This window comes from Mytilus galloprovincialis, chromosome 4 (genome assembly GCF_965363235.1).
Source record: "Mytilus galloprovincialis chromosome 4, xbMytGall1.hap1.1, whole genome shotgun sequence".
Lineage (NCBI taxonomy): Eukaryota > Metazoa > Mollusca > Bivalvia > Mytilida > Mytilidae > Mytilus > Mytilus galloprovincialis.
This window is the reverse complement of record NC_134841.1, coordinates 60,739,801-61,028,158: the sequence shown is the minus strand read 5'-3', so window position 1 is coordinate 61,028,158 and position 288,358 is coordinate 60,739,801. Positions and strand designations below refer to the sequence as shown.

General features: G+C 31.8%; 12 protein-coding genes and 3 long non-coding RNA genes across 25 annotated transcripts; 6 read left to right on the top strand and 9 right to left on the bottom strand.

Moving 5' to 3' along the window:
* Window positions 1-5,405: 5,405 nt before the first annotated feature.
* Window positions 5,406-19,356, bottom strand: LOC143071061 (protein SERAC1-like). Its single transcript, XM_076245137.1, has 10 exons — window positions 19,282-19,356; window positions 17,874-17,987; window positions 17,095-17,227; window positions 16,732-16,882; window positions 13,620-13,776; window positions 13,075-13,175; window positions 11,641-11,738; window positions 9,852-10,034; window positions 8,698-8,844; window positions 5,406-5,745 (listed from the first exon to the last, which is right to left on the bottom strand). The coding sequence occupies exons 1-10, from the start codon at window positions 19,354-19,356 to the stop codon at window positions 5,567-5,569; spliced, it is 1,338 nt and encodes a 445-aa protein (XP_076101252.1). The 3' UTR covers window positions 5,406-5,566.
* A 6,580-nt stretch (window positions 19,357-25,936) lies between these two features.
* On the top strand, window positions 25,937-28,006 carry LOC143072612 (uncharacterized). The gene has a single exon (XM_076247649.1). The coding sequence runs from the start codon at window positions 25,988-25,990 to the stop codon at window positions 27,653-27,655; it is 1,668 nt and encodes a 555-aa protein (XP_076103764.1). The 5' UTR covers window positions 25,937-25,987; the 3' UTR covers window positions 27,656-28,006.
* Window positions 28,007-33,360: 5,354 nt separating this feature from the next.
* On the bottom strand, window positions 33,361-63,692 carry LOC143072610 (protein SERAC1-like). Its single transcript, XM_076247647.1, has 17 exons — window positions 63,610-63,692; window positions 51,233-51,397; window positions 50,847-50,880; window positions 49,246-49,376; window positions 48,272-48,328; window positions 47,546-47,674; window positions 45,935-46,053; window positions 45,512-45,631; window positions 44,559-44,672; window positions 44,063-44,225; window positions 40,607-40,757; window positions 38,372-38,528; window positions 37,823-37,923; window positions 36,401-36,498; window positions 35,698-35,880; window positions 34,991-35,137; window positions 33,361-33,709 (listed from the first exon to the last, which is right to left on the bottom strand). The coding sequence occupies exons 2-17, from the start codon at window positions 51,336-51,338 to the stop codon at window positions 33,531-33,533; spliced, it is 1,989 nt and encodes a 662-aa protein (XP_076103762.1). The 5' UTR covers window positions 51,339-51,397; window positions 63,610-63,692; the 3' UTR covers window positions 33,361-33,530.
* Window positions 55,181-57,156, top strand: LOC143072611 (uncharacterized). The gene has a single exon (XM_076247648.1). It carries the CDS (start codon window positions 55,346-55,348, stop codon window positions 57,032-57,034), a length of 1,689 nt encoding a protein of 562 aa, XP_076103763.1. The 5' UTR covers window positions 55,181-55,345; the 3' UTR covers window positions 57,035-57,156.
* Window positions 63,693-68,310: 4,618 nt separating the features above from the next.
* On the bottom strand, window positions 68,311-71,948 carry LOC143070685 (helix-loop-helix protein 13-like). Its single transcript, XM_076244885.1, has 2 exons — window positions 71,276-71,948; window positions 68,311-68,479 (listed from the first exon to the last, which is right to left on the bottom strand). Exons 1-2 carry the CDS (start codon window positions 71,799-71,801, stop codon window positions 68,400-68,402), a joined length of 606 nt encoding a protein of 201 aa, XP_076101000.1. The 5' UTR covers window positions 71,802-71,948; the 3' UTR covers window positions 68,311-68,399.
* A 7,324-nt stretch (window positions 71,949-79,272) lies between these two features.
* On the bottom strand, window positions 79,273-83,557 carry LOC143070684 (uncharacterized). Of its 2 annotated transcripts, none has more exons than XM_076244884.1 (4): window positions 83,446-83,557; window positions 81,703-81,885; window positions 80,944-81,048; window positions 79,273-79,690 (listed from the first exon to the last, which is right to left on the bottom strand). In XM_076244884.1, the coding sequence occupies exons 2-4, from the start codon at window positions 81,883-81,885 to the stop codon at window positions 79,343-79,345; spliced, it is 636 nt and encodes a 211-aa protein (XP_076100999.1). In that variant the 5' UTR covers window positions 83,446-83,557; the 3' UTR covers window positions 79,273-79,342. The 2 variants fall into 2 exon arrangements, with proteins under 2 accessions (XP_076100999.1, XP_076100998.1); XM_076244883.1 differs by having other exon boundaries at window positions 81,703-81,902; window positions 83,446-83,542.
* Window positions 83,558-93,726: 10,169 nt separating this feature from the next.
* Window positions 93,727-104,627, bottom strand: LOC143070682 (uncharacterized). 2 transcript variants are annotated; one of them, XM_076244882.1, is made up of 5 exons: window positions 104,489-104,627; window positions 103,513-103,721; window positions 100,738-100,767; window positions 98,917-99,024; window positions 93,727-94,831 (listed from the first exon to the last, which is right to left on the bottom strand). In XM_076244882.1, exons 4-5 carry the CDS (start codon window positions 99,004-99,006, stop codon window positions 94,502-94,504), a joined length of 420 nt encoding a protein of 139 aa, XP_076100997.1. In that variant the 5' UTR covers window positions 99,007-99,024; window positions 100,738-100,767; window positions 103,513-103,721; window positions 104,489-104,627; the 3' UTR covers window positions 93,727-94,501. The 2 variants fall into 2 exon arrangements, with proteins under 2 accessions (XP_076100997.1, XP_076100996.1); XM_076244881.1 differs by lacking the exon at window positions 100,738-100,767.
* Window positions 104,628-125,500: 20,873 nt separating this feature from the next.
* On the bottom strand, window positions 125,501-132,431 carry LOC143070681 (uncharacterized). Of its 2 annotated transcripts, none has more exons than XR_012976641.1 (3): window positions 132,232-132,431; window positions 126,118-126,308; window positions 125,501-125,605 (listed from the first exon to the last, which is right to left on the bottom strand). It is a non-coding gene; the product is annotated as an uncharacterized LOC143070681 (long non-coding RNA). The 2 variants fall into 2 exon arrangements; XR_012976642.1 differs by lacking the exon at window positions 132,232-132,431 and adding an exon at window positions 129,769-129,917.
* A 17,142-nt stretch (window positions 132,432-149,573) lies between these two features.
* On the bottom strand, window positions 149,574-199,220 carry LOC143072608 (cytosolic purine 5'-nucleotidase-like). 5 transcript variants are annotated; one of them, XM_076247644.1, is made up of 20 exons: window positions 199,142-199,220; window positions 189,657-189,737; window positions 189,490-189,528; window positions 185,767-185,840; window positions 185,004-185,121; window positions 184,248-184,343; window positions 183,719-183,807; window positions 182,630-182,687; window positions 177,947-178,040; window positions 172,680-172,759; window positions 172,137-172,197; window positions 170,493-170,525; window positions 169,240-169,260; window positions 167,753-167,854; window positions 165,906-165,972; window positions 164,850-165,072; window positions 161,403-161,463; window positions 160,298-160,355; window positions 154,828-154,946; window positions 149,574-154,303 (listed from the first exon to the last, which is right to left on the bottom strand). In XM_076247644.1, the coding sequence occupies exons 2-20, from the start codon at window positions 189,728-189,730 to the stop codon at window positions 154,064-154,066; spliced, it is 1,707 nt and encodes a 568-aa protein (XP_076103759.1). In that variant the 5' UTR covers window positions 189,731-189,737; window positions 199,142-199,220; the 3' UTR covers window positions 149,574-154,063. The 5 variants fall into 5 exon arrangements, with proteins under 5 accessions (XP_076103759.1, XP_076103755.1, XP_076103757.1 ...); XM_076247640.1 differs by lacking the exon at window positions 189,490-189,528 and having other exon boundaries at window positions 189,618-189,737; XM_076247642.1 differs by lacking the exons at window positions 189,490-189,528; window positions 199,142-199,220 and adding an exon at window positions 192,472-192,635 and having other exon boundaries at window positions 189,618-189,737.
* A 191-nt stretch (window positions 199,221-199,411) lies between these two features.
* On the top strand, window positions 199,412-213,330 carry LOC143072607 (28S rRNA (uridine-N(3))-methyltransferase-like). The gene is made up of 11 exons (XM_076247639.1): window positions 199,412-199,540; window positions 201,371-201,401; window positions 201,853-201,972; window positions 202,316-202,401; window positions 203,665-203,735; window positions 204,552-204,691; window positions 205,997-206,127; window positions 208,551-208,623; window positions 209,161-209,365; window positions 211,921-212,068; window positions 213,237-213,330. The coding sequence occupies exons 1-11, from the start codon at window positions 199,484-199,486 to the stop codon at window positions 213,303-213,305; spliced, it is 1,131 nt and encodes a 376-aa protein (XP_076103754.1). The 5' UTR covers window positions 199,412-199,483; the 3' UTR covers window positions 213,306-213,330.
* A 12,527-nt stretch (window positions 213,331-225,857) lies between these two features.
* Window positions 225,858-232,754, bottom strand: LOC143072605 (uncharacterized). Of its 2 annotated transcripts, none has more exons than XR_012977254.1 (11): window positions 232,560-232,754; window positions 231,817-232,068; window positions 231,378-231,446; window positions 230,822-231,027; window positions 230,379-230,447; window positions 229,822-230,027; window positions 229,378-229,446; window positions 228,819-229,012; window positions 228,381-228,449; window positions 227,328-227,392; window positions 225,858-227,083 (listed from the first exon to the last, which is right to left on the bottom strand). It is a non-coding gene; the product is annotated as an uncharacterized LOC143072605 (long non-coding RNA). The 2 variants fall into 2 exon arrangements; XR_012977253.1 differs by having other exon boundaries at window positions 225,859-227,083; window positions 228,819-229,024; window positions 232,560-232,752.
* Window positions 232,755-243,597: 10,843 nt separating this feature from the next.
* Window positions 243,598-263,764, top strand: LOC143072604 (uncharacterized). 3 transcript variants are annotated; one of them, XM_076247637.1, is made up of 7 exons: window positions 243,598-243,741; window positions 250,230-250,275; window positions 259,558-259,734; window positions 261,217-261,549; window positions 262,204-262,286; window positions 262,823-263,114; window positions 263,441-263,764. In XM_076247637.1, the coding sequence occupies exons 3-7, from the start codon at window positions 259,560-259,562 to the stop codon at window positions 263,638-263,640; spliced, it is 1,083 nt and encodes a 360-aa protein (XP_076103752.1). In that variant the 5' UTR covers window positions 243,598-243,741; window positions 250,230-250,275; window positions 259,558-259,559; the 3' UTR covers window positions 263,641-263,764. The 3 variants fall into 3 exon arrangements, with proteins under 3 accessions (XP_076103752.1, XP_076103753.1, XP_076103751.1); XM_076247638.1 differs by lacking the exon at window positions 250,230-250,275; XM_076247636.1 differs by lacking the exons at window positions 243,598-243,741; window positions 250,230-250,275 and adding an exon at window positions 259,112-259,331 and having other exon boundaries at window positions 263,441-263,763.
* A 6,658-nt stretch (window positions 263,765-270,422) lies between these two features.
* Window positions 270,423-271,468, top strand: LOC143070680 (uncharacterized). The gene is made up of 2 exons (XM_076244880.1): window positions 270,423-270,589; window positions 271,011-271,468. The coding sequence occupies exons 1-2, from the start codon at window positions 270,424-270,426 to the stop codon at window positions 271,448-271,450; spliced, it is 606 nt and encodes a 201-aa protein (XP_076100995.1). The 5' UTR covers window position 270,423; the 3' UTR covers window positions 271,451-271,468.
* Window positions 271,469-274,887: 3,419 nt separating this feature from the next.
* Window positions 274,888-279,239, bottom strand: LOC143072599 (uncharacterized). Its single transcript, XR_012977252.1, has 4 exons — window positions 279,095-279,239; window positions 278,382-278,459; window positions 277,248-277,349; window positions 274,888-276,407 (listed from the first exon to the last, which is right to left on the bottom strand). It is a non-coding gene; the product is annotated as an uncharacterized LOC143072599 (long non-coding RNA).
* A 6-nt stretch (window positions 279,240-279,245) lies between these two features.
* Window positions 279,246-287,613, top strand: LOC143072598 (uncharacterized). Its single transcript, XM_076247629.1, has 5 exons — window positions 279,246-279,459; window positions 281,419-281,543; window positions 282,070-282,247; window positions 283,416-283,643; window positions 284,329-287,613. The coding sequence occupies exons 2-5, from the start codon at window positions 281,424-281,426 to the stop codon at window positions 285,198-285,200; spliced, it is 1,398 nt and encodes a 465-aa protein (XP_076103744.1). The 5' UTR covers window positions 279,246-279,459; window positions 281,419-281,423; the 3' UTR covers window positions 285,201-287,613.
* Window positions 287,614-288,358: the final 745 nt, after the last annotated feature.

Here is a 288,358-nt window from a genome sequence, read left to right as displayed (position 1 = left end):
TGTATTGATAAGTTCATTGGTGTAAACTTTTAAAGCCTCCAAAGTGGGAGGAGACCTGGAGACCTCCACCTATCATAATTATATAGTTGAGAGATTTACCACATCATCATCAGTGTCACATTATTTGATGGACATTAGCTTTGTTTATTGTTGAAGGCCGTACAGTGACCTATAGTTGTTAATTTCTGTGTCATTTGGTCTCTTGTAAAGAGTTCGTCTTTTTGGCAATCATATCATATCTCTTTTTTTATATTGTATAGTCACCGTAGAGACATACTTCATTATTGGAGCCAGTGGTAAATACCAATATTTAAACATTTTTTTATTGAAATATTTAAAAAAGGTAAAAAAATGATTTACAATTGCAAATGATTATATGTTCATTGAAGAAAAATTAAAAAAAAAATGTCACCTCTAAATATATCAGGATTCTAAAGTCTAGCTGATGCTGTGATATTTTTATTTATCGTCCTTCCCTACGCCAATATCACCCTGCTCTGTCGGTCCGTAATTCTCGTATGAAGACTTCAAACGAGACCAGGCATTATTAGCGACTTCACAATGCGACAGGAGGTGTTATCAAGCTTGCTTTTTCGTCAAGCGTAAAACTGTCTATGGGAGAAAGAAAGACCAGTAATAGAACGATAAAAAGATAATCGGGTTTTCTTCGTATAGATATCGTAAAATATTAACCGCTCGACACAATGTGAAACTTTTTAGCTCGTTCGCTGTGCTCACTCGCCAAAAAGGTTCATATTGTGGCTCGCGGCTGATATTTTACGATAGCAATGTGCAGAAAACCCGATAATCTATACATATTTTAGAGTTATATATTATTAGCATATGAATACATTTATTGCAAGAGTTTTTTTTAATAAGGTACTGAAATATGTTTTATTATCATTTACTTAAACTAAATAACATATAATTTTTACTGTATGATAATAACATTAAATTAACGTAAACTCAATATTTTTCGAATTGGTGCTTAGCGGGCTGATATGAAAAGTTTATCACATGCTTCGATTGTTACCACATGCCTTTCAGTAACATTATCACATGGCATTCTGGTGATACTCTGTTAATTCCGGAAATTACACCTCAGTGCTACGTTTTCAGTGAAAAACATTACAAAGTAGTGTACAAAACAATTATTTGGATACTGGAAAGTATATTATTGTGAAAAATAATAAAAATAAAAAAAACCAAAATTAATATTGAATAAAAGCATTTATTTAAAGTTTCAAACATAATTTAGAAAGTTACTTTAAAAAAGTTGACTTTTCCAAACAGTGTTCCTTATGTATATTGTTGAATTATTTTTTTTATCGATTCGTCCATATTAAAATATTTGTTCTCTCTGTTGAGACATATGATAGAAAGATTTAATATCGAATGTACTAAATCTGGGGTCCGACGTCCGTGAACTTTTTAATCTTTGAACTTCTATTTTGGAACACGTAAAAGGATCAATATATGAATCTGTTATTTTTCTCCATTGTTGAAGCATATGATAAATAGATCATAACATGGCATTTTTCATATCTCATGTATTATCAGCCCTCGAGCCATACGGCTCTTGGGCTGATATTGAACCTAGGGCAGATAATACATGCGATATGATAGTATTACGATATATATATATATATATATATATATGTGTGGTTTTTTTTAATTCAGCGAAATGCATTGAATGATATGGTGAAAAGAAATAGTGATCCCGAAATTCTAGAGAAATTTACAGAAATGAAACATAATTTACGAGAAGCTGGACTAATAAATTGTGTGACATTATTTCAAAAACTTTCACATACTTTATATAGTAATCCTCCTAATATATGCAAATGTGTATTAAATGAATATTTTACATCTGATAGATGTACCCGGGTGCATAAAATAAAAGTGCTATAAATCATCATGATTTTGATTTTTGTGGAACCTGCGACTTTTGTTGCAGAAAGCTCGACATAGGGATAGTGATCTGGTGGCGGAGCCGCCGCCATTAGCTAACTTCTTAAAAGCTTTATATTTTAGAAGGTGGAAGATCTGGATGCTTCATACTTTGTATATAGATGCCTCATGTTACGAAGTTTCTGTCAGTCACATACGTCCAATGTCCTTGACCTCATTTTCATGGTTCACTGACTACTTGAAAAAAAAAGTAATGTTAAATTCTCTCTTATTATAAGTAATAGGATAACTATATTTGGTATGTGCGTACCTTGCAAGGTTCTCATGTCCATCAGACAGTTTTTATTTAACCTTGACCTCATTTCATGAATCAGTGAACAAGGTGAAGTTTTGGTGGTTAAGTCCATATCTCAGATACTATAAGCAATAGCCTAGGTCTAGTATTCGGTGTATGGAAGTACTGTAAGGTGTACATGTCTGGCTGGCAGGTGTCATCTGACCTTGACCTCATTTTCATGGTTCAGTGGTAATAGTTGAGTTTTTGTGTTTTGGTCTGTTTTTCTTATACTGTATGCAATAGGTCTACTATATTTGGTGTATGGAATGATTGTAAGGTGAACATGTCTAGCAAGTGTCATCTAACCTTGACCTCATTTTCATGGTTCAGTGGTCAAAGTTAGGTTTTTGAGATTTGGTCTATTTTTTGTCGAGCCTGCAGCAGAAAGCTCGACATAGGGATAGTGATCCAGCGGTGGCATTAGCTAACTTCTTAAAAGCTTTATATTTTAGAAGGCAGAAGACCTGGATGCTTCATTTTACGAAGTCATTTACATGGTTCAGTGACTACTTGAAAAAAAAGTTAAGAATTTTTTGTAATGTTAAATTCTCTCTTATTATAAGTAATAGTATAACTATATATGGTATGTGTGTACCTTGCAAGGTCCTCATGCCCATCATAGTTTTCACTTAACCTTGACCTCTTTCATGGATCAGTGAACAAGCTTATGTTTTGGTGGTCAAGTGCATATCTCAGATACTATAAGCAATAGGTCTATTATATTGGGTTTATGGAAGGTCTGTATGGTGTACATGTCCAACTGGCAGGTGTCATCTGATCTTGACCTCATTTTCATGGTTCAGTGGTTATGGTTAAGTCTTTGTGTTTTGGTTTATTTTTCTTATACTGTATGCAATAGGTCTACTATATTTGGTGTATAGAATGATTGTAAGGTGTACATGTCTAGCTGGCAGGTGTCATCTGACATTGGCCTTATTTTCATGGTTTATTGGTTATGCTTAAGTTTTTGAGTTTGTCTTTTTTAATAATACTATATGCATGATATGTAATAGGTCAACTATATTTAGTGTATGGAAATATTTAATGATTTATATGTCAGTCACACAGGTTTTATTTTACCTTGACCTCATTTTCATGGTTCATTGCTCAGTGTTTACAGTTGAGTTTTTGTGTTTTGGTCTGTTTTTCTTAAACTATAAGCAATAGGTCAACTATATTTGTTGTATGGAAGAATTGTTAGCTGTACATGGTTCATCTGACCTTAACCTCATTTTCATGGTTTATTGGTCAATGTTTACTTTTCTTGTTTATGTGACAGTTGCAATAAAGCTTTATATTTAGGACTCTCAACATAACATTAATGATTAGTAAAGAAGATGAGACATTTCAGTGTGTGCACTCTTGTTCTAAAAAAGGAAAGAAATAGGTATTCATTAATTGGACAGCAAACCATCATCACTATAACTTGCAAAAGGAATGATTTTTTAGTCATTGGTGATGCTTGAGTGTTGATTAAAATTCTAGGCAAAAACTAGTAACTCTTATGGAATTAGGCTAAGTTCAGTACTCACATTTTTAACAAGCAACATTAATGAAGATATATAGCAAGAAATGGAAATAGCTATTCAATTTGAAGTGCTGAACCCCAATTTTTACCTATTATGTTTGTTTGTTTTTCTCACACATTGTCCTCAATATATTGGAATTCTATGTGACTGTCATACAAGTTGGAGGTTTAACAGCTATAAAACCAGGTTAAATCGACCATTTTCTATATAAGCAAATGCCTGTAACAAGCAGGAACATGACAGCTTTTTTCATTTGTTTGATTTGTTTTAGATTTTGATATTGACATATGACTGTTTCTTGGAGTTCAAGATTTTTTGTTATTTTGCTTTTAAGGTTTAAGTGGTCTGCATGGCTTTTTATACTGTCCATATATTTGGTTAATGCTGCTATCCTTTTTGTGTTATTGGTTGTTCCTCTAGTACTAATCTTTGTTAGGGGGGATGGACAAAGCATTAGAATTATTTGTCAGAAACATATATATAAATATCAAGAAATTGGTCAACACAAATAATACAGGGCTGCCAAGTCTCATGCGTGTTCATGCTTTTTTCACAGCATTTTCCTTTGATCTATTGTTTTTTCTCTTTTCTCTTTTCAATTTTGGCCAAATCTCACGCATTTGCTTCATGAAAAGTTGGCAGAACTGATAATAGTTATTACATCATATATGGTGGACCTATATAGTATGCTGCATAAAAAGCAATGAAAACAATTGGAATCAACTGTGAGCTATTACTCACTAATGTTATCCATCTTTAAGTATTCCATAAACAGGAAGTTGAATAGCAATGGATGTGAAAACCAATCACAAGGTATGTATGATTGCGGTGTGTGAAATATGCATCACATGGTATAGGCTTTTTACTGGAATCTTTATAACAAATTTCATATATGGCCATCCTGTATTCGGATATACTGTGGTTCATTTTTTTGTGGGTTCACAGCTACTTTTGCATAGGTACTATTTCTGTACCAAAAATCTGTAGTACTGGAAATCTACTTTTAATATTCAGTACTATTTTGTCAATTTAAAATTACTGTAATATTTAGGTACTTGTATTTTACAGTACTTGATTTGTACTTGAAATTTAAGTACTACATATTTTTTGTTGCATGCTTACATTTTCAGCATTTTGAAAGTATGTCTTCTTCAAATCTCATAAAGTTCTGATGTTCAAACATGAAATACTGTGATCATTTTTAGTATTATTTTTGTACCAATATTTTAAGTACAAATCAAGTACTGGAAAATACAAGTACCTAAATATTACAATAATTCTAAAGTAAAGAAATAGTACTAAATATTAAAAGTAAATTTCCAGTACTAAAGATTTTAAGTACAGAAATAGTACCTATGCAAAAGTAGCTGTGTATAACTCTTCCTGAAATTGCTGCAAACTTGCATATTCTTGGATATTTGATTTTTTGGTTTTGCCAATCTCTGTATACAAAGCATTTGAATTTGTGATTGGCCTGTACCCACGAAAATTGGTATAAAATGGATAATAATGAATCCACAGTAAATAAATATTGGTAAACAAAAATGAATAAGCATTGAAAATGATTTCCAGGAAGCTCGGATTTCTAGTTCCTGAGAAAAATTGAATAAAACATAATGCCTCAAGCCAATGCCCTTTATTAGATAAAACAACAAATATTTTAACATCTTCAACTAGATAACTGAACCTCTTATGTTAAAACCTTCCACGGATTAGGTATGAACTAATGAATCAGGAATAAAATATGACGAATGATTTGCACGGTGATTGGTGTTGTCTGTCTACACTGTTATCTATCAGAGTCTTTGAATGTCATTCCAGCTTTGAGAATGTTTTCTATTCTGCCCTGAAGTAGACATCGTCGTATAAATTTAAGTGTTTCTGTGTAAAGTTCTGAGTCTCTATCCCAAGGTTTACATATGTTCAAATGACTGGTTTTCATAGCATGGAATTCTCCAATACCAGGATCTACAAAAAATGTTCAGAGAATAATCTAATAGTTATTAGAACAGAAGTTTCTTAGTTCTCATATAAAAACAAAGATTCCCACTGGTTAAAATATATTTTGACAATATTTAGACATTGAAATACTTCTAGGATGAAAACATCTTTAATGTTAATTTCATATAGTGTCTGTTTTCTTAATCATAACAACTAACTTTATTGTTAGTCAGTTTATCTAATGAAAATAATATGTATAACCTATGGAAGGATACACAAATTAATTAACTGGTTTTACATATGTCATTTTGTATGATTTGTATGCCTCAGCTCTGATTGGATTCTTCAATAAATTAATTAAATTTCCCACCTGACATAATTCGGCTTCTCAGTTTTTTTTATTTGATTTCAACCCGAAATGTCAGTGTTTCCTGGTTTTCAATAAACAGCTCTAACAGATATGCTCATTGTAGCATATTGAAATTGTTTAAAAGAAAAAAAAAGAATGTATTTTAGAAAACATTCAAACACAGGTCAGAAAAATGGGCCGGCAGAAAAACTATAATTAGGCTTATAAAATTTGTCAGCAATTAGATTTTTGTGGTCTCTATATGTCTGATATGGTAAATTTAAAGAAAACTTGCTTGTAACTTTCACAAAATATCAAGTTTAAAGAAATAAATCGCACTCAATATGAGCAGTGCCCGACTAGTGTAAAATTTCTTATTTAATTTCTACCTTGATTAGTTCTGAAACCAGGACAGTAACTAAATGGAGGCAAATTAAGCAAATGCCTCATGTTGGAAATATCAAACAAAAAAAGGTTGAAACAAAGCTTGTCTTCATATCAAATTGTGTTCTTAGCAAGTGTCTTGCAAGAAGCAAGTTCTCTTCACTCTCTGATGTCGCCAGTGCAGTTTTTGGGGATCGGTGTCTCTTATTTACTTTTAGTGTTTAGTGCTGATGGTCTATTGTTTGTAGTTATTTGTCTTATTTATACCAGGGTTTGTGTTTTGTTCATTCAAACTATTGGATGACCAAATGGAAAATATTCAAAATCTAAAGGTTGCTTATGCTAACATATACTGATCTCAAAAAACAACTGTAAAATGCTTGGTAGATGGATAGATAGATAAACTAATCAAAGATACCAAGCTTATAATTTTGTATGCTGGGCACAAATTTCTTCAACAAAAGACTCATTGGTGATGCTTGAATAAAACTAGATGTGTCAAAGCGACATGAATGGCCCCGTTTCAAAAAGTTGAAAAATCTGCAATTTAAATAACACATGTGGACACAAACATGATGGTTGTCTCACATATACAAAATCAGTTTAAAATCTGGTGGCGTATTGAAAAAACATCTGTATAACTGATTTTCAACAATTTTCAAAGTTGTAAACCCTTAATTTTGGCAAAACGAAACTTATACTTGATCTGTAACTAAAAGTCTGTATATAACTGTGATTTTCAACAATTTATCAAAGTCCATAGCCCGTTATTTGAACAAAATTTAGCCGAGCAGAACAAAACTTAAACTTGATCTGTAACTCATCTTGGTTAACTCACATGCCATAAATCATCCCAATATCTGAAGGCGTTCAGAAAAAAAGTCTGAATAACTGTGCTTTTCAACAATTTATCAAAGTCCAAAGCCCGTAATGTCAGTAAAAATTAGCAGAGCGGAACAAAACTTAAACTTGATCTGTAACTCATCATGGTAAACTCACATACCAAAAATTAGCCCAATATCTGAAGGCGTTAAGAAAAGAACTCTGTATAATAGTTTGTTGCTGAATGACATAATGACTGAATTACTGAATGACGGACAAGGGTAAAACTATATGGCACCGACAACTTGGTTGTCAATTTATCATGTTTATAGATGGTGACTATTCCCTTGTCACCATCTTATGGAGTTTATATATCTCGAAAAAAGAAATCTCTGTATTACTGAAAAATTATTACACCTGGGTTTTCAATATCACAAACAAGTAAAAAAATGTACTAAATGTTTATCATCAGTACAAGGACATCAATCGTAAATATAAATCCTCATGCAGACATCTTATATGTTCAGGTATTTCACATCCCAATCTTTAATGATTAAATCCTTGAAAAAGCACACAAATGTCCACATTTACCTCAATAGGTAACCAAACCTTTAAACAGACTTATTCCAAAAGGGATATAGTTACGATACTGTTGTCAGGTCATTTAGGATTGCATATTTTGATATCAATATTGATTCACTCATAGGGTCTTGGCATCGGAAACGAACACATTTATTGTATTGTACATGATTTTCATATGCTGAAGACACAATCTTTCAATCAAATTTATTGATCAGGTCTGAAGCTGGCATGTCAGTTACTGCTAGTAGTTCTTTGTTTATTTATATATCATTGTCATTTTGCTTAATAGTTTCTTTTGTTACATACTGATGTTCTGACATCGTACTTGGACTTCTTTTTAAATGAATTTTACTGTGTGTATTGCTGTGTGTTTCTTTATTCTTCATTGGCAAGAGTTATAGGGGAAGGGTTGAGATCTCACAAAACATGTTTAACCCCCCACATTTTTGTGCCTGTCCCAAGTCAGGAGCCTCTGTCAGTCTTGTATGTTTTTTAATTTTAAGTCATCTATCTGCTTTGCAGTTAAGTATGACGTCCATTTTCACTGAACTAGTACATATTTTCATTTAGGGGCCAGCTGAGGGTCACCTCTGGGTACAGGATTGTATCACTGCTTTGAAGACCCATTTGTGGCCTAAGGCTGTTAGTTGCTCTTTTGTCGGGTTGTTGTCATTTTGACATGTTCCCCATTTTCATTTTCAATTTTATTTTCCAAATACAGTTATAGTATTCTATTCTAGGTTATAAAATCCATAGTAATTTTCAAATAGACAAACAGGGATACCGTAATATGTACTGTTGATGACTGGTGTATATAAAATATATCTTGTAATCATTCTTACCACTAGATTCTGGTGGTACTATGAGCATTTTCAGTTTCGGTGTCCTTATTTGGGTTTTCTCTAATTCTCCAAAACTTAGGCAGGGAATTCCATGTTCCATAACAAGCTGTTGGAAATCTTTATGTAATCTTCTTAACATCGGTGAATCTGTATAAATGCAAGGGTATAGTTATGAAGAGTTCTCAGAAGATTTCAAATAAATGTTATTATCTTGAGTTGCTCCCCTTTGTATATAATTTTCTAATAATTTTTAATATTTTTTTAATAAAGTACATGTGTTTTACTTTTTCTTTTGTATTCTACAGGTAAACAAATTTATGCAGTTTTCCAGCACATTTTTATGAATTTTTTTCTTGTGCCTTTCTTAAACAATCTTTTTAAAGCAAACAATTCCAGAAGTATATCAAGACAGGCAAATAATTTTTATACAACTAAGAGAGACCCTGATACATGTATTTTAAAATGCATCCTTTATATTCAAAATTTAAAACATTTTTGTTAGAGTTTAGGAAACTATATGTTTTTGTGCAATTGAACAAATATCTAATGTCAAAACAAATCCAGCACTTTCATATTTGTATTATTTACATGATACAAACATCGTACATGAAAGAACTGTATAGCGGGTTATTTTCGCCTGGTATAAATTTTTGCGGAAAGAACAAAATCACCAAAGTAAATTCCGCCAATTAAACTGTACACATGTAAAGGTAATAATAAAATTTTGAATCCTCCAAAATATTTTGTATACCTTTTCCAATGAATAACGCGAAATTTTACACACGGGAAAATAACCCACTGTACGGTATATATGCCATTGTGTAAATAAATAAAGTATAGGTGGCAACTTCCTCATAAGTCAATGTTATATAGGTTTTGCTCATTGGCTGATCTATTTAGGCCTTTATTTGTTCTATATACTTTCAAAATATTTGTATTTCTGCCTTTCCAATCTTTTGGACATAAGCCTACCTGAATAAGTAAAAAACAGATAGTGACTTTTTAATAATAGGTTTACATAAACATGTATCGGTATGTTTTTTATAAATCAAACACAGGGCATAGCAAAAATATATATTTTCCATCAAGTATAGTTAAAATCTAAGCTTTAAAAGGGGCTGCTTCAATATAATCTTATTACTAATTCAATATACCTCTACCCATTTCTTTGACTTCCACAGTAGGTGCTACAATAAGACTGGCCTGATTAGACAGGTGTGCCAAACTGGAGCCCCTATGAGGAGTACTGTAGAACAACACACCCACTGTATTATTCACTATATTGTCAAGGCCTGGAGTATCATCAGCAATGGACAGAATCTGTTTGATAAGTAAGCCTGAAAAAGAAAATTTTATATATATTCAAATATTTATTGTCATATAAACTCTCAACAATAAGTTTGTGACAAATAATATATAGTGTATACTATTTCTTTCTTTCTTTCCTTTTTAATAAACATTCCATGGAATAATTGGTTCAAATTCATAGGTTATGATGCATAAGCATTTTCTTTCATTTTTAGCTCAACTGGTCCGAAGGGCCAAGTGAGCTTTTCCCATTACTTTGCGTCCGTCATCGTTAACTTTTACAAAAATCTTCTCCTCTGAAACTACTGGGCCAAATTAAACCAAACTTGGCCACAATCATCTTTGGGGGTATCTACTTTAAGATCTATCTGCCCTGATATTTTCAGATGAATCAGAAATCGGGTTGCTGCCCCTGATTTGGTAATTTTAAGGAAATTTTGGTGTTTTTTGGTTATTATCTTGAATATTATTATAGATAGAGATAAACTGTAAACAGCAATAATGTTCAGCGATTTACAAATAAGTCAACATGACCAAAATGGTCAATTGACCGCCTAAGGAGTTATTGTCCTTTATAGTCAATTTTTACCAATTTTCATAAAATTTGTAAATTTTTATTAACATTTTTCCCTGAAACTACTGGGCCAAGTTCATTATAGATAGAGATAATTGTAAGCAGCAAGACTGTTTAGAAAAGTAAGATGTACAAACACATCACCATCACCAAAACACAATTTTGTCATGAATCCATCTGCTTCCTTTGTTTAATATTCACATAGACCAAGGTGAGCGACACAGGCTCTTAAGAGCCTCTAGTAAAGCCCCAACTTACGATAGTACAGGGGCATTATGTTTTCTGATCTGTGCGTCCGTTCGTTTGTTCATTCGTTCGTCCGTCTGCCATTCCGTCCGTTCGTCTTGCTTCAGGTTAAAGTTTTTGGTCAAGGTAGTTTTTGATGAAGATGAAGTCCAATCAACTTGGAACTCAGTACACATTTGCCCTATAATATGATCTTTCTAATTTTAACACCAAATTAGTGTTTTAACCCCAATTTCATGTCCACTGAACATAGAAAATGATAGTGCAAGTTTCAGGTTAAAGTTTTTGGTCAAGGTAGTTTTTGATGAAGTTGGAAGTCCAATCAACTTGAAACTTAGTATACATGTTCCCTGTGATATGATCTTTCTAATTTTAATGCCAAATTAGAGTTTTTACCCCAATTTCACGGTCCACTAAACACAGAAAATGATAGTGCGAGTGAGGCATCCGTGTACTATGGACACATTTTTGTTTTAATGTATATTGCCTTTAAGGTCATCCATAATATTCAATTGGTTTTTTTAAGTACACAAACAATTAATATATATACACTTTTTTTAACCCTCTTTTTTCCCACAAAGTAAGAATCAACTCATTTCAATAAATAAAACTTCACTTTGAAAAAAATATATATCTATTCTAGAAAGTAAAAGTGTACATTAAATATTTGTTGATTTAACCCTCCCACTGCTTTGGAAATTAGTGGCAATAACGTATGACCTCTTATGCATTTATAAAGTTATGAATGACTTTTTTTTTTATTTGCTATTTACTAAGAAAATTCTAGATATATCAGTAGCATCTCCAGTGCTTACCTCCCATGGAATGGCCAACCCATATAATAGGTCGGGAGCCTATATCTGCCTTCTTTAACTTCTGTAATATGCTTGATGCTCTCACAGTTAGACCTCTCCTAAAAGAACAATATACAATTTGGTCTCACAAAGGTCTAGAATTTCTGCTGTTGGTCCCCGAAGGGGGAACCTGGTCTCATTGGGGTCTAAACGTAACGCAGGATTGTCGTGACATATGACAGTCTAATAATTGTTCTGTGAAAACAGGAAATTGAAGTCTAGTGGGACACAGGGAAATTATAAAAAAAAATGTGAATTGCTTATATGTATAGAGTGTTAGCGGGATATGTGAATCTGACAAAACAGTAAGCGGAATCTGGGATCGGAACCCCCCCCCCCCCACCCCAATGAGACCCCCAGTGAACATTTAAGGTTTTAGTTTCCAATGGATTTGAAATTTTTATATAGTTTGAGATGAAATATACTAAAATCGAAAAAAAAAGATGTTTTTCTGTTGAAGGTTATTTTTCTCTTTTTTTCCGAGAGACAATGAGAAACAAAATTAATCCACTCAACTTGAAAAATCATGTCCAGAAAGTCTTGAAAATCATAAATTTTCATTTTCCTCCAAACTTGCATCAGCTTTGGATTTATTTGTTGGCTTGTTTGTACCTAATCCTATCTACCAAATAAAATTTGAAGATAGTTGTAGATTTAACCAACAAATGGGAAAAACATTGGAAAGTATTCTTGGTATTAGATCCTAGTACTGTATTATACTTTTTTGAAGTTTGTTCTTATGTTGTACTGTTACATAACTGTCCCAGGTTAGGAGAGGGTTGGGATCCCGCTAACATGTTTAACTCTGCCACATTCTGTATGTTTGTGTCTGTCCCAAGTTGGAAGCCTATAATTCAGTGGTTGTCGTTTTTTTATTGTTACATATTTGTTTTTCATTCAGTTTTTGTACATAAATTATGCCGCTAGTTTCCTCCTTTGAATTGTTTTACATTGTCATTTCGGGGCCTTTTATAGCTGACTATGAGGTATGGGATTTGCTCATTGTTGAAGGCCGTACGGTGACCTATAGTTGTTAATTTCTGTGTCATGTGGTCTCTTGTGGAGAGTTGTCTCATTGGCAATCATACAACATCTTCTTTTTTTATATTTTCTCAACCTTCAAAGCTGTCAACCCTCCTCCACAAAATATATAGGAAAGAAAAAAATCAATGTGATGCATGAACTTTTTAATAATGGTTGTTAGTGTTAACCTTTTTTTTTTAATTATGAAATAATTTGTGAAAATAAAAATCAATTATTAAGAGAACATAATCTGAGCAAATTGTTTGATTGGTTGAGGATTACTTAATGCTGCATCAGCACTTATAGGCTATATTGCGGCAAGAGCTATTTTCTTTATTTAAAAAAACAGACAAAAATCTGAGCAAACCATACTTCTCTGTTTCAAAAGGGCAGTTGGCATTCCAGGTACTCAGATCAGTATCATATTCCACAGAAAGGATACGTATATTACTACAGTCTTTTGCCAACCAATCCTGAAAGTAGTCAAAAACACTTACACATAATATTATTTTGAATATGGAAAGGATGGTTAGTATAAATGTGTGTGACATACATAAAAAGAAGATACATGCTAAATAACAACTGCACTATTCTCTTCTTGTATTACAGTCTCTTTACATATACTTGGAGTTGTGTGGTTCAGAAAAAGTGAGAAATATCAAAATTATGAAATAAGTAAGAAAAGATGTCAGTTCACAAACAATATTATTTTTAGTGCACATAACAAAATAAGAAAACAAGCAGTTTTTTCCTTGTCAACCAACACAGTGCCAATTCAATCAGCAATCCCTTTTTTTTTTCTTTTTTTTTTTTTTAACTTTATCATTTCAATAATCAATGAACAAAACAATGTGGAATAAATATCTCTTTCCAGTATTCTAAATAGTAAAAGTATCTAATTATGTAAGTTTTAATACCTTGGGCCAGCAGAATGTATACGTTCCTTTTTTAACACTTTCTGTACCATCTGAAGATTTATCTGCCCCTGGTCCTTTACGATCTTGTTGTCTCCAGGTCTTAAATGGTCCTCCTAGCAAGCCATGAACAAATACAATGTCTGCATTGACTGATTCCCTGAAAAAAAACCCACTTTACAATATGTTTTTCTATTTATATAATGTAAATTCAGAAATTATTGTGTCCATCCCTCATTACGATTTTTGAACAATGGAGAAAAAAATGGCAGATTATTTATTGTGATTTTATGAAAATCTGCATACAGATATATGTATCAGATACTAAAATCAGATCTTATTATTGAGATACTCAGACAGTGGCATTATTTGCACTAACTAAAAACCTTGCAATAATTTCTGAATTTAAAGTAACTTCTAATTGTAATGAAATTGACGTCTATTTCATTGTTATTATTTGTATTACTTTATATAAGAATTCTTCATTTTCTATTATATGACTTCTTGTAGAACTAGTTTTGTAAGTTTTCTAATTATAAGCCGCTGTATTAGTACTAGATATGTTTTCTTTGGCACTATTACAGGTGGAGTTCTATAGTCATATATAAATATGTATCAAGGTGAACATAGAAACTTCTTAGTACAGCACAATCTGCATAGTACATTATTCAAAGTATATTTTTTTACTAAGTGTATAGCTGGGTTTGTATTTTGGTAGAGATATTTGTAATATTTTGATAGCTTTATTAAATATTGTATTGCACAGAAATATATAGCAAACAAACCAAGAATTGTTTATGACTCGCCTCTTATTAAGTCATGTATAAAGATCAGAAGTGTTTTAAATTTTGACCAATTTACGAGGGAGAATTTAAATTGTATGAATTCATTCTTTTATTTCTAACATTCAGTGCAGGATTGTCTCGCTTGTTACAGATTAATGTCAATGTGCAGCTGACAAAAATCTTGTCATGACAATTTTTCTAAATGTGAAGGACAATTTCGATATTCAGATCCTAAGTACATATTTTTTTGTGTTTGTTTCCTTTATTTATGTATAGAAAATATTATGTTGCTAAATGTCTTTTGAAAATACTCTCTGCTAATGATATCAACTTTTTTTTGTAAGTCCTGAAAGATGAAAAGAAAGGCGAAAGATACCAGAGGGACTTGCATTAATAATTTGCAGTCTGAATTATTTGAAAGCTCATTCAATGAGCTCTTACTTACCAAGACAAAACTTTTATGATAACATTTGTATAGATTGTAATACATCAGGTTATGATAAATAACTGTAACCGAAGACAAAATTTAGTCAGAAACTGCCTTAAAAAAGCTGACTAGAATATCTTTAAAATTTAACCTTATATAAAGGTAACATCTTTAAGAAAACATGAACAAACAATTATGCATAAACTTTAAATAAACTTTGTGTACCACTACCTTGATCTATATTCAAAACATCATCTAGTTGTTTGATATTGAAAGGCTTTTTATTTTAAATGAATGCATGAACACATTAAAGGACAAAAAGACGGACTACAATACACCATTATTCAGACAAAAGTGTATAAAATTTTATAACAAGTAAAGTTGCAACTCACTTTTGCAAAATTGATAATGTTCTGTATCAGTCGAAGATAGCTTCATGTCAGAGTAAGTACTCAGGGCCATAACTTTGGGAAAAGTTGTAAATTTTTTAAGCAGCAAAGTAGACTAAAATAATGGCAAGTAAAATAGATTGTAGAAAATCAACTTCAGAGGGGGGTTAGGAGGGGCCCTGATCCCGAAATCCCGTGCTTAAAATCACAAAATCACGAGATCCCGGGCTTAAAAATACGAAATCCCGTGGTTCCGAAATTCGAAAAATAGAATTCGCGGATCCCTAAAGGGTCAATCCTGAAATCCTGAGCTTAAAAGGGCGCACTACGTTTGCGCGCATTTGGGGATTAAAATGTGTTACGTTTACGCCCAGCTTTTGATTACATTTGTGCGCATTCATTTTACAGGTAATATCAGGTAAAAATATAAATAAAAATTATTTTAAATTATAAATGACGATATTTTTTTATGTTATGTATTGTTCATATTGAATTCTAAAACCAAATATAAACTCCGTTATACTTAAGGTCAAGTTACAATAAATTGGCTACCCCAAGGGTGACTGGGGTATAGAAATATGGTCACTTGGTCTTCTCCCGACCTACAGTAAAACGCTTTCCAAAGTGGGGCGTCCGTTTGGTTGTGCGGGATGTATCAAGTTCGCAGTCTGTTGGAATATATATCTGAAAATCGAAAAAAATGCGGCTTATCTCTTTTTCCCTGTCTAAGGAGACTTATACTAACGGAATGGGTACTGATAATTGTAAATAATTCAACAAATTAATAAATAAATAAGCATTATTACCTGTATTTTCCCTAAAAAAATACTGATTGAATTCTTACTAAATATGTGACTTAGGAGACTTATACTTACGAAAGGGGTACTGCATTGTAAATAATTGAACAAATTAATAAATGAATAAGTATCATTACCTGTATTTTACCAGAGTTTACCTGTCAAAAAAATGAGCGCAAATGTAATCAAAAGCTGCGCGCAAACGTAATGATTTTTGCGCGCAAATGTAATGGTAATGCGCGCAAACATATTGCACCGGCTTAAAAACACCAAATCCCGGAGTCCCGATAAAGGTCCTATCCCCCTCACTTCATAAGCTTTTATTTTACATTTTAATGTTAAAATTCTACTCACCCTGACAACTCAATAAAATCAAAGAAGCATAAAATTTTAGTCAAGGCAATACCCCATCTGCCATCAAACATTTATTCTTTGCAAATAAAGCCACATACTGGATAGCCAATTAACTTCCAGCTATAAAGTAAGTTTTACCTAATTCCTTTCCTTGCATCAATGTTAGTCCAAATAATTATGACGTCTTGAAAGGCTATATTTTTTTTCTTTGACACCTTACATCGAAATGCGTAAAAGCAAAAATTTAAAATAGCCTTCCGAGACGTCATAATTATTTGGACTAGCATCAATGTATGCCGTTAACTATGTATAAAATGGTGAGTGACTAAATCTTTTTCCTTTACTTTGGAAAATTAAACTTACTTTTCCCTATATATTGGGTGAATGAGGTAGACTCCATCTTCATAAGTGCAAGAAACAAAATCTGTGTCTAGATTAGCTAATGTTCTGGCTGCATGTAGAGACAAAGTTAAGTCAGACGATGATATCCATCTCGATAGAACTGTTACCCATCCTGTATTAAAAAAAAAAAAATACTACAAGACTGAAAAGGAGAGTCATATTTTTTTTAATATTCTACAGTTGTATTATCATGATTATGTTATAAGGATTTGAAAATTTTTGCATTCAAGGCTATATATTTGTTGTATTTTTTTTCTACTTCTTCAAAACCACAAAACCAATAAAAAAATCTGCAGTATGTATACTTGATAAAATTCCATGTACCTGCTCTAACAATTTCTTCATGGAAACATTGATGAACAGAAAGGTTTCCAAGAGTTTTGGCAATCTGTCTTCGTATAACAATACTTTTATGTCTTTTGGTGTACGTCTGCTGTAGCAACTGTACGTCTCCCGTCTAAAATCCTAAAAGTTAAAGAACAAAATAATAATGCCAAGTGTCCTATAAGAAAGTTTTAGACATGACTGTTATAAACAGCGATTTTTAAATTTTCTTGGTCTAACTTTTCTGATTTTGTAGGTTCAAGAATACCACAAATTTATGTTGATTAGAAGTCAGGATTATTTTACTTTCATATTATCAGAATTTCTGTATAAAATATGTATAGCTTCTATTTGTAATGTAGAATAGTAGATTAAAGCATATTATTTTTTTTCAGAATCTGAAGGAATATGGTTAATATCATTGTTTTCGTATAAAAAGTAATGAACAAGAATGTGTCCCCAGTACACGGATGCCCTACTCGCACTATCATTTTCTATGTTCAGTGGACCGTGAAATGGGGGTCAGAACTCTAATTTGATATTAAAATTAGAAAGATCATATAATAAGGAACATATATACTAAGTTTCAAGTTGATTGGACTTCAACTTCATCAAAAACTACCTCGACCAAAAACTTTAACCTGAAGCGGGACGAACGAACGAACGGACGGACGAAGGGACGGACAAACGAACGAACAAAGCCACAGACCAGAAAACATAATGCCCCTCTACTATCGTAGGTGGGGCATAAAAATATAATATTATTTTACAAGTCTTACTGCAGAATGACTGGCTAAAGCCTGTAAACAAACAATCTCTACTCTTTCTTCTGGAACAGAACTGACTGACTTGGCAAATTCCAAACCTGTTCCGCCAAAACTGAATAAACTGTCCTGAAACAAAAATCAGTTAATCTTATAATAGTTGCATCATAAACACAAATTGAATCATTGTATACAGATTGTTATTTATAATAGGTTTAATAACAAGTGAGGATTTGATATTGCTTGATATAAACTCAATTTTTTTTGCCAAGTTAATCATTACTATTTAAATGTAATAAGAGTTGATTATGTCCTGTTCCAGCGTCAAACATAAACATAAGACATTTTAAAACTTTTTGTAGCTTCAGAATGTAATAAAACTTAACAAGAAGAAGATTTTCAGGTGAAAAGTGTGAGTGTTTTATATATTATTAAAGAAATCACATACATCCTTTTCCAAGGACGAAATGTTTGTTTTCATTACCTTTGAAAATCATCCATAACCTGACAAATAGCCAATGGAAAAGTCGCACCATTGTCCCCATGATGCTGGATAAGCTATTAATCAAATTATCACATTTTTGGTACCACTTTTTTTGTATCAGTGCAGTGTGATATGAAAAATATCTCTTCATGAAAGAAATAGATAACAGACGACAACCATGAGAGAAAGGATCTAAATGCATTGCAATAAAATTTAACTCAAATTTGCATGTCCAATTTAATTTTATTTTAATATGCAGAAATTTTCATATTTTTATATTTTTTTTCTTAGAACAAAAAAACAATGGTATTCCTTATTTTTCGCAGATCAAGTTTTTGTTATTCGGAAAAAAACTGACAAAATGAATGGTTGTTTTTAATACCACAGAGTAGACCTGAAATTCTACCCGCTACTAACAGTTTGATCTTTGTAGATTTAACAGTATTTAAAAACATCTAAAACCTAATTTTGGATTTGTAAATACTTTTTTTCAAATATTTTTAGAATTACCCTCTCATCAGCATTATTGCCCAGCTGCAATGCTTTTGTAGCAAAATGTTTGAGACATTTATCTAGATCTTCGTTCTGTAGTGAGGATATTAAAGTCCTATACTCGTCTTCTAACCAAACCTGTAAATGATATATAATAATACATGTACCCACTGTAGAGAAAAAATGATAAATACACACAAAAAAGACAAATACATGGCATAACTTATATCCCATGCTGTAACAACCCTCAATAAATCAACACACTAAATTATCCATTTTACATTTTTTTTACATATACATTTATTTACAAATACAATTTGTAGTAATAGTTATCTCCCTTACAACAATGTATTACCTTCAATGATGTAAATATTTTATACTATGTTTACTGGTATAACATGTGCATCCCCCTCCCCCTCCTCCCTCCATATTTAATTCAGTACAAACCTTACTTGGTGGTGCTTTTGGCATTGGTAAGAAAAATCTTGGATCCATGTCCTGAGATCTGGCTAGTCCAATCATTGTTCTAGTATCTAAAGCCTGGGCTATGTTTCTATACTGGTAGTCTGTTAAAGTAGGAATCTATGTTAAAAATCTAAACAAAAAACTAATACTTCACTCTCTTTCAGTATAACATCTAGAAATATTATATGCAACATGGGGAATTAATGTTAACAGTTCACTACATGTATTACAACCATATGAGCAAATAACCTTAATTTCCTGTTTAGAGTATTGTACTGCCAGGCAGTGTAGGACTGATTGTTATAAGTGTATTAACAATACTACTGTCACTGTAGATTTGTAAACTTTAATGTTTCAGTTCAAGACTCTATATCTGAATTATTTTGGTCTCATAAACCCCTTTTATCATGATTAACAAAAATGAAGTTCGAGAAATCCTAGAAAAAAGGTATGTAGGCATATGTCCAAACTATTGCATATTATGATTTTATTCAAATCAAACAATGTTTTAAGTGGGTTGAATCAAAACAGCATTCCTGACAAAACTTTTTCAAATATTTTATACTTCAAAGGCAAGCATAGACCTTATTTATCAATAATTTTGATGCATCATACATAACCTACTGTGTTTCATTTATTTCAGAGGGTTTTTGTGGGTAATTGATTCCCAGAATCCCTGGTTTTACCAAAATCTGCATATGAGCCTTCTGAATATTTGTACTTTTTACAACCTTCTTGGTTTACCTATACCCATAAAGTCCACAAAAATTAGTTTCCAAAGAATAATGAATCCACAGTATTTTTTGTTGTTCTGAAAAATGGGAGGTAACTCTGATACATAAATTGCATTGAACAAATGTCAACTCTCCAATGACATTTATAACAGGCTTTACAAGCGCAGTTTACATGATTTTCTGTTCTATGTAGGTTTAGTAAATACAGGTTTTACTATATAACTATATAAATCCAATAGATTTACCTTCCCAATCATGGTGTTTTGAGAGCTGTTTTACACCCAGACATCTGAGGCCCTGATCTGAAGATCTTGCCAATTTCAATAGAGATTTAGGATTGTCCTTCTTTGTATAAATCCATGGTAAATGTTTCACTTAAAAAAATAACAACAGCAATAATTAGAGTCCTTACTGAAGGATAAAAGTGTCAGAAATCCTTTATCCCCCTGAAATGATTTACAGCCATAAGCTATTTCTCATTTATTTACTTCATAAGCAATTAGGTTCTGTTAAACTTAGTATAATCACACATTGCAGAAAATTTTACCATTTATTAGTTCAGAAAAAAAATGATTGCATTTTTATTTGCATCATCAGGTCAAGTTTTTTTCTGATTATGTTTTGGTTAAGTTTTCCTGATTTTCTGACTTTATATCATACACTGCAGTTCAGTACATTTGTTAATCTTTATAAGTTGTTTTCCTTTGCTCAATGACCAATAAATGACCAGTTTTGTGGTGATTATTGATAATTTGTCAGATATTTGACAGTACAAAATGTATCATAAAATATATTTAAAACATAAGATCCTTAAACTAATTGTGGTCAAGTTGAGAAGATGTCCTATATGAACATACTGTCAGCAGGCACCAAGTGATTAAAAACCTCAAAATGAATCTCCTGGCAAAATGCGCTAAAAAATGACTCTAGTTCTATACTGTACATCTACAATTATTTATACATTATCTTTTTTGTAATACTTTCATTACCTGACTTCTCGGATATAAAGTCTTTTATTTTCCTTACACGTGACCTCTTCCTTGTGTCTAAAATAAATTATCAAAAGGATACACAATATGATATTGCTTTCATTATGAATTTAAAACAATATTTGTTATTAACTATGCTTTATAAAGAATGCTTTTATAAATGACTGAACTGACTGCTACAAATTGGTTAAGTGATAAGCATGTGCAGCTTTAAAAAATGGTATCTCTTCAAATCTGGACGATAATTTGTGCATAAAAGATTCTGTCATAATGGCAGTACACATCAATCAATCAGTGTTCTTGAGTTATTAAGGGGGCTCACGGGTCTAAATCATTTTTTAATTTAAAATAAATGAACTTTCTCTTATACTCAATAAAAAATAAAATAAAAAATGGGGGCTACCGATCATTTACACTCACAATCTGTCTTCGAAAGAAGCATACATTTGTGTAAAGGTACCTTTTTTCTGTTGAAATAATAGGAGAAAAAGAGGTAATATCGAAATAAAAAAAAAAGAACTAAATTACAGAAATTGCTCAAATTTTACAATAGTTTAGTTTAAGTACAGCTTTATTTTAAATTATAATAAAAAATATAGGTCACCGATGAGTTGAAAAAGATATTTCAATTTTAATGCCAAAAACATGACATTTTGAACCAAAGGGAGATAATTTGGAGCTTTTTCAATGATATCTACATATTTAAAGTCATCTGAGGCCAACATGAATTGATTTTTTGGAATGACTTTTGTACCATATGATAAAGTAACAACTACCAAAGGTTATAAATAAAATTCGTAATGAAAAATAAATGTTCATTTTTTTCTGAAATTTTTATACCCTTGAGCTTCCTTAAGAGCATAAAAATGTGGTTGGTAGCACTTGGCTACTTAAATCCAGAAATTATTTAACCATGCTATTTTTTTGGGTAGTTTTACATAAAAAAAATAACAGAAAACTTCAGATCTATTTTTACAATACAATTAATTCAGAAATTATTGTGAGGTTTTTATTGTTGCGAATAAGGTGACTGAGTGAATATCGCAAAAATAAGAACTTACATTCTGATGTCTGATACATATATCTGTATGCAAGTTTTCCAGATATCGCAATAATAAATCATGCATTTATGTCCATTCTTCAAACATCGTAATAATAAATGCACGCAATAATTACTGAATTTACAGTATTTAACATGAGATAAAGAAAATATTTTGCAGAAGACTAAAAGGATAAAGGTGTATAGTTTGTACAAAGTTATCATGGGACCAATACTTTTAAGCATTGTCTATACTTTATTACATTACCTTGGAAAGATTCTTGTTTCTCAGGATCCAAGTATATATATGTGGATTTATTCTTCTCTGTATCAAACACATCAGTGACTGTGGAAAACTGGTTTCCTAAATATCTAATCTCTAAATATACTACAGCGGCACTGAAAAATGAAAACATTCCAAAATCAAAATTTTATCCTCATGTTCTCATACATCAAGCATGAGTTTCTCCAAATCTTTAAGAGATTTGTGTTCTTTTTTTCATCTTTCTTTAGGGTGAGATGTGTTATATTTAACACTTATATAAAGTGAGATTTAGAAGAAAAAAATAATCTACAAAATATCTGTAAAACTATTTGAAAATAACTACAAAATGAGACAATCCTACATAGATTAAAATTTTGAAATTGAATTTTTAAAAAGATGGAAAGCTCAAACCTAAAACTACAATCAGGGCAAAAATGAAGCTATAACATGTAAAAATATATACATGTTTATGAATATGAACTTTTAGTACTGGATCAGACCACTGAGAATAACTTTTATTTGTTTATTTATCAATTATGATATGCAGAAGAATATGCCACTCTACTCTCAGTCAACCAATATGGACCCTAAATTTCATAACACAGAAAAAGAAATAAACTTTAAGTCATCTGTTTGACAGCATCATAGATCAAAGTATAAATTCCACTTGAGGCGATTTTAAAAATTGACAAGGAAAACAATGGCACAGACACATGTATTTCAACAAAGTATTAACTTACCAAATAGCTGAAACTGTGAATACTCCAACACAATCTATGAAAAGAAAATATTAAAAGTAAACTTAATACATCAGACAAATTCTAAAGCAAAAAAATGCATATTTACTGCGACTAAGGGAACTAAACTTATGATTTTTGGTAACTTGAAAATCTACATATCTGTTGTTTAATAATGCTCTAGCCTCCTACATGTTTATCACCTGAACAGAGATTTTCAATTCCTTTTTTTTCCTTCAAATTATTATAAAAAAAACCCACCCTATACTCTTATTCTGAAAGTTTATAAGTAAATTAAAAAAAAAGTGAGTTAGGTTATTTATACATACTTCATTTAAACCAAAAAAAGATCTTGTGTGAAATAAGATTTCTAGTGTATTATAAGGTTGTTTTGACAAGCAAGCACTTCTTTCAAACTGTCCAGGGTTTCCCCTGGATCAATATTTTTTTCGCTACCCCTTTCGCCAAAACAATATATTTTTCGCCACTTTATTTTTTTTTTCGCCATGTGACACAAATATATTTTTCTTTTGAATCCCCCCCCTCAAACCTAAATAAGATTACTTTGCCCCATTGCTATCTAAAATTATTCTCTAAAACTATTCTTACAGTCTGTATTGTAATAAATAAATACTAAACATTTACCTTATAAAAAAAAGAACTGTATAGGGAAAATTGATTATATTTTGAACAACTTTAAAAGAAGGGGGCCACTTACTTTTGAAATTAAAGAAGATATAAATCCTGGAATAAAAAAAAATCTGGGTTACCTGAAAGATGTCACAGTTCTCATAATAATAACATGTGTCCTTTTGTACTAAGAAGTGTTTTTTTATACATACTTCATTTAAACCAAAAAAAGATCTTGTGTGAAATAAGATTTCTAGTGTATTATAAGGTTGTTTTGACAAGCAAGCACTTCTTTCAAACTGTTAACTGTCTATTAAATCATCAACAAAGGCAATTTATATTATTTTTCAATCATTAATCTTAAGTCTAAAGGAAAAGAACAACTTTTAACAGTATTTAATATTGTTTTAAAACTCACACTGTATTTTTCTTGTATGTTTTTTCCTGGTATGATAAAACTGTTTCCTCACAAAAATAGTATACCATCTAGGTCGAAATAGGTTGTAAAGTAGACCTCTGAACATAACAGGATAAACGTTTTATTACAGGTTTTTAGTGCCAGAATCCATCATTTCAAAATAATCTGAAAGTAAAAGAAATTAGTTTGACAAGAGGTTAAGTTAAAAAAAATTTGAGGAAGTCTAAGATTTAAGATACTCAAGAGCTTTTACACCAACATTTGCTAAGGGAGTAAAAACCTCATGGTTGTGAGTTATGTCCAGTTTGGACATTTCCACCACAATGGGCCATTCCAGTTAATTTCTGACAGGTTGGGATGGATGGGGAGAATTTTTTTTTTATACATATCAGAAAAAAACATCATGAAAAACTACCTATCAGATCTAAAATTTAAGACCTATCAGATGAAGAGTTTCTGTTCATATTGGGTGGATGGGCTTTCATGGGAAAAAAAGACCTATCAGAATTTTTTACTGCAATGATTGTTCCCATCAGAATTTTTTACTGCAATGATTGTTCCCATCAGAATTTTAAATACAATACCAGATAATGCATGGTACGAAACTGTTTACATTCAAAACCACTCCTAAGATCTGAAATAGGCATTTTTGTAACCCCTAAGATGTAATTAATTTTAATTATTTACTGCTGCAAGACCTTCAGAAGTTTTTTGCGTTTAATTAAGTGTACGTGTCAGATGAAAACACTCAAAATTTCACCCCTAAGATGTATAAATTTTACACCTCTCAGAAAGGACCATCCATCCCCCTTTAGCAGATATTAACTGGAATAGCCCAATATAAGTTGGAGGTTTCGGACAACATAGTACTAGAGGGTTCAATCAAACCCTTTTATTTGAAAAAAGTATCAGTACTTCAGAAAGGAATATGAGAAATAATATCATGTATGTAGTAGGCAATCTGGACCTGCTATCTACCTCAACTTATACTTTTATTCAATTTTCTGTACTTAACAACATGTAAATCTCCATTTTAAGGAACAAATGTATATATTTTTTTATGTTTAGCACTCAAACATCTAACATATTATACAAGTAATAATAAGGTTAAATAACAATATGTAAGGGGACAGAGTAACTGGAAAAAAATATGTAGTATTAAAAATCCAAGCAAATGATTAGGGATTTAAATACATATGATCCTTATCAAATTGAGATTCTGTCAAATGTCTTGACATGGTGCCTGCATTAAAGGGGTAACAGGCCTACTTTTGTAGATTTAACTTGATTTCTCAACAACAACATTGATTATAGTATAAGGTTTTTGGGATATGCTTCAAGAACTTACTGTGCTTATGCAACAGTTCATCAATTAATATAGACAAAAATTAAACAATCATAGTAGATATCTTAACATTATGATCAACAAGACCTGAAAACTTCTTTTTAAATATTTTTTTTTTAATAAATAGGGCTGTGTTGAAGAAGCCTTGTTTAATTGCCATGGAATTTTAAGTTTAATTTTATAAAAAAAGAATTCTTGACTGAATAGGTAAGACATATATCGGTATATATTTTCAAAGTTTAAATCAAAATCATTTATGTCCCTATTGTGCACTCTTTTAAAACATATTTTCAAAAGGTTGTGATATTATCTAACTATACAGTTTATTGATTTCTTTTGTTAAAACTGTCATTTGAAAAGTTATCTACTACCTTTATCAGGAAAACTTAATATAACACTTTGAAAGAATATATCAAATTGTTGACCTATCTGCACATAAAACATCGGGTATTTAAATATCACCTCAGTTTGTACACATAAGTTATGTTTTACCAACACAACAAAGTAACATAAAATAATTTGGACAACAAAATGGCATTTTCTCAATCTGTTAAAAAGAGTCAAATACCTATAAACTGTCATCTATGTGACACAGAGAAAAACAAGTGGAAATGCATTGACTGTGAACTTCTAATGTGTGATAAGTGTAAAGATGGGAGACATCTTAGAATTAAAAATGCACAAGACCATAAGGTCATAAGTATAAAAGACATTGGTTTACACAGTGGAGAATTGGATTTTACAAATATAAAATGTCCAGAACATGCTACACAACCTTGCTGTCTTTTTTGCAAGATTTGTGACAGTCTCGTTTGTCCGACATGTGTGTCCAAAGTTCATAAGAAACATGCAAATGACTTAATCGAGATCAGTGAAGCCTATCATATGAAAAAAGAAAGACTGAAAAATGGACAAAGTAAAATTCAAATGGAAGAAAAAAAAGCAGTAACAAAAAATAAACAATTGGTAAAGCGTAAGAATGCTGAAAATGCAAAATACAGCAAAGTTATCCAAGATATTCTGGATCATGGAAAAGTGCTGAAAAGTGACATTGACAAATACATTAAAGAATTAAAAGATGAAGTTGATGAAAACCTAAAAACTATTTTCAAATCAACTGACACAGACCTTAGTATTGTAGCAAAATCAATGAAATATTATAATGAGAAAAACAATGAAGTCGAGGGTTTAATAAAATCCACAGATCTTGCAAACTTTTTTTCTGATGTCAGGAAAATTGAAAAATCCATGGAAGTACCAGTACTAAAAACACAATCATCATACATTTCCTTTCCAAAGTTTGTTCCAGGGGAGATAACTCAATCTAATGTTGGAGTGCTACAAATTGAAGACAGTTCATTTAACATCATTCAAGAGTATCAGACAGAACTTACTGTAATAGATGAAATTATTTCATGCACTGACAATTCAGTTTGGATTAGTTCAAATTTAGATGATTGTCTTATTAATGCAATACCTACAGGCAAAGAACTCAATATGGTATCTACCTTTAACATGACAGTCTATGGTATGGAAAAAGCTACATCGAATAATCTCCTGCTATCTGTTGGTAAATCCAGAGTACAACAACTCAATATTACCACTGGTAACATAACTGACTCTGTATATAATATGAGCTCTTTAGGGTCTACATGCATCCACATTACCAGTGATAATAAAGTTATAGTAGGAGGTTATAGTGATTCCCGAGGAAGAAGTGCTGTGTTTGTAATGAATGACAAGGGAGACCATGAGACAGTGTATGAACATGATAAACATAATCAACCTATATTTTCCTACCCAATGAATTTAACAAGTACCAGTAATGGGAATATACATGTGGTAGATCGTGATCATGGTAAAGAAGGTCGAGTGGTAGTGTTGGTACCAGGAAGAGATGTCATTAATTCATATAAAGGCCATCCTGAAATAAACAAGAAGAAACCATTTAAACCAACCAGAATGGCAACAACACCAAGAGACAATGTCATGGTGATAGATTTCGACACTGACATAATACATATTCTAGATAATGCGGGAAACCTTGTGTCATGGTTTAAAATGAAAGACATAGGTATACTATATCCATACTCCCTTGTCTTCACTCCAACAGGACAACTCTATATAGGATGTAATACACCTCTAAACAGTACAGTCAAGGATGCAAAGATTTATGAAGTGACTTGTTCAGGATGTTAACAAAAACATGCCATCACATAATTGTAATAGTCTTCTAAACACTTGATATGTGGTAAACATTGTATTATCAAAAACAATATTATTGTACATGTATAATCAATTTTAATTACAATTTCAAATTGCCTTTCTTTTTTTTATGAAAAGACTAACATGGCGTAGCAGTACTATAGCATATTCTATATATATGTCAAACAAAGGTTGTTTCGTTAAACTTGGTAAATATTTTCACAGCAGTAACAATATTCAGTTGTTTTTTTTTTTCAATATAAAAAAGAAGATGTGGTATGATTGCCAATGAGACAACTCTCCACAAGAGACCAAAATAACACAAAAATTAACAACTATAGGTCACCGCATGGCCTTCAACAATGAGCAAGCCCATACCGCATAGTCAGCTATAAACGGCCCCGAAATGACAATGTAAAACAATTCAAATGAGAAAACTAACGGCCTTATTTATTTTAAACAAGAGTGCACACGCTGAAATGTATCGCCTTCTATACTAATCATTGATATTATGTTGATAGTCCTAAGTATAAAGCTAAGCTTTAATACAACTGTCACATAAACTTAACATTAACTAAACAAAGACTAATGATTAATGAACCTTGAAAATGAGGTCAAGGTCAGATGAACCATGCCAGGCAGACATGTACAGCTAACAATGCTTATATACAACATATATAGTTGACCTATTACTTATAGTTTAAGAAAAATAGACCAAAACACAAAATCTTAACACTGTGCAATGAACCGTGAAAATGAGGTCACGGTCAAATAAAACCTGCGTGACTGACATAAAGATCATAAAATATTTCCATACACCAAATATAGATAACCTATGGCATATAGTATTAGATAAAAAGACCAAAACTCAAAAACTTAACTTTGACCACTGAACCATGAAAATGAGGTCAAGGTCACATGACATCTGCCCGCTAGATAGGTACACCTTACAATCATACCATACAACAAATATAGTAGACCTATTGCATATAGTATGAGAAAAACAGACCAAAACACAAAAATTTAACTATAACCACTGAACCATGAAAATGAGGTCACGGTCAGATGACACCTGCCAGTTGGACTAGTACACCTTACAGTCCTTCCATACACCGAATATACTAGCCCTATTGCTTGTAGTATCTGAGATATGGACTTGACCACCAAAACTTAACCTTGTTCACTGATCCATGAAATGAGGTCGAGGTCAAGTGAAAACTGTCTGACAGACATGAGGACCTTTCAAGGTACGCACATATCAAATATTGTTATCCTATTACTTATAATAAGAGAGAATTCAACATTACAAAAAATCTGAACTTTTTTTTCAAGTGGTCACTGAACCATGAAAATGAGGTCAAGGACATTGGACATGTGACTGACGGAAACTTCGTAACATGAGGCATCTATATACAAAGTATGAAGCATCCAGGTCTTCCACCTTCTAAAATATAAAGCTTTTAAGAAGTTAGCTAACACCGCCGCCGTAGCCGCCGCCGCCGCCGGATCACTATCCCTATGTCGAGCTTTCTGCAACAAAAGTTGCAGGCTCGACAAAAATGAACAAAAAACAAATATGTAACTCATAAACAAGTCCAGTATGTGGCCTTGTGTACATGTCCAAATTTCTGTGGAAAGCCTTATTCTACCTTTAATAGAAGGTTTTGTGCAATACATTTATATAACATTTTTCAAAACTAAATCTATTCTAAAATGTACATGTATACTCAGTGTTCATTTTATTTGATCTGAGCTGACTGTTCAATTATCAAAATAAAGAAAAAAAGAAAAAGAAATTCATACTTTGAAAGTCATTCATTCAATAGGAAACTTTTTTCAGTGCCACAGCTTTCTGGTCTTTAAGCTTGTGCCACCATGCATTTGCCTGACTGACTGAGGTCCAATATGGGTCTGTTGTGAGAAAAACCTCATCTGTCAGAAATGCGATTTTTTGGTAGGATAATCAAAATTTCTTTTAAACATTCATCATGTTTATCAATATTGAGTATTTGTGTCTGAAGTTAATGTGTCAAACAATAAATTACAGTGAATAAACATCAAAAATCAACTTCAAAAGCAAATTTGAATATATCATAATTAGAAAACAGTAAATCCACTCAGAAAAAAAGAATACTGAAAAATTGTTCTTTATCCTGAAAAAAACCCCAGAAGATCTTCTTATGGGTAAAAATACCATTCTCCACATGCAGCACATACTGTTTGGAAATATCCAATATATTTTTTTTTAATAATTTGAATGAAGGTTTGCCAAATTAAAATTAAAACAAGTAAACTAGCAGGGTCAACCCAGTGGCGGATCCAGGGGGGGGGGGGAACCCCCCTTTTTTTTGGCCGATCAATGCAATTGAATGGGAGCATATAGTTGGAACCCCCCTTTACTCTGGGTTGGGACCCCACCCCCTTTTTAAAATGGCTGGATCCGCGCCTGCAACCTGAAATGTATCCTCTATGAGCAACATATTGATGGTTGGATAGATGTATGGCTATTTAATGGCCAGTGGAAAATTATTTTTTTTATATTCAGGATTTGAACATACTAATGCAATAGGAATATGAACCCTGTTCTTTACAAGACCGACACACTGAGTCAGATTCATTGATCCATGATGCAAAACATAAACAATAGTATTGATTAAAAAGTCATAGTAATCTAGATACTCTGTACTTGGTTTTGAACTGGGTTTCAGTAACAGTGAGTTCTCATAGATTTGTGGTTTGTGTCGTTTGTCTGATTGTCTGTTTGTTTCTTGATTTTTTGTGCTCGTGTCGATCTGATTAAAACCCTTTCAAATTGATTTTAACAGTTTGTTCTTATGATCTGCTTTTTCATCACTATGCAAGGTAAAGAAATGGTTGATTATTTGCAAACATGTCTAACCCTGCCACATTCTGTATGTTTTTGCCCCAAGTCAGGATTCAGTGGCTGTTGGTCAATTTTTTATTTTTTGTTGTTTTAGGGAGCTACCATTTGATTTTTATGGGGGGGCTAGGATGAAAAATTTTGTCCTGTCTTTTTTTTTTAGTTGTAATCTCTGTCCTGCCTTTTTATTTTTCACTCTATTCGGTCCGGCCTTTTTTTTATTAGTTTATCCTGACTTTTTTTTACCTAAATTGTCATCCTGCCTTTTTTTTTTGCAAAGTGTCTCATCCTGCCTTTTTTTTTTACTCAAAACTCCTGTCCTGCTTATTTTTTTCAAATTTCATCCTAGCCCCCCCCCCCCCATAAAAATCAAATGGTAGCTCCCTTATCATATATATCAAGTCACTTCAATTATCTTACATCTTATATATACATTTTATATATAGCTTATAGTATTAAAAAAACAGACCAAAACACAAATACATATGATGTAACATTGACCAGTGAACTCTGAAAATGTTGTCAAGGTCAAATGAAACTGCAAGACTGACATGTACAACCTTACAACATTTTGTACAATCATTCCATACACCAACTATAGTGGACCTACTGCTTACAGTATTTGAGAAATGAACTACCGTAATCACATAACTTTAACTTTGATCATTGATAAGGTCAGCCTTATGTGCATCAAGGCACGAAGAGGATTAAGTAAGTAAGTATTGATCCATTAAATGAGGTCAAGGTCAGGTGAACCATGACTGATGAACATAAAAAAAATCCAGTTTGCTACATGTTAAGCAGTGTGTACCAGAGGAAAGGGGTAATTATTTCTTTAGACAAGCGTCCGAATAATGAATCACTGTAAATGTAAACAGTATAAAATATAATACAAAGATTTTTGTAAAATACATAGATATTCTAGACTTACTTTTGAACCCCCTTATGTGCATAATGTACGTCTAGGCTTATACCATCAATAAATTGGGTTAAAACAGAAGTCTCTGGAAATTGACTAACTTTCTCCAAGATTTTAAATCTTTTTCAGTTTTTTTTCTTTCTGGATTTGTTTGTTAGAAAATTTGATTCAAAAGTGATATAGAATACATTTCAATTTATCCAAAGATTTTATTGTTTAAAACAAAGGAAATTGATAAAGGCTCAACCTATACATATGTATAGAAATCCTTTCCAAAACAAGATGGATAGAATGTAGTTGTTTTTTACATTAATGTATTTTTTTGTGTATATATATATATATATATGTACATAATTTTGCAATATTGTCTCACAGTGAGTCAGGGGAGGCAATCCTTCCTCAATTGAGTAGAATAAAAAATTCATTTATAGAAGAATATACACATTTTGTATTTTTTATCAATCAAGCATTATCATGTTTGTAAAGTTGTACAGCTTACTATCCTTGATGAAATATAACAGTATGACTGTATCCGTATTAGACAGTGTGGGTATTCTTTGTGTACTAGATTGATACAAGACAACACATTGAATATAGGTCATTAGACTTTTTAATGTCACTGTGGCATGGATAAAGGTAATTCTGGCAAAAAAAATTATTCCTTTGACATCTCAAAGGAAAGGAAGTATCATTATTTTTTTTATAGAGTTCCTTGTGAAATTGTGTGTCACACCTTTCCTTACTGCTGCCACTGTTAAAGTGTTATATTGACTATTCATTTATCAATCCAATATAGACATTAATAGGAATATTAAATAAGAAATTCAAATTATGCAGATGAGGCTTCTGTCAAATTTGGTAACATTCAATAAAGTTTAATATTGATGTCTGAAAAAATTAACCCTTGACTATATGTATGTTAACTGCCTTAAAACTAGGAACAACTATCAGTAAAAAACTGAACACGAAAAAAAAAAACATTTTCAAAGTTGTTCTTCAGATGTTACAAATGTATCTCTTAACATATTGTCCAAATACTCATATGGTCATTTTTGTCATCCAGAAAGCTAAAAAAAAATTTGCAGATTCAGACTAGCTATTTTTGTATCCCCATCAGCAACATGACCTCTCTGCATTATTTATTTTTTTGCCGCAAGAAAATTTATTTTCACTTTACAAGTATACTACGTAGTAGCTTTTCCTGTATTTTTTTTAATATCAAAATATATTTCCATCCTGTTTTATTCAAGTTCATTAATTTTCAGCACTTACCAAGCCAGTATGTTCATTTTCCTGACCCCCTCCCCCCTGCCCCCCATTTAAAAAAAAAAATTAAATGGTTATATTTATCATATTCAGATGTTAGTTAACACTTTTTTTTCCTTTCTGGTTTTGTGTACTGACTACCTTCTTCAATTCATTATTGGTCAAAGTATGTTTAAGGAAGTGCTACTATCCTAATAGTATTCTCCTCTTTAGGGAATCTGTGTCCAAAGTGATTTTTCCTCAAATCAATTCTTACCAGCTCAAGTGTAAAGAATAGAGATTTAGGTCTAAAATGTGCTGGTTTGAGATAAGGTAGTTGGTAAAAATTTGCCAAACTAAATAAGTAAATTAAATACAGTGAGTCACATAATAGCCTTGAATGTTTAAATGACAAATTGGTATCCAACGAATAATGATGAATATGTAAATACTGGTAACCAAAAATCAAAGAGCCTTGAAAATGATTTTCAGGAAGCTCTAGTTATTTAGTTCCTGAGAAAAATGAGATGGACAGACAGGGGAAAAACAGTATATTTCTCCTATGGAGTGGGGTTATAAAAGTTGGTTTTGGTGATAACCTAACTGCAATGAATAAAACATCTTAGCAAAACATCATAAATAAAACATAATTGCTCAAGTCAATGCCCTTTATTAAATAAAACAACAAATATTTCTAACATTTTCCAACTAGATAACTAAACCCCTTATGTTAAAACCTTCCAAGGATTAGGTATGAACTAAGGAATCAGGAATAAGATATTATGAATGAATTGCACAGTGAATGGTGTTATCTGTCCACACTGTTATCTATCAGAGTCTTTGAATGTCATTCCAGCTTTGAGAATGTTTTCTATTCTGCCCTGAAGTAGACATCGTCGTATAAATTTAAGCGTTTCTGTGTAAAGTTCTGAGTCTCTGTCCCAAGGTTTACATATGTTCAGATGACTGGTTTTCATAGCATGGAATTCTCCGATACCAGGATCTACAAAAAACGTTCAAAGATTTATCTAAAAGTTTATAGAACAGGTTTTCATACAAAACAAAAATATTATAATTTATTACCTATTCAAAGATATCTAACTTTATTTCATTTAAGTTTACTTGTTTTATATATACCGTATATTTACCTTTATGATTTGTATGCCTCAGTTGTGATTGGATTCTTCAATAAATTAATTAATTTTTCCACCTGTCTTAATTCAGTCTTCAAAATTTTTTATTTAATTGAGACAAAAAATTGCTGCTTTATTAATTTTAAGATAAAATGGGTATACTACTCAAGCACATGTGAAAAATATGGACATCAACTTGACAAATATACTAAAAAAAGTCTCAGGTTATCAATAAACAGCTTTGCTAGATATGCTCATTGTACCTATATTTAAATTGTGTGTGACGAGTGAACCAACACCTTCTAACGGAAAAGCTGGTAGACTCAATAAAACTATCACCTTGCGGTAACCCAGATGTTGTTGTCTCTACATATTATATTACTATATTTAAATTGTTTAAAAGAACAAGAATATTGGAGAAGGCTTCAATCACTGGTCAGAAAAATGACTCTGCAGAAAACTTTCAATAAGACATACTTAGGCTTATAAAAGATGCCTATAATTTGACGATTGAGGTCAAATAGCTCTGGTATGACAAATTCCATTTTTTTCAAAATTTCAAGTAACTCATTTTTTTTTGTGGTTTGAGGAAAACTTGCATTTTCGTGGATATTTGATTTCGTGGTTTTGCTAATGTCTCCAATTCTATATAGAATTTGTAATTTGTTGAACATTTAAATTCGTAGCTCACCAATACCCACGAAAATTGGTCTCCAATGAATAAAATTGAATTCACAATATATCTTACCAAAAATATATAAATTAAAAGAAAATTAATCACACTCAACTTGAGCAGTGCCAAACTAGTAAAACCTGCCTAAATTTTAACATTGTTAGTTCTTAAACTCATGGCAAATTAGAAAATGTTCAAAAGGTTTCTAACCTTTAACTGATCTAAAAAATAACAAATGTGAAATGCTGGGTAGATGGACATATAGATGAATCAAAAAAGGCGGAAGGCAAAATAAAATACAATTTGAAAGAGTCATTGAGGACAGATCATTATTAATTCAAGGTTTTGCTGAATATAGCAAATGTATTCTATTTCTGGGGTAGAAAATCCATAGTATTTCGACCATTCCAAATAGACAAACAGGGATACCATATTATGTGTGGTCTATGACAAGTGTATATTTAAATGATCTTCTTACCACTAGATTCTGGAGGTACTATGAGCATTTTCAGTTTTGGTGTCCTTATTTGGGTTTTCTCTAATTCTCCAAAACTTAGGCAGGGAATTCCATGTTCCATAACAAGCTGTTGGAAATCTTTATGTAATCTTCTTAACATTGGTGAATCTGTATAAATGCAAGGGTATAATTATAGAGTTCCGATAAAATTTCAAATAAATGTTATAATCATTGAGTTGCTCCACTTTGTACATAATTTTCACTGATAGTTTTTGATATTTTTTTTTAATAAAAAATGTATTAACATGCATCATTTATATTCAAAATGTAAAGTCTTGGAAATTATTTGTTTTTTTATGCAATTAAGGGAATCAAACAAATATGCAATGTTAAATCAAATCCAGCATTTTAATATTTGTTATTACAAACATTTAAATGAAAGTATAAAAGTATACCAACTTTTAAGTTATCTCAAATATTGAAGTCTTTATTTGGATTATATGCATTTAAATTATTTGCATTTCTGCCTTTCCAAACTTTTGGACATAAGCCAACCTGAATAAGTTTTTCCAGAAGAAGAAAAAAAAAACCAGATATTGATTTAAAAAGTTGACAAAAACATAAACAGGTATGTTTTTATAAAGCAAACACTGGCCATAGCAAAAAAAACCTGAGCTTTAAAATGAGCTGCTTCAATATAATGATATAATCTAACACTAATTTAATACCTCTACCCATTTCTTTGACTTCCACAGTAGGTGCTACAATAAGACTGGCCTGATTAGACAGGTGTGCCAAACTGGAGCCCCTATGGGGAGTACTGTAGAACAACACACCCACTGTATTATTCACTATATTGTCAAGGCCCGGAGTATCATCAGCAATGGACAGAATCTGTTTGATAAGTAAGCCTGAAAAAGAAAATTTAATATATATTCAAATATTTCTTGTCATATAAACTCTGAACAATAATTTTGTGACAAATAATATATAGTATATACTATTTCTTTCTTTTTAATAAACATTCCATGGAATTATTGGTTCAAATTCATAGATTATGATGCATAATCATTTTCTTTCATTTTTTTAAGGTATATTGCCTTTAAGGTCATTGATAATATTCAATCATTTTCTCAAGTACACAAATATTCAATATATATACACTTTTTTAACCTTCTTTTTTCCTACAAAGTAAGAATCAACCCATTTCAATAGAATAAAACTTCACTTTGAAAAAATATATATCTATTCTAGAACGTAAAAGTGTACATTAAATCTTTTGTTGATTTAACCCTCCCACTGCTTTGGAAATTAGTGGCAATAACGGATGACCTCTTAGGCATTTATAAAGGTATAAATGACTTGATAAAATTATTTGCTATTTACAATGAAAAATCTAGATTATACATCAGTAGCATCTCCAGTGCTTACCTCCCATGGAATGGCCAACCCATATAATAGGTCGAGAGCCTATATCTGCCTTCTTTAACTTCTGTAATATGCTTGATGCTCTCACAGTTAAAGACCTCCTAAAAGAACAAAATACAATTTGGTCTCACAAAGGTCTAGAATTTCTGCTGTTGGTCCCCCCAAGGGTGAACTGGGTCTCATTGGGGTCTAAGCGTGAAGCAGGACTGTTGTGACATATGAAAGTCAAATAATTGTTCCGTGAAAACAGGAAATTGTTTAAAAAAGTCTAGTGGGATACAGGAAATTATAAAAAAAATGAGAATTGCTTACGTATAGAGTGTTAGCGGGATATATGAATCTGACAAAACAGTAAGCGAGATATGGGATCGGAACCTCCCGATGAGACCCCCAGTGAACATTTCAGGTTTTAGTTACCAATGAAATTGAAATTTTGATATAGTTTGAGATGATATATACTAAAATTGAAAAGCTTAAATTTTTCGGTTGAAGGTTATTTCTCTCTTTTTTTCAAGAGACACTGAGAATCAAAATTAATCCACTCAACTTGAAAAATCATGTTTAGAAAGTCTTAAAAATCATAAATTTTTGTTTTCATCCAAAATTGCATCAGCTTTGGATCTATTTGTTGGCTTGTCTATTGTTGGTGTTTGTACCTAGTCCTATCTACTAAATAAAATTTGAAGATAGTTGAAGATTTAACCAACAAATGGGAAAAACATTGGAAAGTATTCTTGGTATTAGATCCTAGTATTGTATTACACTTTTTTGTAGTTTGTTCTTATGTAGTACTGTTCCATAACTGGGGAGGGTTGGGATCCCGCTGACATGTTTAACCCTGCCACATTCTGTATGTTTGTGCCTGTCCCAAGTCGGAAGCCTATAATTCAGTGGTTGTCGTTTGTTTATTGTTACATATTTGTTTTTCATTCAGTTTTTGTACATAAATTATGCCGTTAGTTTCCTCCTTTGAATTGTTTTGCATTGTCATTTCGGGGCCTTTTATAGCTGACTATGAGGTATGGGCTTTGCTCATTGTTGAAGGCCGTACGGTGACCTATAGTTGTTAATTTCTGTGTCATGTGGTCTCTTGTGGAGAGTTGTCTCATTGGCAATCATACAACATCTTCTTTTTTATATTTTCTCAACCTTCAAAGCTGTCAACCCTCCTCCACAAAATATATAGAAAGAAAAAAATCAATGTGATGCATGAACATTTTAATAATGGTTGTTAGTGTTAACCTTTTTTTTTTAATTATGAAATAATTTGTGAAAATAAAAATCAATTATTAAGAGAACCTAATCTGAGCAAATTGTTTGATTGATTGGTGATTACCTTATGCTGCATCAGCACTAATAGGCTATATTGCGGCAAGAGCTATTTTTTTATTTTAAAAAACAGACAAAAATCTGAGCAAACCATACTTCTCTGTTTCAAAAGGGCAGTTAGCATTCCAGGTACTGAGATCTGTATCATATTCCACAGACAATATACGAATATTACCACAGTCTTTTGCCAACCAATCCTGAAAGTAGTCAAATATACATTTAACATAACATTTTTTTGAATATGGAAAGGATATTTAGTATGAATATGTCTAAAAAGAAGATACATGCCAAATAACAACTGCACTATTCTCTTCTTGTATTACAGTCTCTTTACATATATTTGGAGTTGTGTGGTTCAGAAAAGTGAGAAATGTCAAAATTATGATATAAGTAAGAAAAGATGTCAGTTCCCAAACAATATTATTTTTAGTGCACATACAAAATTAGACAACAAACAGTTTTTTTCCTTGTCAACCAACACAGTGCCATTTCAAACAGCAATCCCTTTTTTTCTTCTTTTTTTTTTTTAACTTTATCATTTAATCTATGAACAAAACAATGTGGTATAAATACAATATTTTGTTTCACCTATCTCTTTCCAGTATTCTAAATAGTAAAAGTATCTAATTATGTAAGTTTTAATACCTTGGGCCAGCAAAATGTATATGTTCCTTTTTTTACACTTTCTGTACCATCTGAAGATTTATCTGCCCCTGGTCCTTTACGATCTTGTTGTCTCCAAGTCTTAAATGGTCCTCCTAGCAAGCCATGTACAAACACAATATCTGCATTGATTGATTCCCTGAAAAAAAACCCACTATACAATATGTTTTTCTTTTACATAATGTAGATTCAGAAATTAGTGTGTCCATCCCTCATTACGATTTTTGAACAATGGAGAAAAAAATGGGAGATTATTTATTGTGAGTTGATGAAAATCTGCATACAGATATATGTATCAGATACTAAAATCAGATCTTATTATTGAGATACTCAGACAGTGGCATTATTTGCATTATTATAAACCTCGCAATAATTTCTGAATTTAAAGTAACTTCTAATTGTAATGAAATTGACATCTATTTCATTGTTATTATTTTTATTACTTTATATAAGAATTCTTCATTTTCTATTATATGACTTCTTGTAGAACTAGTTTTATAAGTTTTCTAATTATAAGCGGCTGTATAAGTACTAGATAGGTATTTCTTTGGCACTATTACAGGTAGGGTTCTATAGTCATATATAAGTCCAATACTTATAAACATGTACCAAGGTGCTCATAGTAACTTCTAAGTACAACACATTCTGCATAGTACATTATTTACAGAATATTGTTTCTATTAAGTGTAAACTTCAACTGTAAAGCCAGGGTTGTATTTGGGTATCACACAGAAAAAAATAAGTAACTGCAAGCAAACCAAGCCTTTTTTATGACTCGCCTCTTATTAAGCCCTGTATATAGTGTTTTTAGTTTGGACCAATTTTCGAGGGAGAGTATTAATTGTATGAATACATTCTTTTATTTCTAACATTCAGTGCAGGATTATCTCCCTTTTTTGAAATTTATCTCAAAGTGCTGCTAAAAAAATACTTGTTATAACAATTTTTCTAAATATGAAGGACAATTTCTATATTCAGATCCTAAGTACATATTTTTTTGTGTTTGTTTCCTTCATTCATGTAAAGAAAATATTATGTTGCTAAATGTCTTTTGAAAATACTCTCTGCTAATGATTTTAACTTTTTTTTGTAAGGCCTGAAAGATGAAAAGGAGGGTGAAAGATACCAGAGGGACTTGCATTAATAATTTGCAGTCTGATTTATTTGAAAGCTCATTCAATGAGCTCTTACTTACTAAGACAAAACTTTTGTGATGACATTTATATAGATTGTAATACATCAGGTTATGATAAATAACTGTAAACGAAAACAAAATTTAGTCAGATACTGCCTTCAAAAAGCTGAACAAAATACCTTTTAAATTTAACCTTATGTTAAGGTAACATCTTTAAGAAAACATGAACAAACAGTTATGCATAAAGTTTGAATAAACTTTGTGTACTACTACCTTGATCTATATTCAAAATATCATCTAGTTGTTTGATATTGAAAGGCTTTTAATTTTAAATGAATGGATGAGCACGTGGAAGGACAAACAGACGGACTACAGTACACCATTATTCAGACAAAGGTGTGTAAAATTCTATAACAAGTAAAGTTGCAACTCACTTTTGCAAAATTGATAATGTTCTGTATCAGTCAAAGATAGCTTCATGTCAAAGCAAGTACTTAGAATACAAAGACAATACTCAGGGCCGTAAGTTTAGGAAAGATTGTAAATTTTTAAAGCAGCAAAGAAGACTAAAATAATAAATGGCAAGTAAAATAGATTGTAGAAAATCAACTTCATAAGCTTTTATTTTACATTTTAATGTTAAAATTCTACTCACCCTGAAAACTCAATAAAATCAAAGAAGCATAAAATTTTAGTCAAGGCAATACCCCATCTGCCATCAAACATTTATTCTTTGCAAATAAATCCACGTACTGAATACCCAATTAACTTCCAGCTATAAAGTAAGTTTAACCTAATTCCTTTCCTTGCATCAATGTTAGTCCAAATAATTATGAAGTTAGTTTTAGCTATAAAGTAAGTTTTACCTAATTCCTTTCCTTGCATCAATGTTAGTCCAAATAATCATGGCTATGATATTTTTTTTCTTTGACACCTTACATCGAAATGCGTCAAAGCAAAAATTTAAAATAGCTTTCCGAGACGTCATAATTATTTGGTCTAACATCAATGTATGCCATTAACTATGTATAAAATGGTGAGTGACTAAATCTTTTTCCTTTACTTTGGAAAATTAAACTTACTTTTCCCTATATATTGGGTGAATGAGGTAGACTCCATCTTCATAAGTGCAAGAAACAAAATCTGTGTCTAGATTAGCTAATGTTCTGGCTGCATGTAGAGACAAAGTTAAGTCAGACGATGATATCCATCTCGATAGAACTGTTACCCATCCTGTATTAGAAAGAGAGACAAAGTTAAGTCATACGAGGATATCCATCTCGATAGAACTGTTACCCATCCTGTATTAGAAAGAGAGACAAGATTAAGTCAGACGATGATATCCATCTCGATAGAACTGTTACCCATCCCGTATTAGAAAGAGAGACAAGGTTAAGTCAGACGATGATATCCATCTCGATAGAACTGTTACCCATCCTGTATTAGAAAGAGAGACAAGATTAAGTCAGACGATGATATCCATCTCGATAGAACTGTTACCCATCCCGTATTAGAAAGAGAGACAAGGTTAAGTCAGACGATGATATCCATCTCGATAGAACTGTTACCCATCCTGTATTAGAAAGAGAGACAAGATTAAGTCAGACGATGATATCCATCTCGATAGAACTGTTACCCATCCTGTATTAGAAAGAGAGACAAAGTTAAGTCAGACAATGATATCCATCTCGATAGAACTGTTACCCATCCCGTATTAGAAAGAGAGACAAAGTTAAGTCAGACAATGATATCCATCTCGATAGAACTGTTACCCATCCTGTATTAGAAAGAGACAAAGTTAAGTCAGACGATGATATCCATCTCGATAGAACTGTTACCCATCCTGTATTAGAAAGAGAGACAAAGTTAAGTCAGACGATGATATCCATCTCGATAGAACTGTTACCCATCCCGTATTAGAAAGAGAGACAAGATTAAGTCAGACAATGATATCCATCTCGATAGAACTGTTACCCATCCTGTATTAGAAAGAGAGACAAGGTTAAGTCAGACGATGATATCCATCTCGATAGAACTGTTACCCATCCTGTATTAGAAAGAGAGACAAAGTTAAGTCAGATGATGATATCCATCTCGATAGAACTGTTACCCATCCTGTATTAGAAAGAGAGACAAGATTAAGTCAGACGATGATATCCATCTCGATAGAACTGTTACCCATCCTGTATTAGAAAGAGAGACAAAGTTAAGTCAGACGATGATATCCATCTCGATAGAACTGTTACCCATCCCGTATTAGAAAGAGAGACAAAGTTAAGTCAGACGATGATATCCATCTCGATAGAACTGTTACCCATCCTGTATTAGAAAGAGAGACAAAGTTAAGTCAGACGATGATATCCATCTCGATAGAACTGTTACCCATCCCGTATTAGAAAGAGAGACAAGATTAAGTCAGACAATGATATCCATCTCGATAGAACTGTTACCCATCCTGTATAAGAAAGAGAGACAAAGTTAAGTCAGACAATGATATCCATCTCGATAGAACTGTTACCCATCCTGTATTAGAAAGAGAGACAAGGTTAAGTCAGACGATGATATCCATCTCGATAGAACTGTTACCCATCCTGTATAAGAAAGAGAGACAAAGTTAAGTCAGACAATGATATCCATCTCGATAGAACTGTTACCCATCCTGTATTAGAAAGAGAGACAAGGTTAAGTCAGACAATGATATCCATCTCGATAGAACTGTTACCCATCCTGTATTAGAAAGAGAGACAAAGTTAAGTCATACGAGGATATCCATCTCGATAGAACTGTTACCCATCCTGTATTAGAAAGAGAGACAAGATTAAGTCAGACGATGATATCCATCTCGATAGAACTGTTACCCATCCTGTATTAGAAAGAGAGACAAAGTTAAGTCAGACGATGATATCCATCTCGATAGAACTGTTACCCATCCTGTATTAGAAAGAGAGACAAGATTAAGTCAGACGATGATATCCATCTCGATAGAACTGTTACCCATCCTGTATTAGAAAGAGAGACAAGATTAAGTCAGACGATGATATCCATCTCGATAGAACTGTTACCCATCCCGTATTAGAAAGAGAGACAAAGTTAAGTCAGACGATGATATCCATCTCGATAGAACTGTTACCCATCCTGTATTAGAAAGAGAGACAAAGTTAAGTCATACGAGGATATCCATCTCGATAGAACTGTTACCCATCCCGTATTAGAAAGAGAGACAAAGTTAAGTCAGACGATGATATCCATCTCGATAGAACTGTTACCCATCCTGTATTAGAAAGAGAGACAAGATTAAGTCAGACGATGATATCCATCTCGATAGAACTGTTACCCATCCTGTATTAGAAAGAGAGACAAGATTAAGTCAGACGATGATATCCATCTCGATAGAACTGTTACCCATCCCGTATTAGAAAGAGAGACAAAGTTAAGTCAGACGATGATATCCATCTCGATAGAACTGTTACCCATCCTGTATTAGAAAGAGAGACAAGATTAAGTCAGACGATGATATCCATCTCGATAGAACTGTTACCCATCCTGTATTAGAAAGAGAGACAAAGTTAAGTCAGACGATGATATCCATCTCGATAGAACTGTTACCCATCCTGTATTAGAAAGAGAGACAAGATTAAGTCAGACGATGATATCCATCTCGATAGAACTGTTACCCATCCTGTATTAGAAAGAGAGACAAGATTAAGTCAGACGATGATATCCATCTCGATAGAACTGTTACCCATCCCGTATTAGAAAGAGAGACAAAGTTAAGTCAGACGATGATATCCATCTCGATAGAACTGTTACCCATCCTGTATTAGAAAAAAAAGGTTTTTGATAATTAGTATGACTACTGTTTATATGAAGCACCCAGCACCTAAATGATAACTGAGATTGTGATTAAAGCCACTTTGAAATATATTTTGTGAAAGTTCTAACAAGCAGCATCCTGAATGAAACTATAGCAAAGGTCCTTATCAATATTCTGCCATATTCCAAAGCTGCTGAAAAATGTATGAAAAATCTTTTACATTTGAAAACAAGAATGTGTCTAAAGTACACGGATGCCCCACTTGCACTATCATTTTCCATGTTCCATGGACTTTGAAATTGGGTAAATATCTAAATTGGAATTAAGATTATACTATAGGGAACATGTGTATTAAGTTTCAAGTTGATTGGACTTCAGTTTCATCAAAAACTACCTTGACCAAAAACTTTAATCTGAAGCGGAACGAACGAACGGACGGGCGAATGAACAAACGAACGGAGCCACAGACCAGAAAACTAAATTCCCCTCTACTATCGTAGGTGGGGCATAAAAAATATACTGCAAGACTGAAAAGGAAAGTCATATTTTTTTTAATATTCTACAGTTGTATTATCATGATTATGTTATAAGGATTTGACAATTTTTGCATACAAGGCTATAAATTTGTGGTATTTTTTTTTAATTAGTTATACTTCTGGTTTTTCCAAAACCACAAAACCAATAAAAAATCTGCAGTATGTATACTTAAAAAAATTCCATGTACCTGCTCTAATAATTTCTTCATGGAAACATTGATGAACAGAAAGGTTTCCAAGAGTTTTGGCAATCTGTCTTCGTATCACAATACTTTTATGTCTTTTGGTGTACGTCTGCTGTAGCAACTGTACGCCTCCCATCTTTATTATGTTTTGACAACATCTAAAATCCTAAAAGTTAAAGAACAAAATAATAATGACAAGTGTCCTATAAGAAAGTTTTAGACATGACTGTTATAAACAGCGATTTTTAAATTTTCTTGGTCCAACTTTTCTGACTTTGCAGGTTCAAGAATACCACAATTTTATGCTGATAGAAGTCAGGATTATTTTACTTTCATATTATCGAAATTTCTGTATAAAATATGTATAGCTACTATTTGCAATGTAGAATAGTAGATTAAAGCATATTATTTTTTTTTCAGAATCTGAAGGAATATGGTTAATTTCATTGTTTTCGTATAAAAAGTAATGAAAAATATAATATTGTTTTACAAGTCTTACTGCAGAATGACTGGCTAAAGCCTGTAAACAAACAATCTCTACTCTTTCTTCTGGAACAGAACTGACTGACTTGGCAAATTCCAAACCTGTTCCGCCAAAACTGAATAAACTGTCCTAAAACAAAAATCACTTATCTTATAATAGTTGCACAGTGAACACAAATTGAAACATTGTAAACAGATTGTTATTTATAATCGGTTTAATAAGTTAATCATTACTATTTAAATGTAATAAGAGTTGATATGTTTTTACCCAGATGTCCTGTTCCAGCCTCAAATATAAACATAAGACATTTTAAAACTTTTTGTAGCTTTAGAATGTACGGGTAATAAAATTTACAAGAAGATTTTCAGGTGAAAAGTGTGAGTGTTTTATACATGTATATTATTGTAGAAATCACATATGTCCTTTTCCAAGGACGAAATTTTTGTTTTCATAACCTTTGAAAGTCATCAATGACCTGACAAATAGCCAATGGAAAAGTAGCACCATTGTCCCCATGATGCTGGATAAGCTATTTATCAAATTATCACATTTTTGGTACCACTTTTTTTGTATCAGTGCAGTGTGATATGAAAAATATCTCTTCATGAAAGAAATAGATAATAGACGACAACCATGAGAGAAAGGATCTAAATGCATTGCATTAAAATTTAACTCAAATTTGCATGTCCTATTTAATTTTATTTTAATATGCAGAAATTTGCATATTTTATATATATCTTTTTCTTAGAACAAAAAAACAATGGCATTCCTAATTTATTGTAGATCAAGTTTTCATTATTCGGAAAAAAAAACTGACAAAATGAATGGTTGTTTTTAATACCACAGAGTAGACCTGAAACTCTGCCCGCTACTAACAGTTTGATCTCTGTAGATTTAACAGTATTTAAAAACATCTAAAACCTAATTTTGGGTTTGTAAATACTTTTTTAAAATATTTTTAGAATTACCCTCTCATCCGCATTATTGCCCAGCTGCAATGCTTTTGTTGCAAAATGTTTGAGACATTTATCTAGATCTTCGTTCTGTAGTGAGGATATCAAAGTCCTATATTCGTCTTCTAACCAAACCTGTAAATGATATATAATAATACATGTACCCACTGTAGTGAAAAAAATGATAAATACACACAAAAAAGACAAATTCATGGCATAACTTATATCCCATGCTGTAACAACCCTCAATAAACCAACACACTAAATTATCCATTTTACATTTTTTACATATATTTACGAATACAATTTGTAGTAATAGTTATCTCCCTTACAACAATGTATTACCTTCAATGATGTAAATATTTTATTCTATGTTTACTGGTATAACATGTGCATCCCCCTCCCTCCTCTTCCCTCCATATTTAATTCAGTACAAACCTTACTTGGTGGTGCTTTTGGCATTGGTAAGAAAAATCTTGGATCCACGTCCTGAGATCTGGCTAGTCCAATCATTGTTCTAGTATCTAAAGCCTGGGCTATGTTTCTATACTGGTAGTCTGTTAAAGTAGGAATCTATGTTAAAAATCTAAACAAAAAACTAATACTTCACTCTCTTTCAGTATAACATCTAAAAATATTATATGTTAATGTTAACAGTTCACTACATGTATTACAACCATATGAGCAAATAACCTTAATTTCCTGTTAGCGTATAGTACTGCCAGGCAGTGTAGGACTGATTGTTATAAGTTTATTAACAGTACTACTGTCACTGTAGATTTGTAAACTTTAATATTTCAGTTCAAGACTCTATATCTGAATTCTTTTGGTCTCATAAACCCCTTTTATCATGATTAACAATAATGATGTTCAAGAAATCCTAGAAAAAAAGGTGTGTAGGCATATGTCCAAACTATAGCATATTATGATTTTATTCATATCAAACAATGTTTTAAGGGCATACGATACAGTTTTGATCCCGTATTTACAGTTTGATAAAAATTTCCATATAGGCTATTTTTTTGCCTGATTAAATCAAATATGTAATAAAAATATACCTTCATGTGCTACTTTTTGAGTTCAATGATGTCGAAATTTTGTATATTTGCTCAAAATTCGGATTTGTGGCCGTATTATCTCTTTCGAAAGAAAGCCATAACTTTTTGGTTTTAAAAGATAAACACAAATTGTTTTTTGTTAAATAATATGTAATTTCTGTATTTTATAAGCATCATAAAAATTGATGCATTTCTTATTCAGAAATAACTCATATTAATCAAATGGTCATGAATTGAGAAAACAACGTAATTTTTTGCTGTATATTTATCAAAATTAAAAAAATTACACTATTTACAGTTTTACAAAATTTGATCCACATAATCTCCCTGCAAAATGAAACAAAATGTCATTTTGAAAAATAGGGGTCCATGCACTCGTTTTCAAATTAAATCAGTTTGAATGATTAAAATCAGTCGAAAAAAGCATCTTTTCTAGATATGTCATAGTTTGACGTCGCGAAAATAACATTTTACATTAGCAACATCATTACCTCCCCTGTAACTGTATCGTATGCCCTTAAGTGAGTTGAATCAAAACAGCATTCTTGTCAAAACTTTTTCAAATATTTTATACCTCAAGGGCAAGCATAGACCTTATTTTTCAATAATTTTGATGCATCATACATAACCTACTGGGGTTTTATTTATTTCAGAGGGGTTTTGTGGGTAATTGATTCCCAGAATCCCTGGTGTTGCCAAAATCTGCATACAAGCCTTCTAAATATTTGTACTTTTTACAACCTTCTTGGTTTACCTATACCCATGAAGTCTACAAAAATTAGTTTCCAAAGAATAATGAATTCACAGTATTTTTTGTTGTTGTGGAAAATGGGAGGTAACACTGATACATAAATTGCATTGAACTAATGTCACTACTCCAATGACATCTATAACAGGCTTTAACAGCTCAGTTTACATGGATTTCTGATCTATATAGGTTCTGTAACTACAGGTTTTACTATGCAACTAGATAAATGTATAACAGATTTACCTTCCCAATCATGGTGTTTTGAGAGCTGTTTTACACCCAGACATCTGAGGCCCTGATCTGATGATCTTGCCAATTTCAATAGAGATTTAGGATTGTCCTTCTTTGTATAAATCCATGGTAAATGTTTCACTAAAAAAATAACAAAGGTAATAATTAGAGTCCTTACTGAAGGTTGTAAGTGTTAGACATCCTTTAACCCCCTGAACTGAATTGCAACCATTAGCTATTTCACATTTATTTATTTTAAGAGCAAAAAGGTGCTGTTAAACCTAGTATAATCACATTGCAGTGAATTATACTATTTATTAATTCAGAAATATGATTGCATTTTTAATTGCATCATCAAGTCAAGTTTTTTACTATTTTTTGGGGTAAGTTTTCCTGAACTTTTGACTTTATATCATACAATGCAGTTCAGTACATTTGTTAATCTTTACAAGTTGTTTTCCTTTGCTCAATGACCAATAGTTTGTGGTGATTATTGATAATTTGTCAGAAATTTGACAGTACAAAATGTATCATAAAATATATTTAAAACAAAAGATCCTTAAACTAATTGTGGTCAAGTTAAGAAGATGTCCTATATGAACATACTGTCAGCAGGCACCAAGTGATTAAAAACCTCAAAATGAATCTCCTGGCAAAATGCGCTAAAAAATGACTCTAGTTCTATACTATACATCTACAATTATTTATACATTATCTTTTTTGTAATACTTTCATTACCTGACTTCTCGGATATAAAATCTTTAACTTTCCTCACACGTGATCTCTTCCTCGTGTCTAAAATAAATTATCAAAAGGATACACAATATGATATTGCTTTCATTATGAATTTAAAACAATATTTGTTATTAACTATGCTTTATAAAGAATACTTTTATAAATGACTGAACTGACTGCTACAAATTGGTTCAGTGATAAGCATGTGCAGCTTTAAATAATGGTATCTCTTCAAATCTGGTCGATAACTTATGCATACAAGATTCTGTCATGATGGCAATACACATCAATCAAATAGTGTTTAAGTGTATTTAAGAGCATAGAAATATGATTGGTAGCACTTGGCTACTTAAATCCAGAAATTATTGGACCTTGCTATTTTTATTAGTAGTCTAACATCAAACAGACTAACAGAAAACTTCTTTTCTATCTTTACAATCTTTAACTTGAGGTTAAGTAATATTTTGCAGAACACAAAAATGATAATGGTGCATCTGTTAAATGCATAGGTTGTCCAATCATGTGACAGACATATTTTAGCACATTAGGCCATAGTTATTATATTTTTAGTTTTACGAAATTTTTTGACAAAACCAATGGGTAGGAGGACGAAAAAAAAAAAAAAAAAAAACTGCTGCTGCTGATTTTTTTTTTAAATACCAACCGTCAATATCAAAAAAAAAATTTTTTTATTTCACCAGGAGATTTTCTACTAGTGTAACAACTATTTTTTTTTTCTTGACAAGGTTTGAATTGAAAATCAATGTGCAACAACTTACTAAATCACCAAGAGCATAAATTTAGATTCTTTCATGCAGTTATGAACTAAAATTTTTTTTTTTTTGCATGAAAAACACTGGGTCGGAGGAGAAAAAAAAAAAAAAAAATCAACATTTTTGATTTTATTTTTTTTCCTATTTGGCAAAAATTAGGGTAGGAGGGTTCGTAAAACTAAAAATAAAAAACTACGGCCTTACCTTGGAAAGATTCTTGTTTCTCAGGATCCAAGTAAATATATGTGGATTTATTCTTCTCTGTATCAAACACATCAGTGACTGTGGACAACTGGTTTCCTAAATATCTAATCTCTAAATATACAACAGCTCCACTGAAAATGAGGTAATTCCAATTCAATAATAGTTCATTCCAAACTTAGTATGAAATTCAAAACAGTGTAGCTGTTGCCATTGATTGACACATTAAAATCATCCATTGACTGGGACAATTTACGTGAACGTTTGTCTGTAACGACCACTGTTCACGACGTACCTACGATAGACATTTAAACTGTGGGGTCTCCAAAGGTTTCTTAACGCCTTTAATTATAAAATAATTCGAAAAATTAATCAGCAATAACCTTTGTGTTTTGATTTATATAATTGATATAAATCAAAATATCGTGTTATTTCTGATTAATTTTTCGAATTACTTTATTTAGGTGTTGAGAACCTTTGGTGACCCCATAGTTTAAGTATCTTTAAAAAGTACATAGTGAACATTGGTCGTTACATACAAACGTTCACCTAAATTGTCCCAGTCAATGGATGATTTTAATGTGTCAATCAATGGCCACAGCTACACTGTTTTGAATTTCATACTATAAACTTATAATAGTTCATTCCAAACTTATAATTTTATCATATGTCCCCATTCATGAAACATGAGTTATCTCTAATTTATGAAAGACTTTGATTTTTTTTGTTGATTGTTTAAAGTGAGATTTAAAAAAAATTACGACTATAAACATGATAAATATAGATTCTTACATTGATACGAGTGGATTATCGGATTTATCCAATCAAGATAGTTAAATTATCAATTTTAAAGTCGGAGCCGAGGCTTGGACTTTAAAACTAATAATTTAACTATCTCGATTGGATAAATCCGATAATCCAAGAGTAACTATGTAAGAATCTGTTTCTCTAATGATTAAAAAATAAATTTTCTTTTTTTGTTAATCGAAAATCCCCTTCGAGTGCCTTTCGCATTGCACGAAGTTGTCAATTTCATTAACACCTGTCATAGCATATTTTGATTCATCCAGTTAGCTAAAAAGGTCATGACCCTTAACATCATCCAATAATCTTTTGAGATCACCGGCAACCACACATTGATTAAATTTTTTATTCAATGGGTTCTGAAAGGGATAAATTTCCATAGAATTAGAGAAATATCTGTATAACGTTTTGATAATACCACACATAAGAGTATCCCTCATAGATCAAAATTTTAAAAGATGGAAAGCGCAAACCTACAACTTCATTCAGTGCAAAAGTGCAGTTATTATGTATAAAAATATATACATGTATATGCATATGCATATGAACTTTGAGTAATGGATCAAACCATGAAGAATGCTTTTTATTTGTTTGTTTATTATTGATAGTACATGGATTATGCCACTCCACCCTGACCCTACCAATCTTGCCCTAAATGTTTCATTATAATCCTGTTTAGCATAGAAGTGACAGTAGGACATAAACTTAATATCATCTTTTTAACTGCAGATTTGGGGGGGGGGGGGGGGGGGGGGGGGTCTACCAGGAAACCAATGGCTCAGACAAGGGTTTAAACTTACCAAATTGCTGAAACTGTGAATACACCAACAGAATCTATAAAAAGAAAAATATCTAGAGTAAATTTAAAACATCATACAAAAAAGAAGATGTGGTATAATTGCCAATGAGACAACTCTCCACAAGAGACCAAAATGACACAGAAATTAACAACTATAGGTCACTGTAAAGCAATTTTAAAGCATATTATTGCATATTAATGGCAAATATATAATTGTAAAAATGTAATTTCCTGTATGATATTGTGTTGTGTTGACAAGCAAGCATGTCGTTTCAACTGTCCATTAAATCATCAACAAAAGCAACTTCGCTATTTGTAAATCATTAAATTTAATTCTAAAGGAAATGAACAACTTTTAACAGTATTTAATATTGGTTTAAAACTCACACTGTATTTTCCTTGTATGTTTTTTCCTGGTATGATGAAGGTGTTTCCTAACAAAAATAGTATACCATCTAGGTCGACATAGCTTGTAAAGTAGACCACTGAACATAACAGGATAAACTTTTTATTACAGGTTTTTAGTGCTAGAATCCATCATATCAAAATAATCTGAAAGTAAAAAGATTATGTTATATAAAATGTATACATAGTATATTAAATAAAATTCTGATAAGGTTTTGGTTATTAAAAAAATATAAAATTCTGGAATTAAAGGCTTTGGATTTTGAAGAATTTTTACACCAAATCTTGCTAAGGGACTTAGCTATATAGGGCCATCTTGGTTGTGAGTTATGCCCAGTTTGGACATTGACTCCGCAATAGTAGTTAGAGGTCTTAGACAACATACTCTAGGTTCATCAAACCCTTTCATTTGAAAAGTTTCTATACTTCAGTAAGGAATATATGAGAAACAATAGTATGTATGTTGCAGACTACCTGGACCTATCTAGTTGTACTGAGCATAATAATTTGTCTAAAAGTGTAAGGACTGGTGAAAAGTACTGCCTCAAATTTTAGTTTTACTAGTATTCAATTTTCCGGACTTAACAACTTTTAAATCTCCATGTTAAGTGATGTTTTTTTAAGGTTAGGCACTCAAACATCCATTGCAGGAACTTCTTAGGAAGAAAGATAAAAAATTAGCAATATCCTTTAACTCTACTTTTCGCTACATAGATGATGTTCTTTCACTAAATAATTCAAAATTTGGTGACTATGTGGAACGCATCTATCCAATTGAGCTAGAGATAAAGGATACTACAGATACAGTTAAGTCGGCCTCATATCTTGACTTACATCTAGAAATTGACAATGAGGGTCGGTTGAAAACAAAACTTTACGACAAAAGAGATGATTTCAGCTTTCCAATTGTGAACTTTCCATTTCTAAGTAGCAACATTCCAGCAGCACCTGCATACGGGGTATATATCTCCCAACTGATACAATATTCCCGTGCTTGCATTTCTTATCATGATTTTCTTGATAGAGGGTTGCTGCTCACAAAGAAGCTATTAAACCAAGAGTTCCAAATGGTGAAGTTGATATCATCCCTTCGTAAATTTTACGGACGCCATCACGAGTTGGTTGACCGTTATGGAATAACTGTTTCACAAATGATATCAGATATGTTCCTTATGTCGTAACTACAATCCCCTTCCCTTTCATGAATGTGACCTACCGAACAAGTGAAACTGCGAGCTACTGCTCACTGATGATACCCCCGCTGCAAGTGGATAATATTAATAGTGTAAAAATATGCAAGTGTTCGGTAAACAGGAAGTTGTCGAGTGATGAATCTGAAAACGCATCACACGGTATAGCTGACTTATATAAATCCTGAAACCAAATTTCAGAAATCCTTGTATTGTAGTTCCTGAGAAAAATGTGACGAAAATTTTCAACTTGGCTGTCATGTGTGAAATCATACAAGTGTTCGGTAAACAGGAAGTTGTCTAGTGATGAATCTGAAAACGCATCACACGGTATGGCTGACATATATAAATGTTGATACCAAATTACAGAAAGGGTGGATGTGTAGTTCCTGAGAAAAATGTGACGAAAATTTTCAACTTGGCTATCATGTGTAAAATCATACAAGTGTTCGGTAAACAGGAAGTTGTCAAGTGATCAATCTGAAAACACATCACACGGTATAGCTGACTTAGATAAACCCTGAAACCAAATTTCAGAAATCCTTGTATTGTAGTTCCTGAGAAAAATGTGATGAAAATTTTCAACTTGGCTATCATGTGTAAAATCATACAAGTGTTCGGTAAACAGGAAGTTGTCAAGTGATGAATCTGAAAACGCATCACACGGTATGGCTGACATATATAATGTTGATACCAAATTACAGTAAGGGTGGATGTGTAGTTCCTGAGAAAAATGTGACGAAAGTTTCATGGGACGGACTGACTGACGGACAGACGGACTGACGGACGGACGGACAGACAGAGGTAAAACAGTATACCCCCCCTTTTTTAAAGCGGGGTATAATTAGACTATTTACCGGATTTGTTATCACATAAGCATCACGACGGGTGCCACATGTGGAGCAGGACCTGCCTTCCGGAGCACCTGAGATCACCCATAGTTTTTTGGTGGGGTTCGTGTTGTTTATTCTTTAGTTTTCTATGTTGTGTCGTGTGTGCTGCTGTTTATTTGTCCTTTTCATTTTTAGCCATGGCCTTGTCAGTTTGTTTTAGATTTATGAGTTTGACTGTCCCTTTGGTATCTTTCGTCCCTCTTTTACACAAGTTAAGATTAAATGACAATATGTAAGGGGACATAATAACAGGAAAAACATATCTATAATACTAAAATGACGAGGTCAAATTTGTCAGCCGTCATCGGGTAAAAACGACAAATCAAAGAATTCAACTTTATATATAGCTAATATAGGACAATGGTGTAGATTAAAAATTACACCACTCCAGACCCTTTTGTTTTCCACATAATTGATATTGACAATAATTAACAAGTTCCGGGTCGAATCCGATACCGATACCAATAGTATATTCACCTGTTATATATTATCTTATCTGTACGTTCCGCATCTGACAGGCGCACCACCAAAGTTTAACGGTGTATTTAGGATTTTGCTATATACTCGGGTCATAATCACAGGGTTGACACTACTAAAGTCAATCATTGTCAAATTGTTTCCTATTGTAGTATTTTAATCAGTAAGACTTTCTAAGATATCAATACGAATACTAAAAATCTAGACTTAAATAAGGCGTATAGGTACAGTTTTCAATTTGTTCGGATGACAATACCATGGCAATACTAAAATACGGGTGTGTTCTAGTAGTATGTAATATTAAAGATTTGTAAGGATTCCGCATAACCCAGTGTCTTGTCTACTTTTGCTGTTAGTCACGGACTCAACAAAAATAGGGAAAAAATATAGATACTATCTTTAAAATTTAAGAAGCTTCTGTCCAAGTTTGGTAAAAATCCAAACTTTAACTGCAGACTGTATGTAGTGTTAACTGGCGTTAAGTCCATTTATAATTAATACACAGAAGAACAGGAAATTAATCTTTCAAAATTTCCTTCTAAATTACTAGCTTTTGATCATAAACAAGCTTCTGTTCAAGTTTGGTGCTATTATCCAGGATAGTTTATGAATGTTACTTAAAATTTTAAAACTTAAACTACAGAGAGAAAGTAATGTTAACTGGTAGAAAACTTAAAAGTCCATTTACAAGTAAAATATGGTTTTAAAATAGGATTTCTTTTTTTACAAAATTTACTTCTGGATATTATCTTATGAACATAAACAAGCTTCTGTCCAAGTTTGGTACAAATCATGGATAGTTTAAGAAAGTTATTAAAATTTCAAAAACTTTACAACAGATACATATGATTCTAATCAATTTGAGATTATGTCAAACATCTTGACATGGTGCCTGAATAAGAGGGTTAACAGGCCTATTTTTGCAGATTTAACTTGATTTCTCAACAACAACATTGATTATAGTATAAGGTTTTTAGGGGATATGCTTCAAGAACTTACTTATCATGCTTATGCAACAGTTCATTATATAGACAAAAATGAAACAATCATAGTAGCTATCTTAACATTATGATCAACAAGGCCTGAAAACTTTCTTTTAAATAATTTTTTTAACAAATAGGACTGTGTTGAAGATCGATGCCTTGTTTAATTGCCAATGAATTTTTAGTTTAAATTTATAAAAAAGATTGCTTGACTGAATAGGTAAGACATATGTATTTTCAAAGTTTAAATCAAATTCACTTATGTCCCTATTGTGCACTCTTTTCAAACATATTTTCAAAAGGTTGTAATATTATCTAAGCAGGTAAGTATGTAAGTATACGGTTTATTATTTACATTGTGTAAAACTGTCATTTGAATAGTTATCTACTACCTTTATCAGGAAAACTTAACATAATACCATGAAAGAATATATCGAATTGTTCAGCTATCTGCACACGGAACATCGGGTATTTAAATATTATCTCAGTTTTAACACATAAGTTATGTATTACCAACACGACAAAGTAACATAGAATAATTTGGACAACAAAATGGCGTTTTCTCAATCCGTTAAAAAAAGTCAGATACCTATTAACTGTCATCTATGCGACACTGAGAAAAACAAGTGGAAATGCATTGACTGTGAACTTCTTATGTGTGATAAGTGTAAAGATGGGAGACATCTTAGAATTAAAAATGCACAGGATCATAGGGTAATAAGTATAAAAGACATTGGTTTACATAGCCGAGAATTGGATTTTACAAATATTAAATGTCCAGACCATGCTTCACAATCTTGCTGTCTCTTTTGCAAGATTTGTGACAGTCTCGTATGTCCGACATGTGTGTCCAAAGTTCATAAGAAACATGCAAATGACTTAATCGAGATCAGTGAAGCCTATCATATGAAAAAAGAAAGACTGAAAAATGAACACAGTAAAATTAAAATGGAAGAAAAAAATGCAGTCACAAAAAAAGAACAATTGGTAAAGCGTAAGAATGCTGAAAATGCAAAATACAGCAAAGTTATCCAAGATATTCTGAATCATGGAAAAGTGCTGAAAAGTGACATTGACAAATACATTAAAGAACTAAAAGATGAAGTTGATGCAAACCTGAAAACCATTTTCCAATCACTTGACACAGACCTTAGTATTGTAGCAAAATCAATGGAATATTCTAATGAGAAAAACACTAAAGTCGATGATTTAATAAAATCCACAGATCTTGCAAACTTTTTTTCTGATGTCAGGAAAATGGAAAAATCCATGGAAGTACCAGTACTAAAAACACAATCATCATACAATTCCATTCCAAAATTTGTTCCAGGGAAGATAACTCATTCTCATGTTGGAGTGTTACAAAGTGAAGAAAGTTCAGAGGAATTGATTGTTTCATTTGATATCATTCAAGAATATCAGACAGAACTTACTATGATAACAGGTATTATTCCTTGTGTTGACAATTCAGTTTGGATTAGTTCAAATAAAGATGATTGTCTTATTTATGCAATACCTACAGGCAAAGAACTCAATGTGGTGTCTAAATTTAACATGAAGGTCTATGATATGGCAATAACCACATCGAATAACCTTCTTCTATGTGTTCATGGAAAATCCAGAATTCAACAACTCATTATTACCACTGGTAAACTGTCTGACACTGTATATAATGTGAGCCCTTTATTTTCTACAGCCATCCACATTACCAGTGATAATAAAGTTATAGTAGGAGGTAACAGTGATAAACTAGGAAGAAGAGCTGTGTTTGTAATGAATGAGCAGGGAGACCATGAGACTGTGTATGAACATGATCAACATAATCAACCTATACTCATCTACCCATTGAGTATAACAAGTACCAGTAATGGGAATATACATGTGGTAGACCGTAAACAAGGTAAAGAAGGTAGAGTGGTAGTGTTGACAACAGGTAGAGGTGTTATCAACTCATATAAAGGCCATCCTGAAATTAATAAGGTTTACACATTTAAACCCAACAGAATAGTGACAACACCAAGAGATAATGTCATGGTGACTGATTTAGATACTCACACCATACACATTCTAGATAGTAAGGGAAGACTTGTGTCATGGTACAACACTGAAGACATAGGAATACTATATCCACTCTCCTTTGGATTCACTCCTACAGGTCAACTCTATATAGGATGTGGTAGACAAGCAGGTAGTACAGACAAGGAAGCAAAGATTTATGAAGTGACTTGTTCAGGATGTTAAGAAAAACATGCCATTACATAAATTGTTATAGATCGACTTCTAAACACTTGATATGTGATAAACATTGTATTATCAAAACAATATTATTGTATAAATAATTTTAATTACAATTTCATATTGCCTTTCTTTTTTATGAAAAGACTTACAGGGTGTAACATTATTCGTACTTAGCATATTTAGGCCAAACAAAGGTTGTTTTGTTAAACTTAGTAAATATTTTCACAGCAGTAACAATATTCAGTTGTTTTTTTTTCAAGTCCAGTAAATGGCCTTGTGTACAGGTCAAAATTTCTGTGAAAATGCCACATTCTTCCTTTAATGGAAGGTTTTGTGCACTACATTTATATAACCTTTGCAAAACTAAATCAATTCTTAAATGTACATGTATCATATAGTCAGTGTTCATTTGATTTGATCTGAGCTCTGTTCAAATCATCAAAATTAAGAAAAGAAAAAAGAAAAAAATTCATACTTTTGAAAGTCATTCATTCTATAGGATATCTTTTTTCAGTGCCACAGCTTTCTTGTCTTTAAGCTTGTGCTGGCACCATGCATTTGCCTGACTGACCATGCTTACTGATCGAGGTCCATTATTGGTCTGATGTGAGAAAAATCTCATCTGTCAGAAATGCAATTTTTTTGGTAGGAAAATCAAGATTTCTTTTACACATTTATCATGTTTAACAATATCGAGTATTTGTGTTTGAAGTTGATGTGGCAAACAATGAATTGCAGTGAATAAACACCAAAATCAAATTCAAAAGCAAATTTGAAAATATCATAACTAGAAAACAGTAAACAGTAAAATCAACTAAAAAAAAAAATACTGAAAAATTGTTCTTTATCTTGTAAAAAAACCAGAAGCTCTTCTTATGGGTAAAACTACCATTCTCCACATGCAGCACATACTGTTTGAAAATATCCAACATATTTTTTTTTAATAATTTGAAAGGAGGTTTGCCAAATTAAAATTAAAACAAGTAAACTAGCAGGGTCAACCTAAAATGTATCTCTATGAGCAACATATTGATGGGTGGATAGATGTATGGCTATTTAATGTCCAATGGAAAGTTAAATTCATATTCAGGATTTGAACACACTAATGCAATAGGAATATGAACCCTGTTCTTTACAAGACCGACACACTGAGTCAGATTCATTGATCCATGATGCAAAACATCACCAATAGAATTGCTTAAAAAGTCATAGTAATCTAGATACTTTTTAGTTGGCTTTGAACTGGTTTTCAGTAACAGTGAGTACTCATAGATTTGTGCTTTGTGTCGTTTGTCTGATTATCTTTTTGTTTCTTGATTTTTGTGCTCGTGTCGATCTGATTAAACCCTTTCAAATTGATTTAAACAGTTTGTTCTTATGATCTGCTTTTACATCACTGTGCAAGGTAAAGAAAGGGTTGATCAGTTGCAAACATGTGTAACCCTGCCACATTATGTATGTATTTGCTCCGAGTCAGGATCCTGTAATTCAGTGGCTGTTGGTCGTTTTTTTTTTAATTGATTTATCATATATCAAGTCACTTTAATTGTCTTACATTTGTCATGAGGTCAAGGCATTTTATATATAGCTTGTAGTATTAGAAAAACAGACCAAAACACAAATACATCTGATGTAACATTGACCAGTGAACTGTGAAAATGTGGTCAAGATCAAATAAAACCTGCAAGACTGACATGTGCAACCTTACAACATTTTGTACATTTATTCCATACACCAAATATAGTGTACCTACTGCTTACAGTATTTGAGAAATGAACTACCGTAATCACATAACTTTAACCTTCATTATTGATAAGGTCCGCCTTATGTGCATCATAGCTCGAAGAGGATTAAGTAAAAAAGTATTGATCCATTAAATGAGGTCAAGGTCAGGTGAACCATTACTGATGAACATGAAAACTTTGCAAGGAACCTATATATCAAACATGGTTATCATATCACTCCTAATGAGTGAAAAATTCACATGACAAAAAAGTAGGGCTTATTATTAAGCAGTCACCGATCAAGGAAAATCATGTCAAGTACAATGGACATACGGCAGAGGAAAACTTTTTAACATAATTCATACATCTACAAACTATGGAGCTTCCAGGTCACTTACCCTCTGAAATATAAAGTTTTATACAACAAAATGCTGCCACCACAATCACAGCCAGATGGTAATTCCACCCATTAATCCATTTGTCTCACGATCACATTCTGTGACTTTTGTCACATTATCTCTCATGTGTCTCTCAATCATAAAAACTTGTGCCAAGACAGTAACTAAATGTTAACTTCATAAGCCGTAAAAAGTTGCCCTAGAGATGATTTTTATTTTTCTTCAAATTGATTCTTAGTCAGTCAATGAATAATTTTGTGTTAAAAGATGCAGTCTAGACTAAGAATGTTTATCTCCAGAAATGATCAATTCTATTCCACTCAAACTAGTCTAATTCCTTAAATGTATACTACAGTTTCTATCACCAAAATATGATACAAAGATCAAAGATCAAAAAGACCAAGATGTGGCGGAGGCTTTAGACTAAATTAATGTCAGTAATGACATCTGTTCTTTCTGGAAGTACACCACTAATTCATGGTCCCATTGCTTTCTATGTTAAATTCCTCCATTTCAAGCAGGCACACCTCTTTTGTTTTAAGTTCAAATAAAGTGAAAATAATTGCATGTCAAAGCAACACTTTATGGTGACTTGTACTGAAAAAAATCAACATACCTTTAATGGCATATCAGAAAGAACTGGTTCCCGGAAGTTCGGATGTATCAAAACAGGTACTTCAGATCTGACAAACAGGCAAAAAGTACCCTCTTTTTTAAATTTGGTGCAGTTTTTTTAAAATTCAAAATTTAAAGTCAAAAAGTGTTCTACAATGCTCACCAGTCCTTCACCTTTCATTTGAAACCTAAAACACTTAAATATTCTACAAATTTTGAAAGTTACACTCATGCGTAGGAACTATTTTGTGTTAAATATGTACTACTTTCTGGTACAATGTATGTGCTTTCTTGCCGGGCCTGAATTAGTGGTGTTACCCCATCTAGGTTTTGTTGATCATGATAATAAATTTTGTCTATCTTGCAACAATCACTATCATCAACAATTATTTATATCAACAAATGGATTTTTACACCCCATCATTCTTTTCAATTAATGGCATGGGGAATTAAATGGAAGCCTGATAAATTATAGTGGAATTTGAATTTTTAGATTGCAAAATTCTTCAATAGGACCTCAATATATCAAACAGGTGAAAAATCTATTGAAAGTCACACATTTTTATAGATAATTTAAAAAAATCCAGTTTGCTACATGTTAAGCAGTGTGTACAAGAGGAAAAGAGTAATTATTTCTTTAGACAAGCGTCAAAATCAATGAATCACTGTAAATGTAAACAGTATAAAATATAATACAAAGATTATTGTAAAATACATAGATATTCTAGACTTACTTTTGAACCCCCTTATGTAAATTAATGTACGTCTAGGCTTATACATGTACCATCAATAAATTGGGTTAAAAACAGAAGTCTCTGGAAATTGACTAACTTTCTCTATGATGTTAAATCTTTTTCAGTTTTTTTTCTTTCTGGTTTTGTTTGTTAGAAAATTTGATTCAAAAGTGATACAGAATACATTTCAATTTAATTATCCAAAGATTTTATTGATTAAAACAATTAAGGAAATGGATAAAGGCTCAGCCTATACATATATATAGAAATCCTATCCCAAACAACATTGATAGAATATGGTTGTTTTTCACATTAATGTATTTTCTTTGTGTATATATATACATGTACATAATTTTGCAATATTGTCTCACAGTGAGTCAGGGGAGGCAATCCTTCCTCAATTGATTAGAATAAAAACTTCATAGATAGAAGAATATACACATTTTGTATTTTTTATCAATCAAACATTATCATGTTTGCAAAGTTGTACAGCATACTATTTTTGATGAAATAGTAACAGTATGACTGTATCAGTATTAGACAGTGTGGGTAATCTTTGTGTACCAGATTGATACAAGACAACACATTGCATAGGTCATTAGACTTTTTAATACCACTGTGGCATGGACAAAGGTAATTCTGGCAAAAAAAAATATTCCTTTGACATCTCAAAGGAAAGGAAGTATCATTATTTTTTTATAGAGTTCCTTGTGAAATTGTGTGTCACACCTTTCCTTACTGCTGTCACTGTTAAAGTGTTATATTGGCTATTCATTTATCAATCCAATATAGACAATGATAGGAATATTAAATAAGAAATTCAAATTATGCAGATGAGGCTTCTGTCAAAATTTGGTAACATTCAATAAAGGTTTAACAAAGTTTAATATTGATGTCTGAAAAATTTAACCCTTGACTATGTGTATGTTAACTGCCTAAAAACTAAGAATAACTATCAGTACCAAACTAAACATGAAAAAGAAATTATTTTCAAAGTTGTTCTTCAGGTGTTACAAATGTATCTCTTAATCATATTGTCCAAATACTCATATGGTCTGGAACAGAGCCATTTTTGCCATCAAGAAAGCTAAAAAAAATAAATTTGCAGATTCAGACTAGCTTTTTTTTATCACCATCTGCAACATAACCTCTGCATTATTTATTTTTTAACCGCAGGAAAATTTATTTTCACTTAAAATACATGTAGTATTAACTTTTTTTATTCATTTCAAAATATATTTCCATCCTGTTTTATTCAAGTTCATTAATTTTCAGCACTTACATGTACCAAGCCAGGATGTTCATTTTCAAATCCTTCTGACTCATATTTATCATATTCAGATGTTAGTTACCACTTTTTTTTTCTTTTCTGATTTTGTGTACTGACTACCTTCTTCAATTCATTATTGCTCATAGTATGTTTAAGGAAGTGCTACTATTCTAATAGTATTCATCTTTTTAGGGATTCTGAGTCCAAAGTGATTTTCTGATTTTGCCGCCTCAAAATTTTTTCTGAACAGCTATTAAAAATCTCCTCAAATCAATTCTTACCAGCTCAAGGTGTAAAGAATAGTGATTTAATTTAGGTCTAAAATGTGCTAGTTTGAGATAAGGCAGTTTGTAAAAATTTGCCGAAATTGATTAAAATAAGTTAATTTAAATACAGTGAGTCACATAATAGCCTTGAATGTTTAAATGGCAAGCCAGTTAGGGAAAGAAAACAATCCCCCCACCTTTTCCCCCAAACCTACATCAGCAGTCTGACAGTACTACGACTCCATAACCCAACAAAGACATACATGTATATATATATAAGTATGTCTGAACCAGTGACAACTCTACAACAGATTAATCCATCGGATAACCAGCAGTGATGGTGATACATGGCTGTGTACATTCTGTATTTACAACTCGTCTAAACATCAACCCAACAATGTTAGATCTGTATCTTTTACTTTCGCGTTTTAGCGAAAGCAAATTTATAGATCTAACATTGTTGGGTTGATGTTGAGATGAGTTGTATATATATATACAGAATGTACACAGCCATGTACAAAAAAACATGTATCACCATCACTGCTGGTTATCTGATGGATAAATCTGTTGTAGAGTTGTCACTGGTTCAGACGTACTTATAAATGTAATTATTTCTGTGACTGTATCTTACATTAATTTGAATCCGGGTCCGTTCGCCCTGATTCATGTTCGCCCTAGTACCTGTTCGCCCTGATTATTATTTTTTTCTAATTGTTGTCTAGTCGCATTATTTTAAGTGTTTAAACAAATTATGTTAAAGTTTGTTGAAAAATTGACAGAATATTTATATTGCCGCAATCAATTTATCATTTTCCCTTTGATTTGCAGAGTAGAATACTGGAATACAATGTATTTATCTTTATTGATATTTGTTAACAAAATAATTGTAATCAGTCAATCACGAAAGTATGCAGTATAGATAAATGAACTTGTAAATCTGTTTCATAATTTACAGTTCGTACATCATTAGTTTTATCAGAGACATATCTGGTTTTATTAATTTCAAGCTGAATATTTTATCAAAATAAAACGTTTGTTTTTATTATTAATCCATCAAAAGACAAGTTTCACAATAATCAGTTATCCGAATTATTTTGTTATTGAACAATTATGATCAAAAACAAGCCATAAACTTTTAAATATTTCAATGTTTCCATAAATTTCAAGATTATACATGATATATATACCATAGAAATATCTGAATAAGTTTATTCAACTTCAATGCCCTGAATATTATTATTTTCATAGTAGTGCGAACGGACTCTGGGCGAACATGTTATTAGGGCGAACGGTCCCGATACCCATTAATTTGTAGGATCCTTTACTATAGAATTTTTTTAGATAATTTATCTGATCTGTAAAAATAACATCTTCATGCCTTATATATCATGTACTGTAGTACGATGCCTAGAACACTATGATTTTACAAGGATTTGAATAGCATGAATAGTGAGACTAAACATCCTTGAATTTTATTAAGTTGATAATTATTAGATTGGCATTTTTTTGGCAATGTTTTCAACAACAAAAACTATAAATCTCTTAGATGAAATATACAAAATAAAAAATACCAGATATTCAAATTATTAGCTGAATATTACTGTAATGTTGTGTAGATTATTTCTTTCTTCTGCAAACACATCGGAGTCCTTCTGAGTAAGGAAGGTAAACGAACGTTTTGTTATTTGTTATTAAATTAACTTCCTCCGATAAACAGAGCACCAACAAGAACTGTTCTTCAACGAAAATATCGGCAGCAAATTAATGAGCATTATCATTAAAAAAAATACCGCTTAATTAGATACTCAGTTAAAATAAAAATGTTTGAAAGAAATTCCAACATATATAACTAAATTAAATACAGTGAGTCACATAATAGCCTTGCATGTTTTAATGGCAAGCCAACTTCGGCCAGTTGGGGCAAAAAAACACCCCGGCCTTACATCAGCAATCTGACAGTATTACGACTCCATAACCGAAAAAAGACATATATGGTATGCATATATATAATAATTAATGTATATATATGCATCCGTCGAATGAGGCCCCTCATGGGGGGGTCCTAGTAATCACATAATCACCATTTTTTTGCCAATATAATCACATAATCATTAAATATTTGCTTATCTTTAGTAATCAAATAATCATAAACTTAAAATACAGTCCTTAGGTAATCAAATAATCATGAAATATTTGGCTTAATAATCAAATAATCATTAAAAAAACGGCCAAGTAATCACATAATCAAAAACCCCATGAGGGCCCTCTCGAATGTGTGTAGCGGTCTGGAAAACTATTAAAAAAAATAACAGTGAATCCAAATAAGTCCCGGTGTTAATTTGGTCATAAAAAGAAGATGTGGTATGATTGCCAATGAGACAACTCTCCGAAAGAAACAGTCAAATAACCCAGAAATTAACAACTTTAGATCACCGTTCGTCCTTCAACAATGAGCATAGCCGAAACCATATGTAAGCCCAAACATATTAGCCGTGTTTCCTAGATGTCACGGTATCTTTAGGAATATTTTAACTTGATGTTTTAATATGAAAACAATTTTGTAAACATTGAGAATACAAATTTAAAAAAGTTTTTTGTTCATTTAGTAAGACAGATTGCAAAGTTTTGAGGTTTTTTTTTTTAAATAAAATTAATCATGATTTTTCTGCAAATTTAAGAAATAATTGATTCAAGCTATACTTTAATGTATAGTTTTAACATGGGTATGCATTATATACGTGATTAAATTTGCCCGAGCGATAGCGCGGGCTAAAATAACACGAATATAATGCCTAAACATGTTAAAACTACAATAAAGTATAGCTTGCATCAATTATTTCGATTCTGATTAGGACAATTAAGGTAATTTCTATGGTCCGATGTGTATAAGTGTAGAGTGTCCGTATAGTAGGCTCTTCCATGAATCTCCCTTTTTGTTGTACATTTGTAAACAAGCAAATGACAGGCAATGTGATTTTTCAGGAGTTTTGAACAGCCAGCATGAACGGTTGTCGTATCTAGGTCAAATATGTCAACTTCTAATTGCAACACTTTACAGTCACGATAAAGTAACAACATGTGCACCATTTAAGACTTTCGAAGTGTTTAAAGTTAATGAAATATATTAAATGTATGCCAATTTGCCAAAATTCATGATTATTCTGCAGTAGTCAATATATGCCCAAGTCAGGAGCTTATAGCCTTTGTTAGTCTTGAATGATTATTTTAATTTTAGTTTCTTGTGTACAATTTGGAAATTAGTATGGCGTTCATTATCACTGAACTAGTATATATTTGTTTAGGGGCCAGCTGAGGGACGCCTCCGGGTGCGGGAATTTCTCCCTACATTGAAGACCTGTTGGTGACCTTCTGCTGATGTTTTTTCTATGGTCGGGTTGTTGTCTCTTTGACACATTCCCCATTTCCATTCTCAATTTTATTTTTATGTGTAAACGAATTTTATTGGATTTAGAGCATGGGTTTATTCACAAAGCGAAAGAAGCACGTCATTAGAACTGCCAATATTCAACATGTCAAAGCCAACGTTAACTGAAGCAAAATGTAAGGACTGTCTTTTACTAACCTGATTAATTTTTTAGATTTAATTTCAGGAGTTTCAAAAGATTATATTTGAGAACAATTCAAATCTACAGGTACTGAACAAGCCCGACGAAATAATTATCTCCGACCGCACACAAAGCAAATGTAAAGTTAATGGTGATTTATAAAATAGGGAAATCTATAGTAAAAATTCGTAAAGAGAATTGTATACGGAAGGAAAACGTACATTCTAGATAGTTAAGATTCTGATAAAGTTTCAATAAACAATAACGATCGATTAGAGGAGTAAGGATACAAAATATAACTTTTAGTAGAAGCATTGACAAGTCATCGGAAACTTAATAAATCACACTGGATTGCATGCTTGTCCTGTTCACGAGACATTGCATGATACCAGTTTTTAATCTGGTTTTTTTTTCTTCATTTCGTTTTGTGTTCCTTATTGTTCTTTTGTGCCCTATTGTGCGAGTTTTTTTTATCTGTCTAAACACTTTTTTTTCTTTTCAGTATGCCCCCGCCTACGATTGTAGAGGGGCATTATGTTTTCTAGTCTGTACGTCCGTTCGTCCGTCTGTCCGTTCGTCCGTACGTCCGTTCGTCCCGCTTCAGGTTAAAGTTTTTAGTCAAGGTTGTTTTTGATGAAGTTGAAGTCCAATCAACTTGAAACTTAGTACACATATTCCTTATGATATGATCTTTCTAATTTTAATGCCAAATAAGAGTTTTGACCCCAATTACACGGTCCACTGCACATAGAAAATGATAGTGCGAGTGGGGCATCCGTGTACTGGGGACACATTCTTGTTTATAGCTGTATTTGTTTTTTTTCTACTAAAACTCAATCCAGGTTTGTTGGGTAAAAATCAACCATAAACATGCCAGCTATATGATATTTTAATAAACCCCCGGTTATAAAAACGGAGTTTCTAATTTCTTTTGATTAAATAGTATATATTTCATCTCATGTTACACGTACAAAATGTATTATTAATTTTCACAAACCAAACGACAAAGGAAGATGATACCCTTCGGGAAATTTCCGTTTTAAAAAAAAAAAAAAAAGAGACAGACAAGGTTACAATCTTAAACAAAAGACACTTAAGAATCCTTACCATATATCAAGCTCTTATCTGATGCACAGTAGTTGTCGTTTGTTTATGTAATTTATACGTGTTTCTCGTTTCTCGTTTTTTATATATATTAGACTTTTGGTTTTCACGTTTGAATGGTTTTACACTGGTAATTTTGGGGCCCTTTATAGCTTTTTGTTCGGTGTGAGCCAAGGCTCCGTGTTGAAGGCCGTTCATTGACCTATAATGGTTTACTTTTATAAATTGTTATTTGGATGGAGAGTTGTCTCATTGGCACTCACACCACATCTTCTTATATCTACTTAATCTACCAGAGTCTAAAGAAAGCTGTACGTCCGTAACGTGATGAATAAAAATTACACAACTGAAGGTCTTTCACAAACACCAAATTTCTTTGAAGGATAACAATAATAAGATATGCATTAGGACAACCCTCTGACTTGCTAATATACGTGTTGGCAACTTTGGACAGACACAGGATTATAAACATCTATCTATTTATTTAAGTTATTCAATTCCGTGCAGTAGTGGAAATCATAGGATTCTTATATCGCAAACAGAGTCTACTGTGTTGCTCTTAATAAAACTAAAATCTAGTTTCGGTTATCTCCCGTTGACGGATAATCTTGAATATTTTCCCAATCATTTTAAGTTTCTTTTATATACTTAGAATTATCAGTAAACAATTAAATAATCAAATAGTTTAAAAATGAGCACTTTTAAGTTTTAAAAGATCCCACCACAGATTCCACATGAATGTAAACTTGTATTATATATCGAAACTGGTTTGTAAGAGTCTAAGAGCTTCTTGGTAAATTCCACAGGCACTTGATACAGAAATTGGATAACGGTTCCTGTACCAAGTCAGACATATAATTATTGGGACACAGGACGCTTGCGCATTTTTTACCTGTAACACCAAAGGACATTTGCGCTTCAAATACTATGAACAGTCGGTTTAATTTATTCAAGATTCGTTATATTGTTGATCCTGAATTGAGAAAAAGAAACTAGAATATTCCTTGAAATATGGGCGAAATACCAGTCAGGACAGATTACTGTTCATTTTCTGAGCTTCAGATACGAATCTAAAACTGATCTGTGATGACTATACGACTATTACACGTGATGACTTTTAAATATGATAAAATAAAATACGACTTTTTTAAAACTCTACCAGGTCCAAAGCGCAGATAAAATAGTAGGGAAGTCATTATAAGTAAATATTGTAAAAGCGCAAATGTCCTATATAAAAAGCGCAAATGTTGTTTATAAAAAGCGCAAATGTCCATTTAAAAAAGCGCAAACACGCGCCGAACTATTGACTGTTTTAGTCAATTGAAATGTTTTAGTTAATTATAACGTATTTCGTGTCTTTAAGGAGTTTGATGTTGCTGGCAGATATTTTCTAGTCTCTTTTCAATTTATTTAAGCTTTTTACCGACTATCTCGTTGGGGCTTGTCATGTGCACGGTTCATATATTTGTCCATAGACTGCATGTTTGTTGACCTAATGATGTTGTGTTGTTTTAAGTCGTGTGATTGCCGTCTTATTGACAACCATATTTACGTTCTTGGTTGTAATTGAGAACGGGATCGATGATAATGCGACTGCATACATATGTTTAAAATCTATATTTATTACAAAACAAAAACGAAAAAATAAATATATAAATAGTAACACAGTACAAAGTGGTATTGTCGATTCATCACGAAAGGTCCTCTAGCTTTGGTCTACGATGAACTCCAAGATTATCCCATCTGATCCAAGACAAACGGGCTTTAAGATCTGAAATAAAAATAGAAATATATTATATCTATTTAACTTGTTCAAATTGGTTTCCTTTGTGAAGTAGTTTATTTTTGGTGGGGTTTTTTTCAGCATCTTTTCCGTCATATAACGGTCACCCAATGGGTGATTCAGATATACACAATCTGATAAAAATCAGCTCAATATTCTGAATTTATTTCACAGAAGGAACATTTTCAAAATCTCTGTAAATCTTAAATTTTGATTTATTGTATTACAACTCCATGCGTGTGCTTTCAAATATTAAAAATATGAAGGATTATTTCTAACATGATTTTAAATGCATTAGGATGGCTCAATGGTGACGATTTAATTTTCCGTATTTGCCCGGAAAATGAATATGGACATTCTCAAATAAAACCGCTTATGTCTAACGAAACACAATTTTACAAATATATGTCTACTGTACAAAAAAATGGTAAAATTCGCAGTCAACAATAACTTATAGCTCTGAAATATTAAAAAAAAAAAAAACAACTGGGTAACATGCAGATTTGTTGATAAAAGTTTAAAGAAAATGATGTAGATTTTTTAATATTCTGAATCAAATTCCAACAGATTTTGATTTTTTGAATAAAGCAAATACAATGCACATTGAAAATTCACCGCCGTTACCTCGTATAAGTATCTCGTCACTGGCAAACGAAGCAGAGTGGAAGATCAGTTTTCAATCAGATTTAGATCTGGATTGTTCTTATCAAGACATTCCCAATGTTTCATCATCTAATATTATTTTATGTCAATGACTGTTAAAAAGAACATTTAAGCAAAAATTTCACATTTTTACCGAGTCTGCTTTATAATTATTTAGGATGCCACCAATCAATTTTTAGAAAATAAGACAAAGTTCGTAATATATAATACTTATTGTGAAATTCCATGTACTATATATGTACGAAAGGAAAACAAATATTTCAAAACTTATTGTGAAATTCCATGTACTATTAATATACGGGGAAAAAAATACATATTTCTATTTAGAAATATGAATTTCATATTAATATGAGTGCCTGCTTCTAAAATACAGTTTCTTGCATTGATATTGAAAAAGTCAAACGAAAAAAATTAATGAAAATTGTATAGGCCGACTTGACATCTTTTTTTTTAGTTCTTATTTGGATTGAATAAACTGCTCTAGAAATTAGTGACAATGTATTTAATTCAAAGAACCAGCTCTCTTTTTTTTATATCAATTTCGTAGCAAAAAGAATAAATGAAACTATGCTTTTCAGCCATATTTCTAAATATAGTGTATATACATGATTTTTTGACTGCACCGGAATTTTGTTCAAATTAAATGCAAAAAAAAAAATCTCAATTCACGACAGTTTAAAACATGAAAAGTGCTTGTTTAAACGAAAAGATAAATAAATGACAGTGGTTTTTATGCTACAAATTTCAAAGAATGAAGGAATACTTTACTTGTACAAGAGCAAAAAAGGCACAACAAAGAAAGAAAGTTATTATGATTAGTCATTTGAACGATTAAGCATATCTCAAATACAGAATATATCTATTTTGTCTCTTACTTAAAATAATAATGTAATTCATTTAATATATCTTATCAAAGACAGACAGGTAAAGGCAATGTTCCAAAAAAAATATTCTGATGCTTTAAGACAATAACAATTAAAACCAAGGAGTAAACCAAGACTCATAAAACCAAAAGACATTTACATCAACAGTTACAAATAATAAATAAGAAACAACACGAACTCCACTAAAAACCCGGAGTGAAATCAGGTGCTCCGGAAGGATAAGCATTTCCAGCACCGTATATGGTTTAAATAACATTAATGTATTTAATTCAAAGAACCAGCTCTCTTTTTTATATCAATTTCGTAGCAAAAAGAATAAATGAAACGATGCTTTAAAGCCATCTTTCTAAATATAGTGTATATACATGATTTTTTGACTGCACCGGAATTTTTTTCAAATTAAATGCAAAAAAATTAAAAAAAAAAAAAATCCCAATTCGCGACAGTTTAAAACATGAAAAGTGCTTGTTAAAACGAAAAGATAAATAAATGACAGTGTTTTTTATGCTACAAACTTCAAAGAATGAAGGAATACTTTCCTTGTACAGGAGCCAAAAAGGCACAAAAAAGAAAGAAAGTTATTATGATTAGTCATTTGAACGATTAAGCATATCTCAAATACAGAATATATCTATTTTGTCTCTTACTTAAAATGATAATGTAATTCATTTAATATGTCTTATCAAAGACAGACAGGTAAAGCACGGTAATGTTCCAAAAAAATATTCTGATGCTTTAAGACAATAACAATCAAAATCAAGGAGTAAACCAAGACTCATAAAACCAAAAGACATTTACATCAACAGTTACAAATAATAAATAAGAAACAACACGAACTCCACTAAAAACCGGGAGTGAAATCAGGTGCTCCGGAAGGATAAGCATTTCCAGCACCGTATCAAGATAAAACGTCAGTAATATATAAGTTTTAAAACGATAGAATTCATAATAAGTATCAGTAATGCAACTTACCTGCTTCAAAACATTTAAAAAGACACACCCTCAACAATATATCTGTCAATAATGGTTTTGAAATATTATATTTGTTAGAGATGATAATTATCTTTAAAATAAAATGCAAAACTATAAAGAAAAGATTAAGAAGTAGTATAGAAGCATACTATTTTACAACATGAAAACTAACTTAAAAAATATAGTTCTTATAACTAAATACAACTATTAATGGCAATGCGTATAAATGTTTCTGTCTAATAAAAGTTGATTAATGAGTTCTTACCACTAGTGTTCCAAATAGCTCTCCTTCTTCCACCAACACCAGATTTTAGAGATTGCTCAAGAAAGAGTAGTGGATCTGTCTCCTTTGATTTCAACATGTCTCTAAGTAAAGCAATGTAAGAAATGGCTAAACGTAAAGTGTCTATTTTAGAGAGTCGTTTTTCATACGGAAATGTTGGCACAAACGAACGGAGTTCTTCAAAAGCAGAGTTGATACTCATCATTCGCTTCCGTTCTCTTACATTTGCCGCTTGTCTCTGTGGCTTCATGCCGAATCTATAGTCAAAATAATCTCTACGGGCGTCGAAACTGTCAACAAAGACATCATCTTCACCAATACACATTGATTGGTGTGGTCCAACATGACTTTGCATTTGTCCGTCGTCTATTTGGTGCTTGTACATTCCTGAGTCGGTAGACGTGTCGACAAGCAAAGGGCCGGAATCACAGCAATCGTTGACCACATCTTCTTCAAACGCACGGCAATAGTTGTAAAATTGTAAAGGAATGTCTCTTTGCACATCCATGTCTGCTGTTTAATTGAAATTCTTAATAATAATGTTATTCCAATTTTTCCATATATCATAGATTTAAGTTGTTTGACTTTGGTGACAATATTCGCCAAGCAACTTTGTAGAACTGTTTAGTGATGACATTGGTGACACTTTATATAAGACTGGGATGGACAATTATTAATTCTAAGATTTAAGATTTCATATTTATATACTATTTTAATTACATGCCAATCGAGATGTCATTTTCAAATGTTGGAACTAATTAAATAGTTGATGACAGTCATTTTGTTCACGTCCGATGTCGCGCTCCGAGAGTCCGGGATCCACATTGACTATAAGCATAACAATATTGTCATATCGAAACTTCTACAAAACAATTATAGACAAGAGACACTTCAACAACGGTGTCCAGCAGCGAGCTGCAGCTCGAACCATTTACCGTTATTCTGCCGCAGGCATCAACGAGGATATACCAATCAATACTCGCCCCTGAAGACACAAACACGATAATTGTTGCGTAAATAAGAGAAAATATTTGTATTAAAAGTACTTTTTATTTATTTGAACAAGCAATTAGTCAAAAAAGTCATTGTCTTTGGTACTTTGTTTAAGTACACTAACCAACGTTCTATTTTCTTTAGACTTTTAATGGAAAGCAAAATGATGGTTAAAAATCTGCTGTCAAGTGCACTATGTCAATTGTAAATCAATCATCATATTTGGCATTCTTAACTTTCTTCTTTCATTTTATTTTCGATATTTCAATGTATTAAAGTTGTTTGTTATTCGTATTTTTTTTCAAATATAAACTGTTTATATTGCGGTTAAATCGTTCGAAAAATAATTTAAAAAAAACAACAACAAAAAAAAAAACACCATTTGCACAAAAATTAAATTATTGTAACTTTTCCAACCATTTTTTTTTTCAGTTTACTTGGAAAATTCGAAACATTTTAAAATATATATCTTGACTTCAAAAAATGATTTCATTCAACTATTTAAAAATTATCTAGAATTAAATATTGATCGAAATAGTTATCGTATCAAATAGTATAGGAAAACGAAAATATACCCTTTTTCAAACAAAAAGGAGATTCCTTATACACAACAGGGTGATATTTTGTATATATGATTCACAACTAATTAAAAGTTTATATTTTGAAAAAAAATATTTGCATCAAAATTAAGAAAAAAAATAAAAAATTGAAAACAACACGTTAAATAATTTCTTGCGTCCGAAGCGCTTTTATGGATTCACCTTCATCAGGAACGCTCAAAGCCAAAACATTTGACGAAGATGTATTTTAATTACGGTCCGCCATACAGCCCGTAACAGAGTAGTGATCGAATTTGCGTTTCTTTACCGTCAGAATAAGTTACGTTATCGACAAACTTATTTCAGAAGTGACATAATTTAATTTTCTTCATCGACAAAATATTTCATGTCCAACGTGTAAGTTTTCATTGTTTAAGTCGAAGTTTTTTTAACACAGTAAAACATTTTTTATAATCAACCTCATTTTCAAGTTCATTTTTACGGTAAAGGATCAAATACGGGATCTCCGAAATTTCTATCCTTTGTTACGAGGAAATGTTTATTGTAGAAACGATGACTGCGACTCAGATAAATTCATTATGAATAGCACAAATACTCATTGATTGAATGACATTGATCATGACTTTATCGGGGTCGCATCCATCGTGTCTACAATAAACATGACCTCATCGGTTTGCTCAATGTAGATATTATATACTGCTTGCACTGTGAATATTTATGGGATTCAACACTGTAATAGTTTTTCTTTCGTGTGATACAGAATACCCCATATCTTTTCTTTTTCATACCTATCTGTTTATTATGTCCCCGGGATTATGCCAATCATACATTGTTGCAATACCGACATGCTTGTACTTTGTCAAAGAAAAACTGACTGAAATAAATTTCCTTCAAATCGAAGTAAAAAATACAAATGTACCCTTTAACATTTGAAATGTTGATGACAAAATTGCTCTATATCTTAAGCTATTGACGAATATTTGAAATTTAAACCTCTATAAGATGTGATGTACGGCATTTCATTTTATCATTGGTAATGATCCATATCTGACAGAGAAGAAATATTCATAATTCTCAGAAAGTTTTCATAAATATTGTTAGATACCACTAATCGTTCCAACAATCAAGACAACAGAGACAAACAGGGAAAAAATATGAAAATGAAAAGATATGACTTAAGTGTTAGCATGTTCAGGGAGACGGCACTCAATTTACAAAAAAAATAATTGATGTTTTAAGGAACTGTAGAGGTCTCCACAGGTTTTCAACAAGGGTAGAATTCAAAACCTTGAGTATGAAAGCCTCGAAATCCATGATACTTTTTCTGTGCGGTAGTTATATCTACAAAATCCAATCATATACACGACATATAATACATGTATATTCATACATGTATATTTATAATTGGGAATTTATTTTTGTTTCCAAACAGAATTATAAGGTTATGTATAAGTGCCTCCGTTCACTGCACAATTGTAAATTGTCTTCCTAAAGACAAGCCAAAATAAATGGAACAAGTTCACGTAGTCATAAAAAAAGTCCTACAATTTACGTTATCGAACAAAAAATCAGAAACACGGAATATTATATGTGAATGGTTAGGAAATCCGTTTCCCCTACATGTTTTAAAAGTCCAAGAAAAATGTTTCCCCTGATACAAACGTTTTAAGAACCAGCTTTGTGTAACCTATAGACAAATTTGACTGGATATAAGGAAGTTAATATGTTTACTCTGATTTGAAATTATCTTTTAGAACTTTTATTAGTAATTGAGAACCTATGTCGTTTATGGGTAATAGGTGAAATGTTGCATGATCCCTCAAAATGACAGCAAGCGCAGTTTTCCGGACGATTTTCATTTGTACATTGCTAAAAACTGTCAGTTCCTGGCCATGGTATATTTTGGTCAAATTTTTTTTACTGATTTTTACTAAAAAAAAAATATTCTCTGTGTGTGCCATTGCAATAAATAGTTTTTCTCGTTATTTTGTCATATTAAAAAAAATTCTCAACAAAATTTTCCCGTTTAAACTTTACTAGAAAAAAGTTTGGCATGTGAAACGGACGAAGACATATTCTAACAGAAGTACAAATACCAGTCCTCCCTTTTGTGTATACATATGAGAAAACATCTCAAAGTTATTGATTGAATTCAAATCCATCACACATACGGTACAGATTTTTATTACAACTGAGGAGGTGGTTATTGCAGCAAAATCTTTAAAGAATAATAAAGCAAGTGGTTCAGATTGTATTACAAATGAAATGTTACAAATATCTTGTTATATGAATATTGATGTTTATGTAAAATTGTTTAATCTTATACTTAAGTCTGGTATCTACCCAACTTTATGGAGAAAATTTTTTATTAAGCCCATTTTCAAGGGTGGGTGTTTTAATGATCCATCTAATTACCGAGGTATAGCCCTTTCAAGTTGTTTAGGAAAATTTTTTCTAAAAGTTTTACATAACAGATTAGAAAAGTATCTTGAAGGAAATGAACTTATTTGTCGTGAGCAAATTGGATTCAGAAAGGGAAGTCGAACAAGTGACCATATTTTAACTCTAAAAACTATAATTGATAAAGCATTTAAATCATCAAAAAAGATATATGCCTGTTTCATTGATTTCAGGAAGGCATTTGATACTATTAACAGAGATGCCCTCTTTTACAAATTGTCTTATTACAACATAGATGGTCCCTTTTTTAGTATAATGAAAGATATGTATAAAGAGGTTTTGTACTCGGTAAAGATCTCGGAAGGTATCACTGATTTTTTTTTAATTCCTCAGTTGGGGTAAAACAAGGGTGTATTTTAAGCCCTACATTATTTTCTTTATATATTAATGATTTACCATCTATTTTTGACTCAACATGTGAACCACCCAAGTTAAATGATAATGATATATCATGTCTGTTATACGCTGATGATTTAGTCCTTATTTCTGAATCGGCTAATGGCTTACAAAAATGCCTTGACAAGCTTAGTTTATATTGCACTAGTTGGGATTTAACAGTAAATCTTGACAAAACCAAAGTTATGATTTTTAACAAATCAGGTAAAAAACTTACAAAAGACAAGTTTGTTTTTAGTGATAATATTTTGGAACACTATACAGAATATAAATATTTGGGTATACTGTTTAAACCATCTGGTAGTTTTACAGAAGCAGTGAGACTTCTTTGTAAAAAAGCCTCAAAAGCTATATTTTGTATTAGAAAACTGTTATTTTCTGAAGATATCAATGTATTACCTCACTTAAAGCTTTTTGATGCTTGTGTTAAACCTATACTTCTTTACTGTAGTGAAGTTTGGTCTCTGTATATGATAAAAGATATTACAAATCTAGAGTCAAAATATTGGTCATTGGCTACCATCAAAGTCCAAATTAAATTTGCAAAAACTTTAATTGGAGTAAATAAATCAGCTGTCAATTTAGCAGTACTAGCTGAACTTGGTATGTATCCAGTTTTTATAGAAGCTTTAAAACTGTCAATTGGCTTCTGGTTGCATGTGATCAAATCTGATAACAATTGTTTACTAAAAGATGTATATTGTACCAACCTGCAATTAACCAATGGATTTGCTAAAAAGATTGAACAGTTACTTGCTACATTAAATTTTTCACATGTTTGGAAAAATCATGATACTATTTCAAAAAGACGTTTATTATATGCAATTCATACCAAACTTAATGATAGATATCTTAATTATTGGAAAGAAAATATATTTTGTGATAATAAATCAGTACATGGTAATAAGCTGAGAACATATAGACAGCTTAAAGAAAATTATAAATTGGAAAACTATTTATTGTTAAATATAGACAGAAAAGTAATAGGGCATTTTGCTAAAATTCGTATTAGTAACAGTGTTCTTAGAATTGAACAAGGGCGTCACACTAAAACCCCTGTAGAAGAAAGAATTTGTCCTTTGTGCTTCTTAGAAGTTGAAGATGAATTTCATTTCACTTTAAAATGTACAAAACTAAATATAATTAGAGACCAACTGTTTTCCAAAATTAGTGAAATAGTTCCCTCTTTTTTAAATATGACTAATGAAGCAAGATTTAAATTTTTATATACGTGTGTTGAGACTGATATAATTAGAATTATTGTTAAATTTATAAGCGACATGTACATTTCTAGAAATGCTTTATTAAGCACTAAATAACTTTGTGGTACCACCTCCTCATATAATGTTTATGAAATTGCTATGATATATATATGTTTGTATTTTTGTGTATAACAAATTTGTATTGTCTTGGTATCAATCCTGTAATTTTGGATTTTAAACCAATAAAAATTACTTACTTACTTACTTACTTACTTACTTACATTGTAAAAATAAAAGACTTCATTCCTATCAAACACCTTTTTAATTGTTTACCAGTATATTTCTTTTAGTTTTGGGTAAAATTGTAAAGGAAATATTTTAATACTATCAAGACGTCCTTCCATAAATCTTTTTTTTCTGTTCTGACTTTGAAGAAATGACTACTTTTCGCCTAATCGAAATGGTGCATGGACATATTTTGTTTCATATTATTAGAATTATTTTCAATATTATCGGTATTAAACTTGATTATCGACACATGAAAGTTTGTCAGCATTGTCAATCTTTTTAACGTAAAAGTACCAATAGTTCGGTCACTACTCAATTAAGTTTGTCGATAACGTAGCTAATTTTGACGGTAAAGAAACATCAATTCGATCACTTCTCTGTTACGGGCTGTATCTCGGTCTGTATGTGGTTTGGGAGTTGATGAATACTCTTCTGTATACGAGTTATATATATATATATATAATATATTATGGGATAAATATGGATAAATCTGTTGTAGAGTTGTCACTGGCTCAGACGTACTTATATTATGGGATATATATATATATATATCCCATAATCTTGCATAGATAACATTTAAACCTCATGCACTACTCCATATATATAAACTGTTGTCTGTTCTATGGTCGGGTTGTTGTCTCTTTGACACATTCCCCATTTCCATTCTCAATTTTATGTCTTTTTGCTTTTTGAGTAGCGGATTCAGGGGAGAGGGCGTAGAGGGCGTGGGCCTTCTTTGATTTCAATATATATAGTTTTCTACATAAAATGGTAAAAAAATGTTTCGCCTCGCACTGCTTAGTGGTAGATTTGTACCATTTTCTGCAATTCCCCGTATTCCCTCCATTGGATGTATATAGACTCATTGAAACAGTTGTTTTCATGTGTTCATTCCTAAAACCATCGATAATTTATGATATTGATAAAAACAAAAAATATTTTCATTTTCCCACATTTCCTCTTTTTCACATAAAGCACTTTGAATTTGCCATATAATTAATAATCAAAATATTTAAATCTAAATAAAAATTCAGCAAAATTTAACGAATTGAATAATAAAAAGTAAATTAACTTTTTTTGTATGTTAGTATAAAAAAGAAGATGTGGTATGATTGCCAATGAGACAACTATCCACAAAAGACAAAAATGACACAGACATTAACAACTATAGGTCACCGTACGGCCTTCAACAATGAGCAAAGCCCATACCGCATAGTCAGCTGATAAGACAGTGTAAAACAATTAAAACGAGAAAACTAACGGCCTTATTTATGTAAAAGAAATCGAACGAAAATCAAATATGTAACACATAAACAAACGACAACCACTGAATTACAGGCTACTGACTTGGGACAGGCACATACATAAATAATGTGGCAGAGCCTTATTGGCATTCAGAAACACGTTTTAAGCCTGTGGGACATGGTGAACTTTGTTAAGTGAAAAAATAGTGTCACTTCGACTTTCAACACCAAAATCTTCTTGACGGACTGAAGATTATTTATGTATATGCCAGGGAATGAACCCCAGTGTCATTTAGAAAAAGAGTATCTAACACGGACAATAATCTGACAAGATATGAGAATGGGAATACAGAGAATGTTGGTGATGTTAAGAAAATTTCCCCTGATAAATCGCGCTCCGATAACTTATAAATATTGATCAATTCATGATAAACGATTCGTTTTTGTCTCACATCCGATATATCAAGATGGAAATTAATATGATGCGAATTTCGTATATTTCGCGATACCTATACTATCCAACAGTAAGCGCAAATGATTTTTAATGCACGCAGACGATTCACGGGTAGTCAAGACCTTATGGTCCAAATAAGCTGCAGTAAAACCTCAAGTAAAACAGTCTTAAGACGATCAAAACTGCAGCAATACCCAGATTTTAGATACTTGTAAATAATACTTGGTGGCGACAACCGCAAATGAACGTTGCTTACATATTCATTTTTTTTTTAATTTAGTTTAAACGATACTGAAATATCAAACGATTTAATAAATACATTTAATAAATAAAAGTAAACAACATGTAATAGGTTAAATACAATCGAAACTCAGTTGCCCTATTAAATATATCTTTATCAAAGAACGTTTAATGTCGTACAACTACATTCTTAATATCTGAAGATTCATATGTTATGGAATCTGTTGTAGCAGATGTTCATACTCATTTTGTAAAAAAGCAGACGTAATTCTCATCCGATCAAGTAAAATATAATCACGAAGGTGTCTTGATATTCTAGAATTCACAGAACAAAGAATAGCAGGACTCAGTGGCATCGTTCTGTCAGGAACGTCACTTCCGGTTAAGCCAATGGCGGTATAGACTTCACAAATTAATACACCAAAGGGTTTAAACATTTCTTCAATCTTTCCTGCAATGGCTGATGTACTACGATGTATTTTTTCATCTACCTCAATACGTTGGAGTACGGAGATCATTTCAGTCATTATGTGAAAATGGTTATTTAATTTCTCGTGTATCTGAAATAAGTTCATATTTGAGTTAAAATTAGTACAATAAAATTGAGAATAGAAATGAGGAATGTGTCAAAGAGACAACGACCATAGAACAGGCAACAGCAGAAGGTCACCAATAGGTCTTCAATGCAGCGAGAAACTCCCGCACCGAAGGCGTCCAAGTAAGATTTTTTTTAACCGACACTATTTAATGTTCATAATAGAAATTTTATTTTTTTAATCAAATACCTCTCAGATAGCATTTTTTTTTTCTTTTTTTTTTTTGTTGTTGCCTTTTTTTGCTTACTCTTTTATTCTCCTAAAATTATTTCAATCTATAACCACGGGAGACGGATTTATATAAGTTTTTCTTGTTTCCGAATCCCTGTATTTTATATTGTATAATTATAATTTATGCACTTTTTGAATAAAATATTGTTTAAACTAATCTATAACCACCTCTTTGTGCATATGATAATTATTTTACGATATGAAAATAAGGTTACTCATGAATTGGTCAATGACGATCATAAGGCATATTCACTTTCTCGCAAAAACCCAACATTGTCAATAATGCACTCTATGTCCCATTCATTTCTTGAAAAAAATCTGCACTGAAACAGTTTTCCCTTAGGATATGCAATTCTAAATTTTGAACACTTTGTTTTTGTCGACATGATGACCGTAACATAGAAAATAACGAGAACAAGAAACTTTTGTTTTACAATTTTCTCTGTTGAGGGGCAGACACGGACCAAATGCAGGGTATATTTCGATTCTCCCCTTCCCACCCCGTGCAAAAACATCATCAGCTGCTGCTGATTAAAGTAGAACTAACGCCAGGTTAAATATTAGTTTAAATCATGAGAATTATTCAAACGGAGTATCATTGAATAGTTTTGATAAAAATTCTGCCTATAAGTTTGAGTTCAATATATGATATTCTCGGAAATTTATTTAAATCTTCTCTTTCGAAGCCATCAATCTGAACTAAATCTGCGTTATTTTTAATTGTTTCTTTCAACACAAGAACAGTTGTTTCTGTAGGCAATATACTATGGTCGTTTTTCCATTTTCAAAACATATTGATCTTACACGTTGTTTTTTTTTTTTCTCTTTTTTTCACGCATTTTCACGAGTTGAAGGAATATTTAAAAATAGAAGATGATTAATTCAAATTATCTTTTATAATTTTTAAATCCGAAATATTAAAGTCCATGCATTAAGAATCGATACATAAAACTTAAATATACGCAATAACAAACGGCCATACTTACGGACAATGAGTCTCTATAATCTAGACTGTCGACTTGAATAAAATTCATGCAACGAGGATAATTTCTTAAATGCTGTAGACCATACAATACATGAATTCTTCTTTCCTAGGATAAAAAGTACAAGTACAATTGAGAAGCCATTGCAAAAAAAAAAACCGAACATACATATACATTTGGTAGATGTGAAAACATAAAATAAGCATAGAAATTAGGTACCAGTCAAACAAAATTCGTATAGTTTCTGACAGCAAGCCCAAAGTACTAATCCTAGGGCTATAAGAATCTTGGCTTATTAAACTTTAATATAATAAGCCACTGTACTTCCATGTAGATTTTTAAACAGCAGTGTAGTTATACAATATCTTGTGTAATGTCTTTTAAAACACACAAACATTCTCGTCATCATGAATTCGATTTTTTTATGTTATGCTTTCGGATTGAAATTTAAAAAAGTTATTTATTAATCAATAGATATGGTGAATGATGGCCTTGTTAGATTAAAAAGATGGTGTGTTATCCCTCAAATATACATTTAGTTTACGAAACAGGATTAGAACTAATTTAATGGCATACGTTCATTATCACTGGACTAGTATATATTTGTTTAGGGGCCAGCTGAAGGACGCCTCCGGGTGCGGGAATTTCTCGCTACATTGAAGACCTGTTGGTGACCCTCTGCTGTTGTTTTTTATTTGGTCGGGTTGTTGTCTCTTTGACACATTCCCCATTTCCATTCTCAATTTTATTAGATATACTTACCATAAACATTTCAAGGAGGTCGGTAGTAAGTGAATTAATTGTCCCAGCTTTCTTTTTACAGTTTGTTATCACAACACGTAGACGATCATCGTCATCTATCGGCTGGAATGGTTCCGATGGCATTGATACCTGCAAATGACTGTTGCCACCACAAACATGTCGGTTCGCAGTGGCGATTACCATCTGAAAAAGTACTATATCTACAAAATAGAGAAGTTAAATGACGCATTTAATTTTGGCCCTCGGGCACCAAGGAAGAGACATCAATTGTTAAAATGCGTATCTGATACAGGAGAGTTGGCACCGTTAATATTACCACTGTACCACTGTACCACTACGTCGATGCCACAGTCTGTTACGTTATCTATTATGTTAGACTTACCATTAGATGCCTCATGGAATATTCACAAGACTCTAGAACTTTAATAACACTTTGTAAAAATATATCATTTATAATAAAGAAATACACAGTCGCGGCTGGATCTATTTGATGAAACATACCATATGCCAAAAACAATTGTTTAAGAATCCTTTACTAAAATGTAGCTGCATTTGCCAATGAAATCAGTTAATTAGATAAAAACCGAACGGGACGATATATTTGAAAGCACAAATTCAAATTCAACTATTTTGAAAATACTAATCATTATAGGTGACTTACATATGGACAGTAAGTATCCTCTCTTTGTGAAAGTCATATTTAGAACGTTGTTCGTCATAAATGGTAAAATAAATGATGCAATAAACATATAGTTATTATAGGTATATAGTGTTATTAAGATTGAAAAATTCCCAAATGTTTTGCGTAACAATTCAATTGATTGTTAGATTTATTTTACTACGATAAAAATTATAAGGGAGTTTAGCAGATGTAAAAATAAATCAGAAACCTAAGGGTGTATTTTGATGCACTTTTTATGAGTGGTTAATTCAAAAGGAAGAAAAATTGCCACATCGTAAAAATGAACCAATAAAAGTTTAGCCTCAATGAACAGTGTCATTTTGCTACATTTATTAGCTACATTTATCGATCAATAAGTTGCGGCAGGTAATTGCGACCCGTTTCGTAATTGATTAAAAAGTACAAGGATATAATTATCTACGATATGTGTTAAACATCGCAAGAACCACCACTGAAACATTAATGGGAGTGTTAAAAGTACAACCATTACCAATTTTTTTTTATTGTTATTGAGTCAGTGCTAAAAATAACGGTAATAAAACACATGGTTAAAGGTTTTTTGGGGGTTCATTACGCGACAGTGCAATACGGTTATATCTTTTCATTTCTTTGTCAAAGCAAACAAATAAAAAAAACTTTAAAATCCAATTTAGCAGGTCTTTTATACGATTAGTAAAATCAGTGCTCATATGTCACATCTTTTATTAACATTTGTAAATAAGTTTGTTAAGTTTATTTTTAACAACTGAAGAATAACAAAATTGAAACAAGAGCGTTCAATAATAACTAATGCAACGATCTGTTATAGAGCCATGATGATCTCTATACAATTGAGAATTAATTCAGTAACTGAACTTAATGCAAGAAAATCTATTGTAATTTACGTTTCGATGCTTTTTAAACTAGTTCTGTTTCCTTCCTTTCTTTCTAGTCTTTATTTTCGTGTCCATACCATACCACCCATTATGAACATCTTTGATTAAGAGCCGTTAAAGTCCAGAACATTTCCTTTCTATTCTGCCTGCAACATTTGTGTCATAAAATAAGATTAATTCACCTACCTATAAAAACCATATGCAATGATGATAATTATATACTTTTGTTATACATTTTCATAACATAATCATATTCACACTTTTCAGTGATGATATAAACTGATTAACCTGCACAATGACGTATTGTTATTATACTTTTGATGTTATTAAGTGTCCTTGACAGAACAAGATATCTTCCTTCTAGACTGTTCGTGTGTTACCTGAGTTTTGACATTATTTCGATAGATAAATTAATATCTCTTCGAGATAAAAATTACATAATGATTTTTTACACCCTTCTTTGATTTTTTCAAACAATTATTTCTCTTTAACGTTTGATACTTTTGGACTTCCAAAAAAATGACGGTATGATTGTCAATTAGACAATTTATATCAGAATCAGACTACAGGTCGCCGTGCACAAAACACATAATAACTAAATACGGTTTTGAAGTGCATAGGACCAAAAAGAAACTATAAAAGGGTAAACACGATAAAATAAGAAATATCAGCCCAACAACCTGATTTATGAAAAAATCAAACAGAAACAACTATAGCAAACACTGAATTAAGAAAACATTTGAAAATGCCTGTACCAAGTCAGGAATATGACAGTTATTGTTCATTCGTTTGGTGTGTTTTTTCGTTTGATTTTGCCATGTGATTAGGGACCCTCCGATTGAATTTTCCACGGAGTTCAATATTTTTGTGATTTTACTTTTTACTTTAATTTTTCGAAAAACTAAGGATTTTGCTATTCCAGGCATAGATTTTGGAATTTTAGATCCCCAATGCTCTTCAACTTTTTACTTGTTTGGCTTTATAGATATTTCGATATGAGCGTCACTGATGAGTCTTATGTAGACGAAACGCTCATCTGGCGTACTAAATTATAATCCTGGTACCTTTGATAACTATTGCAGGCGTATGACTTGAAAAAGACACTTAAAATGTGACCATCATGTTAGACATGTATGAGTGCTCAACCTTCCCCAATATACCGTGTTAGCACTATGTAATCTACTCCGCAGGTACATGTAGTTGATTCGAAGAAATTACCGATTTTGGGGTTTTCGCTATCTAAAAAAATAGAAATGTAATTAAGTGCCAAAATTGTAACCCAAAATCTGTCCATTGTACTTGTTTACAATGTTAGCATTACATTTGCATTGTTCAAAATCTGGATTTTCCCCACGCACACCTGACAACATCGGAGCAAATTTACATCAGCCACTTGTTAACCTCCCAGTACCCAAATTGCCACCCATTTTGCAAAATTAAAACGCAACAGAAATCTTATAGATATATAAAAAAGAAAACGAGGTATGATTGCCAATGATACAACTCTCCACAAGAGACCAAATGACATAAATATAAACAATTATAATAGGTCACCGTACGGCCTACAACAATGATCAACAAATTAATATATTTATGTTTTCTTACGTAATATTTACGAAAACATTTCCGAAAACTTTTATAATGAGTAATTGTAACTTATCTCAAGCAATCATTTGTTTAAAAAAGGCATGAAGCATGGAATATTGTCAAATTGTTCTTTAAAGTGTGAAAAAACCATGCAGTAAAAATTAAGCATGTTTGAAACTCGTTACATAATCTTGGTTGGTCCATTTGCGATGATTCCTAATGAATTTGAAATTAGATTTGTGAAACCGTTTATTGCAATTGAGTCCGGGTTACATCTACAGAATAAACACAAGATGGAAACTGATGTATGTTTCTTACATAAACGAAGTTGAAAAAAATTGTCAAAATACGAACAATTGGGTACACACACGTAAGTTGAATTAATTTAATTACCATGCATATTAGAAAAAAAAGTATAAGACATGTTAATAGGTAAAACAAGTTGCTTTCTTTTTAAAAAAAGAAAAGCAATACATGAACCTAAGACCGCTGACTGCCGGGTCACCAAAAGATTGTTGCTGAATTTGTGTTTGCTTTTGAATTGAAATAATTGACTGTGAATATAAGAAGCCAGTTGAAAGTATATATTTACAGCTTCTATTTGAATAGTTATTTTAAAGCTCGACTATTTTATTTATTACTTGGGAATGTACATAATTTTTCCGATTATAACCCTTTGGCAAATCCTAATTTCTACTAACCGGATGACTTATGCAAATTGCACAAACCTACTCAGTTTGCTTTATAATGTGGAATTCTGGATGCATTTATTTTATCTATCATATCTTTATATTTTGTTTCCTACATGAATGCCTTTATATTCTTAACTCGTATTTGAAGCTGTCTCAAGTTTACTCATGGTAGATGTTGTATGCGGTGAAACCTGTGGCATGCAATTGATTTGGACCTCTTATGAAGAGACTGATTTTGGTCTCATAAAACATCTCAAATTTTAAGGATTTCCCGATTTTACTTAAATCAATTCAAACATTCTACAGGGAAACTTAGTTTTGCCGAAGAATTTCTTAATTCAGAAGTTTATGAACACCTGTACACACTTTCAAAATAACCAATTTATATAAAAAGGTATGTAGATATAAAAAGATACTAGAATTGAAATGATGTACGCCAGACACGAGTTCAGTAGATACAAAAAAAAAAAGCACCAGTGACGCTCGAATGAAAAAAGTTAAAAGGCTAAATACATTACAAAGTTAAGAAATCTATTCCTTGGGTTGACAATCCTTAGCTTTTCGAAAAGGTCAAAGTTTATAATAGGACAGTGACTCAAAAAAGAAACAAAAGAGAAACAACTCGAGGTCAGAATATCGTTAGAAATGATGACCGTGCTTGAAAGTCATATGTGAAGCTCTTTCTTCCGTGTCCTGAATTTAGATAACAAAAACGAAAATAAGCTTTCACGAGTGAATTTAATAGTATTGCATGCAAGTAGTATCTTAGCGCACGAAATAGTAAATAGAAAGCATCTCACTGATACTAAGGGAAAGAATACGCATTTGCATCATCACATTTCTTAATCTAATAGTTGAATTGGATTGTCAAACGGCCTACATTAAATGTTTTGACTCCGGATTCATTGACATTTTATCCGGAATATTTGAGATCGCAAACCGATAGTGTGCTTTTGAAATGTGATCTATAATGTGAATGAATCAAGAGATGTAGGATAGTTGGTCAACACAATGAATACAATTTTCAAAACCGTACCATATAGTACAAATATGTAGATGCTATACGCTTAAACTATTAAAACAAACAAACCGAAAAATTGAATTTAAATTTTATAAAAAACTAACGTTCCTGTTAGTTTTTTCAAATTCTTTTGAATATATATAATATCAATAAACACGAACGTCAAGTATTTACGGATGGACAATTTATTTATCGAATGAATCTACTTTACAAAATATAAGCAAAGACTTCTAAACCCATACTTAAACGGTATAAAATAATCAACATTATGGTTGTAATTAAATTTTGTTGTGATTATTGTAAATTATTTTTACGGTTGTTGTGAGTTGCAAGGATTTAAAATCATGCTTTATGAATTGAAAACACACAAGTATTTTTATTCACGACCGTTTAAAATTTAAATATTTACTAAATTTATCGTACTTTCCGTTTTATGGATATATTACAATACAAAAAATAAATAATAATTACTCATAAAACCTAAATACTAAAATGGTATGAAATAATTAACGTAATGATTATTGTTTATAAACATTTTTTTTGTAGGATGCAAGAATTTGTTTAGATTTATTTTTGATGTTTTCTTTACAAATGAATATCAGTGGCGGATCCAGCCATTTAAAAAAAAAGGGGGGGGGTCCCCAACCCATGACAAAAGGGGGGTCCATTTTTTTTATGTCCCCATTCAAATGCATTGATCGGTCAAAAAATAGGGGGGTTCCAACCCCCGGACCCAACCCCACCCCCTGGATCAGCCAATGAATATTTAAAAATATCAAAGCAGAGTATCTTGTAATATAAAATACTTATTTCTTAATTGCAACTCTGAAAATATTCTGATTTCAATCATTGTTATAGTTTCTTCAGAAACATAAATACAGTATATATTTTGTATATTTTTCTTTGATTCCGATTGAATTGAATACTTTTGATAAGAATATTATCTTTCTGTTTTCCGATCTAATATTAATATTTTAACCAGAATCTTCTCTCCCGTAAGTCTAGGATGAAATACACACTCAGTATCGGTCAGTATCCCGTGGTTAAATCTTCAAACATAATTAGAGACAACATACAATACCACGTTATAATTGACCCAGATACACACAATGTACAGTGGTCGTTTGAAAACAAATATAATTGCGTCGTCAAGGGCCATCAAGGGACCATATCAAAGACGTAGATAACAACCTGTTAAGACCTTTATAAATGACCGAAAACTTTCGAGACGTTCCTAGAATTTTATTCTGACTTCCGGCCGAGAGCCTCGAGTGGCCCATAGACACATCCAAAACTCGCCAATATATAAGCATGAACCCCTCAGGGGGTTCATGCAAAAAATAGGTTCCAATTTGGTAGTCCAACATTATATGGGTATTCTGAGTGGATGAGTCAAGCTCCTGTTGTATCTTTCTTTCAATCCTAATATATATATTATGAGCTAAATTCTCCTCTTCTCTTTAAACCACAAATTTCGTTACCCGGATTCACCTTGGGTTAAGGCGTTCACACTGGCTTAGTTTAACCCGGATTCACAAATTCTGGTCAAACCCGGATTTTAAAGGCATAGTGTGTACGAGGTATACTAGATAATTCATTTTTCTCTCAAACAACTTAAAAATCTATCCAATATGTGAGTTTTAAAAAAACAACTTGAGATTGTAAGAACTCGTTTATTTTAAATTCTGTAGTGCTGTTATATTCGTCAATGCTACAGCTGGTTGACAACAAGTTCTTCGGCGAATCTTAATCGTGGTAGAGCGGGGTGATATATTCGCTGCATAAACGGTTCAATTTTACCTACGGTCAGTCTAGTATATTCGGCAACTTGTTATGCCATATTCCAAAAGTTAATTGTATAACAAAAAAACGTACGATGAAGGAATCGAATACTCCGCATACCTGATGACAGGGGCAAATTTTCGACGTAATCTAGGACTTTACAATGTTCATTAATACTGTTAAAACTCACAACATGTTATAGTATATGAAACACAATTAAAAAACAATAGAGATCGAAGGCTTGCGTTTGAAATGTGGAAAAACTATATTTCTTAAATGGTGGAATAACTTAAATATGTTCTCATCATTGTGTTCTAAATGCTCGGTATACGTAGTTGTTGAAGATAAAACATTATCTTTGATGATTTTAAATAGTTCTCACAGCAATTTCCATGAATTAAAAAACAAAAGACAAACTGAAATTGATTAAAACGCAACTATATTGGATGCATATTATGACCTTAAAGATGGTGAAATGTAGTATTATCCTGCAATCAGCCAACTATTATACCAAAACATGAACACACATTAATGTTTGCTCTCCTGTTACCTCTTTTTTTTCTTCTTTCACACATTTCCACGTTATATTTGACTGACATCTTCATATGTTGTCTTTTTTCAATCTATGCAAAGATTTTTTTTTAAATTGTTTTCAGCAGGTTTAGAAAAAGCATCGTTTTTTAATATCATTATAATATATTAAAAAGTGATGAACATATATATAATGATATTATTCAAGTGTAATCATTCAGAACATACATTACCTTTAAAAATGTTAACCATTCAGATGATATTTTATGTTACCAGTTAAGAAGAAGAATACGCGTACAGGAATACTTATAAACTTCAATATAAATCACAAATATACTTTATGATTTACAGGAAACGTAATGATATTTTTGTTAGTAAAAGGGTGAAACAATTTTCCTTGTTTAATTTAAAAGAAAACAACTAATACATTAGAATATGTATTTATGTACAGTGTATTCGGGTGTTTATAGATCTTGAGAAACATTTATGCTTTGATAGCCAATATTTGTTTGAGGATAACATAACATGATGTGTACCATGTCTTGTTATTTGTATACAACTTGTATTATAAGAAATTGGATGTATGTGGTTGTCTTAGTTTTTGTGACCTTTTTAAATGTACTATTGATGCATTATTATTTTATGAATCTATAATCATTATTTCTCAACTTTCTACATTTCGTAACAATTATTCTTCGTAAAATTTTAATTTTCAAATTTCCTATATATCTGTTTTAATTCTCATTAGTTGACTGAAAACATTTTTTTAAAATTGACTTGAATGCTGAAGCATTATAAACCACATGCAAAGGATGAGCTTTTAAAAGCTGTATGAATATGCAACAAGGTACAGTCAAAATAAGGATGCTATATTCGACAACTCCCGTAAGGAGAGTTCCAAACTCTCTCATCGTAAAGATACATTGCAACAACTATTTGAAGAGTCTATGGTATGCCTATTGTGAGGCAAAAAAATCAGTCTATAAATAAAGGCAACAGTAGTATACCGCTGTTCGAAATTCATAAATCGATTGCGAAAAAAAAAATCCGGGTAACAAACTAAAACTGAGGGAAACACATCAAATATAAGAGGGAAACTACGACACAACATTACAATGTAACACACACAGAAACGAACTATAATATAACAATGGCCATTTTCCTGACTTGGTACAGGACATTTTAATAAAAAAAAAATGGTGGGTTGAACCTGGTTTTTTTGGCATGCCAAACTTCCCGCTTGTATGACAATGCTAATTATAACATTAAAATGACAACATTACACGATAGGAGTACAATACAAATAAATAGGAGAACATATAGGACAGAAAAACACACGAACAATAGCCAACAAAAGGTGCCAAGTTTAAAATTTAATACGCCAGACGCGCGCCTCGTCCGCGCAAGACTAAATAAAGACGCTCTGATGGAAAAAGTTTGAAAGCCAAAAAAAGTACAAAGTTGAAGAGCATTGAGGACCAAAAGTTCCAGAAAGTTGTGCCCAATACGGCTAGGGTATACAAACTAAAACAAAAACTCATCAAGAATACTACGCTTATTACTTTTATAGTATTTAGAACGCCAGGCGTGAGTTTCGTTCTTTTTTTGGACTTCGTATTTAAGATTTTCAACTTTGCATTTAAAGTTGATTACCATACTATTAAACCAGGTTCAATCCACCGTCTTCTACATTTTCAAATGCCTGTACCAAGTCAGGAATATGACAGTTGTTGTTCACTCGTTTGATGTGTTTTAGGCTTTGATTTTGCCATTTGATTAGGGACTTTCGGTTTTGAATTTTCCTCGGAGTTTAGTATTTTTGTGATTTACTTTTTACATGAAAAATCGTTAAAAGTACAAGGTCCATTGATTTATGCACTAGTTTCTAAAACTCTAGGGTACTTGAATTGTATATACAACTTTTTACAATAATACATAAAGGCAACAGTATACGTAGTATACCGCTATTCAAATTGTTTAGAAAGTCATCCTAAATATACTATATACTCTTTATAAAATTGTATCTTGATTAGAAATAATAGCTCCAACAACTAGTGTCAACCCTTCTATTGAATAAGCTTGAAGTGATAACATTAAAAAGATCAAAATATTTAAACGTCAAAATGTGTTTTTTTCGGTAACATTACCTTTGATCCAAAAGATTAAATTTTAGTAAATTGAGATTTATTTGTGATTGAAAGATAGTAAAATAAATATGAAGATTTAAATGCAGCTTATTAATAAATAAAATTTCTTCTTTTAACTAAGAACACGTTTATTAAAGTGTAAATGAAATGCTTAATGCGTTTTACGGTATTTTTTTTGTAGTATTCAGTAACATAAATTAATAACTTTCTTTTTTATCCTTGGGCTGTACATTTCATTGGAAAGATCTTTAAAAAAAAACCTAAAACCACCATTTCTTTACGAAATAAGGTAGATAAAAACACCAATAAAAAGACAGAAGTGTCGATAGGTAAATGTCATTATAAACCCTTATACATTGTTAATGATTAAACTTATGTTCCTCATTTAAGAATTTAACGCTTCTTTTTGTAAATTCATTGAAGTGTAATAGTGTTGACCGAAGTACATTTTATATGAAGCACGGGAGGTGTTTAATTCTATAAATGTGCACACGGTCAAAGCTTTTTAAAACACTATAAATTTTTAGAAAAAGAATTCAATACTTATAATTACATTGTTTACTATAGTGTGTGATAACATTGTGTGAGGGAATTCGACGTTTGCTGTACCACTGTTCACTCCAGCGCAATTTATGACAATACCACTGGATCAATCAGAATGATTTTTTTTGCAGTGTTTTAAGAAATGATTTTACTTTGTTGTCGCGTATTATTCGTGATACATACAATGTTTTAAAAAGGCGAATTTTCTGTATAAAGTCAATGATTATGTTGACTTTTGAAGGCCAAACTTTTTACAGCCTTAAATACGCAAATAAAAGATCCAAAAACTATACCAATACAGAATGACATGTTTATGAAATTATAGCAAATCTATTGGTTAATAAATTTTTATTCGTTGTTGCAAAATAATGAACTTAAAATATCTGACATTTTCTCCCTACCCAGTTTACCCCTATACATTTTTATGATGTGGACTGGTCATTGTTATTGAATCGTAGGCAATTTGATTGGATTAAGTTGTTATTAGTTTACCTTCAAACTTGTTTATGCCTTTCATACATGACTATTGATTAATTAGAACGTGCATGAATGTGTACGGTAACGAAAATTACCTTCAAACTGGACACTGGACGAGTCAATATTATGTTTTATCAATGAAAGTTAAGGTATGAAAGGTAAGAATTGCCACTTCTTCTATTTTCACAAAATTTTCTGAATACACAGTTGAAAGATTATTTTTTAAAAGCCTATTGTGTAGATAAAAGAGAAAGTTTACAAATAAGACGTTTTGTTCCATTAAACAAGTCATTTCTTAAGAGAAATGCCGAAATATATTTTACGCACGACTACGGCAGGTAAAATTATTATTTATCATAACAAAAAAAAGCATTTTTCAGTCTCATTGGAAAGTGTTAATTACAATTAATCCCAAACTTAAAAAGTCAGTAAATAAGTCAAAATATGTTCGATCTGCCTATTTCTGGACATCAAAAGTCAATACGATCGTTTTAAAGTCAATTTCGTCTACCTCACAAAATCTTGTTAGGCACTATAGTTAGCTGTGCACTTTATTGTGTCATCATGGATTTAACATTTCATTGTGCAATGAATGTTAATTTCCGAATGACGCGAGATTGCTGTTAGCCAAACAAAATAGTGTATTATAACGAAACATACATTTAATGTAATTATTTACCAGACAAGTCTTTTGGTTTTCTATAATTCTACATTGTTTTCTGAACAGATGTTTTTTTTTTCTACAAAGATGACGGATATCCGAGGAGCCAACAGATCTTGAAAAAATAACAATGACAAAATCTAGCAGCTGGCTTAGTGTCTCTGTCAAAGATCTAGATATACAAACAATGTATTTAGACCTGAAGGAAAATATAAGATTTATTTGTATGAGCTATACAAATGGATAAACTTTTATATTGTTCTGTGTGAACCTTTTTTTAGAAGTCCCGACAATTGATTTTTTTAATCGACATGGCTCTTATCAAGAATACAGACGGTTTCTTATTAGTAACAAAGTAATTGAGATTTGCAATACATCAGATATAAAAAATTCTATGTATACTTTCCAAAAAATCCATGTTTTCACTATTGGTATTTCGGATTCCCAAATAATATACTTTTTGACAGTGTAGATATTAATACTCAAATGAAGACTATAGAATATTCATAAAAAGTTTAATATAAAAATATATCACGTATAAAGACTAGGAAAGATGATCACGTTGCAAGTATTCTAAAATATAAATAAGAAAAAATGTTAATTGTTATAAATGTCAAGACTAGAATTTGGACTATGAAACATAATGAATACACATCATACAATGAAACATAATGAAAACACATAATACAACATAATGAACACACATCATACAATGAAACATAATGAATACACATCATACAACATAATGAATACACATCATACAATGAAACATAATGAATACACATCATACAACATAATGAATACACATCATACAATGAAACATAATGAATACACATCATACAACATAATGAATACACATCATACAATGAAACATAATGAATACACATCATACAATGAAACACAATGAATACACATCATACAATGAAACATAGTGAAGACACATTATACAATGAAACATAGTGAATACTCATTATACAATGAATAAACTGTTAGCATTTATTTAATTTGTTTTTACCACAAACTCGAATATAGAACTACACTGTATTAATACATGATTTGATATAAATAATTGCAACTTAGTTGCTACAAGGGTCGTATTCTCTTAACCAGAGAAGGTTTTCACAAAAAAAATGGTACATGTGTTTTACATAGTATACAAAAAAAATACATAGACAATGAATAAATAAATAGTAAAATTAAAAATAAACAGATAAAATATCAACATGGCAGTGCTGAGTACATAATATGCAGACTTATTGAGATCAAACGGAGTATTACATCTTTTACATGAACAACCAATGTTTTATGAATCTTTAAAAACGTCGTGACACTTGTTTGTAATGAAAATGAGATTTGCATGAATAGATTGAAATATTTTGATTTTATCCCCACTCTTTCTCACTTAAACCGACTTCTTTAATAAAACTTCTAAATTTCCAAATTTATCTTGCAAAACCATTATATAAAGGCAAGATGGTAGACAAAAATGGAGACATTGCAACTTTTTGTATCAATGTGTTAAACAATACTTTAATTCATTGGTTCCGTAAGAACTTATTATGATATACGTTTAGTTATATTGATTAGGAAATAGTTCCTTTTTGGTATCCACCTAAACGTTAACTTTTGAAATCAAATTTACATGTAGGTATTGTTATATTATTGTTTTTTTTTCACATTATATTAGATCCCAAAAAAACTCCACTTCTTTGATAAATCTTTTAAAAAAACGAAATTTCTCCCATTACATTTTTTAAAGGTAAGAATGCAGACATTGATACTTTTGAAGCAATTTGATAACTTATAGTTCAATATATTGGTTCTGCAACAACTTCGATATACGCTTAATTCTATTGATAAGGAAATAGTCCCTTTCGTATCTATCTAAACGTCCTGTAGCAATACACAGGGGTACAGAAGCAGAAAGTTCACGATCAGGAACTGGACTTCCTGATAGGTCAATTGCTATGTAAATTTCGCATAATAATTGCTGTGAATCGGATCGCAATGTTCTTAAATCATGGTATAACTCATATGTGTTCTCATTACTGTATTCTTCATCCTCCATTGTTGTTAGAATTGCAATAATCTCTGTAAAAATAATAAACTGCTCACGCAACAACGCTCCAGTCTAAAAATTAAGAAAATAGATTAAAGGCAAATATAATAAATGTACATTAAGAACCTTAGAATATAAAGTGTTGATGTTTATTGAATTATTTTTTCATTGCTTTTATATATCTTATATTTATATCTCATTGATCCATCCACATTTTCTTCCTTTGTGAATAAGGTCAATAGTATTTTCGAACAGGTTGTACTTTTCTTTCCGAATTTGGTGTACTAGTATGTAAAAATTTGAAGAAAAAAAATGTGGCCCTTTTCACAAAAAATCTTAAGTGTAAAATTTATCTTAAGTCTAAAATATTCCTTATCAATTCAACTAAATATTTTTATCGTAAGATTAATTTTACACTTAAGATTTTTTGTGAAAAGGGATACTGGCTTATTACTTAATACGCCAGACGCACGTTTAGTATACATAAGACTCATCAGTGACTCTCAGATCAAAGTAGTTACAAAAATTGTAAATATTAAATGGTTAAATGTAACCATCCAGAACAACAAAAAAAATCCCCTTTTTGTTATTATTTATAGATAATATTTTGTGGTTTAGCTTGAATAAAGTATAATATAAATAATGTTTTAGATACGTCACTATTTGTGACGCTTGGTCTTTCAAAAATAACTATGACATTCTATTTCATTAAGATTTACAGGAAAAGACGATGTTTTTTTTTATGAGTAATGGATGGAAAGACCAAGAAGTTTACAATATTTTGTGATGAATAAAAAAGGAAAACAAGTTTTAGAAAAAAAAGATTTAATAGAGAATATACAACTTTTAAAATCTATTGAAAAGAATGCTTTTTTTGCATGATGTCCTGATTATTTCCTTTTTCATAATTTTAAATATCATAATTGGCATACGTTTTTCTTGTATTTACTAACAATTCCGTTCGAATAGTAATTAAGGACCTGAAAAGCGTCATCATTTTCAAAACAATACGTATTTCAAAATACGGAGATATGCTAATGGAGCATATGTCTATTAAAAGACCAAAGGACATTGGTATAAACAACTACATGTTACCGTACATCCTTTAACAATGAATAAATCTCAGACCAGTTCGTAAGCTATACAAAGTCATGGGATAACAAAACTTGTAACAATTTCAAAGCGAAACTTTAAAAAGGTTGGGTAATACTTGGTCATGTTTTTATGAATATTTAAAACCCGAGGATAAGAACGGATGAGTATGTTCTAACGTCTAGATAGATCAAAGCCTATAAAAACCAAATCGAATTAGACATACATTTTTGAATCCATGTAAGTGTGATAATGTTCTGATCATTATATCTTGAAAAGGACTGGTATTTTGTCGAAAAAAAATCTTAAAAAAGATCTTTGAAATGACTGTTCTGCATTTTCATATAGGACGCTTTAGTTCGTTTGCATATATGACTCTTTAGTACATTTTCATTTAGGACGCTATAGTACATTTTCATATATATGACGTACTCCAAATGAAATTAAAAGTTAATGCCTTCCTTTGAAAGTCGGACGTAGATAAAATACACCACAAACCTTTGATGTTTACTTTTGTTTTTTAGGCAGTATTACAAATATTGTTACTTCTATTTAAGAGATCCCTTTGAGATTTTTAGTTAGCTTGAAAAGAAAAATGATTTTTTTCAAAATAGATACACAAAAATGGAGAACAACACGTGTAATAATTTATTGCGTCCGAAGCGTTTTTCTTGATTTACCTTCATCAGGAACGCTCAAAGCCAAATATTTGAAATCCGAAGAAGTATAAGAACCGAAATTCGTTGAAGGGCTATATGTCAAAAATACCTAAAATAAATAGCCAAACTCATCTAACGCCAACTTTGCCTGAGGGACTTGAAACCTTAGTTTCATAATAGTTAATCTTATTTGAAAAAAGAAACAAGTATTTTCTATGTAATATTCTAGAACAAACGTTTTGAATACTCAATAAATTTGAACAGTGGGTGACAAAAAACCAATATCCTTTAAAATTACCCTTATATAGGAAGGAGCAGAAATTTATTTTATGAAAAAGACCGAAAAATAGAAAAAAATATTCATGGTTATATGTGAAGAAGCAATTTTTGGGTACTGAACTTTACTAGTTGATTCTCGCTCAATGGTTTTGGTTTTACCAGTGAGTTTTTGCAGGGAATATCAATTGATGACTTATATACATTTAACATAAACCGGTAACCCCACAACACATGGATATAAATACTGTTACTCCTTTTCAGAAAGTGTAGGAGAAAACAGTTATTTTATAATGTTATATTGAAGAGACCGAATAGCAAAATATATATACAATAAAATTGAGAAAGGAAATGGGGAATGTGTCAACAACCCGACCAAATAAAAAACAACAGCAGAGGATCACCAACAGGTCTTCAATGTAGCGAGAAATTCCCGCACCCGGAGGCGTCCCTCAGCTGGCCCCTAAACAAATATATACTAGTACAGTGATAATGAACGCCATACTAATTTCCAAATTGTACACAAGAAACTAAAATTAAAATAATACAAGACTAACAAAGGCCAGAGGCTCCTGACTTGGGACAGGCGCAAAAATGCGGCGGGGTTAAACATGTTTGTGAGATCTCAACCCTCCCCCTATACCTCTAACCAATGTAGAAAAGTAAACGCATAACAATACGCACATTAAAATTCTTTTTAATTATTTAAGTATTTAAATCTTAATATTTTTTAATTTTAAGGAATACGTCCGCCTTTATTTGATGTTTTCATTGGACCATACTAACATAAACCATTCATGGTTAAATGTCATACTACAATATGTATTAATTTTTGCTAATGGTATAGTTCTTGTGTGTCTTTAGTTTAACACTATCATATCTTGGGAACTAAACAAAAACAGAAACGTAACCAAAATTAAAAAAGCAAAAATACCAAACTACAAGTTAAATTCAAACTGAATAGTCTGTTATCGTATGGAAATATCAAACGCTCAAATATATCAAATGAATGGGAAACAATTGTTATATGTCTGACTTGGTTCTGGCATTTCCTTATATAGAAAATGGTGGATTCAACCTGGTTTTTATACCTATCTAAACCTCTAACTAGTATGACAGTTGCACAAAATTCCAATATATTGAAAACAATTTGTGAGCAAAACAGTCAGTCATAATAGGTAAAATGTTAAAATATATTTTGAGATATGCACAGTTGTAACTAGCATTTTGTTATATTGTTATACTAACGTGAAACGACGTATGCTTCTGCTAAAGGAATTCTACGTAATTTAGTTACAGCAAATTGATTTAAACCTTTACAAAATTCTTTCATGTAGCTAACATTAGTAAAGAAGGCTGTATATTGTAGATGTCTTATTTAAAACGGAATATCACATCCTAATTTTTAACGCCGGTGTTGTTTATAGAGTCAACTTCCATTTTCTTGAGAAAAAAAAATTGTTAATAAAACACACGAATCAAAAGGGAAAACCTGTTTTAAAAGTTATAAATATTTGAATTTCTGAAAAATAAAGGCAACAGTAGTATACCGCTGTTCATAAGTCATACATCGTATGAGAGAGAAAAATCAAGGTTACAAACTAAAACCGAGGGAAACACATAAACTATAAGAGGAAAACAACGGAACAAGCGCAAAAAAAAACCCTCATGCCAATGCAACATACATAGAAACCTATTACTTGATCACAACTGCCATATTTTTGACTCGGTACAGGACATTTAAAAACCATGAGAGGAAAACAACGGAACAACAGAGACACTGAAGAACAAAATAAAACGCCAATGCAACATACATAGAAACGAACTACTTGATAACAACTACCATATTTCTGACATGGTACAGGACATTTTAAGAAAAAAATGGCAAAACTGAAAATACCGCTAAAATTACAACATGACATGACAGGAATACAATACAGTACAAGTAAATCCAAGAACACTCAGGACAGAGAAATTCATAGATGAATTATATAAAAGTACATTTCGAAATGTTTACCTCAAAATAACAACGTAGATATAAAATTAATTTACGAGTTCACAGAAATAGTATAATAGAATTACGAACTGTGCGTCACACGAATATAAAAATGTTATTGCTTAGCTCCATACCTCTGTCCATATAGCATTCTCTAGTTGTTCTGTGCTTATAGAATTCATGCAGTCAGGAGCAACGGCTGATAAAATACGTTGACTATTCATTATTATTCTTGACTGTCTCTAAAATGCATTAATACAATATCAGTAAAAATTGTAAAAGTTCAATATTTAGGACAGGAGGATTATACACTGAGGAAAAGTAGTAGACTAAAAAGATTGTGGTTGTGGTGGTGGTTAATTTCGAAAAGATATTTTTTTGCATTATTGTCTAGAAGTTAGTCAATCACAGCTGTCAGTTTAAACATATTTTTGTTAAAAAAATGGTATTGGACAAAAATATTTTCCCGCCGAACTGTTGAACGTGGTTGACGTAATAGGTCCACTATCACCATTGACTCCTGCGCTCCTGATTACACATCTTTATTTCTGAAGACAAAGATCCTCACATAGCATACACTTAGAATACACACATATAATTTAATGCACATCAAAAGATGGTCATACACAGTACAAAATAAGCATTATGGTAAACTAGAAACATATATATTTCAATAGAACTTCATAGTAACAGTTCTTATGATTGTTCTATGAAGGAAAAACAGTTCTAATTCTTGGTGAGATGCAGATGAATTCAGTGTCTTTATTAATATTTTTTTTTTGTCATTGTCACCTGAAATAACTTATCGGTTCTTTCGAATATTCATGATCATATCAAAAAAATACTTCAGCCTTTTTATTTTATTTTTGTTTTATAAATAATATACCACTTTCATTCATCATCATTTATCTATGTATCCATTCATTGTAATTTCTGCAATTAAGGTTTCACGCTTTATAGTAGTCAGATTATTAGATAATAACTACTATAATTTTTATAATACTTTTCAGTTATTTCTCAGTTGTATCAGATCCTTATCATTTTTACAGTTTCAGGCAATGCAGGATCTGCTTCTCAAGCCCCTGTTATATTTTTAGCGTATGTATACCAAGAAGCTTCTCCGTCATCTTATAAACGTTTATTCATTTCGAAAGCCTCTTTAATGATTGTACTTTCATGATTGAGAAAGGAAACTTTTAATTAACATTATTCAGATAAGGAATGTCAGTGCAGAGAAACACATGGTCAGATTAACAGATTGTTTCAATAATCATAATACATCATAATCATAATAACAATACTTAGAGGACTAAAATAAGATCTAGTCCAGATTGTTTAGTTTCTATAGTTAGTATTAAGTTAAGTTTTAACTCATTGTACTTGTTTATTTTTATATAGATATATTGTTAAGAGTTATATATCAAACTCAATATTTGATATGATTGTTAGACATACTAGTGTCCAATATTCGTTGTATCTAACCAGATTAAAATCAAAGAATTAGATATTCAGGGTCTGTTTAAAGACCGCTACATCTTCTGTTCAGAAAAGATATTAGATTGGTTAAAAATATTGTTAATCAAAGTCATACACCACAGATTGTAAAAGATTAAGAAACCGTCCAATCAAAATAAGTTTAGAACTTCAATTCGTTAATTACAAACGAAATATCGCTTAATTATCTTGACCACCAAAAGTCTTATTTTTATTTGCCTTTCAGTTTTACGATTTTGATATTAAATGAGGGAATAATTGGATTTCTGGATCAAATTTAAAAACTGGTTAAGGGTAGAGACATTGATTTAGAAAAAAAAGATTTGTTTTTACCATCTCCGATGTAACCCAATATATATGAAATGAACGACATCTTCAACCGATGAAACTGAATGGCGATTAAGTCAATTAGCTACTTAAAAGCAGTGAACAAATTACGTTAAGCATTCACGCTATCTTACCTCTTGATAAAATGTTGATATAATTCTTTCCTATTTATATAAAATATACATTTCATACATTTAAAAATTTCTGAAATACTACTGAACTGAACTGAAACACGGTATAACCGTTACCAGTCACAAATGGTTTGCGAGTAGAATATTTTGGGTACATAAAAAAATCACTAATTCTTTTTAATTAGAGTAACACCAGATGACGGACCATGTGTTGTGTTCAAAACCTCACCTGCCTCCTGGAAAGACTACAACGTCTGTTCATCAATATCAATATGTTTAAAGATCGACATTTCAGTGAAAGTATAATACAGCAAGATAGTTTTTAGCCACTGTTCGAATATTTAGTCTCAGATAATGACATGTCCTGAGTTCAATCAAGGAGGTTATATTAGAAGGAGAGATGACGAAAGACGATAATTACACATAAAATGTTACCGACTTTTCTGTAAGTGGGTGTTAATTAGTTGAGATCGACTCTGTCACAGAGGGAGATTTTGTCCTAATTACATACCCGAGTAAGAACGGAAACACCCGAGGTGTCATAAACTGACCGGATATACAATTATTGAAATGTTAATCAGATTTTTTGTGATATTTTTTATTAAGTAATTAAAAATTAAAAGTTTATGCTAAAAGTAAACTTATTACCAATAGAAATAAAAACTAATATCCGTCTCATTGCCGTCAATGTTAATATCAACAGTCATAACAGAAAGTCACTTTTACGTTGTTCCCGATAAATTTCTTTATGTTTCAATTGTAAATATTCCTTCCGGTCGTTACCGGTCACCGTAACTAAAGTGCTTTGCATATTCGTATATTTTCTATGATTATTACCTGCCAATTCTCATCAACAGAAATTGACAGGTGAAGCGAAAATCTTTGTTTAAAGCAATGTAGTGTTGAATAAAAATCGCTCATTAACTTTCCTTTAAACCCTCATAACTTTGTCATTTCTTTATCTTTTTTCACCGTAGACAGACGGTTGATTTTGAAATTGCGCGTCAAATCTTTTTCCAAATCATAAACACCTATGCACTGCACTGTTACTAAAAATACACCTGAACTTTAATGTCCCAGTCACTGATAACAATCACGTGACATATGCGATTTATCTAACACCCTGAACTGCTCGCGGTAACAGCCCGGTACATCAAAGAGCCATGTCAAGTGGGTGATAAACATGTCGGTTTCTTTATAATTTTATAATTTTTCTCTGATCGAACAGCTATCCTGGGGATGCTAATTTTGTATCAAGCAGAGTGTTCACTCTCCTTTTAATATAACCTCCTTGGTTCAATTAACACAAATATGCGCCATGTATTCAAACTTTCATGTAATATATATGTTTCATTTGCTTAATGATTCTATGATATCGTGTTTAATGATCTAGTACACCAATTTTAATCTGAAACGGTCATTTTGATCTGATCAGCTCTTCAATCACTTAACAATAAATGATATTGTCATTTTCAGTTTTGAAGTATATTTTCAGACTTATCTACTACGCTTAATTTATTACTGTTAAGATAATTCGCTTAATGTCGATAAACATCGGTTCAAGCTTTTTTCAGACTGTTCAGAGATAGCTATTTACCTCCTGTTAAAATAAACATATTACTAAAAAGTACTGAATTGCCAGCAAGTGAATTGTCTAAACAGTGCCAACGTTACCACAGAGGATAAGTCTTAAAAAATGAATGACAAACTGAACATGACTGAATGATTTATTTGTTAAGAGTTTTAAGAATATGATAACTTCAAAATGACCGTTTAAGACTATAATTAATTCACTAGCGCGTGCGTTGCATCTTACATATTTGAAAACAAAATCTAGCGTACATCTGTTTTGCCTTGATATCTAAGGTGAGCTTATTTAGCAATATACAGATTCACAGAAATAGCCGTTTCATTTATGATGTATTTTCAAGACTGCACTAGTACGTAAATTTGGATTCCTGGAAACCCGAATAATTCAGTCCTTCCCCGTTATCGACCTTTCCTACTTGGCTGGACCGGAATTCCTAACACGCTAACAACTCTTCATGAATCCAGGATTTTGGTTGGTGCTCTCTAAAAGAGGTGACCGATCAGCAATCAGCCCACTTTTATTTAAATAGGTAAACCCAGAGCTAAATCCGAATGATTGATTGAAGATTATTCATTGTCTATGCATTCAGACGTCAATGTAGAAATCGTAGATCAGCGGGATGTAACAACTGAATTATTCGGGTTCGATTCCCGGTTGTTATAAAGTTTATATGGTAATAAAACTCATGTGAAAGTTTATTTAAAGGGACTTTCTAATTTTGATTCGGATTATGAATCAAATATGAATATAGCACTTTCTATGTATAAGAAAAATCATATGAAGATCAAGATCATTTTATAGAATAAAAAACTGCATGAGAAAAAAATCCACTAAGAACATCAAGAACACACAATTGATATTGCAATTTACTGAAAAAAATGCGGGCAGATGACATACTGCTAGAAAACGTCTGTCTTATATATATATATAGATGAGAGCCCAGGTGGTCGTGTGGTCTAGCGGGACGGCTGCAGTGCAGGCGATTTGGTGTCACGATATCACAGTAGCATGGGTTCGAATCCCGGCGAGGGAAGAACCAAAAATTTGCGAAAGCAAATTTACAGATCTAACATTGTTGGGTTGATGTTTAGACGAGTTGTATATATATATATATATATATGTTTCCATTATAAAAAATAGTAATCAAGTTATTATAATTACATATCAATATATAAATATGAACTTACATATTTATTCAAAAGCTGCTTTGCATGTATTTCTAAGTACCCGGCTTTTTTCCTACACGTATTTAATGTATGTTCAAGTTTCTGTCCATTATTGGAATGTGGGTTTTCCCCAAAAAGATCATGAATGACTTGTAGCTGACTGTTTCCCCCGCACACGTGTCTTGCAGAATTAACAAATATTGTTAATTGAATAAAAATTATTAGAAAGTCTGAAAATAAAATCATGTTGTAAATAATCTAGTAAAAGAAAAATATATAAGAAGAAACATATAATATAAATTATAATTTGATACGTGACAGCTAGATTTATTTCCTTCCAAAATAACGATAATTATTTTTTGTCTCAGTCTTTTTACTGCTGTCAGTCATGCATTCATATATTTCACGTTTAAGTCTTCTGTATAATTGATCTTGACCTATATTTTATCCATATAGAAATATTTATCTTTTTTACAAACCTATTTGTCGAATTTTAAAAAATGAAACACAAAACAATAAAACTAAATACGAAAAGGTTAATGTTTTTATTTGGGATGAACATTCGAAGTGATATACTACTAAGATAATTTTAAAGGCAATTTTAATAAAGAATAAAATGTAGGGACAATTATTACTACCTATAGTCAATTATCGTAAGGTAATATTAAGAAAATTGTGAGGATTATTTTTGGTGAAATCAAATTAATTTGGAATAAAGATTTGAGAATATTTTTTTTTAAATGTGTCAATTTGAATTCATACAGTTATATAATTATTGCTCCACTAAAAAAAACCATGTTCATATCTCCTATAAGAAGATATCACATTTTGCGGATGTCGAATGTTTATACTACCTTTGAAACTTACATGTACATATTTTTTTGAAATTCATATTTAAGAGTTTGAAGTATCCTGTTATAAGCTGAATTATATAATTGTAATTCTGACTTTCTACAGTCCTATTTATAAAAGAACCATCCTTTGTCGTTATACTTACCAAAATCGGAAATTTCCGCCAGGAAGAAACGTATATTCCAATTTTAATTTAAAACAAAACTACAGACAAGTTGAACGACAATTATCCGACCTAACCCTATTCGGAACTACTACTGTTCATACCATCAACTTGACCAATAGAATGATTCTACGAGAACAATTTTGTCATGTGACATGTCCTTCCGCTAATTTACAACGCAGATACCTGGAGCTACAATTGAGAAAAAAGTATAAGGAAATTAACTGTTAAATATTGAAAAAAAAGCAATTTCCATAAATGTTTAATATAAGATATTATAACTTTAAAGATATTAATTGAAATTATCAATGTTATATAAAAATATTTGCATTTAATATCATATAATTTCCCCAATAAAAGAGGAAGTTTGGAATGACATTGAAGCAATCTATAGTACATTCTTTTTATATTCGTTTTGAACAACCTATTAAGAAACCGTCTTTATTTATTTATTTACTTATAATTGTGGTATTTATTCCATTCAAAATTGAAGGTTTTTCTCATAAAAGAGATACTTACTGGGTTTTAAATCTCTTTGTTAAAAATAAATGAAGTATTTGAAAAGTTAAAAGGTACGGCCGATTCTCATCATACATTTCTGTTATCCACAGGGTCAAATCAGAAAGTCAATGAATGAATGCAAAAGAGATTAAATAATAAACTAAAATTGTTTTTTCAATAATTTTAATACTTCAAAAACAAATAACTTTTATTCAATACTAGATCTAAATACTATATATTTTTACTATTAGGTTTTGTTAATTCTGCTCAATTACGTTATTTTACATTTTCTTTTCAATAAGTGTTACCTCAGTTGCTTCTAAAGAAAATTATTGTGACGGTAGAGTCAAGACACAATTAGGAGCAATGAAACGAATGACACAAATCCACACTACGCTAGACACAAAGTCAAAATGAACAACATGAACCCCACAAAAACTAGGGCTGAGCTAGATGTTCCTAAACAAACAAACGCTTGATGCTATGTCGCATTGGTGCGTTCTTCGAAGATTAAATGAGAAACACTTTATAAGAGCATGTAAAACTGGATACTATTTACATTTGAGGAACACCTAGAACAGCCCTGGTTTTACTTAATGCATAAAAAATTGAAAACAACCCCTTGAATAATTTCTTGCGTCCAAAGCGCTTTTCAGGACTTGCCTTCATTAGGAACGCTCAAAGCCAAACATTTGAAATCCGTAGATGTATAAGTACCGAAACCGTTGAAGAGCTATATGTCAAAAATACCTAAAATAAATAGCCAAATTCATCTAAAGTCAACTTTGCCTGAGGGATTGAAACCTTAGTCTCTTAATAATTTCAAAATTTATAAACGGACAATTTTAGTAAAGTTTGTTAAATCATGTAAAAATTGGTTCTCAGTTGTGTAATTATTACACATTAGACGATGCGCATTTCAGTTTGTAATCTGTTAGTTAAGAATCGCATGCACTATAACTAGTCACTTACAATGAAGTATTGTCTTGCAAATACGGTATTAAAAATATCTTTTCTCCTGCTTTTTTCATTGCATAAGTTTTTCAATTCTTTGTCCCTATTGTTTGCTTTAGGTTGTCTGTAACATTTCTACTTGTATCGATTCTTATTAGAAGAAATTGAAAATTTTATAAATGGTTATCGAGATTGTTTCCGTTACAATTTATTTTTATGTGTGTCGATTCTCTTGACCTTTGTCTGAGAATGATTCTGCGAAAAATACACTCTGGACGTAATAAGGATATTCGCGAATAAGTAGTCGGCCTTGGGATTTTTGAAATACACGAAAACACCTAATCACAATTATTACTGATTTAGTATAACTATAGAAACTTGTTGTTAAAGTTATAATTTAAGTTTCGTACTTCGTTTTTTTTTTTGCCTCATTATTTTTATGAATACCATTATGACTTCAAATGTGACTCGTTGACACACAGAAGACGGTCCAAAGACGTTTATGATCACTTCTTTGTTTCGTTTGGCGCTATGCTTCGTTATTTTGATGGGAATACAATGTATGCTACATATATATTTTCCCCAAATATGTACCCATTAAACTACAAAGAAGCCCCAAATGCCTAAGCTACAAATACTGGTAAACCATCAAACAAGTTACAGGTTTAATAAGCTATAACCACAGGTTTTATCCTCCATTTTCGACATAAGGTAATGCATGTTCCAAGTCAGGAATATAACATCTTTTTACGTCATTTTGATGTGTTTGAGGTTTTTGATTTTGACGTTTTTTAGGAAACTTTCTGTTTTGAATTTACCTTGGAGTTCTTTGTTTTTGTTATTTTACGTTATACCTAATTTTGTTGTAATTGTAATATTCATTTGAAAAAAAAAACTTTTTTTTTTAAACACAATAATTTTATTCATAAAAACAAAACAAAAAATTCTTTATAACGTACAATAATTTTAATTTTTTATTTATCGAATATTTTATCATGTAATGAAAAGTTTGACATCCTCTATAGATATTTATGTCATGGATCTTAAATAGTCTTTCCTACGTTTGATTAAAAGGCACCGATTTCATTGAAGCATACATGAATTTCAGCTAGAAAGAGTATGTTGTGTTTTAGGCCACAAACAAAAACCGCGGAAGAGTTGATATAATAGAAAAGGACCATAGGTATAGACAAACCCAGCCAAGAACCTATGCACAAGGGAGATAATCAGTAGAATCTTAATTGTAATTTTATTTAAATTGATTCTACAAAAAGCATACAATTGATTTAAGTATCATTGTCATTTTGCTTAGTTACTTTTGTTACCTATTCTGACATCGGACTCGAACTTTTTAAAACTGAGTTTTAATAAGCGAATTGTTGTGTGTTTCTGATTATAAATTGACTAAAAGTATATGAGGAGGGTTCAGATCTCACAAAACATGTTTAACCCCGCTGAAGGTCTTTGTTAGTCTTGTGTGTCTTTTATTTTTAGTCCATTTATATGTTATGGAGTTTAGTATGAAGTCTATGTTCACTTTACTACTAGAAGTACACATTTTTATTGAGGGCTAACTAAGGACCGCCGGTGCGAGATTTTCTCGCTGCGGTGTAGACCCATTAGTGGCCTTTGGCTTTTATATGCGTTTTGGTCGGAGTGTCGTCTCTTTGACATATTCCCCATTTCCGTTTTCAAATCTAATAAATAATCATATTAACATAGCTGTTTAACACAAATGATTTAAATCAGCAAAAAGATAGGAAGTAGGAGTAACTTTTGTGCAGACGTGCATAAAGTCATCTCACTACAAAGATGTTGTCTTCCTAAGACATTGAGGATTTTGTTTCCTAAGGATTACTTCTGAATAACTGATTTGTTTCTGCAAACTATCCTTAAACTGAATGTTGACAAGACGCATATAACGCTCCATATTCCCCCCAAAAAACAAGGTTTCACTTCCTTTTAAAAACATGTGACGTGAGTTGACTGCAAAGGAATAGAACAAATATATATACATAAAATGAAAAAAGTTCGAGACACGAAAAAGCCAATATGTTTATATTTATCTTACCTCCTATACATTTCTAGGGATATGTTTTGTTAAAAGCAACCGCGTGGAAACCGTGTATATTCAATATGGGGTTAGACGGCGGGGTATATTTCAGTACACGGTAAATAGTGCTGTAACATCCCCTTGTAAAACCAACACGTTGTTGAGGAAAGATTTGAAAGTTTTACACAGACGTCTTAGTAGTAGTGTGAATTCTCCGAAATTTTACGCATTTTTCATACAAGCACCGGGCTCAGAAAACTTGAAAGAACTGCTGAATGAATCGATCCAATCAGAACAAATTATTGACGGAAGCTATCGTTTTAAATTGGAATTCGAACTTTACGAATTTATCGCATCTGTTGGTACAACTATCAACTTCTTACATTGTTAAAGATATGTATGATAGGTTGTATTAAACAAGAACATTAAAGATAATTCATACCATTGTATACTAAATCTTTACCGACCGTGAGATATGACCTTCTTCGATGTTCACGATAGGTATAAATTTATAATTTCTATTACTTGTGACTTTTTAATATGGGTATACTTCTGGTGCCTTTACTTGGGATATGTAATTTCTAAATGCATATATCATGTACCTATCTGTTGTCGTCTCCTAATCTCCGTACGCCAAAGTTAGGATCATGAGTACCGTGTAATGTATTACAAAAATTTGTGTCAGTGACTTAGAAATGTGAACTTTGATATAAAATAAATCCTTTATATAATGTATATGGCTGCATTTATGCAAACAAGATGACATCTGCAAAAAAATGAATATGCTACTTATGAGAAAAAAAAATTGTTTAAAATAAAATGTATGAAAGTTTGTATGCTATTGGTACTGCTTAATAAAAATGACTTACAGAATATTCAAAATACAGCATATAACTAAATTTTATTCCCGGGTCCTTGGTAACCAGAAGTGCAAAAATATTTATAGTCTTCTAGAGACTAGTTTATTGTTCTTTAGTTTAATTGTATGCGAGATGTTTAAGATAGATATATGACGATGTGGTGTGAGTGCCAATGAGACAACTCTCCATTCAAAAAACAATTTATCAAAGTAAACCATTATAGGTCAATGTACGGCCTTCAACACGGAGCCCTTGGCTCACACCGAACAACAAGCTATAAAGGGCCCCAAAATTACTAGTGTAAAACCATTTAAACGGAAAAACCAACGGTCTAGTCTATATAAAACGAGAAAAGAGGCTATTTTTTATTGAGTTGTTACCGCACTCTCAAATTCCTATTGAAATACCAAGATAAACTTTCATTTCTATGGAAAAGAAAATTAGTATTGGCTTTCGAACTTTTTTCTTCTGAACGTCACTGGTTTGTCTTATGTGGACGAAAAGAGCGTCTTGCGTATTGTATTTAAAACCTGGTACATTTTGTTAGCTATTATTCGTGTGTTTCTCTGTCCTATATGTTCTCCCATTTATTTGTATTGTAGTTCTGTCATGTAATGTAGTCTTTAAGTGTTATATTAAAAATTTCCATGAAAGCGGGAGGTTTGGCATCCCACAAAACCAGGTTCAATCCACCATTTCTTTCTTACAATGTCTAAAATACTGACGGCGTGCACAAAGCTGAGTCCACAAGTCAGGAAAATGGCCAATGTTATATTATAGTTTGTTTCTGTGTGTGTTACATTTTAATGATGTGTTTCTGTTGTGTTGTAGTTCTCCACTTGTATTGGATGCGTTTCCATCAGTTTTAGTTTCTAACCCGGATTTGATTTTTTCTCAATCGATTAATGAATTTCGAACTACCGTTTGTATTTATGATCAACATGTGACACAATAAAAACACAACAATATTTTTTCAAATAATTGATTTTCTTAAAAATAGTAATCTTTACAAATTACAATTCAAAAACATTAACATCATTGATTAAAAATTAAGGAAAATAAGTATGCGTTCAATATACGAACTTGTCAAGTTGTTTATGAATAGAAACAACTTGTTGTAACTCGAACAGTTCATCCCACAAAATAAATATGCTTTGCTAGTGGTCGTATTTAACTGACTTCCTCTTTAAGTCGTTGGGTGCAACCGGCCATTGTTCGAACACGTTACAACGGGACAACTGAGTTTTGTTTTGAAAATTTGAACATGGAGAAGCATGTGTAAGGCATTGTTTATGATCGTATCTGCTTATTCTTTATCTTTCTTTTCCTCCTTAAAATTTTGGTATGTTTTGACAAAGTTTATTTATTACAAAAAGCAAACTGAACGGAAAAAATACTGTACGTGTTACGTTAATTTGTTATCCTATACATAAAGCAAACATCTTTTTATATCAATGAAAAATTCATTATGAATTTAACATATATGATTTTTAGTCTACTCCGTATTATAGATTTTTAACTATTATCTTAATTGTATTCCTTTGAGACACTTATAGATGACATAATTGGACAGTACGGCATTGTAGTGCGTTATGCATAAAAGTTTCCATATGGAAGAAAACTTTTTATTTTTTTGATTATACAGTCAAATTATTTTATTTGAATTATAAAAATTGTGAGGTACTGTATTTACCAGTATTTGACCTGAATTCCCCTAATTGTGATAGCAGTTGTTGATTAACTGTCATAGATAACTCAATCCCTCCACTTTCAACTTGAAACTTACAACTGGATGTTATATTTAAATCTGGCGATGTTAATTCACGTTTAGTAAGAGTTATTTACAATGTTGGTGTGTCAGCTTTCATACTGCTTTGAGTTGGTACAATTATGATTATTTTCGATTAATTTTGTTTTATACATATAATTATGGAATACAATAAAATTGAGAATGGAAATGGGGAATGTGTCAAAGAGACAACAACCCGACCATATAGAATGTATATAATGAATTTAAATATGCTTTATTTCATTTGTCGACTGTCATATTCCAGCGGTGTCACGGGTAGAGCAGTGTTAGTTTACCCATACGAGTTTCTGAGATCACCCCTTATTTTTGATGGGATTCGCGATGAACAGTCTACTTTTCTATTAAGTGTTTTTTATACTGTTGCTTGTCTTTTCGTCGTTTTCTTTACTTAGGGTAGGTTGTATATTTTTGATGTATATAGATTCCAGCGGCCGTCGAAAATGAACAAACTCCATTGATAGAACAACAAGCTACAAAATAATGGGTCGTTTCCAATGTTAAACAATTCATACGATAATAATGACGGCGTGCACAAAGCTTTGTTCACAAAAGTAACGTCTTCAAATTACTTTTATCATTTACGACATCGGGATTTCCCCCATGAAAAACCAACTCGTAACAAAAACACTGGACACTTACTTTATCACATAACTTTAAACATAAACATTCAACACATTTCTTTTCATTTCATACAACAAAATGCAGCAAATGCAAATTTTAAAAATATCTATAAATATATGCTAAGAGCAGTGTAATAGAAATAATAAGCGACTATATCGTGGACCCTATTAAAAAAATAGCGATATCTATTAACCTCTTGTTATGCACATTTGGAATATCAAGTTATTTTGAAATAAAAAAAAATAGCAATTTCACATTTTTTTAACCGATTCCTCCGTATTCGAATATTAATCCTTCCAAATTACTACTTCTTACACATAACAAACTGCATTCCAAACACATCCACCGTGGCCATTTTTTTGTTGGCGGTCAATTTCATATAGTCCGAATCTGAAAACTATTAGTATACGAAAATGCGGGAAAACAAGTTTAATTAGCATAAATTTTAGGTCAAAACTGTATTTTATGCTTGTTCAATGTTACAAGTTTCACAGATTTTTTTGCCGTTTTCTCTATGTTCGTTTCATACTTTATAAATTTTATTTTGATAAACTCACGAGAAATGAGGATTTTCATGGCTAGCATTTATTTTTTCTATCATAAAAAAACAACTTCCTATTCAAAAGATTTTTGAAACACAGTTGTATTAAACTACTTTTAAAAGCGCATGTTACAGTTGCCGTTGAAGACTATTCTGTGACAATCATTTATGATATGGTAATATTAACGCATGTATATATAATATATAAAGTGACTGTCCTATATAAAGTTTGAAATTTTGACATACTTAGGACTTTCTATCCCAAGAATAGATTTTTTTAGCTGTATTAATCAAAACCTCTAGACTTCTTGGTCATTACTACTCGTCGACTTCGTTCTTGATTTGAGCTTTTAGCTTTTTTTTTTTAATCGAGCGTCACTGGTGAGTCTTTTGTAGACGGAACGCGAGCCTGGCGTACACATTTGTTAGTCTAGCAACTTTCATAAGTTTTTATTGATGTTCATGTTCATAAAGATACAGTTAAAAGTCTTTTACCCATGACAAAATTATTTCATAAAAATTGGATTGTATAATTAATACAATCTTCGCCTTTAAACATCTGATTTTGAATAGGTTTAAAAGTTGAATGTAGTAAAATATGTGGAATGTTACGGGTGCGATTTTCTTTTGTTATTGGATTATTGTTAAAGGCCGGATACAAATGTACCAGGAAGGTAATAGTGTATAGTGTGTAAGTAGGTAAGTATGTCAGAGTTGTACAATGTAAATAGTTGTGGGTGGTTTGAGTGAGAATACAAATACGAAGACTGCAGATTTTTAGTTAACTATTCTGCTATGTTTAGAAAAAAGATGTATTAAGACTGCCAATAAGATAATAAAAACAAATTATCCACCAGAGACTAACGGAATTAAAAGTTAATAATTGTACATCAGTGTACGGCCTTAAACAATGAGAAAACTAAGCACCGACATGACAATGCAAAACAATCGAAACGTCAAGTAAACTGGTGTATGTAAAATAAAACAATAAATAAATCATAAATTTGATATACAGCAACACTTAGGACAGACACATAAAGGATATGACGGAGTTAAAAATATTTTGGCGCCCAAATCTCCTCTGACAAGTGACAATATTGTAACAGAACGACATACGAACAAACCATATCAGTTAAATATGGCTCGACTCTTTAGATCGACATACACACAAACCGACAAAAAGACAAAATACAAAAAAGTAATCGCAGTTACTATAATCTAATCTGAAGAAAATAGCAAATACAATTGTCGTATCTAAGGCTAAAACATCAATCAGTGCACATCCCATGGATTTCGTGTGAAGGTGTTAGAAACAGTCCGAGAAAACAATTATCTTTTATAATGCCAAAAGATATGTATCAAAAGAATATAGGACCGCTTATTTTATAGCTCCATAGCAATTTAGGCATGTTTTATTCATTGGTAACTTAATCAATGTTGGTAATGATAAAAACACAATATTCAAAGTTTTTATTTCAGTGTGAAATAATAATCAAAGCATAAGTTAACTCAAAGGATCGATAAGTTTACACAGATTGTTTATAAATATTCATGCTACATGTAAAAAGTAACGACTTAAAGTTGTCTAAATTGCATTCAACCCAACCACATCTCCTTATGTTATACGATCTTATACTGTTTGCCTTTGAAAGTTTGAAAATATTAAGACGTTTTATGTGACCTCAGTTGGCATGGTCACCTATTTCATGACGTCACAATATCAAATACAGAGGAAAGTATCCTGGTTCCCGGGACTACGTTCCAGGTATTAGCTATTAGCCATACTCTCTCACGAGGTCCCGGTACGGGGTTATTATTTAAATTTCAAAATGGACCGGAAGTTGGCATTTGGGAGTCCGCCTCAAGTAAACAAAAGCTTTAAATTTTGGCCTTAGGAGACAGAAAATAACAAAACGACTTTGCACATTTCTGCAAAAAAGTATTTTCTTTGATTTAAGACATTAATGATTGAAATTGGAACACAGACAAAAAATGTGCAAACGATTTATTCCAAGCACATCCAACGACAAATGAACGACAAGGACTTGTATGTTGGTCAGACCAATGTCAACCTATAAATAATTACACCCTGTAAGACTTAATAGCAGTTGATAAGTATCGGACAAGAAAGAATAAAGAAAAAAATCAAATTTGTTTGGCTGAATCACCGCAATAGTTTAACAATAAATGTATGACGACGGGCTATAATCATGATAAATTAATGTAAGCAGTAAGTTTTGAAGCAGAATTATATTATACATGTATGACCAGATATGACATATATGTGGGGAAATGTCTATATTGCACTTATACAAATGAAAAACATGAAGACCATCTGTTTATTACAGGTAATTTACACATATGGTCACATTTGCACCTGAAAATTTACTATGGGTGTAGACAAACTGGTGCATGACTTCAACTAAAAATGTTTAAATCCATCAGGTTTAATAATGTAACAAAAAAGAGTGACATTTGATATCTCAAGAGATTTGTACCCCCCCCCCCCCCCTTCTGACGGTTTCATTTGATATATGGTCCACTCTATACATGCTATATATCATGTATTATATATATATAGTTTGTTTGCAGTCTTCATAATTTATCATAAATGAGTTAAATGCACATGTTTATCTGACCACCAATTATTTTTAATGATGAAAACAAATTAATCTGTTTATTGATTAATGATACCATTTAGATCAATCAGCTGCTGCTACAGAACTAGTTTTTAAAAAACAAAACAAGAACTGAATAATTTTAATATAAATAATAATAAAAATTATATGTTATTTTATTTAGTTCATATTATGTTGTATTTTATACTTTGTTTTGTAATTAAAATGATTATTCTGCAAAGAAATGGGCAATAAATTAAATGCTGCATCTGGATATACATTGTAGACACAAGAGACTACAGATTTCATATTCTAAAATTTTGAAATATTTCTGGAATCACAGGTTTAAATATGAATTGCAGTCTTCAGAGGGTTGAGTTTTAATTTCTTAATGTTGATTTAAAATTCTGAAGAAATTAATTGCACAATTAAACAAAGAATTAATTATTATGGTCCGAGAACACAATTATTTCGTAGTGCATTTCTTTTAGAACGTAAATGAAAATAAAAAAAATCCCACCTGCGCTTTCTCAAAGAAATTTATATGAGCCTGTGCCTAAAAATTGAGATTTTTCAATAAAGGGGGGCCTTACATGAAGATGTGATATTTTCCAGCAATTTTAAATTTGTGACGCTTTTTGGTTATAAATAATCCTTACATGTGTATTAAATGTACTTTAAATGGAAAGAAAAGTTACAAATAACATATCATATTAGTTTAAAAGAGTCTTAGGCCAAGTAAGACTGGAAATAATTTAGGGTCTATTTAGGCCGTGCTACATATTTACATTAAAAATGCATATTGAGGCTATAAGAAATAAAAATGTGTGTCTTTTTTATCATTTCTATACTCATGTGACATGAAACAACAAATCTGAGCACAAAAAGACTCTTGCATTTAACTTTTCTTACAGACAGTATGGTCTGATACAAAGATTTTTGCCTTTTTAGGGAAAAACTTGCATGCAATTTATTCTCATCAGGCTTATATTTAAACCACTTGCTATCTTACAGAAGAACAGAAAGATATTATGTGAAATGGAACAGGTACAATAGACATTGTAAAGTGCTTTTGGTACATATTTAGTGAGGTCTTTATTATGGACTTCAAATTTTATGTACCAAGCTCCCCACTTTTGACTTCATCCAAACAGGGCGTTAGACAAGGGTCATTTATACAACACATTTTGCACATATTGTCTGAGACAATCTTCTTTTCTGTAGATTCAGAGTTCATAAATAAGTAAAAGAACTAGATAAAAGCATAGAAACACAAATATTGACACATGAAAACCTGTCAGATAGAAAATCAAGATGCCATTTATGCATCAATATTGAAAAATCTATAAAATGCCTATTTTGACCATAAAATGCCAAAATTGGTCATTTTTGCAGAAATTCTATAAAATAAAAGTATAAATCCTTTAGTTTCATGCTATTTGACAAATTGACACCATCAAATCATTTAGGGAAGTTGCCAAAGTACAGATTCTATATTTACAGATTTCACCTCTTAGGTCCGAGAACCCAATTATTTCGTAGTGCATTTCTTTTAGAACATAAATGAAAATAAAAAAAATCCCACCTGCGCTCTCTCCAAGAAATTTTTACCGTGTTTTGTACTACTTTTGGGACAGCACCTCATAAGGAACATTCATGCCATGTTTGGTTTAATTCCATTTAGTGGTTCTCTAGAAGAAGTTCAAAATGTAAAAAGTTAACGACGACGGACGCGCGGACGACGGACGCCAAGTGATGAGAAAAGCTTACTTGGCCCTCGGGCCAGGTGAGCTAAAAATCAGCTACAAACCAAACAACAAAAAATTACATAAAACTGAATCTTAAGTGATACATGAAATTGATGTAAAAAAACACTAAAATAAAAAAATCAAGAAATTAGAATACATTTATACTGCTGAGCAGTGTCCTATCCCATACATTTCAAAAAGAATCCCAGATAATAGACCTCAACACATATGACTCAAATTATTCAAATAACAATTGCTGATTTTTTTCAATGGATTTTTTTCTTCAAATAAGAATTCTATTAAATGAACCCTACTTTATCAAAAATATGTTTTTTCAAATAAAAAAGAAATATTTGATGCCAAAACCTGGACTAGTAGAACAGAGAAATGAATAGACCTGAACTGATCCGAAAATCTAAGGTCAGACTTATTTAAACTTCAATAATTTTTTTAGTATTCAATGTATTTTCTTCAACTGTAGATTTTGTAAAATGAAAAACAGATTAAAATTTAATCATGAAAAATATGTTTTGGGAACCAAAACTCTGACCTGAATGGTGAATTAAAATCTTAAATGGACCTGAAATTTCACTAATAAATTCCATTCATTTATTTTCTCGAGTAATTTCCTTGAAATCTAGATTTTGTCAAAAGCATTAATTGAATATACTATCAAAAAAAGATTTGATCGGAAATTATCTGGTCAATACCAGATTTTGTCAAAAGCATTAATTGAATATACTATCAAAAAAAGATTTGATCGGAAATTATCTGGTCAATACCAGATTTTGTCAAAAGCATTAATTGAATATACTATCAAAAAAAGATTTGATCGGAAATTATCTGGTCAATACTAACCATGGATGTTAGACATCTGGTCAATACAGGTATAATATTTTAATTGGCAGTGGCTATTTTACCGGCTCTGATTAAAATATTTCAATTCAAGCCGGCTAAATGTCCTATTTATCTAGGAAAGGCTGTTTTACCAGCAACATAGTTAATTTGTTATTTTGAAGGGTCTTTGTATGAAAAGTGAAATTTAATATTTACTTTTGAAAAGTACTATGACAGTGTGCATGGTCGAAGGGCTGATCCCGAAATCAAGGGCTTAATAATATGAAATCCCGAGGTCCCGAATTTAAAGAAATCCCGACATCACGAAATTTCGAAAAAAGAATTCCCGGATCCCGAAAGGATTGATCCCTAATACCAAGCTTAAAAACACCTGATCCTGGCCCTGGAGTCCCGATTTGTCATATTACATATGACCTCGGGGCATTATTCACTATTTCTATTTACTGAGTGTTCTTGCGATCAATGTGCCACCTTGAATAAGAATGCGAAGTCATATGTTATAGGACTAGAGCCCCGATAAATGTCCGACCCACCTCATATATACATGCTTCATATGAAAATAAAACTCAGATTTATTAATTGTTGGTTAAAAAAAAAGTTGAAAATATCATTGCATCATAAATTTGATAAAACATTATACAATATAAGAAAGTCAATCACATAGCTTCAAAAATCATTTTTTTGAAATTAAACTTGCTTTTGAAACAACTGGTCAGTTATTTGAATTGCATACACATGCATGTATGCGTAAACAGAATAGTTTTTAGTTTGGCTTCCGTTTACCTCATTCCAACACAATAAACATATTTTCTATTTTTCCAGCACCCGCAACACAGTCACGATATTGCTGTTGCCGATAAATTAGCCATTTCAGAGATGTATTATTCAGAGCCGGCAAAATAGCCACTGCCACTTTGATTTCCTCGCTAAGGTCCGAGTTTTGACAATGGTCAACAATATTTTTCATAATTTCTTATTAAATATTATATAGAACTTTTTGATAAAGTTGAAGAAAATCCATTGAAAAATAAAACAGTAAAAATTTGAAGTTAGAATAACTGATAACTATGATTTCAGGTACGTTCAGGTCTCATCATTTCTCTATTCAGATCGAAGTTCTGGAATCAAAAACTAGTTTTTTTTTATTTATACCATTTCATTTTTTCTTTTCATTTGTTCCTGTTTATCTTTTTAATTATGATGTTCAACTTGGCAAATAACATCTTCGAGAGATGGATCTCGGAATTCATAATGTGAGGGGCGTCTCCTAAGACGCCAAAATTAAAAAGTTCGCCAATAGACGACGTTTGGTTTAGAAATACCTCCGATTTTGAAGAACGTTGTAAACAAGGTTCAAGGTAACGTGAAGTTCGTCCCGGTCGTTATATAGGTATATGTGTAACATACTGAATATTGCGATCGGGAACCAGTCTAAGAGGAAAGCAAGATATGTTTCCGTCATTATTCAATTTCGAACGACGAGCAACTGTGATCAAAGACCCACACGCTGATTATAAAAATGAATAAACCTATCGGTAGAAATAGAAAATCAGCTTAAAAGTAGAGAAGTTTAAATATTGGTCACTGGAAGAGTTATATTAATTTCAAATGGAAAGCTAGAAAATTAAAACGAAAGTTTACGGTCCCACTAAGTAATGGAAAAGTTAGTGTGACCTTATCCATGTCTTATGAAATCATGATTAGAATTATACTTTCAAAATAACAGAACGATTACTGACGAAATGTTTTCTCACAAGATTAAGGCGTCAAAACTGTTGAACAACTGTTTTAAATAACGTTTTAACATAAGTCGTAATTTAGAATAAGTATTATCTAATTGAAAGTTTTTAACTTTTTCTAAAAATGGAAATGTAGCATGGAAATTTTATCATATTGGACAGTTATATGACTTTATAAGTCTTTAATTTGGTAATGATTAACGAATTCATGGTCTACATTCACAAGTACTCATTTAACTTTAAAAGTCTTAGATAGTACAGCCGTGAAGTAAGTTCAAATTTGTTTTTCTCCCACATAAAAAAATCATTAACCCACTTTTATAAATGACGATGGTGAATATGGGGTACAGAAAACGATATGTGTATGCTTTTGGTTAATTAGACATAAAACATAGTAAGTTGTCATCAGTAATTTCAAGTAGGTATTTAAGTTATTTCATTAAATAAATCTACCACTAGATCTGAATATTTATAGCCAATACTAAAATGAGTTCATAGTTGTTTTTACTTTTACAAACATTTACAAAACAACGTGTGCTCGGTCGAACAAGGAAAATAGTAATGAACGTAAACAACATCAAACAATTCTAAAACTATAGGACTGCTATACAAACTCGAAAAGCTGTTGATATGATATGTGTCCTATATCATCACGCATATGCAACCTGCAATATTACTCGTAACATACTTTTAATGCTGCAAATGCATTAAAGACGCATGAATAAGATTAAACCACTTGTAGTTTAACGATGTATATATCTCAACTGAGAAGATACAAATGAAAGTAAACAGAACAACCCTGATGAACCCACATGATCTACAAAATAAGAGAGATCGAGTGCGTCTAATACTTTGTATGCATCAACCGCTAGTCGAATCTACACTTTTCCAAAATTCTCATAAAAGATATCCGACTTTTGTACGCTAGATGAGCGTTTCATCTACAAAAGACTAATCAGCGACACTGGTATAAAACATATAAAAACACCAAAATAAAATACGAAGTTGAAGCGCATGAAGCAGACCTTCAAGTATGTATCCTTTATTATATCAAGTTCATTGGGATATATTAGATCAGGCCCTCACTGAAAAGTTGATTTTATCTTATTACAAACACTGCACTGACAATGAAACAAATTCTAGATTAAAAGTTCCCCACAAATACTTTACTTCATAGATACATTCTTAGTCAGTTTGAATAATCATTTCAAACAAAGATGCATTCTATTTATAGAAAAACATATCTATTGCAAAAACCCGAAATAATAAATAATAAGTATTAAGAAAAAAACATGCATTGCAGATATTGTTCAGTTAAATCATGTATAGAATCATAATTTTTTTGTTCATGTTTCATTTAACTTTTAGTGATGTGTATTTGACATTTTAACAGCTAAATTAAGGCGATGGTAGTTAAGTGATGTTCAACTCTCGTCAATCGATCTTCTATCATTTCATCTTATCTCTTTTTTACATGAGATTAAGGCGTTGTAAATGTTGCCAAAATTGAAACTGTCTGTGATTGCTTGTTAACATCAGTCAATTCTAAAACAATTATTATCTCATTAGAAATATATACTTTGTCTAATAATGTAAGTATAGCTTGTGATTTGTCTTTAATGACGTATTATGATTGCCAATAAAAACAAATTATCCATCAGAGACTAAATGAATTAGTAATAATTGTACATCCCTGTACGGCCTAAGCCCTTTGACAATGGACGAAGAATTCACATAAGAAAATGCCTGTACCAAGTCGGGAATATGACAGTTGCTGTCCATTCATTTGATAAGGGACCTTCCTTTTTGAATTTTCCTCGGAGTTCAGTATTTTTGTAGTTTTTCTTTCCAACATGTTTTTATGTTTGTTCCAAATAGGATTTTTTTATAATGATTTTTGTGAAATCAAGATTTCTTGTTAAAGACGTGATATTTTCAACGCCCTCTGTTCCCCAATGTTAGGGAAGAGAAGTTTTCGCTTTTTATTTTCTAATGTCTCCTCTTTCGTGAATTATGAAGGGGTTTATGTCAGTTCTCAAGATACGCTGCGAATTTCAACTTCTTTATCAATAGTTATCAAAAGTACCAGGATTATAATTTAATACGCCAGACGAGCGTTTCGTCTGCATAAGACTCACCAGGGACGCTCTTAGATCAAAATAGTTATAAAGCCAAACAAGTACAAAGTTGAAGAGAATTGAGGACCCAAATTCCTAAAATATTATGCCAAATACGGCTAAGGCAATCTATTCCTTTGATAAGATATTGCAAACAAACATGTGTGCATTCTGAAGTCTATTGTTTTAGGCTATCTCTGCTAGAACATATCTATCTATTTCGAAACAAGCATTAAATGAATCATTCACAACCTCAGACTCCTTGAATGTTTCAGAAACCTGTGTGCTCATGTTATAACGTAGTTGTGTAATGAAACTCTTAATGCATGATCAAGCAGCTTTGATACATTTAGATAAAGTCTCCAGTTTACGTTCATACTGCCCGCGCTTTGCCATTTTCTTGACTTAGTCCGTAACTGCAGCAATCAATGTCCTCAGTTTTTTTCCCATTTATTGACTGTGGAAAACTATATTTTTGGCCTTTGGATAACAATTGTCTTGGAAGTACATTGTTTACGATGCTACGATCCCCTGATGATTATAATATGACACTCTTGTAGTTGAAAATCTTGAATGCAATGGATTTGATAAAATGATTTGAAATAATAAGGTTAGTTTTATCTCTTAAAACATCAGGTGTTGTTTTTGTACAGGGTTTCGGATAAAACTATTATTGATAAATTATTGCTTCCAAATTTCGGTCCCTAATGGTCATAAAGATCGTCAACTGTTTCGGTTCTGATTCGGCACTTGGCGTACCTGAGGAAGGTAAATCAAGAAAATCGCTTCGACGTTTGAAACGTATATCCTGTTGTTAGGATATTTGCTTTAAAAAACCTTATTAACAAAACTTCTTTAAAAACAAACTACGTATCAATTGTTTTAAGAAGTAAACATTGTAGTTAATCTTTGAAATGTTTTACCTTGATTATAAAAAAAGGACATATTGATATTGATATTTCAAACAAATTATTCGTTTTTCACTATATTTCTCAAGTGTACATTTATCAACAACAAAACAACACTCGTATTTAATGAATCATCTTTCTTTTTTTTCATTCAAAAACTAAACCTATTAAACAATTAACATCATTATTTATATTTCAGTATTTCAGAAAAATGAAATGTTCTCTTTGGTGCGAAATAAATTGCCTTTATTGTTTTATTATGACCAGCCCGATAATGATTTTGAAATTTACCCTCCTAAGAAGTTATATTCAAAACGTCTTTTCTCTACCAAGTAGCAGTATTCAAACGGAGGATGTAATTTCCCCTTAATAAAGTTATATAAACTGTTCATATAAGCTTTGATTTTTTAATACTTTTTTATTTGAATAAAGCATGGTAGAATAAGCGAGGTAGTTATGTTGCTTTTATGGATGAATTCAAATAAATGTTGCTATACACCACTTTAAGACACTAAGAAGCTGAAAAATATTTCCTTCTTCTTTTGTAATCTTTGAGAAGCGAGTGTACAACTCTTTCGCGATCACATCAATTTATTGGATATGTAAAAGAGTTTCACGAATTAGAATATGATTTAGCTCCCAGTCTATTTGTGAATCTAAATAGGTAGATATTCTGATTTAGAAGGGGTTAGGTATTTATTCAACTAATGTTAACTTATGTTGCTGATCTAACATTATTAATAAAATTTGAAATAACACTCCTTTAATAAATATGTCCTTATATGTTTCATTTCCAATTACGTAAGAAAAAAGAATATTATCTTATCTTTTTTTTTCGATTTAAATGTATTTTGAAAAATATGAATTTCAGGTCACAGAGTAAAGTTATGAATTATCCATACAATTAAAGTTATGAATTAAATGATATTCATGGTTAAATATGAGTGTACAGCTAACTTGTCAAACTTCCCGATTTATATGATACGCTGATTATAATCAATTGCACCATATTTGTCCAAAATCACACATTTTTTTCAGAAGGGTATTTCTGTTCCATTACGCTAAAATGTTGGCGAAAGTCATTCATGTATGTTCTTCACGGGTAGATAATAAAATATTTAATTAACAATAATCTCAAGTGGGAATTTTCAACCAACTTTGACGTAAACAAGGTGACAGAAAAAAATAGATACGATGATGATATGTTTGTCCATACGAAAGGGATTTTTTAGAAATGTTTTGCCAATCCCACTATTAAAAACACATCTATGTCATGTTTGATATAGTGTAGTCGATGAAATATTCTCCTTACGTTTAAATCAGATTTTTATATTGTTCCCTTTCTTTCCTACCAAATTTAACCATATAACGGAATTTAAACTGTAACATGTGCTTTACCATATTTATAACAATCAAAGAATAGTTCATTTGGAAGTTATAACGGGAAAAGACAACTTATCAAATATATTTGTTTTACTTTCATTAAGCATTCAATCATAAACATTTGACAAATTCATAGTCCCAATGATTGATAACTCGCATAATTCAAATATTACATTATAAATAAGTACTAATAAAGCTAACACAGTTGGCTTTTGAAGGTTTTGCTTATTTAATGACTTTTTTTTGTCTAGAGGTGTCAAAAGTCTTTTTTAAAAGCTTCCAAGATTTCGGTCTCTAGGGTATTGATGTATGTTGCTTCACAGAAACAAGTGTTTTGCTCACGAAAATTGATATCATAAAAAACTTTCATTTAACTAATCACACCATTTACAAAATGAACAACAGTTATTTGGAGATAGCTCATTTCATTTTTTTTTAACATAATGACTGATATTTGATACGTTTGTTAGTTTCTGATGTTTCTGCATTATAAACAGGCCAATACATACGTATTTCTTTTCATAGTTGTGAGGGAAAAGTACAATTAATAACAATGCAATTCAAGTGAGGTAGAGATTCGTTTATTGCGAAATAGAAATATAAAAAAACATACGGCTATAATGATACAATAAAGAATAAAATGAATGCGACAAAATAAAAACAATAAAGAATAAAATTAATACGACAAGATCAAAATGCTAAATAATAAAATTAATGCGACATGACCAAAATGCCAAATAAAAGAATCAATGCGGCATGATCAAAATAATAAAGAATAAAACCAATGCGACATGATGAAAATGATAAAAAATAAAATAAATTCAATGAGATCAAAATGCTAAATAATAAAAATAGAATTAATGTGACAAGATCAAAATGATAAATCAGAAAGATAATGATAAATAAATATATCTAAAATCCATATAAAGTTTTGTTCAGTTATAAATGCTATTTCAACACCTAAAAAATCGCGCAAATCTAAATTTACTTTACTGACTATTCATCTTGTAATGTTTGCAAATGATGACCATTTTAGCTGATATGAATATACACATAAAGCACTATAAGGGCTACTCATTTGATTTCTTGACTAGAAATTTATTTTGTAAAGTTAAAACAATACGTCATCAGGTCGAAGAGATGAATACTGAGAATGAAGTGTCCGTGACAATTTCTCAATTTTATCTAAAAGAAAATATCCTTGTTCATATTTTCCAGTTCTGTCAAGGTTCTCACACAGTTGTACATCTTTTGCTGTAGTCGGGGGTACTGGTTGTTCTAATATATGCATTATCATTGAAATTTCACACATCAGTGATTTGATGTAGCTATTTCTCAGTCGTAACAGACTGAAACCAAAATTATTCGGAGGGGCATGTAACTGGTTCACAACTTCTCTGGCTTCTTGAAGCATATTGGATTGAATGGTGAATAGACGAATCTAAAATAAAGAACATGCATTTGAAATATTCTCTTGTATTGATAATTTTTCGTATCTTTAATCAATTATGTGTGTATTAAGTTAATAGATAATTTCACAATGAATTAAATGAAAATAAAATAACAAAAAAACACTTGTGTATATCATAGGATGATTATTTGTAAGGCGTAATTGTAAGCTTTTAAATATTTCTATTATAAGTCATCTGAAACGAGTGACTGGTGAAAATTATGTTAATCTATTTCTTGAACAAATCTATGTATATATAAAGGCAACAGTAGTAAACCGCTGTTCAAAACTCATAAATCCATGGACAAAAAACAAAATTGGGGTAACAAACTAAACTAAACTCAGTCTTATTTGCACGATTTTATCATATTTTACGCATCCGTATCGTATAATCGTCAAAACAAAATTCTCTCGGTCTTTTATGATGAGAAAATATGGCAGCTAATTAATTGTCGTGTTTTGAAGCCGTAGTTTACTGAGTGTGATACTATAATAAACAATCAACAAAGAAGCATGGATATTGAGAACGTAAATAAAATGTACAATAAGATGATAGTTTATTTCAATGCCAGATCCATGCGTATTGCGATCACCGGATTTTTACGAGAAATGTCACCCTGAGGTTACTACATACGCAAAACATATCGGCGAATTGTTTATTGGAAACAAACAAATTAAAAAAAGTTAATTTCTTCTAAACTTGGACATTTTATAGAATTTTCTTGAGAAAAAAATGTACATATTTATATTAAAAGCTAGCCATTTAGTTATAAAAACATATGCATATATTTATTTTTAAATTTCAAGTTTCATGTGAATTTAACAATAGTTACCTTTGAGATGCTATTATCAAGGAGAGTGCTGTTAGTGATATAATCTAGACATCGATCATTTATTAAGACTTCTTTTACTCTGTTAACTGAAGGGTAAACTAATTCCTGGAATGAAAAAAATGAGAAATGAAAAGATTAAACAAAAGATATATTATGAAGGTGTCGATGCATACAAAATTGAAATAAATTTAAGCTAATTTTTTTTAATTAAGCTTTAAATTTTCGTATATTTTGATCATAGCATCACTGAAGAAACAACTATTTGCAGAATGAGCATCTAGTGTAAAAAAGTTGGTACCGTTTATGTTATGTGGAACGATGACAAAACAGTTCTCTGATGAAAATTAAAGATCACAATCAAATATAAAACATTTTTGACTGAAAAATATAAATTCAAAGCCTTAGCATCCTGTAATATACAGAGCAGACCGACCACCAAGTATGTGGTAATATGTTAAAGGTATTGTTTAAATCATTTTCATTCATTATTTGTAATTGTTTGGTTTATGATTATTTTGATCTGAGCGTCACTGATGAGTCTTATGTAGACTAAACATGCGTCTGGCGTATTACATTATAATCCTGGAACCTTTGATAACATTTTTCAATGAACTTACTATTTTGTTCATGGCAGTTAATGTATGAAATCGTAGTCTGTTCGCCTTTCGTGTCATTTTGTGGAAGGATGATCCCAATAAGTGATGTATATCTTGTCCATGAAAGTTGTATTGCCCCTTTCGACCACCACATAAGTCAGTTTCCGTTCCATTTACGTCATATAAGTGTATGAATAGTATAACACTTGTGTCTGGAAAACAAATTAAATGTCCATATAATTCATATGTATAATTTATAAGACTTGACTATATTTAGAAAATGTTTGCTTTTTAACATACAGGAACAGTTATTTTATAAAGTTGCCATAAATATTACAATCAATGTGAGAATATTTCCAGTTGCATATTAGAAAATATAGGACAGACAGTATCCACACTCCACAAAACACTACAGCCGAAAAATGATTTTCAATTATTATTGTATGTGTGTAGCGTATCATCATAAATATACCTTTAGACATTGCTATTTATCTTTTACATTTATCATCCTTTTAACATTTAGATTTACAATCATTGCGACTTTGCCTCTAACTACATGTCGCGTTTTGTAAAGGCGGAATGCCATAATCGTATTCATATATCGCTATAGAACCTCGCTATGCATGTGTTAAAAGGGGCGTAACCCTAATTAACTTCTTAAGAGAAGTTAAAAATTCAAATTCAAATTTAGATCGTCTTAATGATACACAAAATAAGTTTGTGACAACTATACCAATAGGACACAAAATACAATTTAGGCATACTGTTCCATACATAAATGACAAATTCTTAGCAACAAACAAATCAATGGTCAATTCTAATGTTTAGTTGATTTTTTTTCTATTTTGAAAGAGTATTCGGATTTTTTTTCAAAGAATAACCATATGAAAAAGAAAAACTTCTCAAAGATACCAGGCTTATAATTTTGAAAGCCACACGTGCGTTTCATCTACATTAGACTCATTAGTGACAATCGAATCCAACATTTTTAAAAGCTAAAAAAAGTACTGATTGAAGAGCATTACAACAAAAAGTACCGAATGTATTAATTCTAAATAATGAAGAATACATCAAATATACTATACTTATGTAACAGAGTTGTACAAGGCACTATTAACATTCCCTGCAATCAAATGCAAATGCGATTCGAAACACTATAGTAGTCAAATTATATGAAATAATTTCAGATATCAGAAATTATACTTTTTTTTATTATTAGTACACTTAAATGTTATCTAGAAAGATGTGTGTTATCCGTAATTTAGACAGCGACCTACCCACAAACAGAGCATTATTTACGCTCTATAATTTTGAACTGTTACTCTGTTTTGAAAATCATGATATTTATATATTCAATAATCATTTTCCTCTTTTTAATTATTCATATTTTTCCAAAAAGAATATTATATTACACAATTCAAAAACACCAGTGCTCATTTTAATATGTCCATACATTTTTTTAGAAAAAAACCATTAATAACTGTAAATATATTTATGTGCGACAGGTGTATGAATTTTTGAGTATAGGAAGCTGATTAATTGTATAAACAATAGAAAAAGAAGTTCCGTTAGAATTTAAAGTCGTGCGTGCACGAGAAAAGTTATCGACAAGGGTGGAGACCATCTTACGAGTAGTGTGTACTTTTTTTGGTATAGGAAGATTAATCTTCAGTATAACAAGTCATGCATTATGAATGTAGTGTTCATATTTCAATTATGCGCTTCTCTTTTGTAGATTATATGTTATTTGAATGAACTAATGCCATTGTATGTTATTTGAATGAACTGTTGCCATTTGTGGTGAAAACTATTGAGGACATGTGTCTTATGTTTTATTTGTTTAATAAATTTCGAAGATGATTATCGCACCTGGCAGTCTCTGTCATGATATTTGTCTTAATTAATACAGAAATTATTTCATAACAAATATTTGATAAATACGTATTATTACGTATTTTTCGAAATTGGTATTAAGGTGTCGTCAGAAAAGTACAGAGTGAATTGAGAAAATAGTTACATTTACAATTGTGTTGCATATTGTCTATGCAAAGACACGATGTAATAGGGTGCTAAATAATCAATTCAGTAGAACTTAATCAAATAAGTTCATCGGTTTATATACTATCAATTTATTATAATATTTCTATCCGGCGACTACGATTCAAGAAGTTATGCGAAATACGGTTAAGGTAAACTACTTCTGGGATAAGAAAATCCTTAGTTTTTCTAAAAGTTCAATGTTTTGGGGCTTGTGATACCCTCGGGGAAGAAACGTCCACCTGCAGTGTCAAAACTGGACAAAAAAGATTGGTATTCTATTTCAACTGAATGTACTGTAGTTATAAATTCCGGTCAGAAGTACTACGACAACGGATGAACATCAGTTCGTTCTAATGACCTCGTATTGCTTTTCTTCCTGTAGTCGATGTTAGTAACCTCAATATCGAAATAAATTAAATTACATGTAATTTAAAAATAATAACACATAATTTTCTCACTTAAGATCTAACTTGTTAGAGTAATTTTTACCGTTCATTGTCATAACATAACGATTAAAAATGGTACTGTTATATAGAAATAACGTCTGTCCTTGTCATCGCTTGCTTTTGTACCTCCCTATAAGAAACCTGATATTGTATAGTTTAATATATAAAATATTTCCATTATGTCGAAGAAAAAATGAACTTTGACACAAATGAATATCTTTGTGGATATTGATATATCATTGTTGCCGTTTAAGAAGTAAATTATCAACAGAAATTATTTTGCAGTACCAGAGGCCAATGTCGACAAACGGTGTCTCTTCAATAATGCATAAAAGCAAAGAAAGGCAAATACCGCTGTTCGAAATTCATAAATCGATTTAGAAAAAAACCAAATCCGGGTTACACACTAAAACTGAGGGAAACACATCAAATATAAGAGGAGAACAACGATACAACAGATACACAACACTAAAATGCAACACACAGAAAAACGAATTATACTATAACAATCAATGGCCATTTTCCTGACTTGGTATAGGAGTTTTGAAAATCGTAAACTTTATAAAACGTTGAAGAGCTAATCAAAACTTCAAAATAAAGCAATATTAGTGTGTAGACAGTTTAACTGAACAACTAAAATAAAATAGTAACTGAGATGTGTGTCATATTTTCTTGCCAAATTGCAAATTCGGATTCTGTATTAAATCAAAAGTTCACGATTTTTCTAAAGATGAATGTATGTAGTAAATTCTGGAATATCAAAATACATGTATAATGAATATACTGAGATCATTTGTTAACTAGTACAGGATACAAATGCTTTCCAACAAAAGATTATTGATTACGAACAGTGGTATACTACTATTGCTTTATTTATTCATTTTTGAGAAGAATATTCGATCTTTACTAAAACTTGTTTTTGATGCAAACCTATACACTACTCATTTCATTTAAATAAAATTGAGATTTGAAATGGGGAAAGTGTCAAAGAGAAAATAACCCGACCATAGAACAGACAGCAGCCGAATACTACCAAGCATGTTATCTGACAATATAATGTGAATAGATATCAAATTATTATTACTCACAAATAGATGAATACAATATATTCATAGTGAGATATATTGTACAGAAGTTTCAATTTAATGAATGAATCTCATTTTTCAAACAAAAGTTTTATACTTACTTTATTATGAAAATTCTCTCTATAATCCAAATATTAGAATTAATAACTGGGATTTCCTTATTGACCAGATGCTATAATTTCCGTTTAGAGCAAGTCCGACAAAAAGTACAACATAAAAACAATCAAGAATTCTAACGGAAGAAACATATTTTAATCTTCAATACGGAAACATATCTAAACTGTGGTTGGTTTGACAATCTTTGTATATTATTCTTGTCTCCTGATTATAAGCAGGATTATTTGGTATTATTTTGAAATCGTTTGTTGTATTCAATTTAAACACTTAATAGTCTTTGTAAGGTTGAAAGTTAAGTACTTTCTTTAAAGAGTAAGCAACAATTATTAAATACCAAGGTTTTAAATGTATAGTAGAAATGACAGCCCATTTATATTTTTTTTCCGTTTCGACGGAATTGATCTTTCACTCCTCAATTCGAAATAATTATGAAAAAAAAATGTTTTGGATCATAGAAAATCAGTATTTTACACAGTAAAGCGATAAAAAAGAATACTAAGTCATTTCTGGACGTATTAAGATAGGGGCACATCCTAAGTTTCTCTAAGAACAGTTGTCAAAACTCTTTGAAGGGCAGTTTATAGCCTATTGCAAGAATATTTTATTTCTTTATTCAGTCTATCTCCTTCTTCCTAGTTGCAATCCTTTATCCCGGTTCGTCAACTTTTAAGAATCTACTTAATTAATGATATGTTTATTCTAATGCAATTTTTATGTACCAATTTTTTTGTCATTGGATAAAAGTTACCGTCAAATCCATAGTTGACATGCCTGCCATTTTGAATTTATCGGATCAACAAATGTTTAATTACTACAATTTTATCTAAACAAATCGCCGTTTTAATGTTTTATTAATATCCAAATTTCAATCGTAGAGGTAACGTAATCAAACCTTAAGTTTGTAAGTTTCATCTGTATGACGTCACGTTTAGCCATGACGTCTTTGTGCCAAAGTTATTCATGAAGTTTCGCGGAATTTTATTATATCTCGATTTTTTTACATTTTTTAAGCTTTAACTTATTATTTATTTTTGTAATGCATTAGAATCGGAATAACAGTACTGTAATTAAAGAGTTGCCACCGTCAATTTTGATTTGACGGCCACAAATTTTGGTTTTTCTGTCTCCGCTATGCGTCGCCAGTAAAACTGTTTTTGCGTTCGTCAAATCGCCAATTGACGGTGGTCACTCTACAACTACAGTACTATTGTTCCTTAATTGAATGGAAATGTTATCCCTTTGCATGAAGCAAACAACAAGCATTAATCATACTATTGTCCATACTATTACCACGTTCGATTGCACCTCAGCAAAACAAATATGCAAACATTAGGGAGCAGTACCTTAAAAAAAAAGATTTACCAGATTCCATTGTAATGTAGAGTACGCTACAGTAAGTAAAAAATGCCTGGTAAAATTGAAAAAAAATCTACAGTATTGAAAAACTGTCCAATTTATTTTTCAGTCTGGAAAAAAATGATAAACCCTGCCTTATAATTATGTTTTTCTCAATAGGACATAGAAATGAAAAGGGGTATTTCATAATTTTCATTTTGTTCTCTTGATTCTCAATACACAGCAACAATAACAATACAAAAAATACTACTTTACATATTTGCTAAAATTTACAGTATTACAGATTGGGCCAGCACATTATAGATTTATATAAACATCAAACGAAGAGGACGTTTCAAGTCCAAACAGATTGTGGAAGTCTAACAAATATTGTCCTCATATTGAAAATCATATTTGTCTGGTTGTTTGATGACAACAATTCCAACTATCATTATTTTAGCAATAACAGCGAAAAATTAGGAATAAAAATTCAGCGGACTCATTTCAAAATGCGAAATTCTCAAAATTGCCATAAATTTTCAATTGTTGACCCTGTAATGAAACAATTTCATGGAAAACTAACCGCATGGAACGTTTAGTTACTAGTAATAACATAACTGGATTTTGAAAACTGATTTAAATCGTTTTTGCTTATTCTATTTTATTTGGAATCGCAGAAATTATTTCGACGAATTAACTTGCAAACCGACAAAAAATGTAAAACAAAAGGGGGACCATCTTACGGAGACATTCTCACCTGCAAAACTGCATGACAAAAACCGAAACATGACAAAAAATCTCCACACACCAAATGAAAATAAAAGACTAAGCGACACGAAAAAAAAACCCCAATTCATTCAGGAAGAAGTGACATGTGTTTTAGTTTAACTATCAGTTTAAAATTTGTTTTTCTCCCATGTCTCAATTCGCAATAAAACATTCTCTCCAATGACTGACAATACCAAGAAAAAATCACTTTAAGGTATTATTTTTGCATAAATTGAACATATATTTGCAAGGAACATATGCATACATTCATAAGTTTAATCTATTTACAGTTGAAACAATTCTGGCATTTTTGGGGGTATTTTTTGAGAGAAAAAAAAACTTACCATCGGAAATCAATAGCTCTGACAGTAATGTTATATCCACATAGAAATCTCATAAAAATGCAGAAGTAGTTCGTTATTGTGGATATAAGCGAACTTATATTATAATTCTCCACAGTTATTTAAGAAATGTTTGCTTGTTTCTGGAAATATAATGTGACATGTCCACGTTTACCTTATCAGAATGTAAGTGTTGTCGCTTGTTTCAAAACAAACATCTTTTATGATTGTGAATGTACTGTTTAAAGAGTCTCAACACACATATAAGAATTATTAAGCATTATTTCTCAGGCTTCTTACAACGTCACGAATTGAGACTTGTAATTACTGTAATTGCTTCCTTTATGTACAATTATAATGGTCCTGAAGAATTGCGAGTGTATTTATTTCAAACCAGGTCAATTTTTCAAAAGTTTTCTATCGTTTAACAATCTTCAGCGAACTTTGAGATTCGAACAATGAAAAATCATTGAAGATTAACTTTTATAATCATAAAAACGTCTTAAAACTGAATAACGATATATCTTCTTTCAATTATGAGTAATTATGGCAATAGATAAGAAGTGCAAGCTTACAAAATTCAAATTATTATATTGAAAGAAAGGGGTTTTGAATTTCAGATACAAGACAGCAGTTTTAAGCTGATTAAATTAATTGATTGCCTTGGATTAGAATATAGGGAAGTCATGTAACATATTATGTTGTTTCTATGTTATATTTTCATACGACATGCACAATACCATATATAATGCAATATATTCTAAAGACACGTGGATAACAGTAGATTGAAATGCAGAAATGTCAAGCTAGCTGGTTATGGTATCTGACTTCTGTGCATATACAAATATCTACCGAAAAATAATTTTAGAATCTTCTTTTTGAACAAAAAGTTAACATAAACAATTTTTCTAAATGTAACATATGCTGAATATTTAAAAATACCTTAAAAAAAACTATTCTGCTTCAGTAGAATATCTAATTCTACAAACACAAAAAAAATCTCGAAAAGTAATCAGTAAATTTTAAACCTTTGCTTGCACATACTATTCCTACTCACAAATAAATGCTAACAAAAATGTCATTCTTGAATCTGGTGTTAAAATTAATTTTCATAAGTATTCTTCAAAATTGCTTTTTTATATATTTTTGAAATGGAAATCTTAAACATTTTCCGAGGATACAATCCAGGAAAAAAATCTCCCACATAGAATTTGATAAATTTAATATACTTGAGTATCAAATTATAAATGGAGACATTCAATTGCTCTTAGATCTTTGTACAGTTCATAGAGCAAATATTTGTGGCAAAATAAACCCTGTATGATATGTACAACCTTTTGAAAATGATCCCACTCTTTTAAACTTTTGACCAGTCTTTCCCGGATATCATTTGAGTTACACCGGTCTAAATCCGTATTGTTGCTTGATTTCAATATAATAAGTGTTATGACTATTCGACAATTAAGCTCATGGTTTACCGGATATTAAAAACTGAAAATATTTCTGCAAAAACAAAAGTATTTTTGAAAAGAGTTTTTTCAATGTTGATTTTACTTTGTGGAGGTGTACACATATGAATCATTTGAGTATAGGAGTAAGTCATTGCTACTTATTAGAACTTTTGTCGATACCAATTCTGATAAAAAAAAAAAAAAGTTATCATGTTGATACTGGAAATTGAATGCAATTTTTCGCCGTTTGTATCATACGAATATAGTTCTGTCTCTTGTATCGGAATCAATATTAAATGTGTTCTGCTTTTGGAGATCAGGTTTAAAAGAGACAACGAAGAGATAACATATTATTGAGCAATCTATTTTAAAAGTCACAATTCATTGCATATAATTCAAATAAAATATAGGTGGTTTATTAAGCGTGCGTCGCTGTCCAAATTGACTGTTTATTTTCATGTGAAGAAAGTTTGCTTAAATTGTATAAATTTATCGTATTAAAAAAAATTATGAAAAACAATAAAAATACCAATAATGATTACGTTGGACAATTATCTGTACGATGAAAACAAACAGGTATAGGACCTATTTTTCTGAAGTCAAAAAGTCCTAAAATCTTTGATATAAGTCACGGATAACAGCACTATGTGCTTCATTGGAACATCTAATTTTATGAGTTTGACTGTCCCTTTGGTATCTTTCGTCCCTCTTTTAATAACATTATAGCGTATTTCTGAATATGTTACTTAATTTCGAGTGCCTAAAATTAGATACAAAAGCTAGATGTATGTTGACACATTTTGAGTTATTATAGGAACAAAAATAAAGAAAAACATGCGTCATGAAAAGCAAATATCTATTGTTCGGAAAACTTTGTTGTGTTTTTCATATTCAACCAGCAACATTTAAAAAAAAGCGTGATATACTATTGAAATTGATTTCCAACAACAAAATCAAGCTGTTAATAATATTTGGCGTTCATTCATATATTTTGAATTATTTTAGAAGCATTATTGTGTATATTTTATTCCCCTTTAATATTCAACACATTAAAACAGCAATTTTGAGATATTTTTATCGTATAGTTTGTTTCAGTGTGTGTTGCATTGTCGGTTTGGTTTTTTGTTTACTTCTGTGTTTGTTTTTTCGTATTCGAAATGTACTATATTGAATTGTTGATTTGCGTAATTCTCTGTCCTGAATGTGTTTGCATTTATGTGTAATGTGTCCTTGTCATGTAATGGTGTCATATTTAACATTGTCATAAAAGTGTTAGGTTTGGCATGCCACAAAACCAGGTTCAACCCTTCTTTGTTTGCCAGGAAAATGGCCATTGATATCTTATAGATCGTTTCTGTGTGTTTTTCATTTTAGTGTTACGTTTCTGTTATTTCGAAGTTCACCTCTCATATTTGATGTGTTTCCCTCAGTGTTAGTTTGTAACATTTTTTTCTCAATCGATTTATGAATTTCGAACAGCGGTATACTACTGTTGTCTTTATTTATGTATTCTCCGAAAGGATTCGTCTCGATTTAATATTATTTCTATGACATCTTCTCGATTTACAACACAGTTCATGTACAATACAATAGGGTGGTTTAAATCAAATAGCTTTGGAATATTGATCCCTGCGAATGAAAGTTTTTCCAAATTTCGTAACGAAACTTCGCAAAAGATCCATTTAATATTAAAGCAATTTTCACGTTTTCACAGTCTACTTTAAGAATTTCTAAGAGAAATTTCACCCAGTCAACCTTAAGTCTTTATAAGAGTTTTGATATTTTATTTTGTATTTTTTTAGCTGTTTCTATGAGATGTTCACAATTAATGTCAAAACACGTAGATTTTAGAATTAATTCAGATTCATGATGAAACGCTTTTGGTGTTAACACCATCACACAAGGAAATTATCATCCCTAAGTAATGAATTTTTATAAGTAGCATTGAAAAATCGCATTTCTGGGGTTTAAAACTAGTTTATTGTTCCAAGGATAAAATCAATGAAATAGTTTATGAGGCTATATACTGTTTGGTTATACTCAAAGAGGGTGCTGGTTTCTCATTTATTGAAGTAATCTTTATATTACTTTAACAAACAAATGATAGAATGCTCGCTTCATATTTTCACATTTTTTTTTATATTGACACAGAGTAACGATTTCAATTTAGTATCGATGACAAACGTGATGAATTGAACTTTTCAATTGCTAACTTCAAAATCTCAGCAATAACGTATTCCAAATATCTCAATACGTACGTTACGTTCTAACATGTTCACTACATACGGAATTTATTAGAAAGGGTGTGTTCCTAAAACACAACTAATTTATAACGAAAAATGACTGGTATTACTCTACTTTCAGTTTAAGGTCAAATGATACGCGTTATATTCCCAACATTGCTATTAAATAAAAAGTGGAAAATTCAATGTCATCAAATCGGGTACGTGAATTTGAAAGTATTTCCAGTGTAAAACGTATATGTAGTATATTTCAGAATGGGAAAATTACTGCAAGGTATTTTTTGCATCATATTCTTACATATATTACTTCGAAGTAGAGAGACGATTATCCTATTGACGAAACACCTTTTTAATGCTTTTGGAGTTCAAATATCCCTGAATTTTCGTTAACAAATCTTTATTTGTATCTTCTTACATGATAAATTAGAAATGCAGATTGGAAAATGCCAATTGATTAAATGATATAACCCAATGAAGATATTTAATTGATGTTAAAAGAACATGCAAACTGTTTGTAGAATTTTCGATTATGTGCATTTCGTCGAATTGCTAAAAAAAAAGAAGGGTACAGCATCTGTTTTTTGAAAAATCAACCCTCAAAAACCTGTAAATGAATAATCCCACTGTTTTATATTTCATACCGGTCTTTCCCAGATATCACTTGTGTAAAACTTAGCTGTAGTGACGTTTGTATTTGGTACAGTTAGGATTGAGACTTTCCGATTTTTCAAGTAGTTTTCCAATGTAATTCCAATCATATGGCAGAATACGCATATGAATAATTAGAAATAGGACACTGTCGCTTATAATAACATTTCTAAATAACTATTACCCTAAATTTGGATAATTGTAATTAGAAATATAAAATTTAATTAATTGCTTTTGTATGATTAGAATATTACCTCAGTCTCCGTATTCAGAATCAATTACCATGTGGTGCACACATTTAGATAAAACGCTACAAGGGTTATTCACTGTGCACCGCATTTTGATGATTTTTGTCATGGACAAAATGTGTTTTACAGTCATTCCTTAGGTAAAAGCCCCATATGGTAGATGTTCTTACATTGAATGCATGGAAAATTAAGTTACTTTAAACACTCTTTAGTGGATCCGCAAGAAGATGAATTTCTGCTAGGAAATGTTTATCAGTAGACAAATGTAAAATAATATTTATTCTTAGGTCATAAGAGAGTTTTAGTTAGATTAATTTTCCTTGAATTACTTTGACTCTCAAAGAGCCATTTGGTCAATTCCGTTCATATTTCTTATGTCATTTTTATGTATTTGAGATGAATTATAGATAAAGATAATGTCTTTGAAAAAAATTTAAAGGAAAGGTACGTCCCTGTGCTAATTTTCGAAAAAAAAATGAAATTCAAAATGGGATATTTGATATTTTGCATAGTGAAAAATCAATTCACATGTCATCAGTCTTGTTTCTTTACAAAAAACGTTTGAATTTTCATATTACATGCCCACTGTAAATGAATAAAAATCATCAAAATGTGGTGCATACCCGTGTAGCGTTTTATCTCAAAGTGTGCACCACATGTTTGATGTAATTTTAAATAGACAGAAAAAATATTACAATAATTCTAAATTTTATTTTTAAGGAGTAAATAGGGAGAAAAGGTAATGACGTCACGGTCAAATGACCAAATAATGTATATAAGCTGAATGACAATAAAAAATTCAGGCAATCAGAAGACTTGTTACATCCAAAATTTAATTATAACAAAATACACTGTTTTAAAAGACTGAGTAATATTCCCTGTCACCTGTTTATATTTTCTTAATATATTTTAGTTTACCAGAAAACAGCTCAAAATCACAAAACTATGCGATATAAAGGCAACATTAGACTTTTTAGTATAAAGTAAAATCACAAAAATACTGAACTCAGAGCTGTTCAAACGCTGTTCAAACGTCATAACAATACATAACTACGGACCAATTGATTTTCCACTTTAAGTAGACGACATGAATCCACATTCAAAGTATTACTTTGCACTTTTGGGATATATTCAAATGTAATTTATTTATCAAAGATCATAGATAGATCATAATGTATTTTTTAGACGCAATATTTCTCGGATAAATACAAAATGTCACTAGTTATTGTCTCGCTGATATATCTATATTTTTAACAGATCATGATCGAAACACAGATGAACCCTATTATATTTCCGTAAGGCGTTATGAAAAAAACGTGAGTTGAAAAGAAATTTAACCAAAACATAGCATTATTTTTTAAATACACTGCGTAGCCTCGTAACAATTTCCGTAGCGTTATGAATTAAAATTTAAAAGTGAAAAAAAAGACTAACCCAAATTTGTATGAACAAAATAAACACGCTCCTGTAATTTGCATATCACTTATTTCATATCTATATTTATGCGATTTGAATATTCGAGAACTTGTTATCTGAACCGAACATGTTTTCGTTTTTGTTATTATAATGATTGGAATATGATTTAGATCTTTGCCATGGCGATGTGAGTTTTAAATAAAAACAAGACATATAATATCGTGTCATGGAATGGCTTAAATAATAATTAACGATTCCAATATTGTATTAGATCTTCGTTTCAACAATAAAAACAATATCTTACTCATTGAGAGTTGATCAATCCAAATATCACATAGAAGTTACCAGAACCGGACAAGGAAGCAAAACTTGGCATGAGGGGGGTATATTCTGTAATTTATTATGATTCAAAACCTTTACAACAGCAAATTTCAATCAAACAATATCAGTTTTGTCATGACAGTACCTTCTATCGGCATTTGCTAATCTAACAGCAAATACAACTTAAAAATGTATGTTATCTGAATAGATAAACTCATCATAAATACCAGGATTAAATTTTGTATTTACACATGACGCTCGTTTCGTCTACAAAAGACTCATTAGTGACGCTCGAATCCAAAAAGTTAAAAAGGCCAAATAAAGTACGAAGTTGAAGAGGATTGAGGACCAAAAATCCTAAACATTTTGCCAAATACATGACTCTATGTTGGGTAATGTAAAGCAGTTGATTGACGAAGTAGTAGTCCTATTCTCATTATAACTTTACTTCTCTGTTCATTTATGATAAGCCTACTTACGTAAAATAACTAATAAAGTGTTCAGGAATCGTTTGGCCATGTTAACAATCTTTATGTACCAAAGACAGCTACTTGAGATACAGTTTGTTTTTATCAAGTTCTGATTTCTTTATACGTATAATAGAGGAAACCCATAACGCCGGTTTAACCATAACCAAAAATTATTTCATCAGATTTCTAATTTTCACTGAGATTTTTGGCATAAGTTTCCTTTTTGGTAAAGTTTTGAAAAGTATTTATATTTATCCTAGTAGGTGTCTTAAACATGTGTGTATGGATCACCATTAGTGCTCGCGATTCGATTTTGCTGGAATAACCATTACCCCAACCCTAACCATTGGTTTCATGTCAAATCCACAAGTCTGTGAAGTAAAAATGTGGGACAAAGAGAACCATAAATAACGTCTTCGGTCATAATTTCTTGCGGAAGCATGAATCCTGGTTTTTGTTCAACCAATTAAATTTAATATTTTGTGTTCTTTGATTTAAAAAAAAAAACAATATTATTTACAGCGTACAAAGTATTAATTATAAAAGAAAGATATAAAAAATAACGTTGTTTCAACTTTTTTTACACAAGTTAACTGAATATTTTAATGCAAAAATACCATTAGACACACAAATGCAATATGACATTCGGATTCATTCGGTTCGAATATTTTATGGAACATTAGTTAAAAAATATATATATGCTGAATGATGTATTATGGAACTATGATGCTTGCTACTTTTCATCCATAAGCACGGTATGTTCTAAATATAAAAATGAAGCTTTACTGAATTTTTATTTCCATCTTTGAAAATCAAACAAATATCATTCCTCTATATCTTTGGTAGATATTTTTCTCATTTGCCATGATACTAGATCTCTATTTTGATATGTTAAGCAGATTAGATAAGATTCTTGCATGATAATGTAAAATATCAAAAAGCACACAATCATAACATTTTCTGACCTTTCAAACTGTTCACACAGGGAAATGGAAAGCAAACAACAATAAAACACTTTACAGAAGTGCTTTTCAAATAAATAAACAATATTAAAATGATTATGTTCTTAATAAAACCAGGAATCTTTAATTCTGTTTTAGCTAAGTCTCCAACAACCTGTTAAAGATATATAGTATGTGAAAAAAGTAATGCCATGTAATGCAATGTAATGCATGAAATTACATAACTTTTTTCTCAAGTAATGCATTAAATTATAATAACATGTAATGCAAAAATTGCTGCATTACACATAACATGCAATAACTTGAAAAAATGTAATGCATTACAATTACATATTAGGCATTTTTCAATGCCTAATATCCTCTCGTTATTGAATTTAAATAGTAATACTTAAATCGCCGAAGTCTCGTTTATAATTATTTGAAATTAAATAAGTCGAGTTAATATCAAGCGCTATCCCGTTCTCGCTCGTTTTGAATTCTGTAAATGTACAAGATATCCCAAAAGATGAAAGGTTCCCCTAAAAAAAATCTCTTATATAGATATAAGAAGATGTGGTATGAGTGCCAATGAGACAACTCTCCATCCAAGTCACAATTTAAAAAGTAAACCATTAAAAGTTCAGTGCAAACAAATTCAACTGGTTTAAAGTTTTAAAAGGTATCAACCTTCACTCTGATCTGAAATAATAGTGAAACATCACGACATCGAAAGACACACAAAATATATTCATTTATAATCGAAAATAATCGTCAATGCTTTACAAAATGGTGAAAATTATGTAAATAAAGTTGACAAATTGAAAGAACTCAAGTCTAGATTTCCAGTACACCTACAAGATTTGTATACTCGAGCAGTATACGATTTTGACGTAAATCGTAGCATCAAGATTGATGAAATACTTGTTGAATTTCAAAATTCTTTTGATAAATGAGACATGGATCTAGGATTGTTAAAAGGAAACATTAAACATCAAACACATACGGGAGAAGAATCAGCAATTAAACAACAAATGCGTAGAACTCTACTTTAATTTGAAAATGAAGAAGAAAAACACCCAAATCAAATATTGAATTAAGGGTTATTACACCTTCTAATGTCATGTTTTAGTTAGAATGAAAGATGGCAAGCTAAGATACTGTAATGATTTTCGTTATTTGAATAAAGTTACAGCTAATGATGTTTTCTCGTTGCCAAACAATGAGTTCTACATGGAAACATTGGGATGAAGTGCCTATATGAGTACATGAGATATTAGTGCAGGATACTGGCAGATAGAAATCGATAAGAAAGGTCGACATAAGACAGTTTACGTAACGAAACATGGACTTTTTGAACATTTCCGACTTCCGCTTGGACTTTGCAAGTCATTAGCAACTTTTAGCAGAGTCATTCAACTTACATGGAAAGAATGCCTTGGATATCTGGATGATGTCATCGTTCTAAGTCACACCTTTGATGATGATTTGACGAAGCTTGAAAACATCGTAAAAAGATTAAGATCTAACTTAAACATTGTTCATGAGACAATACATTAAAATGAGATACAGCTCTTTGGTTTTAGAGACTTTGAAAGGTCAAGAATAACATGGAACAAAACATCAGCATTGATCTGAAAGATGTATATCTTGATATATCATTTCATGATGAGAATCGAAATGATTTCAACTTTTTTGTCAGAATTACTGATATTCGGTTTTTATAAAGATAATTCCTTCTTTGTGTCAGACTCTATGGCATCCAATTCCAAAAATGAATGTATAATTCTGAAAGATTTTCATTCGTTGTTTAATAGAGGTTTTTGGTTTTGATGTTATATTTGTTATTCTCGTGGGATTTTGTCTGATGCTTGGTCCGTTTCTGTGTGTGTTACATTTTAGTGTTGTGTCGTTGTTCTCCTCTTATATTCAATGCGTTTCCCTCGGTTTTAGTTTGTTACCTCGATTTTGTTTTTTTTCCATGGATTTATGAGTTTTGAACAGCGGTATACTACTGTTGCCTTTATTTAATGTCCTTCAGAAATGCATCTGAATTTGGTGCAGCAACATCTTCCCTAAAATAGTGAAGTATATCGTTCCTGAATTCAAGTTAAATAAAGGCTGCCACACATGTCTTACAAATGGACCACTCATCTGTAGGTTTTGTTTGTAGGAGAGAAATCGGCTGATAACTAGGTAATTATAGTGCTGCTTTTTTTTTAGAAGATTTCGTCATACAGTTTGCAAACATATAAACGATGATGTTGTTCAAATTTCAAATTATTTTAAAAAAAAAAACTCTTTAAAAAACATTGAATGTTTTTAGTTTTTAAATCAATTTAACATTTAAAAAGTAGGTACGTATTATTTCAGTATATTTTTTTGTTTTGAATTTCAAATAATTTTAATAAACCCAGCAACTGTGATGACGATTTCATCATTCAGTTTGCTAATCTTTAAGAGATAATGTCATTTAGTTAAGTTTACTTTACAAAATTTATTACAATTGAACTGTTATTCAGTTTCCAAATTGCTAAAAATCGATTCTAAGTCTTTAGAAAACATGGAGTGATTTTAGTGTTGAAATAAAATTTACATTTTTGAAAATGTATTGTACTGTTAGTCTATACACTGTTGCTATGTTTTTTGTTGATCTTGTTAATGTTGTCTCCTAAATTAAATTTTTATATTCACTCATGTATGATCTACCACGTATAAGTCATATATACCATTAGAAGAAGAACACATACAAAAAATGCAAATCACGATTGCATGAATTTCCAATGAAGACCATAATTATACGATTTGCTAACTGAAGAATTCCCTCTGTTAAAAATAGAACGAAATAACTGAATGTTCTAAACACTTTCAAAACACGTGAAAATGACATGATCTATCTTAGCTTTATCGCAACCGAAATAAATACTACTTTGTCATATTGCACTTGTACGCATGAATAGAAAATAATTAAGAAAGAATTTCTATTCTTGAGGTTGACGGTTTCTGTTTCCTTGGACTTAATTAACATTTCCAAAGAATTACAATATTCATTGCCAAGATTTAAACCGGTTAAGGGAGGTAACCAAATTTGACAGTACAAGCAGCTAACATACAAACAATGTCTTTTTAAGCATGACATTATTTATTTTTTATCAATTAAGTTTTTCAAGAATTTTAGAGCATATAAAGGAAAGAAATTAGCTCTATACTAAAAGTAACATGTACGTTAGGCAAAAAGTTTTACATCATATAACGCAGGCATTTAGTCATCGTATTCTCATGTGAATCATGCAAGAATTAGAAATTTTATGATTTAGTATTGATTATCAAAATACGGATAATAATAAAAAAGAAAAAAAATAGGTTAATTTATTAACAAAATTAATAAAACCCTTATGAAAAGAAAGGATGTACTTACTAAGTAATACATACAAGGGTTACACTTAATGTATACTTAGAATTGTGTCAGGGGCATAACAATTTACAACAAAAGAGTTAATTTTTCATTTCCTATTGTTAAATTTCCATTTTTAGGAGGCTAGGTTCCTTTAGCCCTACTAAATGTTCTACCAGATTCTTTCATTTTAAAATACAACTACTTGGTTTGTATACTGTTGTTTGTCTTTTGCCATGTCATTGTTAGTTTGTTTCCAACTTGTGTATGTCCCTTTGATATCTTTTCAGCTCTTTGAATGTATCTGTCCAAGTCTTTTTACAAACATGATTTGCAAGTTAATGTTGTCTCAAGAACAAATATAGATATGATCATTAAAATAAACTACTTCTTTATGGTTAATAATTCAAAATAGCTTTAGTGAGATCATTGAATAATTTTTTAACAGTACTAAAACTGATTTTGTTTTTTTTAATAAATTAAATATAAATAAAAACGGAACATCCTCATTTACACCCACGTCATCATTACATACAGAATTATATGACTTTTCAAACTTTCTTTTTCTAATTTTTCTCTCTGTCGTCTTTTTAACCTATGATAGCTTGTATTGTATTCTATAGACTATTTGCTTTACATGCATGCCCATTATATTATACTATTATTGTAATTTTATATTATATAATGGAGAAGGCTTCATAAGTATCATTTACTTGTGTCTAATCCATTTTGCTCTAATTCAGCAATCAAAATATGATTTATTCAACAAATAAATGTGTTTTGCTTTAGCTATGCAATTTTATGGTCCCTTAAAATATACAACCTGTTGATTCAATATATCTATAGGTTGGCATTTCATAACGTCATGTTTTCTGAGTCTGTTTAACTATATGACTTCTTATAGTACATCAAAAGGTAGTGTACTGATTTGGTTGGTTTTTGTTCTGACACAACACGATTTATTGCCCTACACAATGAAACATGTAGATAAATACATTTTCTGCAGCAGTCCCTTAATTGTTGTTGTTATAAGATATTCTATTTTTATATGTTTTATCATAACAATAATGCATACCCAACATGTCCACTTCAGGAATGTACTACAGATATTCTTGGTCTGTATGTCATTTTGTGCTTCTTTGATACACATTTGTATGGGTTTTTTTTTAGTGATTAGGATTATAGCACAATGTTGACTGCTGTATAATGGACATTTTTACCTATTAAGTCTGTTTGTTTTGTTCACACATCGTTGTCAATATAATGGAATTTGATGCGACTGTCATACAAGTGAGAGAGGTTTAGCTAGGTCAATCCATCTTTCCTTCTTAGAAAAAGCCTGTACCAAGTCAAGAATATGACAGTTGTTATCCATTCGTTTGATTTGTTTGAGCTTATGATTTTGCCATTTGATACGGGACTTTCCATTTTGAATTTTCTTCGGAGTTCAGTATTTTTGTGAGTTTACCTTTTCACCAGGCGTTGGTTCACTTTCGTTTGTAATTTATTTATTAGTTGGGATTTGTCTTTATAATAGCCTAAATGTTGGTTTGGTGCTGAGTGGCAATGTGATGAATCAAGACTTTTCCAACTGAATTTTACAATTTATTCTTATGTTGACCACTTTCCAGATTAGGAAAGTTTGGGGACACAAAAAAAACATATGAACCCCACCACATTCTGATTCAGGAGCCTGTAATTCAGTGCTGTCATGATAGTTGTTTTTGTTTTGGTTTGTTATAAATCTGGCTGTTAGTTTCCATGTATAAAATGTTTCATATTTGTCATATTTGGGACCTTTGATGCAAAATGTGCAGTATTAAATTTGCTCATTGCAACTTGTTTAGTTTTATGGAATTATGCCCCCTTTCCAAAATCCTGGATATTTTCCTGCTACATCCTCTTTTTTTGGACCCTGTAGATACTTGTCTCATTGGCAATCTTTCGTTTGTAATTTATTTATCAGTTGGGATTTGTCTTTATAATAGCCTAAATGTTGGTTTGGTGCTGAGTGGCAATGTGATGAATCAAGACTTTTCCAACTGAATTTTACAATTTATTCTTATGTTGACCACTTTCCAGATTAGGAAAGTTTGGGGACACAAAAAAAACATATGAACCCCACCACATTCTGATTCAGGAGCCTGTAATTCAGTGCTGTCATGATAGTTGTTTTTGTTTTGGTTTGTTATAAATCTGGCTGTTAGTTTCCATGTATAAAATGTTTCATATTTGTCATATTTGGGACCTTTGATGCAAAATGTGCAGTATTAAATTTGCTCATTGCAACTTGTTTAGTTTTATGGAATTATGCCCCCTTTCCAAAATCCTGGATATTTTCCTGCTACATCCTCTTTTTTGGACCCTGTAGATACTTGTCTCATTGGCAATCTTTCAACATATCTTTTATTATAGTAGCTCTTCTTTTTTCAAAAATTTAAAGCTTTTTATAAATAATTAAAATTGAATCATTCCACTACCAGAAGAAGAAACAAATGAGAGGTTCTGCACTAAAGAAACCAGGTTCAATCCACCATTTTCTACATTTCAAAATGCCTGTTCTAAGTCAGGAATATGACAGTTATTGTCCATTCTTTTGATGTGTTTTATCATTTGATTTTACCATTTGATTAGGGACTTTCTGTTTTGAATTTTCCTCAGAGTTCAGTATTTTTGTGATTTTACTTTTTATATGTCAGTGAAGCAGGATATTATCAAAGGTAGCAGACTAGTAGGATGGAATAATTTATATGCCCTTACATGCAGTTTTTGATATGATGTTTCATGATTCCCCTCATGATTTTGAGAATTATGTTTTTAATGTTACATTTTTTTCTAGAATTATGTTTGATATTACATTGTTTTCCAGAATTAAGTTTATATATATTTTATATTACATTGTTTTCCAGAATTAAGTTTATATATATTTGATATTACATTGTTTTCCAGAATTAAGTTGATATATATTTGATATTACATTGTTTTCCAAAATTATGTTTGATATAACATTGTTTTCCAGAATTATGTTTTATATTACATTGTTTTCCAGAATTAAGTTTACATATATTTGATATTACATTGTTTTCCAGAATTATGTTTTTATATATTTGATATTACACTGTTTTCCAGAATTATATTTGATATTCCATTGTTTTCCAGAATTATATTTGATATTCCATTGTTTTCCAGAATTATATTTGACATAACACTGTCTTCCAGAATTATAGTATCGAATTCATAACAGTGTGACTATGGACATTGATTGGCGCACTTTAATATCCCATTGACTGGGACAGATTAGGTGAACGTTCGTCTATAACGCCCATTGCTCACGACGTCCTTAATATAAACATTTAAACCGTGGGGTCACCAAAGGTTCTCAACGCCTATATAAAATAATTCGAAATACTAATCAGGAATTTGTGTTTTGATTTATATTGATTAATTAAACGTCCTTTACTTGTGTTTTTGTTATGTTTCGACTATCAATTTTCATAATAAGATATCGCAAAGCAATGGCATCATCATGTTCTTTCAGAAAAAAGAATGACTTACTGAATGCATGTATTGATTGATTATCTTTTTCGGATTTAACAATTGCGATTGTCTAGTTATGTAATCTTTTAACTTTTATCTGGTCTAATTTTATTTTAGAACGAATGCATAATCCACTTTCAAAAGTTGTGCAAATACGAAACATAAAGACAAAAATATACTTCTGCCCGGTCTTTTTCGTACTTGAAAGATATTGGATAGTAAGAAAGCTATTTGGATTAAACTTTGTGAAATTTGCATGCATTTACGTTATTGTATTGGCAAAATGTATCATTTGGTGTATATAGGAAACTTAAACCGTTCTGCTATACTGCTACTAAAATGTATCATTTGGTGTATATAGGAAACTTAAACCGTTCTGCTATACTGCTACTATACTTGTGAAAAACACTTGGCAACAGAAACGCATTCATCTTATCTATATAAAAAAATCGACCCAATTTACATAGAAATGGACGTCTTCGTGCATTTGTGATCGCAAATAAAATATGTTCCAGACCTTATGAGTATTTGGACCATATTAGTATACCCTTATGGTCATGATATATGCATATGGTCCAAATACGCATATGCTCCGGAACACATACATGATATTCTGTGCGTTGTCGGTCGTCTATTAATTTTTTTCTTTTGTTGATGGATTTGACGTCTTTCTGTGAGTGATTATTTGTTCATGACTTAAAACTTACTTGCAAATAATTTAAAAACAAGACTTGATTTATAAAAATGTCCAAACAAACCATGATTTTTTTTTAAACATACATCACATCCATTGCAAAAGGCTAAAATTCGCCAGGTCTTTAATTTCAACTAAGTGAGTTGACTAAATTAATGTTGCGGACCATTTTCCGATTTCCATGCGGTATCCCTATTTTTTTTCTCGCTCATCTTTTATGTTTGTTTTTTTCATCCCAAGACCTCTTGGAGCTTTCATTCTATAAAGTGTGTATTTTGCTAATGGTCGAAGGCCATACGGGGACCTATAGCTTGATAACGCCTGTTGGTCCATGGAAAGAATGTGTCTGATTGTCTATCACACTTCATATTCTTATTTTAACATGCAGTTATATCTATGATAAGAATGAAAATTGAATTGTCATTGAGACAAAAACCCAACCAAAGAGCAAAAAAAAAAAGGAAAAAAAAAGCCCAAGGCAACTTGTAGATCTTTCGTATCAAGGGAATTGCTATAAATATATTTATTTCAGGTTAATAGTATTAGGCCATACTCAAGTTATAAAATAGATCTTGTCGTCAACTTTTGCAACCAGCTTCTATGTTTCTATAATGCACTGTTCATCTTTTTTGGGCTTCGACTTTTCCATTGGACAGACAATTTTGTTTTCGACTGTTTTAAAAAGATGCATTTTTTTACAAAATCATACAAGTAAGGAGTCTCTGTCCTTTGGTAGTGTTGTATGTTAATTAATGTTTGTTTATTTATTTGTTTAGGAAATAAGTATGACGTACATTTTCACTGAACTAGGACACTTTTTATAATAGTTTTTCGATATCGCTCGGGCAAAAATAATCACGAATATAATGCCTACCCATGCATTGAAAAAAACGGGTATAAACTACACAGTGCAGCTTCCAACAAGAATACAAGATTTATTGATTTTCAAAATGCGACCAAAATTAAAAATTTGCTCGCAGCGGAAAAAATTCAACAGTTTGATTTTCATTGAAATAAAATAATTGTTATGATTTACACACCATTACTTTTTCCAATATAAATATTCGAACTATTTTGTTTGTTGTATCCTTTATAAATTTACATCATTTTTAAAAAGACCACGCGTCTTCGATATTTAGAAGACTATAAAAGCGATGTTCATTATCTTTCTTCTGCTGTAAGTTTAATTTAGTTATTTTGTTTCATAATTGCCATCTCGTATGTTTTAAATTTGAATAAAGAAGATTCAGGTTGTCTTATATTATAAAATACCAATTTCGTGAGAAGTTGTGTGTTGGACTTGAAGAGCCAAGGCAAACTGACAAATATCTGAATGAACGAATCGATTTATGGTATATAAAAAAAAAACAAAGCCCACATGGTTAGCATTGAATAAATAGAAGGCCACTCTTAAATTATCACAACATAGAAGTTTTTGTTCTCTTAATCAATAAGATATTTTCTGAAATAACGCGGGTCCTTATTAACTTAAAAGTTTTTTTGTTTTTTTTGACCATGAATAAACTTTTTTTTTTATTATTATTTATTGATATCAGCTCTGGACATTAATATTCTTAAAAGTGAAACTGTTGTAAGTGATGGTATAACAATTATTTAAAATAAATTCCTTAAATGATTTGTGAAAAGAAAGTTTCATTTTATGTATCAAAATTTGTAACAAATGATTATTTAAATCCCCACTTGAAGGCCTCCGATAGACTGAGGGAGCATAAAATCATTGCCCACGACAAACAAGTTAAAGGTAAACTTTTCAGTACAATTACTAATAAACGTTTTACTGTCGACCACACTGTTATGAATTTCGTTCTATTTGATATTCCATTGTTTTCCAGAATTATGTTTGATATTCCAATTATGCCTACACTAAACCTTTAGGCATACCTGATGAATATCTATTTATCAAGAAAAACAAAAAAATGATTTTTTTTTAAAAAGTGAAAAAAATTATAAAAAACACAAACAAATAGTTTTAAGCACTTTTTAATATTCTTTCCCTTTAAAAATGACAACACTCATATCAATAACTTATCTCTCTAACAAACATTCATGAATGGTCCCTAATGATAACATTAACATAAAATAAAATAAATACAAAATATACTAAAAATCACCACTATAAAAATCTTTTTTGTCTAAAATAAATATTACAAATGTTACAAAACTATTTGTTTTGTTTTGTTTAGGTAAATGTGGATTTCTTTTTTCCTCATCTATACAGGTCTATCAAAAAAAAAACTAAGGGCTAACTGCAAACTTCTCTTTATATCAGTTATAAACTTTAAAGAAAAAAATCTGATTTAACCAGAAAAGTTTTCACATTTTCATTTTGGGTATTTTACGATTGACTTGTACATCATATTACCTGTAATCAAATACTGCCTGAACTTAAAAGAAATTTGACTTTATATTAACAATGGAATGAACTTCAGATTACATGGTTATCTCCCTTTTTTAAAATAACCATAGTACATTTCACATAATATATATATGGGTAAAAGTAGAAATTATGGGTAATTTTGATTATAACTTTTCATTCTGTGAAGGCTTTCCACCCATGAGTCACCATTTGCATTCTTTGGTGAGGTGGTTCTCAAATATAAATTTGGTTAAGAATGGCCCTTTTTTTTTTTACATATAAGTTAAATACAAACAGTTATGGTTTGAAAATAAACAAATCAAAATGTAAAACACTTACAAGAATACAATGTAGTAATGTTATTGGAGTTTCATCATTATCTAAATGCGGTGTATCAGTTTTTAAAGAACAAAAACATTTTGAGCATAAACAAAGAGTCTTTTAATTGGTTGAGGACACATTGCTTTTATGTAAATAATCACTTCTAAAAAGGCACCGTTCATCACAGTCAACTTTGTAGAGATTCATGAATTTAAAATAATGTTTTACTAAGGCAATCTTTCAACTTAAAGAATTTGAGAATAATTCCTTTTTGGTAAAATACATGTATCTACTGTCTATCTTACAAAAGATGTTTACATTTCAACCCAGTACATGTTCACAAATTATGTATGTATTTTTAAATCAACAGACTTGACTCTGAATGATGATAAATAAAAAAAATATATATTGAAACAGCTGATGATTTAAAGGCCTAGCTCTTTTTATGATACCAGAAACAGTTATTCTATTAAAATTTGAGCTGTAAATATTTTACAATTCTAAAGATGAGGATGAAATTAGTTAGTGCAACATGCAATTCTTAATGGAATAACTGTTTCTTGTTCAGCCATATTAACAAGAGAATTTTTTTGGGTTTGTATTTACAATATTTCACCATCATTAACACTTAAGGTTCAGTTAAAGGAGGTCAACCCTCCAAATTGTGCAAAATATCATTAACATACACAATAGATTTTTTTAACAACTTATAATTTGACCATTTACCAAGACACATTTTTTTGTCAAATGTGATGTCTTTTTTTTAAGTGATAACAAAATGACAATCAATATATATTTATGGCACCAACAGTGGTCTAATATATGAAATTAAAAAACTATATGCATTGTTACCATTTAGGGGAAATTTGGATATGACTAAAGGAAATTTTAACTATGAACACTATATCTATTAAATACTATCTATTTAAATAAGCCATGCATACATATTCTATTCATCATCTTTTTTGATTTTCTTAACAAAACTACGATAACTAACAAAGCATAAAATAATTATATATTACGACAACAATAAATATAACGTGAATGAGAGGGGGTAGGAGGGGTCCTGATCCCGAAATCCCGGGCTTAAAAACACGAGATCCAGAAATCCCGGACTTAAAAACACGAAATCCCGAAGTCGCACAAGTCGAAAAAAAAATTCCCTGATCCTGAAAGGGTCAATCCTGAAATCCCGAGCATAAAAACACACGATCCCGGAGTCCCGATAAAGGTCCTATCCCCCCTCAGGTACATATATATGCATAAAACTAAAATCTATCTTTAAAACAAGATAACACAAAATATATAAGATACTAAACAATTATGAATAAGCTTAAAATCAAATATAAATAACAAGCACTTAACAATAAAAATAAAACTATACATTTAAGGAGGTAGACCTAGGTTAAGGGAAATAACTCTTAGAATCATCAATACGTTTGTGTCAACCATTTTCAAAAATATATTCTAAGCTTCTAGGTTACATAGATTATTTTCAATCTGTTTCAGGTAAATGCTTAAATTACATTGATGAACTTGACTTTTACAAACGCTTAACTGATTTAAAGAGTTATCTCCCTGAACCAAGGTCTGTCCCCTTAATAACCCTTAAAAATAAATTATACACAAATATTTATGGCCACACCAATTTTTTTCTTTCTTTTTATTCAATTTTTGGAAAGAAAATATGTGGTTTATCTTTTTCTCATTTGGTTCCTCCAAGTAATTCTAAATCAAATGTATTTTGTTTAACAAAAAAAATGCTATTTTGGAGTAGAAGATATCAAATATATAACAGCTCAATTGATGATTGACATGAAAAATTTAGAAAAGAAGAAATGGACCATGTCTACAGTGTTCTAAACCTTACAGCAAATCACCAAATAAACATGTAAAAAAATCGGAGACAGGGTAGAAATAAATGACTCCATTTATTTGAATTAAAAAAACACCATATGAAATCACATGTATAATCAAATTACATTCTAACCTATGACTGTGGATTCATTTATTTTCGTGGGTACAAATTTTCGTAGATTGAAAAAAAAACTAACACTTTCGTGGACATTTAATCTCGTGGTTCTCCCAAAGTCTGCATTCAAGCTAATGGAAAATTCGTAATTCGTTGAACATTCACATGTACCAACGAAATCGACGAAAATTGATATCCAACGAAAACTAATGAATCCAAAAAGTATGTCTACAGGAAATTTAAGGCTGTATTTTTAGAAAAGTTCAAAGATAACAGAACACCTTTCTTACATTTTACAATTCTTTCAAAGCTATAATACTCTAATTACATAATGTTTCATGTTTAGTGATACATTTATACCATGATGCAAATAAGATTGTTCAAAATCACCATTGCTTAACTTTAAAACTCATCTTGAATGTCAGTTAATTAGTTTGATTATTTTGCCCAACACTCATTCAGCGTAAAAATCAATATGGTAATATCCATTGCACATAATTGCGATAATATCATAATTATATATAATGATATGATACTATATCTACTAACATACAAACACTACTTACTAAATAATGTTAGTAACATTTAAAGGCAGATCTACTTCTGATTAGGTATAGATATACATGTGATTTTTTTAACCAAAGAAACTCTCCATTTTTAATAAACATTAAAGATTTTATCTACTTTAAATCACCATAATTAATTGTAGAAAGCAAGGCTATCTATTTAAATGTCTTCCCTTAAAAAGATATAGTTTTCATTATAAAGATACTCTAATATTTCAGATAATGAAATAAAAAAAACCTTTCAAATGAAATTAAAGTTAAATTCCTTTGAATAATTAGGAATTATCTTGTCAATGTATCATTTATCTTATTCCAAATCACTTAAAAGGAATTTAGTAGTACATTTAAGGGGGTAGATGTATAAGAAAACATTGGCTTTTTCAAAAAAACTATTTTGTTTTATTTTCAAAAAAAAAAATCTAGATTTATTCATTGAACTTGAAAATAACTTTTAACAGCATGAATACTTCTGTGTTAATATAAAAAAGAAGATGTGGTATGATTGCCAATGAGACAACTATCCACAAAAGACCAAAATGACACAGACATTAACAACTATAGGTCACCGTACGGCCTTCAACAATGAGCAAAGCCTTGTTTGATAGGAATCCAACCATGAATACAAACAAAAGGGTATTATGAAACAAAGATAAAATTACATAATTATTTGACTATTCCTTTTAAGGATAACACACAAAAAAAAACGTTTTTAAAATAAAAGGCATAAATGGTACTTAACTTGTAAATATATGTACTCAATAAAATGAGATTTGAATAATCATAAAATCTATAATGCGATATTACAATGGTGAAATGTATGGCAGTGTACACTTACTAAAAGGCATGTCTCAAAATGAAACAATTTATAAACTAAAATTATACTTTCTAAACGGCATGACTACATTGAAACCTGCCACATTAAAATGTAAATAAATGTACACTTCGTAAACTGCATGACCACATTGAAATCTGCCACATCCAAATGTAAATAAATGTACACTTCGTAAACCACATGACCACATTGAAATCTGCCACATCAAAATGTAAAGAAATATACACTTAATTCCTAAATGGCATGACCACATTGAAATCTGGCACATCAAAATGTAAATAAACTTCTATCTTTGTTACTTATTGAAACAAATATTGCAAAACAATAAGTCCAAAGAATCACTTGATCATTTCTTCTTTTTGTCTTGTCAGTCTAAAATGGTTGATTTGGTTTATATCTAAGTAAATCTAAGCCGATTTATCACTCATTGCACTGCTAGAGTCCTCATCTGAATCTTCATCTTCATCATGGTAATGTGTCACTTTGCAGGGCATATTTGCATGAAGATGTGGTACATTATTCTGTCTCATAATTTTCGTTGGGGTTTCAATGTCAAAATCTTTAGGTCGCTGTCTTAAACCAAGGCTTGTGTCACCATCTTCCGCTGCATAAGTAAGATCATGATCTACTGTTGACTCATGAGGCATCTGTTTAAAACAAAACAAAAGTTTTAAAGTGAAACATACCTTAAACACCATATCCATTGATGTAATTCCCTACTGTGGAAAACAATTAATTACTACACTAAACAATGCATACAAAAAATGTGTGAGTCCTCCATTGAAAAAGAGGTGTGCCTGCAGTCTCCAAATAAAATAAGTTTGAAGATTTGATATGATTTCCAATTCGACAACTATCCAACAGAATCTTAATAACATGGATTTAAGTAATTAAAGGTCGCAGCACATTCTTTAACAATAAGCAAAACTCATATCACACTCAGCTACAAATGTTTATGGAAGACAAAAAATCCATTGAAAAGCCCCAAAAAGTTACAGATGCACAAGTTTATGCCATGTAGAAAAATCAGTATAGGTTTAGTGAAACACCCTCCATATTCACAGAGTTGCAGATTTGGGGATGGTCAGGAAGAACCATGTTGTAGACAAATACAAGCAGACTAAGATGGTGCCCTGAACATGTATAGTTAGGAAAAGTGTTTATAACTTACCAGCATAGATGGTGCCCTGAACATGTATGTAAATGGATAATGGAGAAGACTTAGTAGATTCGATGTGTATAAATCAGCATATCTCTGTACTTGAGCTGAGAAAAATGTCTGTCTAGAACCTAGAATATATAAAATATGGTATATTTTGTATTACACTTGTATGGTATGGTTATCAGCACCATCAGTGCAAATCATACACTATAATGATAATTACACTGGCTTATTGTCCAGTTTAATCTACATAGACCAAAAAATGCATCACCAAACAATTTTAAAACTGCTTCTTTTTTTTATCTGTTTTATTTTTGGTACTTTTGTTTTGATTATTTTCATTTTTTTCTTATTTAGAGTGTTTGTTTAATTTTGTTTTGTTTTTTGTTTTTTTATAACTTTTTTTTTTTGGGGGGGGGGGAGAGGGGATAGAGTAAATAACCAGTCGTAGAAGAGTTGCTGATATACTGTGTCATTACAATGTATAAGTAAATCAATTTGGAAATGTCAAATGCAAAATTTATGTTTACTTCAGGAACTTATGTTTAAAGTTAAGGCTATTTGTGCAGTTTCAACACTTACATAGGCCATTTTGAAGGATTCTCTTTGAGTAGTGAAAGTTATGAATAAACTTAACTGCATGGAAAATACCAGCATTCTATTTATAATACATTAAACGGATAACAGAAATTCCCAAAACTATTGCACCACTCAACCACCAGTATTGTACTACTCAACCACCAGTATCGTACTACTCATAAAAATAACATCAAAATAATAAGAAACTGATGGTCCAGCTACAAAGTGTGGTAAGGAAACCCAGTTAATGTGGTCGAACACTAGAAACATGAGAATTTTTGTAAATAACAAACAAATTCATGTTAATTGTTTCCAAATCACACAAATGAAAACTTTAAAGCAGTTGAGATGTTGAATTTTCTTAACTCATGCATTCTGTATTGTATTCATACAAAACTGTGCATATTGCTGTGTGTTTGTTTATTTCACATTGTCTAGAGGTATAGGAGAGGGTTGAGATCTCACAGAGCATGTTTAACTCTGCCACATTATTGCTTCTGTCTGAAGTCAGGAACCTTGAGCGTAAGTTTTAGTTTTGTGTGTTTTAAAATTTTGGTTCATTTGTATGTTTTAGTTTAATGGAGCTCCATTATGTTGATCTATAACCAGGTGCTCCGCAGGGCGCAGCTTTATACGACCGCAGAGGTCGAACCCTGAACAGTTGGGGCAAGTATGGACAAAACATTCAAGCGTGATACAGCTCTGAATTTGGATTGTGATCAAATTTTTGACATTACATGGTTTTTTTTACACAAAACAAATGTCAAGATTTTACAAATCAATTAAAAATTTCTTCTTATTTAAATCTAAAATTAAATAGTTGACACAGCATAGGTTTCTGACACAGAATGAATGTGGTCTAATGAACTTAAAAGTTTTTTTTTGCCTTTGAGCAATTCACTATGCTGTTGAATATTAATCCTCTCAAAAAAATGTTTGAAGAAATTTTCTTTTTATTTATGAAATCTGAAATGAGAAAAATTTAACCCCCCCCCTTTTTTCACATCCCCGTTTCCCTTTTTCCAAAACTGATATCAATTCAAATTTCTAATGGAGTTTGCAACAATAACTACTCTTTTAAATACATCATAAAATATTAAAATGTAAAATAAAGTGCTTGTTATCACTGAATGGTAAAGATTGGTTGGTAGTAAAAGTGAATATACATTGTTTATTGTATAAAACAATAAAAAAAACTTCATCAGCAACATTTTATATTGGCAAATTTCCAATGAAGTTATTTACATAAAGTTATTGGCAAATAAAAATAGAAAATGACATCATAGTCATGTCTGGCAAATTTCCAACATACATTATCTAAAACATTTTAGATAAGATAAGGAAAAAAAGCTTCATCAGCAACATTTTATATTGGCAAATTTCCAATGAAGTTATTTACATAAAGTTATTGGCAAATAAAAATAGAAAATGACATCATAGTCATGTCTGGCAAATTTCCAACATATATTATCAACTACTATTCTATACAAAGAAAGATAACTCCAATTGAAAATTAATTGCTATTGCACAATATTGTGCAATTAGATATTTCTTGCTATTGTGCAATACTGTGCAATTGAAAATTTCTTGCTATTGCACAATACTTGATATGGAATCCTGATTTGGACCAACTTGAAAACTGGGCCCATAATCAAAAATCAAAGTACATATTTAGATAAAGCATATCAAATAAGCCCAAGAATTTAATTTTTGTTAAAATCAAACTTAGTTTAATTTGGACCCTTTGGACCTTAATGTAGACCAATTTGAAAACTGGACCAAAAATTAAGAATCTACATACACAGTTAGATTTGGCATATCAAAGAACCCATTTATTCAATTTTTGAAGAAATCAAACAAAGTTTAATTTTGGACCCCCATTTGGACCAACTTGAAAACTAGGCCAATAATTAAAAATCTAAGTACATTTTTAAATTCAGCATATCAAAGAACCCCAAGGATTCAATTTTTGTTAAAATCAAACTAAGTTTAATTTTGGACCCTTTGGACCTTAATGTAGACCAATTTGAAAACGGGACCAAAAATTAAGAATCTACATACATAAGTAGATTCGGCATATCAAAGAACCCCAATTATTCAATTTTTGATGAAATCACACAAAGTTCAATTTTGGACCCTTTGGGCCCCTTATTCCTAAACTGTTAGGACCAAAACTCCCAAAATCAAACCCAACCTTCCTTTTATGGTCATAAACCTTGTGTTTAAATTTCATAGATTTCTATTTACTTATACTAAAGTTATGGTGCAAAAACCAAAAATAATGCTTAATAGGGCCCCTTTTTGGCCCCTAATTCATAAACTGTTGTGACCTCAACTCCAAAAATCAATCCCAACCTTCCTTTTGTGGTCATAAACCTTGTGCTAAAATTTCATTGATTTCTATTTACTTATACTAAAGTTATTGTGCGAAAACCAAGAATAATGCTTATTTGGGCCCTTTTTTGGCCCTTAATTCCTAAACTGTTAGAACCAAAACCCCCAAAATCAATCCCAACCTTCCTTTTGTGGTCATAAACCTTGTGTCAAAATTTCATAGATTTCTATTCACTTAAACTAAAGTTATAGTGCGAAAACCAAGAAAATGCTTATTTGGGCCCTTTTTGGCCCCTAATTCCTAAAATGTTGGGACCAAAACTCCCAAAATCAATACCAACCTTCCTTTTGTGGTCATAAACCTTGTGTTAAAATTTCATAGATTTCCATTCACTTTTACTAAAGTTAGAGTGCGAAAACTAAAAGTATTCGGAAGCCGGACGACGACGACGACGACGACGACGACGCCGACGCCAACGTGATAGCAATATACGACGAAAAATTTTTCAAATTTTGCGGTCGTATAAAAACTGCTTGTTATCACTGAATGTTATTTATTATAATTTATCAGTTGGTAGTAAAAAGTGAATATACATTGTATATTGTATATAACAAAGATTTAAGTTGATTCTGGACAAAGAAAGATAACTCCAATTAAAAAAAAATCTTGCTATTGCACAATATTTTGCAATTAGATATTTCTTGCTTACTATTCTGGACAAAGAAAGATAACTCTAATTAAAAAAAAATTTGCTATTTCACAATATTGTGCAATTAGATATTTCTTGCCATTGCGCAATACTGTGCAATTGAAAAGACTTGCTATTGTACAATACTTAATATAATAATTTTAGATCCTGATTTGGACCAACTTGAAAACTGGGCCCATAATTAAAAATCTAAGTACATTTTTGGATTCAGCATATCAAAGAACCCCAAGATTTCAATTTTTGTTGAAATCAGACTAAGTTTAATTTTGGACCCTTTGGACTTTAGTGTAGACCAATTTGAAAACAGGACCAAAAATGAAGAATCTACATACACAGTTAGATTTGGTATATCAAAGAACCCCATTTATTCAATTTTTGATGAAATCAAACAAAGTTTAATTTTGGACCCCGATTTGGACCAACTTGAAAACTGGGCCAATAATCAAGAATCTAAGTACATTTTTAGATTCAGCATATCAAAGAACCTAACTGATTCATTTTTTGTCAAAATCAAACTAAGTTTAATTTTGGACCCTTTGGACCTTAATGTAGACCAATTTGAAAACGGGACCAAAGGTTAAGAATCTACATACACAGTCATGACAGTTAGATTCGGCATATCAAAGAACCCCAATTATTCAATTTTGATGAAATCAAACAAAGTTTAATTTTGGACCCTTTGGGCCCCTTATTCTGTTGGGACCAAAACTCCCAAAATCATTACCAACCTTCCTTTTATGGTCATAAACCTTGTGTTTAAATTTCATAGATTTCTATTTACTTATACTAACGTTATGGTGCGAAAACCAAGAAAAATGCTTATTTGAGTCCCTTTTTGGCCCCTAATTCCTAAACTGTTGGGACCTAAACTCCCAAAATCAATACCAACCTTCCTTTTGTAGTCATTAACATTGTGTTTAAATTTCATTGATTTCTATTTACTTAAACTAAAGTTATTGTGCGAAAACCAAGAATAATGCTTATTTGGGCCCTTTTTTGGCCCCTAATTCCTAAACTTTTGAAACCTAAACTCCCAAAATCAATCCCAACCGTTCTTTTGTGGTCATAAACCTTGTGTCAAAATTTCATAGATTTCTATTAACTTAAACTAAAGTTATAGTGCGAAAACCAAGAAAATGCTTATTTGGGCCCTTTTTGGCCCCTAATTCCTAAAATGTTGGGACCAAAACTCCCAAAATCAATACCAACCTTCCTTTTGTGGTCATAAACCTTGTGTTAAAATTTCATAGATTTCCATTCACTTTTACTAAAGTTAGAGTGCGAAAACTAAAAGTATTCGGACGCCGGACGACGACGACGACGACGACGACGCCGACGCCAACGTGATAGCAATATAAGACGAAAAATTTTTCAAATTTTGCGGTCGTATAAAAAAGAAGATGCAGTGCTCTTCTCTAATTCTTTCTGGAAAATGGAGGAGCAAGTTATAACAACTGTATGTTGTAAGAAGGACAACTCTTGAAAATTTGATAAAATTGACAACAATAGCAACTGCCATAAACTTCTTTTATCTAAACAATATTTAGGTGTCATCATCAATTACTAAAATAAATATCCCTATTAATAAAATATTATTTATCTAATTATGCCATCTTCGTAGTGTGGATTCATTCTCTTTTGTGGGTTCAATATTTTGTGAGGAAAAGTTTTATTTAGACTTGGTGAAAATTATTTCTTAGTTTGGCGGTTTAAAAACCTTTTGAAATTTTGTACTTCTTTGAACATTGAAATTCGTGGTTCATCTTTATCCCAGAAATTGGTTAATAATGAACTCACAGTTAATTATAGATATACAACAAAATTTGACAGCAAAAGCTAAACTAAAATGCACTTACCACTTCTGAAGATACTCCCCAACATTCCATATGAAAGATCTAACTTGTGGACAGTTTCCTAAAAATAACATTAAGAACAAAGAATATGAATTTTACTTTGTAAGTTTAAATTTTGGTACTATATCAAGATCAGATTTGTTTGAAATCATTTAAAAACAAGAATGTGTCCTCAGTACACAAATGCCCCACTCGCACTATCATTTTCTATGTTCATTGGACCGTGAAATTGGAGTAATATCTCTAATTTGGCAATAAAATTAGAAAGATCATATCATAGGGAACATGTGTACCAAGTTTGAAGTCGATTGGACTTCAACTTCATCAAAAACTACCTTGACCAAAAACTTTAACCTGAAGCGGGACAGACGGACGAACGGACAGACAGACGGACGGACGGACAGACGGACGGACGAACGGACGGACAAATGGACGCACAGACCAGAAAACATAATGCCCCTCTACTATCGTAGGTGGGGCATTATAAATTTGTAATTATCTCCCATGCACTTAACATAAGTTAAAACATAGTTTTTTCTGATTAGCGTAAAAGCTGTTATGAAACTTCCAAGATAATTCTTCAAAGCGGAGTGAAACACAAAATAACAGCTTCATCAAAGTGTGTCCCCAGTTCAAATTAGATGTACCAGCTATAGTTATCTCCCTTTATACATTGTTATACACGTCCTGTTTTGTTTTTCAATTTCCAAAGGAGCATCTACCATCAATTCCTTTTTTGTATAATGATATGTCGAGTTGTTATCTCTTTGACACATTCCTTATTTCTTTTCTCAATTTCATTAATCAAACATTTGTAAACATATATTTTTTTGAGTCTACTTCATCCATTAAAACGAGATACCATATCAATTTCAGATTTGTTTTCAATAAATCAAAACTACATTAGTAATTATCTTGTGTGTACATAATTAAATTTTTTTTTCTTATTAGCATGTAACTTCCATAGTAATGCTTCAAAATTGAGTGAAGCACAAAATAACAGCTTAATCAAAGCATGTCCCTTCTTCACACAAGATGTACCAGATATGATTATCTCCCTTTATGTGTTCTTTGTTTGTTTGTTTTTAATTTTTAATGAAGCACCTACCATCATTTCCTTTTTGTATTTTGATATGTCTGGTACATCTCTAGTACTACTGTCTAAATTTCTAAAAATAAAATGTATAAAATTATATAATATGTGTATATATCATAGGCAATCTACATAAAATGTGAACAAAAGGCATTAACAGGTACTAAACCCGCCACATTTGTATGTATGTTCCTGTCCCAATTCTTGAGCCTGTTATTCAGTGGTTGTCATTAGTTACTGTGTTACATATTTGTTTTTCGTTCATATTTTTATGCACAAGAGTGCACACACTGAAATGTCTCGCCTTCTTTACTAATCATTGATATTATGCTGATACTCCTAAATATAAAGCTTTATTATGACTGTCACATAAACTTAACATGAATCATGAAAATGAGGTCAAGGTCAGTTGAACCATATGCCAGGCAGACATGTACAGCTAACAATGCTTCCATACAACAAACATGACAAATATAGTTGAGCCTATTGCTTATAGTTTAAGAAAATAGACCAAAACCCAAAATCTTAACACTGAGCAATGAAGTTGAACCGTGAAAACCAGGTCAAGGTCAAATAAAACCTGCGCGACTGACATATAGATCATAAAATATTTCCATACACCAAATATAGTTGACCTATGACATATAGTATTAGATAAAAAGACCAAAACTCAAAAACTTAACTTTGACCACTGAACCATGAAAATGAGGTCAAGGTCAGATGACATCTGCCGCTAGACTTGTACACCTTACAATCATTCCATCCAACAAATATAGTAAACCTATTGCATAAAGTATGAGAAAAACAGACCAAAACACAAAAACTTAACTATAACCACTGAACCATGAAAATGAGGTCAAGGTCAGATGACATCTGCCCGCTAGACATGTACACCTTACAATCATTCCATACAACAAATATAGTAAACCTATTGCATAAAGTATGAGAAAAACAGACCAAAACACAAAAACTTTACTATAACCACTGAACCATGAAAATGAGGTCAAGGTCAGATGACACCTACCAGTTGGACATGTACACCTTACAGTCCTTCCATACACCGAATATACTAGACCTATTACTTATAGTATCTGAGATATGGACTTGACCACCAAAACTTAACCTTGTTCACTGAGGTCGAGGTCAAGAGAAAACTGTCTGACGGGCATGAGGACCTTGCAAGGTACGCACATACAAAATATAGTTATCCTATTACTTACGGTAAGAGAGAATTTAACATTACAAAAAATCTGAACTTTTTTTCAAGTGGTCACTGAACCATGAAAATGAGGTCAAGGACAATGGACATTTGACTGACGGAAACTTCGTAACATGAGGCATCTATATACAAAATATGAGGCATCCAGGTCTTCCACCTTCTAAAATATATAGCTTTTAAGAAGTGACCTAACGCCGCCACAGCCGGATCACTATCCCTATGTCGAGCTTTCTGCAACAAAAGTTGCAGGCTCGACAATAAACTAGGCTGTTAGTTTTCTTGTTTGAATTGTTTTCATTTGTCATTTTTGGGCCTTTTATAGCTTACTATGGGGTATGGACTTTGCTCATTGTTGAGTTCTTAATTTTTGTGTCATTTGGTCTCTTGTAAAGAGTTGTCTCATTGGCATTCACAACACATCTTTTTTTAGTATTAGTTTTTTTTCTTTTTTTTGAGTGGCCCAGTTGAATCAAAGTAATAGTTCCAACCAGATGATCCGTAGGGCGCAGCTTTATATGACCGCAGAGGTTGAACCCTGAATAGTTGAGGCAGGTATGGACACAACATTTAAGCTTGATACAGCTCTGAATTTGACTTGTGATTAAATAGTTGTCACAACATAGGTTTCTGACAGAGAATGAATGTGGTCTAAGAACTTATACTTAAAAATTTTAAATTGGACATTTACCTATTATGGTCCAATATCCAAAACCTAAATACATGGTTAGATTCAGCATATCATAAATAGAACCTCAAGAATTCAATTTTTGATGAAATTTTAGACCCTTTAGACCTCAATGTGGACCAATTTGATAACCAGGCCCAAATATTAAAAATCTAAATACATGGTTAGATTCAGCATATTGAAAAACCCCATATATTCAATTTTGTTGAAATCAAACAAAGTTTAATTTTTGACCTTTTGGACCTTAATGTAGACCAATTTGAAAACGGGACAATACTGTGCATTGAATATTTCTTGCTATTGTGCAAAGCTGTGCAATTGAAAATTTTCTTGCTATTGCGCAATATTGTGCAATTATATATTTCTTGCTATTGCGCAATACTGTGCAATTGAAGATTTCTTGCTATTGCACAATACTGTGCAATTGAAAATTTCTTGCTATTGCACAATACTGTGCAATTTAAGATTTCTTGCTATTGCGGAATACTGTGCAATTGAAAATTTCTTGCACAATACTTAATATAATAATTTTGGACCCCAATTAGGACCAACTTAAAAACTGGGCCCATAATCAAAAATCTAAGTACATGGTTAGATTCAGCATATCAAAGAACCCCAACAATTCAATTTTTGTTAAAATCAAGTTAAGTTTAATTTTGGACCCTTTGGACCTTAATGTAGACCAATTTGAAAACAGGACCAAAAATTAAGAATCTGAATACACGGTTAGATTTGGCATATCAAAGAACCCCAATAATTCATTTTTTGATGAAATTAAACAAAAGTTAAATTTTGGCCCCTAATTTATTGGGACTAAAACTCCCAAAATCAATCACAACCTTCCTTTTGTGGTTATAGACCTTATGTTAAAATTTCATAGATTTCTGTTTACTTACACTAAAGTTATTGTGCGAAAACCAAGAAAAATGCTTATTTGGGCCCTTTTTGGCCCCTAATTCCTAAACTGTTGGGACCAAAACACCCAAAATCAATCCCAACCTTCCTTTTATGGTCATAAACCTTGTGTTTAAATTTCTAGATTTCTATTTACTTTTACTAAAGTTAGAGTGCAAAAACCAAATGTCTTCGGACGACAACGATGCCAACATGATACCAATATAGGACCAAAAATATTCAATTTTTGCGGTAGTATAAAAAAGAAATTATTATTCTGCAAATTAATATATCAACAAATTAATCCATAATTTTGAAGTTCCATTAAATCAAAATTTGTATATTACTAACTTTTTCTTCCTGCTAAAACAAGTACCTAAAATGCTAAATAATATCTTTTCTGAACTCTGCATATACCTGAAACACTAAATAATGCCTTTTCTGAGCTCTGCACATACCTAAAACACTAACTAATGCCTTATTCTGAGCTCTGCACATACCTAAAACACTAAATAATGCCTTTTCTGAGCTCTGCACATACCTAAAACACTAAATAATGCCTTTTCTGAGCTCTGTGCATACCTAAAACACTAAATAATGCCTTTTCTGAGCTCTGCACATACCTAAAACACTAAAAAAGGCCTTAACGATGCTCTGAACATACCTAAAAGAATCTGCCATCTCACATTCCAAGGTCTCTATCTGATCAAATAAAGATTTCTGTTCAGTCCAAACTTTCAGCTCCTGTGCCATTTCTGGAACAACCAGGAATGTCCTCCATCCTCGTTCCTTTTTAGATTTTAATATGTCACCAAATATGTGGTCTCCTACATATAGCACATCTTTGCCCTTGGCACCAACTAATTCAGAAATTACGTCAACTGAACCTAAAAAAAATATAATAAAAATGAAAATACAGCACAGTTTTATCATTGTACCAATTAATTCAGAGATAAAAAAAAACCTCAAACATTGAAACAATTTCAAGGACCTTTAGGTGAAATTATTGAACCCAATCAATTCTCAACTTTTTCCACACTACCAATTTTGGATAGTCACAGATTCAAATACGTTAAATTTCTTTGTTATAAGAGGCTATACAGCGACTTTTATTTCTTAAATCAACGTTATTTGGACAGATAGTTGTCTCATTAGCAAATCATACTCGATCTCTTCATTACATATTGTTATTGACATCATGAAGATTCAATACAGGAAAACTTATGTTTAAATGAGAAAAAAATTTCTTACCATCAACCTATGTCTTTGCCAAAAACAACCTGTATTCATCAAAATGGGTACAAGAAAACCAGCATATATGTTTTTATTCCTAAGCAAATTACAGATAAAAAAATAGCTGCACAACATATTTCTCCAGATTTCATTAGCTGGGATATAATAAATTTCCAGAAATTTGCCCTTTTGTAATAACTCAATCACAATTGTTATATTTTTTTTCATAAATAAAGTTTTGAATGTTAAAATTAAGTGTAAATACTGATGTTTTATGTATCTAAATAGAATGGCAGTTCCAAATCCCAGTCCAGAGGCGGATCCAGAAATTTTCATAAGTGGGGGTCAACTGACTGCCTAAGAGGGGGCCTGCTCATGTCATGCTTCAGTGATTCCCTATATAATCAAACCAATTTTTCCCAGAAAAGAGGGGGAGGCCAAGGCCCCTAATTCAGCCTCTGCAGTCCAACTATTTTCATGTACTTACCACCAGAATATACACATCCTTTTTCAAGAGGTCCCATGTGATGTCCCAGACTTAATGAACCTGTTGCCTGAAAAACATAGCATATAAATCAGTACAAACAAGAGGCTGTCACAACAACAGCAAACTGGATTTATTAACATTTATTTGTGTCCTGGCAATATCACAAGAACCATTACTGATGAATGGTGAAATGAAAATCATCAATATCAAATTTGACCTCCATTTTGTCATCAGTATCAACATATTAAAATTTGCAAAGCTTAGATTGAATGGTTCATGAGTAAATGCAACAACGTGAATGGAAACGCCATTTTACAATCTTTCAAAAACCATAACTCCTGAACAGTAAAAGTCAAAATCGTCATTATTGAACTTGACCTCTATTTTGTCATCAGTAACAACATATTAAAATTTCAAAAGCTTTAGTTGAATGGTTCATGAGAAAAAACACGGACACGACGGGAAACACCATTTTTCAATCTTTCAAGAACCATAACTCCTGAACGGTAAAAGTCAAAATCGTCATTATTGAACTTGACCTCCATTCTGTCATCAGTAACAACATATTAAAATTTGGGAAGCTTTGGTAGAACAGTTCATGCGTAAATGCACGGACACGACTGGAAACTCCATTTTTCAATCTTTCAAGAACCATAACTCCTGAACGGTAAAAGTCAAAATCGTCATTATTGAACTTGACCTCCATTCTGTCATCAGTAACAACATATTAAAATTTGGGAAGCTTTGGTAGTACAGTTCATGCGTAAATGCACGGACACAACTGGAAACTCCATTTTTCAATCTTTCAAGAACCATAACTCCTGAACGGTAAAAGTCAAAATCGCCTTTATTGAACTTGACCTTCGTATAGTTGTCAGTAATAACATATTAAAATTTTAAAAGCTTTGGTTAAAAAGTTCATGAGTTAATGCACGGACAACATTTGATTGCCGCCCGCCCGACAGCCCGACTGCCCGCCCCCCCCGCCGCCTGCCGTACATCCCCAAATCAATAACCGACATTTTTGTCACAAAAATCTGGTTAAAAATTCAAAAAAATCTTTACATTTAACGAAAATAATCAAAGAGTAAGGCTTGATACTGTATTGAAGTGTGTGAGGTCTTCAAGATGAGGAACAACAAAAAATTAAAGTGAATGGTGAAGATTGCTCCAATTAATCAGTGGAAAGTTATATCAAATATGACATTAGTTGTAGTTTATTTAACAGCTACTCTCGACAAAGGAAGATAACTCCAAATTTTTAAAGATGAGGTTAACAATGACATAATTTATATTTGTAGATTAGATATTAAATTCCTGCACCTTGCAAAAGTTATGTAATTTTCTCGACAAGACTAACATCGTTTTGTTAAAAATCCATTGTACTAGAACAAAATGCTAACTTGATCTGTAACTTGTCATGGTATAAACTATATAAGGGAAACAAGAATAAGTCCATAATACACGGATGCCTCACTTCCACTATCATTTTCTATATTCAGTGGACCGTTGGGGTCAAACATTCCAATTTGGCATTAAAATTAGAAAGATCATCTTATAGGAAACATGTGTACTAAGTTTCAAGTTAATTGGACTTCAACTTCATAAAAAACTACTGTGACCAAAATACGTAACCTGTAGCGGGACAGACGAACTGACGGATGGACTAACAAACGAAAGCACAGACCAGAAAACAAAATGCCCCTCTACTATCGTAGGTGGGGCATAAAAAGTGTGGACAACTGATTTGCAGGACTGTTGGTTTGATTGACAGACAGAGTGTAAACATAAACTCCCTTTCCTCTATGTCCATAGGGGACTAATACTAGAAAACCTTAGATACCTACCCTGTCTACTTTACGTAAGATTGTCCCATCTTTGAAGAACATAGGTTTCTTTGCATCTACCACAACGTAATCAAAGAATGTGATCCAATCTCTTCCTTTTGTCTGAAATACAAAAATGGCATCCAGTATTTCTATAAACTTTATATCAATGTGTTTAATAGAGAAGTGATTATATAAATAGGGGACTACTACAAAATGTTCATATTAATAAATCTATTAAAAACTAACAAAAGAAATAAATTTAAAATTTAAAAGTGCAAATGAGCAAATAAACAAAGATAAATAATATTGATTCTATTATTATGTAAATATGGTATATATGATTGAAATAAAACTGAATGTGAAAATGACTATAAAATACAAATTCTAAACAAATTAATCTTTCTTTACAGCAGAATGCATTGAGTGTGTAGGTTAGGGTTATATCTTTGGTTAGCTTGCTTGCTAGCTGAACCATGAATTCATTATTAAGTTAGGTAAACTACCCTCCTTTGAGATTAGACTAGTCAGACAGACAACCAATCTCTGTAGGATAGACTACTGTTAAGGGAGGGTATTATACCAACCTAATAATGACTTCAAGTTTCAGCTAACAAGCAAGCTAACAAATGACTCTACCTTTACCTACACACTCAATGCATTCTGCTGTAATATATGACATTTCTTTTCATATCTGAAACCATCCTGAGACTTCAATATCAACCAGAGGGCAGAGGCATTAGACATGAGAGTCAATGTATGTTATCAGGATTGATAAAGAATAAGATGTAGAATACTCTCTTTAACACATATTTCTGTCTCAATCTTCTGGTAATCACAACCACTACCTCTTTACTCTTTCAAACATGAAGGAAGTCTTTGACCAAAAGTAAACTTAAGCTGGTAACTGGACATATCAGACTGAATTGCTGGTGTTCAGCTTTGTATGCCTTTTAGCAATTACATTACATTTGCATATTTCATCATACACTAACAAAACGGCACATTCTTGATTCTGATGAAGCTAAGGGAATTTATGTATATTTTAAGTACATATTGTGACATCATGAGCTACATATCAGTCCCAATTATGACCATACTGTGAATTCATCAGCTGGGCATATTATCAATATCAATGCACGTTTGTGAGGTCAAAATGAGAATTGCATTGTCAGTGATCAAAATGGAAATTTTTGCTGCTGTTGCTCAAAAGGAAATCAAATCATTCAAATACATGTATATTAAAATGTCAACACACTCAGTGATGATTCAACAGCATAATTCCACCAAAAATTCTGATTTCTGTTAAAAATATTAATACTACATAAAACAGCAGATAGAAAAATTCACTTGAAACGTGTTTAAAAAGCGATATACTGGCAACAGCATAGCAAACTGTATAAATCATTGTACACATCACACAATTTAAATGGGGAAAGATTTAATAAAGTTAATAAAATACATAAAATACATGTATGGTCTATGTAGGTAAGCACACAGCTACATACCCCTTGTTCTGGTTGCTGAAACTTTAAATTGTCAAAAAAAGTAACAAATGAGATGTTGATACAGATTTCAGATTGCAGCTTTTAAATGATAAATAAGGGCATATACAATCTGTGTTGTTCCAAATCACCTGTACTAGACGTAATATATTCTTCAAGTAATTCCCTCTACAGATTGTTTTAAACTTTGAAAGAATGGTTTGCAACTAAGATCATAACTAAACACCATGAAGTGAGCTTAATTCCCCCCCCCCCCTTTATATATTTGGGATATTGTCTCATGTACAACTTTCCTATTTTTTTCAATATTTTATGCAATGGAAATATACTCTCTCTAATAAATGAAACCAAAAAGATTCAGTTTCTTTTCAAAACAATATTTTCAAGCATATTACCATGACCTCAGATATATAAATGGGGAATGTGTCCATGGGAAACAGGTGATGCCCCCGCTTGCATATCATGTAAATTATAAAGGGACATAACTGAGGAACGATAAAAGTGACGCCACCAAAATTCAAAATTGGTCTATATTTTGTGGTATATGTATAAGTTTCATAACATTTGGTTTCCGCAAACTAAAGTTAGAGAATGGAAACCAACTTTGAGACTTACATACGACAAGGGTAAAACTAAATGGCCCATCCGCCATGGTGGGGGCAAAAAAATTCTAAACAAGCATTCCAAAAACCATTTCTTTTCTATCAAAGCTTAAGCAGGTAATCAGTTTGTCAGTGATAATATTGTAAATTCAGAAATCATTTCTTGCAATTATTATTGTAATTTTTCACCACCATCTTAAAACTGTTTGTGTATTGGACCATTGCCATTTGTGCTACCTTTATTATGAAATTTTTGAAAAATTTAGATCTGATATAACTTTTTTTTGTTAAAGCAATCAATATTTTAATAACAACTATGCCTATTATTAGCCAGATTAATATCATTATACTTGCTAGCTAAGAAAAATTGTCTGAAGACAAGTGTAGTAGCAATAGATGATATCAGAGTTCAGCATTAGTCTATGCTAGGTCTGTCTTGATTCATGCTTTTATATCAAACAAAAAAAGTATAAGCATGCATTGCATCTTTGACTTATTGTTAAAAGCTATGTATTTCCTGGGATTATATCTATCACATATCCATTCTTCCCAAATTTGGTGTTATCTTTTTTAATATTTTTTTTACATGAATATATCTAATATGTGGAAATATTCCAATTTTATTCAGTAATAATTTGTGAATTTTTTTCTTACCTCTGGGAAATCCAGCAAATATTCCATGATTTTCTGAAAAATAAAATAAAACAATATCATTTCTATTCTAACCAAATAAAAGTTGAAACCTGAATTAAAAATTAAAGGAGTAGGTTCAGTAAGACCCCTTTTTGGCCTCAAAATATAGCAGTTTTAGAAAATTGTGAAAATGTAATCGTTTAGATGTTCATTGCAAAGTAGAATGCCTCTGCTACATTAATATGGGCTGTTTTTGACAACACAATGCACATATATCGGGTACTAGCATCATTAAGTCATGCTAAATTACTGAAATCTTCACAATTGTAGCATTTTAGTTAAATTTTAGACGGTTTCCGTCTGAAATGAAAGTGGCCGCATTCGTGTTCATTCATAATATTGAAATGTAAGTTGTATTTGATGATAATACATAATATATATAAAGATTGAGGATGAACACGGATGCGGCCACTTTCATTTTTGACAAAAACCATCTGAAAAGTGACGATTTTTGGCATATTTGATAGATTTTTCATATTTAAGCTTGAATCGGGGCGTTTTAAATGACTTATTAAGTTAAAATCTTCTACATTAACGAATTGAATCAATTGAAATAGACACTCAAGTGTTTAGAAAGCGTCTAAAATCTTTCGTGAGATGAACTTGAAAATTGAGGCCGAAATTGGCCCTTACCGGACCTACTCCTTTGTCAAATTAAAAATTGTAACCCAAAAGCTCCAGCTTGTGAGACTCTAGCTTGTGTGGCTCAATTGGATGTGTCCATCTTCAACAAAGGCCACTCTCCAACATTGTAGACTAAAATCTCTATTTTGTTGATCATGTCTTGCAATCATTTTTGCTGTTTACAGTTGCTCTCCATCTTCTATAATTATTGTCCAAAATGAACAAGGATATACTTAAGGGCAATACCTCATATAAGGGATCAGATTGTAATTGAGACAATGTTAATCTATTTGAACATCTTTTTGAATGTCAGAAAACATTTGCTGTTTTGAATTTTTTTTATCCGCTTATATTTTGTGCAAAGCAGGCGAATATCATCCTATAAGGGCAATAACTCATATCAAGATAAATACATTCTGCCATTTTGACATAGTTGAAGATATTTTCCTGTTACATAATTTATGCATTTTTAAGTTTTCATCTTCATAAAGCTATCAAGAAAGTAGATAAAACAAGAATGTGTCCTAAGTACACAGATGCCCCATCCACACTATTATTTTCTATGTTCAGCGGATCGTGAAATATCTAATTTGGCATTAAAATTAGAAAGATCATATCATAAGGAACATGTGTACTAAGTTTCAAGTTGATTGAACTTCAACTTCATCAAAAACTACCTAAACCAAAAACTTAAACCTGAAGCAGGACAAACGGACGGACGAATGAACAGACGAACAGAGGGACTCACAGACCAGAAATCATAATGCCCATAAATGGAGCTTAAAAACTCAAAATATTGGTAAAAATCATCATTTTAGGGCAAAACTCCCCTCATTTGGTCAGTGTTCACTTTTTTCCAAATTCTGTCTTGCTGATCATTTTGGTTATCTAAATTTTTATTCATGTATTATAGTTTTCAAGATAGTGTTCCAAAATGCAGGTGTGTTGTCCTTTTCACTAAAGTATACATACTTTACTTACATTTGTATATTTATAATCACTGTTTGTTATAATCATTGTCTTTTGTCCATGTTGTCTTATTCTGCAATGAAATACATGCTTTTAAATCTGACACTCTTTTTTCAAACTACATTTGGTATTGATCTAATGGAAATCAGAATGCGGTTTATGGAACAAACTATTATCTCAATATTTTTTAGTATTCATAAGATAATGCTTTCCATTTCTAATGTTGTTTTTTTCAATAAGTTATTTAATAATTTGAATGATACTAAGTGGTTAACGTACTTCTAAACAAGATGTCTTGATAGCTGTGTAATATATATTTATGAGTTGTGATTTTCCTATGAAATATATGAATGGGTAGAACCTTGTGTGCATAAATCAATATATCAATGGTAGGTGTTTTAGAACCCAGTATTGACGTCTGTACCCAAATTGGTATTCTAATGGATAGTATTCTTTTTTTGGCAATCATACCAGATCTATTTCTTTTTATATAGAGCATGATATAAAAGAATTATTTTGTAATTTTTTTTGCTATCCTGCCGCTGTAAATCCTACCTTTCCAAGAACAATGGTAACCTCTTGTCTTTGTGGACATATGTCTCTAAATTCTGTACAGTATAATCTTTCATGTCACCCTATCAATATAATGAAGTATTACAAATGAAATGTTCTTCGGGCACAAACTTCATTTTCCACATTTATTTATGTTTTTGATGACATACTGGCATACAGCATTTATAACAATATTCTTTTTTCATGGGACAGGGCTAAATAATCTCCATGGAAATAAGATGTGGCAATGCTTATACAACTGCATAACAAATATAATTGACATACTATTAGCCATTCCCCTTTATCTGACCTAATCACAACCAAAAAAAAGCACGCACAAGTACATGTTTGTATCAAAGATACAAAGATTGTTCACACATTGTTGTAAATATAACAGAATTTGATGCGACAGTCTTACAAGTGAGAGGTTTAGTGCTATAAGGCCAGATTCAATCCACCATTTTCTACAATTGAAAATGCTTGTACCAAGTCAGGAATACGACCTTTATTGTCCATTCACTTTGATGTGTTTAATCATTTGATTTTACCATTTGATAAGGGACATTCCATTTAAATTTTCCTCTGAGTTCAGTATTTTTGTGATTTTACTTTTTTTACACTGCAGCAGAAACAGCAGGTCTTGTTCTTGCCTCTGTAACTCTGTCAAGGTGAGACAATCAAAGTGCTGGATAGCACCTGTGGAAAGTTTGCAACTGTAGATAGTAATATTTCAAATAGATAGTGTGTAGATTGCATGGTTACCTTTTTTTCCTACTTAAAAAAGAAAAAACTTTATCAAGAAATAATTGTAACAGGATGCTGCTACGAAGTCTCCCAAACAAAGCTCTCAAAATTAGTCATTCCCACGGGTCGCCTGACATTAAGCAAAGTCCAATACAAATTGGTCCGGTCTAGTAAAGTGATATTCATGATTTGGGGGTGGGGATCTAGACAGTTTACAAGTTCTCAAACAGGCAGGAGGTAGGATAAGAGTGGCCCTAGGGGACTAGCCTTTTATTGCATCTGATTTGTTTTATAATTTCGTACAAGAATATATGTTGTTTCAGTGTGGGGATTTCAACAGTTTTCAAGTTTTCGAAAAGGGGGTGGATCTTGACTGTTTACAAGTTCTCAAAACAGGATGGGGTGGGGTTACACCGAGGGACTTAATTATATTTCACTTTATTCGTTTTATTGTCCAATACAAGAATATTTATGATTAAGGGTTGGGGATCTCAACCGTTTACAAGTTCTCAAACATGAGGGGTTGGGGATGACTCAGAGGTACTCCCACTATATTTCATTGGTTTTGTTTTGCTGCCCCATAAAATAGAATATATATGGTTTAGGGGTGATCATCTCGACCGTATAAGTTTTCCAAAAAAAGTTGGTTGGGTCACCCCTGTGGACTTCTTCTATATTTCATTTTGATTTATTTTATTTTCTCATACAAAAATATATATGGTTTGTGGGTGTGGATCTCAGCCGTTTACAAGTTCTCAAACAACAAGGGGATGGGAGTGACCCCTAGGCTTAAATTAAAATATTGTTTGTTTGCAGTTTACCGACCGACCCTTGAAAATCCTCCCGACTGTGAAAATTTTATTGCTTTAAATTTGAAGAAATTTTGTTTAATACTTCTATTGACGCGATCTGGAACTTTGGGTCCTTTCCGGAAATGATTTAAAGTCTGGGTCAATTACGCATTTCAAGTTCTGTTTTTCTTAGCTTCCCGTCAAACGTTCATGTGACCATTTAATGATAAAGCACATGGAAATTGTTTACAGGTATCCATGAAGTCACGGAGGAGTACTTTACGCTGTCGTCTCGTGTCAATTTTAAGACAAATAACAAACAAAAAAGTTTATTAGTAAACTGTTTATACAGATTCAGGCACATGTAATGATGTGTGATGATATCATTGACGATGATGCAGCGGATATAATTCATAACTGACACGATAACCATTCTGTCTCAAACAAATCGGGTACAGAATCTGTGGAGCCTGACTTTATAGAACCAATTTCAGTGGTTGAATAATTCGACAGCAGCTTGAAGTATGGCATATTTTCTACAAATTGTTGTGAAGACGACAAAGATGAAACCACTCCTCCGTGACTTAAATCTTCATGGATATCTCAGTGTAAACACGCCTGTACGGAGGAAGGGCTCATTTAAAATGTTAATGGATATAGATCATGCCAAATCAATAAGAAGCAACCATAACTACACAAAGATGTAGAGAAAATGAATGGTTAGCTTGAAAAATAAATATACTCTCTCTATATTAAATCTATCTTCGATTGCAATGAGTATGCTCCTTTAGGATAAGGGGGGCTGCCCCACTCATTGCAATTATTCTCTTTCTTACAATATTAAATATACCCAAACTGTGTAGCCTGTGTGAATTCAATTAAAACATGTCCTTAGGAGCTATGCTGCCATTTTTTTTTATGTATTAAAAACATTTCAGTACAGACCATTTACTTTTAATGGGGTGCTATGGATTTCACCCCAAACTTTAGATTTCTTTGGTTTTCATTAAAGCCTGGCAAAAATATAACCTTATCACATATAATTAAATACTGTTAGAAATATGAAAACAGTCGAATGTCTTAATACTTTTTTTTCGAGTTGCCTTTTTTCAATTGAAGATTCAATTGTTATTTTTTTTTTTTTATTAAAAATACACTCTTTAATACATTGTCTTATAAATCTTTAATATCTACATTTTTCTGATGAAAATACTCTACTCATGAAAACATTCTAGTCAACATGGTCAAGAAGCATACATGTCTGAATATATTTCTTTAAAACAGTTCTAGTCATAATGACATTCCTTGTTTATAAGTGTTCCAGTATTTAATAATTATACCATATTTTATGTCATAAATTGGATAATGACACTATGTTAAAGTTTCAGTTTTGGTTAAAAAGTTTTTTATCTGAAAATGCCAGTTCATTTGATGTTGGTTTTCAGCATGTCCAGTGTTTGTTGTTTTAAAATGTTTTTTTTTCTTCACAAGAAACTTGGTTTAGTGTAACTGCTTGTTTAAACTGTATTTTGGCTGATAAAATAAAATATTTTTCCTACCTACCGACCCTTCAGTCTGAAGGTACAGTCGGAAAACTGCAAACAAACATATTTTTAAGGTTGGCCCTAGGGACTCGCCTTCTTTTGAATTTGATTTGTTTTATTGTCCAGTACAAGAATATATATGGTTAAGGGGAGGGGATCTTGACCATTTCCAAGTTGTCAAACAACAGGGGCTGGGGCTGACCCAAAGGGACTCCCACTTTATTTCATTGAATTTGTTTTGTTGCCCTATACAAAAATAGATATGGTTTAGGGGTGGGGATCTCGACCGTTTACAAGTTCTCAGACATGAGGGGGTGGGGCTGACCCAAAGGGACTCCCACTTTATTTCATTTGATTTGTTTTGTTGCCCTATACAAAAATATATATGGTTTAGGGGTGGGGATCTCAACCGTTTACAAGTTCTCAGACATGAGGGGGTGGGGCTGACCCAAAGGGACTCCCACTTTATTTCATTGAATTTGTTTTGTTGCCCTATACAAAAATATATATGGTTTAGGGGTGGGGATCTCGACCGTTTACAAGTTCTCAGACATGAGGGGGTGTGGCTGACCCAAAGGGACACCCACTTTATTTCATTTGATTTGTTTTGTTGCCCTATACAAAAATATATATGGTTTAGGGGTGGGGATCTCGACCGTTTACAAGTTCTCAGACATGAGGGGGTGGGGCTGACCCAAAGGGACTCCCACTTTATTTCATTGAATTTGTTTTGTTGCCCTATACAAAAATATATATGGTTTAGGGGTGGGGATCTAGACAGTTTTTAAGTTCCCAGACATGAGGGGTTGGGGCTGACCCAAAGGGACACCCACTTTATTTCATTTGATTTGTTTTGTTGCCACATACAAAAATACATATGGTTTATGGGTGGGGTGACTGACCCCTCTGGAGTTCCTCTATATTTCATTTGATTTATTTCATTGTCCCATACAATAATATATATGGTATATTGGTTGAAGTCTCAACTGTTAATAAGTTCTCAAAAAACCAGGGGGTGAGAGTGACCCCAGGGGACTCGCCTTTTATTTCATCTGATTTGTTTTATTGTAACATATAAAGAACATATAATGTTTAGGAGTGGGGATCTGACTGTTTTTAAGTATTCAAACATGAGGGGTTAGGTGGGGTGACACCATGGACTCAACCTAAATTTAATTAATTTGATTTGTTTTATGGTCCTGTGATCATTACTGAAAACCATGTGTGTCTGTCACTTACTGTTTTCTTCAAGTTTATAATTTATTATTGTTATTGAAAATTAAAAAAAAAAATCCCTTAGGGTTCTTTAGTAAATTCCTCCCTTCTGTTGGCCCCTCAAAATACAACTAAATAGACCCCAAGGAGAAAAATAATAAGAAATGAGCAAAAACTTTGTTTAGGAGTCTTAATAGCAATTAGTATAATTACGATTTTTGTTATAGTCCGATTTCTTATGCCGAATATGTAAAAGGCCGAGTTTATTATAGTCCGAGTTTGTTGTGGGCCGAGATCAGATGAGATACCATGATACTTCCGATACTCTCGGGCTTTTACATATTGAATAGAAATTTGTAAAAATCGTAGTATAAAGCGACGAAAAATGTTCATTCATGAAATATTTTAAACACGCTATTAATTTTCTCTTCAACCGGAGGAAGGTAGGAAACCTTTGAAACCGGGATTGTAGTACTCCCGTTTGGAGGCACACATATATGGATCTGACGCATGTCTGAAGAATACCGATAAAATCATAACGTAGAAACTGCTGTCTCGTGTGTGTATTGATTTTACTTTCCGCGTAGCGCAGATCCGCGAAGTAGTTTTTGTTCGTCTTTCAAATGAAGTTGAATTATTTGATTTATCGATGAAAATTCAGTGCATTTTTTATTCAAGCTGTATGCTATTAAAATAGAAGAGCTCAAAATTTCAAAAGCATCTTTCTATTATTAGTTTTCAAACACCAGTACTACATTATCTAGAAGTAGGACACACTTCCTAAAGTAAGTTAGGCTGTCTCTTTTCCGGTTAGGCCGATGCCTTAAGAAAGTTTATTGCTATAGCAAGCTATAGCAAACTTTCCAAAAATCATAGTTATGCAAAACTTTCATTATATCTTATAACTTTTCCTTCATGCACACATTGCTATAGAAGCTCAATTGCTAGTGATTACTTTGACAATTCATAAACTTACATGATAATGAACCCAATCAACAGAATTTCTGATATCTTGGAAAATAGATTTGTAGGACATAAACAAATCACCACATCTGACACCCATGTCTGATCTAAAAATAGAAAACAAAAACAATGTGCAGTTGGTCTGTATAACGTTTATACAGATAATATGTGCACAAATATTTATCAAAAATATAAAGTAGGTAAATTTGATCTACTTTTGCATGGATGCTACCTACTTAAGGAGATACACCTGCATTTATTTATAGATGACCCTTCATGTTATTTTAATTGAAATATCAACTTTGATGTGATTTTCCCTCATTTCATCAATGTTTCAAAGCCATTTTTAAAAGCTCCTTAAGTGTGAGTATCCATTCATAATAGAAGGCATAGGGACAACCCAAGAACACACTAAAAGCATTCAGAAAAGGCAATTTTACCTCAAACTATCTAAGAAAGATAACCTATATCTTAACAAGTTTTAAGTTTTGAGTGATATTTGAACTTTGTTTAACTGCCACAAAAAAGACACTTAGAGAATTTAAGAGAATCATCCACATCCAAGTAAACTTTCAAGTGTCTTAAACACAATTTTTGTTTGCTAATTAGAAACCTTAACTAACATTAAGCCATCTTGGAATTCCCTTTTACTATATATCCAAAGGAAAAGGAATGATATGGCCATTTTTAAACCTCAATTATTGAATTCTTATTCAATTTAGCCAAATATAATATATAAACTGAGTTAACTGACCATATGTTGGTCTAATTTGTTACTAAAGACATATCATCCTCTTATTTTCAAAATGGTTTCATCAAATTGTGTTAATCAGTATCAAGAAGAAATAAGGTACAGTGTTAAAACAATGTTTTTGCAATATTTCATTGCACAGTTTAATGTCTAATTCATAATCAAAAGTGCTGAAATAACTAATATTTTCATTATAAGTGTTGCACAAGACTAAAGATTTTATTTGTAGATCCTTTTTCAGAAACGTTTTTTTGTCAATTGCAAAAGTTTTGCAGATAATTAAAACTGCAGAATTCTGGTGTTTTCTTCGTTTATTGGAAGAAAAAGTAAAACAAAGTTTGATATAAATAAATTTGATTGTCTCTTTAAATAATGGAAAAGAGTTTTCATTTGTAAAACACTGCAAGTACAACAGATAATTGTAAGTCCAAGACCAATGAATTTTTTCCTTATAGCAGGCATAAGGAAAAAAGGGGGAGGAAAATGTCATCATATTTCACTTTGGCAAATTCTGACCACTTTTACATGACATTTGCTTGTATAGAGTATCATTTCCATTCATTCTGTGAAAATGCCTGTGAAAAATTTGAATAACAGAAAAGAAGGACAAAAGGAAAACCCCATCAACATAATTTCCCTTTTCAGCCAAAAAATAATGAGTAATCTCAACTATTTCTGCCTCTCAATCAGAGCTAAATCCATTTCCCCCCCCTGATTTCTACAGCAACATCTCCTGGGTATTGTTTTTCACAGCTACACTTGTGTGCCTTATCTTATACCTCAATTCAAAGTCTAGCTAGAGTAGAACAGCTTTAATTTTGGAAGGTTTACCGTCTTGTTTTATTATTGACCAAGAACGATAAATAGAAATGTACAATGTATTCACCCTTTTTTTGAAAAAAAACATATAAAGATACCAAATTAAAGAGAAATATACCAGAATTCTGCAGTTATCATCAGATATTAGGTTTACCTAATACTTTACCTCCAAACTTAGGCATGAGAGGCGACACGTTACCATGGTAACATCACCTGTCAATAGCATCAAAATATTCTCCCATGTTGTTCAAAGAAAAATAAATATAGCAAGAATGTTCAAGACTGACAAACAGGCAATTTTCTGATCCACAGTTTTATAAATGTCAGAACAGAATGAATTGATACAGTTTATGCATTTGCAAATTTTGCACAAGATGCATATCTGCAATAAATAACTTAGTAAATCAGTGCTGAGTTTAGATGGAATTTATGTGTTTTAGGTCAAAAGAGAAAAAAATCTATTTGATTCGTTTCATTCAAAGTGTGAATAGAAAAGTCCCAAAACTTTTATGTTCTAATTTTCATAGGACAACTTTTCTTTTTCAGATCAAGTATCTATGCTAAACTTCAAAATTATTTTAATCTTGCCAATAGTTTTGATTTATCACACTTTTGACAATACAAATTGCATTCAGGAAACCATTTTGAAAATTTTCATTTTCATTTGATGAAAAGAATTACAGTAATCAAAATCTCAGTATAATTGCCACCATTTTATCAATTTTAAACATTCTTTAAGAATTACTGACAGTTCCAAACACCAAGTTTCAAAACATGTTGCTTTCTTTTACAACATGTTAAACTCAGGACAATTGTTGAAGTGTTTTCTCCTTGTTAGAGGTCATATGGTGACCTCTGTATGTTGTTTTTGTTTTCAATGTCTTGTATGAGATTGCTTTGTATTATTCACTCCCCAATTTGCTTTTTTCACGTGATATTTTTGAATGAAAAATGCTATCTGTCAAATATTTGCTCATGTTAATTGTTAAATTGTTTCATCAATACGAAGACTGAGAGTTTATTAAACTGAAATGTAATTATATTGTAATAGTATTAAAAATTACTTTCAAAATTGAAACTGCATTCTTTTTTATTGTGCAGCAGCAACAAAGGTTGTTTTATCATTGTTTTTTTGCTGATTCTTCATACTTTAATCAAATACCATAAACTTCCATGTTGGATTATTCCAAATAAAACAATTTTCCAAACAAAAACAATGTGTACTTTTCATACTGTAGATTCATTTATTTTTTCATGGATTGAGAAAATTTGATTTCGTGGTTTGCATAGAAGCCAATATATATAGAAAAAATTGTAATTTGTTGAATATTTAAATTTGTGGTTCACCTGTACCCAAGAAATCCACAAAAAGCTGTATCCAAGGAATAATAATGAATCCACAGTACATGATTATATGCCTAAGTCTGTGTTCCTCTAAAGGCTCAGTAGATGATATATAACGTGCCTTTTCAATGCAACTAATATGCCATGAAATCTGGACATTTAAATCTATATTTTGTTTTACTGTACGCATTAATGCTAATTTAATACTGATGGTGCACGCAATGGGGGATCCAGAACTTTTCATAAGGGGGGGCCTCTTCAGACATGCTTCAGAGATTATCTATAGCTATATAATCAACCAAATTTTTTCCCACGAAAGGGGGGGGGGCCTAGGCCTCCCAGCCCCCCCTGGATCAACCTATGACACATGCTGACACAAGTGATAACCTTTGCAAATAAATTGAGAAAAATGTACAACTACAAATGCATACAGTACTTCATTGCACACAGTGACATATACTAAATCTAATAAAATCATGATAAAACTATTGTCAAAACATGACATCAACTTCATACATTTTAATAAAAAATGGCTCACAATTAGCTCAATTATTGAAATGTAAATTCTTACAAATAAAATAGTAAAGGCCCCGTGTGCTAATATAGCTTCTCTATCATCTATGATTAAAACTGACTAGCGTTTGTCCTAGATTCCAAAAACGTCATGATATAATTTCATTTAAAAGGGCACTTGAAAGTACGTAAATGGCACACAAAAAAATGAAGTTGACCTCAAATTAAACTTAAATAATGTAATACTACATCTATAAAGATACATATGGACAACTTGAGATGAAATGTGAATATGAGATAGCAACCTGACACAAACTGACCAAAAAAGATTACAGTTTACAAAACATTGCCTATAAATGATAATTGTTTTAAGATGGCTAAATGCCAATTGTCTTCACTGGATTATTATTTCCAACAGTTATAAGCAGGTTTCACTTAAGGAACAAGAACTGCTGACCCTTCCAAAGCACATGAGATCACCCTGGTTTTCATGTAGAGGTTTGTTGTTTAATCTTTTTTCAGGGGACTTTTGTGTTGCATCTTTTTTCTTTTGATAATAGTTTTCTGTTTTTCTTTGTGTTGCATCTTTTTTCTTTTGGTCACTGTTTTCTGTTGTTCTTTGACTTATATAAATGGTTTATGAATGCCATCTTGTTGCCCTCTCCCCCCTTTTTTTATTTGTCAATATCTCCTATATTGTTATTTATTGATTTAGAAAGAATGTGAGAACTTGTTTATGATCTTTATAATTCAATCACTGTGGATTTGTTAAATTTTGTGAGATACCAATTTTTCGTGGATTTTGTGGTTACATATGAACCACGAATTTAAATGTTTAACCAAGTACAAAAAAATGTATTGGCTTCTATGCAGACTTTGGAAAACCATGAAATTAAATATTCGCTAAAATACAATTTTTCCTCAAACCACAAAAATTGGTGCCCACGAAAATAAATGAATCCACAGTATATTGTACTATTGATACCATTTGCTTATGTCAAGACAAATATGATATGAGAACCTGTTTTGTTGACCTCTCATGATCATGTTAAGAATGTTGATGTCTCTATGCACATACCCCATTTATATGTCTACATAAATTATTCTAAATTTTACTTACCATTTTAATCACATTATAATAGAAAAACAAAATGGAGAAAACAAACACATAACCTGATTAATAGCATGCACCAGATGCTTAACAAAATATTAATGATCACATGATTATCACATGACATTTTACAGCTATTAATAGTAATCAATACTTACTGTTCATAATCTTTCTTTGTTATGAAGAAGTCAATCATGCATGCTATCATGTATGTTTCTGAAAAAAGAAGAGTGAAAATTTCTTTATGGTCATTCTTTTTTGTATTACAAAAGTTTGTAAAGAAACAACAATCATATCAGATTAGTTTTCCTTGTTTGAATTGTCTTACATTTGTCATTCCTGGGCCTTTTATAGCTGACTATGCGGTATGGGCTTTGCTCATTGTTGAAGGCCTTAGCCTAGGGTGACCTGTAGTTGTTAATTTCTGTATCATTTTGGCTCTTGTGGAGAGTTGTCTCATGGGCAGTTATATCACATCTTCTTTTTTACATATAAAAAGAATCATACTTAACCTTCTACTTTCACTTACAGTAAAATTAAGTCCAGGTGGCCATGTGAGCAAACTCATTATAATCCAACTGAGCATGTTTGACTAGTACAAAACAGGAAACTTCATTTGATATGACATGAGTATGCATATTTGTTTTTCCTTTATCGTTTTATAAATAAATTAGGCCATTAGTTTTCTCATTTATTTGTTTTACATTTTTCATTTCAGGGCCTTTTAATGCTGACTATGCAGTATGAGCTTTGGGCATTGTTGAAAGCCATATTTTGACCTATATCTGTTAATTTCAATGTCATTTGGTCTCTTGTGGAGAATTGTCTCATTGGCAATACTACCACATCTTCTAATTTTTATATGTTATATTTGTAGCTATATATCAAGCACCATCAAACATTCAATGTTATATCTGTTGATCTGATACACAATTAACACCCCCCTCCCCCTTATTTGAGATCTCCTAAATTGTACCACCAAAAGGTTGGCAGGTATGCAGAAATCCAAAAGCTTTATTTTTGAAATTGATAGTAAACACACTTACTGGTTTCGGCTGTAACAGAGCCTCATCACATATTTTTAAGATCCAGTGAAAAACATCCCTGCAGGTGTGACAAGTTATGAATAGAAATAACATATATATTAATGTAACACAGATTCAAACTTACCATGAAAGTAATTGTCAGTAACCCATTATAATTTAAAAAAAAAAACATGAAAAATTTTAAGTTAAATTATATCATACCTGGGATATTAAATAATGTATTCAGCACATATATCCTGTTCTCGTCCAACTGTACATATTTGTTGGGATACATTTTTCCTATTTCCCAACTAGAAATGTAAAAATGAAAGGTGTTAAAAAGAAAAAACATTTAGAGTTTTTTTCATAGTTCATATATCATGACCAATATATGTATTAAGTACCAAGTTGATGAGACAAAAATTTTATGGCATTGGATTCAAATAGTTCACATCATTAGCAACATATGTATAAAGTTTCTCAAGTCCATGAGACCAAAAACTCATGGCATGCAAGCTAGTATGTACTGTATTTATCATTTTGAAGCCTTTGATAGCTTAATATGCATATGATTTAAATAGTTCGCACCATTTCAAACATAATTTTTTTATGTCATTAGTTTCATAGTTCATGAAACCATGAAATTAAGGCATATGATTGGTTCACATCATTCAGAATCTATTTCATGAGTTTCAAGTTGATGAGCCCACAAATTCTCCAAATTCTATCAAGTTGAGGTGCATGAACAAACCTTTTCATAAATCTGAATCCATGCACAGCTACCAAGACGTTACCATAGCAATCTACTTTCAGCAAAGTTCCGAACTGCCTGTCAAACCAAAGACCCCTAAAAATAATACAAAAATCATAAATGGATAGTCAGGAACACAGGATTAAATATTTGACAAAATTATATTCAATGAGTTTAAGTACTGGTCAAAACAACAATTTTTACACAGATCAGGTCAAACTTTAACAAAAGGCTGTCTAAGTGACAGCAAACAGGATTTTTCTGCAGAGGTCAAACGCTGAACAGTTTGTACTTCGAAAATCTAGTTTAAATTTTCACAGACTCAATCAATATCTTATATATAATTATTGATGGTTGTAGTTCATAACTGGAACAACTTTTATAACTTTAATCCTTTATAAACTTTTTCATAAAACTTTTGCAATTTGTACTAAGTTAGTCCAATGAATCCATAAATTATCCTGAATTTGTATGAAATATTTACAGATGGACCTTAAACAAACAATTATGAAACAATATTCTAAATGATGAGATTAATAAGATAATGGATAATCAGAATTTTAAGAAGAAGTTCAGCTGTCTAAAAATCTATTAAATCAATAAATCACAAATTTTTATAAAGAAACAATTGAAATACTGAACGATATAATTTAGAGACTATTAATATCTTTTGCCTAGCTTAGCCAAAATGAACGACTAAAATATTTTTTGAAAAGTACAAAACATGACTTCTTTACAGGACTGCTATCCCCTTACCTGCAGGGAAAGGCTGGGTCATATTTAAATTCGTTGATTTCCTTTGGATAACCAATAGCAACAAGTCTTTCTTTCAATTTCTCAAATCCCATATCTTCATACACTGGTGATTTGTACACTAAATTTGAAACAAAAATGATCATAATAACATAATAACATTGCATGTATGTTTCATGATGATACACTATTTTGATTGGTTAACAGCAATCTTGCTTCCTTCTGAAATTAACATTCATAACACATTGAAATGTAACATTCATGATGACACGAGGTCCCACAAAAAAGTGCACAGGTAAATTAGTGAACTTGATAGAAACCGTGTTTTCATGATCCTACCTAAAAAAATGTAATTAAAAGTATTGAATGCTTCTTTTTGTAATTTCATAGGGTTGTAAAAGCGTTGACTGTGCCTGTCCAAAGTCATGAGCCTGTTATTCAGTGGTTGTCATTTGGTCTTGTAAGCCATGTTTTCACTGCTTTATTATTTTTTTTGCATGATTAAATCTGGCTATTGGTTTTCTCTTTTGAATTGTTTGACACTTTGTCATGCAAGGGTTTTTTATAACTTATTTTACTGTTTGGTTTTGATCGTTGTTAACAGCAGTATGGTGACCTATAGCTAACACTGTTTAAATCAAAATTCATTGGGTTTTCTTAAATCTGATTTATACCCAATCTTCCCTTTTATTCCTGATGCTTTTGTTTTGAGATCACTTTATTTTGTATGCAGTATCATATCTAGTTGTTATTGTTGATTCCATACCTGCAAGAGTATAATCCATATCAAATCCAAATATCTTTATCTTTGCCATGTTGAGACTTCTATTGACAAACACTCTACAAAGATACAATAAATACATCAATTTCTTAATACTCAATATCAAATCTTATTCAATACAACATTTACATCCACTTTTAAAACCTCAATGTTTCCAGAACTGATCCGTATTATTAATCTCAAAAGAAACATTTGTTTTGTAAATTCTCCCTATAAAATCAATTATTCCAAAGAAGCTCATGTTGTGGCATGTTTTTCTCTTCTTCGTTTTTTTTCTCTGGAAAAGTATCAAATAATACTAAATTCAAGCAAACTTGCTTTTTCATAGATATTTGATTTTGGGGTTTGGAATTTATATATAAATATAGCAAATTTTAAGTTTGTAGTTTCCTGAGGGGGGTAGGACCTTAATTGGGACTCCAGGATCTGGTGTTTTTAAGCTCGGGATTTCGGGATTAACCCTTTCCGGATCCAGGAAATCTTTTTTTCGGATTTCGGGATGTCGGGATTTACTTTATTTAAATTCGGGACCTTGGGATTTCGTGTTTCTAAGCCCAGGATTCCGGGATCAGGACCCCTCCTATCCCCCCTCTTTCCTTATTCCCATGAAAATTGGTTCCTAAAGAATAACAATGAATCCCATGATAACTAACATAAAACAAATGTTTGCAGATCACCATGGTTTCCCAATTGCGAAACTACATAAGTGGTTGTCTATAGCTATTGTCTGCTGTATATTGTTTTGTTTTTTTGTTTTGGAGCCTAGACTATATGGTATCGATGGGAGGTTTATTTCCCACTGTTCAATTTATTTAAACCTTTTTTCAAAAGACTCTGGTCAATATAGAGAATGACATATAGTATAGAAATTTGTCTACTTATGTTGAAAACTGTAAACCTCAACATGTCTTTTAGACAGGGGTTCCATTGCTGTTTCATTCATGAGGGGGGATAGGACCTTTATCGGGACTCCGGGATCGGGTGTTTTTAAGCTCGGGATTTCGTGATTGACCCTTTCGGGATCGCTGAATTCTTTTTTTCGGATTTAGTGACGTTGGGATTTACTTTATTTAAATTCGGGACCTCAGGATTTTGTTTTTTAAGTTTGGGATTTCGGGATCAGGACCCCTCCTATCCCCCCTCATTCATGTATACACATCTCCTTAAATTCATAATCTTATTTTATCCACAAATCAAACATGAGATACAAAATACATACATATGATTAAACTAGTATTATTATTTTTTTCAGGTTTAACAGCTGCCGGATCTTTTACTTCATATGCATGTTTAGTGGTTGTCTTCTGTTTATGTGGTTCATACGTGTTTCTCATTTCTCGTTTTTTTTTTTCATAGATCAGACCGTTGGTTTTCCAGTTTGAATGGTTTTAAATAAGTAATTTTAATAGCTTGCTGTTCTGTGTGAGCCTAGGCTCCGTGTTGAAGACCATACCTTGACCTATAATGGTTTACTTTTATAAATTGTGACTTAGATGGAAAGTTGTGTCATTGGCACTCTTACCACATCTTCCTATATCTAATAACTAATACCAAGCAAACCTTTTTCTCAATTATGAATCATAATGAATGTCAAAATAATCTTCCAAATATTTCAAATTTTCAAAGTAAACATAAATTTTTAATACATGTAGAGTGGGGTGATCATTTTCGCCATATCTTTCCATGTTTTCTTCAGTTTATGTTTAGGTTTTTATGTTTTTGAAGTATACAGATATTTCTATATGAAGATAACTTCAAATGCAAAATATTCTTAGCTTGAAAACGTGTTTGTTTTGAGTAAAATCATCTGAAAAGTTGGATTAAAGGGTGTATGAAATTTCCTATTTTTTTGTCAACGGGGGACACATATTCGCCGTTTTTACATATCTATTTAAAACCAAATAACTGCAGCTTTAAACAATATTTATCAAATAAATTTCATTATAGACGAATAGCAGACATTTGAAAGGTGTAAAAAACTGAAATTTAGGGCAATCAGTCAAAGAATTACTAAGGAATGCTTCTTTGAAATCGTTTTTTTTTTCATTCAGGAAATTGACTGAAAATCGTTGTCCATTTTTCGGTCCTTTGCCGTAAGTGCCCAAATTTAGTCTCATTTTCAAAAATAATCATATTTGTTATAAAAATATAATTTAACAGCATATTTCTTCCATTTCAACCATCCTTTGAAGTTTTTACACCTCAAAATCATAAAACAGCGAAATTGTGTCCACGGCGAATATGAGCGCCCCACTCTACATGGATCATTAAATGTACTTAAAAAATTTGCTTTTGAAATCATTACATGTACTTTTACACTTTTAAGGACTAATGGATGGACACACTGATTATTTAGTCTGATAAACATAATGGACCTTAATTACTATACAATGTAATAGGCAGGCTTATAATGCAATAAAACAAATATCAAAATCATTTCTATCAATATAAATTCTTTCTCTGCCAATACAAATGAAATAACTGACAAGTTTTTAGTTTTATGTTTAACTTTAAGGATGTGTTACATCACATTGTTACTTTTTTAGAATCTGATTCTTAAAATACATCAGAATGCTACAATTATAAATGTGTTTAATTTTTGTTACTACAGTGTAACCTGTGTTATCCAACACACTTGGGACCCGAAAAAAATGTTGGTTTAAGCAGGATGTCAGAATACTCGGGTTTTTTCTGCAAGGAGAGGAATATTTTGGGACCATGAAAATGTGTCAGTTAAAGTAGGATGTTGGAATACTCAGATGTCGGATTAGGCAGGTTACACTGTACTTATTTCTCTCCAGTATAGAAATGATGTGTATCTTTACTTAGATCTGTCTATGTATATAAAGAATATATCAGAATGATTCACACCTGATAAACGGTCACCTCATGTTAAGATAAAACAATTTTCAAATTTCAGATACTTATCCAATATATTTAAAGTTATGGAGATTTAATAGATTTAGTACCAATACATTATAATGTAATATAAACTTGATGAAAATTTATATGTTGTTCCTTTCCTAACAAACCATGAATCCTTGAAGTAGCCTTTAAGCTGGACAGAGAATGATAGAATTTGTAGAAGACCTACAGATTTTATAATTCCAGCATGTATATATTTCATGTATTTGATAAATTATTTCAACTGTGTATGCAGGATAGAAAGAATAAACTGAAAGTGTACAGCTTCAAAAGTCAATTGTATACAGCTAGTGGTAACCTTGACCTTGCTGTTTGCAGTGTCAGCTCTTCCTCTTATCATGCATATTAACTTGCTTGATTATAACTGTCAAGATAAGGGACAGCAATTACAGTTATAAATATTTTATCTTATTTTACAATTATATTTCATGAATGATAATTTGTCTCTTGTCCATCATCAGATATGTCAAGATGACTTTAGAATTGTCCAAAGAATATGAGTTAAAGACAGAATCAATAATACTTTCTCAAGGGTTTAAAACTGCAGTAAAACCAGTGTATATAACTTTAATTGTAAAGAATTGAATTTAATTTACATAGGAGTTTCAAGTCATTTCTTAGTGTATATCAATCCCAATCAAAGAATTGTACTTCTCTACAAGTACCTGTCTATTTACGCACTTTAATCTACCTCCCAGCTGTTTTTGAATAAACATTTTGATTTTTTTCCCTCACTGCTAGCACTTACATAATTTTTATATAATCCACTAAGTATCCACATACCTGTGAGCAGGATCTCTCTTGTACATCTTAATATTTCCTGCAGTAACTGTACTCCCGTTCAATTTATTATTTTCCCTCACTGCTAGCACTTACATAATTTTTATATAATCCACTAAGTATCCACATACCTGTGAGCAGGATCCCTCTTATACATCTTGATGTTTCCTTCAGTAACTGTACTCCCGTTCAATTTATTATTTTCACGTGGACGTTTAACAGGTGAACTAGGGAGCTCTGTCATCGTTTATCTGTAATAAATTAATTTCTTTTTACTTATCTGTGACTCCCTCAACTATTGATTCAGGTTAAATTTAATTCTATTTATATGTGTGTCAATGACTTTATCAATATTGGTATATATCTATATCTACATGATATACATCCAATAATTACTTTCTTCATTGATTTAGTCCGACTATCCATCAAAAATTCATTCCATTAAATTGTTTTTGCCTCTCAACACTATTTCGACAGTAATCAGGCTAATTGGCTTAACTCTATGGCTTTAAGCATAACAATTAAATTCACAATCATTTGTTATTTGCTAAACATTACACAAGAAATTGATTTATATATACCGGTAATATGTTGTATATAATAAAATTCAGGTAACAATGTACATTTGTATATTGCATGTGAGTTTCGTAATCCATATTTGAAGTAGACATACAATTCCAATTGACTCTATATCCTTGTTCCATTTATTTACTTAAGAACAATATATGACTGTTGAAAAAGAGTATAAATAAAAAAAAATATAACACAAGAAAATGCTTATTTGGGCCCTTTTTGGCCCCTAATTCCTAAAATGTTGGGACCAAAACTCCCAAAATCAATCCCAACCTTCCTTTTGTGGTCATAAACCTTGTGTTAAAATTTCATAGATTTCTATTCACTTTTACTAAAGTTAGAGTGCGAAAACTAAAAGTATTCGGACAACGATGACGACGACGACGACGCCAACGTGATACCAATATACGACCAAAATAATTTTAAATTTTTGCGGTTGTATAAAAATCAGACAGGACTCAAGGTGGTTCCATCTTGAAAAAGGGGGAGGTTAGAAATGTCTAGCCAAATTTTCATCAGATTTTTATAAGATTTTAACAAAAAGTATTCATCCTTTCTATATAAAAACAATGCCTTTCATCATATTCATCCAAAATTATAAATTCCTCATTAAATGATTAATACAATAAATAATAAATTCTGATGCAATTACTGCACAATAACAAAATGCACAAGTATTCATCACGTTCATCCGTGTTTGTTTATCAACAGTGGTATGCATAACATTTTAGTTGAATGCACTAAATATTACTAGTATATTCTGACTCAACAAAGGTTAAAAAAAGAAAAAAAGAATGTTGGCAAAACATTCTCATTACCAAGGCTTTTCAAATATGCAGCATAAATGTACATTAAAGACTAATGTGTTATAATTCAAATGTAACAGATGGAGCATATGTACAAAATAATTTTATCAATTCAATGTTTTGAAAAAATATTCTGTAAATCTAATGAGTTTGAAATGTATTTAAATTAAAAACTGTTTCATATATATATATATGTTAATCAAGTTAACTTTCTTAACCAAAACTAATCATTAATTAAAATAAGTAACAACAGTAACCTAAATGAAGATTTAACTCAAAGTCAGTGAAGCAAGAAATTCATACCAAGATACATAAACGTTTGCAGGTCACTTACTCAAGCTACATGCATGTATAAAATGTTAGTCAATGCAGTGTGCTATATAAGTCAGATGACTATAAGATGGCAGGCTATATAGCTTTAGTCCTATATTATATAGACAAACCACAGGGCTGTTTAATTGAACTTTTCAATAAGGAATGATGCCAAAAATCAATATAATCACAATTCATAAAGTATGAAATGTAGGGCACACTGCCTTACTTCTGATTTCTTTATTTCATCTCATAATTTAATTGAGTCTAAAAACAGTATAATTTTTTGATGTGTAACAATTTATTATTGTGGTACAATGTACATTAAAATCCACTTATTGATTAATGAGTCCAGTGGCAAGTATTAAATACATATTTAGGATGACATGTAACTGACAAGCAAAGAAACCATGGTTCTGTAAAGAAAGGCCTGATTTTAAGTGTGCTTGCTCAGCTTACTCGAAAATGCTACAATTTCAAAGTCCTTGGTTTTACATGAATTTAAATCCATAACCCCTTAGCTCAAGCTCAAGAAAGGTTTAACAAACAGCATCATTGTTGAAATAATATAATTACAATGTACCATAAAACAAAGTCAGTAAAATCTTAAAATCAATATATTAAATGTATTTAACCAAGAACAAGATGTCCTTAAAAATTTACTTTCTCAAACTGAATGCCACAAATGAGGGCCCTCATGGGGTTTTTGATTATGTGATTACTTGGCCGTTTTTTTAATGATTATTTGATTATTAAGCCAAATATTTCATGATTATTTGATTACCTAGGACTGTATTTTTAGTTTATGATTATTTGATTACTAAAGATAAGCAAATATTTAATGATTATGTGATTATATTGGCAAAAAAATGGTGATTATGTGATTACTAGGACCCCCCATGAGGGGCCTCACAAATTTACAGTAAAATACTTCGAAGTTATTAGATTTATTTTGACGTCACATATTCATAGGAAAATCTGTTCACTTATAACATAATCATAGAATTCCAATATCAAGATTACATAGCTTGACATATAGACATTATAATCATGCATATTTGGAGTTTTTTGCATGCATTAATATTTTGTAATTTTTGAAGAATGGACAAAAATATTAGTTAAATTGTTGTGATTTCTGTAGATGCTACATGCATGTAAATATTATGCTAACAAATTTTAAAATGAGATATTTTACTTTTGAGACTTTTGTTAGATGTCACAATCTTTTCAATAACAAAAACATCAATTTAATTGATCCAAAGTACTAACACATTTCAATGTGATTCTAACTTACAAATAGTATACTTAGCACTAGCATAATTCCATGTATTTTCCACTATCAAATGTAAATACTATTGAATTGTTCATAAGTGAAAATGTTAATCATCCTGAAGCATTTTTTCTGACAACTCATGAACTGTTATATACAACAACAAAAAATGCAATTTAGCATCATAAACATCACTTATGGCCTTACACATGCCTTTCACTACTGACTAGTGACCTTCTTATCTAACACAACTATATCTACATGATCTATATCTTTTGTATGTTTCTATTGTCCATGACATTAATACAACAGATTAAAAAAGAACAACATAAGATAAATTCTTCAAATACTCTAGATTTTACTGTTACATCTTTGCTTTATAAAAATAGAGTACATTTGTAAGTTATTTGCTAGGTTATTTGGTGTACAAAAAAATGAAATCCTCATAATACATGGTATAAACATGATAAACTTCCAAATTAATTCAATGATAGTTTTAATTCCTATTCTGACCTTCCATTCTGTATCTCTAGCATTAATATCAAGTTCAACTACGTAATTGATAAGATACAAATGTAAAAAAACAAACAAATCCTCAGTCGTGAGTTTAAGATTGCAATTGTAAGAAGATTAAAAAAATAAACATCCTTCATGTTTACAAAGGCTACAGAAAAATAAGCCTCAAGTAAAATCTTCATACAGATCATGTTTATTAACATTAACGTAATATTTTATATAAAAATATATGAAATAAAGCGAAAAAGGTTAAAGGTTACATTAATTCTTACATCAGGGGCAAAATCTTTTACATATTTTTTGTGTGTATAACTTAAAATGACTTATCAGTTTGACTGTCCCTTTGGTATCTTTCGTCCCTCTTTTATCAAACATTTTGCAAATGAATTTGCAGATTAGCTCACAACAGAATTTTACATTGTAAACATAATCATTGGTGGTTAATAAACTTTTTCTATTTAGGTGAGAACTTTAAAAGAATATTTATATAATTAGTTTTGTAAGTGTATGTGATAGCTGCGTTCCAAGATGAAAAAAAAAGAGACAAAATCTGGTGATTTCCACAGTATAAAAAACTCTAAACAAAGACAAAACACTGTGACAGTCATGAAAGCTATAAATTGAGCAACATTGACCCCACCAAAATACAGTTGGTTTTTTTGTGCTCTGAAAGGGTAGGGAGTTCCCAACTACAAATGACACCTCACTCATTATTCATTGAAGTGAAAATTCAGTCATCAATCACATTTGGAAATGGTAAAATCAAGGAAAACAGGACAGGTAACGTGGTAATGACAAGAGGCATATGTGACACATTTAAGAAAAGAACTGGTAGTATAAAGATTTTGTGTCAGACTAAAAAGTAAGAAAATGAAGTCTTATAAAAAAAGCTACAATTTGATCGATATGCACACATGAATTTTGCATGTGATCTTTTCACAATCACTCCAGTAATTTAAAAAAAACTAGATATCATTGAGATGGAAGCCATCTCTGTGGGCCCCGCTGTGAATAATGTGCATTAAAAAATTGTATCTTTACCATAGGACATGGGTTTGTCAACTGAAATAAAAGTTTTTGACCTTGACCTTTGAAATAGGAAGTTGTAAATAAATTATGACACACCCTTTGGTGTTGGTTTATAAACATGTCAAGTGTAAACTTTGAAATGATAACGGTTCTCAAGATATAGAGCGGACACGATCTTTACCATAGGACATGGGGTTGTCAACTGAAACCAAAGTTTTTGACCTTGACCTTTGACCTAGGAAGTTGCACATAAATTATGACACACCCTTTGGTGTTGGTTTATATACATGTCAAGTATAAACTTTGAAATGATAACGGTTCTCAAGATATAGAGCGGACATGATCTTTACCATAGGACATGGGGTTGTCAACTGAAACCAAAGTTTTTGACCTTGACCTTTGACCTAGGAAGTTGTACATAAATTATGACATACCCTCTGATATTGGTTTATATACATTTCAGGTATAAACTTTAAAATGATAACGGTTCTCAAGATATAGAGCGGACACAATCTTTACCATAGGACATGGGGTTGTCAACTGAAACCAAAGTTTTTGACCTTGAACTTTGCTCTAGGCAGTCGTTCATAAATTATGACACACCCTCTGGTGTTGGTTCATATACATGTCAAGTATAAACTTTGAAATCATAACGGTTCTCCGTCAAGTATAAACTTTGAAATCATAACGGTTCTCAAGATATAGAGCGGACACGATCTTCACCACAGGACACAGGGTTGTCAACTGAAACCAAAGTTTTTTTACCTTGACCTTTGACCTAGGAAGTTGTACATACATCATGACACGCCCTCTGGTGGTGGTTAATAAACATGTAAAGTATAAAGTATGAAATCATAATGGTTCTCTAGATATGGAGCAGACACAAATTTAAAGTGTTACGGACGGACGGACGGACAGACTGATCACAATAGGGCGACACGCCTTTGGCGGGGCCCTAATAAAACTTCATTGTTTAAGTGACACAGTTTTTCAACACAAGTACATTCTACATGAACAATGGTGACATCTACATTGTATCATGATCTATACTGAAAATATTCAAAAAGATAGTAATCTTTACCCATTTACATTGTTTGTAATTCTAACTCTTCTATAAGAAAAGATCAATGTTTACATGCAGATCAAAACATACATAAAAACTTATGAAACTGACAAAATAGGTAGTCAAATAATTTAAAAAGTTCAATTTGACACATTTTTTTTAATATGAAACATATAAGAATGCAAAATACAATTGTCAACAGGATGTAGGACCATACATGTTGATACATGTATATATTTAGTTATTTTTAGCCCAATTTTTATCATCAAAGTTTTTAACTACAGCAATACATAAAATGTATCTATCAAAATTAAATTCTTGCAACTCATCTTTTATTTCATACTATCGATCAATATTGAAATTTGTTATCAAAGTCTGACAGGAATTTCTCAATATTAGGTGTTTAGTTGCATATACATTGTACATGGAAATGATAACATAAATATTTTAAAATAAAAATATACATCTACATCTACATGTAACAGGGGAGGATCCAGCCATTTTAAAAAGGGGGTTCCCAACCCAGGACAAAGGGTGGGGGCAAACGGGGGGTCCAACTATATATCCCCATTCAAATGCATTGATTGTCCAAAAAAAGGGTGGGGTTCCATCCCCCTGAACCCTCCCCCTGGATCTGCCACTGTGTAACAAAAGGCTCTGTTTAAACAAACAGATATTATAAGTACATTTGTACTCTAGATATTCTCCCAGTAATTATATAAGTTAAAGATATCAGTAATAAAGTCACTTACCCAGTTAAACATGATAAAAGTTATAAATACTCATGATTCAACTTCCAAGTATTAAAAAATGTTTGTAAATTTTACACATTAAAGGCATGCAACTTTAAATCTAACCCAAATTTAAAATACCAATTTCATTTAAACTTGTTCTACCATTTTTTTTCTCAATAATAAGAAAAGGTACTTTAAAACTTTATTTTAATTTGGTTGATCGATTATTGTTAAACATCAAGACTATTTAGTGCTTGTAAATATAAAATCAAAATTTATTGTAAATTAACTAAACAAATTACAACAGGATTTTTATCATGCTTATAGTTGCTTGAAAAATGTGAATCTTGATAGGAAGAGGGGTGTCTTTTGTTCTTTTCTTTATTTTTAAAACCACTTTTGGTTATTCTTTATTTCATAGTCCATTATTCTCTTTTCTCTATGGTTTGGTACCCCATTAATCCCATTTCTTTATTTCATTGGCCTATTTTTCTCCATTCTTGATTTTGTTTGTCCTTTAGCCATGTTGAGAACACACTTTTTGGCCATTATTCTCTATTCTGTAAACCTCATCCAGGTCCATGTACATGTACATATTTACATGTCATTGCATGTAGGTACTAAACATGATCTTTTTCAAACTTTTGCATGTATCAGTTTCATCAGCTATTTTGGTTTAACCACTTCAACTTTGCAGACATATTAAAATATGTCATTTAAATTGTGGATGAATAAAGTTGACACATTTGAAAAATTACATAAAAAACATACATGTACAGAATGACTCAAGCTCCTGCTTCCAACATTAGAGACATCTGCTGTGATGATTTCTTTCTAACAGATATACATGATATATGTGTTTGCTATATATTGAGATTTATAAGCATTACCAGATTTTCATTGCAATGCACTCTTTTTATTAACCCTAGGTTCACATTTAAAACGTCATACCAGGCTCCTACAAAATGTATATTTAACTTAACATGCATGTACATTATGTAATCTGTTCTGTGTTGAAGACCATATATGTATACATGTACAAATTGTAGCAAATAGTATTTTCCCAGTATTCCTCTCCCTTAAGGTAGCTTGATGTCTCCCTCAATCTAGGGTTGTAAAATAGCAGAACATAATCAGTCTAGATCTTTTATAATGAAATGTGCTAATTTCTAGAAGTAGTGACTTAAGTACAGATTTGTAGAAAGTAATTCATTAGTTAGACATTTCAGATTTTTTTTGCAGACTGTGTAAATCATGATTAGTCATGTTAGTGTTTTATCAAAATTTATGACTGCATTTTACAAATTTATTTTTGTTTAATTCATTTTTTCCACTATTTTGCCATTTAAGGGGAGATAACTCAGATAAAATGATTTTAACAAAGTAATATGTTATGAATTTACTTATATATTCATGTATTTATCTGAGGTAGCAAAAAAAAAAAATAAAAATATATGACCCCAAATTTTCTTCACTGCCATGACTGCCAGAAAGCATAAAGTTCTCTTTATGTCAAACAAAATTGGGTTTACCATGCATAATCTATAAAAAATCTGCCAATTTTGCACATTCTGTAGCACTGGAGAAAAAAGCCTGGAGATCCATACCTTTTGTTAATTATTTAAAAAAAAAATGTAAATTTTGGCAAATTATTAAAAAAATTAAAGTATTTTAGTATAGAATTAAAATCTATGGTTAAACTGGTTGTACATTGTATGGCTGAAACAAAATGTGTCTCCAACTGCTATGACTGGATATCCAGAGCAGTAGTCATGGAAGCATGGCTTAAACGTCTTGCATCAAATAAGGACTATTTTCCAAAAATATCACTGTCTAAGTACCCTATACATGTCATATCAGACATTAGATACTATTTTTTTTCTCAAGTTCTTTAGACAAAGTGAATCTTGAGTGTTCTTTTAATGTGTTGTCCAGTTAGAAGTAAAATAATTTGATGTGTAGAAAAGTACACCTTATCACTATTTGGAAAGCTGAGCCACTAGACCCAAGAATTTGCATCCCTTGAACCTTTGACATCCTTCAACATTGACAGGAATTGACATATACTTTATCGCTATTCCTGGTTGACCTGATCATCTGTCCTGTTTGAACTTTTGACATCATACAACAATCACTATTCTATTGTGGCATCAGATATATACATTTGTATTCTATTATGACATCAAAATTTTACTAGACCTTGTGTGAAGTCCAGTAGTATGGCGTACAAATAGCTATTAAGTTGTATTGTACTATTTGTGGCGTCAGATATATACATGTATTTTCTATTGTAACATCAAAATTTTTACGGGAACCTTTGAGATGTCCAGTAATGGAGGACAAAAAGTTATAAGGTGTAAACCAATTTTACAATATATCTAACCATATCTTGGAATAGTCATAATATATGTTATTGTTTTATCCAAGACCTAGGCATTCTTTTACTTGAATCCGGGTTCGTTTGCGCCCATTCACGTTCGCGCCCAATTTTTATTGGTTTTGTATTTGATAGCTTTATAACCAAGTTTTGGCAAGTATATTCCTATTAGTATATTTGTTGTCTGACATTGTCTCAAAATAAAGTGAGACAACATGTTTTTTGTGTTGAATAAATCTTATTCATGTTTTGGATAGTGTATTGTTAAAAAAATTTTAATCATTGTTTCTAAATAAAGCGAGATTCTGACGACCGGGATTTTTAGGTGGAATAAATCTTAAATATTAATCAATTTTGGTTAGTGTATTGCTATAATTTTTTATTTAATTGTTTCAGATTAAAGGGGCCAATCTGTTTAAAACAATTATCTTTTGTGTTTTTCATTTAAAATTTTCAATGTTTTACTCATACAAAGCTATAAATACATGCAGTATTTACATCAAGGCAATTTAAAACAACGATCATGATTTTCTAATTATTCAACTGAAACTTGATTTTAAATTGGGTGCGAACGGACCTTTGGTGCGAAACGTGCGAGGATGTAGAGTGCGAAAGTGTATTGGGCTGATACCCTTCTACTTTAGGGGTTCCTATACAACATTGTACAATGTACTTTAGAGTTAGGGTTCAGTCATGGTTATGGTTAGATTAGGGGATGTTCTAGGTAAGGGTTAGGTTTGGGGTGGTGATAGTTAAGTATAGCTCTATATGGGTTGGGACCCCTAAAGTAAAAGAAGGCCAAGACCACGCCAAGACCTATCACCTGGTCGGCTGGTGAATTTCTAATATTGATATGCACTTGACTGTGATTTATGATTAACAAGCAATACATAAATAAAATAAAGGTAACACCTTTTTCTTTTGATTGACACTCATGCAAAATCACTGAAAATCATGCAAATAATGCATACTTACCTTTAGATTAACTGAATTATAATGATCAAAGCAAATGCGTCGTTTTCCAAATGAACAGCTGGTACGAAATGGACGTTCTATAACCCAGAAAAATGTATTCGGTTAATCTTGAAATTTAAGAGATTAAATATATGAAATGTAACAATTTAAACAAAATGAATTAATACTAATTTAATGCTAATGAAAATATGAATGCTACAAATAATTAAAACTAAATAATAAACTTGAAAGAATAGTGATAAGAACTTTTAAAGTTCCAGGTATTATGCATTTTCAGAATTGTCTCCCTTTCCTAAATGAGCTACTTGTAAATTTTTATTTTGACCTCCCTCTTTTGACAAAATGCAACAGGATCGGGGAGAGAAGAGAAATTATGACAAGGCTGATATGCCACAAAATGTAAATGAGCTTGTATTGCATTATTTATATAAGTTAAAAGGATTCAAGTTTCTCCTGTTTTTAGATTCAGCTGGTCAGAACATGTTGTTTTTAAATTTGGATTATGTATGATTTCAACTGGTTGGAACCACCTACAATGTACACGTATACCTACCCAAATTCAAAGCAAATTCTCTTTCAAGTTGGGACATGTTAGGGACGACGATTTGATTTTTTAATGGGTTGGGTTGGTGGTAGGATGTTAATAATATTAAGATCCTGGCCCGGTCGTCCGGGTCCGTTCGCGCCCATTCATGTTCGCACCCACTCATGTTCGCCCCCTTTCACTTTCGCACCCTACATGTTCGCACCCAAAGTCCGTTCGCACCCTACATGTTCGCGCCCAATTTCAACTTTGTAATCAAGTAGTATTCTTAAAAGTATTATTGTTTTCATTGTCTCAAAATAAAGTGATACAGCATTTTTTTGTGTTGAATAAATCTTAATCATGTTTTGGATAGTGTATTGTTAAAAAAAAAAATATTCCTTTCTAAATAAAGTGGGATTCTGTCAACGTTTTATTTTGTGTTGAATAACTCTTTATCATGTTTTGGTTAGTGTATTACTATAACTTTGTTTCATTGACTTGTTTCAAAATGAAGTGAGATTCTGACTACGTTTTTTTTTTTTTGAGTCTTGAATAAATTTTATCATGTTTTGGTTATAATAGTGTATTGCTATATTTTATTGTTTCATTGTTTCAGATCTAAGGGACCAAGCTGTTAAAAACAATTATCTTTTGTGTTTTTCATTTATAATCTTCAATATTTTACTCATACCAAGCTATAAATACATTCAGTATTTACACGAAAGCAATTAAAAACAACAATGATGATTTTCCAATTATTCAACTGGAATTTGAATTAAAATTGGGCGCGAACGTGTAGAGTGCGAACGGACCTTGGGTGCGAATATGTAGGATGCGAAAGTATATTGGGCGCGAACCGACCTGATACCTGGGCCCGGTAGTCATCATGGTCATGGTAGTGATAAGCGCTTAAAAATTATATAAACTTCGTCCAAGACAAGATGAAAATGAATATTCCACAGCACAAATTGGTGGAAAAAAATGTGTCCATAAGGAATCGGGGTCTTTTCGGCCCAAAACACGTTGACGTCCATTCATGTTCGCCCCCCTTTCAATTTTGCACCCTACACATTCCCATTTGAAGTCTGTTCGCACCGTACACTTTCACACCCATTTTATTGGTTTTGTGTTTAATATTAATGTTTTAATCAAGTTTTTGTAAGTGTATTTGCTATAAATATTTTTCTTCCTCATTGTTTCAAAAATGAGATTCTGAAAACATATTATAGGTTAAATAAATCTTTATCATGTTTTGGTTAGTATACATATGCTTTAAAAAAAAAATCTCGCATCGGGGGCTGAATAAATCTTTAAATTATTGTTTTGGTTAGTGTATTTCTATAAATATTTTTTTTTAAATATTTCAAAATGAAGTGAGATCAAAGGGACAATTATCTTTTGTGTTGTTCATTTAAAAATTTCAATGTTTTATAAATGAATTCATGTACAATAATTCCCCTTTTTTTATGCAGGAAAATATATTTTTTTTGTGTACAATGTACATACATATAAAAATTTACTTATAATTCAAATGGAGTTTGAAGAAAAATTTGGTTAAAGAACATGTAGGACGTGAACGGACCTAGGGTGCGAATGTGTGAGTTTCAAAAAAAAAAGTGTTACAATAAAACTGTTTCATTGACTGATACAATAGTTTAGCAAGGTCATTAATTTTATAAAAAAAATATATATTTATTTTGTAGCCCAAAGAATGGAAGAAGTGGAAGAAGGAGAGTAAGTTTTTTTTCTTCATAAACTAGATACAGAAAAGATTGCTAATAACAAAAGTTGTTTAGTTATATGCAATTAATAAAGATACAGGGTATATACATCAATAAAACAGTAAACACAGGATTAGATAACTTATTAAAAGACTTGTAGAAGCCAGCATACTGTCTACAACAAAAGAGTGGTGTCTCTTTAAATATTCCAAAAGTGAGAATATCTGTTCATAAAATAAGCTATAAAAGACCCTCAGTATGAGAAAAATACCTTTCTGACAAACCATCAAACAATGTTTTCTTGTATTTTAGAACCGAAATTCTTTGTTATTTTTATTGTATGCCTTAGATCTATATTAATGGACATAAAATCTTCCTACATCATGTATATGTGTACTTTGTTGTGTGTTTAAATAAAGCACAAACGACAGGGAAATGAACATTTATATTTATTTTCTTCAAAGAAAAAGCAGAAACCAGAAAATGGAAAGAACAGAGGCTAATACAAAAACTAGAGAAAGTTCAAGCTCAAAAACAGGAAGAAGAGGAAAACAGCAAGAAAGTTCAGCAAGAAACAAGTAAAGGTACATTGGCAGGGTTTAAGTTAAGGATTTTGAGGACTTTGTCACTTTTGCGTGAAATGAAAGTCAACCTTTTTTGGGGTAAAAGCAATAGACCAAATTTTATAACTAAACACAAACACCTGTGAAAATCAAGCAATGTGACAGATAGATTTGTTTTGACACGTTATTAAGTTTCCTTTAAGTATGAAGAATTTGTTTACTTATATTGCAAAAACCTCTGTATACTGTAAAACCAATAAAGATGAATACCGGTAAAAACTTTTTGAAAAAATCAGATGTAGCAACAAACATAATAACCTGTCAGTTATGTCCTTAGAACTTATTTAATAATTTTCTTTTGCAGTGCAACAGACCTTATCGATAGCACTACCAGGGTCAATACTGGACAATGCCCAGTCACCAGAACTCAGGACTTACCTAGCAGGACAGGTATACATTTACAAACATGTTAACATTTTTATCAACAGGAAGATTATCTTTGGATCTGCATTATGTTTATTTGATATCATATGTAAAAAGTAAAAACACAAAAATACTGAACTCCGAGGAAAATTCAAAAAGGAAAATCCTAAATCAAAAGGCAAAATCAAAAGTCCAAACACATCAAACGAATGGATAACAACTGTCATATTCCTGACTTGGTACAGGCATTTTCTAATGTAGAAAATGGTGGATTGAACCTGGTTTTATAGCTAGCTAAACCTTTCACTTGTATGACAGTTGCATCAAATTCCATTACATTGTCAACGATGCATGAACAAAACAAACATACTCAAAGAGTAAAAATGTAAAAAATAATATTGTCCTGCAGACATCGCCCTTGTTGGTGAAACATGTCCACCACATTAATTTCTTACCATGCGGTAATTGATGGGTGTTGTTGTCTTTATTGTCCTCTATGTTCCTTTAAGTTAGTTTTGATATTTATTTCCTCTAGAATTCACTTTTGACCTATTAAATGCAGATTTTTTTTAGCTCCACACATTATCATAAATAGTAATGACATATCATAATTGCTAACATGCATTGGTATAGGATCATTACCTTTTATCTAAGTTCTCAACAGACGGTGTAGGAGCTGTTTTAACAGATATGTGGGATAAGAAAATCTCAAAATAATTTAGAAAAATTAGCTCTTTCATTTTGATACGCATTCTAATTTAAGCTGATCTATTTCATTTTTATACCAACTACATACAAGTAGTTATTTATGTAATTAACATATCATAGAATTACAGATGGCCAAAGCAGAAATGAGATCTATGAAATACAAAATGTAACACAGTTTATGAGTATTAATATTGTAAAATATCAGCTTGGAGTCACATAATTTTTTTTTATAGATGAGTCATGAATGCAAAGAAATCTTCATATTGTGACATTAAGCTGATATTTTGATAAGAAAAATCTTCTGATTAATTTATCTGATCCTATGTGATTTTCATGATCAAAACAATAGTTTTTCTTTAGTCATAACCTAACTAGGTGTTAATTATTAAAAGATAAGTCTAAGGCAAAATTAGAAGTGCTTTGTTAAATAATACATTATGATAATCTAGGATCAGAGTTTGTAAGCTTGGGAAACTACATAAATTTTGCAAAGACATGATATATAATTTTGTAAAAAGCATAGCAGGGCAAAGAAAGGGAGATAATCCATTATAGTCATATTGTATTTATATTGTATTACAGATAGCCAGAGCTGCAGTGATATTTAATGTAAATGAGATCATCATATTTGATGAAACAGGATCTTTGGACAGGTAATTTATTGATTTAATATAGGAGCACTTTCTTGTTTCCTATATAAGAATAAGGTCCTGTGGTATGCCTGTATATAGTGGATTTTTTAGGCTGATTTAGGCATTGATTCCATGTCCCTGGGAAGTCCAAAGCAGGTATTTAGCAGTCTGGGTCATCTAGTTAGGCAATAGTGGATTACTATACCTTTTACCATCAACAATTTCTTTGTAATGTATTTAAAAATCTGGAAAGGGAGGTTGGTCATGGCCCACTATGCAGAAGATAACATCAACTTCATGCAATAGGTTTGCTTTCGAAACATAAGGACTGTGTCCAAATTTTCTATAAAACCCAGCAGATGTGATTAATTACTGGTAAAGAAATTCAGGTCTTTATCAATTTAATTTATTTGACAAAACATATCTAAAAAAACCTTGCAGGTCTCAAACTTTTGTTCTTGATCTCATAAGACTCAGTGCATAAGAACAGTGAATATTAAACCCTGATGTCAAGTCATATATACACTATGGATATATATTTATTCAACTTTATAACATGGTATGAAATTTGTATAGTTCTGACTATACACAAAGATCAGGCCATAAATTATTTTATCTAATGGGATTTCTATCAGCCTTACAATGCATATTGTCTCAGGCAGTATAAACACAATGATACCAATTCAAGGGTGTGTTAAACGTCTGATATAGCGACGGTGGAGTCTGGAAACCAGTTTCAGATTACCGGGTAGCCTTCAGTAGTTATAAAAAGACAATAATTATTCCTCAAACAGTTTAACGATTGATAGTTTTAGATTTTATTTCTTTTATTCACAGGAGTGTGGAAGGAGATTATCAAGGAGTTGGAAAGAAAGGTCATGCTAATGTTCAAATGGCCAGAATTTTACAGTACTTGGAATGTCCACAGTATCTCAGAAAATCATTCTTCCCACAACACAAAGATTTACAGTATGCAGGTACATTTTGTATTTTATGGATCAAAGTTCTGTTTTTTATTTCTATTGTATTTTTATAATGATTCTTTCATGTATTTACACATATACAAGATGTAGCGTGGTGAGTATAAGTGCACATGACAACAGATAACTACTGTTTAAACAAGTCATTTATCCTAAGAAATGTAGGTCATGGTGAATTTGATGGAGCTGAACTTCCGGCAGCAAATACTAGGGTATTACTTGCCAATTCAGATGCTAACACCATTCTTTTCTCTTGTTGCTCAACGCTGCAAGGTGACAAGGAACCAACATGAACCAATTTTATATGCTGGTACACATGTACTTACAAAGTAATATTTATACCCCCGCTTTAAAAAAGGGGGGGTATACTGTTTTACCTCTGTCTGTCAAAAGGGGGGGTATACTGTTTTACCTCTGTCTGTCGTACCGTCCGTCCGTCCATCAGTCCGTCCGTCAGTCAGTCAGTCAGTCCGTCCCATGAAACTTTCGTCACATTTTTCTCAGGAACTACACATCCACCCTTTCTGTAATTTGGTATCAACATTTATATATGTCAGCCATACCGTGTGATGCGTTTTCAGATTCATCACTTGACAACTTCCTGTTTACCGAACACTTGTCTGATTTTACACATGATAGCCAAGTTGAAAATTTTCGTCACATTTTTCTCAGGAACTACAATACAAGGATTTCTGAAATTTGGTTTCAGGATTTATATAAGTCAGCTATACCGTGTGATGCGTTTTCAGATTCATCAATCGACAACTTCCTGTTTACCGAACACTTGTATGATTTTACACATGATAGCCAAGTTGAAAATTTTCGTCACATTTTTCTCAGGAACTACAATACAAGGATTTCTGAAATTTGGTTTCAGGATTTATATAAGTCAGCTATACCGTGTGATGCGTTTTCAGATTCATCACTGGACTACTTCCTGTTTACTGAACACTTGTATGATTTTACACATGATAACCAAGTTAAAAATTTTCGTCACATTTTTCTCAGGAACTACAATACAAGGATTTCTGAAATTTGGTTTCAGGATTTTTATAAGTCAGCTATACCGTGTGATGCGTTTTCAGATTCATCACTCGACAACTTCCTGTTTACCGAACACTTGCATATTTTTACACTATTAATATTATCCACTTGCGGCGGGGGTATCATCAGTGAGCAGTAGCTCGCAGTTTCACTTGTTCATTCACATTTGATGTAGATTAAAATATCTCTTTGAGTGTGTTATCAAAACCAAAGCAATTAATGTTAAGTTTGTCATGACAAATTTTTATTTTATCTCAGGCATTTTGAACCCCCTTGATAGTCCCCATCACATGAGAGCAGACAACAATTGCCAGTACAGAGAGGGTGTAGTGTTGGACAAACCTGTGAAGACTGGCAAGGGATCTTTTGCTAATGTTGGTCTTCTAAAGGTAAAACTTTTACATATATTAATAAAGTATTTGAACAGTATTGTAAAGAATGGGTCAGAAAGAAAGAGACCTATTCAAACAAACATCATATTGTTTTTGTTTTAAAGCAGCAGCAGCATTATTAAAACAATACAGTAATGTAAACCAACTTATTTTCGTGAGCGATTTATTTTTGCGACTTTCGCGAGGAGAAAAATAACGCGAATATAAATCGTTATTAATCTACATCAAGTAAATAAGAAAATTGCGAATTTTAAAAGGCGCGAAATGGACTAGAATTGGTAAAACAGGAAATAAAGTATCCGCGAAAATAAGTTGGTTTACAGTATTTAAAAACTACAGAAAACCAAACCACTGCCTCAAATGAAAAACAGTTATCAAATTGATGTTCACTAGTACAAAGTAATGAAGTATGACTAGATCAACAGGATACACAATTCTGGTATTATCTTTTGCAAAGGAGTAGGGGCAATCAGGCCCTTATTTGGCCCAAAAATTACAGCAAATTTAAAAGTTATCATACATATTTTTTAATTATTGTACATTATCTATGGTACAAGGTATTCAGAAAAACAAAACAATTTTGGACATTGAACAAGTTACCATGGCAACAAATTATGACTTAATTTGCATATTTTGTAAAATTTCGAGATTTTCTTTGTTTTTCATCAAATTTTTAAGTATATTTTAGATTGAAAAAGTATGTGCGCACCCAAGAAACAACTTTATATTTAGTGAGATTTTGTCAATAGTTATAATAAAGCTTCTGTTAAATTATTTTGTTGTTTCTTGGCTGCGCACAATGTTTCCACAACAGAATTAAAGATAGAAAACTGCATAAATTCTGTATTTTTCATCATTTTTGTGAAAACAGTACATATTATGACGTAATTGTGACGTCATCACATAACAATTTTGATGTTTTTTCATTGATATTTCTTGACCCTATGCATTTCTAAACATTTTGTGCCAATTTGAGAAAGTTATCAAACATTTTATTTTCTTGGGCCAAAACCAGGCCTTAATGCCCCTACTCCTTTGAGTTTTCTCCCCTTGATTGCTTTTTGCATAAGCTTTTCTTGATTCAGATGTCAGTTGACTTGAAATATTAAAACTCTTTTGCTGTTTTAACATAACTTGAGTCAACTGTATTTTAGAATTTGATATATTTATTTCACTTTTTTGTTAATCCCAGAATTCTGGACATAAAAATACTTTGATACAATGCACAAATTCTAAAACCTTCTTGTATTCATCCATGAAACCAATGTTAATATGAATATAAAGCAGGGGTGTGGAAATGCTATGCCCGACTCGCCCCAACTCGTACACTTGAACAACCAGACAAGTAATTATTTTTGTCTTGGTTGCCCGTGGACAAGTAAAAAAATATACAGCATTTGTACAAGACAAAGTTCAAATCCAACAAAAACATAAAATTAATTTCAGAATGTATAAAGATGTTTAATTTATGTAAAAGAAACCAATCTTCAGCACGTAAAAACATCAATGTTCATGACAATAAATATTACATGATACCGGAAAATATAGATCGATTACCAAAATAGATAAAAATAAGTATGCGAACCAGAGTCGCGTAACATTGCATTGGCTTTGTCCATTGACCCTGGTTTGTCGATTAAGTTTTATCCATCATTTTCCGGTTGTGTCATTTCTTTGAATTGTATATCGAGATTCAGATTGACAAATACTTAATAAAAAGCTGGGCAAGCAAGACAAAAAGAATCATGAGTCGAGTAGAAAACCTTAAATGCAAACGGAGGACACAGAGAATCAAAAAAAAAGGAAACGGAAGCGAGAATCACTGTCCTAAAATTTAGTATATTATGTACCTACTGGCTTAAACTTTTATTCCAAAACTGCTGCAAAATTGTCCTTTACATGTCATTTCATTGGTTGGTTTGCTGTTAGGTTTCTGTCCCATTGATGTTAACTCATTTCCTACTTTACTAATTTTTTTACACATATAAACAAATGGATTTCATTCGTTTGTGATGCACAATAGTGCTAAGTAAGAATCATATATTAGCTAACAAAAAATACTTCAATATTTATTGGGATCATCAGGGCAAGTAAATTTTTTTCCGCACAAGTAAAATTTTTAGTTTTACTTGCCCAGGGACAAGTGCTCACAACAAGTATTTCCACACCCCTGTAAAGTCTCAACTATCATTTTCAAGTTTTGAGTGTTTAGTGTTATCAAATGTAAAAATGACATATTTAACAAAATTGCTATATTTGTTGTACAGTTGCTACAACTAAAGCAAGAATAGGTTTAAATAATTTGTTTCTAAGATAATACTAATGTAAGGTTCAGCTTGACCAAAAAGCATAGAATTGTAAGAATCACACAACAGACAAGAAAGGTTGATCATACAAACTGTGTATATATATGTTTGCAGAAAGAAGTACAGATAGATAAACATTTACAACCAGGAATAAGAGTTACAGTGAAATTATCTGACCAAGACCCAGGTAAAATTTATTCCATACTTTAGTTGTTCAATTTCCTTATTAATTAAAAAATAGAAACTGCTATTATGTACAATCATTATTAACAACCTGTGTTGGTTGTGTTTTTATCATTATTTGCAAAGTTCATCCCAATTAAGTCCACAAAATGGGGTTTCTTCTTCTAAATTGAGGATAAGAAATATTGTTAGCAGTTACTGTAAATTCAGAAATTATTGCGAGGTTTTAATTATTGCGAATTATGCGACTGGATGGGTATCGCAATAAGATCTCGCATTCTGATAACTGAAACATAGATCTGAACGCAGTTTTTTTCGAAATCCCAATAATTAAACTCAAATTTTTTTACCATTCTCGAAAAATCGCAATAATAAATGCATGCAATAATTTCTGAATTTACAGTACATAAAATGTAATATCCAGACAGTTTGCAGATTTGACATTTCAGTTTAAAATTTGATAATTTGTTGTTAAAATGAATAATTATTTCCCTTGAATAATTGCAATCTATGATAACATTAAGCATTGATTAATTTATAGATAAAAAGAAATGGAAAGGCATAGTTGTCTCGCCCTCTACACCACAGAAAGAAGCTGGTTTGTACTGGGGATACAATGTCAGATTAGCCAGTAGTTTAGGTGCTGTGTTTACTGAGTGTCCATATAAATCTGGTTATGATCTGACCGTTGGTACATCAGAAAAAGGATCAAGTATAGATACATTTACAACATTGGATGGTTACCAGTAAGTCTTAGGAATATCTACTAAACTGTATTGTAAGATTTATCTTTAAGTACAAGTAAAATTTCTAATTCTTCACTACAAACTATGGTACCTTTGTATCTGCTATTTTCTTCCTTGCTGTGTTTCTAAAAAGTCATTCTATTCTATGACCTAGACAAAAAGGTAAAAATCAAATTGTATGTGTGCTACTGGTTATAACATTAAATACTACTAGAACACACCCGTGATATCACGGGTCCGTGACTGAATTAAAGTATATATAACTATGCGCAAGCCTTATTTTAGTATTATTATTGTCATCTGATAAAGTCATGCCGATTTATAAGATACACAGTTTTTCTCTGCTTTCAAGTCTTTCTGTTTGAACCCGTCGAACTGAAAAACAATAATATTAATTATTTGGAAAACAAAAGGTCCTGGAATGGAGTATTCTTTAATCAACAGCATTGTCCTATATAAGTTATAAATAAAGTTGAATTCTCGTTTCGCTGTTTTACGTCATGCGCACTAACAAATTGAAAACTGTACCTATACCGGCGCCTTATTTTTAGTCCAAATTTTTAGTATTCGTATTGTTATCTTAGAAAGTGTTACTAATTAAAATACTACAATAGGTAACAATTTGACAATTTAGTAGTGTCAACCCTGTGGTTATGACCCGTGTATATAGCATATTAATCCTGAATACAACGTTTGGTGGTGCGCCTGTCAGATGCGGAACGTACAGATAAGGTAATAGGTAATAGGTGAATACACTATTGGTATCGGTAGCGGACTCGACCCGGAACTTCTTAATTATTGGCAATATTAATTACGTGGAAAACAAAAGGGCCTGGAGTGGAGTAATTTTTAATCTACACCTTTGTACTATATTAGTTATATATAAAGTTAAATTCTGTGATTCGTCGTTTTTACGTGATGACGTCTGACAAATTGGACCTCGTAATTTTAGTATTATAGAAGGGAAATATCTGTAAATGAAATTATTATACTTCAGATTATTTATTGGATAATATAACTCTCATATTTCCATTCATAATTTTGTCATTCCATGCAGCTCATCTTATCAGATTACATTTTATTTTTGACAATTTTAAGAGGAACATAAAGCAGATTGTTCAGTTATACAGGTTTTTGTCGAGCCTTCGACTTCAGTCGAAAAAAGCAAAACATAGCAATCCTACATTCCGTTGGCGGCAGTGACCAAACATTACATTCACCCTGTGGTTAAAAGTTTTTAAAATTTTAATAACATTCTTAAACTGTCCTGGGTTTGTACCAAACTTTGACAGAAGCTTATTTATGATTATAAGATAGTATCCAGAAGTAAATTTTGTTAAATGGACTAAGTTCTTCTTCCAGTTAACATTACATACAGTCTGCAGTTCAAGTTTTTAAAATATTTATTAGATTCATAAACTATCCTGGGTTCTTAACAAACTTGGACCAAAGCTTCTTACAATCAAAAGATAGTATCAAGAGGAATAATTTTATTGATTTTTTTCCTCATTTTTGTTGAGTCTGCGATTAAGTTTGATAAAAATCCAGGATAGTTTATGAATCTAATACTGTTTAAAAACTTTTAACTGCAGACTAAATGTAATGTCAACTGGAAGAAAACTAAATTTCCTTCTAGATACTAGCTTTTGATCATAAACAAGCTTCGGTCCAAGTTTGATACAAATACAAAATAGTATAAGAAAGTAAAATTTTAAAAAGTTTAACTACAGAGTGAATGTGTTGTTTCCTGGCAGAAAATCTAAGTCCATTTAAAAGTAAAATACGAAAAAAATGGAATTTTATTTTTACAAAATTTCCTTCTAGATACTAGCTTTTGATCATTAACAAGCTTCTGTCCAAGTTTGGTACAAATCCAAAATAAGATTTATAAGAAAGTTATTTAATTTTAAAAAGTTTAACCACAGAGTGAATGTGTTGTTTCCTGGCAGAAAATCTTAAGTCCATTTAAAAGTAAAATACGGAAAAAATGGAATTTTATTTTTACAAATTTTACTTCTGGATACTATCTTATGATCATAAACAAGCTTCTGTCTAAGTTTGGTACTAACCCAGGATAGTTTGAAGAAACTTATTAAAATTTTAAAAACTTTAACCACAGAGTGAATGTAATATTTCCTGGCAGAAAAACTAAGTCCATTTAAAAGTAAAATACGAAAAAAATGGAATTTTATTTTTACAAAATTTACTTCTGGATACTATCTTATGATCAATAACAAGCTTTTGTCCAAGTTTGGTAGAAATCTAGGATAGTTTTAAGAAAGTTATTAAAATTTTAAAAACTTTAACCACAGAGTGAATATTTGTGGACGCCGTCGACGACGATGACGCCGACGACGGAATGTAGGATCGCTTAGTCTCGCTTTTTTAACTTAAGTCGAAGGCTCGACAAAAACCAAAACAATGCAACCAGGTCCTAAACAGATCTTGAAACAGTGCCATAAGCATTCTGAAAAGGAACATAGAATCTAAGATTTCTGACATGTCACTTTTACTTTTTAAATACCTTTTTGTCAATTTATAACATCTGTTTTCAGACATGCACTGGTAGTATTTGGTGGTGTTAAAGGTTTAGAAGCCAGTTTAGATGCAGATGAAGCCCTGAATGTAGACGATCCAAGCTTGTTGTTCCAACATTACCTCAACACCTGTCCAAGTCAAGGGAGTCGTACAATTAGAACTGAAGTGAGTTATAAAGAAACAAATATTCTTCTGTTTACTGAATGCAGTTCAAATTTTAATATATTTTTAAATTAAAAATAGAAGGCTTTAAAAGGTCATCATTCAAACATTTAAAAGTTTGAAAATATTCAAATATTAATAATCTTGAAGAGAGTTTACTCATAGTTAAGTAGGTTTTTACTTTAGGATAGAATTTTACACTGAAAGATTTTTTATGGATTTTTATGCCCTTTACCCTTGAACGTATGTACCCCCCAAAGTTGGTTTCTGTTCTCTTACTGTTGCCTCAACCAAATGTTATGAAAATAAACACAATGCTTATTACAACAACATACAGATCAAATTTAAATTTTGGTGGCGTCACTTCAACTATTGTAGAGTTCTGCCCATTTACAAATGGAAAAATTGCTGATCTTTTCGTGTTTTTTTTTTCTCTAACTTTAGTTTTCCTCAACCAAATACTATGAAACTTATACACATTGCTTACTACCACAAATAGTTCAAGATTGGATTTTGGGGGTGTTACTTTACCTTTCTAGAGTTATGCCTGATTACAATGGAATTTTTTTTTGTTTCCATGCTCCAACTTAAGTTTGCCTCAACCAAATATTATGAAACTTATAAACAAGGCTTATTACTTCAAAATACAGATCAGTTATTTGGGGTGTCACCCTTATTGTTCTAGACTAATGCCCCTTTACAAATGTAAAAATTGCTAAATTTTCCATTCTCTAACTCTAAAAGTTTGCCTCAACCAAATGTATAAAACTTACACACAATTGTTATGACCTCAAAACTCAGATCAAGTACAAATTTGGGTAGTAGTGATAGGTGAATGATATTTGGTATTCAGTTGTATAAGCATTAGCACATCTTATTCCCATGTAGAATATTTGGGCCTGCCCCTTCAGTCATGGTTCATTGACTTTGAATATTTGTATAACTTATGTTAGATGTTAAAGTATTGCTATTTTGATTTCAGCATTTGCATATTCAAAATTACAAAAAGGGAGACATATCTCTGTTTATTATTTTCATTGAAAAAAAATACATACTTATTCTAGACATAAACAATATTTTGATGACATGTGTAATTTCTCTTTTAAAAAAAAATGCATGCATACCTATGCAAAAATTATGTTTTATACTGAAAGTTATTTTTCTTTTTTAGGAAGCCATTTTAATTACATTATCATCACTAAGACCACAGCTTCACAGAGACAGCCCTCAAGAGTCATGACAAAAATAAATCATCTGTTTTATTATTCTTCATTTTATTTGATCTTCCTTTTAATTATGATTCCATATTGGATAATATTCTACTTTTGTTAACTCACCTACCACCTGGTCTTGTGTGCCATGTTAGCTGCTGTTTTCATTCAGTGTCAGTTGTCACAAATTTGATGGGACTGTCATACAAGTTAGAGGTTTAGCTAGCTATAAAATCAGGTTCAATCCACCAGTTTCTACATAAAAAAATGCCTATACCATTGAAGTCAAGAATATGACAGTTGTCATCCATTCATTTGATGTGTTTGAGCTTTTGATTTTGCCATTTGATTAGAGACTTTCCGTTTTGAATTTTTGTCTGAGTTGAGTATTTTTGTGATTTTACATTTTGTCCCCTTGTTTTTCATTAAAAACTTTAAAAAAAAATGTTAACAGCACGCTATGTAACTACTGGACCAATTTCAACCAAATTGGCCTGAATGAACTAGTATTTTACATGTCTAGATTACACTTTTGTTGTTGTCTATTAACAACCATGGCTACCTTGACAATAACTAGCAGTTTTAGTTTCTTGACTGTTTTTAAAAGGGAGGGTTCCTAACCCAGGATAAAGGAGTTTGGGAAGGGGGGGTGTATGTCCAACTATATGTTCCCTTTCAATTGCATTGATCGTTATCCCCCTGACTTAGCCACTGATGTCATAAAAATATTCGGCACAAAACTGGGGAAGGGCTTAGTAAAACCTCGCCCTTCCCCAGTTTCTCAGCCTCATACGAAAAAATTGATATTTTTCTGACATTGACCATATATTGTATATTTATTTGCAGGGTACTTATGTTCGTGGTTTTCAGGGATGGCTTTATCCACAAATTTAAGTGTCCAACAAGTGTTATCCAACTCAAGACATGAAAATTAAGGTCCTGATGAAGGTTTGACTAAATGAATACAGACTCCTCCTAATTCTCAGACAGAAAAAAAAAATACTGTGCTTGCTTTTCATTAGAATTAATTCTACAAATCCACATTTTTCTATAGTTTATGTTTATGTAACTGTTTTCTTTAAGGAGGCTTGAGGGAACAAAAATTTCAGAAAATTTTTAAACATTTTTTTTCTTTATAAATTTTATTTATTAAACTATTAATTGTTACTATGGTACAAAAATCAACCAAAAAAATAGATTAGTTTTGGCCCCAGATGACTTTTAAAATGTTCATATCATTGAAAAAGTTCCAAATTATCTCCCTTTGATGCAAAATTGCTATTTTTTTGCATTAAAATTGAAATATCTTTTTTAACTCATTGATGACCTATTTTTTTATTATTATTAACCATATTTTTGTGACAATAATGTCAGTAATTGATTTGGGGATGTACGGTGGGAAGGTGTGTGGCCGGGCGGCAGCCAAAGGTTGTCTGTGGATTTACACTCATAAATCGTTCAACCAAACCTTATAAAACTTTAAAATGTAGTTGCTAACAACAAAATGAAAGGTCAAGTTCAATAATGATGATTTTGACTTTTACCGTTTAGGAGTTATGGTTCTTGAATGATGGAAAAATTGTGTTTCCAGTCGTGTCCATTCATTTTCTCATAAACTGTTCAACCAAAGTTTTTCAAATTTTAATATGTTGTTACTGATGACAAAATTGAGGTCAAGTTCAATAATGGGGATTTTCTTTTTTTCTGTTCAGGAGTAATGGTTCTTGAAAAATGGAAAAATTGTGTTTCCAGTCATGTTGTTGCATTTACTCATGAACCATTCAACCAAAGCTTTTCAAATTTTAATATGTTGTCATTGATGACAAAATGGAAGTCAAACTTGATATTGACAATTTTCACATTCATCGTTCATCAGTAATGGTAATTGTGATATAAAAAAATGCCAGGACACAAATAAATGGTAATAAATCTGGTTTACTGTTGCTCTGACAACCTCTTGTTTTCAATTAGCTGCACTAAAACTAAAACTAAACAATTGTAAAATTTAGGCGATTTCTGTAATTTAGTTCTTTAATTTCTCCTATTACATTTGTAATTCAACAGAAAAAAAAGTACCTTAACAAAAATGCATGCTTCTTTCGAAGAAAGATTGTGAGCTTAAGTGAACAGTGACCCCATTTTTTAATCTCATTTTTCTATTAAGTATGTGATAAAGTTCATTTATAGAAAAAAATAGTAAAATCCTATATTTAAAAAAACAAGAGTGCACACGCTGAAATGTCTCGCCTTCTTTACTAATCATTGATATTATGTTGATAGTCCTAAATATAAAGCTTTATTACAACTGTCACATAAACTTAACCAAGAAAAATAAACATTGACCAATGAACCATGAAAATGAGGTCAAGGTCAGATGAACCATACCAGGAAGACATGTACAGCTAACAATTCTTCTATACAACAAATATAGTTGACCTATTGCGTATAGTTTAAAGAAAAACACACCAAAACACAAAAACTTAACACAGAGCAATGAACTATGAAAATATGGTCACGGTCAAATAAAACCTGTGCAACTGACATATAGATCATAAAATATTTCCATACACCAAATATAGTTGACCTATTGCAATTAGTATTAGAAAAAAAAGACCAAAACTCAAAAACTTAACTTAGACCATTGAACTATGAAAATGATGTCAAGGTCAGATGGCACCTGCCAGCTAGACATGTACACCTTTGAATCATTCCATACAACAAATATATGTCTCGCCTTCTTTACTAATCATTGATATTATGTTGATAGTCCTAAATATAAAGCTTTATTACAACTGTCACATAAACTTAACCAAGAAAAATAAACATCGACCAATGAACCATGAAAATGAGGTCAAGGTCAGATGAACCATACCAGGAAGACATGTACAGCTAACAATTCTTCTATACAACAAATATAGTTGACCTATTGCGTATAGTTTAAAGAAAAACACACCAAAACACAAAAACTTAACACAGAGCAATGAACTATGAAAATATGGTCACAGTCAAATAAAACCTGTGCAACTGACATATAGATCATAAAATATTTCCATACACCAAATATAGTTGACCAATTGCAATTAGTATTAGAAAAAAAGACCAAAACTCAAAAATTTAACTTAGACCATTGAACCATAAAAATGATGTCAAGGTCAGATGGCACCTGCCAGCTAAACATGTACACCTTTGAATCATTCCATACAAAAAATATAGTAGACCTATTGCATACAGTATAAGAAAATCAGATCAAAACACAAAAACTTAACTATAACCACTAAACCATGAAAATGAGGTCAAGGTCAGATGACACCTGCCAGTTGGACATGTTCACCTTACAGTCCTTCCATTCACCGAAGATATGAGACCTATTGCTTATAGTATCTGAAATATGGACTTGACCACAAAACTTAACCTTGTTCACTGATCCATGAAATGAGATCAATGTCAAGCAACTGTCTGATGGGTATGAGGACCTTGCAAGGTACACACATACCAAATATAGTTATCCTATTACTTATAATAAGAGAGTTTAACATTACAAAAAATCTTAACTTTTTTTTCAAGTAGTCACTGAACCATGAAAATGAGGTCAAGGACATTTGGACATGGGACTGAAGGAAACTTCGTTACATGAGGCATCCATATACAAAGTGTGTTCGTGGAGATAACTCTCATAAGAAAAGGAGTTTGGTTAAACAGGGTTAGGTTTAAAAGCGTATAAACTGTTCAATATCATATACCAAAAATCTAAGTGACATCTTGTGAAACAGTAATACTGCGGCAAGACAAAAATCAATAATCAAAACAAAAGCAAAAGATCTTTCAACGATAAGATGGAGACCAAGTTATTGAAAATTTGACCAAAACTGGCATTACAACTCAAATAATTCATATTTAAGGGGTCAAGTTATTTTGTATTAATAGTTTTATTCTAACTATTCCTATGTGAAATTTGTAGTATTTTGGCCTGATTTAAACAAAACATAGAATTCTAAAGGCTAATTTTAACCCTTCGTGAACTTACTTCTTTGTTCTCGTAGTTCCACAAGATTTTTTAAAAAGTTTACTCGAGTGACAACAAAAGCTAATTTTCAGCAGAAAATGCATGACACAACCTAAACTTTCCAATTAGCCTTTGAAACAACATGATATACAAACTGACCTCTAAAACACATCTTCGCTATTGTTTATATATAAAAAAGAAGATGTGGTATGATTGCCAATGAGACAACTGTCCACAAGATACCAAAATGACACAGACATTAACAACTCTAGGTCACCATACTGCCTTCAACAATGAGCAAAGCCCATACAGCATAGTCAGCTATAAAAGACCTCGATATGACAATGTAACTAGAAAACTAACGGCCTTCTTTGTATAAAAAAATGGTTGAAAAACAAATATGTATGTAATAATAATACTATTACTGAACTTCAAAAGAAATATATACCTTAATATTATACAAAATACCATTGGGCATAACTAGTAAATGGTAAATGTGAAAAACATCAAATCCACTCTGTTTTTGTTAGATGTATTTCTATTTGTATCAATCTGATGAGTTAAGCCTTTTTCAACTAATTTTTATAGTTTGTTCTTATGTTGTACTGTTACACCACTGTCCAAGGTTAGGGAGAGTGATCCTGCTAACATGTTTATATAACCCGCCACATTCAGTATGTATGTACCTGTCCCAAGTCAGGAGCATGGTATTCAGTGGTTGTTGTTTGTTGATGTGTTACATATTTGTTCTCCATTCATTTTCTTGTAAATAAATTAGGCCGCAAGTTTTCTTGTTTGAATCGTTTTTCATTTGTCATTCAGGGCCTTTTATAGCTGTCTGTGTGGTATGGGCTTTTAGTTTACTCATTATTGAAAGCCGTACAGTGACCTATAGTTGTCTCATTGGCAATCATACCACTCATTTCATTTCAATTGATTTGGTCAAGCAGTATTATCATGGAAACCCAAATTTTAGCAGTAACTAGGCCATTTCTTGTTCAACTTTAATGTCAAAACTATAAAATCTAACTTTTCTTCCATTTTATGGTCCATGACATTACCATGATATTCCAAGATTTGTTCAAGCTGTACTTGAAACCTAGGGTGGAAATTATAGTTCTAACAGAAGTACATAGGGATGGATGGACATGTACATCACTATAAGTATACCACTCTTTACAGCAGGGGTATTAACATAGGTTATGTCAAATCAATTTTATATACGAGTCTATTCACACGCAAAAAATATAAATACTGTAAGTCTAAATTGAAAACAATAGACAATAGACAATATTTTATTCGCACAAACACATTTACATTAAATGGTTATGGCATACAAATGTTCAAACATGATTGCATTGGAAAAGAACTGCAATTTTTTATATATATGCATTCAAAACAAATTTCTTGGTAGAGGGGTCGACAGCACAAACAGCATTTTCCAAAAGACCAAAAAAGTGAAAAAGAATATTTTAACAAAACGCATTTGACTTGAGCAGGTTGAACAATGCATGTTCTTAAACCCTGCTGACTGCCATTTGCAATAGCCTTGTATCACCATCACTGCTGGTGATCTGATGGATAAAATCTATTGTAGAGTCGTCACTGGTTCAGATATACTTGTATATAAAATATATATAATATTACCTAAACTTCTTTCCCTCAAATATATAGGCATAACAAAACAAATGTTTGAATTGTTTTAAATTTTTCATTTCATGCCCTTTGTAGCTGACTATTCAGTATGGGTTTTGCTCATTGTTGTAGGCCGTACTGTGACCTATGGTTGTTTATTTTAGTGTTATTTGGTCTCTCTTGGAGAGTTGAGCCTAAATGGCAATCATACCACATCTTATTTTTATCAATAACTCAGACAGCTTGAAGGACATGGGATCTTAAATTAGTCTTCTTTCCACAAAATACATTTAATCTTTAACTCCTTAAAGAAAAACACAACACAAACTTATGTTTCTTGACTAGCTCGAGCACAGCATATTGTGAGCTGCCTATTTAATAAGACAAATTATCAATATAAACATACATTATACAATATGAATTCAATAACTTGTACCAGTACTAGAGAAATAATCTCATGTCAACCTTTTGCATTTGAATAACTATATGTATACCCTATATGCTCATATCTATTATAAGGCATGAATGAATACAATATATAGTGTTGCCAATAGCCCAGCAAGCATAGTGGACAACAGAATTTATTAAATAATTACATACATGTGTCTTAATATATATATTTATATAAACATATGAAAAAAGCAATAACCACAATTACTCCTAGTTACAAAAACCTTGAAATATACTATTAGGTACAACTTAGCTAGAAAAAGTAAACCTTGTACGAACAAGAGATATAATATGGTTGACATGAATGTAAACTGAATAACTGAACAAATGAATAACTCGATCATGAACGACCTCGCCGGCCAGGAACAACCAAACAAACCCAATAATGGGAAACTGGAAACCTGGGTCCGACCCAGGGTCTGGAAACAGTCATATATGCTCCGACCCAATGCGACAAGTCGTCTCACGAGACATACTCGGACGTGTATTGTTTTGAAAAATATGTAAATGCATGTATCAAAGTATATTCATAATATGAATGGAACTTGAATGTTGCCCTGTCTGCAGCAGGCTAGAAAGTGATAATCTCAGGGAAAAAATTTCCCATTATAATGTTAGTCACGTGTCTTATACCTACTGACGTGAACTTAAAAAAATACTACGCTAGTACCCTTTATACAATAATTTCTCCCTTTACTACAAAACGTGAGAAATTATACATATTCCAGTATGTTCTGTGGCTGACCAGGAAACCTTATTTTAGGGAACCTGTGTCCTTTTGCAAATGTTTGACCTCACTAGGTAAATGAGAAAAAGAAAAAAATTTTTGTTTCTAAATATGTAAGTAAAAGAGAAATCTTGTCATTAGGACTACAGCTATAAAATATTTGGTACAAAAATGTCAAATTATGATTATGTTTGTATATATAATAGCCATTCCGCCTACATAAAATTAATCTAATATCAAAATACAAAATCATGCAAATCTTTGTTCTTTAAACATCCCTAAAAATACAATGTTCAAAGTTCAAACTAGAACTAAAATACATAAAGATGTCACTTAACAACCCAAATATTTTGGTGCTAAAATTCCTACGCCTATATATATATACGTATACATGTATTACACATGCGCAATTCCTGTTATACTTTTATGCCTTTGAAATTATTATACATACAATATTACATGAATACAACTCATAAGCATTAAAATATACACATAAAGAAAATCATTATAATGATAATGATAATTAATGAAATAATTGTTAACTGTTTGAAACGAGATAAAATCAATGTAGTGGGAAAATGTTGGAAACCTTTTTTGAAACTATTTGCTTGGAAGAACTATCTCCGGAGGTATACTTTGGACAGTATAAAAAAGGAGAACTATTCAAAACAAAATCAAAATCACATGTAAATATTTAAGTTAGAGTATATAAAAAGAAACTCAACACTCTGGGTAGAAAGTGAAGGTTTTCAAACTATTTCCAACCATATGTCTATGAAACACAAGCAAAATTTAATTATAATGCATCATGTAAATCAGTAAAAAAATGGGTCTTTTCCTGATATGTAACTATTTGACATGGCTAAAAGTAACATTTGACATTAGCGACATCATTACCTCCCCTGTTACTGTATCATATGCCCTTGATAGCAAACTTATATCAGCCTCTATAGATCTTGAGGAACCTTAGCTATCAAAAAGTTAAAGTAAGTAAAGTTATTGTTTAAAGGAGCATAAACTAAAATTATTTTACTCTTATAACAATACTTAGCGTGTGTTGTAGTAATTTATTAGAATGATCTACTAAATGGTGGAGTGATAATTTGCACATCACAATGTCAACAAGGGGAGTAATTATAAATAGAAAATGAGAGTTGGTATGAAAGTAAACATTAAAAAGAATGTTAAATAAAATTGGTTGAATATTTTTTAATCAAATTTTGCAGAGGTACTGCTTCCAATTGGCTTCCCTCAGAGTTACATGCCTCTAATTGGGACATCTCTGCCAGGGGTACTACTTCTAATTAGCTTTTGCAGACAGAGGTATATATGTACTGCTTCCAACTAGCTTCGCAACAAGACAGAGGGTGTGCTCCCAATTAGCTTCACTAAGAGGTACATGCTTCCAATTGGCTTCGCTCAGACAACCATACTACTTCCAGTGTTGTAATGGTACGGATTTGCAAGTCTATACTACTTCTATTGTTGAAATGGTACATAATTGCAATTAATTGTCGTCCAAATTTGCAAAAACATATTTTATTTAACATTCTTAATCCAGTTTACTGTCATACCTACTTTCACTCTCTATTTGTAATTTCTTCTTATGGTGACAAATTGTGAAGAAGACATTATCACTTGGGAATTTTGTACTCTTCTGTTACGTTTTAATCCTGATGAGGGTGCGGTAGGAACCAAAACTTGTCTATCTTATTAAATAAGACAACCTTTGCATTAGTTGATTACTGTATACCCCTATTTCTTATTTAATTTTTTCGATAAAAGAAACAATTGTTCATCATTTTATAAGGACGTTCTTTACAGTTATCCCATTTGCAGAGGACATGGGGTATTGACCAGCATATTAACTATTCTGCTAAGTTTAAAACAAGGTGTTTGATGAATCAAGTTTGATTTAGGCCTTTTGAAAAACTTGAAGCTGATTATTTGATAACTCTCATTTATCATATATGTTTGTCACCAATGTATGAGCAAAACAAAATTATATGAAATATGAAAAGGCTGAAATCTAAAAATTTTATCATAGCTGTTATGTGGTGGTTCTTTTTTTTTTTTAAGGGAAAGCAGTTTGCTTCTCAGTTTCAAAATAATGAACTTTTCAAAACACTAGTTTATGTTGATAGATGATTAATAAAGGAATCAAAAGAGCAAAAATAATTTAAACATCAATGTGCTCGTTTCCGAAATATAAACCATTGCAATTTTTGCGGGTAAAATATTCTCTCTAGACTTATCATAGCTTTGACATTGACAAGTTTAAGTTTTAATGAGACTTTTACAGATGGCTTATCATTATACATGTTAAAGATTTATAAATAAAAAATGGGGGTCAATTTTTTTTGTAGACATTCAAATGAATCAAACCAGAGAATTCTGAAAATCTGACAAATATCCCAAAACATGACAAGCGAACTTCCTTAATTTCATACATAAAAAAATATGCTCTCAGATTTCAGCTTACTAATTCAAATTGTATTGAAATCCCTCCTTTACAACGAAATATTTCCAGTAAAATTCCTACACTGGCACAAGTTCTTTTTAACAAGTAATAAGGGGAGATAATCACAAATTCTGATAACCAAATTGATATTATCCCACTTCACCTTATATTAATAGGGGCTTGTTATTTTATGCATTACATAAAATGTAATTAAGATGATATTCGGGGGTGGGGTTGGGGGTGTGGGTGCTTCTAAAAAATTGTAATTTTGTCCATCAAATTAAAATTTGTAAAGCAATTTTGCCTTAAATAATTCTTTCAGGATGGAAAAGTTGCAATAGCATACCACACAGTAAGGAAATGGTCAAAGGCGATGCATGACTAAAAATAAGTTGAGGTCAATTTAGGCTGTAACACATATTTACATATAGAATTGCATATAGAAGCTATAGGAAAGAGAAATTTGTTTCTTTTGGTTATTTCTAAGCTTAATTGACATGATACAAAAAGTTTAAGTGCAATAAGACTCTTGCATTGAACTTTTGCAGACAGGGTACTTTAATGAGGGTGGTAAAGGGTTATTTTCGTGCAACGTGATCGCCGTTTTTTATTTCACGTTCAACATGTTTTTACTTTTTTATTTGACGTTCAGTTGTGCAAGACGGGTGCCTCGTTCAACATGTTTTGCTTATTTAATTTTACATGCATCGTGTTTTTTAAACTTTTATTTTGCGTGCTCGGTATTTTTGTAATAAAATTCAAACACTTGGCAGGGATCGTCAAGAAATACTTTTTTAAAAGCCGTAAACCAATTATATCATAAATGTGTATACTAAATCGGGAATATCAAGTAAAACAAAAAGTTAATATATACAAGAAGACAGTGACTCAGTCACAAAAGGTTCAAATAAACTTTAAAAACTTTAAAAAGAATGTTAAATAAAATTGGTTGAATAATTTTTAATCAAATTTTGCAGAGGTACTGCTTCCAATTGGCTTCCCTCAGAGTTACATGCCTCTAATTGGGACATCTCTGCCAGGGGTACTACTTCTAATTAGCTTTTGCAGACAGAGGTATATATGTACTGCTTCCAACTAGCTTCGCAACAAGACAGAGGGTGTGCTCCCAATTAGCTTCACTAAGAGGTACATGCTTCCAATTGGCTTCGCTCAGACAACCATACTACTTCCAGTGTTGTAATGGTACGGATTTGCAAGTCTATACTACTTCTATTGTTGAAATGGTACATAATTGCAATTAATTGTCGTCCAAATTTGCAAAAACATATTTTATTTAACATTCTTAATCCAGTTTAGATATAGATATAGACTACCGGTATTTGTTCATGATGATCAGCAATTTTCTTCTGATACAGTTTACTACCTAGTAGCTTATTAATTTACCTATCCTAATTCTAATATATCTCAAAAAATATAGTGATGTGCCAGAAATTGTTATTTCGCTTTATGTTTAAACAAAGTTATTATTTACATAGGCGACAATGATAGCCTTTTTGGGTTCTGCGTTTTTACTATAAAAGATTTCTTGAAATATCTGTCAAATTCTTAATTTTTAACACTTATGGGTGTAAATAAAACTGCAAACACATATGGAACACAGAATAATTTTGCTCATCATCGAGGGTTTGCTCCAGTGTTCTCGCTATTTCTAATTTACAGGGCAGCAGAAAATAAATTTACTTCTACTTATTATCTTGGATTTAAAAATATGTGGCACCAATCATTTTAAATTACTTGCTTTTAACATATAAGGATGACATTGTGTCAAATTTACTCTTGAAAACGGATAAATTTATTCACATGGCAGAATTATGCTTTTAAAAGATCAATCTTTTCTTTTTGTGAATATTTTTTAGTGGAATTTATGCTTAGGCACCTTCAAGATCCAGAAGTATTTTCACTTAAAATATATATAAAAAGACAATGTGCTATGATGATCTATGATTTTGAGACATCACTCCACAAGAGACCAAATGACACAGAAATTAACAACTATAGGTCAATGTTCAGCCTTTAACAATGAGCAAATAAAAAGTCTAAGTGTACATGGTGTAAAACAATTCGCTTTTGTTTTGTGAAAATTGTTCTCAATTAAAAAGTTTACAGATATATCTAAGCTGCATACTATAATTCTAGTACAAACATGTAAACAAGATGCAAAAAATCATAAATCTGTGTTTGCATTTGCTAAAATTAGTTCACGGGAATTCCAGTCACTGGATAATTGTCAATAAAAGTGCAAATTTACGTCATCTTTAATTGAAGAGCATCGTATTTTTGCAAGGATAATAAAAAGAGAAGTTCTGATGGTCAACAATATAGCAATCAAATAATCTGTTCAGTTTTGTCTTCAAGAAAGGGAGGAGAGTCAGAGAATATGACAAAAATGTGTTATGATATAATATTAGTCAAAGAATAGAAAGTGAAATATATAATGTTGTAGGGAATCTGGAAAACAGCAACTAAATTACTTATGAAAATTGGGGATGGGGGGTGGGTTGCTTATAAAAAAAATTGTGATTTTCTTCAACCGAATTAAAATTTGAACTCAACTAATTCAACTTTTATGTACATAGCTCTTAATCATGGAAATTGCAGAATCTACATTTACTGAACTCTTCTCTTAGGCCCAACAGTTATTTCGAAGTGCATTTCTTTAAGACAATAAACACAAATAAAAAAAAAATAACACTTGTTTTGATATTTTTTAAGGTGTAGTGCACTACTTATGGGACAATTTATATCAAAATTATAGAAAAGTCTATCGGCTCTAACTCAAAATATGGACAATAATAAGTTAAGGTGGTTTGTAATTCAATAATATTCAAAATTTTACATTACATTTAGCTAGGTACACACTGCCTACCAGATCAACTCAATCAAGTCCGATCAAGACAAATAACATGATCAGGAGACTGGTCCGACTCCATCGACAAGGATGTTTGGGATAGTCTACCCTACTCATCATCGATCTGACCATCTACCAGAGAGTTTTTGACATGTCAAAAACAATTGAGTAAGGACCGAGAAGCAAGTCACTCAAGAAGAGATCCAGAATTCGTTGAGTAGCGGTCGAATTGATAGGGAAAGGATTTTGTAGAGATCGAGATTGGTCGGAATACAACAAGATTTCTGATCAGTACTCGATTAGTCAAGCAAAGGTCGAAATGATCGAGTACTAATCGGAAATTTTGTTGTATTCCGACCAATCTCGATCTCTACACAATCCTTTCCCTATCAATTCGACCGCTACTCGACGAATTCTGGATCTCTTCTCGAGTGACTTGCTTCTCGGTCCTTACTCAATTGTTTTTGACATGTCAAAAACTCTCTGGTAGATGGTCAGATCGATGATGAGTAGGGTAGACTATCCCAAACATCCTTGTCGATGGAGTCAGACCAGTCTCCCGATCACGTAATTTGTCTTGATCGGGCTTGATCGAGTTGATCTGATCGGCAGTGTGAACCTAGCTTTAAGTACATATAGTACACAAATTATTGTTTTACAGAAACTATATTATTTTCCATTCCCTGAAAGTAAGGTGTTTCATCAATATTCTCCTGTTTTTTTGGATTTGTCAAAAATTCGGCCAAAGATGCCTAGCATAACTCAATGCATGAAAATTTTAATGGCCGATGCTTTGTAAAACAGTTCCAGTACTCTGGTACTGCTCAAATCACAGAAGAGAATGTCTTAGTTATATTGGTAAACTGTGCACTAAAGAAACTTCTAGTATGAGGCATTAAACAGGTGCATTACCTCCCCTTGAAAATGTTAAACTTATGATCAATTACAATGGAGTCGAGTACCTGTAGCAATAGGCTTGATATTTAGTCAAGAAATGTCTGACTGGTAGTAAATAAGGATAACTTACATATTGCTACATGTAATCTTTTGAATATATCATTACACCAATTTTGACAATAATATTTTTGATTTCCATACAAAACCATTGCCATACTTAAATTATTTACAATATTTTTGTTATTTTTAGATTCTCCATTCTTAACCAATGTAAATATTTAAACTTTAGAAACATTTTATCTGTTGAGCCACAATAATAAAAATTGATAGCATTTAATGGTAGAAAGAAAAAGAAAGTTGAGTGAAAATTGAAACAATACATTAACCTTAATTAAAACTTCCACTCTTGTTGAAAATGGAGAATCTTTACATTAATTATTTTAGAATTTATCAACTACATTCTTTCTCTTGTTTATGCAAGATTTATTATGAATCGTTCATATTGGAAACTGTTCAGTAGAGTTAGAAAGACCCTGGTCACTCTTGGTCTTCTTCAGACTGGCAGTAAAATCCTTGCAAAAGTAAGGCATCTGTTTGGTAGTACAAATTGGAAGCCATGTCCAGTGTCAGAATGGGGATGTTAAATCCGATGTCTTGTGAAGAGAGAGTCCCCAACTGTCAACATGTTAAGAACCTTCACAACATCTCTAAGGAGTATGGAGAATTAATCACACTATTATATCCTTCAGCCACAGTAATTGTTATCTGAAAAAGAAATACACTTTTCAATTTTCTGTCATATTTTAAGAAACTGAAATAGGCAAAAAATAGCAAACTGGGAAATAACAATTAAAGCAGAGAGACTTTTTCATAATAATTTTTCCCTTCCTAAAACTTGACAGGTCATTCCAGAAAATATTAAATTGTAAAAAGATTGTACAAATCACATGGGAATTTACATGATCTTAAATAGAAAATTTTATAAATCTATAAAATAGTTCTTTCTTACTTTTAAAAGTCAACTCTAATAGCCATTTCCAACATCAATCTGTAAGTACAAGCTGGAATGCTAACCTGAAAAATAAAATGCTTAGTCATTGAAAATAGTAAAAAAGGAATCACTGTTGGTATACTAATTTATATGTACATTATATATAAAAATAGATATACAACATTTTAAGGGAGTTGGCTTCTCAGTTTCAAAATAATTAACTTTTCAAAACACTAGCATATATATTGATAGGGGATTAATAAAGGAATCAAAAGCAAAAAAATATATAGGTCATCTTACTTGTTTTCGAGATATCTAAGCCATTGAAATTTTGGCGGGAAAATGTTCTCTCTTGACTTTTTATCATTTACAAGTTAAAGTCCTCAAAAACTATTTAAAAGTAATTAAAATTTTGTAAGATTTTAACAGACAGCTTATCATCATACATGTAAATGAATTATAAAAAGAAAAATGGGGTCACCAGGCTTAATTTGTTAATGCATTCAAATGGATAAAACTAGAGGATTCTGAAAATCTGACCAAAATTCAAAAACATGACAAGCAAGCTTCCTTAAGGTAAAAGAAGATGCAGAGAACACAATGTGACAACATCCCAACAACACTAACAAATACTACATACTTTCCAACATCTGAAACCTCAAAGAGTGAGAATCCCTGTCAGCCTTGACACCTTAGGGGGAGATTTTGCGTGAATGACATTTTGACATATATGACCTGTACACTAACTTATCTACAAAACCAGTGGCGGATCCAGAACTTTTCATAAAGGGGGAGGGGGGCCAACTGACTGACCTAAGGGGGGGGGGGGGGGCGTTCCAGTCAAGCTTCAGTGATTCCCTTTGGATCCGCCTATGAAAATACCATTAAAACCAGACAAAGATCTCTTATCTAGTTGGAGTTGACATAGCAAAAATGATTTGCAATTACCGGTACTAATAAATTAAACATTAAAACTACTGACCAAAAGTTTTCAAGCCCAGTGATAGCTGACTGTTTCTTTTTATTGACAGTATGATAAAATTTGTTTAAATAGAGGAATTATATACTTACTTGTATTTAAGATATCTTATACCACAAGTCTTACTTCCCTTCATGAAAACATTGGCACTGTTTTATAACCTAAAATGGAATTAAAATTGACACAAATTATATATATTTGACAAATTTGTTAAATTGCCAGCCTAAATTTTTATTAATCTATTCTGTATTCTGACTGCGTAATAATGAGTTATCTCCTGATGAAAGAAACATTCTTGCTGTTTATTGTACTAGTCTCCCTTGAAGTAAAAATTCTATTTGGATTTACTTTTCATGGTAAAAAATTTTATTTGTGTACCAGACAAACATTTATCAAACTGATACATATCTATTTTGTGTGTTGTAAATGTGCAAAATAACAAAAATGTGTGTTGCCTTACAGATATTCCTTATAGACTTATCACATTTTTCCTGATAATGTACAGAATTAATTGGCTTAAATATACTTGCATTATTTCTTTCATGACAAAGCCTCAGACTTGTTTGAAGATCAATGTAATTATTAATCTTCATTCCAGCTGCTATCCTTGCTGCTTGATTGCTTACATGGCAAAGCCTTGGACTTGGTTGAAGATTTAAGTAAACATCTTCCATGGAGTTGCTACTCATCTGCCATCTGGACTGAAACTTGGACTGGCCGGCTTCTTGAACAAAAACTAAAATTATCAATTAAATTATATTTATAAGACTTCTGTTGGTTAATATAAATGAAATAGACATATATTCCTTCAAGCTTCATATCCTGACCTACATCAGCGGGGCCATTTTCAGCGTCTTATTTGGTGAACAATTGTAATTTTGTTGGTACTTCATTCCATGGTTTAGCCAAAGCCTGCATACAAATCTTTACAATGAATTCAGTGTGATCAATTCAAAATTTTAGAACCTTTAGTCAACAACAAAAAACCATTTGACCTCTTTCAACTTTAAGCCTAGTGCGCACGTTTTCATCCTGTAAACTTGTTTTATGATGATAAAATTTGTTTAAATAGAGGAATTATATACTTACTTGTATTTAAGATATCTTATACCACAAGTCTTACTCCCCTTCATGAAAACATTGGCACTGTTTTATTACCTAAAAAGGAATTAAAATTGACACAAATTATATATTTTACAAATTTGTTAAATTGCCAGCCTAAATTTTCATTAATCTATTCTGTATTCTGATTGTGTAATAGTGAGGTGAGTTATCTCCCCATGAAAGAAACATTCTTGCTGTTTATTGTACTAGTCTCCCTTGAAGTAAAAATTCTATTAGGATTTACTTTTCATGGTATAAAATTTTATTCGTGTACCAGAAAAACATTTATCAAACTGATAAATATCTATTTTTGTGTGTTGTAAATGTGCAAAATAACAAAAAATGTGTGTTGCCTTACAGATATTCCTTATAGGCTTTATCACATTTTTCCTGATAATGTACAGAATTAATTGGCTTAAATATACTTGCATTATTTCTTTCATGACAAAGCCTCAGACTTGTTTGAAGATCAATGTAATTATTAATCTTCATTCCAGCTGCTATCCTTGCTGCTTGATTGCTTACATGGCAAAGCCTCAGACTTGGTTGAAGATTTAAGTAAACATCTTCCATGGAGTTGCTACTCATCTGCCATCTGGACTGAAACTTGGACTGGCCGGCTTCTTGAACAAAAACTAAAATTATCAATTAAATTATATTTATAAGACTTCTGTTGGTTAATATAAATGAAATAGACATATATTCCTTCAAGCTTCATATCCTGACCTACATCAACGGGGCCATTTTCAGCGTCTTATTTGGTGAACAATTGTAATTTTGTTGGTACTTCATTCCATGGTTTAGTTAAAGCCTGCATACAAGTCTTTACAATAACATCAGTGTGATCAATTTAAAATTTTAGAACCTTTAGTCAACAACAAAAAACCATATGACCTCTTTCAACTTTAAGCCTGGTGCACGTTTTTATCCTGTAAACTTGTTTTATGACGATAAAATTTGTTTTAATAGAGGAATTATATACTTACTTGTATTTAAGATATCTTATACCACAAGTCTTACTCCCCTTCATGAAAACATTGGCACTGTTTTATAACCTAAAAAGGAATAAAAATTGACACAAATTATATATTTTACAAATTTGTTAAATTGCCAGCCTAAATTTTCATTAATCTATTCTGTATTCTGATTGTGTAATAGTGAGGTGAGTTATCTCCCCATGAAAGAAACATTCTTGCTGTTTATTGTACTAGTCTCCCTTGAAGTAAAAATTCTATTAGGATTTACTTTTCATGGTATAAAATTTTATTCGTGTACCAGAAAAACATTTATCAAACTGATAAATATCTATTTTTGTGTGTTGTAAATGTGCAAAATAACAAAAATATGTGTTGCCTTACAGATATTCCTTATAGACTTTATCACATTTTTCCTGATAATGTACAGAATTAATTGGCTTAAATATACTTGCATTATTTCTTTCATGACAAAGCCTCAGACTTGTTTGAAGATCAATGTAATTATTAATCTTCATTCCAGCTGCTATCCTTGCTGCTTGATTGCTTACATGGCAAAGCCTCGGACTTGGTTGAAGATTTAAGTAATCATCTTCATTGGAGTTGCTACTCATCTGCCATCTGGACTGAAACTTGGACTGGCCAGCTTCTTGAACAAAAACTAAAATTATCAATAAATTATATTGATAAGACTTCTGTTGGTTAATATAAATGAAATAGACATATATTCCTTCAAGCTTCATATCCTGACCTGCATCAACGGGGCCATTTTCAGCGTCTTATTTGGTGAACAATTGTAATTTTGTTGGTACTTCATTTTGTGGTTTAGCCAAAGCCTGCATACAAATCTTTACAATGAATTCAGTGTGATCAATTCAAAATTTTAGAACCTTTAGTCAACAACAAAAAACCATTTGACCTCTTTCAACTTTAAGCCTAGTGCACGTTTTTATCCTGTAAACTTGTTTTATGATGATAAAATTTGTTTAAATAGAGGAATTATATACTTACTTGTATTTAAGATATCTTATACCACAAGTCTTACTCCCCTTCATGAAAACATTGGCACTGTTTTATAACCTAAAAAGGAATTAAAATTGACACAAATTATATATTTTACAAATTTGTTAAATTGCCAGCCTAAATTTTCATTAATCTATTCTGTATTCTGATTGCTTAATAGTGAGTTATCTCCCACCGAAAGAAACATTCTTGCTGTTTATTGTACTAGTCTCCCTTGAAGTGAAAAGTTCTATCAGGATTTACTTTTAATGATATAAAATTTTATACTTCTACCGGAAAAACATTTATCAAACTAATAAACATCTATTTTTGTTTGTTGTAAATGTGCAAAATAACAAAAATGTGTGTTGCCTTATAGGTAATCCTTATAGATTTTATCACATTTTTCCTGATAATGTACAGAACTAATTGGCTTGAATATACTTGCATTATTTCTTTCATGACAAAGCCTCAGACTTGTTTGAAGATCAATGTAATAATTAATCTTCATTCCAGCTGCTATCCTTGCTGCTTGATTGCTTACATGGCAAAGCCTCGGACTTGGTTGAAGATCTAAGTAAACATCTTCCATGGAGTTGCTACTCATCTGCCATCTCGACTGAAACTTGGGACCTTCCTTTAAGCTTCTTATCCAGATCTGTGTCAATGGCACAATTTTCTGTGTCTTTGCTCTTTTTGCCTGTAATTCATTAACCATTTTCATTTTATCTTTTAATCAGTATTATGAAGACTGTTTATTATGATCACATCATTAATTCTGAAATTAATGTATGTAGATAAATTATCAGAATGTGGTGGCTAACCAAAACAATCTGATGTATACATTTTGAACAAACAACCTAAACAAAGTCATATTTTCCCCAATTAAAATGTAAATAAATATGTAAATAAATATCCAAATTGTCAATATTAAGTCTATTTTTTGTAATAATTAAATTAGAAATTAATGTGATGCCGGTTTTATTTCAAATCCTAAATTGGGGGGATCAGCCTATTTACAAATACAATAATTCTTTTAGAATTATATTTCATTAGAGAATAAATTTGAACAAGAAATTAACGACAATTTTGTAATAAAATTTCAAGTAGACTTTCAAAGGAAAACTGATTTCTATTACCTAAATTTTTTTTTAAATAGTTTAAATACAATTGTTATGACCAAATACTTACATCATCATTATCTGGTAACTAAAATGAAACCATCTTCCTCCAGGTGTAGAACTGAACTTTCATCTGTGCTCATCCATCTGTAATACAAACTTAAATCATCTTAATATTTATGAGTCAACTGTTAGTCAATTGAAAAAAAATATATACTTAACCTTGTGGACAACCTGTCAACCGGGAAAAAACACCATTCACCTATAGAAAAAAGAAAGAAAAAAACACCATCCTGGACGCCACCTAGAGGAAATTTGGAGAAAAAAGCATACAAACACACAATCTTATCTTAACATACCTGCTGTCTGATCCTTTGACGCCACCTAGAGGAAATTTGGACAAAAATGCATACAAACACACAATCTTATCTTAACATACCTGTCCGTCCGATCTTTTGACACCACCTAGAGGAAATTTGGACAAAAATGCATACAAACACACAATCTTATCTTAACATACCTTTCCGTTGGATCCTTTGACGCCACCTAGAGGAAATTTGGACAAAAATGCATACAAACACACAATCTTATCTTAACATACCTTTCCGTTGGATCCTTTGACAGCACCTAGAGATAACTTGGACAAAAATGCATACAAACACACAATCTTATCTTAGCATACCTTTCCCTTGGATCCTTTGATGCCACCTAGAGGAAATTTGGACAAAAATGCATACAAACACACAATCTTATCTTAACATACCTTTCCGTTGGATCCTTTGACGCCACCTAGAGGAAATTTGGAAGAAAATGCATACAAACACACAATCTTATCTTAACATACCTTTCCCTTGGATCCTTTGACGCCACCTAGAGGAAATTTGGACAAAAATGCATACAAACACACAATCTTATCTTAACATACCTTTCCCTTGGATCCTTTGACACCACCTAGAGGAAATTTGGACAAAAATGCATACAAACACACAATCTTATCTTAACATACCTTTCCGTTGGATCCTTTGACGCCACCTAGAGGAAATTTGGACAAAAATGCATACAAACACACAATCTTATCTTAACATACCTTTCCGTTGGATCCTTTGACGCCACCTAGAGGAAATTTGGACAAAAATGCATACAAACACACAATCTTATCTTAACATACCTTTCCGTTGGATCCTTTGACGGCACCTAGAGGAAATTTGGACAAAAATGCATACAACACACAATCTTATCTTAACATACCTTTCCCTTGGATCCTTTGACGCCACCTAGAGGAAATTTGGACAAAAATGCATACAAACACACAATCTTATCTTAACATACCTTTCCCTTGGATCCTTTGACACCACCTAGAGGAAATTTGGACAAAAATGCATACAAACACACAATCTTATCTTAACATACCTTTCCGTTGGATCCTTTGACGCCACCTAGAGGAAATTTGGACAAAAATGCATACAAACACACAATCTTATCTTAACATACCTTTCCGTTGGATCCTTTGACGCCACCTAGAGGAAATTTGGACAAAAATGCATACAAACACACAATCTTATCTTAACATACCTTTCCGTTGGATCCTTTGACGGCACCTAGAGGATATTTGGACAAAAATGCATACAACACACAATCTTATCTTAACATACCTTTCCCTTGGATCCTTTGACACCACCTAGAGGAAATTTGGAAGAAAATGCATACAAACACACAATCTTATCTTAACATACCTTTCCGTTGGATCCTTTGACGGCACCTAAAGGAAACTTGGACAAAAATGCATACAAACACACAATCTTATCTTAACATACCTTTCCCTTGGATCCTTTGACGCCACCTAGAGGAAATTTGGACAAAAATGCATACAAACACACAATCTTATCTTAACATACCTTTCGTTTGAATCCTTTGACGCCACCTAGAGGAAATTTGGACAAAAATGCATACAAACACACAATCTTATCTTAACATACCTTTCCCTTGGATCCTTTGACGCCACCTAGAGGAAATTTGGACAAAAATTCATACAAACACACAATCTTATCTTAACATACCTTTCCCTTGGATCCTTTGACGCCACCTAGAGGAAATTTGGACAAAAATGCATACAAACACACAATCTTATCTTAACATACCTTTCCGTTGGATCCTTTGACAGCACCTAGAGGAAACTTGGACAAAAATGCATACAAATACACAATCTTATCTTAACATACCTTTCCCTTGGATCCTTTGATGCCACCTAGAGGAAATTTGGACAAAAATGCATACAAACACACAATCTTATCTTAACATACCTTTCCGTTGGATCCTTTGACGCCACCTAGAGGAAATTTGGAAGAAAATGCATACAAACACACAATCTTATCTTAACATACCTTTCCCTTGGATCCTTTGACGCCACCTAGAGGAAATTTGGACAAAAATGCATACAAACACACAATCTTATCTTAACATACCTTTCCCTTGGATCCTTTGACACCACCTAGAGGAAATTTGGACAAAAATGCATACAAACACACAATCTTATCTTAACATACCTTTCCGTTGGATCCTTTGACGCCACCTAGAGGAAATTTGGACAAAAATGCATACAAACACACAATCTTATCTTAACATACCTTTCAGTTGGATCCTTTGACGGCACCTAGAGGAAATTTGGACAAAAATGCATACAACACACAATCTTATCTTAACATACCTTTCCCTTGGATCCTTTGACACCACCTAGAGGAAATTTGGACGAAAATGCATACAAACACACAATCTTATCTTAACATACCTTTCCGTTGGATCCTTTGACGGCACCTAAAAGAAACTTGGACAAAAATGCATACAAACACACAATCTTATCTTAACATACCTTTCCCTTGGATCCTTTGACGCCACCTAGAGGAAATTTGGACAAAAATGCATACAAACACACAATCTTATCTTAACATACCTTTCCGTTGAATACTTTGACGCCACCTAGAGGAAATTTGGACAAAAATGCATACAAACACACAATCTTATCTTAACATACCTTTCCCTTGGATCCTTTGACGCCACCGAGAGGAAATTTGGACAAAAATGCATACAAACACACAATCTTATCTTAACATACCTTTCCCTTGGATCCTTTGACGCCACCTAGAGGAAATTTGGACAAAAATGCATACAAACACACAATCTTATCTTAACATACCTTTCCGTTGGATCCTTTGACGCCACCTAGAGGAAATTTGGACAAAAATGCATACAAACACACAATCTTATCTTAACATACCTTTCCCTTGGATCCTTTGACGGCACCTAGAGCAAATTTGGACAAAAATGCATACAAACACACAATCTTATCTTAACATACCTTTCCCTTGGATCCTTTGACGCCACCTAGAGGAAATTTGGACAAAAATGCATACAAACACACAATCTTATCTTAACATACCTTTCCGTTGGATCCTTTGACGCCACCTAGAGGAAATTTGGACAAAAATGCATACAAACACACAATCTTATCTTAACATACCTTTCCGTTGGATCCTTTGACGCCACCTAGAGGAAATTTGGACAAAAATGCATACAAACACACAATCTTATCTTAACATACCTTTCCGTTGGATCCTTTGACGGCACCTAGAGGAAATTTGGACAAAAATGCATACAACACACAATCTTATCTTAACATACCTTTCCCTTGGATCCTTTGACACCACCTAGAGGAAATTTGGAAGAAAATGCATACAAACACACAATCTTATCTTAACATACCTTTCCGTTGGATCCGTTGACGGCACCTAAAGGAAACTTGGACAAAAATGCATACAAACACACAATCTTATCTTAACATACCTTTCCCTTGGATCCTTTGACGCCACCTAGAGGAAATTTGGACAAAAATGCATACAAACACACGATCTTATCTTAACATACCTTTCCGTTGAATCCTTTGGCGCCACCTAGAGGAAATTTGGACAAAAATGCATACAAACACACAATCTTATCTTAACATACCTTTCCCTTGGATCCTTTGACGCCACCTAGAGGAAATTTGGACAAAAATGCATACAAACACACAATCTTATCTTAACATACCTTTCCCTTGGATCCTTTGACAGCACCTAGAGGAAATTTGGACAAAAATGCATACAAACACACAATCTTATCTTAACATACCTTTCCGTTGGATCCTTTGACAGCACCTAGAGGAAACTTGGACAAAAATGCATACAAACACACAATCTTATCTTAACATACCTTTCCCTTGGATCCTTTGATGCCACCTAGAGGAAATTTGGACAAAAATGCATACAAACACACAATCTTATCTTAACATACCTTTCCGTTGGATCCTTTGACGCCACCTAGAGGAAATTTGGAAGAAAATGCATACAAACACACAATCTTATCTTAACATACCTTTCCCTTGGATCCTTTGACGCCACCTAGAGGAAATTTGGACAAAAATGCATACAAACACACAATCTTATCTTAACATACCTTTCCCTTGGATCCTTTGACGCCACCTAGAGGAAATTTGGACAAAAATGCATACAAACACACAATCTTATCTTAACATACCTTTCCGTTGGATCCTTTGACGCCACCTAGAGGAAATTTGGACAAAAATGCATACAAACACACAATCTTATCTTAACATACCTTTCCGTTGGATCCTTTGACGGCACCTAGAGGAAATTTGGACAAAATTGCATACAACACACAATCTTATCTTAACATACCTTTCCCTTGGATCCTTTGACACCACCTAGAGGAAATTTGGACGAAAATGCATACAAACACACAATCTTATCTTAACATACCTTTCCGTTGGATCCTTTGACGGCACCTAAAAGAAACTTGGACAAAAATGCATACAAACACACAATCTTATCTTAACATACCTTTCCCTTGGATCCTTTGACGCCACCTAGACGAAATTTGGACAAAAATGCATACAAACACACAATCTTATCTTAACATACCTTTCCGTTGAATCCTTTGACGCCACCTAGAGGAAATTTGGACAAAAATGCATACAAACACACAATCTTATCTTAACATACCTTTCCCTTGGATCCTTTGACGCCACCTAGAGGAAATTTGGACAAAAATGAATACAAACACACAATCTTATCTTAACATACCTTTCCCTTGGATCCTTTGACGCCACCTAGGGGAAACTTGGACAAAAATGCATACAAACACAAAATCTTATCTTAACATACCTTTCCGTTGGATCCTTTGACGCCACCTAGAGGAAATTTGGACAAAAATGCATACAAACACACAATCTTATCTTAACATACCTTTCCCTTTGATCCTTTGACGGCACCTAGAGGAAATTTGGACAAAAATGCATACAAACACACAATCTTATCTTAACATACCTTTCCGTTGGATCCTTTGACGCCACCTAGAGGAAATTTGGACAAAAATGCATACAAACACACAATCTTATCTTAACATACCTTTCCGTTGGATCCTTTGACGCCACCTAGAGGAAATTTGGACAAAAATGCATACAAACACACAATCTTATCTTAACATACCTTTCCCTTGGATCCTTTGACACCACCTAGAGGAAATTTGGAAGAAAATGCATACAAACACACAATCTTATCTTAACATACCTTTCCGTTAGATCCTTTGACGGCACCTAGAGGAAATTTGGACAAAAATGCATACAAACACACAATCTTATCTTAACATACCTTTCCGTTGGATCCTTTGACGGCACCTAGAGGAAATTTGGACAAAAATGCATACAAACACACAATCTTATCTTAACATACCTTTCCGTTGGATCCTTTGACGCCACCTAGAGGAAATTTGGACAAAAATGCATACAAACACACAATCTTATCTTAACATACCTTTCCCTTGGATCCTTTGACGGCACCTAGAGGAAATTTGGACAAAAATGCATACAAACACACAATCTTATCTTAACATACCTTTCCCTTGGATCCTTTGACACCACCTAGAGGAAATTTGGACAAAAATGCATACAAACACACAATCTTATCTTAACATACCTTTCCCTTGGATCCTTTGACGCCACCTAGAGGAAATTTGGACAAAAATGCATACAAACACACAATCTTATCTTAACATACCTTTCCGTTGGATCCTTTGACGCCACCTAGAGGAAATTTGGACAAAAATGCATACAAACACACAATCTCATCTTAACATACCTTTCCGTAGGATCCTTTGACAGCACCTAGAGGAAACTTGGACAAAAAGGCATACAAACATGCACACAATCTTATCTTAACATACCTTTCTGTTGGATCCTTTCACGGCACCTAGAGGAAACTTGGACAAAAAGGCATACAAACATGCACACAATCCTATCAAAAATTACCTGCTGTCTGATCCTGGACGCCACCGAAAACATAAAATGAAATAGATAACCATACCTCACTTGTAATTCTTTAAAGTGACCTATAGAAAATGGAAATAGATAAAAAAAAAAAAGAAAAAAAAAAAAGAAATATACCTATAGAAAACAGAAAGAAAAAAACACCATACATATGAAAACATAAAAATGAAATATACTGAGCCAAAAAAGTTTAGCAACACTTTTTTTTCATTGTTATTTGTTGTTTCTGTTTTTTTTTTTATTAAACATCATTGATATAATCCTTAGTTTTACCTGAAATTTTAAACAGTCGTACTTTTTGCCAGGTGATTGATTTCGTGCCATTTCAGCCTTGCACATGTAATTGATGTTTCACTTTCTGTACCTGTACTTTTAAAACAAAATTTTATTTTTTTTTGCACACACGTTCAGAAACACACCATTGGTAAGAAAAACACATAAAAGTTTGAAAAAATTGCATGAAGCGTCAACCATGCCTCTCGGAAAATGACGGTCAGATGGCTCTTGGAATGGTTGATGCCGGCATGAGTGTTGCTGACGTCGTGGCTCGATTTTAAGTGCATAAGTCAAAAGTTTAGGGACTAGCAAACAGAAATTAACAAATTGCAACAACACAGGATAGGTCGATACACTGTAGACCAAAAACAACAATCGTCAACATGTGGTAAGTTTTTTCTGGCCACAAGAGTAGTGCATTGACTAAGGGTAGCTGCTGGTGTTCCTGCCAATCCTTAGAACTTAGAACATGGCAGAGGAATTGATTTTGAATAACACTATACTCATTTCCGCATTTTGACCCTCCCGTGCTCCATACAAAAAATATCCTAATGAATATGAGTGTTAAACATTCATGTTGCTTCTGACATGTCATAATTTCATTTTTTTATTATCATTTTGTAATAAAATTTCATATTTTTGTTGCTAAACTTTTTTAGCTCAGTATAGATAAACATACATCACTTTCGATTCTTTGCAGTTACCTATGCTATATATTTTCTATAGGCTATTAAAAATATAAAGAAACTTAAAATCCAATTGTTCAGAGAACAATTGCAGGTCTTTCCACAAGTAAGGATAATTTTAATAGTATTCTTAAAATTTTAATTGGATTACCTCCCATACACTAGCAAATTTACCTGACGATATTGGGATATAGGTATTTAGTCGGATCTTAACACATACTTGTGATTTGTTTAAAACCAGTTTTTCATAAAAATAAACAAAGAAATGTTGAAATGTTTAGAACTTAATTAAATCTGTATTTGGGTAAGATGGTGCAAGCATACGATTTTTATTGCTTCTTACACTTTGAGAAGTGAATAAACTTTAGCTACTTTATTTAAATACTGTGTAAAAACGTTAATTATGAGCTATGAAAGTCAAGTGGCTCGAGCATTTTTCTGAGGAAGTTTTAAAAAATTGCAAAGAAATATTTTAACAGTGGGTTAGCATATCAAACAAAGGACACATATGGATTCATGACAAAATTGTGTTTTGGTGATGGTGATGTGTTTGTAGATCTTACTTTACTGAAAATTCTTGCCACTTACAATTTTCTTTATCTATAATAAAATTTGCCCTTTAGTAACAGAGGAAAATATTTTGTAAAAATTAACAAAATTAATGAAAATTGTTGAAAATTGACTATAAAGGGCAATAACTCCTTAAGGGGTCATCTGACTATTGGTCATGTTGACTTATTTCTACATCTTACTTTGCTGAACACTATTATATTATATATTATTATTAAACATAGATATTTTTTAACAATTTAAATCCCTGTCAGATTTGCTCTAAATGCTTTGGTTTCAGAGTTATAAGCCAAAATCTACATTTTACCCCTATGTTCTATTTTTAGCCATGGCAGCCATCTTGGTTAGTTGGCCAGGTCACCGCACACACTTTTTAAACTAGATACCCTAATTATGATTGTGGCTAAGATTGGTTAAATTTGGCCCAGTAGTTTCAGAGGAATTCTTACGAAAGATTACAAAAATTTATGAAAAATTGGTAAAAAATAACTATAAAGGGCAATAACTCCTGAAGTGGTCAACTGACCATTTTAGTCATGTTGACTTATTTGTAGATCTTACTTTTCTGAACATTATTGTTGTTTGTAGTTTATCTCTATCTATAATAATATTCAAGATAATAATCAAAGACGGCAAAATTTCCGTAAAATTACCAATTCAGGAGCAGTTACCCAACAAGCCATTGTCCATTTAAACTGAAAATTTCAGGGCAGATAGATCTTGACCTGGTAAACAATTTTAATCCATGTCAGATTGCACTAAATTTTTTGGTTTCAGAGTTATAAGCCAAAATCTACATTTTACCCCTATGTTCTATTCTTAGCCATGGCAGCCATCTTGGTTGGTTGGCTGGGTCACCAGACATTTTTTTTAAACTAGATACCCTAATGATGATTGTGGCCAAGTTTGGTTAAATTTGGCCCAGTAGTTTAAGAGGAGAAGAAAAAAAGAAAGAGTGAAAGCTAACGACGCTGGACGACGCTGGACGCCAAGTGATGAGAAAAGCTCACTTGACCTTTGGGCCAGGTGAGCTAAAAATGCTTATTTGGGCCCCTTTTTGGCCCCTACCTTATTAAAACCCTTCGAGCAAGAACCCAAAAACTCAATTCCAGCCTTTCCTTTTTAGTTAGAAACCTTGTAGTATAATTTCAGAGAGATTCATACACTTAAACACAACTTAATGTCTATTAACTAGAAAAATGCTTCTTTTTGGCCCTTTTTTGGCCTCTTATTCCTAAATGTTTAGGGATATTAACCCCAGACTGACACCAAACATTCCCTTCATTTTATGGAACCTTGTGGTACAATGTCAGAGAGATCCATACAATTAAACTTAAGTTATTGTCCCGAAACTTCAAAAATGCTTGTTTTGGCCCCTTTTAGGCCCTTAATTCCTTGACTGTTTGCCCCATAACCCTTACAAGAAATCCCAACCTTCTACTAAATAGAATGAACATTATGGTACAATTTCAGAGTAATTGAAATACTTATACACAACTTATTGTCCTGAAACAAGATAAATGTATGTTTTGGGCCTCCAAAATCAATCCCAACCTTCCTTTTGTGGTTATAAATATTGTGTTAACATTTTATTGATTTCCATTTACTTATACTAAAGTTATTATCCGGAAACCATCCATCTTTGGACGCCACTGAAGACGACAACATGATACCAATATACGACCACAAAAATTTTTGCAGTCATATAAAAACTTTTACCACAGAGTGAATGTAATGTTTCCTGGCAGCAAAACTTAAGACAATTTATAGGTAAATGGGGAAAAACAGGATTTTTTTTTAACAAAATTTACTTCTGGATACTATCATGATCACAAACAAGCTTCTGTCAAAGTTTGGTAGAAATCTAGGATAGTTTTAAAAAGTTTTTAAAATTTCAACAAGAGTGCACACCCTAAAATGTCTCGCCATCTTTACTAATCATTGATATTATGTTGACATTCCTAAGTATAAAGCTTTAGTACAACTGTCACATAAACTTAACTTTATCCAGGACAAGAGTGCACACGCTGAAATGTCTCGCCTTCTTTACTAATCATTGATGATAGTCCTAAATATAAAGCTTTATTACAACTGTCACATAAACTTAACCAAGAAAACTAAACATTGACCAAGGAACCATGAAAATGAGGTCAAGGTCAGATGAACCATGCCAGGCAGGAATGTACAGCTAACAATTCTTCCATACAACAAATATAGTTGACCTATTACTTATTGTTTAAGAAATACAGACCAAAACACAAAAACTGAACACTGAGTAATGAACTGTGAAAATGAGGTCAAGGTCAAAACTAATTTTCAAGCTGTTTCTCCAACTAATTTGAAAACTATTTTTTATTATCTGACAAATTTTAACATAGTTTCAAATACAATTGTAATCAGCAAATACTTACATCATCATTATCTGGCAACTAAAATGAAATCGTCTGCCTGTAGGTGTCAGGACTGAACTTTCATCTGGGCTCATCCATCTGTAATACAAAATAAAATTATTCTTATATGTATGAGAAAACAGTTATTAATTGAAATAAAAAATATACTTAAATCAAAGTAATATGAAGATATCCAAATTGACAATCAGAAGTTTTTCTTTCGTTCTGTTAGACTAAATTAGAGAAAAGATTTCCACTAAATTAGAGAAAAGATTTCCAAGCGCATGATACGCTGGACGCTTTTGAAGTATAAAGTTCCATAAGTCCTCAATGTTATAAATTTATAAAAAAAAAATAATTAAAGGAGGTTTAATTTAATAGGTAGAAACCCGTCACCAAATTTTCATGAAAACTGCTCAAAGCACTTGAGTTGTCTGAAAAACGGGAAAATCCCCAATTTTTTATGAATAAAATCTCATGACTTATAAAACACAAAATTTAAAATTTATAAAGATTGAAAGGGAGCTTACCTCAAAACATTTTAAAAATAATTAATTAGTTTTAATGCCAATTGGTTTTAGTATTTTGGAGTTATTGTTGGACAAGGTATACCATAATATGTCCCTTAAATGGGCGTATAAAAGTAAAAAGATGGGGTATGATGAGACAACTCTCCACAAGAGACCAAATGACACAGAAATTAACAACTATAAGACAGCCTGCGTGATGACAATATGTCTGGAGGATGTGGTATTTCAAAAAACCTTCTGATCATCACAAGCCAATGAAAAGTGTTCAGACCCTGCATGCAGCTAAAAGACATTAATAAAGATGAGTAAACAGTACAACGAGAATTCAAATGATCTAAAATAAAAGTTTTGACATTCATGCACAGCCCATAATTCACAATTTTCAGGAAGTGGTATTACAATGAAAGATGACCTTAATATCACTCAGGTAACAAACTTTTAGAAAACATGATATGCTGAAGGCCACAACAAATTAATTTCTAGTTCTTCTTACAATTATAAAAAAAAGGGGTAGTAAGAGAGCGAAAGTTTGTTGGGTTTTTTTTCTTCAAAATTTCATTACTTGGCAAGCTAAAGAATTTTTACTAGCAACCAACATTATTTTTGAAATATTAAAAAATTAAAATCTGAAAAATATTTTATGCCACCTACTAACCTCTCAAAGAGATAATGTTTAAGCAAGGGTTTTTAATCCACAGAGTTCTGAACTCTTTACACAATGCATCATATCTAACATTCATATTTTTTACCGCATGCAGTGATATTAATGCCCCACTCTGGCATGGGTTTTACTTTCAGTTTGAGAAAGCCCTATGGTGACCTGGTATTTCTAGTCCCCAGTCACCCAAAGGGGGGAGGGGGAAGAAAAATTTAATAGCAATCAGATCTTTATGTATATGGGATATACTGCTATGTTGAAGGCTATATTGTGTGTGAACTGTATTGGTTACATACCTCAACATATCTGGTCTCTGGTGAAAGTTTGTCTCATTGACAATCATACAAATTATTTTCAAAAGATTTTATTAGTACATTGTTCCGTTGGATTGAAGTGCTATTTCAATTACCACAAACACTTTCTTATCAATTTCCATGCTTTATAACTTTGCAATGATACTAAAAAATAAAAATTAAAGTTTGGAGGAAAGATAACTTGGTCAAGGTCAGATGAACCATGCCAGACAGACATGTACAGCTGACAATTCTTCCATACAACAAATATAGTTAATTGATCTATTGCTTATACATGAAGTTCATGAAAAACAGACAGAAACATAAAATCTTAACAATGAGCAATAAGCCATGAAAAAGAGGTCAAGGTCAGATGAACCATGCCAGGCAGCCATGTACAGCTAACAATTCTTCCATACAACAAATATAATTGACCTATTGCTTATAAGAAAAACAGATCAAAACCCAAAAACTTAACAATGAGCAATGAACTGTGAACATGAGGTCAAGGTCAAATAAAAAATGTGCAACTGACATATAGATCATAAAATATTTCCATACACCAAATATAGTTTACCAATTGCATATAGTATTAGAAAAAAAAAAGACCAAAACTCAAAAACTTAACTTTGACCACTGAACCACGAAAATGAGGTCAAGGTCATGACACCTGCCAGCCAGACATGTACACCTTACAATTATTCCATACACCAAATGTAGTAGACCTATAATTGCATTGCAAACAGTATAAGAAACTGAACTATGAAAATGATGTCAAGGTCAGATGTTACCTGCAGGCCTGAGTTGGACATGTTCACCTTAGTCCTTTCATACATTGAATGTACAACACCTATTGCTTATAGTATCTGAGATGTGGACTTGACCATCAAAACTTCACCTTGTTCACTGATCCATGAAATGAGGTCAAGGTCAAGTGAAAACTGTCTGACAGGCATGAGGACCTTGCAAGGTACTCACATACAATGTACCAAAAATAGTTATCCTATTACTAAGAGTCGCTCACCTTGGTCTATGTGAATATTAAACAAAGGAAGCAGATGGATTCATGACAAAATTGTGTTTTGGTGATGGTGATGTGTTTGTACATCTTACTTTACTGAACATTCTTGCTGCTTACAATTATCTCTATCTATAATGAACTAGGCCCAGTAGTTTCAGTGGAAAATGTTAGTAAAAATTTACAAATTTTATAAAAAATTGTTAAAAATTGACTATATAAAGGACAATAACTCCCTAGGGGGTCAATTGACCATTTCGTTAAAGTGTCTTATTTGTAAATCTTAACTTTGCTGAACATTATTGCTGTTTACAGTTTATCTCTATCTATAATAATATTCAAGATAATAACAAAAAACAGTAAAATTTCCTTAAAATTACCAATTCAGGGGAAGCAACCCATCAACGTATTGTCTAATTTATCTGAAAATTTTAGAGCAGATAGATCTTGACCTGATAAACAATTTTACCCCATGTCAGATTTGCTCTAAATGCTTTGGATTTTGAGTTATAAGCTAAAAACTGCATTTTACCCCTATGTTCTATTTTTAGCTGTGGCATCCATCTTGGTTGGATGGCTGGGTCACGCCACACATTTTTTAAACTACATACCCCAATGATGATTGTGGCCAAGTTTGGATTAATTTGGCCCAGTAGTTTCAGAGAAGAAGATTTTTGTAAAAGATTACTAAGATTTACGAAAAATGGTTAAAAATTGACTATAAAGGGCAATAACTCCTAAAGGGGTCAACTGACCATTTCGGTCATGTTGACTTATTTGTAAATCTTACTTTGCTGAACATTATTGCTGTTTACAGTTTATCTCTATCTATAATAATATTCAAGATAATAACAAAAAACAGAAAAATTTCCTTAAAATTACCAGCAACCCAACAACCGAATGCCCGATTCATCTGAAAATTTGAGGGCAGATAGATCTTGACCTGATAAACAATTTTACCCCGTCAGATTTGCTCTAAATGCTTTGGTTTTTGAGTTATAAGCCAAAAACTTCATTTTACCCCCTATGTTCTAAATTTTAGCCATGGCAGCCATCTTGGTTGGTTGGCTGGGTCACCGGACACATTTTTAAACTAGATACCCCAATGATGATTGTGGCCAAGTTTGGTTTAATTTGGCCTAGTAGTTTCAGAGGAGAAGATTTTTGTAAAGGTAACAATGACGGACGCCAGACGCAAAGTGATGGGAAAAGCTCACTTGGCCCTTTGGGCAAGGTGAGCTAATAATAAGAGATAATTTAACATTAGGCAAAAATCTTAACTTTTTATTACAGTAGTCACTGAATCATAAACATTAGGTCAAGGACATCGGACATGTGACTGACAGAAACTTCGTAACATGAAGTTAGCTAATGCCGACGCCGGATCGCTCACTATCCCTATGTTCAGTTTTCTGCAACAAAAGTTATAGGCTTGACAAAAACAAGAATGTGTCCAAAGTACATGAATTTGTACTATCAGTTTCCATGTTCAGTGGACCGTGAAATTGGGGTCAAAACTTTTAATTTTGCATTAAATATAATATCAAAGGGAACATGTGTACTTAGTTTCCAGTTGATTGGACTTCAACTTCATCAAAAACTACCTTGACCAAAAACTTTAACCTGAAGCGGGACAAATAGATAGATGAACGGATGGACAAACGAAAACGGGTGCACAGACAAGGAAACATAATGCCCTCTACTATTGAAGGTGGTGCATAAAAAAAAGTTAACAAATATAATAGTATCATTGTGGTACCATTCCAATGCATTGCACTGCCATCAAGACATTGAAAAATCTTCCAAATTATTCAGAGGCTTCAGTGCTTAATATTATAAAGTGCCTAATTGTGGTCTTCCACTAAGCACTTTAAACATATTGCATTATCAGTCTGATTAAAATTTTGATTTCATGAATTTGAAGACGCAGGTTTCTTTTATAAAAAAAAGTACTTTTTTCTATACAGAAATTTCAGCTGTATAAATGTGTTGACTCTATTATTAAAATTCAGGTGGTTTATGTTATCAGACAAGAGGAATTACTTTCGGGAAAAGTGTTTACTTTTGTGAAATATAAAATAATTTGAGTTTTAATAAGACAAGGATTTTTAATTTATTGGTTTATTGATAGGCTTAATTCTTTAAAATTTTCATACAGAAAATTCATTTTTTTTTTTATTTTCCATTTAAAACTTTCTGTCATGAAGTCATGTAAAATAAACTTATCTAGTTCTCCTGAAAAGTTATGTTTGTTGATGACCAATGCCTTGACATTTTAGTAATTAATGTTCCTTTTCATTAGTTCAATTTATAATTTCATAACTATAGCTTGCTTGACATTTTTAGACATGAGAAATCATAGGGAAAAAAAACATGCCAAGTTAATTTTATATTTCAAAATAATGCTTAGCTTACCTCACATATTGTGCATGTAGCACATATTCAGTGACCATAAAATATAATTTTGTTGTATCATTCATGTTTTTGGCAGGAACTACACACACTAACATACAGGTCTCCATCCCCAGGTGGAGATAACCCTTAAATTTGGGACTGTCCATCAGTCAATGGGGTGACATTTTACTAGCTGTTGAAGAAAAACTTTGATTTTTTTAACTTAAAAAGGGGAAAATTTTGGACATGTTTTGACCATATATTAATACCAGATAGATGTAAAGTTCTCAGTGGCGGATCCAGAACTTATCATAAAGGGGGGGGGGCTGCTGACTATCCTAAGGGGGCCCCGCTCCAGTCTTGCTTCAGTGAATCCCTATATAATCATATAATCAACCAAATTTTTCCAAAGAAAGGCCCCCCCCCATAGGACCCGCCTATGGTTCTTTGGGTAAAGTTTCTTCAGATAATATAAATATGTGCTCATTTGTACTAGTGGTTTTTACAAAAAAAAAATATTCTATATGACTTGAAGTGTACCCCTCATAATAGGGATAGTCATAACAATGATAGGTCCCAACCTGAGTTGTCAGTACAACAAAAATGATGGACTCAACTATACAATCCTGTAAAGCACTGAATATGGTTTATACTACATAATACTTTATAGACCTGTTTTTTTTATTTCTATTTATTTGTATGGCATGTTATTTCAACTCGATTTACATAAAAAAAAAAAAACACACACACACAGGCCGTGCGGGTCGAGTAGACCCACCAGGGAAAATATAGTAATGTAACAACTTAGTTCAAAGCAGATTACTGAATTATGAAAGTTGAATGTTAAATCTTCCTTCTGTCTTTTTATAAACTCGTTTTCGACATCCACCAAAATAAACTTGACATTCATTTTGTGCAACAATTCTATTACTTTTCCATTAATTTGTTAACATTTTATTATTAAAGAAAGAATACAATCTACCTTATGCAAGAGACTTTCCAACCAAAGTGATATTTATCCTAAGTGAACAGCCTGTTTCGTGTAACTAGTAATTCAAAATGAATTCCATGATAAAGTGTTCACAAATTAGAACAAAAGAACTATCCCGCCAAATCATAGTGCCCAATAAATAGCCGTGAGGCATTTTGTCCAATGAACCATGCAGCCTAAATACAGTATTGTGAAATATGTTCAAGTTAAAAACACAAGATTAACCTTTCTAAAGCCGTATGAAAAAGATACGCCAACTTCTGTTAGGTTTTTTTTTTTGCGATTTTTAGGTGCAAAGACACTAGAAAATAAGGATATTTTTTTCATCAGTATCAATTGTTTTCTAGTTTGCAGAACAACAGCATTTTGAACCATTCCAAGACTGTATTATAATTAAGGCTCTTAAGGGAGCTAGCATTTGAATTTTATGGGGGGCTAGGATGAAATTTTTAAAAAAATAGGCAGGACGAGTTTTGAGTAAAAAAAAAAGGCAGGACGAGACACTTGCAAAAAAAAAGTCAGGACTACAATTTACAATTTAGGTAATAAAAAGTCAGGATAAACTAAAAAAAAAAAAAAAAAAAAACAGGACCGAACAGAGTGAAAAATAAAAAGGCATGACAGAGATTACAGCTAAAAAAATGCAGGACAAAATTTTTCATCCTAGCATCCCCCCCCCCCAAAAATCAAATGGTAGCTCCCTAAATTGAGAAAAAAAAATGTTTTCAGTCCTGAAATGGTCAAGTAGGCTGTTCTCTGTTCCACAGAGTAGGAACAGAGTAGCAGCTGCAAATTTATAACTTTTCTTACCAAACTGTGCAGATTTTACATATGTTATATCCAGTATATTATTATATCTGAAAGAATATTTTAATTACAATCTTTTACGAGGGTGGTAAAGGGGGGCTGCTTGCACGAAAAAAACGTGAATAAGACATAATTTCACGTTGAACGTGAAATAATTTCTGTAATGAACGTTGCACGAAAAATAAATACTTTTATTTGAACCTTTTTGTGACTGCGTCACTGCCTTCTTGTATATATTAACTTTTTGTTTTACTTGATATTCCCGATTTAGTATACACATTTATGATATAATTGGTTTACGGCTTTTAAAAAGTATTTCTTGACGATCCCTGCCAAGGGTTTGAATTTTATTTGAAAAATACCGAGCACGCAAAATAAGACTTTGAAAATCACGATGCACGTAAAATTAAATAAGCAGAACACGTTGAACGAGGCACCCGTCTTGCACGACTGAACGTCAAATAAAAAAGTAAAAACGCGTTGAACGTGAAATAAAAAAAAACGTTGATCACGTTGCACGAAAATAACCCTTTACCACCCTCTTTTACATTTAATAGATCATGTAAACAGACAGGAACTAATTCATTTTAACTATATTAAAAGTTTCCATTACCATTGATATTTGTCTGTTAATATGCAGTGGATGCATCTTAACCTTTTCAAGCAACTGTTGATATGAGCTTGAATGGTCTTCGTACACAAACCTCAGTGCTCTTTCTTGCAGTTTTTATTTTGGGAATTTTTATTGTTACAGAATTGCCATGCCAAAAGATAGAACCCTCGGGAACCCCTTTATGAATGTAAGCCTAACTGCTAAGAATACTATTAATTTTAATTTGTTGTTTCCTGTTTGTGAAATAAGATTTAAGAAGTGAAATAGAATGAAAAAAGACACCCTATATATATGGTGATGATTTATTAAGCAGAATTTCATGTGGTAGACAATCAAAGACCTTCGAAAGGTCCCCTAGAACAGCAGCTATATACTGGTTGTTATTTAACGCTGCACGCTTACCTTCTAGCTGTCGTAACAGTGTGGTCTGACATCAATGGACAGGTCTAAAAGCACACAAATAAGCGGGATGAAAAATATTTTCCAAAAAATTACCAAGTTGAATTTCAAACACCTTTTCATAAATTTTAGAAAAAAAAATGGAAGAACGCTGACAGGCTTTTTATGTCTTTGTCAAGTTGGTTGTTGTTGGGGTTTTTTTTTTGCAGTGCTGCTACTTGAAACTGCTTGAGTCTATCAGGAAATACACCAGTTTCTAAAAATAGCTTGATCAATGTTGTTAATTGCGGCACGAGTAAAGGTTTACAATATTTCACTACGGTTTGTTTTGCCATGTCACTGTCTGTTTGTTTTCGACTTATAAGGTTGTGTTATGATACTAATCCCTTACTGGACGGAATGTGCTAAATTTACATACGATGAAGACATAATCTATCAATTCTTAAAATGCGCATTCAAACCACTGCCAACGTATATGTGTTCCGCCTAACAGAAGTTCAACTGGAAACTTTGTTATAAGCAGTGTCATTATACCTATTCCTGTTGGATCAAATATTCTATACTATTTATTCCGTTAGGAACATATACTGTAACATTTATTCCTGTAGAAATAATATTCCAGAAAATTTCTTCCTTTTGGAACTTATATTATGAAGGAACTTATATTCCGTGACACCACCAATACTATATATACCTATACAATACACTGAATGTGAGCAGCATAAGGTAACCACCAATACTATACATACCGTACAATACACTAAATGTGAGCAGCATAATGTATTGAAAAAAATGTTGAAAAATATCTTACATAGTCCGAATTATAATACTAATAAAACAACAATTGGCTGTAATTTCCTTATTTTGTCTATTGTTGAAAATTGAATAATTCCCCTTTAGATATCGTTTGGTTTTCTTTGTCGTTAAGTTGCTTTCTCCTTCACATACACTTACATGCATGTCATTTATGATTATGAATAGGAATGACAAACTACTATGTAGATCGATTCAATTAACTTTTTATCAAGATAAACTTTAATATGCATGATATCTAATTCTGGTTGAAAAAACATTATATGGAAAGTATGTATTAATGTTTGAACCCTACAAAACATGCACATGTATAAGCGTAAACAATTGATATAAAAAAAAAGATTTGGTATGAATGCAAATGAGACAACTCTTCACAAGAGACCAAAATTACGTAAATTAACAACTATGGGTCACCGTACGGCCTTCAACAATGAACAAAGCCCATAACGCATAGTCAACTATAAAAGGCCCCGAAATGACAATGTAAAACAATTCAAACGAGAAAACTAACAGCCTTAGTTATGTCCAGTAATTTATTATTTATTGATATTGGACATCAATTTAAGACGACTACAATCGACTAAAATCAATCGGGTGTAGTTTTGGCAATACATGCCGTCACATTGGACGTAGATTAGAGTATCAAAATATTGGACGTCGATTTGAGAATGTGACGTCGATGTGAGGAACGGACGTCGATTAGAGGCCGGACGTCGATCTGAGTCTAACATATATATACCATATAATACACTGAATGTGAGCAGCATAAGGTAACCACCAATACTATACATACCATACAATACACTGAATGTGAGCAGCATAAGGTAACCACTAATACTATATATACCATACAATTGTGAGCAGCATAAGGTAACCACCAATACTATACATACCATGCAATACACTGAATGTGAGCAGCATAAGGTAACCACCAGTACTATATATACCACACAATACACTGAATGTGAGCAGCATAAAGTAACCACCAATACTATACATACCATACAATACACTGAATGTGAGCAGCATAAGGTAACCACTAATACTATATATACCATACAATTGTGAGCAGCATAAGGTAACCACCAATACTATACATACCATGCAATACACTGAATGTGAGCAGCATAAGGTAACCACCAGTACTATATATACCATACAATACACTGAATGTGAGCAGCATAAGGTAACCACCAATACTATACATACCATGCAATACACTGAATGTGAGCAGCATAAGGTAACCACCAATACTATACATACCATACAATACACTGAATGTGAGCAGCATAAGGTAACCACTAATACTATATATACCATACAATTGTGAGCAGCATTAGGTAACCACCAATACTATACATACCATGCAATACACTGAATGTGAGCAGCATAAGGTAACCACCAATACTATACAAACCATACAATACACGGAATGTGACCAGCATAAGGTAACCATCAATACTATACATACCATACAATACACTGAATGTGAGCAGCATAAGGTAACCACCAATACTATACATACCATACAATACACTGAATGTGAACAGCATAAGGTAACCATCAATACTATACATACCATACAATACACTGAATGTGAGCAGCATAGGGTAACCACCAATACTATACATACCATACAATACACGGAATGTGACCAGCATAAGGTAACCATCAATACTATACATACCATACAATACACTGAATGTGAGCAGCATAAGGTAACCACCAATACTATACATACCATACCATACACGGAATGTGAGCAGCATAAGGTAACCACCAATACTATACATACAATACAATACACGGAATGTGAGCAGCATAAGGTAATCACCAATACTATATATACCATACAATACACTGAATGTGAGCAGCATAAGGTAACCACCAATACTATACATACAATACAATACACGGAATGTGAGCAGCATAAGGTAATCACCAATACTATATATACCATACAATACACTGAATGTGAGCAGCATAAGGTAACCACTAATACTATACATACTATACAATACACTGAATCTGAGCAGCATAAGGTAACCACCAATACTATACATACCGTACAATACACTGAATGTGAGCAGCATAAGGTAACCACCAATACTAAACATACCATATAATACACTGAATGTGAGCAGCATAAGGTAACCACTTATACTATACATACTATACAATACACGGAATGTGAGCAGCATAAGGTAACCACCAATACTATACATACCATACAATACACGGAATGTGAGCAGCATAAGGTAATCACCAATACTATATATACCATACAATACACTGAATGTGAGCAGCATAAGGTAACCACCAATACTATACATACAATACAATACACGGAATGTGAGCAGCATAAGGTAATCACCAATACTATATATACCATACAATACACTGAATGTGAGCAGCATAAGGTAACCACTAATACTATACATACTATACAATACACTGAATCTGAGCAGCATAAGGTAACCACCAATACTATACATACCGTACAATACACTGAATGTGAGCAGCATAAGGTAACCACCAATACTAAACATACCATATAATACACTGAATGTGAGCAGCATAAGGTAACCACTTATACTATACATACTATACAATACACGGAATGTGAGCAGCATAAGGTAACCACCAATACTATACATACCATACAATACACGGAATGTGAGCAGCATAAGGTAATCACCAATACTATATATACCATACAATACACTGAATGTGAGCAGCATAAGGTAACCACCAATAATATACATACCATACAATACACTGAATGTGAGCAGCATAAGGTAACCACCAATACTATACATACCATACAATACACTGAATGTGAGCAGCATATATAAGGTAACCACCAATACTATATATACTATACAATATTCTGAATGTGAGCAGCATAAGGTAACCACCAATACTATACATACCATACAATACACGGAATGTGAGCAGCATAAGGTAACCACCAATACTATACATACCATACAATACACGGAATGTGAGCAGCATAAGGTAACCACCAATACTATACATACCATACAATACACTGAATGTGAGCAGCATAAGGTAACCACCAATACTATATATACTATACAATACACTGAATGTGAGCAGCATAAGGTAACCACCAATACTATATATACCATACAATACACTGAATGTGAGCAGCATAAGGTAACCACCAATACTATACATACCATACAATACACTGAATGTGAGCAGCATAAGGTAACCACCAATACTATACATACCGTACAATACACTGAATGTGAGCAGCATAAAGTAACCACCAATACTATACATACCATATAATACACTGAATGTGAGCAGCATAAGGTAACCACTAATACTATATATACCATACAATTGTGAGCAGCATAAAGTAACCACCAATACTATACATACCATGCAATACACTGAATGTGAGCAGCATAAGGTAACCACCAATACTATACATACCATACAATACACTGAATGTGAGCAGCATAAGGTAACCACCAATACTATACATACTATACAATACACTGAATGTGAGCAGCATAAGGTAACCACCAATACTATACATACCGTACAATACACTGAATGTGAGCAGCATAAAGTAACCACCAATACTATACATACCATATAATACACTGAATGTGAGCAGCATAAGGTAACCACTAATACTATATATACCATACAATTGTGAGCAGCATAAAGTAACCACCAATACTATACATACCATGCAATACACTGAATGTGAGCAGCATAAGGTAACCACCAATACTATACATACCATACAATACACTGAATGTGAGCAGCATAAGGTAACCACCAATACTATACATACTATACAATACACTGAATGTGAGCAGCATAAGGTAACCACCAATACTATACATACCATACAATACACTGAATGTGAGCAGCATAAGGTAACCACCAATACTATACATACCATACAATACACTGAATGTGAGCAGCATAAGGTAATCACCAATACTATACATACCGTACAATACACTGAATGTGAGCAGCATAAAGTAACCACCAATACTATACATACCATATAATACACTGAATGTGAGCAGCATAAGGTAACCACTAATACTATATATACCATACAATTGTGAGCAGCATAAAGTAACCACCAATACTATACATACCATGCAATACACTGAATGTGAGCAGCATAAGGTAACCACCAATACTATACATACCATACAATACACTGAATGTGAGCAGCATAAGGTAACCACCAATACTATACATACTATACAATACACTGAATGTGAGCAGCATAAGGTAACCACCAATACTATACATACCATACAATACACTGAATGTGAGCAGCATAAGCTAACCACCAATACTATACATACCATACAATACACTGAATGTGAGCAGCATAAGGTAACCACTAATTCTATATATACCATGCAATTGTGAGCAGCATAAGGTAACCACCAATACTATACATACCATGCAATACACTGAATGTGAGCAGCATAAGGTAACCACCAATACTATACATACCATACAATACACTGAATGTGAGCAGCATAAGGTAACCACTAATACTATATATACCATACAATTGTGAGCAGCATTAGGTAACCACCAATACTATACATACCATGCAATACACTGAATGTGAGCAGCATAAGGTAACCACCAATACTATACAAACCATACAATACACGGAATGTGACCAGCATAAGGTAACCATCAATACTATACATACCATACAATACACTGAATGTGAGCAGCATAAGGTAACCACCAATACTATACATACCATACAATACACTGAATGTGAACAGCATAAGGTAACCATCAATACTATACATACCATACAATACACTGAATGTGAGCAGCATAGGGTAACCACCAATACTATACATACCATACAATACACGGAATGTGACCAGCATAAGGTAACCATCAATACTATACATACCATACAGTACACTGAATGTGAGCAGCATAAGGTAACCACCAATACTATACATACCATACCATACACGGAATGTGAGCAGCATAAGGTAACCACCAATACTATACATACAATACAATACACGGAATGTGAGCAGCATAAGGTAATCACCAATACTATATATACCATACAATACACTGAATGTGAGCAGCATAAGGTAACCACTAATACTATACATACTATACAATACACTGAATCTGAGCAGCATAAGGTAACCACCAATACTATGCATACCGTACAATACACTGAATGTGAGCAGCATAAGGTAACCACCAATACTAAACATACCATATAATACACTGAATGTGAGCAGCATAAGGTAACCACTTATACTATACATACTATACAATACACGGAATGTGAGCAGCATAAGGTAACCACCAATACTATACATACCATACAATACACGGAATGTGAGCAGCATAAGGTAATCACCAATACTATATATACCATACAATACACTGAATGTGAGCAACATAAGGTAACCACTAATACTATACATACCATACAATACACTGAATGTGAGCAGCATAAGGTAACCACCAATACTATACATACCATACAATACACTGAATGTGAGCAGCATATATAAGGTAACCACCAATACTATATATACTATACAATATTCTGAATGTGAGCAGCATAAGGTAACCACCAATACTATACATACCATACAATACACGGAATGTGAGGAGCATAAGGTAACCACCAATACTATACATACTATACAATACACTGAATGTGAGCAGCATAAGGTAACCACCAATACTATATATACTATACAATACACTGAATGTGAGCAGCATAAGGTAACCACCAATACTATATATACCATACAATACACTGAATGTGAGCAGCATAAGGTAACCACCAATACTATACATACCATACAATACACTGAATGTGAGCAGCATAAGGTAACCACCAATACTATACATACCGTACAATACACTGAATGTGAGCAGCATAAAGTAACCACCAATACTATACATACCATATAATACACTGAATGTGAGCAGCATAAGGTAACCACTAATACTATACATACTATACAGTACACTGAATCTGAGCAGCATAAGGTAACCACCAATACTATACATACCGTACAATACACTGAATGTGAGCAGCATAAGGTAACCACCAATACTAAACATACCATATAATACACTGAATGTGAGCAGCATAAGGTAACCACTTATACTATACATACTATACAATACACGGAATGTGAGCAGCATAAGGTAACCACTAATACTATATATACCATACAATTGTGAGCAGCATAAAGTAACCACCAATACTATACATACCATGCAATACACTGAATGTGAGCAGCATAAGGTAACCACCAATACTATACATACCATACAATACACTGAATGTGAGCAGCATAAGGTAACCACCAATACTATACATACTATACAATACACTGAATGTGAGCAGCATAAGGTAACCACCAATACTATACATACCATACAATACACTGAATGTGAGCAGCATAAGGTAACCACCAATACTATACATACCATACAATACACTGAATGTGAGCAGCATAAGGTAACCACCAATACTATACATACCATACAATACACTGAATGTGAGCAGCATAAGGTAACCACCAATACTATACATACCATACAATACACTGAATGTGAGCAGCATAAGAAACCAATACTATACATAACCAATACTATACATACCATACAATACACTGAATGTGAGCAGCATAAGGTAACCACCAATACTATACATACTATACAATACACTGAATGTGAGCAGCATAAGGTAACCACCAATACTATACATACCATACAATACACTGAATGTGAGCAGCATAAGGTAACCACCAATACTATACATACCATACAATACACTGAATGTGAGCAGCATAAGGTAACCACCAATACTATACATACCATACAATACACTGAATGTGAGCAGCATAAGGTAACCACCAATACTATACATACCATACAATACACTGAATGTGAGCAGCATAAGGTAACCACCAATACTATACATACCATACAATACACTGAATGTGAGCAGCATAAGAAAACTATTAAACATGGCGGCAATTTTTTTTTTTACATTAGAAAAACCCGTTTAGGTCGAATTCAACTACCAAACGTTCATGACCCACTTTCAAAACTTGATAAACCTCTACCATGCACCAATTAGCAATGCTGCTACCAATATTCATTTTTTAAGACGAATATATAACAGTTCATATGATAAAGTACCACACAGGAAATTAAAGAATGCGCAACATATACTCCATCAAAAACAGTGCTCATGAAAGGTAAGCAGGTCTTGTTCCGCTAGTGGCACTGTTCGCGTTAATCATTTGAAAAAAATCCATTTAAAAGTCTCATTCGTTGATGTCATAAAACAAGAATTGAGTTACTATAGTGGTCATCATTTTATTGTTGTTTATTGTTATGTCTTTGCTTAAACTAAAATTATGCTGTGAACATTAAACTCATGCAGTTATGATTGTCTGAAACATGCATGAAACATTTGCCACTGTACGTTAACATGATTGTCTGAAACATGCATGAAACATTTGCCACTGTACGTTAACATGATTGTCTGAAACATGCATGAAACATTTATCACTGTACGTTAACATGATTGTCAGAAATATGCATGAAACATTAGCCACTGTATGTTAAATGATTATCTGAAACATGCATGAAGCATTTGACACTGTACCAGTGTACGTTAACATGATTCAATGTCTGGAACATGCAAGAAACATTTGAGACTGTACGTTAACATGATTGTCTGAAACATGCATGAAACATTTGTCACTGTACGTTAACAACCAATAATAGATCAATGAATTAATGGACTGAAGCTTATACAAATGGAAATGGCTGCATTTGACCACTGTGACGATGACATTTATAAACGTCATAAACATATCCGATGGTAACGTTATCGTCGACTTGTCGCCGATACAACAAAGCCGGATAAATTTTAGCGCATTCTAATCATCGTTTTATTTCGAGTTCATCGGTAAATCGAAGTAAAAGGAAGAAAGTGTGGTGAGTATATATGTTTTTGGTACATTTTTCCTCTCGTACTCAGGGTTTCTGTCCTTGAATATGTACAATAGCCGGATATTTTTGGCTGCCGGGTTCCTATTTATAATAATTTTAAATCTGTTTTCCAATGCTGGTTTTTTAATTTTGTGTTGACCTTTCTTTTTTTTAACTACAACGAATTTATTTTAAAAAATTTCTAAAGATAATTATATTATTTTTTATACAGATATGGACATGTCAGCAAAGTTTAAGGATGACGAGCCGAATCAGCAGGCTGTGGTCAGGTTTTGTAGGGGCATTATAAGAGTAGCTCAGTTCGAGTTGGCACTTAAAAATTATGAGCAGTTAGAGGAAGCTATACAGGTTGCAGAAGCCAGAGAAGCAGAACTGGCAAAGGAATTAGGTAATGATTTAATTGAAATTCACTTATTTGCGCATGCCATTCAGTCCTGCATCTTGCTCTGTTGGTAGTGAAAACTTTATACTTTCTCTAACGTCTCAGTTTAATCATGTTATACACATTATAGACCATTTAACACATCTTTTTTGTGTGTGTATGTCCCTGGTACACGGCTTGTCTTTCATATCAATAACCAAATAAACAGCTGCGCCATGAGCGCATGATACGCCCTACGTCTTATGTGGAAGTCTTATGCAATAATCATAAATAGTTTATGAGAAAGTTTTAAGCAATAACCATATATTGTTTTAGAGACACGGCGGGACATGTGAAACCCCCCACCCTGGTTTTTTTTCACAAAAACTAAATATTACCAAAATAAAATTTTGAATCAAAACCAAAAAGTATACAGATCTTTACATTAATATATCAAAGAAGTGTGTAAAGTTTTAAGCAATATTCATAACTTATTTTTGAGATACGGCGCGACATGTAAAAAAAACTCCCCTGTTTTACAAAATACTCAATGACTCAAAAATAAAATTTTGAATAATCACCAAAAAGTATAAAGATCTTTAGATTAATAGAACAAAGAAGTATGTAAAGTTTTAAGCAATAATCATAAATCGTTTTTGAGATACGGCACAACATGTAAAAAAAAACCTCCCCCTTTTTTACAAAATACTAATAACTCAAAAATGAAATTTTGAATCATCACCAAAAAGTATTCAGATATTGAGATTAATATAACAAAGACATGTGTAAAGTTTTAAGCAATAATCATAAATAGTTTTTGAGATATGGCGCGACATGTAAAAAAACCCTCCCCCTTTTTTACAAAATACTCAATAACTCAAAAATGAAATTTTGAATCATCACCAAAAAGTATACAGATATTGAGATTAATATAACTAAGAAGTGTTTAAAGTTTTAAGTCATAATCAAGAATCGTTTTTGAGATACAGTGCGACATGTGAAAAAAACACACCCCTGTTTTAGTTATAAAGTGCTGTAACTCAAAAAGTATAAATCTTATTTTCACCAAAAAGTATACAGATCATTTGACCATCATAAGAAACAACTATATTAAGTTTCATGAAATTTGGATAAGTCGCTATCAAGTTACGGTGCGACATGTTTACGCCGGACAGACGGACAGACGGACAGACAGACAGACAGACAGACGGACGGACGGACGGACGAACACCGGACATTTGTATACCATAATACGTCCCGTCAAAATTTTAACGGGCGTATAAAAATGTAAATTTAACTGTATGCCTCATGTGGGGAAAATTTATAAATTCAATGATGCTTTCTCTTTAGCAAGCTAATGTTTTAAAAGCAAAGAAAATGGTGGATAGATGTTTGAAACCAAACAATTTTGCGTTTTCATTTTGTATTTTCCGCATTCCGCTTACAGTTATTGTTTGTTTGTTGTATGTACGCAATTTTTACAAAAGAAACTTTCTATTGTACTTAAAGGAAGGTACAGATATGGGGACAAGTTTGATGAAAAGGAAATGTCGATTTTTAGCAGAGAATTTTCTCCAGCGAAGCAAAGTGTTGCTGAATTCAAATTTACTCTTAATGAGTTTGAATGCATCGCAAGGGAAATAAAGGAATCGGAAGAAAAGGATAGAAGAGAAATACTTGAGGAAGAATTAAAGACAGAAACCGAGAGACATTCTACCGACACAACTGAAACATACAGTGAGATTGCAAGGACAAACTCAGATGAAATTGACACAGAGGCAGCTGAGATGATAGATTTAAGAGCATCAGTAGACCAGGACAGTACTTGCACTATAACACCAGGTATATTGATAACTACACGAAGCCAAACTAATTTTTCTCAATTGAATTCTTAAATCGGACTCTGTTTACTGTTAATTTCTATGATTTGCACTTCGTATTACTATTTCATTCTGTAAGTGTCGATCGTAAAGAAATTAGTGACACAATCAACTAAGTCAGAAAAACTGATAATCAATTTAAAAATTGATAGCATAACCTTAGACTGGTTCCTGTATCCTTTTATGGATTCACGATCTGTTGTATATTTTCTATAGGTAAAGTATTACAGCCGATTTCATTGACTGTGTAGGTAAAGGTAATATCTTTGGTTAGCTTGCTTACTAGCTAGCCTAGTCCTACAGACAGATAGATTGGTTATCTGTAGGACTAGTCTATTCTAATGGAAGGTAGTTTACCTAACCTTATAATGACTTCACGGTTCAGTAAGCAAGCAAGCTAACCAAAGATATGACCTTTAGCTACACACTCAATGAAATCGGCTTTAATCGATATATAAATATGACAGTTGTGTTGTAGCTTCAGTAGTGGTTGTAGTAGCAGTATTATTATAGTAGTAATAGTATTTTGGGGTCTTTTTCTGAACATATATTTTAATTTACCCTTTCAGACTATAATATTTAATAAACATTTTATAATGAGTTTTTTATTTTTAAGGTTCGTTGATTCCAAAAAGGAGTGGGAAAATAATTGCAGTGAACCCCTTCATTACGAGGAATTTCATCAATTTCAAATACCGGGTAAGTGACACTAAACCTTAGTACACTCTTATCAACAATAACACTGAATAAGAATTTACTGCAAAATGCCTTGGGTGTGTAGGTAAAGGTTTTATCTTTGGTTGCTAGCTGAACTGGGATTAGGTATACTACCCTCCGTTAAGAGTAGACTAGGTCAACAAATAACAAAACTATCTGTCTGACCACAACTATCGGATACCTAACACTGATCGAGAGCTAGGATTCTAGAAAACACTTTTTGTATAACTCTCATATTGTACACCTATACAGACACAGACAAATAAATAGCAGGATAAATATGTTAGAGATATTCAGAAATTAAGTTGGTGACAACACCGGCGAAACTTTAAATTGCATTTGTTCGAATATTACACAAGAAACGTTGGTTTATTTCCCCAATAGAATCTTACTTTCGGAACATTCTAGTAAATGAAATCCATAATAGATAAGATTTTGACAATTCAAACGTTAGAATTAAGACGAATAAAGGTACGCTGTACATTACAACGTGTGACTATAACATTCTTTCATTTCAGGAAACAATTCAGCCAAGTATATCACAAAAACAAAATGAACAGATTGAAAAAGGAGAAACTCTTAAGACGAAAAAGGAAACCAAATTGGAGAAGAAAAGGGTAAAGGAAGAAGAAATGGTCTTTAAGAAATACTTAAAGATAGCCAATAGGAGGATGAAAAAATACAAAAAGGAAAGCAAGAGACAGCTGGAAAAAGAAGAGAAGGAAAACAAAAAGAAACTGAAAAAGGAACAAAAGGAACGAGCAAGAATTGAAAAGAACGAAATGAAAGATAGAAAGAAATTAGAGAAAGGTATTTTCTGCAACCTACTAATTATCATACTTCGATTGTTTTCTGATATGGTTATTCGGAAAACAAAAAGAAACTGAAAAAGAAACAAAGAGACTGAAAAAGAAACAAAAAGAAACTGAAAAAGAAAGAATTGAATAAAAGAACGAAATGAAAGATCAAAATATTAACTTATTTTTAGATATATTTTTCTTTCTGGTCTTATCAAGTTCTATCAATATAGTACTAATTCGAGAATAACATATCAGTTTTTAATACTGTATAGGTATCAAATCTTACACACTCCCTTAGATTGATGTCTTTTTTAAATCTATATTTATCTTATTCAGAAATGAAGAATAAAGAAGGATCAAAAGTGAAAAACGACAGTCACGTGATAAAAATGCCGGTAGTTCTTGAACACATGGACAAGAGTGATAAAGATTTCAAAGATGATGGAAAAGGAAATATAAACAACGAAAAAAAGAAAAACACAATAGGCAAAAGATTACAGGATTTATTTAGATCTTTGATATGTTCAAAGAAGTGATGTAGACACTTTTAAAGAATTTGTTATTTTAAATTTTTAGTTATATGTCATTTTTACTTCCATACATACTGCAAAGTTGTTATTTTTCTCCATATCTAAACCCATTTTAAGTTGCATTAACATTTTTCATAAATTTGTACTTTCATTTTTTTTTTAACTTCAGTTGCAAATAACAAGTATCTGTCTTTGATCTCAATACTAGTATTGCTTTTAATTTATGAAAATAATAAAAAAAAAAAATAAAAAAATTATTAAATTTTTTTTTTCTTTTCAAGTCGTGTCCAATATAGTTTCCATATATTAATCAAAATTTACAGCCTAATACAGCACTGGTAAACTTCATATCAATATTAATATTGCTATATCTACCGAGTTCTGCATATGTAAGAGAGGCAACAGGTAACAAACGATGTTCAGACGCACATGTCGAAAATGAACTTCTTAGATGCATGATTTTTTTTATTAGTTGTTAATGGCGTTGAACAAGCTGTCAGTTAACTGCAAGTACTTTCAGATCTGTTCCTAGTGTCTTTTTGTTGTTGGGATGTATAAGTACCCGGCCACGTTCACTTGTATTTTTGGCCATCTGATGAGTTAAGCCTTTTTCAACTGATTTTTATAGTTCGTTATTATTTTGTACTGTTATACCGCTGTCCCAGGTAAGGGGGAGAAGTGGGATACTACTAACATGTTCAACCCCGCCACATTATTTATGTATGTGCCTGTCCCAAGTCAGGAGCCTGTAATTCAGTGGATGTCGTTTGTTCATGTGTTACATATTTGTTTCTCTTTCATTTCTTTTATATAAATAAGGCCGTTAGTTTTCTCGTTTGAATTGTTTTACATTGTCATTTCGGGGCCTTTTATAGATGACTATGCGATATGGGCTTTGCTCATTGTTGAAGGCTGTACGGTGACCTATAGGTGTTAATTTTTGTGTTCGGTCTCTTTCGAAGAGTTGTCTCATTGACAATCATACCACATTTTCTTTTTTTTATATTAACAAAAAAAAAACGAAAACAATCAAGACAAACATCGGCATACAAACACAACACACAAGACAGAGAAAACTAAAGAACGAGAAACATGAACCCCCATAAAAAACAAGGTGATGACAGGTGCTCTGGAAGAATAGCAGGTACTGCTTCACATGTGGCGCCGTCTTGGTGCTCATACTTTGCCAGTGAAGTTCAATTCGGTAAGTCACATTCGGAAGAGAAGCACTGGATTGTAATTACGACAACTGGAACATATTTGTCGTCATCTATGAAACAGATATTCCATAAGGTCAAACAACTCTCGATGGCATCCTTAAAGATTTTTGAAGTATTATTATGGATTTCAACTTCACCACTTGGAATTCATGGTTTAGCTTCATTGTAAGCAGCAACCCTATTTAAAGGAATGGCTTAACCTTGTTTTAAAGCTAGCTAAACCTGGCAATTGTATAATAGATGTTAATGTTCTGTTCTATTACCAAATTGGGTGAGCATGCAACTCAAACAGACTTGACGTAAAAATGAGAATGAAAATGGGAAATATGTTAAAGAGACAGCAACCTGACCAAACAGCAGACAACACCCGAAGGCCACCAATGGGCCTTCAACGCTAAGAGATTATCACTCACACGGAGGTGGTCCTCATCTGGCTCTTACATAAAATTGTGTACTAGCTTAGTGAAAATGGACGTCACTTAAACTTAAAAAAATATATTAATGAACTTAGATAAATTAGAAAAAAAAACATACAAGACTTACAATGGCCAGACGCTCCTAACTTGGAACAGGCGCAAAATTGCGGCGAGGTTGAATATGTTTTTTTGAGATCTCAACACTCTTCTTATACCTCTAGCCAATGTAGAATAAATAAAAAAAAACGTGACGTGTTTTGTGAGTATCACCGTCATTGCACGTTTAAGATCATTCTCAACAAGCTATTTTTGAGTGGTCCATAATTTACCGGTTGTTTGACAACTTATTTTTCATACTGGTTTTGATTTTGATAAATTTTCTGTGGTCTTTTAATTAACTATTTGTTACTTAGTTTGCATTGTCTAAATCTGTAAGTATTCTTACTTTTTGAGTTAAGCCTTTTCAATTAATGTCGAATACTCATCTGTGGCCTTTCGTGTCGTTTTGTTACACCACTGTCTCAGGTTAGGGTGAAGGTTGGCGCTAGATTGAACGCGCAAACCCGCTGCATTTCGCTGCATTTGTTTGCACCTGTCCTAAGTCAGGAACCTGATGATCAATCATTATGGTTGTCGTTTTTTTTTTTTAATTTGTTCATACGTGTTTCTCGTTTCTCGTTTTTTTTTTATATTGATTAGACTCTTGGTTTTCCTTCTAGAATGGTTTTATACACTATTCAATTTAGGGGCCCTTTATAGTTTGCTGTCAGGTGTGAACCAAGGCTCCGTATTGAAGACTGTACTTTGACGAATAATAGTTTACTTTTACAAATTTTATCTCGAATGGAAAGTTGTCGTGGGAATATTTGGGATCCAGTGGTCAAAAGTTTTAGTAATTGATAAGATATTTGTCCGAATCGCACAATTGGACACCACACCGAACGCCAAAAGGCCAAAAAAATGTAATTGAAAGCAGTATGCACATACACTGAAAGGTAAGCAGGTCTTGTTCCGCTAGAGGCACTCATCGTGTTAATAATTAAAAAAAAACATTTAAAAGTCTCATTCGTTTATGTCATAAAACTTAAAATTATGCTGTGAACATTGGACTCCGTAATGGTTGTTTGAAACATGCATGAAATATTTGCCACTGTACGTTAACAACCAATAACCGATGAATGAAATAATGGAATGAAGCCTATATATATAAGAAGAGTATTTATCCCCGGCTTAGTATATATCTAGGATTTTCATTGGTTAACGCACGTCGTTACAAAACCCATAGCCCCTGGGTGTTGCTAACCCATATCCCCGGACGTTGCTATCCATTTACCCGGGGGATGGCACGCGCGTTTATACGCTGACGGCGTCCATATTGAAAATGGCAAAGCGTTTTGCTTCTCACACAGAAAATGAAATTCTGGACAAAAGATCAAAAACATTGCGTCATCAACAGAAAAAGCAAACAAAAGGGCTGGTAACTTACTACGAGAATACCTCGCAGAGAAAAATGAAGACACACTGTTTGAACAGTATGGGCCTGGTCGGCTAAATGATGTTCTGAAATTTTTTTATCTTGACCCCCGTAAACCAGATGGAGAGATGTATAAAGTAAATTCGCTGGGTTCATTCCGATACTCTCTAAATAGATATCTAAAGGCTCCCCCTTTTTTAAAGGAATTTGACATTATGAAACATGAAGCCTTTAATGAATCAAATCAAGTATTTAAAACCGCCCTTACAGAATTAAAAGCCAACGGAAAAGGAGCCACACAGCACTTTCCAATAATATCAGAAATTGACAGGACAAAATTGTACTCTTCAACTTTTATGCAAACAAACTCCCCTACTGGTTTATTAAATAAGGTACAATTTGACATACGAATGTACTTCTTTAGACGAGGGGCTGAAAATATGGATAAGATGACAAAAGACACGTTTATAGTTAAAACAGATCCAAAAACAAAAACAAAGTACGTGACAAAAGAAATGGACGAACTTACCAAAAAATCACCGCTTCAATGACAAGGAAAATGTCACTGCAATTATGCCAGAGCAACCTGATAGTCCGTTCTGTCCAGTGGCAGCTTTTCAGAAATACATTTCAAAATTGCATCCTAAATGCAAAAGGTTATGGCAAAGACCACTGGGATCCTTTTATGAAGATTCTGCTTCTTGGTACTGTAAATTCTCCAGTTGGTCGTGACACTTTGGCTCAATTTATGAATAAATTAAGTAAACTTTGTTCATTATCACAAGTTTACACAAATCATTCAATTCGAGCGACCGGTGCAACAATTCTTACAGAAAGCAGGTACTTTGCTGATGCACAAATTATGTCTGTCACTGGCCACAAAAGTGTGTCGAGTTTGGCAATATATCAAAGAACTTCCGACAAGGCAAAATTCCAAATGGGACAAATAATTGATGCTGCAATGAATGGAAGAGATCCTGATGCAAATGCCTTACCTGCCCCAAATCAACAACTAACATTACCTTCGCCTGTTCAACCGTTGGCACTTCCCACTTCGGCTAGATCCTCAACAATGGCGTCCACTTCACAAGTAACGCAAATGACAGAGTTCAGAAATCAGCTCTCTGGAATAAACTTTAATGAGTTGTTCAGCAACTATGACACTGTTCCACAAATGCCAGTTTTCCATGGTTGTTACATTGGATCCATCAACATAAATATGAACAACAAATAAATAACTTTCACGTCCGAATGTAAAGAATATTGAGTTGATCCATATTTTTTCAGTCATTCAGAACAATAACAGTCTATTTTTCCTAAATTTCGTGTTGTTCCAGTGAATAAATTATAGTATGATACTAACAATATATATATATAGTTAAACTTTGTTGACGGATATGGCTGAATTTGACCACTGTGACGATCACATTTCTAAACGTCATAAACATACCTGATGACAACGTTATCGTCGACTTGTCGCTGATACAACAAAGCCTTATAGATTTTAGCGCATTACAATCATCGTTTTATTTTAAGTTCATCGGTAAATCGAAGTAAAAGGAAGAAAGTGGGGCGAGTATATATGTTTTTGGTACCGTTTTCCTCTCGTACTCCTGGTTTCTGTCCTTGAATAGGTACAATAGCCGGATATTTTTGGCTGCCGGGTTCCTATTTATAACAAGAGGCTCTCAAGAGCCTGAATCGCTCACCTTAATTTTTTTGGTTAAATATCTCATCAATGATTATTTTGGCTTTTCAATTTATTTAAATGTTCTTTGAATCGTCCTATTTTCTTCAAAAGCAAAAAAAAAAATTATTTTCTCCTATGTTCTATTTTAGCCATAGGAGCTATGTTTCTGACATACAAGGAAATGAAATATAAAATTTATACTAGATACTCTGAAACTCATTTAGCCTAAGTTTGGCTGAAATTGATACAGCAGTTTCAAAGGAGAAGATTTTTTAAAGTAAGTCAACATGATGAACAAATTGTGAAAAAAGTCTTTATTGGGCAATAACTCCTTAAGGGGTCAATTGACAATTTTGGTCAAATTGACTTATTTGTAGATCTTACTTTGCTTAACATTTTTGCTATTAACAGTTTATCTGTATCTATAATAATATTCAAGATAATAACCAAAAACTGCAAAATTTCTTTAAAATCATCAATTCAGGGGCATTATACCTGAAAAACCAGTTACCCAATTCGGCTGAAAATTTCAGGACAGGTAGACCTTGACCTAATAAATACTTTAACTTCTTGTCTTATTTGCTCTAAATGCTGGAGTTTTTGAGATATAAGCCAAAAACTGCATTTTACCCTGTGTTCTATTTTTAGCCATGACGGCCATGTTTTTTGACGAAATAAAAAATAAAGCACAAACTTTATTTTATACACCCTACTGATCATTCAGTTGAAGTTTGGTTGAATTTGGTTTAGTAGTTTTAGAGGAGAAGATTTTTTAAAGTTAGCAAATATGATGAACAAATTGTGAAAAAATGTCATTAAAGGACAATAACCCCTTAAGGGGTCAATTGACAATTTTGGTCATATTAACTTATTTGTAGATCTTACTTTGCTGATCATTTTTGCTGTTTACAGTTTATCTTTATCTATAATAATATTCAAGATAATGACCAAAAACTGCAAAATTTCCTTAAAATTACCAATTAAGTGGCAGCAACCCAACAATGGTTTGTTTGATTCATCTGAAAATTTCAGGGCTGATAGATCTTGACCTAATGAACATTTTTACCCCAGTCAGATTTGCTCTAAATGCTTTCGTTTTTGAGATATAAGCCAAAAACTGCATTTGACCCCTATGTTCTATTTTAAGTAACAACGGCCATGTTTTTTGACGGATCAAAAATCGAAGCATACACTTTGTGCAGGATAATCTAAGGAACAATCATGCCAAGTTTCATCTAAATCCATTCAGTAGTTTCAGAGGAGAAAATTTTTTAAAGTTAGCAAATGTGATGAACAAATTGTGAAAAATTGTCATTAAAGGACAATAACCCCTTAAGGGGTCAATTGACAATTTTGGTCATATTAACTTATTTGTAGATCTTACTTTGCTGATCATTTTTGCTGTTTACAGTTTATCTTTATCTATAATAATATTCAAGATAATGACCAAAAACTGCAAAATTTCCTTAAAATTACCAATTAAGTGGCAGCAACCCAACAATGGTTTGTTTGATTCATCTGAAAATTTGAGGGCTGATAGATCTTGACCTAATGAACATTTTTACTCCGTCAGATTTGCTCTAAATGCTTTCGTTTTTGAGATATAAGCCAAAAACTGCATTTGCCCCCTATGTTCTATTTTAAGTAACAGCGGCCATGTTTTTTGACGGATCAAAAATCGAAGCACACACTTTGTGCAGGATAATCTAAGGAACAATCATGCTAAGTTTCATCCAAATCCATTCAGTAGTTTCAGAGGAGAAGATGTTTGAAAAATTGTTAACGACGACGACGACGACGACGACGACGACGACGGACGCCAAGTGATGAGAAAAGCTCACATGGACTTTTAGGCCAGGTGAGCTAATAATTTTAAATCTGTTTTCCAATACTTTTTTTAATTTTGTGTTGATCTTTTTTGTTTTTAACTACAACGTATTTATTTAAAAAAAATTCTTAACATATATTCTTTTTTATACAGATATGGACATGTCAAACTTTAAGGATGACGAGCCGAATCAGCAGGCTGTGGTCAGGTTTTGTAGGGGCATTATAAGAGTAGTTCAGTTCGAGTTGGCACTTAAAAAATATGAGCAGTTAGAGGAAGCTATACTGGTTGCAGAAGCCAGAGAAGCAGAACTGGCAAAGGAATTAGGTAATGATTTAATTGAAATTCACTTATTTGCGCATGCCATTCAGTCCTGCATCTTGCTCTGTTGGTAGTGAAAACTTTAGATTTTCTCTAACGTCTTAGTTTAGTCATGTTAGGCACAATATAAACCATTGAACACAGCTTATGTAGTGTATGTTCCTGGTACACGGCTTGTCTTTCATATCGATAACCAAAAATGTAAATTTTACTTTATGCCTCATGTGGGGAAAATTTTAAAATTCAATAATGCTTTCTCCTTAGCAAGCTAATGTTTTAAAAGAAATGAAAATGGTGGATAGATGTTTGATACCAAACAATTTTGCGTTGTAATTTTGTATTTTCCGCATTCCGCTTACAGTGATTCTTTGTTTGATGTATGTACGCAGTTTTTACAAAAAAAAACACATTTCAATTGTACTTAAAGGAAGGTACAGATATGGGGACAAGTTTGATGAAAAAGAAATGTCGATTTTTAGCAGAGAATTCTGTCCAGCGAAGCAAAGTGTTGCCGAATTCAAATTTACTCTTAATGAGTTTGAATGCATCGAAAGAGGAATAAAGGAATCGGAAGAAAAAGATAGAAGAGAACTACTCAAGGAAGACTTAAAGACAGAAACAGGGAGACATTCTATTGACACAAAAGAAACAAACAATGAGATGATAAAAACAACTTCAGAAGATGTTGGTACCGAGGTAGCAGATACGAACGGTGTAAGAACAGAAGACAAGGACGCATTCATTACGCCACCTGCAGAAACAGACGGAACTTCTGTTATTGAAACAACAGAATGCAATGAGATTATAAAGACAACATCAGATGATGATACAGAGACAGCCGAGAGCACGAATTTAGAAAAAAAATAGAGGATCAGGACGCTCTCATTAGATCACAAGGTATATTGACAACTGTACTAACCCAAACAAATTTTCTTCAATTGAATTTTAAAATCGGATTCCGTTTCCTACTAATTTCTGTGATTTGCATTTCGTAATATCATTTCATTTTGTAAGTGTCGATGGTAAAGATACTAGTGACACAACCAACTAAGTCAGAAATACTGATAAACAAACAAACATTGACAGCTTAACCTTAACCTTTGTCTTGTAACCTTAACCTTAGTCTGGTAACTTTATTAACCTTTAAGTTAGTCTGGTAACCTTAACCTTAGTCTGGTAACCTTATTAACCTTTAAGTTAGTCTGGTAACCTTAACCTTAGTCTAGAATCCTGTATCGTTTGATCATGGAAGTATTATATTGACACCTGTCAATATAATACTTCCATGGTTTGATAGATTCACGATCTGTTGTATATTTTCGATAAGTAAAGTATTAATCGAAATTTGAAGTTTGCCAGTTGTTGCAGCTTTAGTAGTCTAGTTGTTGTAGCAGTAGTAGTTATAGTAGTAGTTAACTGAAAATGTTAGCATCTAAAAAGGGCCAGATAAATCTCTGGCAAAGAAACATTAATGTATGCGTATTTAAAAGCCATTTCATATGTGATCCGTTTTTTTGGTTTTTTTGGGGGGGATTCTGAATATATATTTAATTTACACTTTCAGACTTCATTGAAAGGGGGGGGGGGGGGGTCTGTTCTGAATATATATTTAATTTACACTTTCAGGCTTCATTTATTGAACATTTATAATGAGTTTTGATTTTTAAGGTTTGATGATACCAAAAAGGCGTGGACAAATAATTGCAGTAAACCCCTTCAGTACGAGGAATTTCATCAATTTCAAATATCGGGTACGTAACACTAAACCTTAGTACACTCTAAACAACAGTAACACTGAACAACAGTTTACAGCAAAATACCTTGAGTGTGTAGGTAAAGGTATTATCTTTCATTAGTTTACTTGCTAGCTGAACCGTGAAGTATTTTTTTGGTTAGGTATACTACCCTCCGTTAAGAGTAGACCAATTCAACAGACAGACAAATGTATTTGTCTGTAGAACTAGACTACTCTGAAAGGAGGGTAGCATAGTAAACTTTAAGCTAATAATGGGTTTTCGGATTAATGGGCTGTCAGAATATTGGGTTATCGACTAATGGGTTGTCGGACTAATGGGCTGTCGGAATAATGGTGTGTAACAGAGAGTTCGCGAACCTATTGAGTATTACTTTTACTAAACCATAGAAATTAATACCCAAGAATTAAAGTACTTTCACAGTAGCATGTTAAGATTTTGCACAGCATGTTCCTCTAGTACAAAGGATTGTTGTCTCTTTGATATATTCCCCATTTTCATTCTCAATTTTATGCATCTTCATATCACATTACCATGCTCTTATCCTGAATATGCAATTAATTTGCTACTTGATGTTAAACAATCACAATCATTACCATTATGTGGAACTATAACAGATGGAATATATAAATGGTTTTACATTAATAATTTTTGGGGTCCTTTATAGCTTGCTGTTTGGTGTGAGCCTAGGCTCTGTGTTGAAGACCGTACATTGACCTATAATGGTTTACTTAAATTATAAATTGTGACTAGGATGGAGAGTTGTCTCATTGGCACTCATAACACATCTTTCTATATCTATATAATTGCCAATTTTAAGGAAACCATTATTAACTTATTTGAGTTTGCTGTCCTTATATGACCATACTTTGTTTACCAAACTTATCTTTTTTACCAATCATTTTGAAATCATATACAAAGATAGAGACTATAAAAAGCAGAAATACAAATAGCAATAAACAATCTACATACAAGAGTGCACATGCTGAAATGTCTTGCCTCCTTTACTAACCATTGATAGTCCATATCATTGTAACATTGCATGCTTTATTTATGTAATTGTTAACTGGAGTTGGTATTTCAAGGAAACGGATTCATATAAGCTATGTCCAGCTTGTTTCCGAATCTTATTATTATTATGTATTTTGTATGATGATATAATTGTAATGATGATGAATAAATAGGTTGAAACTAACCATTGATATTATGTTGATATTCCTATTAAAATATAAAGCTATACTAAAACTACCACATAAATTCAACATGATTCAAGAAAATGAGGTCAAGGTCATATAAACCAAATGAGAAATACATGTTCACCATTAAATTATTCAAATCACTTACCGTAATATAGTTGACCTATTGGTTAGGGTTTCTAAGAAACAGACTAAACCAAGAAAAATTAAACATTGACCAATGAACCAGGATAATGAGGTCATGGTCAGATGAACCATGTCAAGTAGACATGTACAGCTTACAATCCTTCAATACAACAAATACAGTTGATGGTTTGCTAATAGTATAAGAAAAAAAAATAAAGCTAAAAAAAATAACTTTGACCACTGATCCACGAAACTGAGGTCAAGGTCAGATGAAACCAGCCAGTTGGACATGTACACCTTACAATCATTCCATACATCAAATAAAGTAGACCTTTTGCATACAGTATAAGAAAAACAGACCAAAACACAAAATCTTAACTAAAACAACTGAACCATGAAAATAATGTCAAGAATGGACAACACCTGCCAATTGGACATGTGCACCTTACAATCCTTCCATACACCAAATCTACTAGACCTTTTACTTATAGTACCTGAGATATGGACTTGACCACCAAAACTTTACGTTGTTCACTGATTCTATAACTCCTAATAAGAGAGAAATTAAAATAACAAAAACTGATATTTTTTCAAGTAATCACTGAACCATGAAAATGAGGTCAAGGACAATGGACATGTGACAGATGTAATATTTGTAACACCAGGCATCTATATACAAAGTATGGAGCATCAAAGTTTTCCACCTTCTGAAATACAGAGCTTTTAAGAATTTAGTTAATGCCATCACCCCGGATACTATCCCTATGTTAAGCTTTCTGCAACAAAAAGCACAGACTCAACAAGAAACCAATATGACAAACTATCAGTTTATACTTAGGGAGCTACCATTTATTTTTTATGGGGGAGGGCTAGGGTTAACAAAAAATTTCCTGCATTTTTATTTACGGTAGTTGTAATCTCTGTTCTGCCTTTTTATTTTTCACTCTTTTTGATCCTGCCTTTTTTTTTCATTAGTTTATCCCAACTTTTTTTACATAAATTGTCATGCTGCTTTTTTTTTTGCAAAGTTGCTCATGCTGCCTTTTTTCTTTTCTCTAAACTCCTGTCCTGCCTTTTTTTAAATTTTATTGGGGAGAAGATTTTTTGTTTAAATTCAACAAAGATGGATACAGGATCCCAATTGATGAGAAAGTCTCACTTGGCCCTATGGGCTAGGTGATTTAATTAGAAAACTCATCTACATACAAAAGAAAAACAAAAATATCTATCAGTTTTGTAATGTTATCTCTTTTAAAATGAAGCACACATATACTACAAAAACTGTTGCATATAAATATTAATGAATACAATAAATACAAGAATTTAACAATTCAATTTTGCTAAAATTCATGCGTTTTCAAATGCAAAAACCTATTTATCAATTTGATAAATAAAATGTCATGTAGGTAAAGTCAATACATCAATAGATGTTTAAGCAATTTATAAAATTACTAAGTACAAAAAATACCCTACTGAATTACTGGACACAGTTTTTCAGTATTAGCTTTTCAGTTTGCTGCTTTGCATGTAAAAAATCTGTACAATATCATCATTAAAAAAATATTTCAATTAACAGTCAAATTAAATAAGTCACCTGTATTAACCGCACTATCATAATTTTATTTAGGAATAATTTGAATTGAATCTCCCTAAAATCAATTTTAAGTAAATCACTATTGAACAAGATAAGCCTATAATTGTACATACTTGTTCAGGTTAAAGATTTTGTTAAGGGGAGATAATTTCACAGATAACTAAAACTCCACAACTCGGAGATGTAAAATTAAAAAAATTATAAAAAATCATAAACAGAACTCAAGTCAATAGATATAAAATAATTCATCAAAGTTTCATACAAATTAGTTAAAGCTTTTTTAATAATAGTCTGACATGTTGACAACAGACAAGGATATACCATAATATGTCCAGTAAACATGCATATAAAAAATCAAACATTATTTGCAAAAAAAAATAATTTTTTAATCGTAATTACCTAAACTGAAATATATGTTTTGGCTGGTAAAACAAAGTCACAAAAAACATAAATTGTAATAGACATTTGCTTTCTTATAACTACCTAAGATATCCATGGTAGACAAGATAGAAACTAGGACACTTACTTGTCTTATAGCCCAAAAGATGTCATTTTATTTGTTTCTGAGGATTTTGTCAACAGTAAAAAAGTTAATAATATTCTGTTGCTTTATATATATATATATACTACATACTACAAATGTAGATCTAAGAACATATTGCGACAAACAATGGAAGGACTAATGAAGTATGTAATTTCACATGTTTCATCATGAAAAATAAAAAAAATACACAATTAAGTACCTTACATGAAATGTCTTGATGAACAGATTTTGCTGTAGGACTTTTTTGACATAAAATCTTGTTTGACTGCAACCAAGTTTTTTTTCTTGTTCAAGAAACTGGATACTAGTAGTAAACAGACTTATATTTATTGACTAGTGCTGCTGACTTTAATCAAATACTGAACTGCTGACTAGTACTTTACATACTATGTGGGACACATCTTAAGTAGTCTTTACTGACAACACATTGTATAAACTAAATACAAATGTACATAACATATTCCCTCACATTGTGTCTGTGAGCACAGTATACAGGATAAAAGAACACAATATTTGAGACATCTGTTCTAAGAGATCCTTGAAACTTGACTGTATTATCTTTGTGTCACCTGTTATTGTTACTATCTGATGATAAATGCATGAAATGACCCTGTAAACAAAGCAAAAACTTAAGTTAGTTATAGAAAATTTTGGTTATCTCCCTTGTAAAAGGGTAACTTTGTTACCTGCAAGGTCAAGGTCAAAGTTTTAGAAGCCATGCTTTGAGTCAGAATTCTGATACACTAAATTCTTTTAAAATTCTGTTTGGTAATGTCATCATTGTCATATAACAAAAATATATGACAAAAAATTATTTTATCAAATTTAAATGAAAATACTTGTCTTTCAAAGGTTATTATTGAGTTTGTGTAAGAGTCAAACTAATTTATGACAAAAATAGAATCAGTCTAATCATAGAACAAGGAGGTACCAAACAAATTGACTCAACTTAATTTGTCTCATTTAATTTTCATAATATTTTGACAAATTATTTACTTTGACCCTTTGACAAAAATATAAAAATTTCAAATTTCACTTTATTGGAAAAATTTAATTGGATATAAAGCAGCTTGGCAAACTTTAATTTTGATCATTGAAAAACCCTTAGAATGAAAAAACAAGACCAAATAACAAATGCAAAAGTATTGAGCAGATAATTTGACAGACTAACAACACGAAACTGCATTCAAAAGCAGCCACTGCAATAAAATACCTCCAAAAATATCAAAACTAATAGTTTTTCATTTTTGTTCATCGATTAACAATTGTCATAATACATACATTTAATAATTACTTTCTATAGCATATAGTCATGATAGTGAACCTAAAGTAAATGTACTAAAATAATATCTAGTTATCGTCTATGATCAGCCTTATGGGTCATTTGGGGATTTAATGTGTCTTCCTCAGTTGAAATACTATATGTACAACTCCTTTAGAAATATCTTACCCCTTGTCCAGCCAAACACTGTCGACAATTATGTTGTTTGACTGGTAAGGTCTGAGGATTTCTGTCGCATTCGGTTTCTGTATTATTATTGCTGCAAATATTCTGAAATAGAAAGGAAATTAATCCCATTGAGAAAAAAAACCCACATAAAATCCTATTTTAAGAAAAATATCATGCTTGTATAAAAGATGTAGTTTACGTATTTTTGACATCAAATTGTTAACATAGACTGCTATTGATTCTTGAAGGAAATACATGTACATGAGTGATGAGTTTTATTTCAATTGTAATGCTCTTTAGAGTATGTTTATCATGTTTCTAAGCTAGAAAGTCAAATGAACTAGTGCTGTCTTGAGTGACATCATTTTCCTTTGTGCGAAAAAAATTGTTGAATCTGTCCAGTCACTACGAAACATAAAGAATTCAAACCAACATATAATTGTTAATTTGTGTGTCATTTTGGTCTCTTGTGGAGAGTTGTCTTACATGTATTTGCAATCAAACCACTTCTTTTTTTTTTATATATTTGTTATGCTGTACATGTACATGTATTCATTGTAATAAAGTACTGAAAGAGGGCCTTTGCCAATACTGTAATTATATTTTTACCAATAAAATAATACACCACTTTCCAGTTTGTCCTTCTACAGAAAAAACTACTATGTGCGCCTTTATGATTTTATTTACTAGATACATTTTTTAGAGGGGATCGCCTGTATCCCTGTACTATTAACGTTCATCAAGCTTCTTAGTGATCATGGATTATGCCAGGATAAATAAGAAATAATATTTGTTCTGAAGGTAATTAACCACAATTCCCTAATGATAGCAGTACTGACTGTCAATTGCCTTATAATTGGTGTAATATAGCATTATAATTTTCCAACCACTCGCGATCGCTCAACATGGGAATGTCTCAATGGAAGTGACAATGCCCCTAACCGCACTAAAAATATTCACTATACATGTAAAAACCGAAGTTTTTGACAAATGTTTGATGGAAATGCATCGAACTTGAAAATTGTCTATTGGATTTGTATCAGTAAATATACATTGTACAGTACCTTTACAATGTATGTCCGCCTTAAAAATCATGAATATTTACTTTTGACCATGTGTGTGTGTTGTACTTACAGTTTCCATTGTTTCATGGTTGGCTGTTCTATCAGAAAAATCATGACTATTATTAACTGGTAAATGTGTGAACTCTCTCTAAAAAAAAGTATTTGGACATGCATTAATAACAACCATTTTAATATTGTAACATTACTTGCAGCAAACTGTACGAACACCAAATTTGTACTTCACTGTTTGATTTCATATGTAATATTGTCCTGAAGAAGCCACACAGGCAAAACAAATAAACTCTTTCTACATTTTACATGTATGTGGTAAATGATGAGTGCAGGCCTAGGATTGTCTTTATTATTGTGTTATATATATACAGATATAGGAAAATGTGGCATGAGTGCCAATGAGACAGCTCTCAATCTAAGTCACAATTTATAAAAGTAAATCATTATAGGTCAAGGTATGTCACTGATGAAACTTGTTTGAATTTAATAAATGTGTAAGATCTAAAATCATGTAACAAACAAGACAAAAAAATAAAAAAAGTCAAAATGAGTTCCTAATTATTTTTTTAAATACTTGGGAACCCCTAAGAGATAACAGACATTTTCCAAATGTACAGGTATATCTTTACACAGAGAAGGTGTATTAAAACACAGACAAAATTTTCAAGGCATTGTAAATATTTATATGTTATCATTATGATGAACTTTCCATCTTTAGCTTCAACTTAATTTGGTGTGATGGCGTATCTATTGTCAATATAACAGTCTTACCGTAGGACAAAAGCATTTTGCTTTTACGTTTATGCTGTCATTATCAGAGGTAATAAATGAAAATGGTCTTTTTCTTGAACAAAACATTGTCGGCAGAGGTAGCCAACCCACGCTTATTTTTAAATTTAACCGGAAGTAAATAAGAATATAGAACCTGGAACGAATGCGGACAGAATTTGAAAGTAGAAAAGTGTAGTTAAAAACGAAAGTAGGTATTGAGAGTCAAAGGGCATTTATTTCCAGTGGATTAGCTGTCCCAATATATAGTCGGGGATTCCTATAATTTATCTGGATGGAAAACACTGCCTTTGGATGAAAATCAGAGGAAAAGAGAAACAAAATTGAACTTTCAGACATTGAGACAGGTAAACATGGTAAACTTGAGTTAAAAGGTTAATACTAAAGTATAACAACAAGTGAAATCATCACAGAACAAACTGTGAGTGTTAAGTACAAAGGTCAGCATGTGTAACTCATAATTTATGATTAAAGTAACCATGGTAATACTATTTGTACAAAAATGGATGTAACATTTGTATGTGTGTTTATTTTCATAACACTCAATAAATTGTTAAATGATGGTTAATCCCCCAATGTAATGACTACTGGGACTTGAACATAACAATTTGCCGGGTTTACTAATAGTTATCAAAGGTACCAGGATTATAATTTAGTATGCCAGACACGCGTTTTGTCTACATAAGACTCATCAGTGATGCTCATATCAACATGATCAAAATATATTTAAAAAAAAAGAAACAAGTACAAAGTTGAAGAGCATTGAGGATCCAAAATTCCAAAAAGTTGTGCCAAATATGGCTAAGGTAATCTATGCCTGGGATAAGAAAATCTTTAGTTTTTCGAAAAATTCAAAGTTTTGTATTGAACATCTGAACTTCTTAAAAAAAACAAAGATTTGGGATTATAATTTACCCAGCATTTTGCCCAGCAAATTGTTACAAATTAACCCCTGTGTTATAACTATCCCTTTTATTAGGGGTACATTTCAAGTTATATACAATACTTTTTTGTAAACAAAACACTTCTTGCTACTAAAGGGAAAACTTCCCATGCAACCTGTTTATATTAGCATTTTTATTTTACTCAAAACTAAAAGTTTAAGTAGTCCAACTTTATAAAATAACAGAGATGTGGAATTATTGCTCAATAAATATAAAACATATCAGGTGCGGATCCAGCCATTTAAAAAAGGGGGGGGGGGGGGTTCTAACTATATGCTCCCATTCAAATGCATTGATCGTCCAAAAAAAAAAGGGGGGTTTCAACCTCCGGAACCCCCCCCCCCCCTTGGATCCGCCAATGCATATACCCACAGACAAAACAATAGAGTTTAGGTCATCATCTAGCCTTCAACAATTAATAACAACCGTCATGACCATACTAGTAATCAATATATACAGGGTGAAAGACACTGACTTAAAGAAAACAAAATGCATTTTAAAGACCTACATTCTGATATATGCTATATACAGAAAATAACTTGTATTGCATACATTGTACATCAACAATGACAACAAGTCAAAATAGGTAAAGTCTCCAAACTTGGGACAGACACTTAAAGACTATGTGACTAGGATACACTAGTGTTTGTGAGCTCTCAATCCTTCCCTGACATGGAATAGTGGTTTTACACCACAACCTTAGAACAAATTGTAAAAATCAGTTGGACAGGGATGGTCTCATTTGTAGATCAGTAGGAAGTACAAACAACTAATAAACTGATAAAAGAGTCTATCTATTAAAGAGTACTCAACAGTTTTTGGAAGCTCTTTCAAAGTCAAGAACAACTAATGAATCAATCAGATTTTCCTAGATGTTATTATCAATCCATAAACATCCAACCATTGTAATGTAAAGATGACATTATAGTCTGAAAAAACAATGAATATGGACATGATGAAATATGGACCAAAAGGCAACTATGACGGACAATTAACCAATGATAACCTCTGAATTCCAGGCTTATGATTTTTGATAGGTTATTTGAATATATGGTTTAGTTTAACTTGTTTGTGAGTTCTCCACCCTCCCTTTCAATGAGATAGTACTGTAACAGCAAAAAAAAAGAACAAAGTTTTTCAAACTGTAAAAATCATTTGGAAAGACACTTTAGAGTGACTCATCTGAGCAAGTGAAAAACAAAACTAGCAAGAAGACAAAAGATATGAACTACCAATCTAATTAGAGTACACTCAATTGCTAAAAGCTAGTTTAAAGCCTTGTTATCTATTTTCCCTTCAAAATATTGTCTTTAATTACTATGTTAAATATTTAATTCAACATTTTTTCACCTTTTATTATAGCTGCAATGATGTTTGATAAACGCCATGCCCTAAAAGTACTGCAGAGAGAGGAGGTGTTATTTAGTACCAAGTTAAATCCAGTGGAAATATTACCTCATCTTATCAGTATGTCAGAGATGAGTAAGGTAAGATGAAGGTCACATGATATAATCAAAGTACCTTCTTTTTGTTTTTCTTTGAGTATTGTAAAGTGGAAAATTTAGATTATATATAAAATGCTAGTCGACATTTCTCTAACTTCAGTGACTGTTTTGCCAGACAAGCTGGGGACGTGGATTGACAGAGCTCGTCCCATATGGGAAAGTAGATATTTGTCATTAAATCGGATGGGCTGCTTCATTGCTTCTGGAGCCAGCAGACAGCCTTGGACAAAAAATGTTGGATCCATATAAACCTGTTTCAGCTAATATATTCAATTGAATCATATTTAAAGGAGACAGCACTTATTTGGATGGTATTTTCTTTTTTTTATTATCATAAAGCTATTCATTAATTCAGTTCTTACACATTCTTGGTTTTCAAATATTATAGGCTTTGAACATTCCTTTCATTTTTTTTTTTTTTTTTTAAATATTTTCAAATTTTCTACCATAATTATGATAATAAATCAGTGGAGGTGATTTACACAATATTTTTTTTTTTCTTTTGCAGCAAGAAATTAAATGTGAACAAAACAACAAGGGGGAAAGAATGGCTACGCAACATTTACTGAAAAGGATTCGACAACAAGATAAATGTTTGATAGAGTTCATAAAGGCATTAAGAGATCCTGAAATTTGTCAAACAGATTTGGCAGACATGTTAGATCCTAATCATTTACTGGATACAGGTAAAATCAATGATTAAATCACAGTCTCCTTTTTTTCATGTTTGACTATGATGGTAGAGTAGTTTTTTGTTTTCTGGTCTTTGTGTCCAACTGTCCTTTCGTCTGTCTTGGGTCAGGTTCAAGTTAAAATTTAATGTAGGTCAAAAGTTTTGTTTAAGGTATTTTGTGGTTAATTCAACTTGAAACTTAGTACACACATTTATTATGAGGGGTACTGTTTAATGTATATGTCTAATTAGGGTTTTGACCTATATGTCATAGTTCACTGAACATGCTCAATATGGAAATGTGATAGGTTCCACTTTTGGTTTAACACTTTCCTTACTGAATTGTTTTTTTTGCGACTTTATGTGGCCTGTTAAAATTTCAGACTGTGCGCAGTTTGCCTGGCCTGAATTAATTTGGCTTGTGAATGGAGAAAAAGTGACGTTTTAGAAAAAACAATTGAATCTTTGTAGTTTATAATTACATCTGATTGAAATTTAATATACAGGTACACATGTTCACTATTTAGTAAACTGTTTAATATATATATATGCAAAATCGGGATTTTGACCAATATTTATCAGTTCTCAGAAAATGTACAGTGAGGCATGTTGAAACATGAAACATGAAAACTTAATTAAACGCCTATTTCTACATATACAATATGTATTCAATGGCGTTGTACATAAATGACATATAAAATACAAAAATACTATACAAAAATACAATATGTATGTACTATACCAAAAATTGAATGTTGTCCTATTGATACATATTCTTGAAGCATTTTAATTGAAAATACAATGTATATTTGTTAACTCAACAAGACAAAACAAAACATAAAAGTGTTTACATGCATTTCAGTATAATCAAATTTAAAAGTCCAAATTTTAGTTCATGTTGTAATATTACAGTGCTACTTTCATTGCGTTTGTCTCTTGCAAGAAAGTTTTGTTCAATTGCTCTCACTGACATATATGCCATGTCTTTTTTTTTAAATTCATATTGTATACATGGTATACATTTAAGGTAAAACAATCATTATTGCTAAATAGTGTACTCAGAAAATTAATAAAACAAAACCATCTTGTACAGTTTTTTTTAAAATGATAATACTTTAAGAATTTAGATTTAATATATATGGAATCTCGAAAGACATCTTTATATTTCTTTTTAATGTCAGAAAAGAGATGGGAACATCCAGCATCAGATACAAAAGCTATAAAAGTTACAGAGACGATGCAACGACCAATTTGCAATGGAGCAACACAGCTTAGACAAGTAACGGAGGCAACAACACCACCTATATACAATGGAGCAACACAACTAAGACATTTACCATTTTCAGTGATGAAAAAATTGCATATATTAGATTTTGAGGAAAAGTGGAAGGATCTTGCGGACTTTCTTGGTAATGTTATTTACAGTATTGCAACTTGGTACTAGAAGTTCAACTACTGTATATTTATGAGTTCCAACAAAAATAATAAAAAATATAGGTCACTGATGAATTAAAAAAGATATTTCAGTTTTAATGCCAAAAAATAGCATTTTCGCACCAAAGGGAGATAATTTGGAGCTTTCTCAATGATATAAACATTTTAAAAGTCATCTGGGGCCAAACCAAATCGATTTTGTTGGTTGATTTTTGTACCATATTATAAAGTAATAACTAAAAGTGTAATAAATAAAATTTGTAAAGAAAAAACAAATCTTTAAATTTTTTGCTGAAATTTTGTACCCTCGAGCCTCCTTAAAGGATTTATTTTTAAGCACATTAACAAGTTTGATTTTTTTCCATATAGTTGATAAAAAACAATACCCATAGTAAAATATTTAAATTTTTTACAGCATGGGGACCCAACTGGATTAAAATCTACCATAATAAACGGTCTTTTAAAAAAAAATCTGTATAAGGACTAAAAATCACTTTAGTGTGACTTTAATAATAGTTAATAGCTATCTGATTAATATATATATCCTGTATCCATTCTTCACTGATTGATGTTATATATTTAAAAAGACACTATAGCATGGACACAGGATCTGTATTTTAATCAGATTGATAATGAATGTATGACTCCTTTATTTTACAGATTATACTGTTGAGGAAGTCCAGTTACTTCAGACCACATCAACAAGTTGTACAGAAAAGTTAATAGCCAACTGGTCTAATGGGGATAAGCCAGTTCAAGCTACTTTAGAAAACCTTTTCAAAGCTTTAGATTTCATGGAAAGGAAAGATATCATGTGTGATCTAGAAAAATTATTGAATTATAAATTCATAACACAAGAGTCAGAGAAACCAGGATTAATTTTTGATCCTGAGGAGCCATTCATGGACATCCAGGAAAGAAAATCATGTGACATTAAAGAAACAGTCTTATATCATAGGACAGATGTTAGCAAAACACCAACAGAAGTTGGTGATATGTTTCAGAGTATTGAAACAGATGGAGTATCGTCTCTAGAAACAAGATTCAGTACTCAAGATGAAAGGGAATTTAAATCATTAAGATCAGCAAATCATGCATCACATCATATCCCTGAAAACATTCCACAACAAGAGACAGAAAAACCAAATGTTCTGATTCAGAATGGAGAGTACGATAAAGACATAAGAATGGAAAAACAGATCTTCACTGACAAATCTTCACCTAACACTTACTGCAACACAGAGCCGTTTTCAATCATGTCAATAGAAAACAATGCGCTTCAATCATTTAATGAGCAAAAAAGTGCAGACATTGCTAAAATAAATACCACAGAGACAAGTTCTTCAGTACAACAACAGAAAGTAGAAAATACTGATCCTAACATAGACGTTGGAAATAACAATACCAAATATGTCCACAAAAATATGGCGGATAAGGTTATTGATTGTGTCAAGAGCAACCCATTAGTTGTTGGTGCTTCTGTTATTGGTGGTTTATCTTTGGGATTGTTTGCTTATAGTAGAAATAGTTAAATACAGTTTCTTATAAGAACCAAGCAGAAGTTTAATGCCTTTATTCAGAATATACCTTTCATAGGCTAGGTCTACTGTTGTTTTAATAGTCTACATTTTTGAAAAATTTCTTTGGTTTTACCATATATTTACAGACTTTACTTAAGACAGTATCTGATAAAGTAAAACTAAAATCATACATGTATTACCATGATAACAATTATGATGACTACTGTAAATGTTAATAGAAATGATTAAAGATGTATTCAAAATGCTTGATTCATATAAGAAACTATATTTAACAGTAAAACAATTAATTAGAAACTGATTTTAGATAAGGAAGTAAATTTAAACAATTTTTATTGCTATTCTTTTTTGGTAAGGTTGTAGTTTTTGTTTGGTTGTTTTTGCTGATGAGAATAGCTGCTGGCTGATTTTTGTTATGATTACAGTACCGTAGTCAGTAGGTTTCGTTTTTTTGGAACACCCAAGGATTTGTATAGTATACTTACTATACAAATCCTTGGGACACCAAAAACAGTGTTCATAAAAAAAAAACTATCATTGTCATTTTCAATTTGTTGGTTACATATATGTTGAAATGTATGACCAAGTGCCATATATATGAATTATTAGTCCCAAAATAAAACCATCTGAATTTGGCAGGAAAACCATTTTTCTTGTAAATTGCTTATATCTTAACAGAAAAAAAAATGTCACATCTTAACAGAAAAAAAAATGTTACATCAAATCTTTCATCATAAATTCATCCAGTGCCTGGTCCGTCGTCCCATCTATAGGTCTGCACCGAAGGAACGGGTTGGTGCCATTGTCACATTGGCATTAATTGGACGAGTTTTACAAATTCATTGATTCGCTAATAAAATTGACTAATTATAGTGATAGGAAATTGACATCAAATGTTAATACTGTGATGCCGCAAAATAAATAAGTATCTGTTAATTAACCCCATGGCGGTAGTACAGATAAATGACCAACGAGCATGTTATCATGTTCTTGACAAATTGTGCCGGTATCTTTCATTCCCTTAAGAATTCAGTAGGGTTATAAATGTGCTAATTAGGCCATACCTGTTGTCAGTGTAGCGATAAGTGAACACAACAGGGATCCAGTTTACAGGTTACATACCAATTACTGTTAGCTAGCATTTTATAACATAAAAGAAATATGTAAATATGGCATTTTATAACATAAAAGAAATGTGTAAATATGGCATTCTTCAAACAATATGGCCATTGTATCTATGATAATTCAGCATTGTTATGTTTTTATTGACACATGGATGTATCAGGGTTCATGGTTGGTTTTTATGCCCTACTTATGATGCCCCACTTAGAGGCTTTTTTGTTTTTTTTCATATGTGCGTCTGTTCATTCATCTGGTTGTCCGTCTGTCCCACTTCAGGTTAAATTTTTGGTCAAGGTAGTTTTTGATGAAGTTGAAGTCCAATCAACTTGAAACTTAGTACACACGTACCAATCCTATGATATGATTTTTTTCAATTTTAATGCCAAATTTGAATTTTGGCCCCAATATAACAGTCCACTGAACATAGAAAATGATGGGTGGGGCATTCATATACAATGGACACATTCTTGGTGTTGGATTTTTTTGGAATGAAGATGTAATTATTACACATCCATTTAAATGTATCAGAGACATATAATACAAATGTAAATTTAAAAAGTAAGTTTTATAGTTGTGCAACATGACTCATTATATTGTAAAAAAATCCATGTTTATTCACATTCCACCATCTTGAACATTCTTATGTAGTTTTGTACTCAAAGTTTTTTTTTAAAGTTTTTTCAAATGGTTTATTAATTTATATAATTAAACATGTGTTCAAATTTCTGAGTGCTATCTATGATTTATTAATTGTGAATAAAAAAATGTATAACGAATATTTGAGAAAGGTTTATGTGATAAATTGTAAATAAGGTCTTTATATTATTTTATTGTGTGATTATTTCATAATTGTTGAAAAATTTGTAGATGAAATATTTTGTCCTGTCTTCAAGTCCTTTTGTCAAATGTTTGAAATCAACATTATTTGTTCATTTTGATAAACACATAATGCAAGTTGCGTGAATATTTTTACATCTAGACTGAATGTTTCGTTCCGATTAGACAAATTTTCCTGTGCTACAGGATAAATTACCAGAAACTGTCACAAGACTTTAGTTTATAGTCATTATATTCCAGGGGACATTATTGCTGTACATGTGTTTTCTGGAAAACAATCAATTTGTCACATACCTCATGTAGTCATGTTCATCCATTGTTATATTTTACCATGTCTTTCATTTAAGAAATGTTATTTCATCAATGTTATTTATGTGTGTTTTTCAATTATTGCATTGTCAACTCTTTAGAGTATAAATTTGCATTTCAAATAAAGTTCATTACTGTTGTTTTAATCTCTTGTTTATAAAGGGATAACTTCATTCTAGTTTAGTAACATAATCCTGCAAGATTTTAAAGTTTTTGCATAAAAGTCTAATATTTGTCCAAAAAAATTACAAAAATACAGACAAATGACTGAACTTCAAGGACAATTTAAAATGGAAAGTTCCTTATCAAATGGCCAAAGTAAATGATAAAACACATCAAACTAATGGACACAAACTGTCATATTCTTGACTTGGTACAGGCATTTTAAATGTAGAAAATGGTGGATTGAACCTGGTTTTATAGGGCTAAACCTCTCACTTGTATGACAGTCACATCAAATTCCATTATATTTACAACGATGCCAAATCATTGTCACATCCTACATAATACACCTTGCTAATCCCACTTCCTGTGTATTGGCAGGTATACAATAGTTCTTATTGGATGTTAAGAATTTAAAAAAGCTTACAGTTTTACAATTCCTGGTCCATAAAGCCAAACCTTTAAATGAGAACTCTCAGAATCACATGAACTACTGGCAAATAGAATGAGACCTTGATCATAAAAATTGTAAGCGTCTGCTATGCTATGCATGCTACTCTCATGCAAAACGACATAAAATATACTCAGTGAGGTTGAGATTTACTAAATTGATAACTTAAAATTGAGAATGGAAATGGGGAATGTGTCAAAGAAATAACAACCCGACAATAGAACAGACAACAGCAGAAGGTCATCAATAGGTCTTCAATGCAGCTAGAAAC

Excerpts from the sequence above, each read along its gene's own strand:
- LOC143070684 (XM_076244883.1), bottom strand. Across the intron at positions 81,049-81,702 it reads ACCTCCTTGAAATGTTTATG|GAAAGAAGAATTCATGTATT; the intron begins GTAAGTATATCT and ends TTTTTATCCTAG. Across the intron at positions 79,691-80,943 it reads ATTATAGAGACTCATTGTCC|ATACACGAGAAATTAAATAA; the intron begins GTAAGTATGGCC and ends AACTTATTTCAG.
- LOC143072612 (XM_076247649.1), top strand. The coding sequence starts at position 25,988 with ATGGCATTTTCTCAATCTGTTAAAAAGAGTCAAATACCTATAAACTGT.
- LOC143070680 (XM_076244880.1), top strand. The coding sequence starts at position 270,424 with ATGTCAAACTTTAAGGATGACGAGCCGAATCAGCAGGCTGTGGTCAGG. Across the intron at positions 270,590-271,010 it reads AGAACTGGCAAAGGAATTAG|GAAGGTACAGATATGGGGAC; the intron begins GTAATGATTTAA and ends TTGTACTTAAAG.
- LOC143072604 (XM_076247638.1), top strand. The coding sequence starts at position 259,560 with ATGGACATGTCAGCAAAGTTTAAGGATGACGAGCCGAATCAGCAGGCT. Across the intron at positions 262,287-262,822 it reads TCATCAATTTCAAATACCGG|GAAACAATTCAGCCAAGTAT; the intron begins GTAAGTGACACT and ends CTTTCATTTCAG. Across the intron at positions 263,115-263,440 it reads TAGAAAGAAATTAGAGAAAG|AAATGAAGAATAAAGAAGGA; the intron begins GTATTTTCTGCA and ends TATCTTATTCAG.
- LOC143072610 (XM_076247647.1), bottom strand. The coding sequence starts at position 51,338 with ATGTTCAGTGGTCTACTTTACAAGCTATGTCGACCTAGATGGTATACT. Across the intron at positions 40,758-44,062 it reads TGAAGAAATTATTAGAGCAG|GATGGGTAACAGTTCTATCG; the intron begins GTACATGGAATT and ends TTTCTAATACAG. Across the intron at positions 38,529-40,606 it reads CACCCAATATATAGGGAAAA|GGAATCAATCAATGCAGATA; the intron begins GTAAGTTTAATT and ends GTTTTTTTTCAG.
- LOC143072608 (XM_076247640.1), bottom strand. The coding sequence starts at position 189,730 with ATGACAGAGCTCCCTAGTTCACCTGTTAAACGTCCACGTGAAAATAAT. Across the intron at positions 160,356-161,402 it reads AATACAAAAAGGAAATGATG|GAAACTGTCCACAAGTTAGA; the intron begins GTAGGTGCTTCA and ends TGTTATTTTTAG. Across the intron at positions 154,304-154,827 it reads TCAGGGCACCATCTATGCTG|ATGCCTCATGAGTCAACAGT; the intron begins GTAAGTTATAAA and ends TGTTTTAAACAG.
- LOC143070685 (XM_076244885.1), bottom strand. The coding sequence starts at position 71,801 with ATGGATGTGCAAAGAGACATTCCTTTACAATTTTACAACTATTGCCGT. Across the intron at positions 68,480-71,275 it reads AGCTATTTGGAACACTAGTG|ATCTTAAAGCCCGTTTGTCT; the intron begins GTAAGAACTCAT and ends TTTTTATTTCAG.
- LOC143072607 (XM_076247639.1), top strand. The coding sequence starts at position 199,484 with ATGCAACAGGATCGGGGAGAGAAGAGAAATTATGACAAGGCTGATATG. Across the intron at positions 201,402-201,852 it reads GAAGAAGTGGAAGAAGGAGA|AAAAAGCAGAAACCAGAAAA; the intron begins GTAAGTTTTTTT and ends TTTTCTTCAAAG. Across the intron at positions 203,736-204,551 it reads GAAACAGGATCTTTGGACAG|GAGTGTGGAAGGAGATTATC; the intron begins GTAATTTATTGA and ends TTTTATTCACAG.
- LOC143071061 (XM_076245137.1), bottom strand. The coding sequence starts at position 19,356 with ATGATTGGACTAGCCAGATCTCAGGACATGGATCCAAGATTTTTCTTA. Across the intron at positions 13,176-13,619 it reads ATACATTCTGCTGGCCCAAG|GATTGGTTGGCAAAAGACTG; the intron begins GTATTAAAACTT and ends GACTACTTTCAG. Across the intron at positions 5,746-8,697 it reads AGTACCACCAGAATCTAGTG|ATCCTGGTATTGGAGAATTC; the intron begins GTAAGAATGATT and ends CATTTTTTGTAG.
- LOC143070682 (XM_076244882.1), bottom strand. The coding sequence starts at position 99,006 with ATGAATAGTCAACGTATTTTATCAGCCGTTGCTCCTGACTGCATGAAT. Across the intron at positions 94,832-98,916 it reads AGAATGCTATATGGACAGAG|ACTGGAGCGTTGTTGCGTGA; the intron begins GTATGGAGCTAA and ends CTTAATTTTTAG.
- LOC143072611 (XM_076247648.1), top strand. The coding sequence starts at position 55,346 with ATGGCGTTTTCTCAATCCGTTAAAAAAAGTCAGATACCTATTAACTGT.
- LOC143072598 (XM_076247629.1), top strand. The coding sequence starts at position 281,424 with ATGATGTTTGATAAACGCCATGCCCTAAAAGTACTGCAGAGAGAGGAG. Across the intron at positions 281,544-282,069 it reads GTATGTCAGAGATGAGTAAG|CAAGAAATTAAATGTGAACA; the intron begins GTAAGATGAAGG and ends TTTCTTTTGCAG. Across the intron at positions 282,248-283,415 it reads TAATCATTTACTGGATACAG|AAAAGAGATGGGAACATCCA; the intron begins GTAAAATCAATG and ends TTTTAATGTCAG.